This window comes from Rhinolophus sinicus, chromosome 1, assembly GCF_057876585.1.
Source record: "Rhinolophus sinicus isolate RSI-liver-muscle chromosome 1, RSI-T2T, whole genome shotgun sequence".
Classification (NCBI taxonomy): Eukaryota; Metazoa; Chordata; class Mammalia; order Chiroptera; family Rhinolophidae; genus Rhinolophus; species Rhinolophus sinicus.
The window spans coordinates 152,971,346-153,259,703 of NC_142501.1; the positions used below are offsets into that span (position 1 = coordinate 152,971,346).

Genomic DNA, 288,358 nt, shown 5'->3' on the forward strand with positions numbered 1-288,358 from the left:
GTCACCGATCACCTCTGTCTGAAATGGTTACACAGGAGAAACCACTGCATATTTAAAGATATAAAACATAGTTAATTTCCATTTCATTGGCATTCTCAATGATCCCCTGAGATCTGATTAAGCAATCATATAGACCTTAATACTGCCTGTAAGTATTCAACAGCGTTTGAGATTTTTTATCATCTAGAAGTTAATAATTTATTATTAGTATTCAATCTTCATTTATCAAATAGTCAGTGTAGAAGGAATAACACATTATAAAATACATTTTCCATGAACCATTCATAGAATAAGTAAATTGGAGTGAAATACCTGTTGAGTGATAGTGGGTATAGATACACTTGGGAAAGGACCAATAGATTATTTTAGTGGTCTATTACATTCAAGTCAGAAAGCTTGGATATCTGCTTCTTGATGTTTTCTGTTGTTCTCATCATATGTATGTGTGTATCTGTTTGTGTGTATAAGATATACAAGTTTTATATTAAATGTGTCTTTATGTTACACATAAAACTGCTAAATATTGCCCTCATGTTTCCAAGTGATTTTAGATACCACATTTATCACTTCTGCAGATCATTTCTCCTGCATAAATTGTTTATATTGCAATCAAAAATAAAATGTCAATTTGTGCAATGGATAAATTATTTGAATACATTTAGACTTAAAAATCTCCAGAATGTGTCTTGCTCTTTGTGGCATATATGATAATAATAATAGGTAACGCTCATATAAGGGTTTCCTATATGTCATACACTATTTTATGTGCATTACATGTGTTAACTTATGTAATACTCTCAGTGACTTTACAAGAGTTTGAACACTTTACAAAGGAGGATACTGGATTTCAGAGAGGTTAAGTATCTTGCCTAAGGTTACACAGAAGTGACAGAAAAATGATTTGAGTCCAGTTGATCTGTATCCAGAATCCAGTATACACACAACTTGACTATCTTAAAGTTCTGTAAATCAGCATCCAACAATGTCTCAGTGGGTTAGAATCAAAGTGCCCACAGAGCTGTGTTTCCTTTTGGAAGCTCTAGGGAAGACTGTTTTTTTCTTGCTTTTTCCATCTTCAGAGGATGCCACCATTCTTTGCCTTGTGTCACCCCCTTCTACCTACAAAGTCAGTAATGGTGGCTCAAGTCGTTCTTACATTGCCGCATCCTGACTCCCTCTTTAGCTCTCTCTTAACTTTTATAGACCCTTGTGATTACACTGGACTCCCAGATAATTCAGGATAATCTTTCCATCTCACAACCATTAATTCAGTTACATCTGCAAATTCTGTTTTGACATGTAAGTTGAAATATTTACAGGTTCCAGTTTAGGGTTCTAGGTGGATTCATTTTAAACATCTTTGCCACAGCAATAATGCTTGCAACAAACATGACTTTGGCAAAGATGTTTACAGCAAAACTACCAGGCATGGCTGCCCATACCCAGAGCCCACTCAAGTACCACTTTTTTATAATGGTTTTTTGAGAAATTATATACTTCTTTTCATCCTGGAGGTTGATTCAAACTGTTAAAACGTATGTTCTATTGGCTGTAACCAAATCACACTAAGTCAATTCCATACTTTAATCAAGAAAAAAAAAAGCACAACACATTATTACTTAAAGCTGTCTTTTCATGAAATCACAGTTTTCATAGTTGAAAGCTTTCTCTGCCATCTTCAACCACCTATTTGAATCTATGCCAGATGATGTCCATTACACTCTCACAAATTTGGAAATTTATATCTTAGAGCTCTAACCATAGTGGTACAGATAAGACAAGAATGAGAAACTTCAGAATATAGGTCAAATGATGGAGCAAATGTCAGAAAACGTTCAGCAGTAGTCATTGTAAGGGATTCTTCAAGTGCTGATCATAGAGTCTGATACATAGGTTACCAATCAATATTTATTAAGTGAATGAAATAGATAAATGAATAACTGAACTGATCCCTGAATAAATACTTAGAACAGAAAGAGAATCATGAACAAAGTGATCAGGTGGTAGGTATAACAAGTTAAGGGCAACGCTCAGCACTTAAGGATGCCTCTCAGGATTATTCCAGTACCCTATGTTAATAGAAATTTTAAGACTATAGCAATATTTAACAATAGACTAAAAACCATACAGCAATACATTTTTGTAAAGATTTTTTAAATTTTTTATTAAATTTATTGGGATAACATTGGAAAGTACAATTATATAGGTTTAAAGTATACAATCCTATAATGCATCATCTATATATTGCATTGTGTGTAACCTCCCAAAGTCAGTTCTCCTTCCATCACCGTATATTTGACCCCTTTTACTCTCTTCTACCACCTTCCCTTCTCCCTTTACCCTCTGGTAACCACTAAACTGCTGCCTCTGTCTATGAATTTGTGTTTGTCTCGTATATTTGTTGCTTTCAGTTTTATATCCCATATATGAGTGAAATCATATGGTTCTCTACTTTTTCTGCCTTATTTCACTTACCATGATAATCTCAATATCCATCCAAGTTCTCACAAATGGCAGTATTTCATCTTTTCTTATGGCCAAGTTATATTCCATTGTATGTATGCACTATATATATATATATATATATATATATATATATATATATATATATATATATATATATTTTTTTTTTTTTTTAACCAATCTTCTATTGAAGGACACTTTGGTTGTTTCCATGTCTTGGCCACAGTGAATAATGAATCAATGAACATAGGGGTACATACATCTTTATGGATAAATGTTTTAAGATTTCTTGGGTAGATAGTCAGAAGAGGGATTTCTGGGTTGTATATTAATTCTATTCTTAATTTTCTGAGGAATCTCCATACTCTTTCCCATAGTGGCTATACCAATTTATATTCCTACCAGCAGTGCATCAGGGTTCCTTTTTTCCAACAGCCTTTCCAACACTTGTTATTAATTGTCTTGCTGACAATAGCCATTCCAATGAGATACCACTGGTGTGCGGTGGTATCTCATTGTAGTTTTGATTTCTATTTCCCTAATAGCTACCCTGTTTCCCAGAAAACAAAACCTAGCCAGACAATCATCTCTAATACATCTTTTGGAGCAAAACTTAATATAAGACTTGTTATTTTACTATAAGACCGGGTCTTATATAATGTAAGACCCAGTCTTTTATTAAGTTTTGCTCCAAAAGATGCATTAGAACTGATCGTCTGGCTAGGTTTTATTTTCGGAGAACCATGGTAGTAAAGTTGAGCAATTTTTCATATTTCAGGTGGCCACTTGTGTTTGTTTAGGTTCCCTGCTCATTGTTTAATTAGACTGTTGAGTTTTTTGTTGTTATTAAGTTGTATGATTTCTTTATATATTTTGGATATTAATCCCTTATTGGAGGAGTTGTTGGCAAATATCTTCTGCCAAATATCTGCCTCTTTGTTTTCTTGATGGTTTCTTTTGCTGTTCAGAAGCTTTTTAGTTTGATATAGTCCTATTCATTTATTTTTTGCTTTTGCTTCCCTGCCTCTGCAGTCAAATTCATAAAATTCTCTCTAAACCCAATGTCCATGAGTTTAGTATGTATGTTTTTTATTTTCTGTGCAATTTATTGTTTCAGGTTTTATGCTTAGGTCTTTAATTTGTTTTGAGTTAATTTTGGTATGTGGTGACAGGTAGCAGTCTAGTTTCATTCTTTTGCATGTGGCTTTCTAATTTCCCCAGTTCCATATATTGAAGAGGCTTTCTTTTCTCCATTGTATACTTTTGGTTCTTTGTCAAAAATTATGTGCCCATAATATGTGGTTTTATTTCTGGATTCTCAGTTCTACCCCATTGTTCTGTGTTTCTGTTTTTCTGCTAATACTATGCAGTTTTGGTTATTTTCTTTTTATAGTATAAATTGATGCCAGGGAAAGTGATACCTCCAGTCTCACTCTTTTTCTTCAGGATTGCTTTGGCTATTCAGCATCTTTTATGATTCCATACAAATCTGATGAGTTTTTGTTCTATTTCTTAAAACAAAAATGCCACTGGGATTTCGATAGTACTGCATTAAATCTGTATATTGCTTTGGGTAATACAGCCATTTTAACTATGTTGATTCTTCCAATCCATGTACACAGAATAACTTTCCATTTCTGTGTGTTTTTTTCAGTTTCATTTATTAATGTCTTATATTTTTCAGTGTATAGTCCTCCATAGCCTTTGTTAAATCTGTTCCTAGGTGTTTTATTATTTTTCCTGTAAATGCAAGGGAAATTTCTTTTTTCATTTCTTTTTCTGCAATTTCATTGTTGGTTTATAGGAATGCAATGGGTTTTTGTACATTGATTTTGTATCCAGCAATTTTACTGTATATATATATATATATATATATATATATATATATATATACATATATATATATATATATATATATATATATATATATATATTTTCTAATACTTGTGTGTGTGTATGTAGTCTTTAGGGTTTTCTGTATAAAGTATCATGTCGTCTGCAAAAACTGACAATTTTACTTTTTCGTTTCCAATTTGGGTATCTTTTGGTTCTTTCTCTTGTGTGATCGCTCTGGCTAGGACTTCCAATACTATATTGAATAACAGTGATGAGAGGGGGCATCTTTGTCTTGTTCCTGATCTTAGAGGAAAAGCTTTCAGTTTTTCACCGTTAAGATGTCAGCTGAGGATTTGCCATATATGTCCTTCATTATTAGGTTGGTGCAAAAGTAACTGTAGTTTAAAAGGTTAAAAGTAATTGCAAAAACCACCATTACTTTCGCACCAATCTAATATGTTGAGGTACTTCCCTTCTATCCCCATTTTAGTAAGTGTTTTAATCATCTATGAATATTATAACGTGTCAAATGTATTTGTGCATCTATTAATATGATCAAATGATTTTGTGTTTTATTTTGTTTATATGCTATATCACATTGATCGATTTGCATATGTTGAACAACATGCTACTAAAGAATTACGGGGTCAAAGAAAAAATAAAAGAAGGGATCAAAAGATACATAGGAACAATTCAGAATGAAAATACAACATATCATAATTGTTGGAATATTGCAAAAGCAGTAATAAGGAGGAAATGTATGTCATTACAGGCCTATCTCAACAAACAAGAAAACTCCCAAATAAACAATCTAGCATTACATTTTAAAGAACTAGAAAAAGAAGAACATATGAAAACCAAAGTCAGTAGGAAGAAAATAATAAAAATGAGAGCAGAACTAAACGAAATAGAGAACAAAAAGACAATAGAAAAAAATAATGCAACAAAGCGATATTTCTTTGAGAAAATTAATAGAATTGACAAATCCCCCTACCCCTGGCTAGACTCACTAAGGATAAAATAGAAAATACATAAACAAAATCAGAAATGAAAGAGGAGAAGTTACGACAATTACCACAGAAATACAAAGGATCATACAAAAATACTATGAAAGGATATATGCCACCAAATTCAATAACCTAGAAGAAATGAACAAGTTCTTAGAAATGCATAATCTTCCTAGACTGAATCAGAAAGAACTGCAAAATCTAAGTAAACCGATCAACAGAAAAAATAAGTAACATGTCTCCAAAGATGATGAAACTACACTGAAAATGAGGAGTGGTGTGTGAATACATATGCAGAGCTCCTGGAACCGAACCTGCTTAACTGAGAGAGGACCAGTCCTCAAGCCTAGATGCTAGCTACATATGGAATCAAAGAACTTAATAATAATGGATTTCCCAGCCCCTCCTCCCCGGAGGAAGGCGTCTTTGATTTGTTGACTCAGTGTTGAAAACAGTAGAATTATATTAAAATATGAATTAAGTGCTGTATTTTGGAGAGCAAACACAACTGGAACAAAAGGTACTATCCTGAGTTTATTATTACCTGACAAATGGAGATTCATTTGACAGATTCTAATCAGGACAGCCATCTCCTCCTGGCACTACTGCTGAGGCTGGAGAATGACATTTTATTAAATTCAGATGCTGGTGAATTGTCAGCATTTATTTTGCTTGTATGTTCTGCGGCTTTCAGCATTATTGATCATGAAATTTTAATATAATGTTTGGAAACGCATGCTGCATTTCAAGAGCAGCTTCAGATTGATTTAGGTCTTAGCTTCCCGCAAGAGAGTGGTCTACATTGTTCTGGATATAATTCTTCTTACCTATTCTCCCTCCTTTTTCTTCTGATCTTCCTTCACCTAACTTATTTCTCCTCCTTGTCTGCTTCCCAAAAGCAAAGTATGCCAGTGAATGAAAGAAAGATTCAAATGTGGTTTGGTTTCATTTAGAGTAACCAAGCTACTCTGGATACTCATACTTGAAAAGGTTTATATAAAGGAACCATTTACTACAACTCAGTAGCATTTACCTATGAGTATATTTAAACATTATTACATTATGTTTTTTCCTGAGTTTTGTGGAACTCTGTAATACCAGTTATGTTTGTATAATATCGTATAATAAATTTCATATAATTCAACTCACACAAATAATAAATAAAATTATATCATCTCATTTAAGTGACTTCATAATTAAGTCATTTCATTTTACATTTGATATACATAGTTTTTGATCAAATTTCAATTTCATTATTTTAGGATTTATATATATATATATATATGATTTATTCCTTTCTGTTCTTTTCTAAGAATAAATATAGTTTAGTCTTAGCTCTGAAGTCATTTTTCTTCTTTTCTCCCTATCCATATCCCTCCTGGCACAGGAGGACCATTGCCTATCTTTATTTGTGTTGGTCTTACAACAAGATTGAAAGTCTGTTCAGTACCTTGATCCCACCGCCCCTTCCAGGAACTTGATTACTGTAATTCCCTGTTATCTGGCTGCTTTTCAACTACTATATCAAACTGCAATATGTACAAAGCCGAACTAATAGACTTGTGGTCTACAACGCCATATTGGGGGAGAGCAGAATTAGTTCCTTTATTTCAGTCTCTTGTTGAAGGGGTTTAACGTGGACTGCAATCTTTATTTTAATGAAGATTTTCATATCTTTACCTATAGTAAAAAGTTTTAAAGAGTATGTCATAGTAGCAGTGACCTTCAAAATTTAAGAAACACAAATTCTGTCCAATCTAGAAATTAACTATAAGGATTCTAGTGACTAAATTCAACTTGAATAAGTATGAAGATGGAAATCTAATTAACAGTTACACTGTGAATATACCACAGAAGAGAAACTGCTGCAAGTGAGTGGCATGTGCGTCAGGAGCATTGGTATGTCTGAAAACATATTTTTAATTTTATACAATGAGTGAATGAACAAAAGGGAAAAAAAAGAGTTAAATGTTTTAGAGAAAATTGGGTCTATTCAACAGAAATTCAGAGTCTGGTTTTGAAATAGTGACATTAAAAAAAGAAATATAATCTATTACATATATCTCAAAAACATAATTTTAAAAGAACGATATTTTGAGATAAATAAGTATTAAAGGTATATGTAATAAAATAACAATAAACGAAAGAAGAAAATATTTTAAACTATTTTTTTTGTCTAAATGCCAAGTGGTTAATACTTCTACCATATACAGAAAACTTAGTTTAATTTTGAAGGAAAACACAATTTCACTATTGGATAACTAGGAAAAGAATAAATTGGTGTAGTGCTATAATTTACAAGGAAAATTTACTTAGCAAAATATACAAAGTTTGAAGCTTTGTGATACATTTTTTCAAACTTTAAAAAAATTATTTTTAATTTAAAAAATTGACATATAAGTGACTTACAACCTGTATATTAGTTTCAGTTGTACAACATAATGATTTGAAATTTATATATATTGTAAAATGATCGCCATAATAAGTCCAGTTAACATTAAGATTTAGTCTTAGCAATTTTCAAATATACAATATATTATTATGAACTATAGTCATGATGATGTACATTACATGCCCAGGACTTATTTATTTTATTACTGTAAGTTGGTACCTTTTAACCCCTTTTACTCACTTTACCTACCACCTAAACCTTGCCTCTGGCAACCTCCAGTCTGTTCTTTGTATCTATGACCTTGGTTTTTTTCTTTCTTTTTTTTCTTAAAGAATCCATATATAGAAGTGATATCATACAGTATTTGTCTTTCTCTGACTTATTTCATTTGACATAATGCCCTGCAGGTCTATCCATGTTTTGCAAATGGCAAGATTTCAGTCTTTTTAATAGCACAATAATATTCAATTGTGCATATATACCACATCTTTAGCCATTCATCTATCGTTGGACACTTAGGTTGTTTCTATATCTTGGCTACCGTAAGTAATGCTGCAATAAACATGTGGGTACATAAATCTTTTTGAGTTAGTGTTTTTGTTTTGTTCAGATAAACATCCAGAAGTGGAATTGCTGGATCATGTGGTGGTTCTAGTTTCAATTTTTTTATTATTAGTTTCAGGTGTGCAAAACCCATTATGATTAGACATTTACACACGTCATGAAGTGATAAACCCAATAAGTCTACCTACCCTTCTGACACCACACATAGCAATTGCAATACCATTGACAATATTCCCTGTGCTATACTTTACATCCCATGACTATATTTTGTATAGTTGACATTCAATACTATTTTATATTAGTTTCAGGCATATAGCATAGTAGTTAGGCATTTATATAATTTATAAAGTGATTCCTTTGATAAATCTAGTACCCATCTGCACTATACACAGTTTTTACAATATTATAGACTATACTCCCCAAACTGTACTTCACATCCCCATGACTATTTTGTAACTACCAATTTAATTTCCGAATCCCTTCACATTTTCTATCCAGCATCCAAACTATCCTCCCATCTAATAACCATCAGTTTGTTCTCTTTATCTATGAGTCTGTTTCTGCTTTGTTTGTTCATTTATTCTCTTCTTTAGATTCCACATATAAGTGAGATCGTATAGTATTTTTATTTCTCAGTCTGACTTACGTCACTTGGCATAAAACCCTCTAGGTCTATCCATGTTGTTGCAAATGGTAAGATTTCATTCTTTTTCTTGTCAGAGTAATACTCTGTCGTATATTTGTACCATCATTTGTTTATCTAGTTGTGTATTAATGGGTATTTTGGTTGTTTTAATAACTTGGCTATTGTGAATAGCACTGCAGTAAACAGTGGTATGTATATCTTTTCGAATAAGTGTTTTAAATTTCTTGGGATAGACACCCAGGAGTGGAATTGCTGGGTCATAAGGTAGTTCTATTTTGAATTTTTTGAGTAGCCTCCATATTATTTTCTGCAGTGACTGCACCAATTTGCAATCCCACCAACAACGCACAAAGGTTCTCTTTTCTCCACATCCTCACAGACACTTATTGTTTGTTGGTTTATTGATAATAGCCATCCTGACAGGTGTGAAGTGATATCTCATTGTAGTTTTGATTTACATTTCTCTAATGATTAGTGACACTGAGTCTCTCTTCACATGTCTATTGGCCATCTGTCTGCCCTGTTTGGAGAAATGTCTATTTAGGTCCTCTGCCCATTTTTCAATTGGATTGTTTGTTTATTTCATTTTGAGTTGTATGAATTTGTTTTTTAAATACATTTTGGATATTAACCTCTTATCAGATGTATCATTGGCAAATATCTTTTCCCATTCAGTATGCTGTCTTTTTGTTCTGTTGATGGTTTCCTTTGCTGTGCAAAAAAATTTAGTTGGATGTAATCCCACTTATGTTTTTTCTTTTGTTTCCCTTGCCCAAGAAGATATATCATAGAAAATATTACTAAGAGCGTTGTTAGAAAGTTTACTTCCTGTATTTTCTGCTAGGAGTTTTATGGTTTTGGGTCTAACATTTAAGTCTTTAATCCATTTTGAGTTTATTCTTGTATATGGAATAAGAAGGTGGTTCAGTTTCATTATTTTGCATGTATCTATCCAGTTTTCCCAGCACCATTTATTGAATAGACTGTTTTTACCCCAATGTATATCCTTGCTTCCTTTGTCATAGATTAAAGGGCTATATGGGCATGGCTTTATTTCTGGAATCTCTATTTTGTTCCATTGATCTATGTGTCTGTTTTAATGCCAATACCATGCTGCTTTGATCACTATGACCTTGTAATATAGTTTGATATCAGGTAGAGTGATACCTCCAGCTTTGCTCTTCTTTCTCAGGATTGCCATGGCTATTTGGGGTCTTTCATTGTTCCATATCATTTTAGGATTATTTGTTCTAGTTGTGTGAAAAATGCCATTGATATTTTGATGGGGATTGCACTGAATCTATAGATTGCTTTGGGTAGTATGGCCATCTTAACTGTATTAATTCTTCCTATCCATGAGCATGGTGTATGTTTTCTATTTATTTGGATCTTCAATAATTTGTCTGTACAATGTCTTATAGTTTTCTGAGTAGAGGTCTTTTACTTCCTCAGTTCCTAAGTATTTTACTTATTTATTCTTTTTTTGTTGTTGCAATTTTAAATGGGGCTATTTTCTTAATTTCTCTTTCTTATAGTTCGTTATTAGTGTAAAAAATGCAACTGATTTCTGAACATTAATTTTGTATCCTGCTACTTTACTAATTTCATTTATTCTAACAGTTTTTTGGTTTTTTTTGGTGGAATGTTTGGGGTTCTCTATATATAGTATCATGTAATCTGCAAATAATGATAATTTTACTTCTTCCTTTCCCATTTGGATGTTTTATTTATTTATTTTTTTATTTGGTTTTCTCTTGTCTGATTGCTGTGGCTAAAACTTCCAGTACTATGTTGAATAAACGTGGTGAAAGTGGACATCCTTGTCTTGTTCCTAATCTTAAGGAGAATGCTTTTAGCTTTTCCCCTTTGGGTATGATGTTAGTTGTGGGTTTGTCATACATGGCCTTTATTGTGTTGATATATGTTCCCTTTATTCCCACTTTGCTGAGAGTTTTCATCATACATGGATGTTGGATTTTGTTAAATTCTTTTTCTGCATCTATTGACACGACCACATGATTTTTATTTTTTCATTTTGTTTATGTGGTGTATCATGTTAATTGATTTGCAAATATTGAACCAACCTTGCATACCAGGAATGAATCTCACTTGATCATGGTGTATGATCTTTCAATGCACTGCTGATTTTGGTTTCCTAATATTATGTTGAGGATTGTTGCATCTATGTTCATTAGAGATATCAGCCTATAGTTTTCTTTTTCTTTTTCTTTTCTGTTTTGTAGTGTAATGTCTATTTTTGGAATTAGGGTAATGGTGGCCTCATAGAATGATCTTGGGAATCTTCCTGCCTTTTGGATTTTTGGATTAGAGGAGAAGAGATGTTAATTATTTCTTGAATGTTTGGTAAAATTCACCTGTGAAACCATCTGGTCTAGGACTTTTGTTTGTTGGCAACTTGTTGATTACTGATTCAATTTTGTTGGTAGTAATCTGTCTGTTCAGATTTTCTGTTTCTTCTTGATTCAGCCTTGGAAGATTGTATGCTTCTAGGAATTTATCCATTTCTTCTAGATTGTCCAATTTGTTGATGTATAGTTGCTCATAGTATTTTCCTAAAATGTTTTGTATTTCAGTGGTGTCGGCTTTCACTTCTACTTCCATTTTTTAAATTTTATTTATTCATTATTTAGTTGCATGTTATTTAGTCTCCACGTGTTTGCGTGTTTTCCAGGGTTTTTTTTTCTTGTAATTGATTTCTATTTTCATACCACTGTGGTCAGTAAGATGCGATATGATTGCAATCCTTTGAAATTTATTGAGACTTGTTTTGTGGCCTAACATGTGACTTATCTTGGAAAATGTTCCATGTGCATTTGTAAAGAATGTATATTCTGTTTCTTTGAGGTGAAATGCTCTAAAAATATCAATTAAATCTATTTAATCTAGTATGTCATTTAGGGCCACTCTTTCTATGTTGATCTTCTGTCTGGAAGATCTGTCCATTGGCTTCAGTGGACTGTTAAATTCTTCTACCATGATTATGTTACTGACACTCTTTGGTTGCTGCCTGTGCTGGACAGGGAGGCATGTGGGGGTGGCCTGTCTGTGAACCATGGCTGGCTGCCACCAGTACTGGGCCTTGGAGCAGCTTAACAAAAGGCCCAGGGCCCCTTGCCCGTTAGGTCCACCAGTTGAAAGAGCCTCCTAAGGTACATGGGCTGGGATGGTTGACTGGGTGTTGAAATTGTCCCTGGTGACGTGGCTCTAGCTCAGCAGGATAGGTTTCCAGAAAGTCACAGGGTGTGGGCAATAGCTTTTACAAAGTTAAGGCAGATTTGGTTCTTGTACCAGTACCAGCCCCGTGACCGCTTCACAAAACTCCCTGAGGAAACCGTGGCCAGGCACTTGCCTCAGGCCCACAGAACCCTGAGAGCCACCCAAAAGAGGTTGCAGTGAAGTTGTGGCTGACTGTCTGCCATCAAAATTTCTCTAGGCCACTGTGGGCCATCTGCTGCTGTAAAAGGCTTCTGCAGCTGTGGGGCAGGGCCGGCTGCCCAGGAGCTGAGAGTGCCCATGGTGATGCAGCAGTAGCTGTACGGGTGAGAACCCAGGGCCTCACCAAGGTGGTACTCATACATGGATTTTACCAGAACAATGAGGTCTTTGATTCGGCTCTTTGGGGAAGGAACTTAGAGCCCTCTTATAGATTACACGTCACGCAGGCTCTACACAGGGACAATGGCAGCAGTCCCTCTAGCCCTTGCCTTGAGGGCCACACAATTCAGACTGTACCCATATGTCTCTGGCTCCTCTTGAGTTGCCACCCCTCCACCAGATTCCAGATGAGTGTTTGTGATACAGTCATTCTGTGTGCAGGCCCGTCAAGAGGACATCTGTGTTTCCAGCCACCTTCTATCTCACCGGGAGGGCCAGACGGAGTCCTCGCTGATTTTCACTGCCAGATGTTATGTGTACTCTTCCTTCAAGCACATGACCCATGGCTGGAGAACCCAGTTGGGGCTGAGAATACTCCCTCTTCGGGGAGGGGGGGACCTCTTCCACCATGGTGCTCCTCCCCATGTTGAACCACTAGCTATGGGTTTGGGGTCAGCACATTTTGTGTCTTTGCCTCTCCTACCAGTCTCAATGTGACCTCTTCTTTACATCTTTAGTCATAAGGGTTCTATTCAGTTAGATGATTCTCGCGGTTGATTGTTCTATAATTTGTGTGTAATTTTAATGTGACCCTGAGAGGCAACAGGCATAGTGTGTACCTAATCATGCTGGACCTTCTGAGATACATTGTTATACCTAGGGAATGAATGTATGTAGAACCTGTACAACCTAGTAAGGTTTTATTAGGTTGTGGCAAAATCCATACACTGACAAAGACCTACAATTCCTAGTCTGCAATTCTAAAATCCAAAAGGCCTAGAAATTAAAGATTTATTTTCTTTCTTTCTTTATTTTGTTTTATTTATTTATTTATTTGTTTGTTTTTGGTAACTCATCTGACAACAAAATTGATCTAATCTAAACTCTATTTGGGGGGTAGGAGGAGGCACATTTTATCATTTTTAAATTAAATCTATTGCAGTAACATTGGTTAATAACATTATATAAGTTTCAGGTGTACAGTTTTATAATACATCGTCTATATATTGCATTGTATGCTCGCTAAACACTTTGGGCAGTAAAATCTGACTTCAACTGAATGTGGCTAGTTACTAGCATTCATTTATCCCAATTTGACATGTCGCTACTTGTATTTACTTACCCCTGTTTAGTAGAAATACTCATGTTTTGCTAAATAAATATTAACCTATTTTATTACTCACTGTTGTCCCCTAATCCACTGAGTTGTTACATAGTCTGTAGAATTTGCACCATATTACCTTTCAGAACATATTGCCTATCTAAACAGCTTTGAATTCTAAAACTCTTCTGGTTCAATGGGTTTCAGAGAAAGGATTGTGGCTTTGTACAATGGTTTTTGTTTTTGTTATCTTTTCAGTAATTTACTGATTTATTCAACATATATTTATTTTGCATCAAGTGCATTCCAAGGACTGATCTAGATAATGGAAAAACAAATAGCCTTCATACAGCTTATGAGGAAAATATACATAAACAGAAGTACTATATTAAATAGAGGGAAACAATGGGAGGGTTAGGAAATCCTTAAGCTGACCTGTGAGATAGGATGGTGAGGAGGCCCCTTGAAACCTAGCAAATAGGAAAAACATCTTTGGAGAGCTGAAATTTAGCCTGAGTCAGATGCACTAATTGGATTTAGTCAGACCAAATATTAGGTGTAATGGGTCGGATAAGGATAATCCAGCAAACTTGATCTGGAATCTCTCAAGCAGTTGAGTCTGGTTGGGACATAGGGAGTAAGAGAGAAAAATGGCAAGGCATAATCAAAGGGTAGGAATGCTTGATTTATTCAAAAGATTCAAAGAAGATTGTGTAGAATTTCATGGAAGAATTGATATGATCATGCTTACTTGATATTGGATATGATCACCCAATACAGTGATACTGGATTTTTTTCCCCCTAAGTGATTGGAAGTGGATAAACCCAGTGTCAGGGCGACCGATTAGTAGATTGTTGTAGACATACCAACAATAATAGATAAAGGCCTTTTCTAAGACAGTGGTATATGAAACTGTATTCTCTTAAAGAATTTTCAAATACATACAATCCTTGTATGTTTCTAAAATGATGTTAACCTTTGATGATATTTTAAACAGAGGACACTGATGTTGCTGGTCTATTTCTATAAATGTATCATATATATGCATGAGAACAAAGTAAGAGAAAGCTCAAAGAGATTAGGCTGGTCATTAAAATGTATATTGTTTTTAATATATTTTAAGTTTAAAAGGGGCATAATAGAATGAACACATAATCTTTACAAGTTTTTGTTTACATTTATTTATTTATTTTTCTTTTTTGTTAGGTCAGCAGCCACCATGGCATAAAATGTTTTTTTTGTTTTTTTTCATTGTTGCTAAATAAAGTTTGAGGCTAGCAAGTGTGAGCTCCATGAGAGTTTCATCTGTTTTATTCAAATAAAACTCCTAGATTAGTTTATTGTATATAATATATATTCAGATATATTTGTAGAATGCATACAAAATAAATGAAAAAATATTAAAAGTAAAGAATAGAGGAAAGAAGAATTGCTTTGCTTATAAATGTGTTTATAACATTTTATCTCAGATTTTAATCTAAAGTAGAAAAACAAATAACTTTATGAATTCATCTGTTATTTGTTCTTCTCCTATTCTACTACTAGAGTGAAAAACTTATCATTATTATTGCACTTAAAGCTATATTACTGAATTACTTCTTCCAGGGTGCTGTATGTATATAATTTGCTTAGCTTAAAACTCACCATGAGATCTATCAAGTTACTTTTCTGTAATTCTATTTCTAGTTCTGGTGAAACATGAAACAACTTAAATCTAAAATGCTAGACGATCATTTATTTAATGTGGCTTTGAGGGAAATTCTGAGACTATATTCCTCCTCTCAATCAAGACAGGGTTATTGCACACACAAAAGAGTAGTATCTGCACACCAAGAAATAGAAAATTAGAAACCTTATCTCCATCCTTTTCATAAACCTTTATGAAATAGCTGTTTAAAGTACTTATTAATAAGATAATAGCTATCATGAAAAAGGTACTATGTGTCAAGTTCGATACACACATTATTGTATGTATTCCTTAAAATACATCAATAAGGTAAATAATACAGATGCTGTTTTATGGGCCAGGAAATGAAGCTGGTGTGTGGAATAATTTCTTTTAGATTTTCACCTTAGTAAATGGCAGAGATAAAATTTCAGGACAGGTTAACTTAAAAGTCATCCTTTCACCACTAAAGAACAATATGTGCAATTTACACAAACTTTCCCAGAGATATGCTTCAAGGTCTAAATTTATATTTCACATCTAGAATGATATACATGATTTCATATGTTACACACCATACACAATATCTTATGGAGAGAATACAGCGACAATTTAAATCATTTTTGTCAATTTACAGACCATCATTCCTATAAAAACTTGAGAAACATAGCATGAGGAGAATCAAATTTGAGATATTAAATCAGTAAGGATTAATAAATTGTAATAATTTACTGACAGGTTGTAAAAACATTTTAAAAGTACAGGTTATGGAGACATACTTAATGAGCAAGTATTTTTCAATATTATAAGCCTGATAAATGAAGCCCAAAATTGCAATAATCATTATAATAAGTAAATTAAATTGTGCAAGAATTAATCACGTTGCATCCATTACCTCACTGAGTCCTCAAGTATTTTAGTTTGTGCCTAATTTTCCCTCCTTCTTGATATGATTTATTACAATACTACCCCCCTGGCAATATCCAATACAAAGCAAAGCTTTGCTTCCTTAAAATCTCTCTAAAATCTCAGTAACACCAGCCCACATCCTATAGGAAGTTATTTTGAATGCCCTCTTACTGAGATGCCTCATGATTCCCTGCCGTGAGCCTTCTCTCTCACTGCAATGAGTAATAAGCCCAACTTGTTCAACTAGAGCTGTTTTTGATGGTTTTTAGCCACTGACATAAGAGTATGTAGAAATACAGTCAAATGCATTTTTAACGAACCTGATGTTAAATAACTATTTTGACAGCTACAGTTAATTTGGTTTTGACTAACAGTAATTTGGACCTACGAATATTCAGTTTCTTTGTTATAATGACCCTAACAGAAAATATTTCCTCTCCCTCTTCCTGCAGTTCTTTTTCCTCCTATTTTCTATTTTTTTCTGAAAAGGCAAAAAAGCTTGCATTTGACCTACAAGCATTGTTTCTTTTTCTCTCTAGCTTTATTGAAGTATAATTAGTATACAAAAAATTGCACATAATTAACATATGAGGTTTGGTTGATTTGGACGTAGGCATATATACCATCACCACAATCCGGATAATAAACATATTTATCACCTCCAAAAGTTTACTTGTGTTTGGTGTTATTTTGAGGGGGAGGAGGATAAGAAGACTTAACCTGAGATCAACCTTCTTAACAAGTTTTAAATACACAATATTTTTTATTGTTAACTATAGGCACTATGTTGTTGGGTGGATCTCTGGAACTCACTCACGGTGTATAATTGTAACTTTATACCCATCAAACAACAATTAAAAGCTAATATATTCTGTACAAAACATTCTATTTTACTAAAGCTCAGAGAACCTGTTTGTTCATCAGCTACTTTCATTAGATATCGTAAATCGTGTGGATATTTTGGAATATGGCAGCTGAAGATAAAAGCCAAAGGCAAAGAACTGCAGTACTAGTTGGAGTTAATGGTGTCCTTAAGAGTTCCACAACATGATTTTAAAACCCCAAGGGTGAAATGTCAGTGAGTCAAGTAGTGGCACATAAAACATTATGGCCATGCTCTCAACCCTTGTGTGATTAAGGGTCATCCTCAGATTTGTGATAAGCCACACAGATTAATTTGACACTGCACTCACTACTTTCAGACTATGAACATTCTTATGTGCAGGGCTCCATTAATTTAAACAAAAATGATCAGGAAAAGCTTATAAAACAAGATAAAAGTACTTTTCCCCCCAATAAACGACCACTATTTTATGATTTTTCCAAATTTTGGAATACTAATGGAAAACCTATATCTAAAATGCAGTTTATAGGGAATTGTACTTGTCTAAAAGTTGTATCTAAGAAAGGGAATGAGCTAAACAAACATCAAGGTTAAACTGTTACATTATTAATATAAAAAACTGTAGGCATATAAGGATATTACAGCTAAATTTTTCTTAGATCTAACATTGATTCCTCTTGTAACTCCTTCTTTGCCTACTTATCTGACCAAGATTCAGTTATATTTTCATCAACATTAGTAAGAAAGCGAGAGAGAGAGAGAGAGAGAGAGAGAGAGAGAGAGAGAGAGAGAGAGAGAGAGAACCCTAAAATGTACAAAATGTGGCAATGGGATGAGATGACACTGGGATGACACCTGGTTATTTTTGAAATTCTGATCACTGGTGGCATTAACGTTACCCCTTAACTGTATCTTTACCCCTTATGCTCTGTTAATATGCTGTCAGGTCTCTGCTAATTTCCAGACATTTACCTATAATTGCCGAAATCCCTTTAATTATTTCCAGACTAACACTTCCAGACTAATACACAGTTGGCTATTTATATTTGATAATGTAAGTGACCATACAGATAATTCAATTGTTATAAGAAAAAACAAATAACTCCAAGCCAACATATAAATATTCTCTATAATTAACGTTATTCCTGATTTGCTTAATTACTAAAATAATAAAGAATGCATAAAATCTAGAATTATGTGTTATTCTTATTTACCCAGTACTCTGATTTCCCAAATGAGCCTACTATGGCTTAATTGCTAGTGAAATTTTGGAAAATAGAGGTATTAGTCAGCATTTGCTAGAGAAACAGAATCAAAATAAAAACATAGACACAGGCTCATATAAGCTAGAGAACCAGGAAAGCCAGTGGTGTAATTCAGTACAACTCCAAATGCCTAAGAACCATGAGTGCTGATGTACAACGAAAGGAAAAATGGATGTTACAGCTCAGGAAGAAAGAAAGGTAATTCACCCTTCCTTCATCTTTTTGTTTTATTCGGACTCTTTATGGACTGAATGATACCAGTTTACACCGGTGAGGGTGAATCTCTTTACTCACTTTGCTAAAGCTAATACTAATCTCTTTCAGAAAACCGCTCACAAACACACCAAGCAATAATGTTTCACCAGCTATCTAGGCCTCCCTTAGCTCAATCAGGTTGACACAAAATTAATCATCTCAGAGATACTGTGTAATAATGTCAGAGAACTGTGTACTCTCCATAGGAAAAAATTACTTCTTACATAAAAACATAAACCATGGTAGAGATGACTTCAGAGACATTTCCATGAGTGTGCCACTAAAGGTAGAATAGATGGAGCCACTTCCTTCAGGACTCTGAAGAAATAGTTTAAAAGGGCTCTTCTTTTTCTCTTAAAAATAGGGAAAAATTTTCATTGTATTAACTCTGGGGTGATATAATAAACAACATAACCTAAGTGATTTACTCAGTCTCCTGAAAAAATAATTCCTTTTCTGTTTTTATGTTTAGGTGAAATGCTATTGTGTCATGTTTACAAATATTAGATGTTTGGTTAAATTAAAAAAATTGATACTTGGTCATGTTCAACAATTGGGAAATTTTGTAACACTGGCATGATATTTTAGAAATATTGCAGAATTTCCATATAAGTGGACACAAATGAAAATATTTTTCTCACCCCTTTTTTATCTATATCAAGATAATTTTTAAGAACAGATGCACAGAATGATGCTGAAGAGTTAGTATGGGGAACACTTTCAGTTACTCTTGATGGTAATCTCAAAAAAGTATATTTTCTTACTGTGAGGTCAAAGGATCCCTCATGCATAGCTCGGTCTCTCAAGAAAATAGTTCCTTAAAATACGTTTTCGAAGAAGAAACTTAATTTCTTCTTTTGTTAATTAAAGTTTATTGGGGTGACAATTGTTAGTAAAGTTACATAGATTTCAGGTGTGCAATTCTATATTACATCATCTATAAATCCCATTGTGTGTTCACCACCCAGAGTCAGTTCTTCCATCACCATATATTGGATCCCCTTTACCCTCATCTACCACCCCTCTCCCCCCTTACCCTCTGGTAACCACCAAACTATTTTCTGTGTCTATGAGTCTTTGTTTCTCATTTGTTTGTCCTGTTCTTTTGTTGTTTTTGGTTCACATACCACATATCAATGAAATCATATGGTTCTCTGCTTTTTCTGTCTGAATTATTTCGCTTAGCATTATATACTCAAGATCCATCCATGTTGTCACAAATGATCCTATTTCATCTTTTCTTACTGCCAAATAGTATCCCATTGTGTATATATACCACAACTTCTTTATCCATTCACTTATCAAAGGACATTTTGGTTGTTTCCATGTCTTGGCCACCATAAATAAAGCTGCAATGAACATTGGAGCACACGTGTCTTTATTGATAAATGTTTTCAGATTTTTTGGGTACATACCTAGGAGTGGGATTGCTGGGTTATACGGTAATTCTATTTTTAATTTTTTGAGGAACCTCCACACTGCCTTCCATAGTGGCTGCACCAGTCTGCATTCCCACCAACAGTGTATGAGGGTTCCTTTTTCTCCACAGCCTCTCCAACACTTGTTACTATTTGTCTTGTTGATGATAGCCATTCTAACAGGGGTGAGGTGATATCTCATTGTGGTTTTTAATGTGCCTTTCTCTGATGATTAGTGATGTTGAGCATTTTTTCATGTCTATTTGCCATTTGTATGTCCTCTTTGGAGAAATGTCTCTTCAGGTCCTCTGCCCATTTTTCAGTTGGGTTGTTTGTTTTTTTGTTGTTGAGTTGCATGAGTTTCTTGTATATTTTGGATATTAACCCCTAATCGGAGACACTGTTTGCAAAAATCTTCTCCCATTCAGTTGGTTGCCTCCTTATTTTGTCGATGGTTTCTTTTGCTGTGCGGAATCTTTTAAGTTTGATATAGTCCCATTCATTTATTTTAGCTTTTACTTCCCTTACCTTTGGGGTCAAATACATAAAATGTTCTTTGAACCTAAGATCCATAAGTTTAGTACCTATGTTTTCTTCTATGCAGTTTATTGTTTCAGGTCATATGCTTAAGTCTTTGATCCACTTCAAATTAATTTTGGTACATGTTGACAAATAGGAGTCCAGTTTCATTCTTTTGCGTGTGGCTTTCCAATTCTCCCAGCACCATTTATTGAAGAGGCTGTCTTTTCACCATTCTATGTTTTTAGCTTCTTTGTCAAAAATTATCTGTCCATATTTATGGGGGTTTATTTCTATGTTCTCAATTCTATTCCATTGGTCTATGTGTCTATTTTTCTGCCAATACCATGCTGTTTTGATTATTGTGGCCCTGTAGTACAAGCTAAAGTCAGGGAGTGTGATACCTCCAGCATTGTTCTTTTTCTTAAGATTGCTTGGCTATTTGGGATCTTTTGTGATTCCAAACAAATCTGATGATATTTCTTCTATTTCTTTAAAAAATGCCATTGGGATTTTGATGGGGATTCCACTAAATCTGTATATTACTTTGGGTAATATGGCCATTTTAACTATGTTGATTCTTCCAATCCATAAGCACGGAATGTTTTTCCATTTCATTGTGTCTTTTTCAATTTCTTTTAAAAATGTCTTGTAGTTTTCAGCATATATGTCTTTCACATCCTTGCTTTAGTTTATTCCTAGGTATTTTATTATTTTTGCTGTAATTGGAAAATGAACTTTTTTTTAAATTTCTTTTTCTGAGATTTTATTGTTAGTATATAGGAATGCAAATGACTTTTTTTGTATGCTGATTTTGTAGCTGGCCACATTACTGTATTCATTGATTGTTTCTAATAGCTTTTTGGTGGAGTCTTTAGGGTTTTCTACGTACAGCATCATGTCATCTGCAAAGAGTGACAATTTAACTTCTTCATTCCCAGTTTGGATGCCTTTTGTTTGTTTCTTTCTCTTGCCTGATTGCTCTGGCAAGGACTTCCAACACTATGTTGAAATACAGAGGTGATAGGGGACAGCCCTGTTGTGTTCTGAATGTAGAACAAAGGGCTTCTGTTGTTCACAGTTAATTATGAGATTAGCTGAGGGTTTGTCATACATGGCCTTTATTATGTTAAGGTATTTTCCATCTATACCTATTTTATTAAGTGTTTTAATCATAGGTGGATGTTGTATCTTGTCAAATGCTTTTTCTGCCTCAATTGATATAATCATATGATTTTTGTCCTTTATTTTGCTTATGTGATGTATCACATTGATGGATTTGCATATGTTGAACCATCCTTGTGCCCCTGGGATGAACCCCACTTGGTCGTGATGAATAGTCTTTCTAATGCATTGTTGCATTCGATTTGCTAGAATTTTGTTTAGGATTTTTGCATCTGTATTCATCAGAGATACTGGCCTGTAGTTCTCTTTTGTTGTGTTGTACCTTCCAGGTTTTGGTATCAGGGTAATGTTGGCCTCATAAAATTAGTTAGGGCGTACTGTCTAGAAGAAACTTAACTTCTAATGGAATGGATTTAACTACAGATGTTATCATTTCCCATGCAAAACAAACTAAGAACCGTTCTTCCATTCTTACAATCTAGTTATACAAGACATACTACCCAGAATATACTTTGCATTCAGAAAACCAAACCAAATTGTAACACGTGGATGAGTATTAGTTTAATATTAAATATTGTGGTGTTTATCTTTCTTCACAGATATCTAAACATAGCCAAGTGATCATGTTTACTTGCTCTCATCCAAGAATATGGTTCAGAAACAGCTTAAACATAGCTTATGCAATTGGTTCCTTAAACCTGATATTTGAAATATTACAGTGCGCAGTTTGACGCTATGATTGTTTTGACAAAGAATGAGCAGTAAGGACACTGGTGAAAACAGAATAACTTTTCTTTGTAATTTGCCAATGTATTCCTTCTCACTTCAAATATATTTCTGTACTAACATTGCCTAATTTTCAATTTTCAAACAGCGACAACAACATACACACACACACACATACACACACATTTGCAATCACTTGCATCATGTGTATGCATGTAGATGAATCAGTTTATTCTTTGGCTTTGGACACTCCTTGACAAATCATTGCATTCCCCAGTTTAAGAAGCACAACCTGAGGTTTATATTGAACTTTCTAGATTTTTGTAAAGGACAAAGATTTTGCATGGCAGAGTGTCAGTATTACACATTAACAAATATCTAGGGATTATAAACCTTTTAGTAACTATGAATGACATTAATGCAAGATTTGTAAGAAGGAAATATGCACTTATGAAAGAGAATAGAAATTTCCGAAATTATGTTTTGGTCAATAACTGCAGTGGAACAGAATACTGCTGTGGTATGTGTAGTTATTGAGTTACATTAGGAGGAGTGCCAACAGTGTCACAATTGTTCTAAACATAATCCAGAATTGCTGGTAAATCAATGAGAGCTATTTCCTGATTGAGCTGCCTCTTAATCAGGGAGTGAATTATATTTTGGAATATATACATATATATATATATATATATATATATATATATATATATATATATATATACACACACACATACACATATTTCATTGTATACATACAGAGTCTCCAATAGACAGGAAATATTTTGTCATAGAATTCAGTACAGTATTTCAGTCCAACTAAAGGTTATAAAGCCACATTACTCAAAATTTCTTAACCTATGACTTTTTTTAAGAAAAAAATAACAGTCTTACAGGTTGTTTGATTCTGGAAATTGTATGAAATATTGTGAACAAAAATTAAAATACTTCACTTAGACATAGTTTTAGATTGTAAATTATGATTTATAATTAGTTTATTAACTTAGTTATTTAGATATACTCTTAAAATCTAAGATAATGCATGTCTCCTCATGCTTTCATCTCAGTCTGCTTTCTTTCCACAGCTCTTAGATTTATTATGGTTTGTAGGTTTTCATAAAGAATTGCAGGAGTAGAAAGGATAAATAAAGAACTGTAAAAACAGCTTCTGGAGGGAAGCCAGTTTGCAACTATTATTAATTTTTGCCATGTATTTAGAAATCATTTTTTTAATTTGGACATCACAAGACAAAAAAACTGGGTAAATTTCCTAACAAAATTGTTTGAGAGCTAATGGTACATATTTTACCTTCATAATGAAGAAGACTTTAGTTCATATATCTTAAACTTCATCTCATAACTAACTAAATAAATGCATACTCAAATAAAGTAAAACTAGGCCTAATGCATATACCAGTGAAAATACACAATGAATCTTATAAAATAAACTTTCCACAAAATTGAACTCATATCTGATTGAATACCTAGATCTAACTACCAATTTATAGAATCAGAGAAGACCAGGAAAATATTAAACAGCAAAGCCAAAGGGATGAAATCAGTGAATTTAGGTTTGAGGAAATCCCCCAGGACAATCAACTAAACAGATAGTTAGAAAACAATAATTTGGGGGACATAGAGGGTCAGGGGGTAAGAGGTGGAAAGAAAAAACTATAGATTAAAAAAATGTGAATAAATTGTAATGCATGGGCCTTAATTTGTCCCTGATTTGTATAAACAAATTGCTAAAAAAATTAAAAGACAATTTCAGTAATTTGAAAACTAACTGGACATTTTATTAATTAAAATTGTTGTTATTAATGTGTGGTAATATTTTAAAATAGTCATTTTTAGAGATATGTATACCTAAATATTTATGGATGAAATAATGTGCTATCTGAAATTTACCTATACAAATCTGTTAATGTTGGTGATATAGGGGAATACACAAAATTAAAATGAACCCATCAGGATTCATTATTATAGTGTCTCTATTTTGTTACATTGTGTGAAATTTTCCATAATGAAAGTTAGGAACAATAAGAAAAGTAAGATTTGGAGACATAGACTGAACTCAGACAATTTGCAAGAAATGAATTTTTTTGTGGATAACACATAAATTTATTGGTGATAAAAATATGTGAGTCCAGACATGACTAAAATTTTGACATATACTATAAAAAAAATAAATCTAGTAAGATAAGTCTTTTTCAATATGTATTTAAATGTAATCTTAAAGTAAAATATATTTTTGCTTTCTCTGACAAAAGCATAAAATCTCTTGGAAAAAGTATCAGTTAAGGCTGGTGGGAAGCTTCTGGAAGTTTCCTTAAATAATCTTGCCTTTTTGTTTGTTTCACTCCCAGCTAGCACATTGCTTCCCAGTAGGTTGTATATTGCACTTTGTCTGATCCCCCATACATACTTTCCTCAGTGAGCAAACCTGCTTTGCCAGAGCATTTACTTTACATATATATATAATTTATTGGAGTGATATTGCTTAGTAAAATTGCATAGGTTTCAAGTGCACAGTTTTATAATACATCATCTATATATTGCATTGTATGTTCACCACCCAAAGACAATTCCCTTCTATCACCATATATTTGACCCCCCCCCCTTTTCCCTCTTCTTCTACCACCCTCCTTCCCTTTACCCTCTGGTAACCACTAAACTGTTGTTTGTATCCATGAGTTTGTTTGTCTTTTCATTTGTTGCTTTCAGTTTTATATCCCATCCATGTTGTTGTAAATGGCAGTATTTCATCTTTTCTTATGGCTAATATTCCACTGCATATATGTGTCACATCTTCTTTATCCAATCCTATCGAAGAACACTTCAGCTGTTTTCATGTCTTGGCCACTGTGACTAATGCAGCAATGAACAAAGGGGTACATATATCTTTATGGATAAATGTTATCAGAATTTTTGGTAGATACCCAGAAGAGGGATTGCTGGGTCATATGGTAAGTCTTATAGAAGCCGGATGCCTTGTTTCCAGGCATGGATCTTGTGGACAATTTTTCTTTGAATAAATTCCTATGTTCAGTATTGAAAAGCAGTCATTTCAGACTTTTTTATTAAAAGCCTATTTTAAATATATTGTGGGCCAACAAAAGTTGTTACAACTATTACCTTGAAGTTTTAGGGTTATAAGTCAATTAGCAATTCCCTTCTGACTCTAGTTGTAATATATGGAGCATTAGAATAGCAGGAACTTGGTCTTCTTTGATTTAGTCTAAAACCTTTGGAATGCCAGATTTTACTCCTTAAGAAGTAATCAAAGCTCCAGAATCTGGCTTATTTTATTACTCAATAAATCACTAATGATGAGGCTAATTAAAAAGAGATTGCTGCTATTTGTGACCAAATATATTTATAATCTCAACGGACTGTAAAGAAAGAATTTTTAATGAGGAAATACTGACAAATATAGAAGCATTTTTTAAATATATTTTCTCCTGGTGTTTCCTCTGAATGTTGTTAAAGTTGTTCAAGAGAAAAGTCATAAATTTCCTGGGGACTACAATTCCAAAATTTAGCACTAATCTTATTATTAGTAATGTGATCATTGCATTTTAAATTAAGATGGGTTTAAGTCATTTTTCTTTAAAGTCAGGCTATCAATTTTTTAGCACCATATGAGCATTATGTAATTACAGTGAATTATACAATTATGTGACATGGGATGCCTTGGTAGGTTTTACATCTAAAATTGGAATGATTTAATTTGAATTGATTGTTGTTTATATATGATTTGACTCCATGCATGAACTGATCACATCATAAAGAAAAAAATTGCTTGTCTCAGTAGCAATATACAGTATTTAGATTGATATCCAAGGAAAAGTATGCCATATTTAAAATTCTGGCCTTTAATCCAGCATTTGTAAAACATGTCTCCTGACTCTCTGCCTCAGTTTCTCTATTAATCAAGTGAGGATAAAAGATTAATAACACTTATATGTCATATCAAAATAGTAAAATTTACCATAGATAAGAGAAGTTTTGGGAGCTACAGATGTAAATTCCAGGAATACGATTTTAATATTTTGCTTCATTTGAACATGTTTACTCTGATCTCAGAAGTAATTAATGATATAATAGTAGCCATATTCAATATTTTCTCTGTTAATTTTCTTAGCTTCCTCCCTGCCAGAGTTTCAATGTAGGCTACCAGTCCAGAAATTGTCTTCCCCTAATTCACTTGTTTTGTTTCTATTTCTAACTCTCTTTGAAACCTTCATTTTATTTCAACCAAAGTGTCTTAAATGTCTATGACAATGTGCAAGCCATATATATATATAATATAGTCATATATATACATATATAATTATTAAATATATATTTAAGAATTTAACTTATGTGCTCAAAGTCTCCACAATGAAATAAAAGACAGCTCAAAATAGCTCATTGTGGTAGGCATTTCCTTCACTCTGTCCTTTCTTGCCTCTAACTCTCTGGATTGTATGAGCGTTTCCCAGGTTTGTATATCTGACCATCTCTTTTCTCTACAAGAGATCTACTCAGTCTTACAATATTTACTATTATGCCCATGGGGATGAATTTTAAAACTTACATCTTTAAATTTGACTTCTCACCTAAACTTCTACTTCATTTTCAACTGGCTGAAAGACATTTTCATGTAAACATTTTTCCAGTACCTTTAAGTATAATAGATCTAATATGGAACTTACCATCTACTCCCCAACTATGCCTATCCTTCTGCTATTCCAAATGCAACAAATTTTGGTCAGTTACTCAAAGAAAATTTAAATAGTCCTCAATCATTACCTCTTCTTTATCTCACAAAGCAAATGAAATATTATGAACCAGATTATTCTCTTTTTATTATCAACCACAATTATTTCTGCCTCTTAATACCTACTGCTACAAATTTAGCTCAGAACTCTGCCACTTCATATATTAAGTTTATTAAAGTAGATTCCAACTTTATTCCTCTGTCCTGTTCTTTCTTCTTGATCAATATTGTCAGTATAATTTTCAGAATATTTCTCACAAAATCATTTTGTATCACTTTCATTAATTAAAAAGCTACAGGAACCGTTCCATTGCCTTAGGAATAAACTTTGTCTTCTGCACACTTGAATTTCTACCCTTGCTTATAGGAAACCTCCAAATCTTTTACAAATGCCGTAACCATCCCTCAGTATGAATCCTATAATTGTAATTTAATAAAATAAAAAGCTTAAGCAAAAAAGAGCAAAGGCCTAGATGTTGTATTTACCATGGATCAAAATGGTGGTATGGAAAGCTAGATGATAAATCAGAAAATGTAAATTAGGAACAATTTATATAGGGTCTTCAATATAACTGCAAGATTGATATATTTTAGGCCCAACATTTGAACATTGAAAGCAGAGAAAGGGAAACCCAATCTTTACAAGGTAATCATCTTGAACCACAACTAGAAATTCCAATTGTGGTAAACTAGGATAAAACAACACATGTACAAAGTGAATTTAAAGTTTTAATCAAGAATCCAAAGGGAAATAAGGTAGCATGAAATAAGATTGTGAGCAGGGTGAGTTTAAGAATAATACAGCAGGAGTAAGTCAAGTTGGTATAGATGAACATAGACATGGGGGTCTGTCTGACAATTAGAACCAGGGAATCAATGACTTGAAAGTAAACAAAAAGGCAAATAAAAACAATAATGGAAACTTACACATATTCAGTAAAAGAGTGTTTAAGTAGAAACGAATATGATTTAAGTTTGCTTGTACTACTACCTTTTTTTTTTTTTTAATGGAACAAATGTATTTTGATTTTTCTGCAAAAGTCAGGAACTATGAAAAAGAAGCTCAATATTTGACCATACCAGAAGCAAAATACAAGTAAAAATAACATTTAGAAATCATGTTTAACCTTAGAGAAACATGTTTTAAGATACCAAGTTTAACACTCTTTCCTCTGTAAAGCAAAATAAGCTTACTGAACCAGAACACGGAGGTGGACTTTTCTAAACTGACATAATTTTTTTAAAAATAAAAGTTAAAAAGAAAAAAAAACAAAAAAAACATTCAATTCTAACCCTGGAATCTCTTCATTTATAAAATAACATGCTCAAATGTCAGTGATATAAACATTTGGTAAACCTGAAAACAAATCCTTCAATGAATTAATTCAGACTCCAACAGAATACAGTACTTTATAGCAAGGGAAAAATAGCTCTTGCCACACTCAGGTCCTACCAAAGTCAAATAAACACAAAAAAAGGATTAAAACAAACTACAAAACTCCAACTTTCTATACAGTAACAGCCTTCACTAAGTAAATGGAACCCCATTCCACAGTTATATGTATGTTCTGTAAGCATGTGGGGAATTTTATTCCCAGAGTCCCAGAGTCTTGAACTATAGAAATAAAAGTATTGTCTTGGAGTAAATCTGAAGGCACCAAATCCTATCCTGTGTTCCCCCAAAATGATACTTACAATGCTCCTACCATTGTTTCAAGATGACTTCAGTCTATTGAGAGTAACATTCTAAACATGTAAAGATACCTAAGGAAGCTCCAACCTCATCTGCATTAGCAAGGCCCTATTCTTTGTCCCACAATCCTTCCTTTGTCCTTGGCAATCCTTCCTGACTGGTTTGCCAAGTGGTACCGCTAGCTAGGATGATAAATATATATCCCCATGTTTCCTAGCCATTAAACAGACAGAGCCATTTGTGAGGGAAGATTTCACATTTATATTACTTTCAAAATTTTCAAAATTTAAGAATAAACCCATCTCCAAAAGCTAATTTCACAGCCCCTTAATATTTTCAATCTGGACATTTTATTTTGTAATCTTCTTTGCTCTTCCAGCTTTTTTCAGTAGTTTTGCCCTGGAGGAACCCTTGAAAACACTTTCAAATTAAGGAATCCCTCATGGTATGTGAGTGTGAGCACTAAATTGAAGGATACCTTTATTTCACAGAAATCCAGAACTGTCAGTCTAGGGCTAAGAGTTTGTTCTTTTCTCTCAGACAGATTCTCAGGCTGAGAGGATTTAGAGAAGGGGTTCCTCTCCCAGTCATACACACGTGTTAGGAAAAGGAGGGGAAATGTTATTTAATTTGGTTTTGCAGTTCTTCAAGCAGTTTTAGTGGCTTGAGACTTGTTATCTTTCTTCATTCTGAAGCAGAAGTCGCTGTAGAAACATTTCAAGAGTTCCTTGGGCAATGTGATTGTTCCAGAGTCCATTACTTTTTAATCTAAGAATCTTGTCACTTTTGAGAAACAACATTTTCCCCAGGACCTTGCAAACTCATTCATTTGTTCACCCAATGAAAAATGTGTACTAGACTAGTTTCTGAGCCATTCTTCATCTTCAGAGCATTCAGCAAAATCTGGCATAGCATTTTCTTGTAAGTACCCTGCAAATTCCCCATCAACTCAGATATCCTCTTGAGAACTCTGCCTTTGATAAGCCAATGGGTTTCTGTATGTAGAAGAGTTTTGTGCTTTTTGTTTAGGTTTTAGTTTTGTGGTTTTTAAAAATATTCTTGCATAAATGGGTCTTTAATAAAGTTAACCATTTTTGTAGCATTACCCAGAACTTTCTTCGTTTCATCCAGAAGGAGATATATACATATATATATACATATATGTATATATCTATATCTATCTATCTATCTAGCTAGCTAGCTAGTTATCTATCTATATATACATATACATATATGTATGTATATATATATATATATATATATATATATATATATATATATATATATATATACATATATACATACATATTGAGTGGTACCTTGGTTTTCAAAAGTCTCCTTTGAGGAACATTTCAGTTTACAAACGCCATAAATTTTATGGATCTATAGTATCATTAGATAGTAAAATTCACGCTAAATTTGCAGTTTTAGGGGTTGATTTTAAAGGTCTGGAACGGATTAATCCATTTCGCATAGAAAGGATTATGTTCTAAAACCGAGGTACCACTGTGCACATATGAGAGGTGCTGGACCCCAAAATTTGTTTGTATCAGCATTATATATATATTATATATATATATAATATATAATGTATATATTATATATATATTATATATATATAGCATTATATGTACTACATATATACATGTATATATACATATATATAGCATTACATGTAATACATATATACATATACATATACATATACATATATATATATATATACATATATATATATATATATATATATATATATATATCAGCACCTCTCTGTAAAGACAGCAGTGTGCTACAACACATCAGGATTTTCTTTTTTCAAAATGAAGCAAGACTTGTCTCATGAAGCCAACCACTGATGAGGCACCAGGAGTACAGACAGACCTTTGTTTTCCAGATATGACAACCCATTAAATTTCTATTGGCGTTTGTTTTGGGAGGCTGCTAGCAGCAGAAAAATTTTCTTGAAGTCCATCATCATGTACAAATCTTACAATTGCTACTGTATGTCAAACATTCTTGAAATCTGTCAACTTGTCAACCCCAGATAGAAAAACTGCTGTTTTTCAGTTAATTACACAAAACCTCTTTAGCGTCATGTAACATAAGGCAATTTATTAAATTGGAGTAAAGTGTTTTCAATTTCTTGTTCTTCTTGTACTAGCATTTTAATGTGGGTATTATTAGATTCTTACCGACTACGTGAAATTTTCTTTTCTGGAGTAAATTCTGCTACTAGATTATTTGCTTCCTAAACCTTTTCACTGAATGTGATATTTTTAATGAAAGACTTTATTGTTTTGATATTCGAAAAGCTATTTAAAACAATCAACATTTTTACTGATAAATGGCTATGATTTATAGTTACAAGTGCTGGAACAAATGCTATTTGTAAATTGCATCCCACAGACAATATACAATGGAATGGGACAGCCTGGATTATGAGTCCCTATAAAACCATTGAAAAATAGTTTTCATATACAGAAAGAATTTCTTTGCATTCCTTGTTTCACTAATATACTGAGTAACTTGAAGACTAATTCTTTATCTCTACCTTATCAGAAATATCTGTAGTTCTACGTATGCCTAGCATGGTCCTCTTCTATCTCACACCTCGCCATAAAAAATCACAGCACTGGACCATAAAATGTATTTGTAACAAACAAATGTTAATAAAATACAAAAATGGGCATAATAGCTAAACAAGAAATCACAAAAAGTACCAAAACTTCAGAAAACAATTTATTAATATGTCTAACCTATGTACCCCATGTTTATGTAATGTTTACAACAAAGTGGCAGGGGACAACTGAGTTGCAACACAAAAAAAACCCATTCCTTAGAATGAGAATTTCCCCCTAAGTTTATATTTCACAGCTTGTTGGCTCCCGTAAGTCAGTTGGCAATGCAGAAGGAGAGGCTGTGGAAGGTAATCATGAGGGAGAGGCCAACATCATACCCCACACTCCCCTCTGTGGGTGTTCACCAATTAGCCACTGCCTCTCCTAGCTCAACCAGGTGCAATATGGGCCTCCTGCACACTGCGAGACAGGGCTGGAAAGATCTCTAACAAAACTGTTAAACAGGGCTCCCCAGTCACTGTTTTGCCCTGTGAGTACAATATTATGCAGCACAAAGAGTTCAAAGACTGTCTTTTTAGTCACAATTTTATATGGAATCCCAGCAAGAACTCACAGAATGCCAGTTGAGAAACTCACGTCCAATTGGAAATTATAATTATTATTATTTTTTTCCTATGAGAGGTCATTTTCATTGGACTCAGATCCTTCTATGACTTAACCTGCAAGTTCAGGTTTAGATCCTCCCTCATTCACCTCCGGTGTCTCAGATGCTGGTTTTGTCTGCCCTAGCTCCTCACTAATCTCTGGTACTACCTGCTGGTTACTTTTTTTCTTCTGTGGGGTCATCTTGATGCGACCTGTCACCAGATTCCAATTTAGCTTCTTTCCTATGTCCTGCCGTCGCTGCCCACTCTGGATGAAGCTGTGGTGGCTCCTTAGCACCTCCCGGAGATTGTATTTTCTGAACAACATGTAATCTTTCACAACATTCGGGCAGCAGACAGCTTTAATGATTTCTACTACCACTGTGTACTGTAGCTTGGTAAGGTCCACTTTTTTTCTAAATTGAGGCTTCCTACTATCCCTGCCAATTCTTTGATAACTTGTTCTCTATTCATGTGACTGTTATTTCCAGATTTGTATACAATCTGAAATGTCCCTTTATTTGGAGCTTTAAACGAGGGTTCCAGAAAAGGTTTTGCATATTTTTTCGTATCTTCTAAGAAAGCTTTGCATGTGCCTGACATGGGTACAATTGGTAGAATAACCCAAGTCTTCTTCTTCTTGGTTTTGTACATATCCTGGGAGAATATGATATACCGATTTCTCAGATTCGATGGCAAGTGTCCTGATGAAGACTCCATCATTTACTCCAATCTTCACTTACTGGAATCTTCTTAGGCTCATCTCCGTGGATGCCTTAATGTCACCAACTTCATTCTTCAGGGCAGCCTCTGCATCATCGTCTTCCTCACTTTCAGGGGGCTGCTCATCCTTGTCTGTAAACTTTTTGGGGTCAAACAAGTGATGGTCCCATTCATTGAGCAGGATGCAGGCTTCTTCTGTGTCTTTGGTGCTCGTTAAGGCTCAGGTGATGAGAATGCCCTGCAGCCTGGCTCCCGGCTTGTAAGAAGGAGCCCATGTGGCCTCCACATATTGAGCCTTCTTTGCGTTTCCAGACACCTGACTGAAGAGACTGCTGGATAGGGCTTGCAATGGTATGTGGCAGCTGCAGCTACCAAGAAATGTGTTTCTCCTGTACTATTAATTTTATATTGTGGCATGCACTACCTTTAGCATCAAGAGAAATTGAGTTTGGAATCCAATTTCTTCTATGTCCCATTTATATTAGTTTTGTGTTCTGAATATAAAGTGGTTAGCACAGTACTGGGCACACATGAAATAATAAACGGAAGTAATATTATTATTGTAATAATATTATAAATATCATTTTCCCCTATATGTTTTAATGGGAAGCCTTTCAATCTTTAGGTATACTTCCGTCTTCTAGATGCGGCAATTTTGTCCCACAGAAGTAATCACAAGAGTATTTATGTCAAAACTTTAAATTAATTACCTGAAAGTAAAGTTATCTGTTATATTCTTCCTACTTGGAATAAATAACTATGTAATAAGGTAATCAGGACAACTTGTTACATTATGGAAGTCATACTCCTTCAGTCTGAAAGAGCATGACCTGAATTGATGGGTCCCTCGATGTCTGCAAATTTGTGTCAACTGAGTGATTACATGAGAAAACAAGATAGCACTGTCCTCTTGGACCTTATACAAAAATTAGCTGTAGTGACTGCCACGTACATGACATATTTGTACATGTGAAAAATTGGAAATAACAAAAATAAACCGTTTACAATGACACAATTAAAATATAAGTTCTCAGAAACTTTAAAAGTGAAAACTGAAAAGTTATTCCAGTAAAATAATGAAATCTAACAGTACAATGTTTGATTGCTGATTTATAGTAATATTAGTATCTTTATCTATATTTGTATCTATCCAGAATATATTTGCATTATTTGTGATTAAAAAGAAAAATGTCTTTACACAATAACAGAAGATCTCTCACCAGAGAGATAAGGCAATTCTAAACTCATCTGCTATGCATAAAGTAGCCCACAATATGTACAGCTAAACTTGGCAGAATTAGAATATCTGTACAGTTTCATGAAATATTTTAACACACATTGTGTAGTAATGAATGGCATAAAAAATGAATATGTAATGATTTAAATCCACAGTTAATTGGATAAATCGGAGAAAATTGGCAAAAAATGAATTATTATTAAAGTTCATTATAATAAACTTGTAATATGTAAAACTTTTAAATTACATATTGGAAATATATTGTAAAATAATTCAATAATTTTACATAAAGCTTCTAACAATTAAATAATATATTATATAAACACAATCAGATGAATTTGCACATGCCTGTTTATATTGGGAGCTACATTCATTTCAATACTCTTTACATTTCTTATGTTTTAGCACATACAATTTGGTTTTAGACTGACATATTGATGGCTTTTCAGACATTTGTAAAAATCCATGTTGCGGATCACAAGTGGATATGGAAATATGCCTAATAAAGACAATTAACCCTGAAATGTTTCAAGTGGCAATAAAAGCATATCAAAAGGGCGTGAAATACACCCATGATATCCTGGTGATTAAGCTTCTGCTACATTGTTATTGAACACTATGATAATGACAGCAGGAGAAATGCTTTTAAAGAGTTGGATAAAAATACAGATGGCTTCTCACCAGGTCATTCTGTATTCCTCCCTAGTCTATCTAGTCAACCAGTGTTTCATATAGCGCTAACACAAGTAATTCATCTTTTTGTTTTTTAATATTTGAATTTATTACCATTTTGATATAATGGAGTTAATGATGCAATAATACCAAAAAGAGACTAAAATTATTTGTATTTATATGATTTTTTGAGCAATAAATTTAAAGCCACTCACTACTATCATTGCTTCAAAACTATGTTATGAATTTGTAAAATCCCTGTATTATGCCGAAAAGAAGAATATTCTTCCAATGATAGCTGCCTAGAATCCTTTCATCCACATTTGAATCATGCAGATGAACATTAGGTTTTTAAATGATTTACTTTGATTATATAAACTTCTTAGATAAACTTACATTATATATTAGATTATATAATTAGGCTATGTGAGTTTAAATTATACAACAGACACACAATTTTTAACTGATACGTAACCAGTGCAATATTTTAGGACAAATGAGAAAAAACACACACAAATAAACAAAGGAGACATTGATATAGTTCATTCTAAAAGTCATATATATATATATATATATATATATATATATATATATATATATATGTTTTATTTATATTAATACATATGAGTATATATACAACATACATGTAATTAAAAAAAATAGTGTTTTGCTGATTATTTTGTTTTATACAGCTTTTACTCTAGTAAGCTATGTATTACTAGTGCTATTCTGTCATTATATAGCCGTATTGTACATAATAGCTATTGAATATTTTTGCACAGTATTTTCTGTAAGTTGTAATTAAAAGTAAATATTTCACTACTTCCAAACCATATACTATCTAACCCAGAGGTAATCCTTTTTAACTATTTTCCTTATTGTTCTTCTAATGTCTGGTGGAGATTACTTTCTGATTACTCCAATATATGTCCCTACCATCTTTTCATTTATCCTTATTTGGACTTACTGCCAAAAGATAAAACCACAAACCAACTATATTTAATTTTATGTGTCTAGATATGTGAAAAGAGAGAAGCCACACTTACATCTTCTGCCCACATTGATCCTGTCATAGCTTTTCACAGACCATATATTTTTCCTTCTTTCTGGCCCAGATCAGGTGCCATGTCCTATATCATGTCTGCTCTTACTCCGCAAAAGAAAACAATGACTTGCCTACCTGAATACTCACAGTAATTTTTTTCCTAAATGTTTAATGAACATAACTACCACATTTTTATTTATGAATCTGTCTTATCAATCGTATTATTGTCAATTTCTTAAAGGCAGTATTCTTATGAGAATAACCAGTGTATCCAACATACTGCCATGGACAGAATCTAGCTCCATGCTTTGGACTGTGACAAACTATATTTAAAGAAGGTGAGGGGATTAAAAAGCACAAATTGGTAACAACAAAATCACCACAGGGATACGAGAAACAGTTTGGGGAATATAATCAATAATGTAGTAAAGATTTTGTAGGGTATCCGATGGACACTTGTCTTATTAGGGAGACCACGTCATGGATAGTGTAGATGCCTGATCACTGTTGTATATACCTGAAGCTAAAGCTGAATAATGCTGAATGTCAACTATAATTTTATATATATATATATATATATATATGTATATATATATATATATATATATACACATATATATATATATATATACATATATATATATATATATATATATATATATATATACACATATACATAGTCACAGGATGTGTAGTACAGCATAGAGAATAGAGTCAGTGGAATTGTAACAGCTATATATAATGTCAGAATGGCAGTAGTCTGGGGGAAAGGGGTTATCACTTTGTGAGGGGTGTAAATGTCTAACTATTACATTGTTTTGTACACCTGAAACTAATTAAACAAAATATGTTTAAAATTTGTAGGAAAACAATGAATGAATAAATACCATCAACACTCTCTGCAGGAAATATTGAAAATTGATATCAACTGATTACAGTGGAACAGTGAGGTTAGGGTTATGAGAAGCCAATGTTGAGACAAAGTTAGTAAGGCAAAAGGTGTATTGAGGAGTAACTTGTTCAAAGAGAAAGAGGAGGTATCATGACTAAATAGAGGGACTGCCAGACCAAGATATAGACCTACCAGGGTCTCTACCAACCCAACTGTGAGCTATAAAGAAAAGAGCCTGTTAGAGAAATTCTGTGGTGGGTGGAATGGCTATGTAGTTACACCACCTCCTTGCTCAGCCATTGCACGGTTGCCACCCTAAGAAGAGCTTGGCTTTGACTGACAATGACTAGATCGATTGGCCATTGGCCAGAGGTTGCCCCTGAAAGATCCTGACCTCAGATTGAATGTTGAAGTAGACGCTGATAGAACTAAGGGCCAAAGACTGTCAGCTAAGCATATTCCTTGTAGCTGAGCAGCAAGTCCTTAATTATACAACACAGATCCACGTTTCTATGAACATTTAAAAGGCAGGCCCTCCAGAGTGAGCAACTCTTCATGAGTGAAGATTTAGAAAGGGGATGCTAGTAGGATAAACTTCAGTGCTCATCACTGGAGTTGGTGTCAGTGTCTTAAATGCGACTTATCATCTACCTGTTCTATTTATTCTTTCCAAATTTTGTTCACCTTCAGCTATCATTTTTGTTGGTTTGTTTGAAATGAGTTTCTTGTAAGCCACTAAAGAGGCCCTCTGACTCTCACATGTCATTTGATTTGCCTGTTAATTTCCCTCAGTTGTTTTTTTTTTTTTTTTCTCTCTCTTTTGTTTCTTTTATCCACCTCTAAGGAATCAATGTAGACATGCCAGCATAAAGGGGAGCCCTGAAGCAAAAATCATTCATTAGAGGAACACCATGTCAGGTAAAGAGCTAGGCGTTGGTTGGGGGCCCCTAGAAAAGAAGCCCATATACTGGGAAACTGAGGCAGACCCTGAGGGTGCAGACTGTTGGAATCTCCCTGATAACCACTCTCCTGCAGTTGGGCAGTGAGTGCTTTCTGGAAGGGATCCTTGGAAGCCCCAAATAAATATCTGCCACATAAGTATTCACAATTATTTCTAAGTCAATTTAAAAAAAAAAATTGCCTTCTTTAAACTTGATTTGAAATAAGGCTAAAAACATATTATCAATGATATCAATATAGTGTGAGTTTGGAGAAATGCAAATATTACACAACAATAAAATAAGGCTTTCAAAATATTAAAAATAGTGTTATATTTTTCCTTTTGCTAAAATTACTAGCAGTCAAAGAATGCTGCATTTCTGTCAAATATATTTATTTAGCACCATTTTTTTACTTACCATATTCATAAAAAATATATTAAATTATTTTGTTAGGTGGCATTATATAAATATATTATGTGTCACATTCTAAATATGTGAATTTAAGGATTTAACATAAATGGGAAAATACACTCTGATAAGCATTAAATTCTTTGCATAAAGTATTGGTGAAAATTCAGGACAAGTTTATAAGTACTTCCTGGCTTTACCCTTATTCTCCAATGAAATGTTCTCATCGCTGGTTCCTAATTACTGCAAAGTTTTTTTAGGGGTGGTTATTTCTGGAAAATTTTCATTTCTATTTCTCTGGCCTTTGACAAAGAGGCTCTAAGTGGATTTTTAAATCTCATGGTGGGCATTTATTATTCTAGTGCATTCAGTAAAATATAGCAGGAAATTAGCCCCATCTCCTCGTTGGCCTACAAGTACATCATAAACGCATTCTAATATAAACCTCACATTGACTTTACTTATAACTTTTTATATTTAAGGAAATTAGAACCTAACATTGAATTCAAAGCTCATTATAGCTCCAGGGAAGTTGAATATAAGCTAAATCCCCCTTTGAAATGTATTGTTCTTATGACCTATTCCAATATTTAGGTTAATATGTTACATGAACAATTGCATTTGCTATATAGTAACTTTTATTCTGAATTTATACGATTAGTCTGCTGAGATTGTAGTAGAAACATTATCCTGATTTTCAGTTCAGAAATTGAAGTCGCACAGAAGCTGTGGTTTATAATACTCATGTATCCCATTAGTGGAAGGTCTAAAGAGAGGATGTAAAAGATGCAAATAAGAGTTTTTCTTCTGAATCTGTTCCCTCACCTTTTATATAACTATATGATTCAGGGGACATTAGGATTAATGTTGGTTGCTCATATTTGAATTTTATCGCTTTTGTTACTCTAGAAACCTGTTGAAATCATCTCAGTAGTTGTAGGTTTTATGAAGACAACAAAACTGTTTCATAAATAGACTTAGCTTTACTGTCCATAGTTAGTTAGTGATTACTTCAGTATTGTTGGTACCAAATATCTACAGACCTATAATGGAAACGATGGATCACTAATTTTTTAAATAATTGTTTTAAATGTTGGCTGTTTAGACCATGATTGACAATGAATTATCTACCTTAACTGGAAATTTACCATATTTAAAATTTTATTTTATCATCAAATAGCTTCTCAGAATAACATCTTCTCATTTTAGTTTGATTTACTTTTGTGTAAACATGAATTTATCCTAATAAAAAATGTCATAGTGTTTCCTAAGACATCTTTGTTTAGGTTGTCCTTTGAGACATTAATTTTGGAAGGAAGAGAGAGTTTTTCAAATTCACATATAAAAGTATTGCTTTAGTATTGAATAAATCTTTTTTGACAAGGTGTCTATGACATAATAGAAAGCAATTTCACCATGAGTTCAACTTAAATGGTTTGCAATAATACTGTATTTTCTCGGTTCTCACTTACATATCACATTCTGCATATACAAATTTTGCTTAAAAACAGTATATTTTAGGTGGAATTATTATCTTAAGAAGACCTTTAACTCCCTTGCATAAAAGAGAAAGTGAGGTGTAACACACCATAAGAATAATAGATAAAAAGTAGAAAAACTGGGTAGTTGAAACACAGAATGAAGAATGTACAAATTTATGAACTAAAATTGATATCAGAAAAAGGTAAATGAGTCACTCTAAATTCCCTATCTATCATCTATGTCTCTATTATCTGTCAATCATGTATCTATCTATCTACGTATCTCTCTATCTCTTTCTATCTCTCTCTCCTGTTTTCCAAGATTCAAAGATCCCAGAATCCTATATTGATTGGTTAAGAGAAAAACCTCTCACATTTTTAAAAAGTTTTCAGCTACCTGATGAAATTATTTTTCCTTCATTTTGAGGGGTGAAGGTAAGACAGATGTGCACTAGTTTTATTTATTTTTAACACATTTGAAAACAAATTTATTGAGGTATAATGTCCATATGACAAAATTTACTAAATTGAGCATTTAACTCACTGAACCCCACATACTGCTGAATACCCTCTCCATTTCATGTAGAGACTATACTTATTGTAAAGCTTTGTCTTCGACTTCATTGCAAAAGTGATAATTTTCATATAGCTATGTATTTGTCACTTAACTATAAATGGAATTCTCTCTTTTCCAATTCATATTAGGTTATCATTCATTGCTAAGGCTATAGTTCGGATTTTCTTTCATTCATTTATTTCTTTAGGGTGCTAATAAAGCTATAAAATACTTGAAATAAATTTAAAATATGAAATTTGTCTTTAAAGCTCTTTTTATCACTCTTCATTTTTCCATAGACTGAATATTAACTGAACATATATTCAAAAATTATATAAGGTTGCAAGTACCTCATATCAATCATTTCATATATCCAGTCCTATAAACTGATCTCTTATTTTAGCTAAAACATCTACTTGAGATATACAGAGGTCAGGCTAACTACAGCTGAGTCCAGTTCAGAGTAGTTTAATATTTTTTTTCCATTGGAAAATATTCTCTTAGACACAATGCATAATATTTCAGGTATTATTTTGAATTAATCAAACATAGTAATGTAATTCCCTTGCTTCTGAAAGAAAACTCATACTTTTCCCCTATATTTGTCTTTTTTTTTTAATTTTTATAAAATATGCAACCCCCTGCTAAGGACATAAAGCCTTTCATGAGTTCCATTCCTCCTATCCTTCTAAACTCACCTGCAATGGGGTCTCCACAAGTACTTATTCATCAGCTATAAGAAGCAATTTACTTTTCCTAAATGAATCGTACATCTCTGAAGGATCCCATATATTGATATCTTCATGTGCCATTTTATCTACCAGAAATACCATTTTCCCCTCATTCAGTGGACTCCTCACCATCTTAGATATGATTCAGGAGTTTTGTACACCTTTGCTAAGCCGCTAGGGTAAGTCAGTTGCCCCTTTTTGTGCTCCTATAGCATCTTGTTTCTGCCTCTAGAATGGCAATCGCCATAACATTAAAAATGTTAATGTCAAGTTATCTTCAGTGTCCACAGCACATAATAGCATATAAACAACTAATGTACTATGGCAGCATTTAATAAATCTTTGCTATTAATTGGATGAGTATATAAATGAGTCAATTCATCATCTATGAGAATTACCTGAAGTATGGGAAAAAGGTATTATCATAATTATCATTTACTGAATATATATTTTGTGCATTAATTTTTAAACATCTTTCTAACTTAAGAATGAGGAAACTGAGGTAAAGAAAATTAAGTGACTTGTCTAAGACATGTAACTAGTGGAAAAAGGAGCCAAAATAGGAACCAAAAAAAAAAGTATCAGAGCATGTACACTCAGATATAGATAAATGCAAAGATTTACAGCAATCAGAACAAATTAAAACCAAAATCAATTTTAAAAAACCTCTCAATTTTATATCCTATGCACAAGTGAAAGCAACAGTGAACAAGACAAACAAACAAGCAAAAATTGATAGACACAGACAACAGTTTATTGGTTACCAGACGGTAAGTGGGGAGGGAGATAGAAGAGGGTAAAGGGCGTCAAATACGTGGTGATGGAAGAAGAACTGACTCTGAGTGGTGAATACACAATATAATATACAGATGATGTATAATAGAACTGTATACTTGAAACCTATATAATTTTATTAACCAATGTCACCCCAATACATTTTTAGAAACCTATATACTTCCTTAAAAAAAGTTCCTTATTGTATAAACTCCAACAGATCCTCAAGCATCACAATTAAATCTTATACTATTTATTAGATTTATAAAGTTTTTACTTCATATGAGTCTGAATTAAGTCATAAATGTCTTAGCTGCTCATTTACCTCAGTGACATATACTTTGTAGATTATGCTTCCATTTTGTACATCATATCTTAGACCTAACACACATTCCTCAGCCTTCAGTTAACTTTTTGGACACCAAGTAAATGTTTAAAGTATCACTTTGAAGAAGTATCTTAGGCAGTTTTTGAATATATTTCTCAAGGATCCCCACCTCCTAGTATCCATGCCATTGTGAAATTCCCTCTCTTTTTGTGTGGACCAGACCTAATGAAATCTAACCAATAGAATAAATGTAACTAAATGCCTGTTCTGTGATTAGGTTACAAGAGATTATGACTTCTGTTTTGCTGGAAGACTCTCTCTTTCTTACTGGCTTTTGACTGCCACTTTGGAGAAGTCCCTGTGGCAAAGACCTCTGAGGAGCTGAATGCTGCCAACAACTACCGAGAAAGCTGGAAGCACTTCTCCTCCAGTTAACGCTTCAGATGAGTGCACAGACTAAGCCCACACTTTTACTGCAGCCTTGTGAGTGACTGTAAAGCAAAGGACCCAGCGAAGCACTGTCCAGATTTCTAACCAACAGAAGGAAAATATTAGACATTTTGTGCGTGTGTGTTGCTTTAAGTCATTAGGTTTTGTGGCAATTTGTTACACAGCCATGATAACCAATGCAAGAAGTGCTCACACACACACACACACACACACACACACACACTCAATTTGGTCCAACATATAATCATTTGGGGTAGCACAGCATTCAAAGTACATTTCACTTGCAATCACAGGATATAAATATCAATTTTTATTTTACATGAAATCATAGCTCATATCCTCAGTCTTATTTTTTTAAATGTGAATAATTAACTTGGATTTCAGTAGAAGTCATGTATGCAAATAAATTTAATATTAACACTTTTTATTTTATGGCAATTGTCGCTTCAAATAAACTACCAATAGTCTATTTGACTTTATATTCAAGATTAACGTATTTGGGATAATATTTACTGTACCAGATTTTTCTACAAATAAGAAAAGAAAGAAGGGAACTTAACTTTTTTCAGCATCTGATTATATATAACTTTATTTAATATTAACAATATCCTTTGAGAAAATATAAGTTTGAATTTAGAGGATACATTATATCAAACAGTTTTAAAATTTTATTTTCCTTTTAACTGCATTGTTTGGCTTAATAGAATAAGGACAATCAGGGCTGCCATACATACTGGGGTAACCTGTAGGGTCTCAATAAAAATTTTAATTAATATCTGTAAAAAAAAATATTCTGGACAGTAGTCTGTAAACAGATTATGTAACGAAAAGACATACCTTAGATTATTTTCACTGTTTTGTGAAAAACAAAGGAAAGGACAATTCTGACACTTCTCAAAGGGAACAAAGAAAATTCCAGAAAGTAGTGGTTGAGATTCTATTTGCAATAAGATTTAAATGACTTTAAGAACCTGTAAATGGCATGCTAAGTATAAAGTTCTGGGTGGATATTTTAGAGGATGGAATCAGATTCCTCATTCTCATGTATGGTAGCATATGACCATTAACAAGTCATTTAACCTCTGCAGTGGTGTCTATTCAATGGCTTTCTTTTTCTTTTCTTTAAATTAAAGTTTATTAGGGCAACAATTGTTAGTAAAGTTACATAGATTTCAGGTGTACAATTCTGTAATACATTATCTATATCTCACATTGTGTGTTCACCACCCAAGGTCAGTTCTCTTTCCATTACCATATATTAGAACTCGTTTACCCTCTTCAATGGCTTTCAAGTAAAAGAGAAAGGACTTAGACAAGTTTATCACCTAGGCCATTTTTTAGCTGAACGTCATTTAAATGATGAACTAAATTTTCTTCACATCACTAAGGAAAGTTGCTTAAACATTTTGCTTTCTCCAAGAAAATTAGAAATGGTTGAAGCATAGAATGCTAGTATTTAATAACCACTCTTAAAATCATGTTGACTTATTGATCAAGCAATATTATTATTAAATATTTCCATTTATGACTTAAGAAAATGAGGGAAATACTGGAATTTTTCTAGTGATGAAGAATGCTAAAACTGCTGTTCAAACTCAGCCATAGCATCTAAGTATCATGGTTGATGACATGCACTTACTGTGAGTTCAAGTACATTTATCTTAGCAAAACATTTTTGAATCATAAATTTTAAATACTGACTATTGAAACATAAATATGAGAATTATTCTTAATTCCTCTAAGTGAAGAAAAACAATTGTCATTAGAAGTGAGATGCATCTACAATTCTATGCATTTATCTTTTATATATAAGAACTAGCCATTTGAAATGCTTCAATACTTATGGATTTCACTATTCTCCAGGAAGCATAGCAATAGATGTTAAAAGAACAGTACTCAATCATTTTTACTTTGTGAAAATTGGTTCAGGAGAATGTTCATGAAAAAACATTAAACTTTAGCATGGGCTAATCTACTCTGAAGGCAGTTTTTGATAATTCTCTAAATCTAGTGGCATGTAAATGCCTATCAATGCTCTTCATCTTTGATCTTTATCTTTAGGACTTCATGGATACCACTGACGTGGAATTTCAAAATTATTTTCCTAAATACACACAAAGTGAATGAACTTGGACTTCCTCAATAAACCAAATGCCACAACCTTTTCCAAATGCCTCTCTAATTCATTCTCTCAGAATTTTGATTTTATCCTAATATGAGATTTATCATAACCATAGCAAAATACTATTATACTACCATTTGTTGACTGAATCAAAATCATGGCATCAACTCATATCAGGCACCATATATAAAACTAAAACATCACCTTGATGGAAAGATCATATTTAAGCCTTTATGGAAAACCTCCCTTAGCAAATATATTATGATTATGATTTTGTTTTATATAAAGGAACTTCCATGACTTTGTGGGAATTAGGAACTGAGCTAGGAAGGAAACTAAGGCAAAATACAACCACCTTATGTAATCAAGCAATCTGCTTGGGAGGTGTTGAGTGTATTACTTTGTGCAGTGGAGGTCTCACAGTGTCACATTCCCATTACTATTCCCATCACATACAGACATAAAAATAATTGGGTCTCACACACAACTTTATAAGCCCAAGTCTCCCTATATGTAGAATATGGTTATTGGTTGTATGTTTTCTCACAGAGTTGCTTTACTCATTAATGAGATCATGACTATCGCTTCCTTTGAGATCTTTGAACTAAAGAACTCTAGAAATAAAAGGCCCTATTATTTCACCACTCTTGTTACTAACTAAAGAAATGGTCCCTGAAAATACAGCCTTTCAGTTGCTATGTGTATAAAATCTCTGTAGCCAGCAATGGCAGGGTTTTGTGGCATAATTACAGGAATTTGCCTGTTCTGCAGGGTATTGTACAGTACCGTTCCAAAACATTTCTAAAGAAGAGAGATGCTAACATCCACCCACACTTCACCTAACACTGTTAACGTAAAACAATCACTCCAGATGTCCACAGCTTGGTTCCAAAAAGGGCGCCTTTCAGGATACTCTGAAGTTTAAATGTTTCAAAATTATCATTGAAGAATGGATATTAGGGCTTTATCAATAATTGTATCAATAAGAGTACTTTTGGGAATCTTGACTATGTTTTCATCTAATTTTGTTTTAGGGGCTTTCTTTTAGCACTCTTTCCAATAGAGGGAAATTAACAACACTGGCAGTGCAATTAATCCTGACAGGCATAGGAGTTTTCTCCCCGTTTCCCCATTTTTCTTCAGTTTATAAAAGACTAAACTGGCAATGAATAGAGACAAAACAATGATGCTAATTCATGTAGTTTTCTGCATTTCCAATACTATTAAACTGCATCATGAGTACACTTTATTACAGTGATTTAAATAAAATACCATTGTATAATTTACCAATGGGCAAATGATGTATGTACAGATATTTTTTTTTAATCATGTAACACTAAGTATAGGAGCATGTCACAAGAGACTAGAGAGTTTTAAATTATTTTAGGCTAACATTTATATATGTAATTAATAATATGTCATAGCTTTGTGCTAATTCTTTCTTTAAATTTAGTTAAAATAGTAAATAACATTATTGATATCCATGTATTTGCATTATTATAATTCCTGGAAATTTGTGACCAGGAGGCATTTGTGTATTCTCCCTATACCACTTACTGGTTTAACTTAAAGAAAGGTTTCCTTTATCTCCATAATTTCAATATTCATTGAATAGTAATCCTTACTATTTAAAATGTATTTATCTCCTAATGTTAAATATATATATCTCCATGTAAACTAGTCACAAATCCCCCAGGACAGAATTACTAAAGCTGCTAGGAAGCAGAAGAGGGAGAGCTATAGTTTTCTCATGGAAGTTGTTCAGTGCAAATTGATAATTTTAAAAATCCACGGGAGTGGGGCTGGGGGTGGGGGAGGGGTGAGATCTAGTATGAAGACATTGCCTTTTATCCATGGTCTCTCCTGGACAACCTTTCTCTGTTTCTACTGTCCTTCCTGGGATAAAGGCACTTTGATCTGTATAGTACAAATCTTGCAACTTCCAGGATCACTTAGGGTTAGGTCAATACCTAAGGGGTCAATTTAATGTTACAGCTAACAGATGAATCACCGAATCACATAGAATGAATAGTTTAAATAAGCAGACTCCTTTAAAAAGACAATCACTGAAGATTAGCTTGTTGACAGTTTTAAATTACAGCTCCGTGCAATGGCCTGCAGTTTTAAGACCATATCTTTTCAGGTTCATTTTCTCAAAAAATACAAAACTAAATTAAAAAAAAAAAAAAAAAAAAAAAAAATATATATATATATATATATATATATATATATATATATATATATTTAAAAAATGAATATATATATATATGTACATATATATATACATATATATACTTATTAACCCCTCCCTCCATAACAAAGTACTTTTCAGTATTTCTGTTTGTTACCCATGGGAGTGTATAATGAACAAGTCTCATGAAAACTGTTACTGCAGTTCCCAGCTGATGCTCAGCTGCATGGAAAACATGTTTGTTTTATGGAAAACTTTACCTTTACTGTAAATATGAATTTTCTTGATATCTCACTAAATTCCTCCATAATAGAAATTAGATTTTTGTTCTAGCATTTTGAATTATGTAGAGAAAGGGCACAGAATATTTCCACACTATATAAATGATAAAAATATATATACAGTTTTAGCATATATCAGAAGCTTTTATTATACATATTATTTTTATACTTAGATTTTTCTTATATATTCATGTTGCTTCCTACGTATTATTCAATTATAAAAATTATTGATTTAGATTTGATAAATGATCACAAATTTCTGAAGAGACTAGTTTTGTTGGAAAGCTGAGTGCTGAGTTAAGATAATTCATTTCATATACAAAAAATAGAGAATTTCAGAAAGTGTAATTATGTATTTAATTCAATAAGAAAAAATAAATGTCACAAAATAATTTTTCACAGTGCAAGCTAACAAGTTTTCCTACTTTCTATATTAAAATTTATAGTACAGGAAACTCAAAACAAAATAACAATGATTATATTATTGCTTTGTGAATAGCTACATGAATGCAATAGTGAATGCACATTTAACTTAAAAAAAAAGTATTCCATTACACAGCACTTCAATAAAAATTGTCAGTTAATGGCACATAGTACACTAACCTTCAAAATTCCTATAATGAGTCAACGATTTTGCAAGAATGTTTTTAAAAAACACATACTTTAAAATACATATTAACTCAAACTAAAATATTCAGTTAAAAACATTGATTTGAGTGGATTAAAATCATTTTATATATCACTTTTGATTCTGGAAAGTTGTAACTGTAATATTAAAACATACTTGTCAGCTACTGGAATTCATAAAAAATGAGATTAATATTCAGGGAGAGTAAAAACTATTTCAAACGAACGTGAGCCATCATAAGTCTCTTTCAACTCAGCCTATATGCTGTTTAACTAATCTCCTCCAAAATTATATAACTTTCTTGTTCCATAATTTTTGCTATATGATTCTGAAATAATTTACTACTTGGATAGGATTAATCTTTCTGAAGATCATTGTCAATATGATAATCGTTGGTCATCATAGTTGACCAGTGCATAACATCAATGAGGTGTAAAACAAACTAAACGCGTTCTTTCTTTTTCTTTCTCTTTCTTTTTCTTTCTTTCTTTCTTTCTTTCTTTCTTTCTTTCTTTCTTTCTTTCTTTCTTTCTTTCTTTCTTTCTTTCTTTCTCTTTCTTTCTTCCTCCCTCCCTCCCTCCCTCCCTCCCTCTCTCCCTCCCTCCCTCCCTCCCTCCCTCCCTTCCTTCCATCCTTCCTCAATTTCAACACAAATCTTAACAAGTTTGATATCAAGAAGTCACTTTTTCTATGGCATACAGTCATGTACCTACCGCATAAGTTTGTGGTCCGTAACGACCCCATGTATGATGGTAGTTCCATAAGATCATAATGAACTGAAAAATTCCTACCTAATGCCATCATACCCATCATAAAGTCATCGCACAAGGCGTTATTCACATTTTATGGTGATGCTGGTGTAAACAACCCTACTGCACTGCCAGTCCTAAAGAGTATAACACATACAATCAAGTATAGTACATAATACTTGATAATGATAATAAGCAACTATGATAGTGGTTTCTGTATTTATATACTATAATTTTATCATTATTTTAGAGTGTACACTTTCTACTTATTAAAAAAAGTTTGATGTAAAACAGTATGTGGGTTACAGCATCACACATCTCATGTTTACAAAGTCTCTTGATTGCACATTGCTTCTGTGTTTGATTTAATCTTATATTGTTTCGTACAGGCTTGTAGCCTAGGAGCAATAGGCTATACCATTTAGCCTAGGAGTGTAGTAGGGTATACCATCTAGGTTTGTATAAGTGCAGTCTATGTCATTTGCACAACAAGGAAATTATCTAATGACATATATTTCAGAATATATTCCTGTTAATAGGCACATGACTGTATGTGAAATTAGAGTTTGAATTGCAGTGAAAGTGTTTATGATCCTTTTCTCCTAAGAGTTTGTTTATAATCTGAAAACAGAAATTCTAAATCTCATTTAATAAAATAATTCATTCAATATTTTCTAAAACTTTAATTTGCAGTATCCTGGCAATTAGAGCTATTTATTTTGCATTTGGTTGTCTTTTTTTATTATACATACATGCATGCATGCACACACACATACCAACATGCTGATAGAAAACATAACCCATTATCATGAGTGACTTCTACTTCTAGATAGAAAACAAATGAAATTTAGTCCCAAAATTCCTTGAAATTTTACCCAGAATTAACTTCAAATCATTCCAATGGCCATACTCTGAACTATATTACACCCATAAAACTTCAACTTCCGAAATTTTGTATGATGAGTCTTCAAACACCTTCTAGGATCCTCTTAGTACCCAATCCTTCTCAATTCAGTGATGCAAGACACCACGACCAGTACTTCAGTGTTGGTTGATAAGAAGAAAATTGTTTGCCAAAAATCTGGGTATTCTTTTAATGAGTGCCCACTATGCGTGAGATCCATTTGTAAGTGCTTATAGTGAATTAAGAAATTTAGTAGTAATAAAAGCACTATGGGGTAAGAAATATCATGACCTCCATTTTACACATGAAGAAATTGAGATAGATGGGTTCAATGATTTTCCAGACATCATTGTCCTAATAAGGAACAGACATAGGCATCTAGATAAGTCATCTGGATACAGATTCCATACTCTTAATCCCCTCACTGGATGACTTGTCCATGACAACAATAGGCTGGAGTTAAGTAATTGTTGCTTCCTTTATATATGTCATACCCTGTGTAGCTCACCACAGTCCCCACTACTCCTAATTGTTACCCTCTGGCATGTAAAAAAAAAAAAAAAAAGTGGCCATCACTATGCTTGCATTTCTAATACATAGTATATATACATGAATGTAAAGCACATTATTACTACTAAAATAAGCAAAGGCCTGTTTTGTTATTGGGATGGCCACCACTAACACTAGAGGTTGTAACCTTTTTTTCCATCTTTTTAAATATTTTATTTTCTTATTTAGTCAGTATCCCTTTCTTCAAAGTCTTAGAGAATTCCACCTATAGGAGTTTTTCTTCAGCTATAATCTCGTGCCACATTTGGGTTTTCTTTTCTTCTTTAACACATTTTAGGTCTAATATCACAACACTTCAAATTTTTCACTTCAGTTACTTCATCATTCTAGCCTATTGTACTAGTACTTATTTTGCACCTACACTCCCAAGTCGAAGACATCCAGAAAAATCCTTTTTTTCTTCACCATTGGTTGCCAAACATGTCCCCCTGCAAATGCAAATGATGGCCAAGTCTTGCATTTGAAATTCTCATTGATTTTAGCTTTTTAAATACTTTCTTATTATCTCTCTAACCAATCTATCCTGACAATTTGCATTTTAGCCCAAGACCCCATTTGACATCTCTCAGTGGATTGCTCCATAGACTGAATTATGTCCTAGTCTGTAGTCTTGTCACCTCCTATTCTCCTTTCACACTGCAGACATAGTGATCTTTCAAAAATGTAAATCTGAGTATGTTGTCCACCTGCTTGCAACATTCTGTGGCTGTCTATGGCTTATAGAATAAAGGTCAGGTCCTTTAGTACCAATTTCATGTACCAAATTCTGTCACTCAAGTTGTGACTTGAACTCAGTCTCTGTGTATAATATTGAATAACACTGAATCTTCAGAATATAGAGACTTTCTGTCTGAATTTTACAGACCTCCTTGACATTCTAACAGCTAGCAGTGACTATTCCTTTCATAGAAATCTGTGAACATTCTACAAATTTAGAATATGGAGTCTTAAAGCTATGTAAGCCTTTTCTTTGCTGAATTTTTACGACTGCCTTAGAAAGAATTCAAATACCTATGAATTATTTCTATATATATTAATGATGGTGGCTTTTACAGCAAAATGATAATATATTTAACCTTAATTTTTCTATGAAAGATTCCCCTATTGCTCAGAAGCTGTCTCAAAAAAACCATATATATTTATTATTTTCCTTAATTGAATATTTTGTGTTGTTACAAGCTGGAATTAAAAGGTACATTTTGAAGTAAAAAAATGCTTCTTTACCTCGTATGTGATGCGTTTATTATTTCAAACCCACACATACATATGTGGGTATCTGAGGTAGCATGCTTGCATCTAGGTATTTGCATGTTTGTCATCCCATTTGTGATCCTTTAGTCAGAATTGATCTACCATAATTCTCACAGAAGGAATCAATCTCCCATTTGCCCACAGGATCTTCTGTACCTTCTTTTACCTTTCAGTTTCTGTAAGCTCCTGGTTTCACATCCCTTTATGTAATAATCTATGCAAAACTTATCTCAATGTGTAATCAGCAGGTATACATAATCTATTACAGACATCCACATCATTTTTCTCTCAACACTCATATTCTGTGACCCTACAAGAATACAATATTTTGTTCCTATCTCTCTAGTCTAAAAAAGGCTTTAGCAAACAGCAAGCACTCAGTCTTGCTATCTTTTTGAATGAATGAGTGAATGGAATTCCCAAAGCTCTGGATAAGATATTCTTCCTTTACTACATGTGGACCTATGAGACCCAAACAACAGGAGCCAGTAGTCCTACATGAGGCAGCAGTTCCCCACACGTAGATGAGGATTAACAAACCCTTGCCACTGCTATAAGAGGTTTTCACATTTGGTTAACTCTCTTGCATTGTTCCTGGGACACACGGGAAAAATAAAATGCCAGTTATAGTACTAAGCAATAGTTTTCATGTGAAAAATGTACACTGATTTATGAATTTCTTCTAGTATGTGAGTTCTGTGATGGCAGCAAAATTGTATTTTTTGTTTGTTTGTTTGTTTGTTTTTAACTCATGACTATATTGCAGGTTTCAGTACTTGACAGATGATAGAATCCAATATATATTCTTTGGCTTTTAGTTCTGAACAATCATGTCTAATAAAGATTGGAGAAAGATTCCTCAATTATTTTCAGGTAATTCCCTATCTCACATGATCTCTACTCTCGGTTGGAAGTTCTAATAGAGAGATGTTTTTTAGACCTGACCTAGCTCACTATTAATTTGTTCTTATACCTTTTCTATTTTGCTGCTCATCCTGCTTAATGACTTTTTTTTTTTTAATTCAGTGATCAAAATTTTAACATCCACAATTTTTAAGTAATCCTTCCTGTGATTTAACTTTAGTTGAAAAAAAAACAACACTTATAAATAGCAAATCTTGCGTTGGAAATCAAGATTTTCCAATACAAGCTTGGCTGTCTTTCAATATTTCCACAAGTTGTTTATATTTACTATAATAAATAAGTCACAGGAATAATTTTTCCTTTCCTTGTTGCATTTCCCTTTCCCTCAAATATTGGAAACCCAGTAGTCATAAATAGGTTGGTCTAAGTGTAGAAATGTAGATCAGAGGGGTGGAAACTATAATTTCTCCAAAATGAGTTAACTAGTTGATTCTAGGTAAGTACCTCGTGAAAGTCTTCCATAACTAACTGCCTAGAAAAGCCCTAAAAGTATATGTGACAAGTTCCCTAGTATTTCCCAAATTCATAGTTTATGGTAATTCTCAGTTTCTAGGGCTGGAAGTAAGGAAGCCTTCCTTTGTCATTCAAACACATGACTGTTAATATGCCTCACAAAATACTTCTGTGAATTGACTCCTACACTCACAGAAAGTTGCATTATGAAATTGTCAATAAGTACTTTGAATTATTATTGCAGAAATAAACCAAATAGATCAGGTAGGACATTTACTGTCACCTATTTTTGCTTGCCTCTTTTGTGTGTAAGAAACTTTTTCTATAGTTTAATATAGTTTCCACATTGCATTACCTTTTTACAGAAATGCAAAAACTTATTCTGAGTACTTCAGCTAATTGCAGGTCTCACTACCCCCCTGCCTATCTTCTCAAGGTTGCATCTAAGTTCATGTAGGCTTATAAGTCTCAATACATATAAATAAAACCATGTTAATTTTATTAATTGATGCATCTAATAAATATTTATTATGCATCTACTAACTGTTCAATGAGTTAGGTGTGAAACAGCTAACAATACTAGGTTCTGTTCTGAAGGAATTTATCGGCTAGGAGATGAGACAACAAGGAAGCAAATAATTGCAGTGTAACTTGGTAAGTGCTACTATGGGCTAAACACAGAACACAGTCTTGGGTAGCCATAGGAGAGCCACCCCATCTAGTCTTGGAGAAATAAGCAAAACTACCCCTAAGGAAATAATATGTAAAGAGAAATCTGAAGTAGACAGAGGAGTTGCCCAAGCAGAAAGGAATTTCAAGTAGAGGGACTAGAATATGTAAATGGAGTGGTGAGAGAGACTGTGTGGCATTTGTCGAATTGCAACGCATTAAGTAGGGCAAGAGGTAGGAAAAGGAGATGAATGAGAGCTAAAGCTGAAGGTGCAAGCCTGGGCCAAAAAAATAAGTAATTTCACATCATTTTAATGAGTCAGGTCTAAAATTAAAACTAATGCAAAAGTTGTTGAAGTCTTTCAAGCATTGGGATCACACACCAAAGCTGAAATTTTGAGTGATCACTCTTGACTACAGTGTGGAAACATCTTGAAAGGGAGGCAGCCTGAGGCAGAGACCAGATAGGAGGCTCTTGACAGAAATTCAGGTCACATGTAATTATGGACTAAAATAATTCAATAGGAGGGAGAGAGAGAGAGAGAGAGAGAGAGAGAGAGATGGAGAGACAGAAAACAGGAGAGAAAGACTTAGAAAGAAACTTGAGAAGTTTTCAGAAGTAGTGGTGGTTAAGCCTTGGCAATTGATCAGCACTAAAAGACAGAATTTGGATAAAATTTCTAGTATGCTGGGCCGCATAAAGACAGGTCTAATCAAGAAGAAAGTCCTGAGCAGATGTTTAAATGTTGCACAACTACATCAAAGAGGCAAGGTGTTACTTCTCTTGACTAAAAATGGGAACATGACACAAAAGAAGAAGTACAAAAGTTCAAAATGTACTTAATTGCCCAGATGTCAGTCTTTAATAAAGGCCATCATTCAGACGTCTGACATGACAGAAAGAATCCTGTTTTGTCAATCTCATAGTCCCATGAGATACTCTCAGGAAGTTACCAAAAGCTACTGCTGTGGTTGGCCTTGAATTTTCACTAATGGCTGTCATTCAGTTACTGTTCTCTGATCATTCTGACAGAAAATTGAAGTCTGAAGAAACCTTGTTTGTTTGTTCTTTAATATCCAGGGGGAACAGTGTGCTTCATGTTCCATCTGTGAATCATCCTTATTTTACTTTTAATCAGTTTCTCTTACATAAGCTAAGAGAGAAATTGATTGAAACATTACTTTGCTGGCAAAGAGATTTTTTTTTTTTTTTTTGTAAAAAAAGTCAGGAGAAAACTATGCTTTCTGCACAGACACAGGGATATCAGTTATCTTTGGAGTACCGACACATTGCATTATTTCTTTAAAACGCATACCTCCAAAAGTGACACAATGCAGACATTATTGGGGGAAACCTGGAGTTCTCCCTACTTTGATTATAACATAGCATAAATATTTCTTTAATATAAATTATCTTTCTCTCTGGATGATATATAATGACAACTTTGTTAGTTGATAAACAATCAGGCACAGCATCTCTGTTTGTCCCTTTATAGTCTCTTGAACAGCAGGGAATTCAGTGATTCAAGATTTAGGACCTTCTTCTTGGACAATGAAACTACGTGGATTTTCTTAACAAGCTGAGCAAACAATCAACCAAGTTACATTTTGTAACAAGTGTTTTGTAATAAATAATAATAATACAAGATATTCTAGTCTTGAATTCTAAATCACAGCATTGATCCATTACTTGACAAATCACTGGCCAGCTTTGTATTATTAAAAATCCAGGAAGCAAAGCACAACCCTAAAATAATGCAATAGTAGAGTAGATGATTTGGTAAACCTTGTAGCTTATAAGACAGCCTGCTATACAGAGATTTGGATCCAGAGAGAAAACAAGGGCGGATGTGTCCTCTGTTACTGGCAGCAAATAAAATTTTCAAGGACCACAACAAATTTTCAGAAATTACAAAATGTGCAACTAAGAGAGCAAAGGAAGAAAAATACCACTGTGCATGTCTGATTTGTGACTTAATATTGGGGACGGGGAGTTGAGAAAATATTGAAAGTGTTTGGTTTTCACGTGGTATCTTACAATTTAACATACGTAAAACCCAACCTTTTATTTTCTTTGCATTTTGACATTCATTTAACTTGCTCAGGTTTCTAGAAGAATAGTCATTAAATGTTAAACTCCAAATAAGAACCATAGCTTATCACTGTAACTATAAAGTTTAATAGTTATTTTTAAGAAATTAAAAATTATTATTACTTCTAATACTATCCAACATAAAGCCATCAAAAATAGTATAAAAAGAATGAGTTCTGCATGTCAATTTCCTATTATAAAAATGCACTAGCTGCTGTCATAACTACACTCCAAAGAAAATAAACAATAAAATGAAAAAAAAAGTTCATTGAAATTGTAATACATATATGAGAAAAGCATAAATAAGATGACACAATTTAGTGCGTTTCTAACTTGATTTGTTTCCTTTAAAATGTACTATTACAGTAGTTTCCATCATTTTGGGCAATCTGGGATAAGAAACAACTGACTCTTTGGGGAAATCTGGGATAAGAAACCCAGATTGAGAATCAAAGAACCTAGACTCTTGTCTAAGTTCTGCTATTAATATAAGATCTACCTTTGTCACTTAGCTTCTTCTGGGTCTAATTTCCTTACATTTCAAAGGAGAGGGTTGAATCAAATAAACACACAAATCCCTTTCAGCTCCTCTACTTACCAGCGTATTTGATATCATAATTCTCTTACACTAAAAATGTTTCATTTCCTTAATTGAGAGTATTTCTTTCTATTTCCCCATAAAATAACATTTTAATAGGCTAAACTATTTTAGTAGAAAAATACTAAATATTTAAATGCAATGACAGATAAAAAATGAAAACATGAATCACGATAGAAAGTATGGGGGACTGGTATCAGAGATACCGATTCTAAAACAGTCTCTGCAACAATTATTTGCAAGACTTCTATCCTATTCAGTATTTTAAAAGACACAAATTTCCATGTCTCCTTCATCAACATGCTATGAGACCAATTCAATCTAACATACTTGCAATGCAAGTATAGAAATGGCCATATAGCAAATAGTGAGAGTTTGTATCTATTCAAAGTACCTGTAGGGATGGAATTCAAACTTTGTCTCATCTGATACATCTGTAAGAAATTTTGTATTGGCACATTTACCTCCTTGCAGAAGAACATGCATAGCCCCTTTCATTTTTATCAGATGTGAAAAAGTAAACAATCTTGGTCTCTTATCACATCATGAAAAGAAATTCATTATTTATTCAATAAAAAAAAAAAAAGAGAGAACTAGAACTTTACAAACCAGAACAAGTTATGACAAGATTCCAGCTTGTCAATAGACAAGCATGATCTTTCTATTGCTACAGCAAACTCTTCCTTGTTATAGGCTCCAAACAGTGGATATCATACAAGAAGAGCTCAGAGGTGATTCTGAACTGGAGATAGACATATGCGTTGTAGGTCTTGGTTGAATGCCAGAAAATCCACTAAAGTCTAATGGTATCCTCTCTGCATTGCCCAGATTCACTTGCTTGCTATAACAGAATTACAGCTTCTCCAGGACTTTGACTATTCTTGTTTTTTGGGTAAATGTACAAGTGAAAGGCTAATGGAATGAATTAAAGACTTCTGTGCTGCAACTGACCAAAAGGCTGAAACAGATTCTCTTCATTCTCATTGTCCACCATCAATTCCAGAATTCCTTCAGGCTTAGCTAGCAACCAATGGAATGAACAAGACCAAGGAGCCACTTGTTACCCTGTCCTTCTCAGACAATGGTTGCTGCATATCCCCATTTACTGTTTAAATGGGAAGCCCCAACAGACACCTGGTGACTTTCCTTCCCACTAAACGTATCCCTCTTTCTCATTCTTCAGGGTGGGTACCAGCTTCTGGCAACAGGATCCAATTGATGCTAGTATTGCATGAAAGGCTCAGTTTCCGTTACGTTATGCCTCAGCTTCTCCCTCTTCCAACCTGCTTCCACATCTCCACAAGTGTATCTCCTGAGAGAACTCCCCAATAAGTTTAAATGCAACTTGTCCTATCACCCACTGATAGTCTGTTTCCAGAGAACACACTCTAGGACAATATCAGATTAAAATACTAAATAGAACAAAAGTTATTCTTATCATTTTATAATTTTTACATTATACAATTTCATTTATTTGGTTTGTTTATATTAGCAAATCACAGACAAGATGCATAATGATAATCTTCCAAATTTTAAATGGGGCTATGAAAACATTCAAAGTTTTCAAATAAAATGTCATCTATAAAATTGATATTTGAGAATTGTCCCTCAATTTCATAGGGTAAAATCCTGGCTTATCTTTTAATGTAATGAAACATTGAATGTATACTGTGTATGCAAACTAAATATCTCAACCACATGCCTGCTGTTAGCAACAGATTTAGTTTGATCTCCAAATCAGGAATGAATATGTGTTGTGACTTTTAATTGACATTTAGAATATAAATGATCGTGCAAATAATTAAAAGTACTGTATTTGGGATAAATTTTTATTTGAAGTCTTTTGAGCCTTATAAAAGATAGCATGTGATATTTGAAGCATTTTTCTCCCATCAAGAAGTGGAGATTTCCCTAATGATTGAGGATCCTATTTGTAATTAGCAACCTGCCATATTTTTCAGTAAAAATAATTTCAGAATATGTTTCATGACATCCTCTTAAAGACACATCATATCTTCAACACTTCTGTTTTTTCAGTTTTCTCCTACCCAACCCACTTCTAAATCTAAACACAGGTATCTGTACTTCTCAATTGTGTCTGATTACAGATTCCAACCTACATCAAATTATAATGTAGGGCAATGGAGGGGAAAATTTTGGTGCATACTCTGAGACATCACTACAGTATTCTCTTCTGTGCCCTCCCATCAGCACATATTCTATTCAGATGTCTAGTCTCATTTTATTCTAGAGTTCTTACCCAAAGTAAAATTAATATGATGAGTGCAAGACACATAGTTTAGATAGTGAGAGCTGTATAATGTTCTACATCATTCCAGTTGATTTTGATTCAATTTAACTTGTTTCACCTCTCTTAAAAGTCACTGTATACAAAAGTGTAAGCAATGTATGGCACGTACTATCTAAAAGTATCTGCTTTTAAAGAAAAAACCATAAGAAAAAAACAACATTTAGGATTCAGAAATAATTATTCGCTTACTGAGTTTTAGGCATAAGTGAAAGAGATATATTTCAGGTGGGTCTATCTCAGAGCCCATCAGACTATACTACCAACCTTAAAGCACCATAAAAAGGAAAGTCTTCTCCTTTATTTGAATAATGGTTAAACAATGGCCAACTGACTAATTCTTTTTCTACAATATGGCCAATATGCCTTGATAAGTTCTTGATTATCTCAGTTTTAGAAATAATTTTGATTACACATTAACATGTCCTTACCAATTGTGATACTTTGTATAATGTGTGGCTCTAAGATTCTAGGGTATATAACATATTAATCTCCTAAATGATCTATGCGTAACTAATTTTAACATTCATATTCTTGTCATAAACTAGGAAATGAAGGGATTTTTAGTTAGTTTGTTTACCTGTTTTATCTAAATACATTACTGAAATGTAAAGCAAGTTAGTATCAATTGTGTAGAGTATTATTTGTTAGGACCCTGAATCCTTAACCGGCTGCTAATTGTGCTGGACCACCCTTGACCTCTCCTCTACTTTGAGGGTCTTTATATCTTTTGGGAAAGTGCAGGATGGCCACTTTAGCGTATGGTATGTATGGACTTCCTAATCAATAGTCACTAAACAAAGCAGTATGTTTTTAGTACTGACAGGAATATTGTCAGAGATAAAATATGGACATACACAAAAGATCTTTACTAATTCTTTTTAAACAATCTTTGATTACATTTCTATATATTCTATAATATTAACTTGAATGGGTGAATCCTGGATTCAAGTTTGCCTTAGCCTACTCAGTTAACTACTAGATCCAGAGTCCTCTACCTCCATATTTTCTTTAAATATATTGTTATAGTGTGTAAATAGCAACCAATATGGCAAGCATTAAAATTATAGTTTTGCCCTCCGGCAGCCATCTATAAATTCACATTGATATAATACCTACAGAAATGTGTTTATGTTGCCTACAAAATTCTTGGAATTTTGAATGTAAATTGATGACTTAGCTCCTCCCTCCCTCCCTCCTTCCTTCCTTTATGTCTTTCTTTTTCATGCTAAGTAAAATAAATCAGACTGAGAAATACAAATATTGTATGATTTCAGTTATACATGGTTCCAATTTTTGTAATAAGCGCTCCAATGTTAGCTATGGAAATCAACACGGCTGAAAATATGTGATGTTGAATTTTGACATCGTGGGCAATGTGTTTTGGGATGTGATTTTCATCTGTCTGAGGATACCGAAAACCTTTCTGTAGGGTCGTCATAGTTCACAGCTTATATGTCTAAAACTAGAAAACACGGTATCAAATTGTTACTTTTCTGCTTTATTTAAGAATAAGTAAGCAATCATCTAGTCCATTGTCCTCATTTCACATATCTCTTTGTATTCAAATATCCTCACCCATGCACACATGATTTCTAACCCTAATGTACCACAGAAAGTAGATTACTTAATTCTCCACTAAACTGAAATGATCATGGCCCTCACTCTTTTACTGTGTCATAACCAGGTTGAAACGTTCTATGTTCCAACTAAAGGTCTATACCTTGTTGAGTCATTATTGGTATCAATTGCTTTATGTTCTAGGCTTATATTTTTAGGGAGGAAACAAGGACTAATGTGCCTCAACATTGTGATGAGTTCTAAAAATGAAACCAGCAAATTCTAAAAATTCAGAACTCATGGAAGGAAAAGATAAAAATTATAGCCATACCTAATTTAATGGGATCTAAAACTTTCTTCCATTTTCTCAACTGATGTATCCCCTACTATTCAGTCTAAATTTCTGAGTGACAGAAATTAGACTGGAGCAGTTGAAATTCATCACTAATAAATAATCCCAATAAATATTAATCCTAATAAATCACTTAACCATCTGTTATACTAATTTGAAGTTTTGAACAGAATTGTAATTCGTTATTCCCTTCTCTAAGGTCAAATCTGTTTAATACACATTTTTAATTCCAGCACAGTAACTAGTTGAATGAAAAAAATTATCAATTTTTAAAATAAAAGTAGCTTGGAAAACCTATTATATAATTATATAATTCAGAGGACATGTGGTTTTTCTGAATTTGAATTTCTGAATCATACACTGTTATTATCATCTCTTATGTAATAGCAAAACATGTAAGGCTTAACCAAATATATAATTACACTGAAAGTAAATAGGATGATAGGGACTACATCATCCAAAAATGTCAAATCTCTAACATGCACAAGAAAAAACATTTTATATTTCAGTCATGCCCTAAACTTTTAACAATACAATTTTCCTTGGGACTGTATTCACTTCAGTTATTATCTTTGTTTAATTTTAAATTTTATGATTTTCTCTTTAGTTTTGGCTTGTTTGTCCATACATTTCTCCTGTAAAAAAACAATATATATATACACACATATATATGTACACATATATATGTGTATATATATACTATTTTACTATATATAGTGTGTGTGTGTATATATATATATATATATATATATATATATATATATATATATACTATTTTTACTTAAAATTTCAAAATGCTATATATCTCTGCAAAGATCATTTTCATTTGAGTCCCTTTGTGGTTCTGTGTATCCCAGGCATCCCTATGACATAGGGTATTCCTATGACAATCCTAAAGCTTTGTCATAACTTCCTAAATTATTTATGAACTTATAAAAGTTTAGAGCACTATTTTCAAAACCCAAATGTTTGAAAAGAGAATAAGCACAGAATTCAGTGTTCCATGCAAAAGTTTAAAAATACTTGTTGCTATGTCTTCCTAGTAGTGTTTGTGTGTTAGTTCTAGTGATGTTAGTGTGTTGGACAAGGTAAAGGGCTGCATACTCTCCCAAAATGGCCTCGTTACTTAGGTGAGTGTATCATGGTTTGTGGTCTTGATCTCTACTTTATTGGCTGGTAAACTCCTATCTCTCTTTTACTTTTTCTTTTATGTGTCACTATGTCTCAGGCCATTATAGACCTGTGTAAAAAAAAAAAAAAAAAGTTTTTTATTTCAGTGAATATTCAGGTATTCAACCAGCTATGTGTATTTCAGGAATAGTGCATGGCACACCAGGGAAGAAATGATGATTAAGTCAGACAAGGTTATTGATTTTATGAACTGTCTATTATAGGGGGAAAAAAGACAAATATGCGACAACTTTAACATCTTTTAATAAATTTGTTGATTGGAGAGGTAGAGGCATTATGGGACAACATAAGAAGAGAATCTAACCTAGAAAAGGGAAATCAGGAAAAGTGTTTCATAGAAATGTGTTCAAAGATAGATACAAATAGGAAAAATATGGAAGAGAGAAGGAGCATTTTCCAAACTACTCATGCAAAAATCGAGAGGTTTAAAGTCATACCACTTCTCAATTGTCATGGCCTTGCCAATGGGGTAAAAGAGTTAAATTCACTTTGAAAAAGAGCCACTACTTTTTGGGACAATGGTTGTGTAAAAATTATTAGCACCTTACGGGGTAACTGGACTTTCTTTTTAAATCTTCAATTTAAAGAACCCTTGTAGCTGTGTTAATGCATTAAACAAAATTATAGTTGAGCTTTAATAGGTGTAATACATATGTTTTTGTGATGAGAATGCAATTTATGAATCTAATCTCTGATTCTTTATATTGTAAACTTCCAGTTTAAAACTCAGTATGTAGTTTTATTTCTAATAGTATTGTATTATTTATCAGATTTTCACCTTAACCCCCTAGTAATTTTAGCATTCAGGAAAAAAAAAATATCAAAGTAATTGGACACAATGAAAAAGGAATGTTTACTTCATGCAATCATCTAGATTGCAAAGCCTTTCTGAAAAGTCTATTGAAGATGTAAGGCAACCATCTCATCATCTTTATAGAATTTAAAGTTTTCTAAATGTTTTGACCTCTATTTTTACTAGTAAAGACTTAAAAGAGGAAGAGAAGAATATTAAACTAAGATACAAAACAGATCCAACAGAACATACCTGACATAATTTCAGACTGATTGAAGAGAAGAAAAAGAATCAGATTAGAAAGAGTTGTCATATATACGCGGAGGATCATTTTATGGCAGATTATAATAAATGATTTTTCAATTCCAGTAAAGAGAGAATGCAATTGAAATGCTATAAAAGATTAGATAGGAGAGAAAGCAGTTTCTATAAGTAAAAGTAAGGGTCACAGCAACTTTGACTTGTTTACCAAGGGGCTGTATCCATTGGTAAAGCTTTCATGTTTAACTTCTTGACTTTTAATAGCTTTTGTTTGGCATTACATGAAGACAAAAAGGATGATAAAATCTGAATCCCTCCCAGTCATGCTTTTTCATATTTTTACAGTGACTTTTCCAGCCCAATGACGAGCAAAATAATTGTGTGTGCACTTATCCACCCAGTTTTTCTCTTACGTAACTTTTGTAATATTTTAGAATGTGATGTAATCAGTAATGTGATTAATTTCCTAGAGTCCATAAAATAATACAAAAGCATAACTAAACACCCCTTCCTAGTAAAGGTCAGTTAAATGACCTTGGATTAAGGACACGAAATGCATGAAGCTACAAACATATGTGAAGAATATACATGAAGCCATCAATAATTTAGTGCCAAATATTAATCAGGGGCAAGAATATACATGAAACCATCAATAATGTAGTGCCAAATATTAATAAGGGGCATTGTAACAAAGGAACATGTAACCAGAAACACTTTATTTGGAATCCTAAGGCTAGTCCTTTCTAAATGAAGATGAGATATTGATCTGTTTTCCTATGGGGACTTTAATATTGCTTAAATATCATATATGTACAGCTGAAAACGTATGTATAGAGAAAAACAAACCTTATCACAAATTTTCCTGGTTTAATAGCTTCTTTCAAACTGTATTATCTGTAAAGTGTATGCATGTTTTATTCTGCTTCTTGTGTAAATAAAGATACTCTATAATAGGATTTTTAGCAATAAAATTATTAGTTGATACATGTGTTTTGAGTATTATGTAGCTATATTAAGATGTCAGCTGATGTTATGATGAATTAATTTGTAACAACCAAATAAGGCAAATGCTTCTTCTTCTAAAGCAATTGACATTTCAGCATTTCATGAAGTAGTAAGAAGGTTAAGAAATGTGAATCAGACTAATCTAATAAAAGACAGAAAATACAAATATATAATAAGTATGTTGTAAAGAGTTAAGTAAAATCCTTTAAAGATTAGCTGAACTCTAGTAAGATAGAGTCTGAATTCAAATTTCTTAATCCAAATTTAATCTCAAATTTATTGTGCAATCTCTTATCATTCAAATATATTTTATTGTTGTATTTCATTTGTTTATCTTTACTTTTTAATACATTTCTTTTATAATTACATGGACATTTATTTTTACCATATGACTTACCATTATTTTTCTTTCATTTTGCAAACAGAATACACCTTGCTTTTAATATAAAAACAAGCTTCTAAATTTTGAAGCCTTTAATTTTTTTCCATTTAGTTTTTTCCATTATGGAAATTTTGAATATATACAAAAGTAGAAAAATATGTATAATGAATTTCAATGTATCTTCCACTCAGCTTTAAAAATTATGAAGTAATTTATACCCTCATTCATTTCCCTCCTCTTACTAGAATATTTAAAGTAAATCATGTAATTTATTAATAGTTCAATACATATGTATACTTTATCGTTCAACATGTATATATATTGTTCAACGTGTATCTCTAAAATATATATTTAAGAGATTTAATTCATAATAATACCATTATTACAACTATAATGTGAGTACTTCTCCAGTGTTGTCAAATTTATAGATTGTGAAAAGACCTTTTAATGCCAATTAAATTAAAATTAAAAAATTCAAATAGTATAGTAATACAGAAAACGCAAATATGGTGAACATAGTAGTTTAAGTACATATCTTTAAGTCCATGCACATGAAGACAAAGACCTCTGTATCATAAATGTTGTTTGCATGAAATGTACTTAAGTTGCATACCAATTGCAGAAATGTTAATATTAAATAATGGGTTTCTTCAAATGTGAAACAGGATTTGAATACTATAATTCTCTGTCTCTTATAATTTATGACATTCTGAAATTATTTGGGTAATGTTTTTATTATTAATTAATAAACTATGGGCCCTTCAAGGATACATCCACTGGTTTAGCATCATTTAAATAGCATAGCTCCCAATATTTGATATTCATTTAGTATATTCCAGTCAAGGTGTCATACAAAAACTAATTACTAATATTTTTTTCATCTCTAACCATTGATCATAGTTCACTGGGACACTAATATAGTGATGAATAATTCTTAGGTGATGAAACCAGTCAGGTGTTGTCTATGCTTGGTACAAATATAAAATCTTCAACTATGTTTCAACATATTCTCAGAGCATGCAAAGTTTTTTCGCAATGTTGTTTTAGCAGATACTGTCAATCTGCTGACAGAGCATTCATTCCAACCTCTTCCTAGTATGCATTTCTACCACAGAAACCAGATGCTAGAAAGCATAGAACTCAATTTACAGATAGGTTTGAAGTTTCACCTATCAAATTCATCTCCAGAATGTTCGGAAAGCAGCAGAAATAGAACACTGCGAGGTAGAAGCCTGACCAAAATCTGCTACTTTTGCTATTTCCTCTGGCAATTGCATCAATGGCCACATTTGCCTCCTTTCCCTTCTCCCTTGTTCTGTCCAGCAGCTATTTCAGAAGTTTCAGTGCCCGTTTCCTGGCTTGAAGGGCATCAGGAGGCAGTGTGTGAGTATTTTGCTGCTGCATATCACAACAGAAGAAGCATAGCTCTGGAGCTCTCAATTGCACCATCAGTTTTCCATTTTAGCACAAGACTTCCTGGTAGTGGCAGGAGTAGCATGTTACTATGGTGGCAACTTACTGATCTATCACTTCCCAAAGTTCTAGAGGCAGTCAAAATCTTGGCAGCACAGAACTACACTGCGACTGTGGACATTTGTCTTAGAAGAGCAGCTTCAAGTGTATTTCTTGAGACCACCAATGAATTTGAGTATTCTACCCTGGTTATAGATCTGCTGGATGTTTGTGGTGGTTTATTTGTATCTAAAGATTAGCCACATTTGTTGAATGTGAGATGAGCTGATAAGCATTCTAAATAGGTAGACTTTCTGCGTTATTCTTTGTGGCCTCCTGAATTTAATATAGCATGAATTAAGGGTTAAGGAATGTCTGAATATTATAAGGCACAAGAATAGTAGACATTTAGTTGTTTCCATCTTGGTTGTTGTGAATAATGCTACAAACATCATAATCCTTTTTAAATAGAAAGTTTTTAGGAAAAACAGAGTCCTTGAGTTAGCTAGAATAACTTTAATTGTTGAATATCCACATGGAAAACAAATTGGAACTATGTATATTAAAACATGATAGTGTTATATTTCGATTTATGAAATAATTCATTGTTTTAAATGAATTTTATAATTTGAATTACTTTAATTTTACTCAAAACCTTTTCTGAATTGTGAAAGTATAAAATGGAACATATTTTGTATTAATTTGATCTAAATAATTTGTAATGTTTTGTATTGTGATGACAATAATTTAATTTGCCTTGTCAAAATTATGAGTTTTAATTCTCTTGTTAAAATATACAGCACATGTATTATTAACAGTATAAACTATTGTTAGCATTTCCATGGAAACCCTATATAGCCACTTAAAACTGATACTGTATCAAAATATTAATACTCTTTAAATAATTTAAAATATATTTAATCTTTTTAACTTAAAACATCTACTTCTAGTTTTCTATGTTGCCATCTAATCTGAATCTATATACATGCTCGAAGTTACTTGAACGCATTATTACGTATGTCTTTTTTTCACTACTTTTCCTTCAATCCATATTATTAAAGAATTATTGTTACAATATAGTCTAATTAATCATAAACTTTAATGGCTGATCGGTGGCATATCACATTTATCTCAGTTTAATAAACTATTCCTTTTTTCTATGTTTTTAATCAATAGAAAAAAATCACGTGTCTTTTTATGAGTATAAGTTTTTGTTTCTGTTTTCTTTTTGTTTTGACTTTTGTTCAATTATTCTTTTAACTTACATATATGAGAGTGGGATTCCTAAGTCAAAAGATAAGGCCATCTATGTGGTTATATCTATGAGTTTCATATTTCATATTGCCTTTCCATTTTGTAGTATTTTTTAGAATCAGCAACAGTATAAGAATGTACTAATTTAACCACTACATGCCACAAATTTGGAGTTATCACTTTCTCTGCCGTAATTTAGTGGACAAAGAAATAGACATAATTATTTGTTTATTTCTTAAAGTATACCTACTTTAGCAAAATACTCTATTCTAATATCTACCAATTTCTTTGCAAAAAAAAAATACTGTATTATGACTATACCAATTGCATTTAAATAACATGATAGCATAGAATAAATTTAATAGAGCATTATTTTCATTACATGACTGAAAATGCTTGTTCTGTAAATGTAAATGTTTTGTACAGAAAAAAAAAACAAAAAGTCAGTACAATGAAAAACTAATGAAGTCTGCCCAAATTAAACATTGATCAGACATGCCTGTGAACAAAAACCTGGGAAATTTGAACATATGCCGAATAGGTCAGCATATTGAGAAGAAAGGTACACCTTGAAATTGTTCCATGATTGCTGGACAATATTTCACTTCTAAGAAAATATGCAGAGAAATCAGAAAGTTAAATAGTTATAGTGTGCAAGAAGAAGAGGAAAATGTTGAAATAATTCTTTATAAATGTTTATAAAAATAATTATCCCTCAGACATACTATTATATTGGTCCTATAAAAATCTATAAAGATATTAAGAGGACAATAGAATTTTGAGCATTAAGCAGCATGAGGTTTATTAAGAATAGATATGCCACAGAAGCTTAATAGCTTCTTTTGATTCATTGTTAATTAGAAACTTAGGACATGCTGTGAATAGGCTCTATGTTCAATATTTGGACTCTAATAAAGTATTTTAGATTGTTTTTAAAGTACACTTTTCCATTGTAACTTCTAATACATTATCGGTATGGAGCATGTTTGAGGCTAGATATTGTCATTAACCTATTCTCCTGAGTAAAGACTGAGATACAGGTTAAGTAACATTTGGGGAGACTGGTCAGAATTTAGTTAAGATGGAAACTAACAATGTCCCAAGTCCATTATAAGATTTTTATCACTTTGATTACTGCACATCACCAATGTAAATTCATTAAAATAATTTGTTTAAATTTAAATACTAGTTTTGAAGCAAAAATGAATTAAAATTTATAAATAGAAAGTACTAATATCTGAATAGGAATTATTTGTACAGGAAAAGCTATATATATCATAAAATATTAATTAAGGGAGAAATAAAACATAATGAAAGTATTTTAAACTCACCTTTTCAGATAAATTATAAGAAATTAGATCATTTTAACTATGACACCAGCCGGAAAGAATATACTGATCTTACAAGCAAGTTAAATCATTTTGTATTTTGTCAATAAAGGTGATTTTAGAGGGTCTTAGTGTCATTGCAAAGTATTGAACATCAGCATATTCAAGTCTGTTCTTGAAGAAATAAGATTGTCAGTATTACAATCTATGTTATTGAGGCTTGAGAAATTTTATACATTACATTTAAACAAAGAGGAAGAAACATAGATTTGTTTGACTAAACGCAAAACAACTTCTACATCAAACTATTTCACTTCCTTGCCCAAAATTCTCCAGTGGTTTCCCCCAATATAACCTACACCATTTTCAGTATATGGTCTTAGCTTATGTCTCAAAATTAATTTTGTACCACTATCCACATAGCATAGCATACTCCACTATTGCTGTTTCTTGAACCTACAAGCTCATTGCTTCCCCAGGGTATTTTACACATGATTGCTTCTTTTCCAAACTCTCTTCAGACATTTGCATGAGTCACTGTATCATTTCAACTGAAGTCGCTGCTAATATATTTCTTCATTCTAAAGTTCTTCCCTGAGCACCACTTCTATAATAGCACCTTCACTGCCTGACACTCTTTACCCCCGTTAGCATTTAGTAAGGAACCCATAAATACTTGTCGGATGAGTGTATGAATGAGTTTCAGTTTTTCAGCTACAGAATGAATGTCACAATAAGTGATTTCTAGAGTTCCTGCTATTCATACTGCATCATAAAAATAAAGAAGCTACCATTCTTACTGAATGTCAACCGCATGCTATACCATTTCATATTTAAGACTTATAATAAACTTGCATGTAATTTTTATTGTCTCCATTTTATACATGAGCAAACTAAAATTTGAAAGGGTGAAGTACATGGCTCAGCCACACAATACTAGTAAATAAGAAAATCGGAATTCAAATTCAGGCTTACTAGAGTGAAAAGCTAATAAACTTCATGGTACTGAGGCTTTTAAAAACTAGTCTTGTGTCAAAAGATTCTTATGTGGAAGTTGATGTGTGAGACTACTCTCGTAAAATCAGGATGGCTCTGAACGCAGTAATGAAAGGAGACTAACAATGACATCTCCACAAATTTTTTCTCTCCCTGGGCGGAAGCACCTAGGAACAGTTTGAAGACCAATGAGCTGCTTAACACTGCCTCTCAAACACTAACTATGAAATATTGGTGACAACTATTTCCTGCGTGCTTTATACAGATCATCTCATGTTTTTCCAAGAATAATTCCAAAATGTAATTTTTCTGGAAACATATCTACAAAATAAGTATTGGGAACATTTGAAGAGTCCCCAAATAACTAGAACAGTGCAATGCATACATAGATTGGAAAACTCAAAAAATTTTAAAACTGTTGTCCTAAAATAACTTATCACTATATATATTCAATACTATCTCATTCAAAATAGTATATCTATATACATCTATATCTATATCTATATCTATATCTATATCTATATCTATATCTATATATATATATATATATATATATATATAATTTAACTAAAAACTATACATATGAAAAGATTTACATAAGACTTGGTAAAATGATTTTGAAAAATAGGGCATGGTAGGATGTCTTACATTACCAGTTACTAAAATATAGTAATGAGAGTGTATTGTTTTGATAGAAGAATAGACAAATGAATCCGTGGAACAAAATAGAAAGCTCAGAAACAGGAGGGAAGATTTATGGTTCAGAGCAGTGGTCTTTTTAATTACTGGTGCCAGGTGGAAAGATATAGAAATAGTTATGACCCTACTTCATCACAATATTCACAAAAATGAGTTCCAGGAGGACTGCTGATCTGAATGTAAATAACAAAAATAGTAATATTTCAAGATGATTACATAGGATGATACCATGATTATCTGTTGAAACCAATTTCTTAAAACAGGAGCAAAGGGTCAAAACATAAATAAAGTTCTTGATAAATTATACTACATTAAAACTAAGACTATCCTTCCATCAGACAACATGATATGAAAGTAAACAAAAAAAATGTGATAACACAAATAGCAAAGAGCACTTATAAAAGAATACACACACACACACACACACACACACACACACACACGGCAAACAACCACTAACGACATATAGGAATAGGAACTTCCAAATAAAGTATATCCAAGTAACCAACAAATACAATAAAAAAGCTTTAATTGCATATCTAATTTAGGGAAATGTAAATAAAAACAAAATAAGATAAACTGCTTCCAGCCACAATGCATTAAATGAGAAGTTAACATTCAATTGGGAAAAGGTAGAAAACTATATAAAATATGTATATTAGTGGTATTCAGATGGCAGATAACTGAGGGGGAAAAAAACATTATACAAAATCTTCAATTTTCTAGTTTTCTGAACTATATTAATTTTTGACTTATATTCCCAATTCTGGTATAAGAAATGATATCTCAAGCAGAACAGATTGGATTTGCTGACTTCAGGAGATAGAGAGATTGAGAAATAGAGATAAGGATTTGGTAAGGAAGAGGTAAGGAAGAATTCGGTAAGGAAAAACTTAATTTGTGGACCAGAATACTAAATTTGCATGTGGAGAGGAATGCAAGAAGTCCCATTAATTCACATGCATAGGGTGAAACTTCATGAGGCCAGACAAAGAAAACAAAAAAACCGTAAGCTGGACAAATCTCAGTGCTCACTCAGGAGTAGGAGATGCTTGGCTAATAATAAGCTAGAGTGAAAAGAACTTGTGGAATACTCAGGCTTTTAGTGCAGACCCATAAGATTCCAAACCTTAGGAATGGGGTTAACAAGAACTATAGAACAAGATATTCTAAACCTCTCCTTTAAAAATGTCTCAAAATAATATACCTGAACAACATGTAATTTAGCTAATAGGCAAAAGAAAAATCCAATGCCCCTTATAGGAATATAATATGCATCACTCAAGACTATAAATTTACAATGTCTAGTATCGAATCACATATAACTACTTTGGAAAACAGTTTGGTGGTTCCTTACAAAACTAAAGATATTCTTAGGATATGATGAAACAATTGCCCTGCTTATTTACCCAAGGAGTTGAAAATGTATGTCCATACACAACCTGCACAGAAATATTTACAGCAAAGTTATTCATAATTGCTAAAATTTGGAAGCAATCAAGATGTCATTCAGTAGGTGAATGCATAAATAAACTGTGGTACACTTAGACAAGGAATGTTATTCAGTGTTAAAAAAAACAATGAGTTATCAAGCTATTAATTCATATTACTAAGTGAAAGAAGCCAATCTTAAAAAGCTACATACTGAACGATTTCCCCTACATGACACTCTGGAAAAAATATGGTAAAAGTGAAAAGATCAGTTGTTGGTAAGGGAAGAGAGAAATGGACAGAGATGAATAGGTGAAGCATAGAGAATTTTAGGGCAGTGGAAATACTCTGTATAATACCATAATGATAGATACATGTTACACACTTATCCAAACACATAGAATGTACATCAAGAATGAACATTAATGTAAACTACTGACTTTGAGTGATTATGATGTGTTAATGTAGGTTCGTCACTTGTAATAAATTTACCAATCTGGTGGGGGATATTGATAATGGGAGAGGATATGTATGTGTGGGAGCAGGGAGTATATGGAAAACTACCTTCCCATCAATTTTGCTGTGAATCAAACACTGTCCTTAAAAAAGTCTTAATTTGAAAAATACAATATATAGTTTGAATTTTTATTAAATTTATTGGCATAACATTGGCTAATAGTTATCTAGGTTTCCAGTGTACAGTTTCATAATAGATTATCTGTATATTGCATTGTGTGTTCACCACTCAAAGTAAAGTCTTCTTTTGTCACCATACATTTGACCCCCTTTATCCTTTTCTGCCTCCACATCACTCCCCTTTTCCTCAGGTAACTACCATATTGTTGTCTGTGTTTATGAGTTTTTCTTTCTTTGTCTTGTTTGTTCGTTTGTTGCTTTCAGTTTTATATCCCATATATGAGTGAAATCATATGGTTCTTGACTTTTTCTGTCTGACTTTATTTCGCTTAGCATGATGTTCTCATGGCAGTATTTCATCTTTTCTTAGGGATGAATAGTATTCTATTGTGTGTGTGTGTGTGTGTGTGTGTGTGTGTGTGTGTGTGTGTGTGTTTTGTGTGTGTGTGTGTGTGTGTGTATCACATCTATATCCAGTCACCTATTGAAGGACACTTCGGTTGTTTCCATGTCTCGACCACGGTGAATAGTGCTGCAATTAACATAGGGTACACATATCTGTTCTTTTAAAGTTTACTGGGGTGACAGTTGTTAATAACGTTACATAGGTTTCAGGTGTAAAATTCTGTAATACATCATCTATATATCACATTGTGTGTTCACCACCCAGAGTCAGTTATCCTCCCATCACCATATATTTGATCCCTTTTACCCTCATCTACCGCCCTGCTGGCCCCTTAGGGGGATATACATATCTTTACGAATAAATGTTTTCAAATTCCTTGGGTAGATACCCAGAAGAGGGATTAGTGGGACCATAGAATTTGAAATCGTCTCTTGATGCGATTAACAGTTGACTAGATACTAGAAGAGAAAGAATCACCAATGTTGAAAAACAGCAATAAAAACTACTGAAAATGAAAGATACAGATAAAACAAAAATAAAACCAATGAAAAGGGCTTCAATAGCCTTGAGATATAAATTCTAGCATATATGTTATTATAGTCAAAGAGCAGAGAACAGATAATTTTAATTGAATACATAATGTTTAAAATGTATTAAATTTAAAGTTTCATAGGCTTTAGGAGTATAATTCTGTAATACATCATTTATATGTCACATTGTGTGTTCACCACCCAGAGTCCGTTCTCCTCACCCCAATAAACTTTTATTTAAAAAACTGTGTTAAGTTTAATGAATAGTATACAGTCACTGATCTAAGCATCTCAATCATTCTCAAGCAGATAATCACAAAAAAAGCCGCATCAAGATAAGTCCAGAAAATATTGCTGAAACCAGTAATAAAGAGAAAGTCTTCAAAGTTTCCAAGTAGGAGGTGGGCCAGGGACATATGTACAGAGAAACAAATAGACAAAAATCAACAACTTTGTACTTGTTACACACAGTGCAAGAAAGAAGGCAACATTAAAATGTTAAATTAGATGAAAACTATCAAACTGAAATCTAAACTCAGCAAAAATATACTTTCAAGTATTTCTAAGAAAGTGAAAAATGAGATAACTTACTGCAAGCAAACCTTCAGTACAAATAATATTAAAGGCAATTTCTCATGCAGGAAGAAATTACCAAGTGGAAACTTGGATCTATACAGAAAATTAAAAAGCAATGGAATGGAAAATATGTGAGTAAATAAAAGACACTTTTACTTTGAAAATAATTTCTTAATTGTATTATAATGTTTATAATATGTATAGAAGAAAAGGTATAGCAACAATAGGATGGGAAAGAATAATAGACTGTAGTTTACTGCGCATACTGTGATAAATTGGTTAAATTACATTGAAGTTGTTTACAATCATTTTAAGGTACACAGTGATAACAGATGGTTTTTTTAACCATAGAACATCCATTATTTTTAACATATCCAAAAAAGCATAGCTAAATAAGCTAATAATGGAAAAATTGGTATGCTAAAAGAACTCAACTCAAAAGAACACAGGAAAAGAGGAAAATAAGAACAAAAAACAGATGTCACATAATAGTGATGTGAAGATTTAAACCTAATCAAATAATTACATTAATTGGAAATCATCTTAACACACCAATTAAAAGAGAAACCTTAACAAAGTGAAATAATAGCAAGACACAGCTGAATGTTGTCTATAGAAAAGCTACTTTATATGAAAAGGGAGGTTATAAAAATGGAGAAAGATATACTATGCAAACACTAACAAAAAATGACTGGAATGATTATATCGGTATCAAAATATCTAGATTTCAAAGTAAGAAATATTTCTGAGACAATGAAAATATATTTGATATTGATAAAGGGGACAGTTAATTGAAAAGAAATACCAATCCTCATCATAAGTACCTAATAACAAAGCAACAAGTAATATACTTGAAAAGAGTAATAGACAAAACTACAAGTATTGTGGCAATTTCAATGTTTCTCTTTGTTAACCATAGAATATTAATGAGATATAGAAGATGTAAATTGGATACAAATAACAATTATAGAACAGAACACCCAAACATTTTTTTCCCCAGGTTCAAATGGTACATTCAACAAAACATGATTTGTTGCACAAAGTAATTGTCTCAGCATATTTAAAATAACTGAAATAGTGCACAATATCTTCTCTTAGTAAATGGAATTAAATTATAAAACCCATAAATCCTTGGAAATAAAAAAAAACACATTTTGAATAATACATGGTTTAAAAATTCAGAAGAGATTTTAGAAAATATTTTGTGCTAAATGAAAATTAAAATGACATATCAAAATTTTTACTTGCTGCTAAAGCGGTCCTTACAGGGACCATTATTGCTTAAAATATTTATTTTAGAAAAAAAGTGAGCTACCAACCATCACTACACACCAGCTAGGAAGATTAAAATTAAAACTAAAAAAATATTGAAAATACTATTTTAGGGAGATTTTGGAGTTATGGGACATCTAATGCATTGCTTATGTGTAAGGGAAATTGTATAACAATTTTTGAAAATAGTTTGATGGTTTTTAATTATATATATATATATAATTACCATGAACCAATAATTCTAATTCTATGCCTTCATCATCCATCATCCGAAGTAAAGATATGCTCTCCTAAAACTGTGTACAGAAATGTTTACGGCAGCTTTATTCATAATAGAAAAGATGATTGATGAAAGTACTTGGAATACCATATTTAAGGATAAGTCAGAGATGGAGGATGATACAGAGCAAACCAAGACGAAATGCCAAGAAAATTTGAAAGAAAATGGGGCATGCATAGATCACAAGAAAAAAAAAAATGAACAAAGTTTCAACAATGGAATAAGTAGCATTGCTTTGTTAAATAATACAGTGAGATCAAGTAAAATAAGGCCTAGAGACTGATCATTTGGGTTTGTAACTAGATGTTATCAATCACCTTGGCAAGGATAGTTTCATTAGTATCATAATACTAATTATATTCGGTTCAAAGCAGATTGCAGGTTTTGAGGAGTGAATGTTAATAAAAACATATAGAAAGAAAAAATCATATAGAAAGGATATGTGACTTGGTTGTTGATAAGATGCTGGAGATCAGAGTAAGAAAGATTAAGGACACATTTTTATGGTAAAGTTTCTGTTGGGATTAAGCTGCAAAAGGCTAGTGTTGCAATGGTTTCTTGTATAACAGGAATATTTTCCAACTACATATTGGAAATGAATAAATACTGAGAAGAAAATAAGGCTTAATTCTAAATCTTGCTTTTGCAATTTTGAATACATTTCTTTTTTTCACATTTTATATAACACGAAATACTATTTTGAAATTATAAGCAAGTAGTCCCAACTTTAGGATGGCATCAAACCATTCTGCATCTCTTAAGAGTGTAATGAATGATCATATATACCGGGGGTGTCAAAAAATGTATACAAGTGCACACTTGGTCAACGTTGCTCAAGCAGTAGTTCAATATAATCAGAAGTATCTGGATGCTGATGGTAACCACTTTGAGCACCTCTTGTAATTGCAGAAGTCAAATGTGATTTGTATTCATCTTTTGTTATCAGTATATATTGAGTATTACAATTTAACGCAGTTTTCCTTTCTTAAAACATGTATACATTTTTTGGGCAATCTCAGTATTTATTTCCTTCCTTGTTAATGAACATTAACTTAAACACAGATAAATTTCTAGGAAATTTTGAAAAAAAAAAAGTTAAATGAATCAAGAGAACGTCATGATTCATACATCCCTGGCCTGCAGTTTTAACTTGTCAACAGTAAGACTGACATAGGAGTTTCACGCTTCTGCTATAGCACTGATCTGAATACTGATTGTGGACTCGAATTGCAGATGTTAGAAGCAAACCATCTCTAACAGATGTATAATCTGATTAAATATGCAATGCAGTGATATTGTCAAAACCCATTAATCACTCTTTCAGGACACATTAGTGTCGGCTTTACTGACAGCTGTGAGGATTGGAACGTCTTGCAGTTGCAAGTACTATTGCTCATCCACACCACCCAATGGCTCTTAAAGGTACAATTCACTACAATAGACAAGAGCACAGTGTAGTTAAAATGTCAGGTATTGTTTTCTCTCATCATTAGAGAGAAGGAAAACGTAGGTATTCTTCTCCAGTAATGTTTATGCTACCTACATGTATTTGCTTTTTACATCCAAATTGCAGGATTGCTTTCATACTGGGACTAATTAAAAAATGCAGATACAGGGCCGAACCTCCAGCGCGCATATATTAGGATACAGTTCCATGACTGATGATTATACAATATGTGTTACAGATAAATAGTTGCAAAGCCTTTTTCCCCACTGAGAATGCTAACAAGTATTGATTTCTTGGCCACTGACACGCACGGTTGCTGCAATTTATTTTGGAAGAGCTACCAACTTAATTTTATGATCACCAGCTCCCAGATCATATTTTTGTCCTTGGTTCACCCACATTTCACCCAGCTTGAAATTCCTGGCAGTATTAATGATTTTTAGTAAAACTAAGTAACTGTGTGCCAATATGTAACCCAAATGTTCTCGCCCTGAATGATTCTGAGTTCCAGAACTTCTACACCATAGTCTGTTACAAATGGATAAATCAATTCTAATCAGTTTACTTTTTTATTCCAATCCTCTCATAACTCACTAAAGAAATACAATGCAATAGAAATGACCAAAATTTTCCAAGATTGGGCTGTTCAAGTATTACGAGACAAAGAAATGTGGCAGTGTGTGTCTGATCTAGCTAGAAAAACTAAGGGAAAAAGGACAAAAATGCACTTCAGTTCTCAAAACACCCATTAAAGTTTGAATTGGACAGCTGTTATTCTAAAAGGATAGGGAGTAGAAGTGGTGGTAATAATAGCGTCCAACACTTGCAGGTCTCTCACGGGAAGGAAATTCTTACTTTCCACTTTTCTCCCTTAAGATATATGTTGCGGGTCATAGGAGCTATTTTGCAAAGCTTCCTGTACCAAAACTTGGTTATGTTCAATCCCTACCAAAGTGTTTTTCTTATTGGGAAAACTATAGACTTAAATTAGACACAAAACAACTCCCTTATTCATATAATATGAATCATAGCTACTGTACCCTTCTGACCAATAATCATTACCTTCATTTTGTTCCTCTCCAGCGGCTGATAAGAGCAGAGGAATCTTAACTTCACAGTTTAATGTCCTTTGAAGTTTGATATAGCATAAATAGGGATTATGTTTCTTTCACTGATGAATTAACTCTTAGAAATGAGGCTTTCATCATGACTAGCAATGATTTAGTTCCTTTAGGAGAAGTTTTGGTAAAATATAAACCAAATTTTTTGTGGTCAATTCAGCAAGACTATAGAAAGAGTTATTTTGAAGATTTCGAGATTGAGAACAAAGTGATTAATTATGTTCTTTTCCTTAATTCCTGAGTCAGAGTACTCAAAATGAGAAATCACTATCACTAAATAGAAAGGTCAAGACTAGCTATATTTCCAACTGTTCCACAATAATTTCTTGCTTTTTGTAAAACACAACCAATAGTAATGTTTAAGACTACAATTGCATGAATTAATCCAGGCATCCTAACAAATCCTTGGATCATTAAATCATTATTTTAATGACACAAATATCACAAATAACTCCAGAGTAATTAGGTACCAAAAATTTTAGAAATTGAAAGGAATACACCTGATTATCCTTTACTATTTACTTTCTTTCAAATCCTATTATTAGGAAAAAAAGAGTACCATAGAATCTGCTTTGAACAAAAGAGAATTTGTTTGAAAAATAATTAGTACTTTACAAATATGGGGGACTCAAAATTAAATATAGCACTTATTATAAAACAAGCAGTAACCCCATTAAGTAATTTCTCTCTGGAAAATACAGTACCTTTCTTCTAAGGTACGTCAACCTTTGCTATTTCAGGATTTTCTTTTCTTCTAAAAATAGAACAAAGAATGACCTAGTTATAAATATTAAAATAATACTAAGTGTAGCAAAATAATCTACATTATGTTGAAAACTGTAACATTCTTTATAGTATTTGGATAAAGCTCATGTGGAATTTTTTTAAAAAGCTGCTATACACAGGAAAGTGTATAATTAACCTAAATCCAATTGTTATACATGTAGGTGCATATGCTTAAATAATAATACATTATTTTATTTAACTGGAACTCAGGCCTAACACCATTACTAATTTTAATTTAGTGCTAAAAGGAATATTTAAATCGTTAAGTGGCAAAACTTACTTTCATGGGCAAGCTCACTATAGCAAAATAAGAAACCTCTTTTTAAGATTTCATAAATCAGAAAACTAGAATGAAATATCAATGGCAAATTAAATTATATTGTTACTTTTATCAAAGCAATGCATGCACATGTTTTAAAATGTCAAATGATTCTACAAGGCTTAATTAAAAGCAACATTTTCTGTTCCCAAATTCTCCACTATTAACTCCTGTTCTCAAAAGCTTTTACCTTTAGCTATATTTGTGTTCCTTCTGGTTCATAATTTCTTATTCTCAGTATTAATTACAACTATTTTTTCCTTTAGTGTTAGATATTGTTAATTTCGTATAATAGAAACTTGAGGATTTAATTTGTTATAATTTTCCACAATTAAAGGCATATAACCATCCTCACCACAACACAGATTGAAACCTCCAGGCCCCCATCCTCTCAATGTCACAATTTTTGGTTATATAAATAGAGGGTGTTTATTATCAAAAAATTTTGTGATATCTACCATGTAGTATACTGTTCTCTAATTTTGTTTCTTTTGAGTTATTAATTGCTTTTATATTAATTGCTACCATAGTCATATTAATTTCTCCCAAATTTTTGCAGAATATATATTACTAATCAGCAATTATTTGATCAGTTCCTTTTATATGCTTGTAGATAACCCTCTAAAAGCACTAACTTGCCCCTCTAAATTTAGAGGACTGGCTTTCATTCTGGAAGTTCCTCTACAATAAACCTAGAGATTCCGTTTATATTTGCCGTATTGAATCTTGTTTCTTGGATAGCAAGACTTCCTCCACTTTCTTGCTTTCCTTCCTCAGTTAGTGGATCACATCTTCTAGTAGTTCTAAAGAGTGGGTGTATATTCGGACATGGTATGATATGCTACGTGTGTATGTGTGTATCTGTAATAAATCTGTGTGTGTGTGTATGCTATACTTTCTCATCATTAAAATATAGCTGCATATATATACATATATACATATATATATACATACATATATACATATATATATGTATGTAGAGGTTGCTAATCATTTATTATTAAAATTTGGAATTATTTTTGTTTTCATATTACCTTTCTACAAGTCCGAAACTATTCAGATACTTATTGCTTTTTCTGGAAGCTTTCATAATATTTTCATTATCAATATTTTTCCAAAACTTCATTATGTTATTCTTTGTTTATTTCATTCATTGTTCTGGATAGCTTTATTTTTTTAAACATTTATCCTTGAGTTGAGACTTTTTTTTTTTTTTTTAGTTTTTTGATAGCTTTTCTCCTCTCCTTTTTTAAAATGCCTATTAATATACTGGACTTTCTGTACTGACCTCTTAACATTTTTATAACTTTCTACTCTTTTCCATTTTTATTTGTCTTTTGTTCAGGTTTCTGAGGATATGACTTCATTTTATCACATAACTCTTCTATTTAGTTACTTTATTTAATTTGTGCTATGGTATTTTTAATTTATAAAAGCAGTTTTTTATTATTTTCTGAATTTTCTCTCTTCATAGCATTCCATTTTTTGGTTTGTTTGTTTTTTATTTTTGTTTTTAAATCATTTAAATATTTTCTTCTACTTCTTGTGTTATCTTTATTTGCTCGTAGGTACATTTTTATGTTTTTTATTGGTCTTCCTGTATAATAAAATATATTTGTTATACAAATATGTTTTTTTCTTGGCTATTCATTAGCTGATAAGTCACTGTAGGCATGTATTTTGGAGGGAACAGAGGAGGGTGGGTGGATATGTTGGACTTTTATGGCACCATTAGTTCTCATTATTTCACTACGCATGCCAAGTATATCTAGGTCCTTTTGTCTTTGTTTTGTCAGTTAGCACTAAGAACAATTTCAAATTGCACTGCAAGTGTCATTGGAAATAAACCCAAGTCTCAACATTTTCTGTTTCCAGAGGGGGAGGGTAGTGGTGCTCTCACTTTTTTGTTTGAAGAAATAAATGATGCTGGGAAAAATGGATATCCACATGCAAAAGAATGAAGCTAGATCTTTACATTATACTGTATACAAAAATTAACTACAAATGAATCAGACATAAACATAAGAGCCAAAAGTATAAAACTCTTAGAAGAAAACATAGGGAAAGCTTTATGACATTAGATTGGCCATGATTTCTTGGATATAACACCAAAAACACAGAAGAAAAATAGATGAATTGGATTTTATCAGAATAAAAATAATAAGAGCATCAAAGAATACTATCCATAAAGTGAAAAGGCAGCCCACAGGAGAAAATATTTGCAAACCATATGTATCTGGTAAGGATTTACACCCAGAATATGTAAAGAACTACCAATCCCAATTTAAAACAAACAACGCAATTTAAAAATGGACAAAGGATGTAAATAGACATTTAGCCAAGAAAGATATGCTAATGGCCAATATGCACATACGAAGATACTCAATATCACTAATCTTTGAAAAATGCAAATCAAAACCAAAATGACTTACCACTTCATATTCACTTGAATGACTGTTATAAAGAAAACAAAATAACTGTTGGTGAAAATGTGGGGAAATTGGAACATTTGTGAATTGCTGGGGAATGTAAAATGGTTCAGTCACTGTAGAAAATGGCATGGTAGTTTCTCAAAAAGTTAAACATAGCATTACCATATGACCTAGCAATTTCACTTATAGTTATATATAGCTTAACAAACTGAAAAGAGGGACTTGAGCAGATATTTACACACCAATATTTATAGCAGCTTTATTCACACCAGCCAAAACATGAACACAATTCAAGTGCCCATTCAGAGATGACTGAATAAAAAATAAAAATGTGGTATAAGCATACAATAAAATAATATTCCACCTTTAAAAAGAATGAAATTCTGATACAAGTTCAACATGAATGAACCTTGAAAACATCACACTAAGTGAAATAAGGCAGATGCAACAGAAAAATATTGTTTTATTCTACTTATATGTGGTACTAGAGTAGTAAAATTCAGAAACAGAAAACAGAATAATGGTTACTATGAGGAATGGGGAGTTATTATTTAATGGGTACAGAATTTAAGTTTGAGAAGATTAAAAAGTTCTGAAAATGGATAGTGGTGATATCTGCACAATAATGGTAATGTATTTAATGCCACTGAATTGTACACTTAAAAATAGTTAAAACTGTAAATTTTGTTAGTCATATTTTACCACAATAAAAATGCAAACTCTATCACTATAAATATTTCAACTTTTTAAAAAATAGGGAAGAATATTCCAAATAGATCAATCTTGATAAGTACAAGGCAAATTAAGGGCAGTTAGTCATTTAAAAAATAATTATGTTTTTTTCTTTTTTACAGGAAGATATGGTGGAGTGACGTGCACATAAATATCCAGAAGTTTTACAAATGTGATTCAGTTTATAGTTTGTCAACATTTTTGCAAAGTGGCGTATTCTGATTTTTAATGATTTCACAGCCATAAAAAATAAAAAGTAATAATTACACCAGTATAATTCTCCTTTTATACAACTGAGGGTTATTTGAGCATGGACTGTAAAAGACTGAGGGTGAGGCCATCTGGTGAATATTCCATAATATAGAATCAGAATAGATATGAAATGCTGTGGGTATTCAGTGATAAAGCTTATAGACAAAGAATGAAGCTGACATTCTGTGCACTAAAAGGATACAACATGTTTTGAGTGTCCAAACACTGTACACTCTAAAAAAAACTATCATGTTTTCCCCCAAAATAAGACCAGGTCTTACATTAATTTTTGCTCCAAAAATTAGGGCTTATGTTCAGGGGAAGTCATCCTGAAAAATCATGCTAGGGCTTATTTTCCGGTTAGGTCTTATTTTCCAGGAAAGATGGTAAGCTTCACTGGCTTTCAGGATATAACCCCTAAACACTTTTAATATCTTACCTGATAATGGCGTTTTGTAAACCTGGGGCCTTTGACTACACCAGATAGTTTAAGATAAATATGTGATTTATGGTGGGAGATGAGTCATGAAGTATCAACTTGATCAACTTGGAGGGGCTGGATACTCAGAAGCTAAATGCAACCATATGAGTACTTCATGCCTTTGTGACCAATCACCAATAAAACTCCTTGACACCAAGCCTCAGGTGAGCTTCTCTGGTTGGCAATACTCCATTCGTATTGTTACACATCACTGCTGGGAGAATTAAGTGCTATCAATGCAATTCTACTGAGAGAGGAAAATTGTAAGCTTGTGTCTGGTCTCTGGTAGTCATCTCTCTTCATCTTTTTTCCTTTGCTGACTTGAATCTATATTCTTTTGCTATAAGCCATAACCATAAGTATAACAGCTTTTCTGAATTCTATGAGTTCTCTTGAATCACTGAAACTGAGAGTGGTATCAGGACCAGCAACACATAGTCTAAGAAAAGCATCATTCAAAGGGGTGATACAAAAGGACAAAAAAAGAAACAGCTCAAAACAATGGGAAAGACTAGAGAGAAGGCAATGCAAGTTCACAAAACCAGTACATTAGAATACTCATCCTGGAGCAATTCTAGAGATAATATTTATAGTATGCCTAAGTTTACCCCAAAATAATAGTAGAGGGGACCTGATGCAATTAAAGATTTAAAAATAAAATAAAATCTACTCTGATCCTGAATATGAGACCTGAGTTCCCTATTGTGTGTATCCTAATGGATAAGTGGGGATCTTTACTCGGATAGCCTGGGTTCTGATTCAAGGTTCTCCAATGACTATTGTCTGGGTACCCTTTGGCAAATTAGACTCTCTGTCTCAATGTTTCAGCTTCCCACATGTACAATAGTGATACCGATCATGCCAACTTCATAATTGATGGACATTCTGTATGCTAATACATGTAAAATGCTTAACCAGGGCCTAGTAAGGATTTAATAAATGATTTTTTATAATCATCCCGGAAAGCATTGCAAAGAAATACATTATTATTTCAGTCCCCGTAAATCTCATAAATAATGTTTGCTCTTAAGTTATTCAAACATATAAAATAAACCTTTTTCTTTTTAAATATAACATATTGCCATTTTATTTTGCATTTGTGAAGAATTATTGTTAATGATTTTAAGAGCACTACTTAAGAATTCATGGTAAACACTAACACAGGGCTTTTTTAGCCCTTTACTCACCAATATGAAAACTTATTATTGCATACTTATTTATAAAATACTTTCTTTAAAAGTCAATTTACACTATGTAAAGATAAATCTGTTTTTGGAAAACACTGAATGACTTTCTTCCTCCTGTTTCATACATATATAGTGCCCTATAGCACTGTCATCCTTGGTCTCCACAGTGTGGTTTAGGAAAGAAAAACAAATTACACCACTGTTGAGATTGTGCTATTAAAAATGACTGAAGAGGGGAGGATACAGAGGAATGTCTCCATTACCATCTGACCCTGCCATGGCTCAGAGGATCCAATCCCAACTGGGGATGCCATTCTTTGTGAAGATAATGTGGTTGGTGACGTAGGGATGAGCCCCCATGCTACAGGGACACTCTGCTACAGACACAGAAAAACAGGGCCAGGTTCTCTGGTAAATGAAAGTTCATCATGTGTACGTGAAAGGAAATATCCAGATAGTGAAAATATTTTGTTTTATACCTAAGAGAAAGGAAGTATCTCTGGCTTTACTGTTAAGATTTAAATGTTGCTTTTTCAGTAAATAGCATTAGGCTGTGGCTATCAGCAATCTTCTGTTTCTCACCATCCACTGTTTCACTTGAACTCCAAATTCTGGTCAATGGCATCACGCATATCTCAAAAACATAGAATTGTCTCACCTTTATTAGCAATAAAAGTGACATCACTTCCTTTTCCCTTGGAAATGATCTCTTAATATTTAGTTTGGGCACATTTTTACGAAAAAAAAAAAAAAATTAAACAAATAAAAAAAGAACCGCAGAAATTTTTTAAATAGGAAACTGTATACAAAATACTTTTATAACTCAATAAGAAAACAAACTCAATTAAAAAGGTGCCAAAGACTTTTAACAAATGTCTCACCAGAGAAGATGTACAAATGGAAAATAAGCATATGAAAACATGCTCCACATTATATGTCATCACGTAAATGCAAACAATAAAATGCCACTACATACCAATTACAATGGACAAAATATGGAACACTGACAATGCAAAAATTTGGATAGAATGAGGAACAACATTCTGTCATTCATTGCTGGTGGGAACGCAAAATGATATAGTTACTTTGAAAGACAGTCTGGTGGTTTCTTATCAGAAACTGAATGTAAGCTTACGGCACCAGCTAGCAATCATGTTTGTTGGTATTTACCCAAAGGAACTGAAAATGTATATCCACACAAAAACCTTTATATGGATGTTTATAGCACCTTTATTCATAATTGCTGAAACTTGGAAGCAACCAAGATGTCCTTTAGTAGGTTAATAGATAAATAAACTGTGGTACATTCAGACAATAGATTATTATTCATCTTTAAAAAGAAACTAATTATAACTCTTGACTGATTATAATCCTTTAATGGATATCTATGCTCACTGGTTGAAAAACTAAAGTTCTTAAAACATGACAAGACGCACACTAATTAGCTACAATTTAACTTTCTGGCCTTTTTTTCTCATATTCTTGCTCTGTATTATCATGCTTTGACCACACTGACCCTCTTTCAGTACCTGAAGTGTAACACATTTTATTTCTCATAGGTCCTTTGCATTATGTTCATTCCTCTGCTTAAAATGCTGTTCACACACTTTCAACTGCCTAATTCCTGCTGGTTCTTCAGATCTAAGGAGAAAACCAATGTACTTAGAAGAGCTTTTCTTTGCTGGCCTTAAAAAAATCTGTTCCCCATTCTTAAATTGTTATTACACATGGTATTTTCTATCACACCATGTACATTTAAATTTATTTGTTTAAAATTTCTCTCACCTGGTACATTGTAATCTGTGAGTTCAAGGAATCTATCTATCTTGTCAATAGCATGATATCTAGCACAAGGTAGATTCTCAGGTAACATTAATTTAAATGATTGAATAACAAAATTAATCAATTGGGCTAGAAGAAAACTAAATAAGGGGGAAATTGTCAGCCAGTCATAGTATATTTGTGTCTCTGAATATCCTACTCTCTTCTTCTATTCCAAACTGGGATCAAATTAATTGATTGATTTTTTTGTGTGTGAGAGAAATTTTTGATTATTAGAATTTTTGCCCAAGTGAAGTGTAGAAGGACTATAAATAGCTCTTTAAAAATATATGGATAAAAATTATAAAACAAATTTTCCATAAAATAAATATTCTTATCACCAAAATAGAAAGCAAAATTTTAGTCTAAAATAGCAATGTACTCATAATCCATTGTCATTGTTTTTCTGACTTTTCCTAAAATGAAATTCATATTTCTACCAAATATAATTCAGTCATCAATATACATGTAGTATCTACATTAAATTTCTTCTAATTATAATACTAATGATATTAGAAGGACAAACACATTTGACAGATGGCTTGTTTTCCTACTTAAAACAGAATAAATTATGCTTGCAAAAATTGAAATTAGTACCAACTTGAAAACTTGTTAGCTTTCTCTATCTAATACACACACATTATTTCTTAAGATGAGAAAGGATTTTCTGTCTTTGTATGTTCAGTAACATACATCTCGGATTTCAAATCCCATAATTTAGCTTTGTGGTATATAGATACACACTTAGGAACACATTCCATTTAGGCATACAGAAATTCCTAAAGTAAAATATTGCAGAAAAAAATATTGGCAAGAGTGCATTTATGTGCGCTGTAATTTTCTCAGTATTCAATAGCCACACTAAATGAAATCCTCATAGTTCTTATAACATGAGTTGTAAATATCAATCTACATCAACTTAAGAATTTACAGAGCAATTTTACAAATACTTAAATGTAAGATTGCTTAGAATGCCATGTTTACCTTGATTCAAGTTATATGAACACTTCAGCACAAAAGCAATAGAATGCTTTTATGTGACAACTGTGCTTTTATCCTGGATTTCTATATTTGGGAATAAATCAGAATGCAGCCAACTATAGTTCCTAAGCCATTAAAGTTATGCGGAACACAACCATGCTCATTCATATATGTATTGTCTATGACAAATTCAGCTATAGTGTCAGAGTGGAGTAGTGGTAACAGAGACCTTATGGCCAACAAACCCTAAAATACCTCCTATCTGACTCTTAGCAGATAAATTTTCTGATCCTGGTATAAGCGATTGAATTTACCTGATACTTGAATATGAGAATGTTGGCCTGAACTGTTTTAGCCTTTCTTGAAATTACTGACAACCCCTACACAAATAGATAGTCACTGAGTCCAAGGTACAAACTTGACACAAATAATCACCAAGTCCAAGGAGAAGCTACATATTGAGATTTTGAAGAAACAAAACTATGTATGTTTCTCCTTTTTCCAGTATATGTAAGCGGAACAACAAATCAGTACGTAAAATATCAATCTAAGCAACTTTCTTATTCTACTTTCCCATAGATGGTTAAAGGCTCACGGGGTAATTTTACAATTTCAACAGGATCAGTTGCATGCTGGCTGCAATTTTATAAACACAACTCCCCTAAAATATTTGTGGACTTTCTGTGTACCTGATTATATTTTACATTGCTCCAAAAGTCATACAAATAGTCGTTTTTTATAAATGCCTCTCACTAGCAGGCTAGCCCATAGCTTTTTAAGTCTCATGACTTTGAGTTTTCCAAAAACACTTTTGTCCAGCAAAGACTATCTGCTAGATACCACCTTCATTCTTTGAGAGGTCTTAACAAAAGATTTCATAACCACACTATCGATTTGATCTTTATCCTGACACTAAGTCTCACTTTTAGAATCTTTGGCTCAGTAGATATAAAAAATAGCTGTATTTTGCAACCTAGCAAGTCCTGATTCCTGTGTATTCTCTTATAATTTTAATTCCAATGTGTTCAGTTATTTTTTATTTCATACATTTCTTCATAAATAGCTAAAATAAGTAAATATAGTCTTTCAATATTTTGCTTAGACAACTCTTCCCAAATCCAAAGCTCTTTAGGAATATTTAAAAAACAAAAACAAAAACAAAAAAACAAAATAAAAAAAAGCCAACCTGAGGCAACCTTTTTACTTGATGATTACAAAGACAACACAGGTGGCCATTTTTCAGACCCCTTTAGAAGTTTCCTTGTCATTTTTTCCCAGGCTTCTCTAACACTGTTCTCACTATTTTCCAGTCTCTACTAACACCTCCTTTCTGCTGTCATCCAGCCTCCAAACGAATGTCACATAGTTTAGGTTCCTGTTATAGCAAGCAGCACTCCACTACAGGAGCCAATTTCTGCATCAATTATCTACTGCTACAATAATTCCCCACAACAAATCACTCCCCAAAGTAATGACATAAACCAACGGGCACTGATTTAACATGCAAATATGGGTCAGCATCCAGGCTGGGTGGCTCTTCTGGCTTTAATTGGACTCACTCACATTTCTGGATTTTAGTTGACTGTCAAACGGGATAACAGGGGCTACTGTGTCTTACCTATAGTACACTAATTCATTCTTGAAATCATAGTGGTAACAGAGGACAAGAGTTAAGAGTGGAATCACATGCTTTTTCAAGCTTATACATAGATCACATCTGTTAACATCCCTTTGGTCAAAGCATATCACGTGGCTAAGCTCAGAAACAAAGGTCTAGGAAATACATTTTGCCTCATTGGTGAAAGGAACTATGAAGGCATATTGCAGAGGGTGTGGTTATAGAGAGAAATTAAGGATTGGCCCATTAATGTACTCCCCACAACAGTCAGAGGCCTCAGGGGAAACCATGGCCTCTCCTACCCAGAAAATCACATAAATACAGTGTCTGACAGCAGTTACTGCAAGGACAGAATGAGCCACAAATGCCCAGTTTCTTCCTCCACTATCCCATGGGTAGAATCCCTTACACAAGTAGTCATGGATTTCAAGAACAGAGAGACCAGGAACATTAATCTGATAAGTAAAAATTAAAATACATGTTCTTCTATTTGAAATTAATCTTGCCTCTTATTTTAGATAATTGTAGGACTTTGGATATCTCAGTCACTTTGTTTTCCTCTGTAAGGCATTGTATTTGTTTTATCTATGTATTTTTTCATTGGTCCTAATCTGTAAACTTTAAAACTAAGACATGTCTTTCATCTTAGACTTTCTATGACTTAGTAAAGTCGAGGGCATATAAAAATTGTACTTAATAAATGAATTAACTACCATTTTGGTATAATGAAGGGTATATTTGAAACATTGAAAGTCTGTACATTAAAAGTGAAGACCTAAAAAGAGAAGAGGTACAAAGAAATTGTTGCCTGGTTTGACATGGGCTCATTTGCCTGGGTTCCCCAGAAAACAGAACCATTGACATGGAGTTTATGTGCATTGTTTTATTAGATAATGAAGTCCCGTGATTGAAGTATAAGAAAAATTAAGCAAGAAATGAAAAACAGTTCATGACAAGATATAATAGCAAGTTGCCCTACGACACTATGGTGACTGATCATCTGATCTGTGGGATTATGCGCCTGAGGAATCATATAAATTCTATGTTAACAACTATTTAGAAGGGCTTGTAAAGGGGAAGATTTTATCCACTTGCTCCTATATCACAATGGGCAAAGGTCAGCTCCGGGGGTTTTAACTTCCTTGTCTTTTCAGGGCTGTGCATGTTTGGGCTACACATGCGTGGGCCACCCTTCTGTGGTTAAGAACACAGAGCTTCTTGGACTATATCACAGGTGCAGCAACCCTCCCCCACCCCACCTGCAGGTGAGAGTTGTGTGAGGGAGCCAGGAGTACAGGTGAAATCAGAGAGCATTCCCTCCCAGCTGGGGCAAGAGACCGGTGGTGCTGAAATGATCAGCAGTAGTCTTAAAGAGACATTTTTGCATCATTATTAAAAGAGAAGTAAAAGGTAAAAGTCACCTAATGAGCTAACATTTGTTTATTTGTGACTTTATTAATTCAACAAACATCCATTAACCATCCACACTGTGCCTGGCATGATATTGGACACCAGGTTGATGTGTGAGTAAGAGATGTATCAAGGACATACATTTTACCTGAGGAAGGAACTATGTTTTGGAGAGTGGTAACAAGTTGCTCATAACCAGTGTTGAACTGGAGGGAAATAAAAACCAACACATTTCCTTATGGAAAGTAAATGAGTATATTTTTTTAGGATGACTATCAAAAATGGCAGTGAAATTAATATTCTGAATAAACGAGACCCTACAAAAGACTCAGAGAGATGGAATTGAAGGAAATGTCAGTGATCCAACCAGGAACGTCAAAGAATGTGTGGGCTCTGTATGTGCTGTGGTCAAAATATAACGTCGAAAGAAGGAAATCAAATAATATTTCATCCTTCTGCATTAAAACCTCTGGCAATAAAGCAACAGTTATGAATTCTAAATAAGAACCAACACTTAAGGCAAAACATTGGGGTTATTACATTAAATAGATCCAGCATGCATTGATTGAAAACTATTGTATAAAATAGTTGCTAGCAAATAATCTGTGTTTAATTTACTTCTGGTTGGCCTGCCAATTTTGATAACTGAATTTATGTAACATTAATTTATGAAGAAGAAAATGATTTAATCATCTCTACATTTGGATAAAGAAGAAACCAAAAACGTTCTGTTTTATGCATACAAATGGAAAAAGCATTGAGTCTTCTAATACTTTCTCTGCAGGATGCTAATGCTAAATAGAAGAGTGACCAAAAAGGATTTGGCATATAGAGAATTCATCTCAATCATTTAGCTATAGAGTTTGAAAATGAAACTAAAGTGGTGAAAATCAGCCTATACTGCATTGTACCATTGAAATGGGAGGAAACTGGGTGTGGTCTTATCGGTTCCAAAGAATTTCCCACAGTCCTGAATTTACTGTGCATGCTATAATAAATCTATTAGGTGTTTCTTCCAGCTTATCACATATACAATATCTTTCAGTAGGACCTACATATAATTAAACTACATATATATATGTATGTATGTATATGGATATATGGATATTTATAGATATAGATATAGCTATATAGATATATAGCAATATCTATCTATATATATACATATATAGATAGATACATATATATAGTTAGACAAATATGTTCATATGCATGAAAACTTGTTTGTGTGGTTGCCTGCATCCCTCTACTTATTTTTCTTCATTAAACATCTTGGTAGGATAATGAGGAAAATACAAGCAATGCTTCTGCAAGAAGAGTGAATTTTTCCTTTTATATCTCTCTCCATGGGCAAATTGAAACCCTTTCTTATGTGAAATGCATGCAGCGTTCCCAGTTCAATTTCAGTAAATCAGATTCTACCATGTGGGTACCACACTCTACTTCAGTACAGTTTTGTTTGACAGATGGTCACTGTTTAGGAACACATTTTTTTCTAGTTCTGACAGTAACTAGGAGTTGAATTTCCTCTTAGATGTTAGATTTAGCATCAGTAAGATTTTAAATATATACGGCAACATATGCAGCAAAGTGATGCTCCATCTTTTTGAGAGTCAAGAGCACAGTATGACAACAATGATTAAGCATACATTGGCACTGTGTGAATGTAAATATATTTTTTATTTCTATCGTGTGAAAGTATAAGTTGCAGTATATAAGATCTATATGTTACCCAAAAATTGCTGCTCATGACCATTTAAATTATAAAGCAACATGCAGCAATAACATAATTTGGAAATATAAATGTGACATTATCCTTCACAAAATAAAATTTATATGCTGTTTATAAACACAAACTCACCTAGAAATTCAAAGTTTGTAAATAAATTCCACTTTTTACTCTTTGTACTTACTTGAGATACTTAATTAATCAGCACCTCTTCTACTATAAAAAAGAGTGTATTTCGCATTCTTAATTTATTGTTATCATTAAATAAAACACCCGGGTATAATTATAAAATCATTTAGTTTGCACAAATATATCATAACACTTCTTAATAGATTTGCTTTACAATACATGAAAGTATAAAACATGCCCGAAATCTCTTGTCAATACAGTATTTTTTACCTCTACTTTTCAATTATTATACAAAGTAAATCTTGTCATAATCTTCTCTTTGTTCTCCATGTAGTTAAGCATGGGTATTACCACTGGTTTCAGTACTGAGAATTTGAGTGCACAAAGGATTGTCAGTTCAAAGGGCTTTCAAATAGTACCCAGAGCAATTCTACTGCTTAGACACTAAAATGTTATATCATTAAAAAGTCCTTCACTATAAACAGTATTTGATTTATTTAAAAAAAATGGGAGCAGGCTTCTTTAACTTGTGTAATATTTAAAAGTTTGAAAATGTAGAATGATGATATGTTATTATTAAAAATTAGCAGGGATATCTCTTGTCACTCTAGAGATACTTGGTAAAAAATATATTTAATGTGTGCATATCTTTTAAGTTATGTATTTGTGCATCTTTATTTTTTTGTAACTATTTCTGGGAAAATTAAAAAAGAAATGAGTAGAACGGCTTAAAATGACTCTCTATAATCCTTGAAGTATCTTAATTGTTGCATATATGAGCCAAAATCCAGTGTGTGAAAACAAAACAAAACAAACAAAAAACAAGACACTTCTCCATGTGGCGTTAACACCAATAGCATTCTCTCTTGACCCTCAAAAGTCAACTTTCATGAATTTCTGAAGTAGACTAAGCATCGGAAAATTGTCCTACAGGAATATTTTCAGGAATTGGAGTGGCATAATGTTAAACAATATACAAAGTACATATTATACAGTCTTAGAAAATTGTTTTTTTCTGAGTAACTCATGTAACTTTTTTCATGAAATTAAATTAATTTAAAAATTTTAATGTATATTGGATCATGCATTGTTTTATACCTTTTTCCACATTCATTAAAATAAATTTTGAATTCCTTATTTTTGAATTCCAAATACATTTATTTCATTTTTAAAAAGAAACATTTTACTTCCTTTATTGGTCTATATATAGTCTCCAAATTATTGCTGTGAGTTCTTATTGCTTCCTATTTAATCAAATTAACTCAGCACACTGCACACAAATGTTATGAAAATACAGTATTTACCTACTCTTAATATGGTCCTCAAACCTTTTAAATAGTTGTTTTTAAAAAAGGCAATAAAAATGAAATAAATTAAATATAGATAATAGAAACTAAACAAGTGTAAAATGCAAAGGAACTAGGCAAGATAATATAAGATGGATTTACCCTTCTATCTGGAACAACTAAAACTACAGACAAATTAACTGAGTAAATTAACTGAGCTTAGTGAAAGAATCACCCAAAAGAATTAGAGGGTGGAATACTCCAAATTCTCACAAGTCTGGGAATATTTGCTGATCTCACTTGTGATAGGAAAATACTCATAATCCATGGGATATTGGGCAGAGTTTCCAGGAGGATTATTCTTTAGTAGTGGTGAAAATTAGTCTGAGACTAAGTGCTATTAGTGCTTCACTAATCAAATTTACCAAGCATGCATATGAGCAATAAAATAACCCTCAAATTAAAATAATCAATTAATTGTAACCAGCATAGAAACATCAAAAGACTGAATTAGTAGACAGGAAGTTTGAGCAGTTATTACAATTCTATTCCATATGTCCAAGAAGCTTAGATGACACATTGACGGTGTTAAGCAAAGACATGCCAGATATTGCAAGTATCAGGTTCCTATAGATAAAAATGTTGTCTGTGATGAAAAACACACTGCATAGGATTAAATACATTATAGAAATTTCAGGGGGAAAATAGTGCTTGAAGACATTAAAAAAAAAAAAAAATCCAAAGAAAAAAGTCTGAAGAATAAATGAAAACAAAACACAACATCAGTGTGCTGTGAAACACTTTAAGCATTTCCAAAAGAGAGAAGGTATGGTGGACAGAAAATAAAATACATTTGAAGAAACTAAGGATGATAGAAATTTTTCAAAATTTATTGAAAAAGGTAAACCTACAATTTTATGGAGTTTTAACAATATCTAGGAAACATTATATAAAGAAAGCTACACAAAGGCAAATAATATTAAATTACTTACAACAAATGATAAAGGGAAGATTTTGAAAGGAGCCAAGGAGAATATACACTGTGTATTCAGGAATGAAATAAGTATGACAATAGACTTCTCCTCACGAACAACCAAGTCAAAAGATAGTATTGATATGGGGGGGGGGGGGGTAAGGGAACAGACTATTTAGAATTCTATGTCCAGCAAAAAAATCTCTCTCAAATACTAAATTAAATGAGATGTATTCAGATATACAAGAGCTTACAAAATTAATCACTAGCAGAGCTGTATTTCAAGAAATATTAAAGGAATACTCTCAAGCAGAAGAAAATTTTATCAGCTGGAAATGAGAATCTATGCACAGCAGCAACTGAAAAATTTTAGGGATGGTGGATATGTTAATTTTCTTGATCATTATGATTTTACAGTGATATACATATGACAAAACTTATAAAATTATATACTTAAACAAGTGCAGTTATTATATGTCATTAACGCTGTTAAAATGCAAAGCAACAAAGAGATGTCAATTGCCTTGGAAATGTTCAATATTTTCAGAATAGCACGTACTTCAAGATATTTAAGTAGGAAAAAAAGTTTTACTTCTTAAATTATTTGCTTCCATTTCAGAAATTTCCAAGAAAAGGCAAAATTATTTATTAAATAATGTAAGTAAATGGCAAAGTCCATTTAAAAGCTTTATAAATTTTGATTCTAAGTTCTATACCAGGATATTCTTTTATAATAAAATTGAAATACTTAGTTTTCTCTCATATCATTTTTTAATCATTATTTACTCTAACTTAAGAAAAGGAATATAACAAAGGGACACAAAATATTGTAAAATGTGTAAAAATAGTTGCATGCACATTTTTGAATGTGCTATTGGTGCTCAACACCAAGGTTAATTTATCAGAATAAATTCTGATCAGTGTTTTAGACACCAAATTACTGTCAAAAATGTATTTGTATTTAATATTCAACTATAGTAGTTTTATTAAAATTTAAATGAATAATAATAATAAACTCAACTATACAACCTCAAAAAGAGAATGGATTTATATATGAAGACATATTTACTCCAAAAAGTGGTTGTGTGAGAGATTCATTTGATATCTCTTTGGTTTAGGTAAAAAAAAAAAAAAAAAAAAAAAAAAAAAAGCAAATAATTACTTTAGAGAATGGCTCTTTAGCTAGTGCCGCTACAACAACAGAAAGTGAGAAATGAGGGTAGAAGAAGAACTATAAGGCAGTCTGGAAATTTGCTCTCTGCTGATCAGGACTGAACCAAGAAAATACATGAGAATATAGAGGACATTGGATTAATGAAACATTCTTTGAGCAATCCTTGCTGAATATTTGCATTTTATTTCTCTCAGGAGAGCTTTTAGAGACAATGGAGGGACAGTGAGTTCAAGAATTACTCCCTCACAATGAGCTACAGATTCAATGCAATCCTTTCAAAATCCAAATAGCTTTTTTTGCAAAAAAGAAAAATCTGTCCTAAAATTATTATGGAATCTCAAAAGACCACCCAATAGCCAAAATAATCTTGAAAAAAGAACAAAGTGAAAGTGTCATGTTTTCTGATTTCAAACATCTGACAAAACTACAGTAATCAAAGCAGTGTATATTGGTATAAAGACAGATATGCAGACCAAATAGTGCAGCTGCTATGGAAAACAGTATGGAAGTTCCTTGAAAAATTAAAAATAAAAGCACCATATTATCCAGCAATTCTACTTCTCAGTATATATCCTCTCAAAGATGAAAGTGGTGTCCCAAAGGTATATTTGTTCACCAATGTTTGTAATAGAATTATTCACATAGTCCCAAAGTAGAAGCAACCCAAGGGTTCACTGACAGTTGAATAGATAAACAAAATATGGTATAAGCATAGGGTGGAATATTATTCAGCCTTAAAAAGGAAGAAAACTCTGACACACGGTTTAACATGGATGAACACTGAGGTCATTATGCTGAGTTAAAAAAGCCAGTAACAAAAAAAGACAAACACTGTATGAATCCATTATATGAGGTACTTAGTATAGTCAAATTTATAAAGGTGAAAAGTAGAATGGCTGTTATATGGGACCGGGAAAGGGGGAAATGGGGGAATCATATATTGCGCCAAGATTTTCAATGTTATGAGAAGAGCTCTGGAGTCAAATGGTGGTAATGGTTGCATAACAATGTGAATGTACGTAATACTATTGAAATGTATACTTTAAAATGCCTAAAATGGTTAATTTTATGTTTGGGCATGTACCACAATTAAATTTAAAAAAAACTGAGAATAAATCATTCCTGGGCAAATGCCTTAATTTGAAGTAGTCTATTAGCAGGTGAATACAGATTCAGATTATAAGAAACAGGGGTGGGGTGCTAGAAGAAACTAAGAGATTATCAGAAACAAGATCAAGATTCATCTCAGAAATGACTGTAATATATTAAATCACCAAATGAATGAGCATTGAAGGCTCTGAATTTGTATTTCATGGAAAATGAAACTATGAGTAAGATATCTATGTTCACTTAGGCCAAGAACTTTTAATGGAATTTATCATTTAGAGCTATGGTCAGTTTTGATATACACTATAATATAAATATATAAATACACACACATAAACACTATATATATATAAAATGAAATGCATACACACACTTATATATGTTGCACAAAATATACATGAAAATAAATTAACAGGGTGGCTTGCTGTATCATTATTTATAAAAGAGTTAAGTGTTAGTAATCTTTTAGCAATAGCAAATTGTGAGTATAGTTTGGGAATAGGTTATATGTCATACACTCTTTAGTTACTTAATATTGCTTGAATAGCTGTTACAAACCAGGCATTATACCAAAAGAAATACATGCATCATTTTGTCTAATTATCAGTAACTCTTATTCTCACTTTTATAGTTCTAGGGATGGAAGGTTGGGGTTTAATTCTCCTGTGTACTATATGTGCAGAATAGTACATAGGAGAATTAAATTAATTGACAGGAGGACCTTGGTTGTAGGCGAAAGGCACATGTAGAGAGTACACTCAAAAGGATTTCAGAGTAACAAACATAAACTGGGCGAAAGAAACTTGAAAATTCAACAACTCTCCTAAATAATCTATATTAGAAATATATGTGCTTTACCTGAAATGCTGTTGGTTAAAATCTCAAACTGTTATGTCCTTGTCAGGAAGTATACATTTAAAATCCATCATCCTTAAAATATAAAACTTCATTACCTTTAACAAACTATGACTTTGCTAGACACAAGTGAGAAGGAAATGTGATATGGAGTTCCTATTCAGGAAGGAATGTGCAAGTAATGGCCAGAGTTTGCTAGGGATCCATATGATAACAAAGGTAAGTGCTTTTCTCCCTTCCTTTCTTCCTTCCTTTCTTCCTTCCTTCCTTCCTTCCTTCCTTCCTTCCTTCCTTCCTTCCTTCCTTCCTCCCTCCCTCCCTCCCTCCTTTCTTTCCTTCCCTTATTCTTTTCAATTTTGTATTTCTCTTGTATTTACATTTTACTATGAAAATTTCAAACATAGACAGTTGAAAGTAGAGTAAAATGAAATCCCGTATCTCGTGTCCCATTATCAGTGGATGCTCACCGTGCACTTTCCCTTCTCCAGACCTAAAACCAGCCCGAGTTATTTTCAGTACCTAAGAAAATGTAATGAATAATAATATTTTAGAAGCCAAAATCTGGGGACTAGGAGTACTCATTGCTGCTGTGGTGTCTTTTTCTTTATGTCCTCACATACATATTAATGATGAGTTTAAATTGACATTTCTAATTTATCTTTAATATTGCAATATTAAAAGTTAAGCTTTATTCAACTTCTTTGATTTTATATTGTAACTTTTTTGCTAAATATTTTGTTTTCTAACAACATTCACATAATTAATTATATGCTTTTCCTACAATATTGCTTATATAGTTTCAAAATGACCACAGTCTTACTAATACAGGCACTGAGTGAAGTTTAAAATTGTTTTATAGAAAATACATTACATAATCCACACCTTTTGTTATGTGACTTTAAAAAAATCTACATTTGAATATCTTGGCATTTGTTCTATCTTGAACAAAAGGGTATGAAGGGCTTAAACATGAAAGAGGGTTGTTTACTCTATAATAAACAATTAAGAATGAATCTAGAATACTTTTGGCACATCCAATATACACATGAGAAGGCTTTAGTGTTATGCAGCTCCAATAGGCCACATGTATTCTATAATACACGAGGAAGAGACTGTCTTCCCAAAGCACTGTCATGGCCATGATAACATACTTGTTAGCCTAGTTGTAACTTGATTATTATATTATACTAAGAGTTACATTCTAAATCACTCTTAATTCTTTAGAAAGACTGCATAATCTATGTCTCAAATTCTTTACATCTAAAATTAAGATGATTTCTTCTTAAAGTCTTGAGTGGTACATTTAAATAGCAGTTAAAACATTAATAGAATGATTAGTAGAGAGTTAATACTCAAAATTTCTTTCTAAGGTGAGTAATTAAAAAAACAACAACAACAAGGGTAAAAACTAATAAAAGGAAACCTTAATCTAATAAGGAGGTCTATGGATGAAATGTATTATAGTATGTCTTTGAGTTTATTGAATTCTGTGTAATATTTGTGATATGAATGTGTCTTCTGTATTTTTCCGGGGAATTACCATAACCGTTATTACATTTTCAAAAGCATTTAAGAAAAAACAATCAGACTTATGCTTCCAGGAAAATGGAGTAAGTGTACTTACTTGTCCTTGTTCTTCAACTACATGCCACTAAAAACCTTACACACCATAAAAGACATATAAAAAGACTTTGAAAGGTGGAAAGAAGAGAGCAAGCAGGGTAGCGACTTCGGGAAGCAAGGAATAGTAGGGTTAGTGAGTTTCTTGTTTTTTTTCTTTTTACTTCATATATAGCTAAAGAAGACAACACACTTGAAATGTTAACAAGCATAGACATAAAAAGCCTAGAAAGACCAGGGATGGGCAGCCTAGCAAGAGAGAGAATATTTAGACTACAGCTGGTCTGTTTAAGCCAAACACCACAGAAAAAAATGGCGGTCCCATTCCCATTCGCGTCAGAAAAGGCGAAGTGGGGAAGAAAAACTTTCACACTCACCAAATCGAAAGGTGCACCTTGCCAACTTGTCAGACCAGTAAAAACCATATAGGGAACCTAAACTTTCAGGCATACCTGGAAGTAACAAAGCAACTGTCCCATTCCTCACTGGAGTATTGTCAGTGGAAGCCTGTAGAGAGTAGGGACTTTCACCTCCACCAGACTTAGTGAAGTTACCCTCTACCCCATGGTGTCAGTGGAGGTCTTGAGAGCAGTGACTGGCATGCCTACTATCCACAGCCAGAGGGCTATCATTAGACACCTAGGAGATATTCAGAAATCCCATCCCCACCCAGAAGTAATGAAAAGCTCTTCCTCCCCTCAAGTGACAGCAAAAATTATAAAAATGACTGATGTGATTCTAAATACATGTGGGGGAAATGTTTAAGATACTTATATTACAAACGAGAGGGTAAGGAGGCATTAAAATTGGTGAGGTTTTGACACTTTATTTGAATGGTAAAATACCCACGCTAGTAGGCTGTAATAGGTTTTGTATCTATAATATAATATCTAGAGTAATCACTACAAAACCTATATAAGGCGATATGGTTCAAAACACTATAAATAAACGTAAATGGAATACTAAAACATATTCAAACAACATGAAGGAAGGCTAGAAAAAGAAAAGAGAAAAACAATAAACGTAAGATAAACAGAAAGAAAAAACAGACGTAGGTCCTAACTTACCAATAATTACATTAAATGTATATGGTCTAAATAAACTAACGAGAAGTAAGGTGTTGTCAGAATTAATTTAAATAACATGAATCAACTATTTGCTATTTACCAGAAACTCACTTCAAATATAACGACACAGTTACACTAAGTATAAAAGGATGGAAAAACTTGTATCGTGCAAATATTAATCAAAAGAAAGCAAGAATGACCATATTAGTGTCAGATGAAGTATACTTCAGAGCAGAGAAAATTACTAGCGACAGAGAGGGACATAATAATAAATAAATACATAATAATAAAATGTTAATCCTCTTAGTAGTCACAGCAATCCTAAATATGTACGTAGCAAGCAACAGAGATACATAGTACGTGAAGCCTAAACTAGAATTGAAAGAAACACACATATCCACAACTATAGTTGGAGAATTCAACATCCCAATCTGAACAACTGATTAAACAACTAGACAGAAAATCATTAAAGATATAGACCTGAACAACACCATCAACCCACAGGTTATAACTGACATTTATATAACACCTTCATCCAACAACAGCAGAATATGCATTCTTTCCAAGCACCCATGGGATACATATATGTTACATTTATGAAATATGAAATCGTAAAAATGAAGTACAGTTTAGTGGTTGTTCACGATATGGGAGTGTGACAGTAGGTGTGGCTATAAAGAGGCAACATGAGGGATTTTATGGTAATGGAATCGTGTATCTTGACTGAATTACAGTTAATAACCTGGTTATGATGTTATGCTATAGTTTTATAAGATGTTACCACCAGTGGAACTGTATAGAGAGTAGATGAGATCTCGCTGTATTATTTCTTACGCTGCATGTGAATCAAAAATTGATTTAAAAATTGCATCAGTTCAATGATTTTTTACATTTCCTTTTATTTTTTATATTTTTGTTGTGATAATAATAATCTCTCTCACTTATTTGATTTAATTGGAATGATCAAAAGCATTAATAAACTCCAAATGCAGATAATGAAAAAAATTTAAAGTGTGTTTGATTCTAGAATAGTTTATTAAAATACAGGTAGAAATTTGAAAGAACCGACATATTCACTTTATCTTCCTTAGTGCGTTGGATGGTAAAGAGCATCTAACTTTGAATTAAATTTCACTTTGGATCTTTTCTAATGAATTGTTCTTAGGTAAAAAACTTGAGAATTTACCATTATGTTTTTATTCTTACTTTTGAAATGACCATCAAGTTAGGAGCTTTGCTAAAATCAATACCCAGGATGAGTCATCAAAAGTTTAGCAACTTAAATACTTGGATAAATCAGGGAAGAAGTTGGCAGAAAAATGTCTTAAATTTCAGCTTTAGGAACACACTCTCCCAAGTGTAATACTGAATATTTTGCTAGCTTGCATTTTAAGGTTTGATTTATATCTAAAAGTTTTGAAAAGCCTACCCTGATCATCACATACTAACTCTATTTACAATAATTGTTTGAGAAACATTTTTTTTTTTTTCTCTTCATTTGAACATCCTGGGCTGCCTACATCTTTCAATATTCTCAGAAGCTATATTTTCATAAAAGTAGTGAGCTCTGAATTTGGAATGCAGGTATATAACTGGGCTCCAAGACAATTAACCAGAATGCTCTGTAGCAATCAAGTGTTAGGGTTTTCCACAGTGTGGCTACTTGCTACGGTCAGATTAAGAGCCTCAAGCATGTGACTAAATCAGGATGTGATCACCTTCCATTTATTTACAAATGATGTCAATAATAGCACCCCTGGCCACTATTTTACATACTGTAACTTATCTGCTCTGATTTTCTCTGCTCCAGCCTCCCCACCTTCCTTACCCATCCTCCACCTACATATCCATTCCCTATTTAAATTAGCAAAAATCATCCCTACACCAATTCAAAAATGACAATTCACGCCAAACAAGAAAATACCTACTAAGATTGCTCAAAAGAGTGGTGGCCCAATTCACCACAGTTTGCTTTCTTCTACTATCAAAATTCATAGATAATAGTCATATTTCAGAAATTAAACTTTTCTATTATTCACACGTTCAAGAGATAAAAATCGGTTCCTAAAAGTCTTTCTTTAGCATTAATATTCTGTGAATGCTTTTCATGCTTGCATATCTGTATTCTCCCCCCCCCCCACAGTTGAAGGGATCAATTGTAAACTTTATACATGCAAAACAAAACAAACCCCCCAAAAAATAAATAAATAAAAAGAAACCAAATAACAATTTCTGTGCTGGAACTGCAATCTCTCAGCATATTTTTTCCCTTTAGTGACATGAACTTAGTGCCAGATACTAGATAATTGACAGATTTATGCATGTGCACAGTGGCTTGGTGCCTTTTCTCTCATGTGAGGAAGAGCTTCTAAAATGTCTTAAGGCTCAGGCAGAAGTTACAGCACATTTTCTGAGCAGGCAGTTGGACTCATTGTAGTCTTAAAACAAGTCTGCTGGTGAAAAAACTTATAATACTGTAGAAATAAGGCCACTGCAGGTTTAAAAAGCCTAAAAGTGCTGTTACTTTGAGGCTGAAAAGCCATGGGTCATAAATGCATTGCTTAAAAACAAAGCAATCAACAGCTCAACACACAGCAAGAAAAAATGTAAACCTGATCCTTCCTGAAACTATTCAGATACATAGATTGCTTGTTTTCTGGATCTCACAGGAAAATTAAATTGTCATTCTCTTGTTCACTCTCTTACCAAAGTGGGGAAAAGTGGTCAATGGTCAAATGAGTTATACAGGGGATGCCAAAAAAATGTAAATACATGACTTGTATTCATCTTTTGTTATTGGTATATATTGAGTATTACAATTTTAATACAGTTTTTTCCTTTCTTGAAATGCGTATATATTTTTCTGGCACCCTCAGTATTTTGCCACCCTGAGCTCAAAATCCATCAGAGGAATGATAGTAATTTAGCATTTTGCATAGGCTGTTTGGATGATGCAGCCTTACTTTGATTCTTTCCTACACAACATTGCACTATACATACCTTGAATAAACATATCATAGGGATTAGCATTCAATCCCTAGTAAAATAAATTCATTGGATTAATAATAAGTTGGTTATAGTATTTGCATAATTCATATTCATTATTTTGTTTTACCTTTAAACATTCTACTCTAAATTCTTCGATGTTCTATAATCTGAATAATGTTGCATTCTCTTAAAAATACCAAGGGGAACTGTGATTCTGCATCAAATAAGTTTTCTTATATTCTAAATAAAATCATAATTATCAAAGGAATTAAATATAGCAAGCTACAGTATTTTATTGAGCATCTATTATAGGTTTAATGTGCTGTACAGCTGAGAGAATACAAAATATATATGATGTTATCAGATTTCATGAATAACAATATACAAAAATAGTTAAATAAATGGTAAATAATACAGTCAAGGAAATTATAAGAGACTCAGAACAAAAATCACAAATTAGGAACAAAAATTAATATTATCAGGGAAGAATATTTCAATTCCAAAATTGATTTATAGAGTATTTTTACCCACTGTTCTAATTGCTAAAACAGGTTAAGAGTAACACATTATCGTTGTCATTGCATAGCTTACAGTCTGCTAGAAAAAAAACTGACAATAAGACAACTCCAAAATAGGTATGCATATACATAACTCTGCCATTGTAATACTACATAATTTAAATGTATATGATATGGTGGTTCAAAAGAGAGAGGACAATTTTTGTTAAGGGAATGATTAGTGATTTTAAAACCTGGGTCAGCTGCTGAAACATAATGGAAAGAAGAAATCGAAGTGGAGGAAGACATGGCAGCCAGTAAAATAGTATAAATGAAGACATGGAGGCAAGTTCCAGGCACACACAGGAAAGAATAATGAGTAAAATTCAGCTAGAGTATAAGCTATATAATATGAAATAGAGAAAAAAAAAAAAAAAAGCCTCAGGCATTTATTAGGAGTTTCACAAAGAATACTTAAGTAGGTAAATGCTATTCTTTCACCTCTCACAAACACATCCAAATTACAACTAAACTACAGACAACCATCACTGAGATTCACCTGAAGCCTAGCTAAACATAAATCCTACAACTAAGCTCACACAGAAGAAATCATGTGGAGACTGGTAGGAGGGGCAGAGACTTGGAATGGGCTGGTCCCACACCTACATGTGGCAGTTAAAAATCATGACAAATATCTCAGCTGTGGAGTTACCCCTGGAGGAGTGAGGAGTCCCAGCCCCACACCAGATTCTCCAGCCCAGGATTCCACTGCCCGGAAGAGAAGTCCCCATAACTTCTGGCTGTGGAAACCAGCAGAGATTGTGGCTGAGTGAGACAGAGGGCAGTTGGAGTCCCAGATATTTCTCTTAAAGGGCCCACACATGGACAGCAGCTTGAAATGTGCCAGGCACATAAAGGGAGGATCTAAATTGTCTGGTGTCAGGGCAAGGGCTAGAGAGGCAGCTTTCTCCCAGAGAGAAATGCTGGCAGAATACATTATTTCTTTATTGAGCCCTCCCCACTCCCAGCCTGAAGACATAAGCTGCCACCATATCTGAATCTCCATCAACCTGGCTAAGACTGTTCACCCCACTATGATGATTCCCTAAGACTCCACCCCACTCAACTTGCAGACCCACTGTAGCTGCTCCAGTAGCTTTTCCATACAAATGGCCTGTCTTGGCTCACACTTTGGACTTTTCTAAAATCTCTCAAAGGTTTACAAAACCAAACAAGTAGAATACGGTTTTGACATATCCCAAATCTCTGGCTGAGCAACCCAGGCCCAGAACTAGCAGCAGCCATTCTCAGTTTATTACTTGGTCTCTCAAGCACCTCTAAGCCCAGTGGGGGTGGTGGTCATCTATGGATTGCTTTATGGCACATGGCAGGTAGCTCTGGGCAGAGCACAGGCTGCAGCTGAACTCGGACTGCAGCAGGGCCCCTCCCAGGAGTCCCTGGGGTAGGTACACCCTGTGGCTAGCTTCTGACCAAACTGGAGCACCACTCTAGCAGACTTTGTGGGCAACACATCCAAAGGGCAGACTGGACAGGCACCAGAGACCTGCTAAAGTGGATCCTGCTCTGTAGGGTCAGCCGCTGCACAACAGCTCCTTCACTGTTGTCATGGTCAGTTATCACAACCAATCAGTCCAACGGTCAGTTTCTATCACTGATGGGCAAACAGTAACCAAGGTTCAACTACAACAGGAGGGTACACACACCTCACATAAGTGACACACATGGAACATCTGAGTCAGGTGACCAGGGAGACTATACCACTGGGCCCCACGGGACACCTACTGCCTAAGGACACTCTACTAAGACTGGGAGACATAGCAGCCCTACCTAATCCAGTAGAAAACAAACACAGGGAGGCAGCCAAAATTGAGAGACAAAGAAACATATCCTAAATGAAAGAACAGAACAAATCTGCAGAAAAAAACACTACACAAAATGGAGACAAGCAGTCTACCAGATGCAGGGTTCAAAATACTGGTTATAAGGATGCTCAGTGATCTCAGTGAGAACTTCGACAAAGAGACAGAAAACATAAAAATAAGATAGAAAACATAAAAATGAGCCAGTCATAAATTAAGAATATAATAACTGAAGTGATGAATGCATTAGAAGATATCAACAGATTAGATTGAATCAGAGGATTTAAACAGAGATTTGGAAGACAAGGTAGTAGAAAATACCCAATCAAAACAGCAAAAAGAATCCAAAAAAACAAGGATAGTTTAAGGGCCTATGGGACAACATAAAGCGTACCAACATTTGCATCACTGTGGTGCTAGGAGGAGAAGAGAGAGAGCAAGGAATTGAAAACCTATTTGAATAATGACAGAAAATTTCCCTAACCTGGGGGGGAAAAAAAAAAAGACATACAATCCCAGGAAGTAAAAAGAGTCCAAAAACAAGATGAACCTAAAGAGGCCTACACAAAGACATATCATAATTAAAATGTCAAAAGTTAAAGACAAAGAGAGAATCTCAAAAGCAACAAGAGAAAAGCAGCTAGTTACCTACAAGGGAGCTCCCATAAGACTAACAGCTGATTTCTCAACAGAAACTTTGCAGGCCAGAAAGGATTGACATGAAATATTTAAAGTGATGAAAAGCAAAAATAAACAAACAAAACAGAAACAAACTCATAGATACAAAGAACATTTGATGGCTGCCAGTTGGGATGGGGGTTGGAGATGGCTGAAGTAGGGGAAGGGATTTAGAAGTACAAATGGGTAGTTATAGAATAGTCATGGGGATGTAAATTATAGCATAAGGAATATAGTCAATAATATTGTAATAACTATGTATGGTATCTGATGGGTACTAGATTTTTTGGGGTGATTACTTCGCAACTTATATAAATGTCTAATCACTATGTTGTACACCTGAAACTTATATAATATTGTATACAAACTGTAATTTAAAAAAAAAAGAAAAAAGATGGGAAAAATTAAAAGGAATGCTTAAATTCCTAGCTGAGGAGATCACATGTTCATTGACGGAAATTTTTTGTGTGCTATTCAGCTCTGGTAATATAATAAGTAATATTATTTTACAAGTAGAATGTACTGATTTTTTTTAATTAAATAAGAAAACAAAGAGTATATGTTTAAAAATCATATCACACGTAAGTGCTGAAATCATTTTAAATTATACATGATTCCAATTTAGGGCTTTCAGGAAGTAGTACCTAATGAATTTTTGAAATTTGAGAAGAAAAAATGTGACATTTTTCACATCCTTTATCACTTAAGTATATGGGGTAGAGATTTCATTTGACATTCATCCACAGCTTGATTAAAATGTCAAATTTTATTGTAAATCAAACAAATGGAAGTAAAGAAAGAAAACAGGAGCCAATTTAATTGAACACTTTAGTCCTAGACCACCAGTTCAAACTTTTTCCCAAGGCAAAAGTTTAACTTTTTTTAGAACCATGAAGTGCTGGGCTTTTTTGTCTTTGTTCAATCTATGGATGACTGTAATATGCTCTGAGCAAAGCAACAACAATAAAAAAAAAAATATGAACTATGTAAATCACATCCAATTACCAGAACTAGAATCACCCAATTGGAGCACATTTAAACTCTTAATTTTTTTAAATAGTAAGCAACTGGACACATACATTATATGAATTGAGTGAAGCCATTAATGTAGTTTTCAGTTCTCATTCACATCAACCCCTATACTCTTGATCCTGCACATCTTTGACCAGTGGATGACTTTTCCAATTTATTTAAATATAAGTGGGAGGGAGGGAATTTAAAATTACACAAGAAGGGATAGAAGGAGAGCAGAATATCAGGATATTCTTAATGAAAACTGTAAATTCAGCTATATGTCTAAGCCACATTAATGGCATTGCTAATAACATTATTCACTTTGATCCTTACCTAGTGTGCCATGATGACATTTGGAGATACAGTCCAAATCCATCAATCAGCTTTAGACTTATGTTATTGTTAATACCTGGCAAAAACATTACAATTGTATTTCAAATCTTTTTATCCAATCTCAAAGCCAAGAATATGGGTAAAAATCTAATTTTTGCTTCTGCTATACAAGACAGAATTTAATAAAATTTATCAGATGCCACAAAGCACATCTTTTCACATAAAAAGTCTCTAACATGGCTCATACATTAAGTAAGAAAGTGTGATTTACCCTGAAGCTATTTATCTGTTCTCACAAAGCATTTTTTTTCACATAAAATATTCTCTAACTTGGGTCACACAGTAGGTCAGGAAGTGTTATTTACCCCTAGGCTATATATGCATACAAACTGGTAGGGAAATTAATGCAACCATATGTAGCACACAGGACAAATTTTTATTCCCTCTATCCTTCACTAGTTTATCCAACATTTACTAAATTTTTGTAATATTATTTCAAATTATTCCATGTATTTGATCCTCCTGCCTATCGTAGTTCAGGTTTCTATCACTTGTTGTCTTGGCTTCCATAATAATCTAATTTCAGTTCTTCCCATCATTTAAAGAAAAAAAAATCTCAAAGGTATAACTTAAGCCAAAGAACAGAATGTTTGTTTTTTTATGCAAATGAAAGTTCCAAAACCAATTAAAAAAAAAAATCAGGGACCTAAGGGAAAGATCCAAATTTCCTTCTAATTGTTTTACTAGACCTTTCTTATTTGGCTTTGCTATATCTTGAGTTTTATTTTTCTCAGTCCATACAGATATGCTCTATTGGAACCAATTCTTGTGTATAACATTCTCTCATACTTTTCTTTTTCACGTGTGTCCCCTATCTATTACCTCACAAATCATTTTAAACATCTACTTTAATACTCATGTTTGTCCCCAAAAGTTCATATGAGAACTTGTATCATAGCACACACTTATTTTTCTACATATGTGTTCCCTTTGACTTTTAGACTATGAACTACTAAAGAAAACCTGCATTGTTTATCTTTGTACTCCAACAGCTAAGGACAGTACATGACATGTAAGTAGATATTCAGTAGTATTTGTGGAAGGAGAGAATAAAATTTTCCAAAGTCACCCAGCCAGAACCTATAGATGGTATGTGTTTTCATAGTACTAGTGCCTTCTCCTATTGCAAAATTGCTTATAAGTTGACATATTTTTATCATTTAACTGTGTGTGTCCACCACTAGAGAGTAAGATTATTTTGTGAATAACTATTTTATTTATCTGTTTTACACATTAACTGAAACAGTGCTTAGTCAGAAATAGTGATAGTCATTGAATATTGATTAATTTCTCAAATTCTCTGATTACTAGAGCAAAGCCAATTATATTCTCACATCTGCTTAACTGAGAATCATGAATTATACAAGGCTTTCTTCTTTTTTGTTTGTGTAAATAGGGTTCTGAGTTGGACATCTATTTGCACAGTCTCCATTACACTACCTTAAGTTGATTAATTTGCACGCATGGCCTGCATATATGTCAGGCTCTCCATCCTCAATAGTATGTAGTAAAATATTTATAATTATGAAGCATCATAATAGCCAAGTTTCTTTTAAAATGAAAAGTCTAAATTCCATCCAAATACAATATAATCACATGCAGGAAACAGCCCACTAAAATGTAAAAAGGGCAAATCCAGAATAAAAAAAATAATATCAAGGAATATTCAAATTCTTGTTCTCTCACTTTCTATATATCTCTAAATTTCAGTACATTACCTTTCTATATCTCAGTTTCCTCAACTATAAAATGGAGATAAATTATAGCTACTAACTCATTTAGTTATTATATAGATGGAACAGATTAATTGACATAAAAGGACCTCATAAAACTTCTTCAAAGATAGAAAATATTAATAAATATAAACCACCATTAATTAACTGGTTCAAATCAATATATCATGGGCTCTGTTTCTTTGAATAATCCTGTTTGGGAAGATGTTTAGTTTTAAATGCATATGTTAATATCTTCAAAGAAGCACATTTCAAGTTCCTAAATATCTTTAACTTTGTCAAAAACCTAAATAAATGCAATAATTAAACATGTAAATATACATAGTAGTTATAAACTAGTTAGATACACTACAGTGAAAATAGTAAAAACATGGATATTGTTACATACAAAAAAAATGTTTGAATTTTCATATTGGAAAATCTTTAATTGCTTGGATTTTGTTGTTCTATAACTGAAATTTCCTAAGCTTGACAAAATGATGGTCTTAGTATGAAATTTCCAATAAACTACATAATTTTAAGTTTTTAATTTAAGAAAAAATAAAAATAAAAATATTGTTTTCATTTGATCAGATTGTGTCAAATAACATCTGATCTTTAGAGAGTCATAGCATTTTAAATGGACAAGAAATATCCATGAGTAAATGGTGAGGCTAATGCTATCTGAATATATTATTAACATTATCTTACATATAAAAACATCCTTATTGGGTAAAATTAGTATATATATATATATATATATATATATATATATATATATATATATATCCATATCTATATCTATATCATCTATGTCTATATATATACACACATATATAATGTGCTTTAAAATATTTCAAATCAACCTGAAATTATTAAATAGTGTGTTATTATTCAAGTTTTAATAACACTGAGTACCTGTGCCAATGAGACCGGTTTCCCCTAGACTGTTAACTTTTACATAGGAAAAAAGAGATTTACTCCATAGATGACAGCGATATCTCCAGTTAAATCTCTGCCAAATACATGCTTTTGGCATGTGATTATGCAGGCCTAAATAAGAACATAAATAAATAAAAATAAAAGGAAACAAAGAACTCAAAATGTAAGACAGCTTACTGACAATCACTCTGTTTTAACATTTTCAAAATAAAATACACTTGAACTAAATCTAAGTATTCTGCTTTCAAATTGAACTTAGAAAAGATACTAAACAATTCCCAATTTTTGACAGGATTTACTTTGATCATATACTCTGGTTCTCATATAATAGGTGTTTAGTAAATGCTGAATTTAATGATGTGATGTAACCAACTAAAATGTCTTCCTAAATTGTAGAGAATTTTCCATTATTATTGCCATTTTCCATTATTTTTCTCTCTAGGAGTGTATAAATGAGTCTTGATGAGCAAATTCAATCAGGAGGTTGGTTTAGAACACTATGGAAAAATCTGTTGTTGGAGAATTGGAAAAGGGAACAAATGAGAATTAGAAGCAATATATTTAAATGAGTTTGAAGAGCAAATAGAAAAAAAACACAGGAAACAATTCTATAGTAGAAAGAAGTTAAGAAGAGTATTTTAATATACAATCAATAAAAAGACATGGAGAGTAACATAAAAAAAAGATGTAAAATTTTTAATGAATATGTTTTAAACTGATATAAAAAAATGGATGTGAGGACATTGCAGTGATTGAACTGATAAATGATTAAAACATCGTGAGGGATAAAACAAAGTTAGAAGGGTAGGAAGAAATGGATAGAGTCAGTCATTTTCATATGTCAAAAATACTTGGCTCTTATTCTACAGCATATTAAAAGACTATTATCATAATTAACAGAAAGTGATGTCACATTTATTAGTGAGAAGTCACAGAATTTGGTATAAATCCAAATATCCAGCTGCAGCATTTAAGTTAATATTTATGATTTATTTTAAAATCCTTTGTATGTTTATATTTATAGCAAAAAAAGTATTGCACCTTTGCACAATACTCCATAATTAAATGGAGTAAGTGAGTTTAAGGATATTACTTATCAGTTTTTATTGATTTTTTACCACAAATGTGGTTTGTTACGATTTTATTATTATTTTATTTGTGTGTTTATTTTAATTTTTGGAATCAATCACTTTGAGGCATTGAATTGTCATTTTCAGATGAAAAGAAAAACTCAGTGAAATGATTAAAGTACGAAAGTAGAAGAAATGACAACAGATTCTATTTGAATAAAAAGTATTTATGCTTCATTTTAACTTATACTTTACAAGGTACTCATGTGTTTTCCTTAAACTTGACCAATCATACAGTCAGATTTTCATGGCAAAAGTAAATTTATTAGTGCCATTTATAGGAAATTTCTGTCATGGCAAGTTGAGGGACCAAATTCAGTTATAATCTGTGGAATTTTTTATTGAAGATATTTCTTTGTTAAATGTTTTCTTTAATATCAGTTTCCTGGTACTTGATTCTTTTCAGGAAAGCATTCATTCTTAGATTATCCTTAGTTCAGGGGAACTGCCATCCTCTGCTATCTTTCATCAAAAGAATATCCAATCTAATGCTTATATTAAAACAAATCTCCAAATGAGCTATTTAACACAGAATAGCCTTGATTTTTCCAACTTGAAAATTTACATTTGCCTCTGTAAAAAAAATAATTCATAAGTATATTTATATAATATATATTATATATGTGTATATATATATTAATCTTCTTTTAAAGAAGGTTATATATATATATATATATATATATATATATATATATATATATATATATATTTTAAAAGGCTCAAATGGGTCACCTTTGTCTTATTGGAAGAAGAGCTCTCATTAACCCCAAAACTAAAGACAGATGAAAGAGAGAGTTAAAGCATGCTACAACAAAACTTAGATGTCAATAGATTTCAAGGTAGATATAATTTCTGAAATAAATACTATGAAACTATATTAAATCTTTTTTCCTTACATACCCGTGGTGTCCTCTTGGTTTCCTTCTCAAAACAATTCAGCCATTCACTGCACTTACACAAAGTAAAAAACAGATACCTTGGCCTGCTGGTTTACCACCAACATACTTTTCTACACATACACATATACTCTAGGGAACTGCTGACTATGTTGCTGCTTAAATATACTTTACATGATTCAAAATCTTCAGTTTCTCTTTTAGTGATCCTGAAAACTCTCTTTTTACCTTTTCCCTGCCTGAATCTTGCATGGTAAAATATTTAGGATTTAAATCTCTTCTACTTTTTACTTCTGCGATCTTAGGTAAATTAAAGTAGTCTGTGCTTCGGTTTCCTCATCTGTTAAACAGGGATACAAAGAGATATAAATAAATGAGTGAATTGACATGAATATTTAGAATAATGCCTAGACTAATTGTTCACTTTTGTCTACCAAACACAGACTACTTTACTATTCAGAGCTTTTAAAGAAGATGAATATTTCCAGACCATGAATAGTAAGGAGTAGGCTACACTAGAAAGACCTATCTTGGGTTTGATGACTAGAGTGAATAATATTTGGACCTAATTTAATTCTGTTTCCGTAGGTTTGCTACCAAATCAGCCATTAATCAGTTTGGTTTGAAGTATATATTCCAGATAATGCCACAGTGAAAAGGCTGATGCAGGTCACTGGTGTCTCCCAGTTCTTCAGGAAATACTCCCTAAGGATCCTACAGACTAAGAGCCAGGAAGTTGATTGAGTTGCATTCAGGAAGATTGTTTAAGAAAGTACACAGGATGTACACCTAAAATAAAGAAGGGGGAGCAAGATGAAGCAGAAGGAGAAGATGAAATGTGATGTGTTTCAATGGAAAGATCAGATGGTGCCATGATGAGCTCTGAAACTATAATGGCCAACAGAGTTGCTTCAAATTGTGGTAAGGGGATCAGGCTTTGTCCCTCCTTAATCAAACAGTCATTGGATATGAGTTGCCCTGGGAAGGAGTCATAACCTTCATGGAGGTAGCTTCTTTCTTCTGAGAGAAACCCAGAGAGAGATGTGATAGTTATGTAGCCAACACTCTCAACAGCTGGGGAATGTATGTTTCAGTCCTGTAGGAGAGATCTGGGGAAGCATTTTTGCCTCCATGAATCCCTGAAGTTTGAAATCTATGGTGATTGTAAGGAAATTGCCAAGTTAGAGGAGACAGATACATTAGTTTAGTAACTTCAATACCATGTGAGAAGGGTCCCACCCAGAGTTACATACTTCCCATTTTTTACTGTATCATCTGGTTTACAGATGTTCTGTATTTGGCCTACAGCAGATTGTGTTTCATTTAGAGGAGTTCAAAACCTGAATTAGAAATTTATAATTAAGATACTTGCCACTAATTTAAGTTAGTGCAGGAAAAGTCATTTATATGTTCAACAAGAAGGTGGAAGAGAGTAAAAAGATGGGAAGATTATCCATTTTTTTAGTATTTTTCCATTTCATATTCCCCTGTAAAGGTACACATTTTTCTGTCACATTCCATGCTAATGTTGGAGTGATTTAGACATGGTTAAACCAATTTCGACTCTCAAAAAAAATCCCACAAAACTCTAATAAAACTGTAATTGTTTTCTATCGGATTTTTGTATGAATATCGGTGGGCAGAATTCAGCCCCTATTCTCATCTCTGTATGGTTGAGTTTGAGGTTTACCAACAACTTAAGTGATGGGTGTGATTACAAACATCTTGTATATATTTAGATTGCTCCAAGGAGGTTGGGGTGTTTAGAAATGACTGGTAGAAAATGTAAAGGAGGAAACTGCCACAGACTATGGAAATCTATTAATTTTGATTTAAAGATTCACTTTATATATGGTATGTCATTTTAAAAGACAAAAAATAACTAAAATGGCAAGTCTAAGTTGACAGGCCAAAATGAAAGTGGTATCCATTGGTTTTATATGAAATATGCAGAAATATGAAACATTTAGAGTACTCTAAATATTGTAATGAACACTAACACAAGTGGGAGAAATAATATATGAAAGATGACCCCTGCAGTCAGCACAAGGAACTAACATTATTGAACTAGTACTTAGCACCAGGTATAATTTGTTAGGTGATCACACAGGTTTGTTTCCAAATGACCAAACAGACTGAAGAAACTTTGACAAAAGCGTGAACAAATTTCATTTGAACTCTTCTTTATGTGAGAATTAGGACATACCTTTTCAAGAGCCAAAGATTTCCCCAAGAACTGAATTTTGTGTAATAAATGATCATCATTTTAAAAATACATAAATTATATAATTAAGAAGTCTTAATATCAAAAATTATTATTAGTGTTTACTGATAAGTGCCCTCAAGAATATTTACAAGGAGGCATGCAGATCAGTAAGCGCTTCTAAGAGCCTGCCACTTAAATTTCCTAAAGATATTCTCCCCCTTAATATTTTCACTAATGATTTACTGCCTCTTATATACCAATGACAATTCCTTTCATCTAATTCTTACAAGTGCAGAGTATGGATTATCATTTCAGTTATTTTAAAGGAGGTAACTCCTTTAAAATACTTTAAAGGAGGTAACTGTGGAAAGTCCAATATTGAATTTCTATAAAAAATTCCGTAAGGCCCTCGTATACAGCAACTGTTTACCTAGCCTCAAATCTATTTATTCTAACAATAACAATAAAGGCTAGCTAATGTCTGCTGAATGCTGGGCAATGTAGCAGATAACAGATGTTTTCACATTCACTACTCTAATTTTTTTTTTTTTTTTTTTTTTTTTTTTTTTTTTTTATGGAAAGGCCAATGTCACCTTTATTCCTGAGTTGGCGAGTACTGGAGCGAGTGCTCAGGTGTCCGGTACAGTGGGCTCCCTCTCCGCAGCAGAGTGGGGATCCGCGGGGGTACCGCGACCAAGCGCAGCCTGCCCGCCACTACTCTAAATTTTTATAATAACTCTGAATGAATGTATTTTTCATGTTTGAAAAAGGCTCAAAAAGTTTGAATAAGTTGCCCATAGTAGTACAATTAACTGATGAGCTGGCATTTAAATCTATAAATTATGCACAGTCCTTAACATCATAGAGATGTATATTTCAAAGAGAAATAATGGGATGGCATTAACTAGAACAACGAAAGGAGGATACTTGAGGGGGAGGAGCTGGAGAAGAGGCATGTCTGAATTTAAAGTTAAAGGAATGATGGAATGTTTTATGATCTCCTTTAAACAATTTGAGAAGTTTTCTAACTTTGCTGCGTGACCTTGTGGCCATGTCATCATTTGGAAGCTACAAGAGCAGGAAATCAAAGCCTCACACAGGTGCTGTGTGATCTAATTATATAATGTTAGTAATGTACACTGAGCTCCTTAGAGAAAGGTCTCAGAATGCAACATATTAAAAACAAGTGCACTGAGGCTCTTTTGGTCCCTAACAGGATTGATGGGAATGTATAATCTCTCACATATGCAAAGCAAAGAGAGTAGAGAAACACTAGAAAATGGAGTCTAATACACAGAATATTTTCCTTTAGGGACAGTCTATATGTGCAGTTAGCCCCGGAAATCTCACCAATAAAACCCAGAAAAGAAAAATGGAAAATCAGTTCTTGGAGACTAATTCAGCGAGGAAGATTAAGAGCAGAGGACCTAAAATACAGTATACAGGAAATGAAGAAATAAATAAATTGAAAGCAGAGACTTGCTAGCTGATTGGAAGTTGAGCCTTCCAAATCAGAGAACTTAGAGTTTGGCTCACAGTTGTGTCCAGGAGAAGGATTTACTTTTGGCTTTATACTGGCTTTTGAATTGAAAAGATTCTTAAACTGAAAGACCCAAGGAAAGTGGGTTGGGTAAGGGGACTGTGCTGCACTTATCTTCAGAATTGGGGCAGTAGTCAACATTTTCAGGAAGGTAAACATGTCCTCAAATTGCGTAGATTGGAAAAGATATAAAAGACACTTGTATCAACATGAATGAGGTTTATTTTATGCCAAAATTGCCTAAAACTGTTATTGCATATGTGTGTACACACACACACACACACACACACACACACACACACACGGTAACTTGCTACTGAAATAAATCAGCTCCATGTTACTATCCTATTCCCCAAATAATTGCTAATAGGTTGTATACAGATTATGGTTGCCAGATTTAACAAATAAGAATATGGAACATCCCCTTAAATGTGAACTTGTGATAAATTCCAATTTGTTTAATATATATATATATATATATATATATACACATACATACATATATATGTGTGTGTGTATGTGTGTGTGTGTCTCAAACGCATAGATTATGCTGATAATAAGACATTATTTGTTCTTTATCTGAAATTCAAATCTAACTGGTAGCCAGTTACCTGACACCCTAAGGGCCTTGGCATAGGTTTTACGGAGAAGCATTTTTTAGTATCCACACACACAAAAATGAAACTTCAGGGGGAAAAAAGATATTTGTTTATATATTGGTAATGAACATAAATGCTCCTTAAGAAACAGATGCCAAAAAGGTCTTATTTTAACTCGGTTGTTAACTAAAATTAGCTCTGATCCTCAGGTATCAAATCTGATAACTAAATACAAATATTTCTCAAGAGTCTGATGGAAACATACGTCCTCTTTAAAAACTAATGCTTCCCCCAAATTATGTGTAGCTCAATCTCATTAGAAAATACTCATCTACAAATCACACATAACTCAGCATATTGCTTATATTTTTTCTTCTATGTTAGAATTATTAATTTATACTTATCCTGGGTCTGCTGTTAGGGATTTGTTCAGGCCTGGGCCTATGTGAAAACTGACAGGAAAGGCCCTTTGAGAAACATTTGAACATGTACAGACAAGCCGGGGAAATGAGATAAAGCTCTGTTCCACTGGAAATGCAGATATACCTGAGTATACGTTGGAGCATGTATTTCTGGATTGGGCCAACTCTGTTTAATGTACAGGAGGACTGTGGAATCTCTTTCAAGATAACTCATCCTGGGAGAATAAGAAAATAGGTGCAAAAAGTGAAATCCAGCATCACAGCTCTCAGGAGATTTTGAATGATGCTTGCTGTGCAAACTGACAAGAGCCATTTTGAATAGTAAGGATTATTAGAATTCTTGTTGTAAAATATTGTTAACCTTGAAGAGTAAGAGGTACATAGGGACCATACACGCATTCTCCCTATTTCCCCATTCCCTCCCTCTTTTCCAGCTAGGTGGAGTAGAGTAAAGTCACGGTCTGAATTCTGCAATAAATATCTGCTATAAATACAAGTCTATTAGTAAGCAGGCACACAAACAGCCAAACAATCTGTTTGGTAACTTCAACTCTCTGTCCTTTTAGATATTCTGAGAGTACCTACAATGGAAGCTTCACTAGAGGCAGGCACATTAATATTCTATAGGAATGATACACCTAAACGTATAGCCCGAGTCGGGCAGCAGAATTCTCTGATAAGCATCTGTACACAGAATTGGACTGAATCCTGATTTAAGGGACACATTCCAAACAACATCAGCCATCTACTTTCCATGCAAAGCAAAACAGTTATAATTTTTACATTTTGAATATCAATCTTTCAACCTGTAAAATAATCTGTAACATCATTATGCTAATTATTAAAACCTCTGCTTGGTAAAAGATAAAGATTGCTTAAGCCCTTTTGCAGTTCTTCCTGGAATGTGAATTCCTAGTTAATTTAATTGTTAACCCACTACTGAAATGATAGAGATGAGCAATATGTGAAACATCTATGTGTACCGAAGTATTTTAAAGTACATTTCAGTCACTATAACACATCTGAACATGCTATGGGCTAAATCAAAGAGCTATGTCACTGACATGTACAAAACCACATGTCTCGAAAAGCAAGTTATTAACATAACACCAGGAGGACCATTTTCTGGCTTTTTCAGACCACTGCTCAGATTTCCCATTTTATGGATCTTTGTGGTCACTAGCAGAGAACTATTCCACACAGAGGAGCAGAATAATGTTACTTAATATCATAATGGCAGGACACACCAGTGGAGCGTACCTGGTAGAGCAGCGCTGCACAGAGCAGAGGTAGCATGTGAGGGGGATGTGTAGGACAGCAGGACATTGTTCTCGCTGGAATCCTCAGCACAGGCATTGTGGGATTGCTGCAGATGTAAGATTCATTCAGATACTCCTTCAGATATAGAGGGAGCCCTTCGAATTGACAAACAGAAGCAAAAAGCCAAAGTTAGTTTCTGTTGCTGATCTGACTTCTTTTGTATCCATAAGCAGATGATACTTTGAAAATTCTAATCACATTTACAAACAACTTTTGACCTGACAGTAATTTACTGAATATTGGCAGAATCACAACAGAAATAAGAAACTTTAAATTATTATAATGCTTTCTACATGAGATGTAGCATTTATTTTTGAATACCATTTGCTCATAAGGCTTGTCCAAATGTTATAAATAAGATAAAAATTTTGATTATTAACATTACAATCTTTCTAATCATGAAGATATCGTATGAGGCCCATTCATATATATATATATATATATATATATGTATATATATATATATACATATATATATACATATATATATATATATATACATATATATATATATATATTCATATATATATATTTATAACAAAGTCAACAAGGAAAAATTTACAAATAAATATAATTATCTTAGATAACTACTTTTAGATTTGATTTATGTCCCTAGCAGGAACATATCATTAAATGATTCTTTGATTTGAAAACATGCAGCATAGTTACTTTTTAAACAAAATTTTTGAGGAATTATTCCTAATAAGGTCATTTGTGTGTGTTTGTGTGTGTGTGTGTGTATGTGTAAGACTGATTATAATTCTATAACATATAGAATATCATTTGACCATAAACAGGTTGGATATGATATCTAATCAAAGAAGACTGGGTGTTAAAGCTCCAAAATCATTTCATTTTGAGATGGCCTAAACTTAAATTGTCCTACATCCTATTCACGGAGTAGTGTCCCAATGAATCATTATCTCTATAATACCATGTAGTTAAAAACAAAACAAAACACACACAAACACACACACACAAAAGTATTGCATTAAAACAAAATACTGTCCCATGTTGCTTTTAATTATATAATTTAGATTAAACAGAAGCAAGACTTCTTAGCAAATTTAGGCTTTACTATGTAGCAAGTCAACTTGACAAACAGTATTACAAAATGCTAAAGAACTAGCTATAATCAGGGTTTCCATCCTTCTCACCTAGGAAGAACTGAAGTTATAAAGACCAGTAGTTTATGTAGGAGACACACGCACATACACACACACACACACACACACACACACACACACACACCCCTATGGTTAGTATCTGTACAGAAAATATTAATACCTGGGACTAGTAGGAAGTTGTTCAATTTGAACCTAACTTGACTTGTTATAAAAGTCTTACTAACGAGATCATAAATACATAGACTGAAAGAAAAGGAAACCGGCAAAATACCTTAGATCAATAAGACACACTTCATATATAAAACATTTCTAATCAATATAACATCTTTCAGGAAAAAAAAAAAAGGCATTTTACTTCCCATCTTGTTAAAGAAATGAGATGCTGCATAAATAATCCTTTATTTATCTGTAACTATGATTCTTCATGATCTGTCCTGAGATTTATTCCACAGTTTGCAATATTGAAGGCAGCCAAAATGTGTATAGACATTGCTGAGGGTTTTTCTTTCTTTCTTTTTTTTTTTTTTTTTAAGAAAAATAAGGATTTATTCCAATAGAAACCCACTTTTGGAGAGAATGTGCCAAGTAATCAAAAATATTTTTAGATCTCACTTTCATAGTACACAAAGATATGGCTTCAGGAAATCATTCTGAAAAATAATTTTTAAGCTTGTCAAACAGCATTCACTATTTGTTTACTACTCTTGGCTAAAAATGGTTAGAATGGAAACACCTGCACTGCAGACAGTGTTAACCAAGTATTGTGGAGGCAGATGATAAAAGGCTCTCTTAATAGAGCACTTTACTTTGCGGACAAGAGAAAGCAAAGAAACATTCAAGAGTAAGTGGTATTTAGTGGTGCAATACCTGTAGTACAAGACCATCAAATTGTAGTCTTACTAGCAAAGTTGGAAGACATTCAGGTGCCTTATCCTACAGACCTGCATATCACCTTGAGTAAAGTTTGGGGGACTGAGTATTCCATGCATACATTTTCTGAATATATCACTAAATACATCAAAATGTATCTCTGTGCACCGAGAAAATTTACTCTGATAGAGGCGTGATATTTTCACGTAGAAAGAGAAAGGTATTTAACCCCAAATTTGTCACTTATTTTGTCCATTTATGGGATGGAAGTTCTTAGTCTCCATTTTTCTTTTTTTAACAAGAGATTACCTTTCTTAACATTTTCACCTACAATGCTAATCATAGATTTATATTCTTTAAAAAATAGTAAACATGTCACATGCAATGTGGAGTATATATCGAAGTAAGGTAAAGATAGTCTGAATATTTTTTAAGCACAGTGATAATCTGATTTTTAAAATAGTAGACTACTTTTTTTTTTTTTTTCCTTTTCTTTTTATGTTCGGTTGTAATCCTGTGTGAATGTCATGTAAAGACAGATCCCAGGAAGCCAATGAGATAGTAATTTCTATATTGTATTTTGTTTTGTTGCTCTTTCAAATTTCCAGTATTTGGTCATTTATTAGCATACTCAAGAATTAGAATATGGAATCGTTTTGTGAATTGTTATGCCTGTGTGTGTGTGTGTGTGTGTGTGTGTGTGTGTGTGTGTGTGTGTGTGTTTCTTGTTACTGCAACTGACATGAATTCAATTCACAGGTGTATTGAGCCAGAGTCAGACTGAGGTCTACCTTTGGGAGGTCACAAAAATGAAGGAACCAAACTTGGCATGAAGGACCTCAAAGTTAAGCAGGAAGGACAGATTCATAATGTGTCCAAAATACAAGAATCATGAGAAAAATTCCTTCTGGTAACACTTGGTTGGGGAGGAAGAATTTCCTTTTATATTTCTTTGTTATTTTTTGACTGTATATTACTTATGTAATCAACTTGCCTCTAAACACTGAAACCCATTTACTGCAATCTAAAAACTTTTACAATGAGATATCAATTGCTTATTGGTTTATAATGCCTGTTTTCTAGTATAAGACTAACAATTATTTTATAGACTAACCATGAATAATTAGCTATGTATTTAATTGTGGTTATATTAGTGCAACAAAGTGTTAAAGTGATATAGAAAATAAAGTGTTCCTGGTAACAAAAGATAAAAATCATCAGTATCACAAAGTATAGGCTTTATTTGTGGCTGTTGTTCATGCAAGGAATTATAAGTTATTTTATTAAATAAATTTACAAAGTTAATAAAATAGGCCAAATATAAATATGTAGGTATAAATTTCTAGTTTTATACAAAAAACATAAATTTGAAACTATAAAACTATTGTATATCTTCATAAAACACTAATGATTTACCATAGTAAATCATTACCATAGTATCAGATACATTTTTAAAATAAAATATTATTGATAAATTTGAACTCTATGTATTCTATTCATCTCATTCATTTTTGTTAATGCCTCTAGAGGTGATGCCACTGTCTGACATATGGTATTCATCATTTACATTGTCTCAATTTTTATCTATATATGTGTATATAGAGAAGTATAATATTGTTTGGCATGTTTCCTGTTACCATGTTTTGTGAAAATATAGTGTCTGTTATTTTGCCTCTATGCTTTTTATTTACTCCTTTAAGTAATATAGGCCTATTCATTCATTTTAAAAACTTTGAATAATTCATTATATGAGTGTATCACTATTTGTTCATTTCCTTATTGATGAATATTTCAGTTGAATTTTTCTGTTTGTGATAAACTAAGTTGAAATAAATGCTCTCTGCATACCCATTGTTCCTATGTGCTAGTGTTCATCTAGGGCAGTGGATCCCAACTGGTAAAAATCATTTTATCGTTACTTAATTTAGGATAACTCTTAACAAAATTTTTCCAGGATACTCTCCAGAGGAGTCTGGGGCCATTTTTGAAAAACAGCCACCCTTGTGACTTTTAAGTTCAAGGAAGTATAGGAAATGTAGCTTACGAAATTACCCTTAGAAGTTGAATTATAGGGTGTTGATTTGCAACGTGGCCCCACTACATAGAGGACAAGGGAGACTGTTGAAGCAGACCGCTCCTGGTCAGTAAATGGCAGATTTAATAAACATGGGAGCTTATACATAAGGCTTGTCTTGGGTGGCCAAAAGATGAATAGATCTCTGCACCCAGCCACCAGAATCTTAAAAGTTAATATGGAGGTCTTAACTGGGTTAAGTCACATGTACCATCTAGATGGTCTCAATAACACATTGCTCTCTCAAACCTGCATCCTTGAAAATGGCTTCCACTATGTGAAAAGTAGCTAGAATATATATTAGAAAGACGGTGAGGAGCTTCTGATTGATGACCTCTTTCAACACAGAGACTGACTGTATGTTTATCTTCACATTTATTAAGTAAAATCTAATTTGCTTCCAAAGTAGTTGTGCAATTATTGGTCCACAAGCAGTGTATGTAAGTTCATATTTCTCTAAATCTTGGCAACCTTATTGTGTGTGTGTGTGTGTGTGTGTGTGTGTGTGTGTGTGTGTTAGATGATTATGAAAAGGTATGGATTTGTGTTAGCAGTATTTCTTTAGAGATTGGCTATCTTATCACACACTTCTGAAGTTGAATACTTACCTTATTTACTTTGTTTCTTTTATTTCTAAGACATGCAGTTATCTATAGAATCTCAAATGCAGTCCATTATTCCATGAAGATTTAGATTCTAAAACAGTGTTCCACTCTTCAATACTAATTTTGCCATAAATTTTGGTAATTTTAATATCACATAAATGATCCTTTATATTGCCTGCTTTTTAAAACTCTCTCTCTCTCTCTCTCTCTCTCTCTCTCTCTCTCTCTCTCTCTCTCTCTCGATTAATATACCAAGTAAACCATCCCAACTACCTTATTATTATATATTATACTTTGGACCTTTATATTGCCAATAAGTGCACTATTTCCATTACAATGTCAAATGTTCCATTCCAAAAACTCTCATTTTCAGCGTTTCTAATATATTCCTTGCAACAATTCTTCAATGGAACAGGACTTATCACTCCTTTATCCTTCCACACTTCTTTCTGTTCCTTACTACTATTTCACTTTTTACCCATTGTTGATGCCATGGCCAATGAACATAATCACTTTCTGCAGACAGCCTTAATTTCCCTTGATTCTTTCTTCTCCCACCTTATGCCCAAAATACTACCCAAATGTAATTCAGTGTAATTTTCCATTGTCAAATGTAATTCTCCACCAACTCAAGTCTGCACCCACAGAGCTGGCAATGCTTCTGTTAAACCTACAAGCATGTTTATGCTGCCCTCCCTTAAATAAATCACCATTAAAATTAGAGAGTTCTGAGTACTCTAACCTTACTTCATTTACTCTTCCACTCTCCTGGATAATTATTGTAAACACTTTTTCCCTCTTCAAGCCTCCATCACATATGCACCTGTCTTTGTCACATGGCTACCTACTGATAGTAAAGCAATAACGAAAGAATTTCCCCATGCTGCAATCACACCTTCATCCACATACCTGTTTCTGTGTCTATCTACTTTGTTTATCCTCCTGTTAGTTTGAATAATAATATTTGTTCTTATTTAAAATCAATTATCCTACTTATAAACTGGGTCCTAAGACCTACTCAAGGAAATAACTCTAGCAATTATTTCAAAATTTTATGGAATCATTATTCTTTTTAAAATTTGTGTGCTCAATTCTGGATCATCCCCACCAGTATTCATCCCACTATGAAATACCTCTTCTTCAAAATAAACTGTAAGTATCTCAAACTTAAAATTTCTAAAACCAAATTCTTGACTTTTCCCAAAAAACCTGCTCTTTTACAGTCTCTCCTTTCTTTGAATGCTAAGTCCTTTCTTTCGGTTGTTTTTTGGAAAGAAATCCTTGGAGTAATACTTGACTTATTCTTTCTCACATCCCACATCCAATCCATCAGAAAATCTTTAGAAATCAATCTTCAAAGCAGATCCAAAGAATAACCACTTCTCAGTATCTTCACTTTCATTATCCTGTACCTAACTGCCACCATTTTCTGCCTGGAGTTCACTAATATATCCTAACTGAATGCTACTTACATTCCTACTGCTCCCCATTTACAGTCTATTTTCAACTAAGCAATTGGAGTGGTCTCTTTACAACACAGATCAGAATATGCATTGCCCTTGATATATTCCACTAAGCGAACAATATTTATTCATTCTATTAACATGTGCATTTAGAATAATTCCACTTTTAAAAAAAAACATCATGACAAAATCATTATCATGCATATGATTTTTATTCGCCTCTGATTCATTTTGTTAGGGAATATTTCTAGAATTAGTATTAATGGGGTCGATCACAATAATGTTTTATTACTCTGCAAATAATTTGAATCTCTTTAAAACAAACCTTTATTCCCTCAAGTACCAGTTTTAATACACTCTTGCCAAATTGGAGCCTTGTAATTTCTATATTTTGCCTCAATTAATAGGTCAAAAATATATTTTAAATCTTTATTTGATTTTTCAATATTTATGAGTGAGATTTAGTGTCTTATGTTTGCATACTAATGTAACTTCTCTTTGTTGAATACTATATTTTGAATTTAATTTATGACATTGATTCTGCTACTGCTGAGTGATGATGATAACAACTATCTTAAACATTTTGAAGTGACTATAATTCTACCAAATCTAATTCTCCTACTTTTTTTTAAACAAAGGTTTTATTTTAAAACAGTTGTAGAGTTACAAAAAATTGTTAAGACAGTATTCCACTGAGTGAACAATATTTATTGAGTTTCATATGCCACACACACAGTCTCCCCAGTTATTGTCATCGTGCATTACTATGGTGCAGTCATCAGAATTGATGAACAAATATCGATGCATTATTATTAACTAAAGTCCACAGTTTATTTAGGCTTTCTTAGTTTTCACCTAATGTCCTTTTTCTCTTCTGGGATCCTGTCCAGAATATCACATTTAATCATCCTGTCCCCTTAGGCTCCTGTTGACTGTGACATTTTCTAAGACTTTCCTTGCTTAGGTGAACTTGAAAGTTTTGAAGAGTACTATTCAGATATTTTTGTTGAGTGTCCCACATTTGGGATTAGCCTGATGTTTTTCTAATGATTAGACCAAGGATATGTGTTTTGGGAGGATGTTCAAAGAGGTGCAGTGCCATTTTCATATCATCATATCAAGGGTACATTGTAGCAACATGACATATGTTGATGTTAACCTTGATCATCTGGTTGAGATAGTGTTTATCAAGTTTCTCCACTATAAAATTACTTTAACTGCCATCCCTCCCCCTTTTATACTGTACATTTTAGAAGGAAGTCACTTTTCATAGCCCACATTTAAAGAATAAGGATCTATGTTCCACTTAGTTATCTACATAAATTATTTGGAATTCTTCTGCAGAGTTTTTTTCTATTATCCCACATATTGAGTCATTCAATCACATATTTATTTAGTATAGACTCCTACTATTTGTTTTAAACTTTGCATTATAATTCAAGACTACTTCATTTCTTTTGTTGCTAAATTGCTACAGTTTTGGCTATTTACTTTGTGTCTCTTTGATATATCCCCATAATTGCAGTGATTTTTGTGTTTGTTTCAGCACTTCTTTAATTTCTGTCACTATAAGGTGCTGCAGGTTCATCTTGTATATTTCCTACCATAGTCATCGAACCAGCCATTTCTCCATGGAGCATTCCTTTTATTGGAGAGTGGTATCAGAAACCAAGATGTAGGTGGTTAGTGTACATATTGCCACTGGGATTTCATTGCTTCTGGGCTCTCTCAGCTGACAGAACAAGAAATTATATGCAAGCATACTAACCTGTGCATATAAGCATATCTTCAAATATTTCTATATATAACTATCTACATCTATATTGAGTAAAAATGAGTTCACACTGATATCCCCACTTCTGATTGCTAGATCATATGGTAAACTATGTTTAGCTTTGAGAGAAACTGTCAAACTCTTCCCAAGTGACTCGACCATTTTTCATTCATTCTAGCAATGAAGGAGACTTCCTGTTGCTCTGCATTCTCACCAGCAATTGGCATCGTCAATTATTGGATTTTAGACATTCCAATGGGTGCATAGTGGTGTCCCTGTTGTTTAAATTTGCAATTCATGATGTAGCACATCTTTTCTTATGCTTATTTACCATTTTTATATCTTCTTTGGTGAGGAGTCTGTTAAGGTAATTGGCCCATTTTTATAGTGGATTAATTATTTTCTTGTTGTTGAATTTTAAGAAATGTTTTTCTATTTCGGATAATGGTCCTTTATCAGGTATATGGTTTGCAAAAATTTTCTCTCAGCCTATGGATTATATTTTTATTTTCTTGAAAGGTTTTTACACAGGAGAAGATTTTAATATTTATCTTTTTTTTCTTTTATGTTTTGTGCTTTTGGTGTTGTATCTAAAAACACACAAATAAACACAACATTATATGAGTTTTCTGCAAAGCATTTTTCCAAAAGTTTTATAATTCTTATTTTATATTTAGGTCTATGACTTATTTTTAGTTTATTTCTATAAAAGGTATAATTTCTCTGTCTAGGATTTCTGTTTTTTGTTTGTTTTCATTTGAATTTCCAACTGTCCTGTCACCATTTGTGGAAAAGGCTATCATTTCTCCATGAACTTGTCTTTGCTGCTGTGTCAAAGATTGGCTGACTATATTTGAATAGTTCTGTTGTTGGAGTCTCTCATCCTTTTCCATAATTTGTCTATTTTTTTCACAAATACTATGCTGTCTTGATTATTGAAGATTAATAGTAAGTCTTTTTTTTTTTTTTTTTTTTTTTTTTAGTTTCAGGTATACAAAGCAACACAATAGACATTTACACCCCTCACAAAGTGATAACCCCCTGCCCCCAAGCTACCACCTCTCTGACATATAACTGTTACAATACCATTGACTACCTTCCTTATGCTATACCACCTCCCGTGACTATATATATATATATATATATATATATATATATGATTTTTTCTTATACTTGACATACAATATTATTCTACTTCAGCTTCAGTTGTACCGTTCATTGGTCATGCATCTACACAGTCTATGAAGTAATCCTCTTGGTAAGTCCGGGGACAATTGGGAACCTTACATAATCTTTACAACATTGATTATATTCCCCATACTGTATTTCATATCCTTATGACTATATTGTGTCTACTAATTTGCTCTTTCTAATCCCTTCACTTTATCCCCATCTCCTCCCTCCTCCCATCTAACAACCAAGTTTTTTTTTTTTTTTTTTTTGTATATCTCTGAGTCCATTTCTGTTTTGTTTGCTCTTTTATTCTGTTATTTAGATTCCACATGTGAGATCATATGGTATTTGTTTTTCTCAGGCTTACTTGTTTCACTTAGCATAATGTTCTCAAGGTCCATTCATGTTGTTGCAAATGGTAAGACTTCATTATTTTCTATAGCCAAGTAATACTCCATTGTATAAATGTACCACAGTTTCTTTATCCAGTTGTCTATCGATGGGTATTTTGATTGTTTCCATGTCTTGGCTATTATGACTACTAGCATGGCAATAAACATAGGGCTGTATATATTTTTTTGAATTAGTGTTTTGGATTTCTTTGGATAAATACCCAGGAGTAGAAATCCTGGGTCATGAGGTAGTTCCATTTTCCATTTTTTAAGGTACTTCCATACTGTTTTCCATAGTGGCTACACCAATCTGCAATCCCACCAACAGTGCACAAGAGTCCCCTATTCTCCATATCCTCACCAACATTTGTTATTTGTTGATTCGTTGATGATTGCCATTCTGACAGGAGTGAAGTTTTATCTCATTGTCATATTTAATTATCAATGACATTTTTCACAGAACTAGAATAAATAACCTTAAAATGTATATGGAATTATGAAGGACCCTGAATAGCCACAACAATCTTGAGATATAAAAACAAGAGCAATCTTGAGAAATAAAAACAAAATTATTAACTTTGGTAGTTATTAATTATAGCATTTTACAAAATGACTACTATAAAATGTTATATAGCTTCTATTTATTAAACATTGCCTAAAGTCGGACAACGTAATGACTAAATCACAAGCATTATCTTATTTAATTATCACAAAATCCTTGTACTTGTTCTCAAGTTGTATTACAAAGGTTCATATGCCACATACATATCCAAATACTGAAACTACACACACTATTTGTACTGTCCTACATTACACAAATACACTGATTCTTTCTTTTTTTCCCCCAAAGAGTTTTAATTCTATTTCAGATTCATTAGACTTTTTTGTTGTTGTTTGTTTAATATTTCTTCAGCCCCACACATTTTTTCCTCTCCTGGGACACTGATGATATTAATGTTTATATTGTTATAGTCCTATATGTCCCTGAACTGCTATTCACTTTTTATTTTTTAATTAAAGTTTATTGGGGTGACAATTGTTAGTAAAGTTACATAGATTTCAGGTGTACGATTCTGCAATACATTATCTGTATCTCACATTGTGTGTTCACCACACAGAGTCAGTTCACTTTCCATCACCATATATGAGATCCCATTTACCCAATTTTAGTTCTCCCCTTCCCCCTTCCCCTCTTGTAACCCCTAAACTATTATGTATGTTTATGAGTTTTCTGATAAATGTCTATAGTTAGTTATCCAAATAAATATTTAGAAAACATCTTTAGGCAGGTCATATTCACTCCAGTTCACCATAGTCCTTACCGTCTCCTAAATTAACATTAAAACTTGCCTCTATATATTGGTTTACTCTCCATGCCAGGAAAATAAGGGAGTTTTTGTCCTAACATTCAGACTTTTAAATTGAAGTTTTAATCTAAACACCCATGACTATTTGAGTTGTCATTCAATATAGCGATGGAAACCATACACTGATTCCTGAAATAGAGCCAATAGCTGACCTTTTGGCCTGTTCCTTGCTTACTAACAATCAGAGCATCAATCATGTAACATATTTAACCTGACAAATGAACAACTGGTCATTGTGACTGGCCACTTTCCAATTCTTCAGGAACTTGTAGAAACAAACAAAAACTCAAGAAGTCCCTCAGATTAGTGACTGTGTATCCACTATCACCTCATCTCAGAGCACTTGCCCCTGTTCTAGAACTCTAGATGCAGAAAGTCAAATCATCAAGAACTGCGCAAAATGATTGGAGAAGGTATGAAAGGTGAAAGCCTTGTGGTCTGCTGAGACCACTTAAAGTGGTGTTCTGAGCTAATGTATATTTCATTCTTTTAATTTGTGAGAATCCTCTTAATTAAATGTGACAATTATCTTACCAAGTGATAAGTATTGGGATTGCTACATTTTTATGTCCCCAAACACATGAAAAAGAAAAGACAACAGGACCTACATAAAATTAGGACGTAAACTCTATGAGGCTGTCAGGAGCTAAGGAAAGAAGCCCAGGCTGGACAAGGTCTTCCAATACCCCAACCTTCTACAGGAATGGATATGAATGGTGTAAATACTGTGTTTCATAGGTGTGTAACTCAGGGATCCGAGAGGCTAAATGATTTTTCCAAGATTACACAGTGGTATAGTGAGTAGCCTCTAAATTTTAGGCCAGTCCTGAGTTAATAGCCTGGCTCTATCACTTTTCAGCTGTGTGCTCTGGCAAAATTATTTTAATTCTCTCAGATTCACTCACCTCATCTATAAAATAAGGACAACCAAATCCACTGCATAGGGTTGTTCTCATGATTAGATTAAATAAGACCTGTAAACACTTAAGGAAGAGTTCCTAGCATATTAACAAAAGAAAAGAGAAAGCAAATGGTCATGTAGTTGAATTATTTTATTTATTTATTTATCTAAATTAAATGTTTGTTAATTAATTTACTGATGTTTTATAATTTTACTATTCAGATTTATATTTCTTAAGTAAATAATTAGACATAAGAAGCTATTACTTTGTATATAGGATAGAGAGTGACATTTTGCATGTGTGTATAAAATTAAAATAAAACTAAAAATAAAACCAAATAAACAAGTAGTAAACCACCAAGTTCAACTGTATTTCTACCGGGCTCATAAAACTGCCATGAGCGCATTTGGAGACATATTATCCAGATGTCAACACTGAGGCTCCTATGTTAAGTGAAAATGAGAGAAATCCTTCAATGGCCTGGTGGATTGCTGTTCCTTTGGTCCACTAACTTAACACAACACAACAGATGGAATCATTAGGAAATGCTAGAATGTAAGTGTGTGCCTATATGCCTATGTTAGTAGGAGAAGCTTACATGTATCATCACATTTCACTGTACTGCAGGAAAAAGTGATCAATGGGAAACATACTCGTAGAATGATTCCAAACTGACCACATAAATATTTAAAAAAAACTTTAAGAAAAAGGTAATTGTCAAACTGTCCTGATAACAGATCAGATGACAAATGTAGCTTTGTATTTTGCTAATTTAATTAAAGCCTGAATAATCACCAATTTTAGAGTGATTTATTATGGATATTAAAATGAGATGCAACTCTATAAATTAAATGCAAAAAGAAAAAAAATGAAAATGAAATAAAATATAGGGAAAAGAGGACAGCTAGGTAGTTTTTATATCATATACCATTTATTCATCCAAGTACTCATAGATCTTCATCAAATATATACTGGGAACCTAATATTTGCCTGTCTTAGTCTCAGGATATATTACTGAAAAGAGAACCTCTGACCAAATGGAACTTACATGCTGGTAGAATCATTCAGACAATTAGCAATTAAATATTTAAATATATAAAAGAGTTTCAGAGTAAAGAGATAAGATTGATAGGCAGGACTATTTTGATAGGTTATGAAAGAGAGAGTATCTAAGTGGAGATAAATAATGTAAGAAGAACAATGCCAAAAGCTAAATAAAAAAATATTCTAGTAAGTGAAAAAAGGAAAAGCATGGAGAAAGAGACTGGTGTATTTGAAGTATACTAAGCTGACTTGAGCTGTGGGAACAACAGAGAGAATCTGTGATGGGGTTCGGGAGTCAGGCAGGGGCTGATTGTATCGGGTCATCTAGATCATGGTGGAGTTTATATTTCATTCTAATGTGATAGGAAGCAATTGGAGGTATATTAGCAAAAAGTAATATGAAGTAATCCATTTTTTAAATATCACTAAATCCTTGAATGGAGAATGGACCGTGGGAGGTGGTAGCACTGGAGTCAGAGACCCCAGTCAGGGGGCTGTTGGCACGTCCATCCACATGACAACTGGAGATAGTCTCCTTCCAGTGCTGCTCTTCTGATGAAATCTGGTTCACATTGTTAATCTCTGTGCCCTTGTACAGTATTGTATACATTTTTCAATATGTCATCTCAATGAAGTTAGTTGGACTGGCATCATTATTTTATTTAGAAATTTGGAAAGCGAGATAGAAATATAAGTACCCTATCCAATTCTAATTATAATGTGAAGACTGTGACACAGATATCTTCTTATTTGCTAATCCTAAATATGTATCTAACTATTCTAAGTCCTACAGTGTCTATAATAATTAATTTAAGATGCCCTACATCTAAACCTTATTATTTTGGACTACTTAATTTAATACATTCATCAACTTATGTTTAAAATGGTATCTTGTTAGCCTTATCTAATACTGTGCATATACTAAGACATATTTACTAAGACACCTATGAAAGCAAAAAATATAAATAAAATGTCAAAAACTTATAAAGCAAACTGGATTCAAGAGTCAATTGATTATAAAACTCTGAGCATTATATCCCCTATTTACAATGGAATTAAAAATTACAACTGATGACTAACACTCTTCTATCAGCTTAATACCCTTTGGCTTCTCCCCAGGTCCCCCAACCTCTACCCACTGTCCCTCAGACTTAGAGGATCCAAAGCAAACACACCAAAAAGAGAAACCGAGCACCTGCCTCTTCAGCATAAGCACTCCCATTTCCATTTTCTTTCTTTTGTTTTCTTCTACATATTTTAGTATGTTCAGTTTTCATTCTATCAGTGCTAAAAGTTTATGGTCACAAACACACACACACACACACACACACACACACACACACACATTTTAATAATACTGAAATGTAGAAAGTGAAAATTATAGCCCTTTCAGTCTGCCAAATCATACTGTCCAGAGATATCCATTTAATATTTTCTTATGTATTTTTATAGACAGTGTTCAATTTCTGTTGTATAGGAATTTTGATCTTTCTCAATGATACAACATGCATCATTGTATATATGTATTTGTATTTTATGGAATGTTCTTGAAGGAAAAACTTTTTATAAGATAATAGTGGGTCAGAATGTTTTTGCATTTTATATTTTATTAGATACTGGAAATTTGTTATCCCTTTCCAAAACACTTCCCAAAAGAGAATATAATAGTTCCTTTACATGAGATTAGTAGATTGGGTGGCCATCTGTATGTCCTCTTTGGAGAAACGTCCATTTAGTTCCTCTGCCCGTTTTGTAATTGTATTTTTGGGGGAGGTTGGGGTTAAGTTGTATGAGTTCCTTACATATTTTGGATATTAACCAGTTATCAGATGTATGAATGGTGAATATCTTCTTTGATTAAGTAGACTGTATTTTGTTTTGTTGATGGTTTCCTTTGTTGTGCAAAACCTTTTTGGTTTGATGTAGTCCCAAGACAAGTGAAAAGATGCTCAGCATCACTAATCATCAGAGAAATGCAAATAAAAACCACAGTGAGATACCACCTAACACCTATCAGAATGGTTACCATCAATAAATCAACAAACAGGAGTTGGTGAGGATGTGGAGAAAAAGGAACTCTCATGCACTGTAGGTGTGATTGTATATTGGTGTAGCCATATGGAAAACAGTGTGGAGGTTCCTCAAAAGATTAAAATTAGAACTACTATATGACCCAGCTAGTCCACTTCTGGGTATTTATCCAAAGAAATCCAAAACACTAATTCAAAATGATATATGGACCCCTATATTTACTGCAGCATTATTTATAATAGCCAAGATATGGAAGCAACCGAAGTGTCCAGACAAATGGAAAAACATGTGGCACATATATACAATGGAATATTACTCAGCCATACAAAAGTTTAAAATCTTGCCATTTGCTATAACATGGATAGAACTAAAGGGTTTTATGCTAAGATATATGTCGGAGAAAGATAAATACCGTATATTTTCACTTATATAAAAAAATCAAATATAAAATATAAAAAACAAAATAAATGAAAAACAAAATATAAACAAACTTATAGATACAGAGAACAAATTGATGGTCGCCAGATAGGAAGGATGGTGGGGGAATGGGTGAAAAAGGTGAAAGGGATTACAATGTACATTTGCCAGCTCTGAAAATAGTCATGTGGATGTAAGTATATCATAGGGAATATAGTCAATAACATTGTATAATAACTATGTATGGTGTCAGATGGGTGCTAGACTTGCGTTGTAAATATTGTATGCCAACTGTAATTGAAAAATAGTTTTTTAAATGTTAACAGATTTGGTAGATCAAACATAATAAAGAGGAATGGATATCAAAGCCAAGGGAAAGAAGATGAAACCCTGTATGGTTAAAAGTTTAAATTGTAACTAGTGTGAGAAGTTTAAATGGTACCACATATATTATTTTCAGTTGTATCTCTTTAACTGACTTTCTATATGTTTAGCAATGAGTTTAATTGGTTTCTTGTGAGATCATTCTTAAGACAGTTTATTTCCCTTTTACTCCTTGATTTTTACATTAATAAAATAAAGATTTGCTTTATGGTACATATTGCTTTACACTACATTGTAAAGAAACAAACAAAAAACAAAATAAAACAAAAACTGTCTCCTTCCTCCATTTCTTCTATTGAGCCATTCAGAGATTGAAATGTCCAATAATATTAGGAAGGAAACTTGAAGTGACAGTTTATTTCAGACTAAGATATTTGCATAAGTAAAATCCTCTTGGAAGGAGTAACATCAGAAAAATCCTTTATATCATTCTGAGCAATAAACAAATTTCTATTTGAACAAATCCTGAGGGAAAACCAGAGATGTGATAAAGCTTTGTCTATCAGGACTGTACTTGATGAATATCATCTGGACCTGGAAATTAGTCTAAGAGTTGTGCGCCTCTGCCTCTTTCCAGGCGATGGAACAGAATGCAGACTTTCAAAATAACCAAGAAGATTAATCTAGTACATACACATGAAATACAGATAAATATTATATTTGCTAAAATCTTTATTCATTTGAGAAAGAGGCAAGAGAAAACCCTCAAACTTTAGGTCTATTGGAAAAATAAACAAAACCCTTAGACAAAGGGAAAAGGAATACTTTCTACTGGTCTTTCAGAAATTCATTCATTGAAATCATGTTGAAAAAATAGCTCGGCATCCTCAACAGCATAAAAGAAATATTGCCTCTATGAAACAAGAGGTAAAGTTATCTGTTTTTTCACAAAATTATTTTCAGTGCCTACAGCATATATAAGACTTTACTTGGAGTGGTGAACATCTGACAACAAATGTTAATAAAAGCAGACAGGGGACTCCTGCTTTCATGAACTTTACCTAAAATGAATCAAACTGACCAAATTTTCATAAAAATGAATACTAAATTAAATCTCTAATCAGCACATGATATTATGGATGTATGAGTGTGATAGAAGAATGCTTCCCTGACAAAGCAACAATTGGGTTACAAAAGCATCTAAAGTAAGAGAGGGAAATAACTAGGTAAAGTTTAAGACAAATGACCTGTGTAAAGACTATCACAAGATTTGCATAAAGAGTCTAAGGAAATAAAAGAAGGCCAGTAAGATGAGTCCAGAGAATTGGGCACAGTGTAGAGGAGGCATTGTGTCAGATGACTGTGAAGAAGTAGTTAAGGCTAGGTCATGTCAGATGTTAAAAAAAAAAAAAAAAGAAAACAAAAGAGTGATAACTTTAATTATTATTCTAAGGATAGTTTTGCTCATGAAATAATAATTAAAATCATAACTGTGCTATTTAAGTACAGGAAATACATTTGAGATTTTAAGAACAAAAAAGATATGCTGAAATTATTTTTGCAAATTATAATTCCACAATAAGAACATGTAGGAGAAAGGTGTATGGATGATGGACTCCAGGGAAAACAAGGAGACCAGTCAGGAAGTCATTTCAAGAGCTTGCATGAGGATGTTAGCAGTGAAGCTTGAGGAAAAATAGAAAGAGTAAGACATATGTAGGATGCAAAATCAATGAGAATTTATGTTGTTTTAGATTTGGGTTAAAAGAAGGTTAAGTATCTGGTATGAATCTGAGATCACTGGCTTGCAAATGGATAAATGTTGTTACCATTTATTGATAGAAGGGACAGTAGAAGAAAACACTGGAGTAAATTTTATTTTAATACAGAAAAACCTTTAGTCTGTGATACGGCATAATGATTCTGAACTTTCTGTAAGACATTCAAGTGCAAATGTCAGGTGGACTTTTAGATGTACTCTGTTAAAGCTCAGAAGAAATATATAGTTATAGGCTAGAAGTATAAATTTACATATCATCAGCATATAGGAGGTGATTAAAACTCTCAAATAGATGAGATAATCTAGGGAAAGAAATTGAAGGAGAAGGTAAGAGAATCTGAGAATAGGTATTGAGAATACCCAAAATTAAATGGCTGAGTAAAGGAAGACAGTGAAAGAAAGTAGACAGTGTTTGTGGAAAGGCAAGAAAAAGCCTATGAGTGTATGTGGTCATGAAACCAAAAGGAAGAGTTTACAAAAGTGGGATTTTGTTAACAAAGTTGTTTGCTGTCAAAAGAACATGCAATTTGTGGACTGAAAAATGTCCTTTGAATTGAACAACATAGATGTCATTGAATACTTTTGCAAGAGTACTTGAGATGAGTGATGAGGATATAAACCCAATTAGAGTGAATTGGGTAGTAAGTGGGGACTATGAGAGTTACAGAAAAGAAAGAATGAGCTTAGAAATAAAACTTTTAAAGAGATTAATAGGAGAGAAAATTAGGGAAAGCCTAATTAAGGGGTTAGAGAGGAGGGGTGTGTGTGTGTGTGTGTGTGTGTGTGTGAGAGAGAGAGATCTGTGTGGTGTGTATGTGTGTAAATGTGTGTGTATTTACTTTTCTTTTGTTTTTAATAATATTTACATTTTGTAAAAGCAGTGAAAGGATCCAATTGACAAAGGACATATATGAAAGAGGAAAGGGGGTGGAGGAAAGGAGAGAGGTAGTGAGGGAGGGAAGGAGAGAGGGAAGAAGACAGAGAGAGAGAGAGAGAGAGAGAGAGAGAGAGAGAGAGAGAGAGAGAGAGAGAGAGAGAGAGAGAGAGACACTTAGAAAAGAAAGAGACGATAGCGTAAGCTTTCCAAAAAAAAAACGAGAATAGAATAAAATCCAAAAGCACATATGGCTGGGTTGGAGGGGTCATGAGTGACCCTGTTCCAACAGAAGGAATGTGGGATAGAATGTGTTCAGATATAGACAGATGGAGTAAAATGGAGGCTTTAATCCATCTTTAATTTATAGAGGACAATGGGTTAAAAACTTCTTTGATGAGTAGTTGAAGCAAGCTATAGGAATAGGATTTTGTAATTATAGGGTAAAATACTTCATTTAGTGATTTTTAGTGCTCAAATTACAACAAACTCCAGTGTGTGATTCTGGGAGCAACTGAAGTGAAGATTAGTTTGGTGCAGGAGAGTCAGTGAATAAAGAAGCTCTTGTATTGAATGAGTGGTCCACGCAGATGATGAAGCTGCCCCCTGTGGTGGAGAGAATGACAGGGAGCCGGGATAAGAACTATATGTAACAGAAAAATGGAGTGGATAGCAGAGCCAGAAAATGAGGACATAAATGAACATAATTTACGAATAAGAAGATAAATAATAGACTGTAAGCAACAATGGGAGATGCAAAGAGACACCACTCCTAATTCCTATACCTAGAAACTAATATGTGAGGGAGTAAATACTAACCTCGAGAGTAGATTCTACATTAATGTAAGCTAAGGAAATGAACAATTGTTCATAGTAGAAGATGAAAATAAAGTTGATTTTGCTGCTTATTGACTACCAGTAGCAGGAATGTCTGGGAGTTTCGGAGAAGAAAAGTTACCTATGTTAGCAGTGATGGGACACAGAACATCGTGTGGAAAGCTGGAGAGGAATAGGCTAGTTGGCTGGATGTGGAGAACGGCTCATAATATGTGTGTGTGTGTGTGTGTGTGTGTGTGTGTGTGCGCGCGCATGGTGTGGAGAGAGAGAGACAGAGACAGAGAAATTGATTTATATAATTTTATCTAACAGATAAATTCCACAAAGCTTCATTTTAGCAAAATGATATATCCATGTAATGCCAAAATAAACAATTTAAAGAGATATATAACATGGTAAATATAGTTGCCAGCACGTTCTTTGACCAGTGGAGCCCACTGAACAGATGTAACACTAGACATTGTATTATTTTTTGTCTTTTCAATGCAGAAGACAGTTACAGCCAAAGTTATTCATTAATGCTTGTTAATACAACTGCCACTCTCTGTCCACCTGGACTCTGCTACTTCCTAGTTAAGTAGGTCTCTCATGGCTCACCCAAGAAACAGATGGTGTCTTTCAAATATTTGCCCTTTTTAGCTATTGAAAAAAATAATAAAAGAAAAGGATATAACAGACATTGCACCACTCCAAGGAAATTAATATGTAGACTAGGAAAGACATCCACAAAAGCTAAGTTATCAGGCAAGTTGCTGAAGTCTATATACTTGTGTGTGTGTGCGTGTGTGTATGCAGTGCACATATACATGTACAGTATATGTGCATTTACAGTATACATATGTATAGGTATATATATATATCTCTATAAAAATAGCTACAAATTCACATACACACAGATATACTAATATATGTGTATACTGATATAGTCTATATAGCTAAAAATGTTTGGAAAATATCCACAGATCTATTCACAGTCATCTCTGTGTAGGACATTTGGCACTAGGAATTGACTTTTATTTTCTTGATTATATAAAATTTAATGTTTAATTGAAATTTTCCACTGTGGTACTATGACAGAGTTGATATGATATTTCTAAAGCAATGTGTCCAAATGCAAGTATTCAAATCAATTATCAGGCTGGGGGTCATTTTTTTTTTTTTAAACTTCAATGGAGAGTTTCTGAGTGAAGTGATCTGCTAAAACCAGCAGCAGCCTCTGGAGAATTACAATTGGATGATTCCAGTCAAGGGGCCTGTAGAGAACCCAGCAAAGTACATATGAGAACATTCTGCTTCAAGCACAGCCAGGTCCAGAGTGGAATAAGAACTTGGGAATAAGAACCATATCCCTGAACTTTTCTCTCTAGTGGTTTTGGAACGCTAAGTCAAAAATATAAGGAAGTGATTAAAAGGAGAGAAATAAACACAAGCTTTTCACCCAATGTAAAGATGAAGCCCGGAATGAGCTGGCTCTACATGCAAGAAAAGAGGAGACAGGTTACCCTGGAATGCAAAAGGAAGTGCACGTTAGTATATTGAGATGGATGCTCTAAGGTCTGAATTGAAACCATTTTGTTCCACTTCAAGTAATTGCTTGAATTTCATAACCTAAGAATAACCAAAGAAGGTACATGTTCTCCCAGAGTTTTTATCCAGAGGAAGTGGGAAAATATACCCCACTAAGGAGATTGAAAAGGCAAGTGGGAAGCAAAAAATAAGTTGTGTTTTGATGATACTTAAATTAAAAAACAACAACACTTGTTTAATGAAGCTGTTACAATCCGTTCTATGTTTTTCAAAAAATATTTTACCAGAAGGAAGCATTACTTGTGACATAAAAGATACATAAAACTGGTGAAATATTACCAAAGCATGTATTCTACACTAAGCTATATAGTAGGTAAATGACAAAGTTTGGAGCTCAGTGAAACTGTGTCTAATACTAAAATAATCATTGTAAAATATGGTAAGATTAAAATATACATATGAATAGATAATGTGCATATATATAACAAATGATATATCACATATATATCTTATGATATAAAACATAAGAAAAATTGAATAATGGGATTGTTGCATCAAAGTCTTGCCTTGGAAGGTAGAAAGCATCATAAAAGTATTATTTGAACTGAGTATTACCAAATGATCCACTCGCTCCAATTGGTAGATGAAAGCATTTTAGGTTAAGTCATGATAGCACAAAGATACAAAAGACATATTCTGAAAAACATATCTATATGATTGTAATTGGCATATAAAGAGGGGGCAGGCAAGGGAACTGATGGGATATGAGATTGGCCATTTGGTTGAGGAAAGAGTGTGGAACCGTTGATGTCATGCTGAAGAATGTAGATATAATTATATGACTAATATGGAAATCATAATTGCATGATTAACCTAAATTTAATTTGGAATCACAAGACGGTATTAATATCAGTTAAAAATTCCTCCTCAGTATATTTCTTGTATTTTTTTCCTTTACCTTAATTTCTTATAGCATATATAAAATTATATACTAATTATCAGTACTCTTTCTCTCCCTGTAGACTGTTGGATTCCTGGCACCAGAGGCCATCTGCCCTGCAAAAAGAAGAGCAGGCTTTAGAGGATGGCAGAAAACAGTAAACTAGAGTTTGGAAATAATTTGGAAATAGAAGTGGGCCTATGTGGGAAACATATTGGACATCAGAGATTTTAGGGGGCAGTAGTCACCATAAAATTGACCTTGATGCTACAAAATGAAACATTGTTTCTCAGAAAGAATATTGAAAGCAAATAAATGTATCAAGAATGGAACTCTGGACTCTACAAAAATTTTAAAGAAGTCATAATTTAAAAAAAAATTCATTGTTTTTTAAGAGCCTATACATCTATCTAAGTTATTTGTTATATTTTATAGAACGGTTTCTTATATTTTGCAGATGATTCTATTATTTAATAATTGTCAGTGTGGGAAAGTTTGGAATACTAGGAATATTATAAAAGTTAAATTTTGCCAATTTGATAGATATGCCTGTATCACTTCACATTGGGCCAGAAGTAATAGGCACAGCCCCTATTTCTGCCTAGCTGAAGCATTTGAGAATAAAGATAAGCACACTTATATAGGGTGTTTTTATCTCCTGGTTCAATGTAGGCACCATGTACTTATAAGCCATAAGCTTCATCTATCATAGAGTTGGAACAACTAGCATACTAAATGTGCCTCAGTAGGTACAGAGTGACTTACTGAGGGATTCGTGACATTTTTCCAGTTTGACATTTACTTCCTGCCTCTGTAGCTGAAGTTAGGAAACACCAGACTATGTGAGTATAACAAAGATAATAAAGTGAAGAACAAACTCTTTCTGGATGGATTGATTTTATATATATATATATATATATATATATATATATATATATATATATATATATATATATATTTATCTTCTTCAAAGACAAGGGATGAATTTCAGTGAACTGAAAGAAGATTCTTTGCAGCCATCTACAGTGTTTGCTAGGTGGTGAGGAGGATTCAACACAAGGGAGTACTGGCTGCCTGAGGTGGATGCTGATAGGTCAAATTCAGCATGCACAAAAGTAGTTGTTTTTTTTTGTTTGTTTGTGTTTTTTTGTGTGTGTGTGTGTGTGTGATGTGTAGTTATCCAGTTTTAAAAATGTTAAACATCACTGCTATTCACTGCCATTTTTAGGCATTACTCTCCCTTCCTTATTTCGTATTTCCATCTCTTGTTTGTCACCCTGGTTTTTGCATGTAGTATTTCCACATATGATTCATAGAAGATGTCTATTTTTCAACTAATGTACTTTTTAAATGGGCTTGTTAATAAAACCTTATGACTATGCACAGTAAAAAGAGGCTATGATATTTCTCCACTTCCAAATAAAATTCGTATTAATATCTGGGGAAACTCAATCCTATTTCTTTGCTATAAATGCTTTAACCAATTCCAAAAATTAACTTATTCTACCTTTACCCACAACATAAAGAAGATTGACTATTGCATCCTACAGCGTAAAGATGCTATTAAAAATAAAATAGATGAAATAAACAGCATTTTTACTTTTATCATCAAGCATTAGGATAAAAAAATTTTAAAAAGTTACTCACTGTTCCACAGAAACTCCATTTTATATCCTAATCAGAAAATGAGTGTTTTCTTGAATAGCTGTAGAATTTCTCTCACATTAAAATTAAAGTCTTAGATTTACAGTTGGGGGTGAAATTTCATATCAGTGGCTGGAGCAGATCCTATGTTATATTCAAGGTTTTACTTCCAGAGGTGAAAAAAACAAACAAGCCTTTGAATAGGATGAAAAAAAAAAAGAAAAGGAAAAACACTGTAAAATATAGTGGTTTTGTGTTTGTTTGTTTTTGTTTTTTTTTGGTCTCTGAATTAAAACAAAACAAAACAAAAATATTAAGAAAGTAACATGAATGTAAAAAAAACATATGTCTTGATTTTTCTGGTTTTCAGCAGTGCTTAGTCAACAATAATTTAGAAATTATGATTTAGTTCTCGTTCTAATTATATTCAGAAGCAGTAATGGATTATTTAAATAAATATGTTAGTAACTATTAGTTTATATGCCCCTACATTTTCCACTTGTTCATCCACTTTTCTTAGTGGAGGAAAGATAAATATTAAGGGCAAATTGTGATAGATCTTTTGACATATTAACACTTTTACACATGTTCAGTGAAGCTGAGGCAGTAGCAGACCTATGTTAGAGCAAAGAATGGACATCACTCTAAGCCATCTCTTTCTTTTATCTCTTGCCTGCTTTTGTGGGTCTTTTCTAGATGTCAGAAATGAAACGGGGCGGGGGGAGATTAAAAACAGATGTGACATTCTCTCTTGTACTGTTGACATTTAAAAAAAAACATAACCAAATGTCTCCTTAGTCAGAAACATCTCTTCTAAAATTAAAGCACAAAATGCCACTTTCTAAGTGACTATACAAGGAATATAGGGTCTTGTTTTCTTCACGTGTAAAATATCATTGTGGTACATAAATTACTGCATTCTTAACTTTTACATTTTCCATAACACCATCTCCTCGGATATGATTGTCCACAGTGAGATGCACGGATAAGCGTTGCAATAATTTTGAAATTATTAGTGTTAAGAATGATTTCCACTAATTCATGTTGAGTACCTTTTATCTGCCAGGCATTGTGCTACTTGGGGATACTTAATATTTAACACAAAATTGCTCCCCTCAAAAAGCTTATTATTATCGTTGGAGAGAGACAAGAATGAAAAAATAGTTTTATTAAAATGACAAGCATTAATAGATAAGTTGATTACTTCTTAGAGAAAGATGAAAACTGGAAAGATTACTGCATTTCTGTATTTACTTTACTGAGCTGTTATTATTTTAGTGCGTGTAGGAGACAGCATTCTAAGATGAACCCCTCCCCCAAGATTCCCAGTCCCAGGTAGGCTCATCCTTTCTCCCAGTTATTCAATTGAGTGTTAATCTAGGCACTGCTTGAAGGAATTTTGTAGACATAATTTATGTTCCTAAACAGTTGACCTTAAGATAGAGAAATTATCTGAATGGACCTGAATTAATTACTTGAGCTCTTTAAAGACAGAGAGTTTTCTACAGATGGCCATAGAAGAGGCCATCAAAGAAAGGTACGCTGGTAAGCATGAGAGAAAACAAAACTTCATGTTGTCAACTACCTGTGGAATCACATGACAAGGAATTGAAGGTGATTTCTAGATACTGAGAGTGATCCCTGGCTTACAGTTAGCAGGAAAATTAAAAAAAAAAAAAATGCAGTCCTAAAACCACAAGGATATTAATTCTGCCAATAACCAATAAAGTTGGAAAAGGACCACAAGCCCCAGACAATAACTACAGCCTCAGCCTTGATTTCAGCCTAATGACACTGTTGGAGGAGGTAATCAAGAGGTAATGAAGAGGACATGACTGCAGGCTGGTTGACCTGGCTCCTAGCTAAACCTGGCTCCTCACCCCCTCCCATGTCCTTGGAATGTATGATTCATCCCACAGTGGGATGAATTTTCATTCCCACAGTGGGAGCCATTTTCAAGGATGCAGCCTTAAAAGAACAATGTGTTGTTGAAACCACCTAGACTGATATGTGACTGAACCCAGTTAAGGTCTCTATATGAACTTTTAGGAATCTAGCATACAAGGGTGTAGATCTACTTATCTTTTGACTGCCCAAGACAAACCTCATATGTAAGTTGCCTTGCTTATTAAACCTGCCACCTAAGAATCTGGAGTGATTTGCCTCCTACTTTGGTCTCTCCTTGCCCTCCATGTACAGGGTCAGTTTTAGATTTTACCCCCAAAACTCCTTTCAAAAACCAACAGATACTTGAACAGAAAATCCAGCCACATTGTGCCTAGATTGGTGACTTATAGAAATTGTGAGGTAAATTTACACTGCTTTACGATCATGACATAGACTCAATTTCTTGTCTTACTACTTCATATTTCTATCATTAATTTTCTAATTCTTTTAGAATAGAAAAATTATATGACCAAAATGATCAAGAAATAGATGAGTCAGCAATTTAGGCAGTGGAGTTTAAGTGGTAAAGTTATGAGCTTTGGTGTTCAGAAGATTAAAATTGTAAAACTTAAACTTATATGAACTGAGATCTTATGTTAAAAAAACAACAACTGCTAAAACTATTTCTCAGCATTTTTGTTTTGATATGTTAAACAACACGTAAAACTCTACCCGTTAATGAACATGAGATTCCTCAATAGATGAAATGGAAAGACATTGGCTAAACCATGATATGAATTACCTTAAAATGTAAGTTTAATATAAAAATATTGAAAAAAAACAATCCTGTGGATTCTTCCTTCTTGAATCTGACATCCATTCAATCCTTTCTATTCTTACTTTCACCATCCTAATAGATAACTTATCGATTCATACCTGGACTGCTACAGCCTCATATCTCGTCTCTACTTCAGTCCATATCAAATATACTTTACCATGGAGAAAGCTGTTATTAATTTGGATTCTATGTGTCCATGAACTCCTGTAATATACCGGGAAACTTGTTGTATAAATGCACATAGTTATTTTGAGGAGAAATGTTCCTTAGCTTTCAATAAAATCTCAAAATTTCAAATGATTTCTTGACCTAAAAATTAATCACAAGTTCTGCCTTTGTAAAATACTATTCACCATGCCATTTTTCTGACCTGAGAAATGGGCAGTTCCTTATTGCCAAGAGGTTAAAAATTGGGATCTGGCCTTCTTTTTAGCTTTTTTGGAACTTATCATCTCTTGTATGATCTCAGGTCTCCTTTCCCTTCAGCTGGAACCATGCATGGGTTCAGACTTAGTGCCTGTCACAGTGTTCTGTGGGTACTGTAATCTGGTTAACTTGTGGAACTTGCTTTTAAGTCCTTCATGTACAATGGTTTGACTGAGTTGAGTTTGTTTTTTTGTTTGTTTTTGTGAAGATCTTCTCTGAGCCAACACTTATATAAAAGAATATTTTATCCAACAGGAATAGCTACTCTGATTGCTTTGCAAATCCAAGAGGCTGAGAATTCTAAAAGATAACTTTCAGTATTACTACATGGGGTGTTCTCATTTTAGTTATTACCACATTTGAAAGATATTGTTTGATTCCCCGTGATCCCTCTACATTTTCCATTTCTGTTTATCAGGTTTGGAATATATTCAAGATTGCAGCCAACTTGGTTTAAGTTTGGAGGAGGTCATTCAAACAAAATAGAGCATAGCTATTTTATTTTAATAAAATCTCTCTGACAGATTACACTTCCACTATTCCTACCACCACTTTTTCCAGTCTCTATTTTCACACAAATGTATAAATTATATATACCTCTAAAGAAGTATAAGAACCATCAGAAATGACTCTGCAATTGATTTTGTAAAATAAAAACTCACATCCATATCAACATCAAGAACATATTTATTATTAATTATTTATTTGATAAACTATAAGGAGAAAATGAACACTACTTTGAAAAGTTAAGTTCTAGGAATTGCCATGTAATTATAGCTTTTAGATTAAATATATCTTGGAAATAAATATCAATATATTTTATTTGTTGTGATTCAGCAATATGTAAAAATTTGAACTGTTAAAATTCCAAAACCTTTTGTGTCAGTATATTAAAGAACATCTTTCATTGACTGATTAGGCAAAATTTGAATTAAAAAGGATTAAAAATTAACTATCACTTTTTATGTTCTTTTGAGCCCTGTAACTCATATTACCTTCTTTAATGTTCTAATGGCATTATGAGGCAGTCATTTTAAATGATCTCCAAAGTAGAAACATATTCAAGGAGTATAAATCACATACTCAAGTAATAAAACATATAGTTGGTCATTAGACATATGAAAAGATGCTCAACATGACTAATTATCAGGGAAATGCAAATCAAAACCACTCCTCACTCCTGTCAGAATGGCTATCATTAAAAAGTCAACAAATAACAAGTGCTGGTGAGGATGTGGAGAAAAGGGATTGGTATACCACTATGGAAAATATTATAGAAATTCCTCAATAAACCAAAAGTAGATCTACCATATGACCCAGCAATCCCACTTCTGGTATTTATCCAAACAAAATAAAAACAGTAATTTGAAAAGATATGTACACTTCTGACCTCATTGCAGCGTTGTTTACAACAACCAAGTTATGGAAGCAAACAAAATGTCCATCAATAGATGAATAGAGGATGAAGATGTGGTATATATGAGTATACATAATAGAATATTACTCAGCAATTACAAAAAATGGAATCTTGGCATTTGAAACAGCATGGATGAATCTAGAGGGTATAATGTTAAGTGAAATAAGTCAGATGGAGAAAGACAAATACTCTACGGTTTCACTTGTATGTGGAATCTAAATAAACAAACAAGCAAACAAAACAAAACAAAGTAAAAAATAGACTCATAGAAACAGAGATCAAAGTGATGATTGCCAGAGACGAGGGTTTGGACAATGGGTGAAAAAAGGTGAAGGGGAATATAGTCAGTAATATTGTGATAAGTTTGCAAGGTGACAGATGATGAGTAGACTTAGTGAGATCATCACATTGAAAGATATTTAGATGTTGAGTCAATATATTGTACACCTAAAACCAATATAATATTGTATACCAACTATACTTAAATTAAAAAGAAAAAAAGAAAACAAAGCAACATGTTCTAGAGTTCAGACATAAACTTAGCATATGTCACTTGAGATCTTTTTATTAATGTGTACTGAACATTAGATGGTTAGATCCCTCTCCAGTTGGAGAATCACTTTCACTTTCACTTTTATTTCATTACATTGAATAAATGATTATTTAAAATGTACTGTGTAGGCACAACCTTAAAGAACATGTATATACAAACTACAGGCATAAAAATATATGTAGTTAGTTAATTAGCTTCACTAAATAAGAACATTTTTCTAATACCTCCCTAAGACCAAAGTAGTCTACAGAATTTCAATTCATGCCTATCACCTTGTAAAACATGTGTATGCATATACACTTTTTAAAAATAATTTTAAAGGGCTTAAAATGAGACTTTCTTGATATTAGGATACAAGTTATTAGAACCCCAAGATTAATATTGTTCGATTGATTCTGTATAACCATGTGGCTTGCTTGCTTATCGTTGTGTTTTTTCATTTGCATATGACCTTCTATTTACATGAGTATTTGAAGGGTAGTTCAATGAAAGTGTTGAAATTATATAAAATTTAGACATATTTTCCTTTTTCAAATTTCAAGTGGGTGCTCTTTTTCTGGCCTCCATTTCTGGTGACAGTGCATCCTTACCAATGTTTGCAGTTGCCTTAAACAAAACCTGAATGATACTTGTGCATGCTTACCAACTTTTGCTTTGTAGTTGATTAATCTCATATGTGCATTTTCTGCTTGTCACCAGAGAGTTTGGAGTATAGTAAGTATTGAGAAATCTAATTGCTACTTGATATGGCTTTCATCTTATTAAATACCACTTTGCCCAATGCCTAAAAAACTTACAAATAAAAAAAGGCGGCTTCTGATATGATTTTCAAAGTTTACTGTTCCCCAAAAAGAATGTTGAAAATAAAAATCTATCAAAGCTTGCAAAAAAGTCAGCTATCTAAAACACAGCTTTATTTCCAGTGAATGTCTCCTGTTCAAAACATATCCTTAAAGTCACTGTTTTGAGAATTTATGTCAATGAAAAGGAAAAGCATTTTGTTTGCTGATTCACCAAAAGAAATAAAATATATACCACTATTGTTATTAAATTGTTAAAGTAAAAGAGAAAAGGAAAAGAGAAAATATAGGATCTCTATTATTAGACATGAAGTAAGAGAGAAAAGAATTAGAGACTTGGCATTAAATACTGATGATAATATTCCTATTAAGTTCAACTGACTAGGAATATTGTCTATTATAAAAGAAGTGATTTTGATGTTTTAATGATGTCATTGAACAGCAGGTTGGAAAATGCAACGAAAAAGAACACTGTATAAAATATCTAGATAGAAACAAATTATAGTAGTCCTCCCTTAGTATTACCTAATGTCTTGAAATTTGTATCTATAATAAAAGAGGGAAAAAATGTGTTTCGTTTTCAAAAGGAGGCAGGGACCATTTACGATTGCCTCAATATATTTAGTACTAAATGACGAGTACTCTGTTACCAGACTAGAAGACATATATACAACCCTAAAGTTAGCTTTGTTCTTATCATAGATTTAGATACATAAAGATAAAGCTCAGGCTATGTCTGTCAGATCTATCAGTATTAAAATATGATTGCATATAGCTTCAAGCAGCTTTCAACCAAAGTATAGGTAGGATTGCATCTTAAAAACCTGGACTTAGGAAAAAATGTCCTGCCATTCTGACTTTTAGGATGGAGGCAGGATGTTATAAATGCTTTGAAGAAGATATGAGGGCAAGATTCTCAAACATGAGTTGAAATGAGATTTACTATGCATCCTGCTAATGAGGGAGATGACTGGAGTCAGCTGGGAGTTCAAGCACTCCTTTTTATTCATATTGTTATTCTCTGCTTTGTAGAGAGGGCTTTTGTGAATAGCATTTTTTATATGATGGAGTAGCTTTGGTTTTAGATTCAGTAAAATTTAGTAGAATTACAGACTCTGTATTATGATTTAAAAAAAAAATTCTAAGAAAAGGAACGTAATAGTGACCTCTTAAAGTAATTGTACAAATCTAATGTCTGTGAAGAATGTTTTACAGTATTGTACCAGTCAGGGTCCACCTACCAGGGAAACAGAAAGTTCTCTCAGAATGTTTCAAATGACTTGCCACACTGCTAATGAAAGAGCTATGAAGTCAAGCTGGAAATGGTAAAGTATTAGCAACAGCAGGAGAAACTACAAATTCTAAGTGTATTATAAAGTAAAGAAGTGGGGACATTGACACCTAGGGGATGGCTGAGCCAAAAGCTGCTAGATCCACTTATACCCTATTTAGATACAGCTGGAGCCAAGGGGGGATAAAGAAACTTCCAGAAAAAGGATACATATCTTTGCTTTTTCCTTAGTTTCAACCTCTAATTTTTCACCACTCTTTCTGATCGGTTTAACTGAGCTGCACATCTGCTGCCACAGCCTGTAGAGTCAGAGAGTCAGCCCCCCATAATATATGGCCCAGCACCAGGCAGGAAAGGGTTGGATTTAAGGAAAACACACACACACACACACACACACACACAGGACTGGTTCATGGTTCATATATGTGCTTGGTAAATTGTGCATCTCATATATCTGCCATTACTTAATAATCTAATGACACTCACTTTTGAAGTATTTATAGTCTTGTATGCGCCAAGAAGTATGTTTTTTGGTAAATTAGTTCTATAGAATGTGTCATGCGGGAGACCCTGCTCGCTGCGCCATCTTTCAGGTGGGGCGGCCTGCGGGGTCTCTGTTCCCGCTCCCCACACAAGAATGCAGGATACGGTGAGGCCGAAAAGGAACACCCACGGAGCCATAGGTAGGGGAGCCATACCACCACAGTCTCATTGGAGGCTGGGCCCACCGGACGCGTGACCTGCCATCCCCTTTCCGCCAACCGACCGATCGACGACTCTCCTCCTCTCTCTCGACTCTGTTCCTCTCTCTCGGCTCTCCTCTTCCACTCTCCTTGGCTCTGCTCGGCTCTTCGGCAATCCTCGTAGCCGCAGCAGTTATACCAGCGGCCAATCGGCTAACCGGCCACAGCCGTCGGCCAATCACCACCCGAGCCAGCACCCATCACGTGAGGCCGAGAGCCTGTAAACTACTCTCTGTGGCTCTGTCCCCACAGAATGTTAACAGATTTTTATGTTAAGAAAAAATACATACTTTTGCTCAAACAAGTGAGTTTAACAAAGTTAAATAAGATTGTCTATTTCATGATTTTCAGAACCCCATTCTGAATGTGACCCTTATAAAAGGTAATTTATTAGTCTCCCAAACTTAATTGACTATGGAATCCTTTGTTCTTCATTGAACATTTTAATAGGACTAGAATCTTTACCTGTACCTCTACAAACCTTATTAAATTTACATAATTTTTATCTTATTTGCTTATATTGATGTTACGCGTGGGATATACCACTGCTAATGCAGAAAGGAAAGTCCAGTATCAAGACTTAATTTAAAACATGTACTCATTCCAAATTCTCAAAATGTTCACTGGTATTCAATGGCAGCTGTTTCAAAACAATGAACACACATAAATTGTTCTGGAATCATTATGGGCCCCAGACTGTCAGATCCCGGTGTTAGCTATTTCTACAAAGGCAAATTTACGTAGAAACTGATCCTGACATCTTATTTTCCAAGCCTCATCTCTTCCCGTGTCCCAGGAGCACATCTTCGTCCTCACCATTACCCAACGATTTCCCTTGACGTAGTAATTTTGCCTGCAGTGCTCCCCCTGTTGAAATACTCGAGCATCCTTTGTACCTGCCACAAATCAACCAGTGCTTCAGTTCTCAGTTCAAATGTCTAATATTTTGTACAATTTGTCCAGATGTCCCTCCTTACAAAATGAATTGCTCTTTCCATTTAGCTACAATTATACTTTTTATGTCTCTACTATGCCACCTATAACATTGCATCGTAGTTAGCTAGACATTTGTCTGTTTCCTCTGATATGATATAAATTCTAAAGTTAGAGATTACATTTAATACTTGTCTATATCCTCAGTTCTTTGCATAGTAATTGGACCTTTGTAGCCTCTCAATGAATGCTAAAATTACTTAAATTCTAGTCCATAAAAGTATATAAATAACAGAGAAAAACATAGTTTGGAAATTACTATTTGCTACATTTTCTGGGAAACCACCTAGATTATGTAATTCACATTGTATGTGAGGGCATAACCTTGCATATGTCCCATTAAAATATTAGTCCATGGGCAAACTCATTTCACCCTCATCGTCCACTGAGCAAATTTGTTATGCACCCAAATACTATTTTGGTATTCATCTAAGTACTTTCTCTCCTGTGTACAAATGGATAACCCTCTATTTTACCCCCAAGGCATATTCAAGCTTGAAAAGGGCTGTAGTAATCCAAAAATAGAAGTGTATGCTATTCATTCCAGCAAACCATGACTATCAAAGAGAATGCCAAAGGGCATTATTCATTAAAAAAATGAATTAACAAGGCTTTCTGCAATTTTGCAGCAGATTTTTCTTTTACAAAAGGCTAAAAGAATGCATGATGCAGTGGATCCAAAAGCAAGAAACACATTCTGGCACCTATTCAAATGCAAATTCATCTATGCTGAATGTTCAGGTGACAGTCCGGTGTTTGTATATTGTTTATCATTGTAACAGTGAAGCACTCAGACAATCTAATTAGGTTATAAAAATTTCCTGTTTGAGAGACTAGATTTCCCTGAAAAGCTTCTACATAAAGCTACTTATGAATGGCAGAGAAAGGTGTACCAGGATCTTTTATATAAAGGGAAAACTTATGAAAAAAATCAAAATATACAAAACAAACACACAAAATACAAAACAAAACACACAAAAACACCGGGAATTTATTAGGTCAAAATTATTTATAATTTCTGTTTAATTATTAAATTATGAGTTGAAATTGTTTCACTTTACCCCATGTATTATATTTCAAATTTGTGACTCTCCCTTACCATTGCATTAATAGTTTGAACTATTCCTACATTACCAATTCACCTTGTTTATCATGTATATCTTTCCTATGTAGACATCATTGTCTTTCAGTGACTCCAGCTTTTGCTGCTGCCTGTAATACTCTCTACTACAAACATCTCTAGACAATTTAATGGTGTCAACAGAAAGTGGAAACACAATCGTAAGAGTGATGGGCCCTACCCGCTCTCTGAATGCCAGAGAATATGAGTTATGATGGATCCTTAGCAAACCCTTTATATGTTTTGTCCAGAGATGTTTTTAATTAAATTTTCTTAAAATGCTCAGTTAAATGAACTTCAAATACAATTTTATTTCTAGTGAAATGGACTTCTATTTCAACTACTCCTAAAAAATGTCTTCTCTTTCCATCTGCTAATACTGCACAAACCATATAAATGACAAAAATTAGCCACTAATACTTTCTAGCTAATTATTAGAGCTGAGATTATTTCTTTTTTGTCCAGCCTAGGCAACATGAAAATAAGCACCAGTCCACCAAACCTAATTTAAAGAGTCAGCAAGGACTTGGGAGAAAAAAGTATATATTGAGTCTAATATAATGTGGACAAGAAAAACAAAATGACAATCAGTATTTTTTTTTTATTTTCTATTCTTAGTGGAAAGAGAAGTGTTATAAGAATATTTGGGTGATAAAATTCTAACATTAAGGTTTTATTTTCTTATATGAAGTTGGTGGTATTATCTTCATCCAGTTACATATAGAATGATAGGAAACCTTGGAATTTATTGGTCTGAAAATAAATGAAACATATCTTTGTGAGTTTAATGCACACTTTAGAGTAAATTAAATTTGGGGATCATTTTTTAATAAAAATCTTATTCATAATTTCAGCAATTCCCAGAGTGTAAAGTGGACATTTACCCTTGCAGAGTTTTCACAAAAAAGATTGTTAAGTAAATGAAGTTTAAGCAACAGTAATTAATAGAAATAGTTAACCCACTTAAAAGAAGAAATGTTCTTAACTGGAGGCTGCTCATCAAAGCAAAAGTGTACAATATGGCCCAATCTGTTTTTACAGACTTAATTCTATTACAGACATATTCCCTGAAACATATTTCCTGTGCTTCATCCAACCTGGAGTACTTGGGATTTTCAGGACACAACATGCATTTAATCACATTTGCCATTCTGACCTTGCCATTTTCTCTACCCACGGTGTCTTCTTTGCTGGGTACTAGATATGATGGGATAGTTTTGTGTTTAAAGGCATTTCAAAATTTTACACTTTCATTATTAAAAAAATAGATAAAGCTTCTATATCTCTTAAAAGTGCAAAAATGTTGTATATTTATAGACCAGTAAGGAAGAGGGGAAAAAACACACATAAGGATGTGCATATCTCAGAAGCCCCAAGAAAAGACAAAACTCCTAGATTAATGTTAGGTTTTCGCCCAGGTTTTCAGGGATCTTTGAATTGTTGACTAATATACCCCAAGTGCCTAGAATAGTGGCTGACACATAATAGGTTTTCAAATATTTATGGAGGGAAGGAAGGAAGGAAGGGAAAAAGGAAGGAAAGAAGAAAAGAAAGAAGAAAGAAGGAGGGAAGGAAAGAAGGAAGAAGGAAGGAAGGAATAAAGAAAGAAAGGGAGAGAGGGAAGGAGGATAATTTTATATCTACGTATACAAAGGGTGCCAAAAAAAAGGACACAGATTTTAATAAAAGAAAAAACACTTAAAATTGTAATACTCAATATATACTGATAACAAAAGATGAATACAAATCACATTTGACTTCTACAGTTGCAAGAGGTGCTCAAAGTCATTATAATCAGCATCCAGACACTTGTGATCATGTTTCCCCGAAAATAAGACGTAGTCGGACAATTAGCTCTAATGCATCTTTTGGAGCAAAAATTAATATAAGACTTGACTTGGTTTTATTTCACTGTAATATAAGACTGGGTCTTTATAATATAATATAATAATATAATGTAATGTAATGTAATATAATATAATATAATATAATATAATATAATATAATATAATACATAATACATGATACTGGGTCTTATATTAATTTTTGCTCCAAAAGATGCATTAGAGCTCATTGTCCGGCTAGGTCTTACTTGCAGGGAAACACGGGATTATGGCAAACTACTTCTTGAGCAACATTGGCCAAAGTGTCTAATTGTATACATTTGTTTGGCACTCCCAGTATATAATTTTATTTTATATCCTAAGAGGATTTGTTACTCTATTCTTAATGGCATTTTATCAAAAACCTATTCCTTTCCCTCCAATATTATGACCTACCTATGCTACCTATAATATATCCCTGCCAAGGAGACAAGTAAAGATTAATGAGGTTAAGTGCAGTAAATTTGTCATTTTAAAACAAACAAACAAACAAATGTATATATTCTTCAGAAGAGGAAATGATAAAATATAATTTAATAATAAAAGTGGAATTTTGTGTAAACAGAATTACAATGAATAAATAAGACTACAGAAAGCAATAAAGATAAATCTCAAAAACAAATATTAAATAAATATAGGAATGTTGTAGGCATCCAAGACAGTGGAGTAAATAAACACTGTGCCTCCTTTGTTCTGTGAACAAATTAAAATTACAACTAAATTATAGGACAATCAATCTGGAGAACCATTTGGAGTCGCACTGAACAGAAGTTTTATAACTAAGGATATAAAGAAGAAGCTACGTCTAGACTACCAGGAGGGGCAGAGATGAAGAACTGGCTAACCCCAAACGTCCATGAGATGATTGAGAACTGGGAGTGATATCTTGGCTGTGGAGGTTCCCCCCAGATGTGCAAGGGACCCCAGACCCACACCTGCCTCCCAAGCCCAGAGTAAGGGTGCCTGGAAAAACAGTCCCCACAACATCTGGCTGTGGAAAACAGTGGGGATTCTGACCATCTGGGTAGAATAGTAGGTGGCTGGAAAACCAGGTAACCTCTTAAAGGGCCTGTGCACAAACTCTCTCTCACTCCCAGGTGCTCACCTTGGGCTCCAGCTCAGGGACAGTAACTCGGGGGATGTTGGAGACATATGGGGGACAGACTGAGTTGTGTGGCTACACTAGGAGGGCCGCAGTATAGTCTGAATTCTCCCTGTGAGAGGTCCTCCTCTCATTCAGACCTCCCCCTACACTCACAGTCAAATATGAATCTGATTGAACTGGTGAGCTCTGCAGCTTTATCCTTCAGACTCACTGGGACCCCACCTCACTCAACTCCCCCAATGCCGGAGGCACTTTCTCAAGAGCTGCCAGTCCCACCCACATTGTACATAGTTTCTTGGGGAACTAACAGAGTCCAACAGACCCCAGGTGGGCTGTGACTGGCTTTGGTGTGCTCTGAGACTTTTGCTGAATAGTTTTAGGCTTAGCATTGGCACATACCCAGAATTTACATTAAGCTGATGACCACAACTCTTCCCACTCTAGTGACTACTTGAGACCAACCTTACCTCACCCAAATTACATACCACATGAGGTTTTATCTTTAAACCTTAAGAAAGCTGACATGTGGCAGGAGGCCTCAGGGTGCCCTGGCTTTTTCTGGAGCTTCCCCAGGCCCAGTACTGGTGGAAGGCATACTTGGTTCGCAGTGTGATTTCTCCCATGTACCTCCACTGTTAGCACAGGCAGCAAACAACTGTGGATCACTTTATAGCTCTTACCAGGTAGTAATTGGCAAGTCACAGACAGTGGCTGACACAGGCCTACACCAGAACCCCTCTCAAAATGCCCCAGAACCAACACACTTGGAGGTTGGCTTCAGACCAAAGCAGAGTACTGCCCAATTAGCCCCAGAAATGGCACCCACAGAGGGAGGTCCCAACAGGTACCAGAGCCCACTAGGGAAAATCCCACTCAGTTGGGTAAGAACCACACACAGCAGTCTGTAAGCTGTGGATGTGGCCAAATCCCACAACCAATCAGACTGAGGGTCAGTCTATTAATTGATATGACAAGAGCAACCAAGTCTCAGCTATGACAGGAGGGCACACACAACCCACACAAGGGACATTCCTGGAGGGCCTGGTGCAGATAACCAGGAAGAATGTGTCACTAGGCCCCACAGGTCACCTACTACATAAACCACCTGGACAAGACTGGGGGACCTAATACATAGAAACAAACAGAGAGGCTGCCAAAATGAGGAAAGAAAGAAATATATCCCAAATGAAAGAACAGGAGAAAACTGCAGAAAAAGAACTAAACAAAATGGAAGCAATGAACCTACTAGATAAAGAGTTCAAAACAATAGTTATAAGAATGCTTAAAAAACTTAGTGAGAACTGACAAAGAGATAGCAAGCATGAAAAAGGACACAGAAACCATCAATAAGAACCAGTCATAAGTGAAAAGTACAATAACTGAAATGAAGAAAGCACTAAGAGGAATCACCAGCAGATAAGTTGAAGCAGAGGATCAAATCAGCGATTCGGAAGACAAGGCAGCAGAAAACACCCAATGAGAACAGTAAAAAGAAAAAAGAATCCAACCAAATGAGGAGAGTTTGAAAGACCTCTGGTACAACATCAAGAATAACAACATTCACATGATAGGGGTACGAGAAGCAGAAGAGACAAATCAAGAGAATGAGAACTTATCTGAACAAATAATGACTGAATAGGTTCCTAACCTGTCAAAGGAAACAGACATACAAGTCCAGGAAGTACAGAGGGTCCCAAACAAGATGAAGCCCAATAAGCCACCCCAAGACACATTATAATTAAAAATGGCAAAAGTTAAAGACAAAGAGAGAATTCTAAAAGCAGTAAGATAAAGACAACTAGTAACTTATTAGGGAGCTCCCATAAAATTGTCAGCTGTTTTCTCAGCAAGAACTTTGCAGGCCAGAAGGGATTAGTGCAAAATATTCAACATAATAAAAAGCAAGGACCTACAACCAAGATTACTCTACCCAGAAAAGCTAATATTTAGAATCAAAGGACAATAAAGAGCTTCCCAGACAAGAAAAAGCCAAAGGAGTTCATCATAACCAAACCAGTACTACAAGGAATGTTAGAGGGACTTCTTTAAGACAAAATAAATAAACAAATAAATAAAAAATTAAAAAATAAAAATTATTAATAATAAAATGGCCACAGCTACATGTCTGTCAACAATTATTTTCAAAGTAAATGGATTAAATGTTCCAATCAAAATACATAGGATGGCTGAATGGATAAGAAAACAAAACCCTTACATATGCTGTCTACAAAAGACTCCAGAATGAAAGACACACAGATGGAAAGTAAAGGGATGGAAAAAGATATTTCACAAAAATCAGAATGAAGAAAAAAAGAAAGAAAAAAACAAAAAATCTGGGGTAGCAATACTCATACCAGACAAAATAGACTTTAAATGAAAGCCTATAGCAAGAGACATAAAAGGACCCAGTAATCCCACTTCAGAGTCTTTATCTGAAGAAACCCAAACACTACTTTGAGGGGATGTGTGCGTCCATGTGTCCATTGCAGCATTGTTTACAATGGCCAAAATATGGAGGCACCATAGGTGTCTGTCAATGGATGAATGGATAAAGAGTAGGTGATATATATATAGCAGTACTCCATTATATATATAGGGGATATATATATAATGGAATACTGCTTGGCCAGGCAAGTGGATAGCTTCTTTCCATCTGTGGTGGAATTTATGGACTTTGAGGAAATTGTGTTGAGTAGAGTGTCAGACAGAAAGACAGATGCAATGAGAGTTTGCTTATATGTGGAATCTGAAGAAAAAAAAACAAACAAAAAAAAACTCGTAGATACAGAAAACATTTTGATGGTCACCAGATGGAGAGGTGTTGGTGTGAGTGAAAAAATGGGAAGAAATTAGGAAGTACAAATTGGTTGTAGCACAGTAATCATGGGATATATGGTATAGCATAAGGAATATAATGAATGATATTGTGATCACTGTATATGGTGTCAGACGGGTACTAGATTTATAGGGGTGATAGATGGGAGGGGTTGGGGGCAGAAAATGTGAAGGGAGTAAGAAGCACAAACTGATAGTTACAAAATAATCATAGGGATGTAAAGCACAGGGAATATAGGCAGTAATATGGTAACAACTATTTATAGTGCCAGGTGGGTACTAGAATAGTCAGGGGACTCCTTTCTTAAATTGTACAAATATATATATATATATATATATATATATATATATATATATATATATATATATATATATATATATAAAACCACTATGCTATACACCTGAAATTAATACAAATTAATATTGAATGTCAACTGTAATTGAAAAATTAAAAAGGGGGAGGAAAGGTGAAGGGTAATAAGATCTTCAGGTAAGATAATCAAATCTTCAGGTATAAAACCAGTAAGTTATGGGGATGTAATGTACAGCACAGGGAATATAGTCAATATTGTGATAGCATGGTACAGTGCCAATGGTTGTTGGATTTATCATGATGATCACTTCTTTAGGTGTATAAATGATGAATAACTATGGTGTACCGCTGAAAGTAATATAATGTTGTATGTTAGCTATATTTTAATAAAAATCTTTAAAAAATGAATTATGCTACTCTTTATAACAGGAAGTAAACCTCAAAGAATGTGATCTCAGTATAGCTAATTTATTTTTCAAGCTTAAAACCTTGAAATATTTTAAAGACAGCTAACTCTTTTTTATCATATTTCACCTGGAACCACTTTTTAAAAGTATCAACATTTATCTTTTATTCACAACTCCAAAAAAAGAAAATGTGTGTCTGTTTCCAGGTAATGTAATTACTAGGTTCTTTATGAAACATATTTTTAAAATGGTGGAGTACTCAAATTGACAAAGAATACCTGTTACTCTAAAAGGTAGATATTAATCTTTCTGTTCATAAGAAAGTGATATTGATAACTGAATTGTCTAGATTCTTATTATTTCAGGTGGAAAGAGAAATATAGAAAACCCAATAATATTGCAATAAAAGTGTATCTTAATGCTTAAAAAAATATTGGAAAGTTGTAAATCAATATATATGCTATACAATGCCATATATTTAAAAAAAATACATAAAACAACAGAACATAAAATTTTTAGATATAGAAAGACACAACTGACGGATACATGCTAATTCAGGAGAGTGGTTACTGTGGGTACAGAGGGTCGTGGAAGGGGTAGAAACTCAAGCTTTAGTGTTATGTGTTTCATTTTACATTAAGAGAGAAATACACACATAGAGAAAAAAATATCCTTAATCAATTATGAAAATTGTTAGTATCTATTAAATCTTTTAATGGGCTCATAGATATATCTATTTTATTATTTTCTACTACGTTTTTGTAATTCAACCTTAATGACCATGGTGAACAAGTTTTATAATATATAGCAAAGAAGCCCATTTATCTTTCTCATCTACTTTTTAAGAGAAACGTTTAACTATTGATGAGGTACAGTTATAGTATCTTCAATAAAAATTTAATAACCTCTATTAGGTAAAATCAAATTATTGTATTGTTTATCCATACTATAAAGGTAAACACCAAGTGATTCAGTTAAAAAGCACAAAAGAATTTTCTTACTGGAATCAGAAACCTGTTTTATAGATCATTAACTATTTTCAACAGTTTTAAGTGGAAAGAATCTTAAGAAAAATCATCCTAAAATGTGAGCAAAGGATGTATACGTTGATGATGAAATAAAATATTTTAATAGTTTTATTTAAAATTAACTTTATGTCAAGAATGAAACCACTTCCAAAAGTCAATGTCATCTTTTTTCCAACTGATTACGTTGGAAACATTGCTTATGTGCTATAATTAACCTATTAAATAATTACTTAAAATATATGACAACAGCTATATAAACATATTTTACATTTAAAAACTTTTGATGAGATAATTTTTTTTATTTTTATTTTATTTTATTTATTTTTTGATGAGATAAATTAATATATTTAACACATTTTTTTATTAAATTTATTGGGGTGACAATTGTTAGTAAAATTACATAGATTTCAGGTGTACAATTCTGTATTACATCATCTATAAATCCCATTGTGTGTTCATCACCCAGAGTCAGTTCTCCTTCCATCACCATATATTCGATCTCCCTTACCCTCATCTCCCACCCCCCACCCCCCACCCCCTTACCCTCTGGCAACCACCAAACCATTGTCTGTGTCTATGAGTTTCTGTTTCTCATTTGTTTGTCTTGTTCTTTTGTTGTTTTTGGTTTATATACCACATATCAGTGAAATTACATGGTTCTCTGCTTTTTCTGTCTGACTTATTTCGCTCAGCATTGCACTCTCAAGATCCATCCATGTTGTCACAAATGTTCCTATATCATCTTTTCTTACCACCGAATAGTATTCCATATGACCCAGCAATCCCTCTCCTGGGTATCTACCCAAAAAATCTGAAAACATATAGAGATAAAGACACGTGTGCTCCAATGTTCATTGCAACTTTGTTTATGGTGGCCAAGACATGGAAATAACCAAAATGTCCTTCGATAGATGAATGGATAACATATTTTTAAAAGGCAAAGTAACTAGAAAAATAACTTGTCTATAACTAGAAGACATGTGTGGACTATTTCAATTGTAGAATTCTGATCAATAGTCTGTTTTAGTTTATTTATTTTATTTTGTTACTTTCAAATTTTAAACTGTAGATAATTTGATATAGCAGAGTTTTATTCTTAAAAAATAGATTGCATGGCACAAGCTAGTCAGTGTGACTATGAAAAAATAAGGTGCTTTGGGTTCACAGAATGAGTGATCTCATTCCTCAAAAAAGGTCATTAGATACTGAACTTTATGTACTTTTGTATGATGAGAGAATAATAGCTATGTAAATCATTTAGGTGATGGAAACTTCATATATTGAAGAATTGTGTAACAGGATGCTAGTAAAACTCTAGTCTCAGGTTAAGTCCATTTCTGTGCTCCTGAAATATCCAGGGAAAGAGAATATCCCACCAAATCTGATACTCCAATCATTCTACTTTTCAGTCCAAGTTTTCTGATATAATTAATAACAAAACCATCATGGATTAAGTATTGAAAAGTGTTTATCTCCTTTACAAATTATGATGAGTAAGTTTTTCTTTCTTTGTAAAGTTTTTTTAATATTTAAATTCTGAACTCCTTTGCCTTCGGAATACATTAACAGATGATCCTCGTCAACTATGCGTTTGACCCAGACACATTATATAATGTCAATTTCTTCATTTTTGTGATGGGGTTAATAATAGGACCTACCTCCAAAGATTCATTTTTTTAAGTGAGGAGTACATAGTTAATATTTGTAAAGTACTTGGGAAAAGGTCTGGCTGTTAGTCAAGTCTAAATTAGAGTCTGCTAAATTTAAAAAGTGAGAGGCAGCAATGGTTATGTTAATAACTGCTCCAGCAAAAGATGTTAACTTTTTAAGTAATATATCAGAAAGCTGAAACACAGCAACATTTTCAAGGCTGCAATCAATGAGGACTTTTGAAGGTTGATCATTATTCAGTAGTGATAAGTGGCAAAAAATTATAACCTTCCACCCCATTTGACTGCATTAAATTGGCAAATTAGCCAGTAGCCTTCTAACACTAACATTTGTAGTTTCACCATTTGAATAAAAAGTTTCTTCATCTAGTCTTCCTTTTAAAGTCAAACATACCTAAGATTAGTACTGTGAACTATTCACTCTTAATGTTAAGTTTTTCTGATTGGTGTTTTGTCCCCCATAAACTATAAAAACCCACCATCTACAAGACACAAGTTACAGAGAAATTGGTGCTAAGTGAAAAGTTTGACGTTGCAAAAGAAAAAAGGAAAAGAAAATCATTGTTTTAGCAAGGATTTTTTTTTTTTAATCTTTCAAAAACCAATGCAGGTCAACTGACAAGAGTGAGAAACAATTTTCTAAGGCCTGTGATCTATTTTTCCATTTCCCTGGGAAAGAAAGAGAAATGCTTGAGTAGGAGTTAACTTGTGAAAAAAAAGTGCCAGACTGCTCCATATCCATCATTGGACATATTAATCTGTTGGCAACAATAAGCTGCATAACATATATCTATATCTATATCTATAGATATATCTATCTCTATCTATCTATGATCTATGTATGTATGTATGTATGTATGTATGTATGTATGTATGTATCTATGTATCTATCTATCTATCTATCTATCTATCTATCTATCTATCTATCTATCTATATATATATATCTTTTGAAAATCAACCTCTATAATATTTTCTGTATTGAACAACTTCACACAAAATTGATTTGTGCTAAAAAAAGGAATGTTAATAAAATGATGTATTAATTAATTGATTCATTATGATCCAGGAAATAAGAATTCTAGAATCTAAATAAATGTGTGCCTTTGAGCAAATTAGAATTTCTTGCAGACTTAGTTTCTTAATACATAAAATGACAGGATTGGAATAAAATCTCAGGGTCCCTGTAAGTTTTGAAATTCCTCCATTCTGAGTCATTTCCTTGTCATTTGCCTTTAAAGCAGTATCTATATTGGCCGTAAAGGTGGTCTAAAAGGTCAGGCCTTTCTTTCAAAAACAAGAGGTCGCTATCATTGACATCAATAGAAATTGCCTATGTTCTTTAAGACTGCATATCAAATATCATGTCTTCTGAATTATTCCAAGAACAGAAGGAGCAGTTTGATGTGAACAAGAGGGTAAATGCTAGTGCCATAATTCTCAGATGTGTGTCACAAAAATCGGAGACAGAGTTCATTGCAATCAGGGATGATTTTTGCAAAGGCATAATAAGGAGAAAAACTGTCACTGCAAGTGGTTTTGAATAAAGAAGGAATCCAGAAGAAAGAATTATTATTTTGAAATCTGACATCTTTTTACCTCCCAAAACTCTAGTTTATATTGACTGACTTTGTAGTTTACTTTGTTACATGTAGACAGAATAATGAAAGCTATAATGTCAAGGACTAAAGAGAAGTACACATAGGCTGTCACATCATCATCATCATCAATTATATTGTTGAAAGCCTCCAGGGTGAATGACACTACGCTATGAATAATGAGTTTTCTTCTCCTCAGTTTAGCCTGGGATGTATTTCTCTGTCTCAGATGGAAGAAAATTCTCAATTTTTCTTCACTCCTGAGACTCTATGCTCTTTAATATGGGAAAAATAATTTGAAAGTGACCTACCATTTTTAGAAATGTAAGTACTGAAGTACATTTTTTTTTTCTTTCACCTGGGTGTTTCTTTATTTTGTGATGCATGATTTTTCTTCCTCCCTGTCTATTGTGAATACACATCTGTGACAAAACTAAGAATTATACAAAGAGGTTCCTTTCTCTCGTGTTCGTGTAGTCATAAAACTAATTGACAAATTAAAAATTACAGTTATTAAAACACAATCAAAGCAATAGTCAGCAAGATAACAGACCAATTGTAGAATTGGTGAAAGGCATGATTTTTCATATACAGGATTTTATATCAAGCAGGATAAATACAAATAAATTCATACCTAGATATATAGTAGTAAAACTGAAGGGGGAAAAAGTAAAGAAACACATAAGAAGAGTAAGAAGCAAACGGTAGATTGCCTACAGATAAAAATATTTAGATTGACATCCATCCAACTTCTTGATGCCACAAAGGAAGCCAGAAATCAGTGAAATATCTTTAAAGTGCTTTGGAGAAAAATAACTGAAAACCTTGAATTTTGTGCTAATGAAGCTGTATTTCAAAAAGTATGAATAAATAAAAAAACATTTCAAACAAATATAGTGTGTATTTACTATCAAAAAATTCATGGAAAGAAGGAATACATTCCCTACAGTACTTTCATGAAACCAAATAGATGGTCTGGTATGCAAGAAAAAAGTAGTAAGCAAACAAAATGATAAACTTTCTTTTCAAAGAATCTATTTTTTTTTTTTTTTTTTAGAAATCACATGTGGAAATAATAAAAATCTCTCACTTGTAAACTCAGGAAAAGATAGATACAACAAACTAGAAAATAGTACCAATAAACTAGAAAGAGATAAAACATTCTGAAATATTTGTATTGTTCACAAGAAACAAGATATTGATTGAGAGAGACCCTTTTTGCCTACGTAGTATGTAGATTGCTGGAAATAGCATCACTCCAAACCGAACAAGGACAAAGATCTCTGAAGCGATCAGAAAGGTCTGAGATCACATGGCAACCGAGTACCCTGAGATCTAAAATCCTCCAATGAGAGATGACAGGGCCTGAGCCCTGGCTGACCTGTGGCAGGGCACAGGAGAAACACAAGCCAGAAATTTTATAAGAGGGTGAAAAGAATCCAGCTATTTGTTTCCCTTTCTTTTATAAATTGCTAGAGGTTAAGTGTGGTCTAGCATGAGAATATAGAATTTATGGGAACCACAGACATATAGGAGTTTATGCCCACTTGTAAAACCTTCTCCACAAACCTCAACTAAAGTCATAGAAGTGTTTGGGTATAGGCAGGAGACTGAGAAGACTTCCCTCTGTGATGCCATACTGGAGGATGGATGGAGCCACTGATTCAAGAAAGGGATGAGCTCCTGCCCACAGCCATCACTCCTAGGGAAGAAAAGTCTGGTGCTGTGGATGGGCGACAAAACTTATTGTCCCTAAGGCAGAGATGAAAACAGAAGACAACAGAGTGACATCTTTCAAGTACCAGAAAAAATGAGAAACAATCAGCAAAAATATCTTTCAAAAATTAAGGTGATGAAATAAACATTTTTGAGACAAAATATAACTGAGGGAATCCATTTCTCATAGACATGCCCTACCCTACAATAAATCTTAAAGAAATGTCTTCAGACAGAGGGAACATATGCCAGACAGAAGCTTGGATCTTCAGAAAGAAATAAAAATCTCCAGTAATGGTGAATATGAAGAAAAATATTTTAAAAACTTAGTTCTTATTTTAATTACTTTAAAATTTAGTGTAGAAAGCAAAAATATTCACGATATATTGTGGTGTTTATAGCATATAATTGTAAAATGTATGACAACAATAGAATAAAATATGAGAGGGAGGAACTAAGGGTACAAGGTTGTAAGGTTCCTATAATTGGCATAAAGAAGCATACTGCAGTATTATTAGATGGTAGGATGTGATTAATTAAAGATTTATAGTTTAAACCTTCGAGAAGACAGTTACGAATAATAATCCAAAGATGGAAATAAAATGAAATAACAAACTTTTAAAAATTCATGTAGCTAATTCTAAATCTTGATAATTGGTAATGTAAGTTCTCCAAATAATGTTCTCCAAGATTGCCTTGGCTAGTCTTTACTTTGCCTCTGCATTGCCATATAACTTTAACAAGAACCTGATCAGTTTTCACCAAAAAAAATCTGTTAGGGTAGTTGTTGGAGTTGTAGCACATATTCAGAAAATTTGAACAGAACTGACAAAATTACAATATTTAGTCTTTCAATCCAAAAACATGACATAGTCCTCCATTTATTTGGGTTCACCTTGAAATTGTCTACACATTGATTTGTATATGTGTATATTAATATACAGAACTTTGTTAGTTTTGCTCTGTTATTTAAATTTTGTGATATTTTAAGTTGTATATTTTTTATGAATTTCAAAGTCTACTTAATATAAAAATACAATTGATTTATTTCTAGGAAACTTACTAATTCACTTATTAATTACAGTTGTTAATCTGTATTCTCTTACAGATTTTCTGCATACAAAAAACATGTCAATTGTGAACAATGACACATTTATTCCTTCCATTCTAATATGTATACAATTTATTTATTTATGTTACCTTATTATACTTTCTGGAAATGATGATCAGATTTTGAATATATATGATGATAGTAGAAATCCACATTCAAAAGAAAAGCCTGATTTCAGAGGAAAATCCTTCAACTCCTGATGTTTGTTACGGTATTTGGTTTGCTCTTGTCCTTGTTAGTTATCTTTTACTAGGTTAAGTTCTCTCCTATTCCTTCTACTTTGCTAATATTTTTTTTATTATAAAACTGTTAACTTCTATTAATTTATTTTTCTGCATCTATTAAGATAATCATATGAATTTTCTGTATTTTGCTAATGTAGTAAATTATTTTGATTCATTGTCTAATGTGATTACAATTTATTGTCTTGGAGTGGCGATATTTGTTTATGAGTTTAGCACCAATGTGTATGCAGGCTAATGGCTTGTATTTTCCCTTCTTGTAATGTCTTTGACAGTTTAGGGGATCAAAAATATTTGTATCTCAAAAAGTGAGTCCAGAATTATTCATCTAATAAGGAATCTGGCAAGGACAAGCAGACAAATGAAGAAATAAAAAAAAGGGAATACACATTTTTTTTTTTTTAACTCAGGGACTTCACTTTCTTTAAAAGACTAAGTCATCTTCCTATTGTTAAAATTTAAGATGAGGAGGTAAATTTTTGCATATTTATATTACTGAAACTGCATGTTATAGACCAATTTATTTTAGGATGCACATGGCAACATCTGGCAAATCTAGCTATAACTATGCATAATTTGAGAAGACAATTGGACCACAGTGTACATTCTTGGCCAAATATTTAATGTGTCCTTGGGGCATACTTAATTTTAGTAATGTCCTGATAAATTTCAGATGTTTTTAGGGCAACATCTGAAAGAATATCTTATACATTTGTGAGGTGCTAAGCTACCCATTCTATTGATCCCATGTCTAAACATAGAAACAGTGCCAAGGATTATAAATGTGGTATTATGAAGGTGTGGGCATAAGGTTTCTGAGGATGTGATCTCCTCTTCCGTGGGAAAGCGATGCTTTTGACCTAAGTGCAGATTTTGAAGGGCAGCAGCAGATATTCCATGTAGAAGAGTTTAAGTATCCTAACCTGAAGGAAGAATGTAAGTTCCTCTCTTTTTACTCCACTCACAAAGAAAGAATTCTCACTTAGATGAGGCCTGAGGATTGTTCTCTAACTCTAGGCCTGGGGCCCTCAATGACAGGAATATATGTCTGGTTTGGCTTAGGCGGTGTTTTGCAATGGGATAGTACTTTGGAATATTTTGTGAGTTCTAGAGAGAATAAGTCAAGAAAAATATTATTTCAGTTTAGTTTTACATCAGTCTTATTCTACGGGTCAAGGATATTCTTGATGGTTTAATCACACCTCAACCAAATTCATCAAGAATGGGACTACATAGAGATTTGGGGCCAACACCCCAGGAAATAATAATCAGAAAGTTTAACTCAGGGCTAGAAATATAACTCTAGTGTCTAGAGGCTGGTTGGCATTATCTTAAGTACCTAATACCTAGGGATATCACTCAAATATGTTTTTATCAAACACACAGCTAATAACTTTTATTTATTTAATTATAAAGTACTATATGGTGTATGCATATTGAGTGCCACAAAATCTTAGAAGTAAAATGATCTTTGAAATTCAAGGAAGAAGAGAGCACAATAATTAACACACAAGGTGATATACAGATGATGTATTACAGAATTGTACACCTGAAGCCTATGTAACTTTGCTAACAGTCATCACCCTAATAAACTTTAATTAAAAAAAGAAAAAGAAAGTCTACTTAAGAATAAATCTGTTTATCAATACTGTGTTAACTGTATTATGAATCCGCTCAAAGTCTTTGCATGAGAGAGCATGTTCACACAAAGAATAACTGTTTTAATAGTTTCTACGCACGCATGCGCGTGCGCGTGCGCGCACACACACACACACACACACACACACACACATTTTCTCTTACATTCATGTGCCCATTTGGATTGTGCCAATTCTACATGGGAAGGAGAAAATATGAGGAATAAGAGAGATAGATATAAAGTCATTGTCTGTGCATATGTTAAAATTTATGTCAAGTGTTCTTAGATCTTGATACATATTAAGACTGGACTTTTATACTGAGAACATATGTTTATGATTCCCAGAAATAATTAACACATTTTTATCCTCATGTCTATGAAGATTGGAAAAAGAAGGATCTAAAATAATGGTAGAGAAGGGTCATCTCCTAATTCCCAATACAAAGTTATTTTATTTGCTTATAGGTTATAACCATATCACCACTTATATATCATCCAAAATGGAGCTTCCTCCAAGTAGCTTTGTATTTTTTATTATTAATTGTATATCCTATAATACACAACAGAGTACTTGCAAGCACTGAGCACTTATGAAATATTTTTGAATTAGACATTGGCTAAAAGAAGTAGAATAAATCAATGACAAGAAATAATACATTATCTGTAGAAGTTAATCTAATTATTGTCTGTTTTCAAATAATCAGGATTGCTTTGCTATTCTTTTTATTCCTTTGCAGCCTTTCTCTACTCTTTAATTGACTAATTCAATATTCTCTTCACAGTCTGATTAAGAATGTTTATTGCTAGTAAAAATGGGTAAAATAATATATTGAAATGTATTAATGCTCATAGAAGTAAATGTATTACTTTATCTTACTGTTTGAATTATTTCTTATAATTTACATTCATAGAATATGGTCATAGAATTTTTATTGATTTAATCAGTTCACCAAAAAGTAAATGGTCACTGAAAGTATCAGTCAATTTAGTTGCCTGTTTAAACTGATAAGAGTCAATCCTGCAGAATATTCTACTGTACAACTATTCACGGAGGTACCTTTGTAGCTTTAAATGAACAAACTTAAGGCCAAAAAAGTTTACTAAATTTAATAAGGAACAACTCTTCCTATATGAATGTAATGTTCCATTTACAATCAAATCTGATAAGATATTAATTAGTTCCTTGATTTATTTCTGAGCTGGTTGATGCATAATAGAGTACAACTTAATTCAGTACTCCTGTTTCTTGCAAGATAACTGTTAAAGAATATTATTCTAAGAAATTTGATTGAAGTAATAAGTAAAATATAGAATTTTACATTAAGATAAAAAAAAAATCAATCTAACATAGGCATTTACTCTGTCCTGGTAAAATCAGTATTGCAGGCATGGAAACCTGCCATCGTTCTTCAGAGCAACGACTTAAGATGTTAAGAGAAACATTAGAGAATGAAAGTCTTCAAGAAAAATGTCCCTGTGATTGCTCTCACACTGAGGTCCTTGCTCAGTTGAAGCAGCCTGTGAAGACTGCTGATAAGAAATAATTATAGATAAGAATTCAAATCATCTAAAGAATTTGTCCTTGATACAACCATGTGGAAGGAAAAGTCCATGGTATGAGTGGGTGAGTAGATAGTAGAAATGAGTATGTAATGTACCAGAACATTCATACCATGTTTCCCCAAAAATAAGACCTACCCCAAAAATAAGCCCCGGTAAAGATCGTCAGCCAGATGATGCATTTAGTATGTTATGATGATGTTTCAGAAGAAGATGACATGACTGTGTTTGAATAAATGTAGATTGCTTTACATGAGAAAAATAAGACATCCCCTGAAAATAAGCCCTAATGCATCTTTTGAAACAAAAATTAATATAAGACCCGATCTTATTTTCAGGGAAACATGGTAGTACTTCTCCAAGTGTTCTTACAAAATAAATAATGATGGCTTTACCCCTAGGAAGAAGAGACAATTATGGAATAAGAACTTGCTCTATCTATAAACAGACATCCACTTTTCACCTACAATTCAAAGTGACAGGATAGAATTTATGGACTCTCCTGACCATGATAGCTCCTGTGAGAATGAGGAAAGAATCACTCCTCCTTCCAAACTACTATATCCCACAGAAAATAATAACCCAAGGAACATTTGAAAACTCTTAGCTCTAGAGCTTCATTTCACTTTTGTTTTGTTTTGTTTCAATGTATATCACTCCCCATCATGCCAATTAGAAATGTAGAAAATAATGTATATCAGAAGTGGTCAAATATTTTAGATAGTACTCCCTAGTTTGGTTATTAGCCCATCTTCTTAAGGCATATTCTTTCTTGGCATAGGTTGTAAAGTTTAGCATTTAGCAAGTCAGATGCTCTATATTTTAAAAACCTGAGTTTTTTATGGAAAAATGTATTAATTCCTAAAAGCAGTTTAGATCGAAGCTTTATTTGCTTAGTCTACAAATATTTATTGAACATAAATAATGAGCCAGGCATTACTCTAAGTTAGAGAAGTAAGTGTTCTGCCCCAAAGAGCTAAATTAATGTTCAAAAACTGATAAGCAAAACATAGTTATAATACAATGTGATAACAGTCATTATCCTTATAATAAATATTATGCAGAGGAAAATATGGTTAACTGAATCAAGAAAATAAGAAAACTGTTATGGTTTGTTGAATGAATGTACTTACAAGCTTATAAGAATTCAATTAAATCTTAAAGGATAAATGAAAATTCCCATTAAGAAGGCTATAAACATCCCAGAGGAAAACAATTATATAGGGATAGAATGAATGGATTAGATACATTGTTAGATAGTAGAAAGATAATTGATAGATAGATAAGAGAGACGTTAATGAGTTTTAACAAACACATAGCTAATAACTTTTATTTATTTAATTATAAAGCACTGTATAGTATACTGAGTACCACAAAAATATTATAAATAACATGATCTATGAAATTCAAGGAAGAAGAGAGCTCAATAAGGAATACAATTTAAAAAGGAAAGTCTACTGAAGAAAAAATCTGTTGAGAGAGAGAGACTGCACAGAGCTAGCTGTACAGCTCCAAGGTCATATAGTGAACAGCTCACTGTTACTCATTAAGTGATTTTGGTAAGTGGTTACTCATTAAGTCCACTAACTTTTCACCGAGACCTTGGATTTTTGCTTTTGAATGTGTTTTGGTGGGGATATAAGAGACGAAAAATTATGATGCTGGATATAAAGGTTCATATATGGTAAATGATTTGCATTTATCTTGTAGAAAATAGGAGCTAATGGTTATTTTTATGCAATAAAGTGCCATAATCTGTTTTCTTCTTAAGTTGATGCTATACATATTTAGGATAGAGGAGAAGGGAGAAAAAACAAAGTTTGGAGAAAAGATGATGTAGCTGGTACAGAGGCCTGTGGTCCTTATAGAATGCAAATAATGCATTTTACTGAGGTTTCAGAGGAGCAATTTGAAAGGATTTAAACATTTTGAGATTTAGGGAGATCAGGCAACATAAAATATTTCTTACACAGCTCCCTGTTTTTGCATATATTCTTTCATCACTTGGGAAACTCAACATTTAAGTTATATCTATTTTTTTAAAGATGCTTATGACAACTTGGCCCCAAATAACAAAGAATTGTTTTCATAGAGAAACATTTCACAATTACAGTGCTTTTGCCACTCTTTTGACTCTTTAAATGCAAGTATTTTTATGTTTTTCAACTCTTTATTCCTATAATTTAGCATGCTGCATAGGAAATAGAATATACTCAATTTTTTTGTCGTGAATTAAATATATTTAATAAATGATAAAAGGAATGAATGGTTCTAAAAATTGAATAGGCAATGATTCAATTACTTAAAAGATTAAGAGGAGAAATATGTTGTTGGGGACAGAGGTATTATTTTTCTGTGTCATGAATATTTTGGAGCATTAAAATAAAGATTTCAAATAAACAGTAGTGAAGCCACCTAGGATATTTGAAAGTGTTTAGAATGAAGATATGGGTATATATATATCACAAATTCAAAGATAATATTTAAAGCCATGTGGATTAAATGGGATCATTAAGGAAGTACATATACATCAATAAAAATAGGAGCACTTTGGTTAGAACTTGAAAAAAAACAATGCAATGAGATGAACACAAGTGAAGATCCAGAGATTTAGAATGATGAATAGCAGCAACTAAAGACAAAAGAGGAGACTAAGAAAATATTGTCACAGAATACAGGGGGAAAGAGATTCAAAAAGAACGTACACTTTGTTGTACTAAGCTTTAGGTACAAAAAATCAATACATTTTCTGTTATCAAAGAGCAGTGAAAGACACTAAAAAATAGGGATAAAGCACAATGTAATGTCATAAATTTTTAAATAGTGACAGCCCCAAAATTAGAAGATAAAAATTATTCCAATAAAATGCGTGATGGAAATCATGCCCAAAGATTTATTATTTGGATTATTTTGTTAGATAAACAATAGTTATCCAGGTAAAGTTGAAGTTTTAAGCAGTGAGAGCACCGTGTGGAAAGAACAGAAGTAAGAAAGCCAGAGTTTGTTTAGGAACCCACATGGACCATGGAATCTAAGAAAAAGAGCTGAAAATTAAATGGATGCCATATCATGAACAACCCTCTGTTGTATGCTAAGGAGTTTTTTATTTGTCCTAAAAGATTTAAGCAAATGGTCCCAGATCTTAAGCAGAGTATTTACATGGTAAGATTTCCATCTTGTAAATATCACTACGTCATAATTATGACAGCTGAAAAACTAGGATTCAGGGAGCATCTTTAGGAATCTGACTCTTCTCTCAAGTAATGAAATCATGATATTCAGAATTAAGATTGTCAGCATATGGAAATAACGCCAGCCAGAGGAGTTACAGAAGAAAAAGCAAATTGAAAGATTTTAGGAATTTAGAGCCTCTGGTAAGTCTCAGTATTTCAGAATTCTAGGGTTTTGAACAAAACGGAATCTTCTGCAAATAACTTCTACTTTTAGAAACAGATTTTGGCTTGCCATTTGGTCCTGGCTGGGACCTAAAATTCTGCAAACTGGACTGTTATTTATGAACTGGGTATTATCTGATCCAGAAAGCCATAAACATGGGATGTGCAACAGCATTTCATCATCAAGAAGAAGCAATATGTATAAACAATCCTCATTATGCACAGATTTTAGTTACTATAGTTAAGTACTCGTCTCCCAGGAATACAGGAGTTCAGATTCTAAATACCATGGTGTATTAACTTTGAGTAATTTTATGAAACACAATCTTCACTGCCAGCTCTGCAATCCATAAATCACTATGTAAATAATATGCACATCATGGTCAATAACCAATCATGTCACTCTTTTCAAAGTCTGTTGATGATTGGTCACTGTGCATCTGTTATTTCCTTCATGCTCAGACAGGAAAGTAGTTATGTCCTGTACGTGTGTCCCAGTGACAAACCTATGTGACCATTGACAAAAAAAAGGGAATTTTCCCACCAAAAAAAAAAAAAAAAAAAGAAAGTACAACAAAAATGAAAACTGCACTACTAGAAGTAACATTTGAGTGGAACATAAATGGAGTTATAGAAAAAATAGCTAATGTTGACACTACTGCCATTTGGAAAAACGAAGGTAGAGTCTAACAAAGGTGAAGTCATTGATATAAATGATGAAAGCGATAAAAAGGATGATAATGGTCCTGGGCAAATATCACATTAAAGGGACTGTCCCAAACACATCACGACATAAAAGCACAAAGGATAACATTTTGGAAGGATAACATTTCCAAAGCATACTCAAAATGAAGTATGACAATTCACCAAGGGGTGGAAAACATGCTCACTCCATATTGTAAGACATACGACATGAAAACAAAGACAAGCACTGTTCAAACAATTCTTGGTGAAGTTTTACAAAGAAACAAAACACTTCAATTTTTAATGATTCTACTGTTTTAAATTACAGTATACTAATTACATTTACTCTTCTTCAGTGGCCTGTACCTTATAACCAGCAGTAAGAGTTTTCAATGTTCCAACAAAAACCCAAAGGTCACAGAATGATAACTTTTTGAACTGACGCGTCTACTAGAAAAGTTAGTTGTTCTGTCACCTTAACATTTTTTCATTCAAATTTTAAAAATATTTTTAATTAAAAAAATTTAATCTTTAAAAATTTCTCAGCTTGTAGTCATTTTTACAGTCCTGTACTGCCATGCAAAGATTGCTAACAACTAACAGCCTTCAGGAGTGAAGGTTTTGTCACTTCAGCAGGTAAATAACCCCAACCAGCCGAAGTTCTGGCTGAGGGCAGAAACAACATGAATACAAATGAAAGAATGAAGCAACAAATAGTAACCATGTCTTTGTGCTGAGTTCAGAAATGGGAACTGTAGTAATATACGCATATATTAACCAATTATTTCCATTCTCTTCCCCTATTTTTTGTTTATTTTCATAGTTAACCTGGTGTTGGTGATCTTTACAAATTTAGATATCACCAAATTTGAGTAACAAAATATTCAGACAGTATTATAATTGAATGCAAAGAGGAATTAACATTAATCAGAGATGAATATGGAAGCAGATGGACTTTGTGACTATCCTCTTTGGAAGAGGGAGACAGTGTATAAGTGAGGCTTGTATTGTTTTAAGTGGAAACATGATGTCTTATTGTTATTGCATGCAATCTTAAATATAAGAAAAAAAACTGACATGATTGAAAAAAGTAAGATGAATAAATGCTGAGTAACTGTGGGTAATTTGCCTCTCTGCTCTCCACTCTCTGATCCTAGTCATTCTATAAAACTATTTGCCTAGGATGGGGATGCAGGGTAGTATTTTTCTCCATAACCGTCTGACTATACCTGCCTTTATTTCACTCCTCTAACTTTTCCAAGCAGTCTAGACTCTGCTTCTCCAACTTCTCCCATCCACTTGACCTCTTTCTGTAACTGGAAGGGGCTGAGATCCCACAAACTGCATTTTTCAAGTTTTTTGCCAACTGGTTCCTGGTTCTGTTCTGCCAAGGAGAGGCATTGGAGGAAGTCAGGAGATATAAAAAGTAGAGGAGAAGGGACTCTCTTTTTTTTTCTTCTGGGTTCTGGAACAGAGTGTGACATCTGTGGTGTCGACTTCCAAGTTTCCCTCCAGAGTTCTCAGCTCCTAGGGTCGAATCAGAACTAACTTGGAGATGATGCTGCAGCACTAAGATCTGGACTCTGCAAATCTGTTTTCCTGTGCGTGCCTGCATTATTGATCCCAGTGATTTGCCTGCCTTTCTTTTCTCCCCCAACCTTTTTGACCAATTTATATTTAAATTTTTCTCTACTAACGAGTTACAGTGTCTTCTATTTTTCTGATAAAATAGGACTAGTGATTGCTTGAATATCAGGCTTTGGGAATAGGAAGGAATGAATGCTCACAATAATCTTCTAGCTTAACAATGGTCTAGAGATGAAGAATAGGTTCATAAGTGCTAATGATGTGTAATCAATATAGTCACGCCTTGCTTCATGATGGGGACATGTTCTGAGAAATGCATCGTTAGGCAATTTCATCATGGTGTGAATATGAGAATTCACTTACACAAATCTAAATGGTGTAGTCCACTACACACCAAGGCTATATGGTTTAGCTTATTGCTCCTAGGCTAAAAACCTGTACAGCATGTTACTGGACTGAATACTGTAGGCAACTGTTGACATATTTGTATATCTAAGTATAACTGAACATAGAAAAAGGTACAGTAAAAATATGATAGGAGACATGCAAAATGGTATACTTGCATAGGGCACATAAATGGAGCTTGTAGGACTGGAAATTGCTCTGGGTGAATCAATGAGTGAGTGGTTAGTGACTGTGAAGGCCTAGGTCATTACAGTACACTCCTGGAGACTCTATACACACTGTACACTTAGGTTACCCTAAGCTTGTTTAAAAATATTTTTCTTCAATAATAAATTAACCTTAGCTTATTGTAACTTTCTTACTTTAAAAAATTTTTAAACTTTTTGGCCCTAAATAGCATTTCGCTTAAAACACAAACATATTGTACAGCTATACAAAACTATTTTCTTTCTTTATATCCTCATTCTATAAGAATATTTCTACTTTTTAAATTGTTTTAAATCTTTAAACTTTTTGGTTAAAAACTAAGACAAAAACACACACATTAGCTTAGGCCTATACAGGGCCATCCACCTCAACATCTTGTCTCATTGCAAGGTCTTCAGTGGCAGTAACACTAATAAATACGTAATTTCCCATATTAAACTTCTTATTAGAAGAAGGAATATAAGGTATGCCTTAATCTGGAATACCTCCTAAAGGACCTGCCAGAGGCCCTTACTGAGGAGGTTTTACCCTTTTTAGAAATATGTCCAAGATGGTTTTCTTGGTCATTCATTCATTCATTCATTCATTCGTCATAGATTATTTTGTAAGTAGATAATGCACTATGTACATTTCTCTCTACTGATGAAAACATTTTGGTGTTGGGATCTATGTTTTGAAACTTTTTAAGGACCTCATTAAGTTCCACAAAAGTTTCTGCTAAACCCTTCACTAAATTATCTTGGGGTGTTCTTTTTCTTCTCTTGAAGTTTCCTTTTCTTTCCTTCTTATCTAGCTATGCATTCCTGTTCCAGCTCAAACAACTCCTCATTAGTCAGTTCCTCAGAAACCACATCTAAGAGCTCCTCAAGGTCACCTTCATCCACACTCAGGATAAAATTGTTGTCATCTCAACCACAACCTCGTTGATTTTTGCAATCTCTTCATTCTTGACAAATCCTTTGAAGTCTTGGATGAATCTCTTGAGTGTTTTCTTCCAGATTCCATTCATACACTGTTTGGTGACATCACCCCAAGTCCAAGCAAGGTTCTGGATGCAGTCATAGATAGTATTATTTTCCAGAATTGCATCAGTGTCTTCTTGGTGTCTTCTTTAGTTGAAGCAATAGCCTGGGCAAAGGTCCTCCTCCAGGAGTAGGCCTTATAAACCGCAAGAACACCTTGATCCATTGGTTGGATCAAAGAGGAGATGTTTGGAGGGAGAAACACCACTCTGATATTTGGACGAAGATCACCAATAAAAGGAAGATATCTGGGGGCACTGTCACCAATAAGCAAAATCTTGAAAGACATGCTATTCTCCCAACGGTACTTCTCCATTTTTCTGGCATAGCAATTCAGGAGGGCATCTTAGAAGACATCTATGCCTTCTTATTGCTCCTGCAGTACCCTGGCAGTTTGTGCTCATTGAGATGCTTGAAGGTTCTGCATTCTCATAGTGCCAGATCACAAAAGGTTTTGATTTGCAGCCTACAATATTGCCCCCAAGCAAGACTGTTACCCTGTCCCTAACAGCCTTGAAACCTGGAATTGACTTAGCTTCCTTTTGGATGAAAGTCCTTTCAGGTATCCATTTTCAGAATAGGGATTTTCGTTCACAATAATTATTTGCTCTGGTAAGTACTTTTTCTCTATAACCGGCTTAACTAGAGTTTCCAAAAATTCTTCAGCTGCCTTCACATGAGCACTCACAGACTTACCACTCATTTTCAAATTAGGTAATGAGTAACATTTAACCCACACAGAGCTAGCAGGAAATTCAACATTGTAGTTATATCCAGCCTTTTCTTTCAAAACTGAAAGCAAACTTTGTGGCCATAATTATCATGGTGTTGAGTGGAATACACTTCTATGACTGGTCTTTAATCCAGGGCAAAATAATTTTTCTATGTCTGATGTAGACCCCTCTGGAATTTTTGTCTCATTGCCTTCAATGAAGCAGATGCTTTAACAGTTTCTGTCACTTTGTTCTTGTTCTTCAAGATTGTAGCTATCATAGGATGGGACATGTTTGACTGGCGAGTAATAACCCTCACTGATGTTTCCACCTTTGTAGTCCTTAATCACTTTTAATTTATTTTCCAGGTCAATCACTCAACATAGCTTTTTAGTGACAACATTAGCAGTAGATTTTGTATGCTCAGGGGCCATGATGAACAAAACAACATGAGATTAAATCAAGCACAAGAGAAAATGATGCAGAGATGTGGTAAACAAGGTGAATATGATATATTCTTTGGCAGTAAATATTTTTTAACAAGTAGAAAGAACACAATCTAAATAATAATAATAATAAAGTATAGTGTAGTAAATACAGAAACCAGTAACAGTTGATTTTTATCCTTATCATGTACTATGTACTATTCATAAGTGTACATGCTACATTTTTATTACTGGCAGCACTGTAGGTTTGTTTACACCGGCATCACTACAAACACATGAGTACTGCACTGTACTATGACATTATGATGGGTACCTTGTCACTAGACGACAGCAATTTTTCAGCTGCCTTATAATCTTATGGTACCACTGCCATATATGTAGTCCATGGTTGACTGAAACATAGTTATGTGCCTCATGACTGTAATGTCAAATGCTGCCAATATTTCGAGAGTGAAGACTGCAACGGAACCATTGAAATACACTTTTAGTATATTTTACCTAACCCACCCAATAGTTAGTTTAGGTTCTCCTTATCTTAAGAGAATGTAGGCATTGCATCAGGGTCCCCTTTATTTCTAAAACAAATCTGGGTAATATCCATGGGAAACATAAAAATACATTAGTAGAAAAAGTGGTTGTAGATTACTCTTTCAAAATTATATGAAAAGGAAAGAGATTTATAGGGTGGTATCATAAAATGTGGCACAATTATTTTTTGATGGTGGAAGATGTGGGGTACATGTCATGTTTGAAAGCAGAAGAGAGAGTGTAAACAAGAAGGAGAAAATTAAGATGCCATCAGAAGAAGCAGGGAGATTAATGGGCAGTTCTGAAGGAGGATTGAATCAAGTGAAAATATTGACTTACTTATCTTGGCAAAGGAGAGTCACTCATTTCTAGGAGACTTCATGAAAGAAAGGCGGCAGAGGTAGGATGCGAAAACACCTCAACCCAATCCTAATTAAAAAGCTAGAAGTGAGTAAAGACAGGTTGGCAAAGCAAATAAAAAAAATGGGAAGAAAATCAAAGGCAGTAACTATGAGGAAATAGCAATTTCTAGTACCAATGAATCAATCAACTTCTCCAACAGGTCATATGCAAATCATAAACATGGCTCACATAAATCTGGGCCTGTGTTCCCATATGTTTCTATGTGTTATGTGTAATCTATGACATCATTTAACTATTCTAGCCTAGATGAGTAGTGTTTCCAAATAGGATAAAACCAGTTAAGTGTACATTGCAGTGTAAAAGTATTTTAGAACATGTTTTTATCTTAATCTGTATTTTCATATGTAAATATATAAGATATATAATTCAAACCACATTTAGACACATTGTATTATCGTATGGTAAGTCATAGATCTGAAGTGTTGTTTCTACCTGTCTTTGTAAAGTTATAAACTGATAATTTACTACATTCATTTGCTATTATTTTTCTAACAAATTATTACACACTAGATGCCTTAAAATAATACAGATTTATAATCTGAGATTTCTGGAGATCAGAAGTCTAAAATTGATTTTACTGGGCTAAAATCAAGATATTGGCAGTATTATATTCCTTCTGGAGGCTCTAGAGAAAAATTTCTTCCCTTGCATTTCTCAGGCTGCCTGAATTTCTTGGCTCACAGCAACTTCCTACATCTTCAAAGCTGGCAACACCAGTCAAACCTTTCTCAGATTTTATAACTTTAACAATGACTCTTCCTTCTTTTTCTTTCATTTACAAGGACCCTTCTGTTTATACTGGGTCCACCAGGATAATCCAAGATAGTATCCCCATCTCAAGATCCTAATTTAATCACATCTGTAAAGTCTATTTTGCCTTGCAACATAATGTTTTCACAAGTTCCACAAATTAAACTGTGGATATCTTTTAGGGGTGGGGGAGAGTATTACTGTATACGCCTCCTCTGGATATCTTTTAGGGGTGGGGGAGAGTATACGCCTCCTCTGAATCATTTCCCTCATCTGTACTATGGTATAGGCACATGAGACGACACTGAGATTAAAATGTCACCTCCCCCCAAAAAAAGAAGTATATTGAGGATAAACAGATCAGATATGAGAACATTTACTTCACCCTAAAGCATTTTAAAACACTAAGCTCTTTTTAAATTTTCTTGGCCTTAGGTTCTTCTGCATCAAATCAGTACTTCCATTAATCTTGGCTATAGCTTTTAAGAACATAAACAAAAGAGAATATGGGCAACATAAAAGGTACGATGATCTCTAGACCATAAGCAATAGTCTGCATGCTCTATGAGGTGCAAACTGGCTGAAAATGTTTCAGTCTGTGTGTCATATGGTTCAATTTTGCATCTGCAATTAAAGGGACTATGATATAACAAGGAATGGAGTCACTATTAAAATTCACAGATGATGCTACTGTTCTTTCTTTATCCTCCTTTCTGTACTGCTCCCAAACAGAAAACATTTACTGCCTTTCAAGAACCCATCATGCTAAGTGAAATAAGTCAGACAGAAAAGTCAGGAATCACATGATTTCACTCATAAGTGGGATATAAAACTCAAAGCAACAAATGAATAAGACAAACAAACAAAACCTCACAGACACAGAAACAGTTCAGTGGTTACCAGAGGGTAAAGAGGGCTGGGGGATGGTAGAAGAGGGTAAAGAGTGTCAAATATATGGCGATGGAAGAAGATCTGACTCTGGATGGTAAACACACAATGTAATATATAAATGACATATTATAGAAATATACATTTGAAACCTATATAATTTTACTAACCAAAGTCATCCCAATATATTTGATTAAAAAAAAATCCATCTAAAAACAATCCTCAACATATAATATGAAAAATTTTCAATATTACTGAAGTAAATGTTTAGAAATTTGAAAGACTTGACAATACCACAGCAAAGGAGAAAAATATATAACTGTCCTTCCAGACAAATTATTGCTCTAGTTGATAGCCAATCTTGAAATTTTCTACAGCTGCATATCTATCAGCTTTTGAACTTATTCAATTTAATGATATAATAATATAATAGAGATTTACCATGTTCCAAGCACATAGTTTAATCAAACATTTAATCATTTATTATAACAAGTAGAAGTTATTATTATTATTATTACTATTTGCATTGGATGATGAAGAAATTGCAGCAGACTTCCCCACTACTGCATGCTGTAGGTGACAATCAGAACTGTAACACTACAGACTTGCTTCAAAGCCTCATTCCTAACAGCCTCTCTGCGGTAGCAGCATCAGGGAAGACTACACGACATTCAATCTTAATTTTGATTCATGACTCTTATCACAGAACTCTAGTCTTGACAGTTAATTAAAGAGAGTATAGAATATTAAGTATTCCTCATCTGTACATTAATAAACCAAAGAATAGAATTTGACTGAAATCTCTGGTCATCCTACAATTGTCTAAATGACTTCAGAATAAACCAGGCACATATTGACTCACTGGAAGAGATCAATAGCAACTGTACAGTGGAAATTACACCATTCGATGATCCATGTACATCAATATCTGCAAAAGAGTTAGACAATGCTGAACACTATCTCAGAATTGTTCTGCTACAGCCCTAGAACTGCTCTTTAACCAAATCAGCTGGGAACACAGACTCAGCAGAGATGGTAAACAGCTCACACAGTCTCTACGAGCAGGTGACTTCACGTCATGTGCTAATGACACACACAGCGCAATTAGAAAAATAAACATAGCGCTAAAATACTAATCTCATGAGATTGGATTAGTAAATACAACCCAAGTAAATGCCTTGTCTGGGTAAATTTGGAGAATTGAACACAAATGTCCATTTCTAAAAGCTCTTAAAAGTCCATTAAAGTATAAGTAAGAAAAAAATATTGGAGGAGAATACAAGAAGAGATAAAGAAAATGAATAATACTGATAACATTTTTTAAAGGAAGGAAAGCAACAGATTATCAGTACTTATCAAAGCAAAGAAGCTGAAATCTAAGTGTGTGGAGATGGGCGATGTGGGAATCATAAGAATTTAAGTCACAGAGTCTCAGAAAGACTGAGCAATCACAGTCACAAAGTTCTTCTTTAACAGGGACTGAAAGGGGTGAACCTGAAGAAAGTGAACGGGTTTACTATCTTCACCATAAGAAGTGAGACACTACTGTCCTCCTTCACCATGCTCAAGAGTTAATTGTTCCATCTCCACTATGGTAGAATGTAGGAGGTGTATTTCTAGAAAGGTTGAGGCAGAGAGATTAGGAACTTTATCAGGTATACTGAAGGTCAGGAGTAAAGCACTATAATGAAAACAGGTAAAATGGAAGCCTGCACAGTGAACAGCGACAGCTCCAGTTTTAGGCTTCTAGCATATAGATAGCCAGGCTAATATTCCTCCAGAAAGAAGACCGAAGAATTATTTTCCTGGAAAAATTGATTAGCTTAGGGGAAATATTCTAGAAATAAAGGCACAGTGGGAGGAGTGGGGTGCCAATGAAATGGTAAGATCCCTAGCTAGAGATTCAACCTTAGACACTTTTTGTGTCTACAAAAATAAGCTCTTTACTTATTTTATATGCCATCTCAAATATAAGCAAAAATCCAAGCATCCTGAGATTATTCAGAAAATCCTCCAATATGGAAATTCAAGAACCAAAGCTTATATTAAGAAAAATAAAATCAATGGTTAAAGAAATGACACAGGTCGCAGAAGTGTAGACTTTTATGTGTGTATATATATACACACACATATACCCCTAAATATACCATAAATGTATTTATTTACATTAATATTGAAGAAAATAACCTTAGAGCAATTAAACAAACTATTGCACCTGAGGAACTACAAAAGGAAAATTTATAGAAAAAGTAATTAAAATATTGCGAATTAAAAACAAGAAAAACTGTTTTTGTAAATTACTAAGGCAGTAAAATATAAAATTAAGAGACTAGCTTACAACATATAAAAAATGTCAAAAGGTGGAAAATAGAATTTATAAAAAGCATAGATTAAATCAAGTGTTTCCAACAGCTTTCACACAGTAGTTTCAAAAGAGAAAAAAATAAAAGAAATATTGAGGAGAGCATTATACAATAAATATTTCTACAAAATTTCTCAAAGCCAAGAGAGTTTTGTTTACACATTGCAATAGCTTCATTCATAGATATAGATATGTAAGGATAGAGATATCCATTTAGCTTTTCTAGGCTACGGTCAGTTCCAGTTATTTAAGCACTAATCTAGCTGTTACTGTGAAGGTAGCTTGAAAAGGTAAGCCCCTAATTAGTTTACTTTAACTAAAAGAGAGTATATTGGATTATCTGGGTGGGACTGACCTAATCAGCAAAAAAAGGAAGACATTCCTCCTGTGGCTGACAGCTTATGATTTTCATTTCCTGAGTATCTTCCTTGTGGAGTTTGGACTTATCCAGACCCCCCAGTAGAATAAATTTACATATATATGTGTGTGTGTGTGTGTGTATATATATATATATATATATATATATATATATATATATGTATATGTATATGTATATGTATATGTATATGTATATGTATATGTATATACACATACATACATATATACACATACATACATATAAATATGTATATATATACACATATACATATATATAAATATATACACATATACATATGTATATACACATACATACACACACACACACACACACACACACAAATCTCTCTCGTACTGGTTCTGTTTTTATGTTTGAACTTCGATGCACAAATTGATTGGGCTGATTTACAGATTTCATTAATAGAATAATGAACACCCGCATCAACAAATTTGAAAATTTCAGAACAGCAGGGAAAAAAAAGAAAAATCAGAAAAGGAAAAGGGAAAAACCTTATACATACACAATTTCACAGGAAACATAATTATTAAATTTTTCAACAATACTAAAATATAGGATATAATAAAAAGACGCCTTCAATTATCTGAGATAAAATTACTTACAAACAAAAATCACATGGTCTGTGTTATGGGATGAGTTGGGTCACCCAAAAGTCAGATGTTGAAATCCTAACCCCCAATACGTAAGACTGTGACCTTGTTTGTAGTAAGTGTTGTTTAAGATCTAGTTAGTTAAATAGTGATGAGGTCATAACTGGAGTAGGGTGAGCCTCTAATCTAATATGGTTGATATCCTTATAAAATAGGGAATCTGTACACAGACACACACACAAGGAGAACAGTACATGAAGATAAAAGTGGAGATCAGGATGATGCTTCTACAAGCAAAGGCCCACAAAAGGTTGCCAATAAACCACCAGAAGCTATGGGAGAAACACAGGAATCATTCTCCTTCACAGGGTTCAGAGGGAACCAACCCAGCCAACAACTTGTTCTTTTGGGCCTTCAGACCTGAGACAATAAATTTCTCTTGTTTAACACACTGAGTTTCTGGTACTTAATTAAGCCAGCCCTAAAAAACTAATAATGTCTGATAAATTAAGAAATAAGAGTAACATAGAATATAAATACTTTCAGAAGTGCAAGATCTCAAGATATTTTTCTCATGCACTCTTTCTTAGACACAAAGCTATAAGTTACTAAAACAGAAAGAGGGATCAAATATATGAGACAAGTTATTAAAGAATTTTCCAAAATGATGCTGAAAGAATGTCTGAGGATGTCAGTTGTATAGCTGGCAGGTTTGTAGCAGGCCTACAAAACAACCAGTATACATAAGAACTGAAAAACAAAGAACCCTGGAGAGATATCACCAAGATAAAAAATGGATTCTCTGATATGGTTAACCATATTAGAAGATATTTACAATTCTGTTTGTGGAAATTTGGGTGCTAAGAAACCCAGGCAAATGAAAGCAAGGTAATTATTAGCTTCAAAAACAATTGTGCAAGAATGGAAAGGTATTCATTGTACAGTACATAGTTTGTTTATGAAAAATACTAACACATAATGATGTCAACAAATACTAATTTAAACAAAAATGTGAGTTATAATCATTTTGAGGATGTGGGGAGAGAAAATATGTATGAGTATGGGAGTGAGGAAACGAAGCCTCAACCTTTATTGTTCATAGTTGAAAGTCATTCAATAATGCTAACTTTAGGAATCAAGAAATAGTAAAAAATTAAAAATTTGATGGCATATACCTAAGAAAGTAATTTAAAAGTGTTTGAATCTGGGAAACAAGGTTCACATGGAGGATATTTTAATTAAAACTTTGGATAGCATTTATTTTTAAAACTCTATACATTTACTAAATGAACACCAAATCGTTCCATAATGATCTTTGTCAGACTATTCAAACCAATCAAAAATGGAAAACACATGTGTTCATATATTGTTCGATAGACTAACTTAAAAGCATAGTCACTGATAAGTAAAGCAGAAGTATACGTATGGATATAAGTACATTTTTAATATATTCTACCTCTTTATGATGACTTCTGTAATTCTAGTAAGAAAACATGATATTGAATTATTGTGTACAATCATTAACACAAGAGAAATTGTTAGCTGTTATACAAAAATGTGGTGATTTGTATATAAATTTGACTTCAGGGTTATATACAAAATATTTGTACTGTATGAATATCATATTCTGCTTATTCATTTAATAGTTAATGGGACATTTGAGTTGTTTTTACTTTGTAGCTATTAGATTCATAATACTGTCATGAATAGTTATGTACAAGTTTGTATGTGAACACACATTTCTTTTTTTTCAGTCCTCTGAAACAGAATTGCTGGGTCAATGTGATAATTCTGATTAACTTTTTGAGGAACTGACAAATGTTTTCTAAATAGCTACACAGTTTTACAACCCCAACAGCAATCTATGAGTATTCTAATCTCTCATATCCTTGCCAATACTTGTTCTTTTCAGCATTTTTATTATATCCAATATAATGTAACTCAAGGTTTTGATTTGCATTTCCTTAATGACTAATGATGTTGAATCTTTCCAAGGGCTTAATGACCATCTGCATATTTTCTTTGGAGAAATGTCTGTTTATTCCTTTAAACTTTTTTTTTTTTTAAATTGGGTTCTTTGTCTTTTCACTTTTGAGTGTTTGTTTATTCTTTATTCTTGTCCATGTGATGATTACAATCCTCCTCTGTAAAGGCTGCTAATTGGGGAGCATCAAACAGGATAAACATGTCTCTATAGTCTATGGCTACTTGAAGAGGTCTATCCACGTATCTCTTCTCCAGACCTCCTTGTTCCCAGCTATATTTCTTCTAACTGCCCTGATCTTTCAAAAAATTCATTAACCAGTGCACATTAATCAGTATAAATTTGCACCTCTGGCCGCGTTGCCATTTTGCCATTTGTTTTCTATATGTCTTGTCTTATTTTCCTCTATTCCCCCATTATTGACTATGTTTGTGTTAAATATATATTCTCTAGAGTATTACTTTAATTTCTTTGTTATACACACACACACACACACACACACACAGAAGATGCCAAGAAAATGTATACACATTTTAAGAAAGGAAAAAACTGTATGAATTGTAATGCTCAATACATACCAATAACAAAAGATGAATATAAGTCATGTTTGACTTCTGCAATTACAAGAGGTGCTCAAAGTGGTTACCATCAGTGCCCAGACACTTCTGATTACAACAAACTACTGCTTGAGCATAGACAACATCTCTTAAAATGTGTATACATTTTTGGGGTACTCCTGGTATGTAGTATACATATGTGTGTGTGTGTGTGTGTGTGTTTAGTTATTTTCTTAGTGATTGTACTAAAGATTACCATTAATAATCTAGAGGTTGGATTAATAATAAATTAATTTCAAGAATATACAAAGAAAATGCCCTTATATAGCATCATTCCATTCTCTCCTTTGTGCTATTATAGCCATATATGTTATATCCTTACACATTGTATGCCCCAAACCAGAGCTTACTGTTTGCTGCTTTATACAGAGGTCTTTTTAAATCAGGTGAGAGAAAAAAATCCACATTCAAAAATTATGTTTAAATGGTCTCTTATTTTTACCTAAGTAGTTATCATTATCAGTGCTCTTTTTTTTTCATACATATTTATATCAATTTACTATTGGGTGTCCTTTTATTTTATTTCATCCTGAGGGATTCTCTTTAGTATTTCTTGTATGGCAGATTGCCTAGTGACATATTCCCTCGGTTTTTTGGTTTGTTTTTGTTTTTGATTTTATCTTAGAATGTCATGATTTCTCCTTTATTTTTGAAGGTTAGTTTTGATGGATTTTAAATTCTATTTTGTCAGTCTTTTCCTTTTAGCACATTGACTATATCAACTCATTGCCTTCTGGTCTCCATGTTTTTGCTTGAGAAATCAGCTATTAACCTTATAGAGTAAGACTCCCCTGTACATGAAGCATTACTTCTTTCTTGTTGCTTTCAAGATCCTCTCTTTGGCATTAGTTTTCAATGCCAAAGAATATGGTGTGAGTAAGTATGAATCTTTTCAAGTGTATCTCATTTGGACTTTGTTGAGCTTCTTGAAAGTGCATATTAATCTATTTCATCAAATTTGTCGATTTTATGGCCATTATTTTCTCAAATACTTTTTCTACTCTCTCTCTCTATCCTTTCCTTCTGGGATATCATGCAGATGTTGGTACAAATAATTGTTTCCCACATTTCTCTGAGATTGTTCTTTTATCTTCATTTTCTGTTCCTCAGATTGGATAATCTCAACTGACCTATTTTTAAGTTCGTACATTCTTAATTCTACTTGCTCAAATCAGCTGGTAAGCTCCATAGGGAATTTTTTATCTCATGTGTTTTATTTTTCAACTCCACAATTTATATTTGGTTCTTTTTTATAATTTATATATCTTTATTAATATTCTGTTTTTCATAAAACAGCATTCTCATATATTTCATACCATCCATTATTTCTTCATGTACTGTTTCTTTTCATACTTTCAACATATTTCAAATAACTGATTGAAAGCCTTCGTCTAATAAGTCAAAATGTTGGCTTTCTCAGGACAGTTTTTATTTACTAATTTTCATTTTTACTTTCCGATATTTTCTTCTTTATTTGCATGTCTTATTTTAAAATGGACAAATTGAATAATATAATGTATCAACTTTGAAAATAAGATTATCCCCCCTCTGCAGGGTTTTTATTGTTTTGGTTTTGCCCCAAGTACTTTTTTTCCCAACTATTATCTACTGCCCCACATAGCTGTAAAGTTAAACAACTGCCTCTATTGTTTTTGACAAAAATCCTGGGGCTGAAGGTTGTTCCTACAGGATGAGCTCCAAGTCAGATGAATAAAGACACCACTGAAACTGGGATCTTTAAAAAACAAAACAACATAGGTCAAATAATGATTCTCTAGGAGACTGTTAAGTAGCTCTTACTTCAGTCTGGTTTCTCCAGTGACTGCCAGGCTGCTGATTTTTACCCTCAGTGTGGAATGTTGGTTTTCAAGGCTATAGAAGAGCTGACAGGCGATGGCAACAGAGCAAGTTATAATACTATAAAATTCACTGTTTTTGCCAAGATTCACCTGTTTTTGTTGCATTAATGCTTTTGAGATCACAGCAAGAATTATAATAATTTTCAGAGTTCTGAACATGTTGTTTCTGATGTTTTTTCAAGCTTCCCATTTCTTTTATGGAGAATTAAATTTTTGGAGGCTTTCACTATACCATTTTCACTGATATTCTCTATGTACAGAAATGTATAGTTTTATTTTTAATGTTAATTATATTAAGGCATATATGATATCAAGTTCAGCAAGATGGAATTGATATATATTCTACCATCTCAACCTAGAAACCATATGCTTTCAAATCTAAAACATTCCATGTAAGAGAACAAAGAGTTAGGATTTATAGTTGCTAGAGCCCAATGGCAATACTGGTTTTTAATAAAAAGAATTGGTGAAATATTAACTTATTTATACAGTGAAACTCTTGAGGAATTGAAAACATATGAGTAGCTGAAATAATGAAATGTACTTTGGAGTTTTATAGAAGCAAATATATTTATTTGTTTTTATGTTAAGAGTATGAAGAGTTTGTGAGATGTGGGTAGTTAAGGAATGAATTGATATATATCTACTGACTTGGTAAGTAAGTTATTTTGTAGGCTGCAATTCATTATAAAATAAATCCACAAGATAAGCCAAAGGGCAACAAGTTTATGTATATCAGCTATTAATGAGGAGAAGAGCTTCTTGATTAGACTGGAATAATTTCTAGGGGGAAGATAGATTGTATAAATAGCTTGCATAGATTTTTTTCATATGCTTCAGTTTGAATAAATAATACACAATAAAACTTATTTCTTGAGAACAACAGTATGCATTAACACAATGGTGGGGTTGTAAAAATATGGTCCATGCGCTCCAGAAAAGAAGAATACAAATATATATATATATATATATATATATATATATATATATATATACACACACACACATATATATATATACACACACATATATGTATATATACACACACACACATATATATGTATGTATATATATATGTTTGTATGTATATTAACAATTTCTTTTTATCACTTTTTTTTTTTTTTTAATGCTTAAACATCATGAGGCTTTGCTGACTCTGGAGGGATTGTCTCTCGTAGGGATAGTAGTAAACAACTCACCTGGGAGGATGCATATATGTAAACCAACCGACCCAGAACTTAACCACCTCATTTATTAGGTTCCTTCACTATAGATCATTACTCCCCTGCCCGAATCACCCTGAGGTCAAGTAGGGACAGTATGCCACAGATCCTACAACAAATTATTCATAGTAGGCAACTTTTTAGCGTGCTTTGCCTGCCTCACTCACAGAAATCATAATAAAGGCTTTTACTCACATTTTCCCCTCACTCACTCTGACACCTGCCCCATCCTGCTTCTTCTCTATGTGGCCTTGAATGGTGGGAAGTGCCTCTTCCTACGGAACTGCCAGTAAAAACTTTTTAGTTCATGATAGTTATTTTTATATGTGTATGTCTTGCTATATCTGATTAAAACAAATCCTAGATACCCTAAGAACTATATATTCTATAAATGGTTTGTATATAATTCTACAGCTCAAAAAATAAGAGCTCAATATTGAGATATTTAGCTTGGAGTACATCGTCTGTTAACTTTGCATTTCCTGACTGCTGCTGAAGCTTTCTTTATTGTTTGTATTTGATATATGTTTGTACTGTGAAAAGTCATGCATATTCTTTGTAGAAAAGAGTTGTTAAATTTGATGTTTGTTGACACATATTTCCATACTGAGAGAGCTTATTGGAAGACAATGGGTAACAGATGACTTGAATTATTCAGATTTTTACATTAAAAAAAAAGAACTATGTTAAATCACCTTACTAGATGATCTAAGAAATGAAAAAAACTGTGTCTATGACAGAATCTTACCCTTGGGGATCTTATTAGGAGGTAAGGCAAGGATACAAATTATGAAGATGACATGGTAAGTCTAAAAAATGAGATATAATATGCTAGGAGTGATCAGTTCAGTTCTAATGGGGAGGAATCAGGATAGTTATAGGTAGAAAGTAAGATTTGAACTCAAATTTGAATAAAAGTTAAACTTTAAAAGAAAAACCAATATAAACAAGACATTGTAATGCATGCAGTAACATAACCAGAAGATAAAGCAAGAAAATGTGAACACAGATTAGTTATGATACTGGGTGACTAGAACATGAGTCAATAGTCAATACTAAAAGAAAATTGACAAAATGAAAGAGGAGAAAACTATCTTCTCTGTGATATTTTAAGGGTGATCAACCCTCATACTACTAGATTCTTATACTAGAAAACTACTAAATTGATAGCATTTGTGACTTCAGTTCAACTTTCCCAGGAGCCATGTCCTTTCTTGTGTCATTTGCATGGTGTTGTTTTTTTGGATTCCCTAGTATGTAGATTCTGAGGTGGAGATTACTGACAGGAAGTGAATTAGGGAATGATCTTGGCTTCAATAAATGTGGAATGGAATGAGAGGAAGCAGGATTGGAGAGAAGAAGTTGAACTGCAATGCAGTCTCTATGTAAGACTCAGATGATCCAACAGGGAGATTTGAAAATGGAATTACTATTCAGAATTGTTTACAGGGGGTAAAAGGGTCAGGTCTTGACTCTCCTTTGTCAACCAGCCACTGAATACCAGCTGTTCCAGGAAGGAGCAAGATTTTTGGTGAGCTGAGTTTCTTTCGCTAGGACAATTCCTAAACTGAGCTGATACTTGAGTAATGCCTTCCCATAACACTCAACACAAGTTGAAGTAGCTTGGCCTTCATTCCTAAGGAGAATCTGAGTAGCATTTAATAGAGTTCACCACACAGTGCCCTCCCACTGAGGTAGATTTTCATATCATATGATTTGGTTCAACCATGTGATATGGTTTGCCTAAAGAATGTAAGTAAATCTGACAAAAGCAGAGGTTTGAAACAAATGCCTGAGCTTTTTCTTTTGTTTCTCCTACTCTGTGATTAATATGAGAACATGCCTGGGCTTGCATTCTGAAGCGAGACATAAAGGTATGGTTGATCCAAGGGCCCCAAACCATCCCACCTGAGACTACCTTACTTCATCAGTCCATCAGCTGAACACCCAGGCCTATGTTTAATCCAAGATCTACAGAGCCACCTACAAGACCCTCAGCAAATGACTACAGATTCACGAGTGAGCATAGCCCAATCAGAAGCACCATGCAAATGTGTAAGCTAAATCAATGTTTATCATTGTGTGGCATTGAGACTCTGTGGTTATTTACTGTTCAGCATTATCATTGTGTTAAATAACTAAAATATTAGCTAGTACAAATTAGTATTAAAATAATACAATTTATGTTTCATAATTCATTTTGATATTAAGATTTCTATATGGGATAAGTTTATGACATGTACACCATTTCAGAGGGAGTTTCCTTAAAAAGGACTATAATTCAATAATGGATCTCTGGATATTCAACAGTGGTACATGAGGACAGAAAGTACTATACTTGTTCAACCAGGAGGTCTGCACTGCAGCATCATACATGCTCTATTACTTTTTGATAAAATTCCAAGAAAATGTAACTCAGAGGCAGTTAAATGTAAAGGATGGCATATAGGTCAAAACAAAGAAAAACAAAACAAAACAAAAAAGCAAAACAAAAAAGTAGTTCTTAAGAGTCCTACATTTTGGCTTAATAAAGAAATAAGATGTTCAGTCAATTAATTCTCAGGACAACACTCTATATTTTACATTATATACCCTTGAATATTCTGAGGTAATTAGACTTTACAGTTCTAGATATTTAATTAACAGTTATTAAGTAGAAAAAATATATTATTCCAGTTTTTCTTTTAAATAAAATGTCAGATTTGTTTTTTTCTAGATTGGATAAAACATGACAGAATGTTGAAAATAGTTATAATTTGAAAGGAAAATAGTTTGTTTCAAGAACCCTGTTTCATAATTCAATATGGATCATTAATTAAAAAAAATATTAGTCAATGCTTAAGTGTCTATCATCTTTTTATATTTGTATAGTAAATTACCATTGGTTATGTCTATAATTATATTATCTTTTTCTTACTAAATTTTAGTAGAAGAAAAAAATCTGTAATTCTCTTGTCAGTTTCAGTGGGGTGGTAATCAAATGAACTGTTCAATCATGAGTCCTTTTCCAGAAACCAAAATTATGAAACAACATTCTGGTTAATTCTTCAGGTTTAACAATTTTGACTATTTACAACTAAATTAGCCAATAGACTTTCATTTATGTACATAAATAAAATATTACTTAACATTTCAAAGTACTATTTTTATCATGAAAAGAAGAAGTTTATTTATTCAAATGAAATGGTGGGGATTCGCTTCTAGTGTCTCTCCTAGAACTTATTTTGTTCCACCTACCCACATTAGTAGAAGCAATTTCTTAAAATGGCCATGTTTAGGTAAACCTCAAGAATCAATATTAAGAGATAGAAGAAAACATGTTTCTTTAATATAAAGATTCAATTTAGCCTCCATTCTTTTAAGTTTAATAGAATCTAGTACTTTAAAATATACTTTGGAATATTGTGGTGATAATGATTATCACGATTATGATCTTTTAGCAGACTGCTTAACATAACTGACAGTTATATCAAATGAGAAGCTCTCATTGCCCTATGTAAGAAAAAGTCCTCTGCTATAATTTCTTAAAAAAAAAAAAAAATGAAAGTCAATTGGTTAATCACATAATAGTGTCAAAAGGGCTAGATATTTGTTTTGTTTTGGCATTGCTTTTTAAAAAGCTGAACACTCTACTATTTCCTAAGCAATAATGATTATGATATTGTCTAAAAACAGCTAAAATGTCTGAGTTTGTGCCCCAGCTTTAACATTTACTGGCCCCATTTAAATTTTAGAAGCATTTTTTTTTCCCCTGCAAGGTAAAATATAATACCTACCTCCAATTATTATGGTCATAATTAATAGCTATAAAGTATCATAAACTACAAAATACAATAAACACACATATAAATAGTTACATATATAGTGTATACGTAACTATTGGCTATGTCTAGAATTATATATGTCTATTTTCACTTTGGTTATATAGTACAGAAATATATTATACAGTAATATTATACACACACACATCTTTATTTAAAAGTTTGGATGTTTTTATTGCATATTTCTTGAAGAATTCCCTAAGCACAGTATTGTTTCCCCTCAATAGCCAACCCTAACATAAAGGTTTCCAGATCACACAATAAAGGCAGTTATTTTTTTCAATCGATTATAATATTACCCAAGAAAAAAATATATACATATAATAATTATATAAATATACGATATATTAAATATATTATATGTATATTATTTTAATATATTACCAAAGTATCATATTATATAGGATTTATTATATGCTATATATATGACATATTATATTTATTATGTAGTATTTAATATATAATATATATTTTTCCCTCAACTGGAAAAAGATAGTTTATTCTTTAAATGGTGTTGGAAAAAGATAGTTTATTTTTTCAATAGTATTGGGAAAACTGAATATCTACATGTGAAATGATCAAACTGGACCCCTATTTTATACCACTCACAATAACTCAGAATGGATTAAAGACTTAAATGTAGCACCTGAAACCATAAAACTAACAGAAGGAGACACAGGGGAAAGCTCCTTTACATTGCTCTTGGCAACGATATTTTGGATGTGACACCGAAAGTGCAGGTAACAAAAACAAAAATAACAAATGGGACAACATCAACTAAAAAGCTTCTACACAGCAAAGGAAACCATCAACAAAATGTAAAGGTAACCAACAAAACTGAAGGAATTATTTGCAAATCATATTCTAGTAGGATTAGTGTCTTAAATATAGAGAGCTATATTAGAATTCAATAGCAAAAAAAAAAAAAAAAAGATTAAAAAATGGACAAAGGATTTGAATAGACATTTTTTTCAAAGAATACATACAAATAGCTAATAGGTACATGAAGAGATGCTCAACATCACTCATCATGATGAAAATGTAAATCTAAACTACAATAAGATATCACCTTGCATCTCTTAGGATGGCTATTACCAAAAAGACAAGATAACAAAAGCTACCGAAGATGTGGAGTAATGGGAACAGATATACATCATGAACAGAAATGTAACTTGGTATAGCCACATGAAATATACATGGAGTTTCCTCAAAAAAAAAAAATTAAAATAGAATCACTATATAATCCAGCTATTCCACTTCTGGGTATACATCTGAAACAAGTAAAATCAGTATCTTAAAGAGATATGTGTACTCCAATGTCCCTTGCACCATTATTCACAACAGCCAAGATATGGAAACAACCTAAGTGTCCATCAATGAATGAATAAAGGAATGGGGAGATATTAGTCAAACGGTATAATCTTTCATTAGCAAATGTAAAAGGTCTAGGGAGCTAACATACAATATAGTGACTGTAGTTAAATATACTTTAATGTATACTTGAAATTTACGAAGGGAGTATTTTCACCACAGTTGGGAAAAAAAGGCAACTGTGTGAGGTAATTAATCATTTCACAATGGGTACATATCAAATCATCATATTGCATACTCTTTTTCTCTCTCTCTCTCTCTCTCTCTCTCTCTCTCTCTCTCTATATATATATATATATATATATATATATATATATATATATACACACACACACAGATTGCCAAAAAATGTATACACATATTAAGAAACAAAAACTGTATTAAAATTACACTGATGGCAACCACTTTGAGCACCTCTTGTAATTGCAGAAGTCAAACATGACTTGTATTCATCTTTTATTATCGGTGTATATTGAGTATTACAATTTTAATACAGCTTTTCTTTTGGAACCCTCTGTGTGTGCGTGCGTGTGTGTGTGTGTGTGTGTGTGTGTGTGTGTGTGTATAGATATATAGATATAGATACAGATACAGATATATGATTAGACAATTAAGTTCATGAACTTGTTGCAACCATGTGCCTAAACTTATTTTGATATCAGAGGGATCATTCATCATGAGTTTGTACCAACTGGACAAACAGTTAACAAAGTTTACTACTATTTGAAAGTGCTGAAAATGTTGCATGAAAAAGTTAGACGACCTGAAATGTTTGCCAATAATTCATGGCTCTTGCATCACGACAATGCACCAGCTCACACAGCACTGTCTGTGAGGGAGTTTTTAGCCAGTAAACAAGTAAGTGTATTGAACACCCTCCTACTCACCTGATCTGGCCACCAATGACTTCTTTTACTACCTGAAGATAAAGGAAATATTGAAAGGAAGACAATTTGATGACATTCAGGACATCAAGAATAATAAGATGACAGCTCTAATGGCCATTCCAGAAGAAGAGTTCCAAAATGGCTTTGAAAGGTGGACTAGGCACTGGCATCGGAGCATAGCTTTCCAAGGGGAGTACTTTGAAGGTGACCATAGTGATATTCAGCAATGAGGTATGTAGCACTTTTTCTAGGATGAGTTCGCAAACTTAATTGTCAGATGTCGTGTGTGTGTGTGTGTGTGTGTGTGTGTGTGTTCATATGTATATGTATATTACACACACACACATACACACACATGCAATTTTGTCAATTATACCTCAATAAAGCTGGGGGAAAACAAGAAAACTACTTACCCAAGTGAATCTGTGCCTACACTCTCAGCCTTTCTTCTTTTTCCATGAAGAAGTTAGTACTGAATGTATTCTTTTTCTTCTACCTCATGACTTTCCTCTCTTCTGGAAACAGAAACATAGAAACAGAATCAAGAACTCTATTTGTTAGAATCATCCTCTGGCTTCATATTATCTCCAGATATTATCCTGCCCCCCTTTCATAAGAAAAGTTAAAGTTAATGAAACAGTTGTTTATGGCTGTTATCTTAACTTCATGTATCAGTCAGGATTCAACCAGGGAAGCAGGACAGTAGTGGGTGTGTGTGTGTGTGTGTGTGTGTGTGTGTGTGTGTGTGTGTGTGTGTATTAGTGTCTGTTTTACAGAGAACTCCCTTACTCAATTATATAAGCTGATTAAGCTGTCTCTGGAAGGCTGCTGCTCCTTGTCTGTTCTGGCACTTGAAATCCTTGGGGCAGGCAGGCAGTCAGGAAGGGAAAATCATGAGCAGGTTGGAACCGCAAGCATGAAATAGAACCCCACCAAGACATACTGAATTCCATGTGGTTTCTTGTTGCCTCTGTTCTTGATGATAAGGATAATTTACAGAAACCGCAGCCTTTGTCACAAAGCTAAACAAACACACAAGGTCAGAGATGCTGAAGAAGAATTTCAGAAAAAGTAGAACAATTGTAGACTCAGCTGCTGATTCACAACAATGCCGTGAGTCAGCAGATGCTCAAAAAATGTGTGAGCTGCAAAATGGATGCTACTTCTCTTCTGCCTTTTAAATCTCCCAGGAACCTCTCTTGTTGCTCTTTCTAATTGAAATTCTGGGAATTGCAGTTCAGCCTAGCTAACTAGACACATTGCAAAGCTATCCCATTCCCAATCCACATTCTACACTCAACTACAGTAAACCAATCTGTTTTCTCTATTAACACTATCCTGAAATTAATTTCTGTTCTGATTTTCTAAGACTTAACAGGTTTTCACAAGATTCTTGTTTTAACTAACTGCATACAATTGAATTAGAGAGGGTGCGGAGATTAGTTTTCTTTATGATACTAGTAAATACCTTCTCCATCCACAGAAAGAAAAATGACTGCCTAAGAGAAATTTTGAGCCAGTGCCGCCAGAAGTTATGCTTCTCATCCAAGATGAACTGAGAAGCAACGTGGGCCTTTTACTATCTTCCCAGAAATACACCAGAATGATTCATAAGCATGTTTTAGAAATGCAAGATAATTAATATATCATACTTCCTTGTTGGAATTCACATAGTGGACAATTCTGAGAGCTGTACCTAACGGATGATGGGTTGTGACTGAAGCTACAGTTAACCACCACCCTTAAAGTCAATATATAGACAAGTTATGGCTGAAATGGCTATTCAGATATTATTAGCAGTTGGCATAAGTTATTTACCAAAAGCCTCTTACATAATATTTCAAAAATGAGCTAAGAAAAATAATATACAATGAAAGGAAGGGGGTAAATTGAATTTGTCCAAAGAAGTCTGTACAAAGAAATACTTATTATGCCAAAGCATTATCTTTTTATGAAGAGCTAAGAACTCCTGGACCAAACAATATTTAACTAAGAGTATATAAAATATCTCACTCATTTTATTTCTCATTTAAGGAAGTACCTCTTTATGTCAAATCTTGTATTTTATTTAAATACTGGAAACATGCTTATTTTTTCATTTAAAAATACATAATTAATCCCACTTTTAAAATATATGCAGTTCAGAGGGAAAAAGAAGTAACAGAAAATAAATAAAACTGAATTATATATACATGTATACATATACATATGTATACATGTATATATAATTTACAAATATACACACACGACTGTATGTGTCTATATATGTATGTGTGTGGGAGTACTTGCAATGCGTTACAATGCATTCAAAAATAGAATATCTATTTACTTACACTATCCTGGAAAGATGCTATTTTGTATTTGTAGCTGGCAAAAATGTATAGCATTTCTTTATTTTATATTAGAGATATACACTTGATTATATGTATATGTACAGTTGAAATTTTACTAGAAGTGTTTGGAAATATCAGAAAGAAAAGGTGATGAGAATTTAAATTAAAATGTAAATTATAAGAGGTAGTGACACATTTCACATCTTAATTTATGTAATTCATAATGCAAATGTATTTTATAGTAATACCTAATTACAAATTAAAAGTAAAATTAACTACCCAATATTCTGATTTGTAAAAAAAACGGGAGTTCTTTGAGAAAGAGCTTGATCTGTTTTCCAATGGGGTCAGATTTACACCAATGTACCTATATGATTCACTGGAGAGCTTCAAAAGCAAACCAGGAAGTGCACTCATTTGGGACACATTGAAAATCACCCTCCATACAGAAATTTGGTGGGATTAAACTGCAAGGCTTGATTCTTGAATTGGCGACAGGTGCAGTATGTAGCCAACTTGAACCTTCTCTTAGTTACTCCCGCTACTTCCATCATCACCACACCTGAGCATCTATGTGGAAGAAGAAGAAAAAGTACTAGTATAATGTAGAATTCACTCTGAATGAGCTGGTGATGAAAAATCAGAAGTTGTGTATAGTTATCCAGAGGCTACCATTAGTGAATAGTTTGAGGCCATTAATAGAATTTATAACACAGTAGCTTAATTTATTTATTATCTCACAGCAGAAGACTTCAATCATTCAAGATATTGACCAGGCTCCTTTCCTTTCAGGAGTTCAGGTTCTTCTTTCAAGTTCATGTGGCTGTTGGCAGAATTCTGTGTCTTTCAGCTATAGGGTTGAGATGACTGTTTTCTTCTTGACTGCCAGGTGTGGCCACTGTCAGCTTCTAAAGTCCATTCATAGCTCCTACCACAGAACCCTATAACAGATCTTTTCACATCATGGCAACTGACTGTTTCAAGGCAAGTAGGACAATCTCCTCCTCAAATCTGCTACAATAGAGACTTATAAAAGGTGGCATAACTATGATGGGGTGACTGTCTCATCACTTTTGCCACTTGCTGGTGGCTAGAAGCAAGTCACACGTTCTGTAGCATTCAAGGCATGGGAATTATACAGGATGTGACTCATTGGAGTTCAGTGTGTCCCTTATAATAAATGACATCAACAATGTTCAACAGAGCTTAAGAAGGATAGGTTCTGCAACCAGGTGGTTGAATTATATGCGAGAGACATAAACATATCTATACAACCACCACTGGGACTCAGGAAAATTATCTTTCCCACTATAATATGGAGAGGTCTAACTTATATTCAGATGACACATAAAAATAATCCTGGGATTCCTGGAAATGTTTAGGAGGGAGAATCCAAAGCAAGACTGAACTTTATCATATATATGTGGGGAAAAGGAGATCTGGGAGAATGGGTCCTCATGTTCACCTTTTGCTTTATGTATATAAATATTACTTGAATATTTTCAGTGAGCATATGTTATTTTATAATAAAAATGATCATATTTCATGTTTATGATATATCAATATTTGCTAAATCATTTCTTCCAGTCCTCAGTAGTTCTTTGCACCTAATGCTTTCTCCCCAAGTATAAGCATAGTATATGTATCTTACTACTCTCATTTTTACCTTATTCTCTTTTGAAATACATCTCAAACTTTTTATATTATACAGAGCTGTTAGTATCTAATTTTAGCCTCTAATACTGCATGTCTTGAAAAACGAACTAAAAGAAAGTTACTTAGGGATTTTAAAAACTCTAAAATAACTAAGTTTTGCTTATTTGTTTTAACCCAATGAAAGAGGATTTCCATATAATTGTTATGATATTTTCTATCCTATACTAATAATTGCAGCCACCACTTAATCAATGTTTGCTATAAACCAGGAATAATGCCAAGCATTTTATCTAACCTATATAATATTATTCTCACAAAAACCTAATAAAATATGCTGACAGGGTTAAGTAAAGTATTCAGAATTACTGGGCTGGAAATTGCAGAGTTCACCTCCAAACATTGTCCTTTTTACCTTTCATACAATTCTAAAAAGTTTCCATGACTCACATTAATGTGCAAGAGAAGATATGACAATTCCTATTTTTAGGAACTCTAAAATATTGTTTGGCCCATGAATCTCTTGGAAAGACCCTCTGGAATCACATGACACCAACTTCAGAAAGCCAATATAATTAAAGGACAGGTTTCGATGAAATTCAAACTTGATAATTTCTATTTTATTATTAATTAGGCAGCTTCATTGCATATGTGATAAATCACCCATTATAAAAGCAGTTTCAACTCATAAAAAAACACAATACCCACAATATAATGTAATTGCTTTTAATGTAAAGGTGTTATTGATTTATCCTTTGGCGTTTACTTCCTGAATATTTCTTTAAGAATCCAGGTTACTGAGGAGTAATTATTACTGCTTTCGTGTTCCCTTGGTATTTCGCATATTTTGCTTCCAAACCTTCACTTATTTTTTTATACTATAATATTACATAAATAATTATAACATATCTAGATAAATAGAACCTCAGAATTGGCATGAATCTTAAAAATCATATCATCTAATTATTTCAATTTATAGAAGGGAGAATAAGTATGATAAAATAATTTGGAAAACTAACAACCACAGGGAGAAAGGGATGATTGGTATGCATTGCGAACAGAGAATATCCCTTTTTCAGGTGACTGATTTTGGAATTTGAAAGATGTAAGTTCAAGTCCCATGTTCAACACTTGGAATCTTAGAGGGATTTTTTTAAGACGGAATATATTTTTAAAAAAGAATAATAAATAGCAATAACTACATATCTATCAACTATTGCTTGCAATATACGTGGAATAAATGCTCTAATCAAAAAGACAGGGTGGCTGTAACGCTTGCAATAAGCTGCCTACAAGAGACTCACTTCAGATTGAAAGACACACACAAACTGAAAGTAAAGGGATGGAAAAAGTTATTCCATGAAAATGGAAATGAAAAAGAATAAAAAGCTAGGGAAACAGTATTTAAAGGAGACAAACCAGACTTTAAACAAAGGCTATAACAAGAGACAAAGAAGGACACATTAATTCCACTTCTTGGTATTTATCTGAAGAAACCCAAAACGCTCTTTTGCAGGGATATATGCATCCATATGTTCATTACAGTATTGTTTACAATAGCCAGGATGTAGAGGCTGCCTGGGTGTCCATTGATGGAAGAATAGATAAAGAAGAGGTGGTACATATATATACAATGGAATATTGCTTAGCCATGGAAGGGAATGGGTTCTTGCCATCTACTGAGGCATGGATGGACCTGGAGGGTATTGTACTGAGTGGAGTATGCCAGACAGTGAAAGGCAGATGCAATGTGATTTTGATCATATTGGAATCTAAGGAACAAAATAGAGAAACAAAACAGAAACAGTCTCATAAATACAGTGAACATTTCAATGGTTGCCAGATGGGTAAGGGTTTGGGGTTATGGGTGAAAAAAGGGAAGGAATTAAGAAGTACAAATTGGTTATTACAAAGTAGTCATGAGAATGTAGGGTATAGCATAAGGAATATAGTCAATAATATTGTAATAACTACATATGGTGTCAGATGACTACTGGATTTATCAGGGTAATAAAACGGGGAAGCTGTGGGGCAGGGTGAAAAAGATGAAGGGATTAAGAAATACAAATTAGTAGTTACAAAATTACCATGGCAATATAAACTGAAGTATGGGGAATATAATCAATACCATGATAACAACTATGTATAGTGCCAGGGGATACTAGAAATGTCAGGGGGATCACTTCTTAAATTATATAAATTTCTAGCCATATGCTGTACACCTGACATTAATGTAAAATAATATTGAATGTCAACTGTAACTGAAAAATTTTAAAGGGAAGGAAAGGTGAAGGGCAATAAGTGGTCCAAATTTTCAGATATAAAATAAGTAAGTCATGCGGATGTAATGTACAAAATAGGCAATATAGTCAGTAATATTGCCATAACATGATAAGGTGTCAGATGGTTGCTGGACTTATAGTGATCACTTCTTTAAGTACATAAAGGTTGAGTATTATGTACACCTGAAACTAATATAATATTGTATGCTAACTATATATTTAATAAAAATCTTTAAAAAAAGAAAATGCTTAATGAGGAACTACTATACTCCAGGAACATTATTTCAGGTCCCCACTGTGCTTTATTATCCTTTATTGATTTTTAATAACCATGCCCACAATTTTCTATGGTGCCTTATATAACTTACTTGCATATGTCATCTGCTTTTTTGCTTATACTCTGTGGATACAGATAAGGACAAAACAGTGGAACTCCATGCTACTTAACTCTTCTGTCATTTAGGAGGTAGAATTTTATATAATAAACAACAGGTTCTCTTGCCCTAGGGTTTCTTGTAGGATTGGTCATACAGGGTCCCAGTTCCCGCTCCCCACACAAGAACACGGGATATGGTGAGGCCAAAAAGGAACATCAACAGAGCCATAGATAGGGGAGTCATACCACTATATTCTCCATGGCGTCTGGTGGAGGCACAAAAGCAAACATCCGCCAATACCCAAACAGGGAGTCTTCCTGTACCCCAGTCTTGCTGGTGGCCGAGTGAGACACAGGAAGTAGGATCTACATGATCTGCAATCTGCCATCCACGCTTGCTAACCCCACTTGCTAGCCGCAATCCGCCATCAGCTTCTCTGCCAACTGAACCAACCCACTTGCTAGTGTAGCCACAGCAGTTATATTAGTGGCTAATAGCTAACTGGTTACACCTGATAGCCATCTAGTTACAGCTGACAGCCATCTACTACCCGAGCCAGCACCTTTCCAAGTGAGGTCAAGAGCCTGGAAATTGCTCTCTGGGACTCTGTTCCCACAATTGGCCAATGAGCAGTGTCAGAAGTTTATCATGGAGAACAGAGGAATTAAATGAAGGTTTCTATTCTATTAGCATCCTCCCTAATGAACACCAGGTTGGTTCCATTAGGTGACTGCTCCCCGCTGCTATCCTTATAGGCGTATGCATTAACAGGTCACCACTGTGCTTTATTATCCTTTACTGATTTTTAATAACCATGCCCACAATTTTCTATGGTCCCTTATATAACTTACTTGCATATGTCATCTGCTTTTTTGCTTAGACTCTGATGTGTACAGTTCAAACTTGGAAGATGATTTGTCTTACAGGACCTGAGAATACTCTTGATCAGGGCATTCTTGCAGCGTAGGCTCCAGTGGGTCAGATGAACTAAAACTGTAACTGAAGATATCTACTTCATTGCCTCTCCACAGTTACATATATATATATACTCACACACAGAACTATAAGCTACTAAATGGGAAGTACTAGGAATAGAAACATGCTGTATTTACCTTTATATCCCCACAGGGCTTTGTACTTCTAAAACTTACGTTGTAAAAATCAGTTATCTTAACCTGTGCATCTCCCTTCTTGCTCTCTATCTTGCTCTTTTCCCTTCCTAACACGCTTTTTATCACCAGTTCCTCAGTTCTATTAAATATATCACCATTCTCCTAGCCCCTCAAACATGATGTTATAGTTATTTTTAATAACTTTCTGTTTTATTGCAATCATTTATCCACTAATTTTTAAAATGCATAGTGTTCAGCCCCTAAATGTCAGGCAATTTTCTAGTTCCTTGGATATAGATAAGGACAAAATATGAGCGCTACCTCCCAGAAGAAGAAAAAAAACAAGTAAACAAATACACGAATATGATGTTTTAGATTGCTATGTTACTAAGAAGGAAACAATAGTGATGTGGAAGAGAGGATTGTGTCAATTGCCATAAAGAAATGTTTACGTTGATATGACAGAGAATAAAATATTGGAAGTACTGTGGGTACTTCAGGGAGAATCATTAGGGAAGGCGGCTCTAAAGCAATAACATTTGTACTGACAACTAAAGGATGAGCCAGAGTCTGCCATGCAACAAAGCTAAAAAAAAAAAAAAAAAAAAAAAAAATGGAAAGAAAGAAAGAAAGAAAAAGAAAAAGTTGCATTTCAGCAAGACAGACAAATGCAAAGTCCTAGAAGTGGGAAAAGGGTTGGTATGTTTCAGAACATTAAAAAAGCCAGTACAGATAAAGTATAATGAGTTATAGAACTACATGGAACAGATAATACCAGATTTTACACTCCATAGTGAGGAACTAGAACTTTATTGTTAGTATAACAAGTCCCTGATATATTTACATTGGAAAATTATGAGTTGAATTAAGATTTAAAAAAATACACGTCTTTGGCTGTTTAGCGGAGATGAGCTAGGACAGCAAGCGTGAAATCATAGAAAAACAGCAAGGAGGCCAGGTTGGAGATGGAAAGCAGTGGAGAGATTAAGGATCTATTATGGGATCAATCATGTGGGGTAAAGAAAAGGGGGATATCTGGAATGACTCCTATGATTCACCTTTCAACAATCGTGAGAACGTCAGTGGCATTAACAGATGGGAAAGCCTGGGTATTGCATTGCCTTGTTCTGTACATTCTACTTCTGAAACCTTTCTGACATGTGCCCACAACCATAAGCCATTTCTCAGTAATCCCCCTAATTCAAGTGTGTTCTTTAAGGAATTTAGCAATGATTTCTCAATATTCCTATGCAAAATATTCAACATACAGTTAAAGGATTTATATTTCTGAAGTAGAGTTCCAGAATCTCTTGCTGCTCCCCTCAACCCCCTAAAACTCCTGTAAAGAATCCTTCCTTGCTAAGGACAGGACTCCTAGGACTGACAATCTTGGTTTCTGAAATCCGACTCTATATTCTAGCCTTATAATTTATTCACTTATTTCCCTTCTTCATATGCTACAACACACAAGAATTTGATGTTCTCCATATTCCCCATGCATTTTCCTATATCTATTTTTGGTTTTTTTTGTACCTCATTATGTGATCAAATCCTTTTTAGGCCCAATGCAAACTCTATTTTTTTTTATCAATATCTCTTTTTCTTTACAAATGTGGAAAAATTCCCTCTCCTCTGATGACCCATAAACTTTATCTGTCCATTTTCATGCTGCTTAACTCTTTCTGCTTTGTATATCATTTGATACAGTTATGAAATATTCTCTATAATAATGTATGTTCATTATCAGAAAAAACTCTGTCTGATTAAATTATCCATACCCGACACCATTTAGCCATACGCAGTCTCTCAAAAAAGGTTAAATGCCTAAATGAACAAAAGATTAGAAGACGTTTATTAAATCTAAATGTCTGTCAAATTAAAGTAACAGTGATGGGTCAAATTAACTCATGAGACACATTGAATTAGTCAATGAAATGTGATCCAGATGTTAACCAATATTACTCTGTTCTTGGAAATTTAAACAAAATTTGATATATCCACCTATTTGTTTCCTATGGAAAATACAATGACCTTCTCAACATTTCCATGAATTTATAAAGACCTCTGGTTAATACAGATACAGTACTTTTGATTCTGAGTTCCTGTTCTCTCTGAGGAGCCAATTCCTTCTACCCCTCAGAAACTTCTGGATCTTTCATTTTTTATGGCTATCTTTTCTCTCACATTTCACAGGTTAAGATGCAGAACTCAATTTTATTTCCATAGTTAAAATTAAACACATCAAAAAGCACAAGTACAAAACATTAAAAACAGGGAAATGTATGTGTCTAAAGCATCATTTTGTTAAGGAAACTTTTTTTTTTTATCCAAGTTGTCAGAATCCATATCCACTTCCAACGTCTTCCCAGGCCCTGTCTTCCAGTACCCCTTTGCCCAGGACACAGTACCTCCTTACCCTAGAGTTTCTTGGTTCCTTCATTCCTCACCCACAGTAAAGAAACAAAAGATCCCCTCATTTATTTTGCAGACCAGTTTAGCTCTCCATCCCCAGCTCAGTCCCAGATCTAACTCATGTTTAATGCCTCTGATGAAACACAATTCACACCTTTTACCAACATAGAGAAACAAGCAGAGTTCTAAATCTTTAGACTGTCTTTTCTCTCTCACCAGTTTCTATAAATGGAAAGGAAAAACAAAGAGGTTTATTTGTCCCCTGGTATAAATTATGTAAAATGATTGTCGGATGTTCTCTCTTCTCTCTTTCTCTCTCTCTCTCTCTCTCTCGCTCTCTCTCTCTCTCTCTCTCTCTCTCTCTCTCTCTCTCTCTCTCTCTCTAACACACACACACACACACACACACACACACACACACACACACGAAATGGCTGTTCAGATATTAAATTTAAAAACATCATTTTAAAAATAATGAAGTTAGGGTCTTTCAAAAACATGGGCGTGCATACTACTAACTCATTTATAATAAAACACCTTATAAAGTAATGTAAATAAGCCTACAGTAGAAGCAAAATAAGTTAATTTAGAAAACTTTTTATGCATATACTCATTCTTTGGTCATTTATTCTAACAAATGCCTGTTAAGTGCGTACTGTATAGTTGTCTTTTTGCCAGGCACTAGGAATAGAACAGTGACCGAGGGAGTCATGACACTGTCCTAGAACTTCTAGTCTGTCACAGAGGACAGACATGAACAAATTATTACAAAGCTTCCGGGTGATAAAGTGATAGAATTAACACTGGAGCACAGGACATGCAGAACTAATTTATTGTGGAAGAAGTGATCTATATTTTGAGAGCTACAGAATAATTAAAAGCTAGTGAGGCTATATTAATCCAAACATGTCACACATTGAATGATGGATTTCTAGATAGCTTAAGGAGGTTCTAAATAATTGAATTTTATTTTCTAAACTTCATTTTATTTATTGTTTTAAATTTCATAGTTAAGGTCTTTCAGGGTTGTGTTATTTCAGTTACAAGCAATGCTGACTTTATATTTATTCTATGGATGGAAAATATCCTTTTTAAACATATTCAATTGTGCTCTTTAAATGCAAGTAAAATCAAAGGTAATTATTAATTAAATACTCATATAGGTGGTATATAGCTATCACATAATTACTAATGTCATACATGATTAAATGTTTTAGAAATGCTGATAAGCATTCCAGGAACTATATATTGATAAATATAATTCAGAACTCCAGCTTTCTCAAAAGATGCCAAAATTATTTAAATTTGAATCTCAAAACAACTTAGTATTTTATATGTAAATATCCACATATATAAGTGTATATACACACATATTTATCACTAGAGTATATAAATTAATATTTTTTAAAGATTTTTATTAAAATATAGCTAACAAACAATATTATATTAGTTTCAGGTATACATCATAGTTATTCAACAGTACTCACCTGGCACTATACACAGTTATTACCAAATTATTGATTATATTCCCTATGCTAAAAAAGTGATCACCATGATAAGTCAAGCAATTAGCTGACACCATACCACACTATCACAATATTATTGACTATATGTATATACTCATGCTGTATATTACATCTCCACAACTTATTTGTTTTATACCTGGAAATTTGGACCTCTTATTCATCTTTGTTTTCCTCCCCTTTTAAATTTTTTTAATTAGTGTTGATATTCAATATCACTGTATATTAGTTTCAGGTGTACAGCCTAGTGGTTAGACATTTATGTAATTTAAGAAGTGATCCGCCTGACAAGTTTAGTATGTACCTGGCACTATACCTTGTTATTACCATTTTATTGGTTATATTCCCTATGCTTTCTTTACTTTATACCCCCATGCCTATTTTATAACTACCAATTTGTACTTCTTAATTCCTTCACCTTTCCACCCTTCCCCCAACCATCCTCCCATCTATCACCCTGATAAATCTACTATCCATTTAACACCATACATAGTTATTACAATATTACCGACTATATCCCTTATGCTATACCCCACAAACCCACGACTACTGTATAACAACCAATTTGTACTTCTTAATCCCTTCTCGTTTTCACCCACTCCTGAACCCCCTCACATCTGATAACCAACAAAATGTTTTCTGTATCTGTTTGTTTCTGTTTCATTTGTTTACTTTGTTCTTTAAATTCCATTTATAAGTGAAATCATGTGATATTTGTCTTTATCTGTCTGACTTACTACACTCAGCACAATACCCTCTAGGTCCATCCATGTTGTCACAGATGGCAAGATTTCATTCTTTCTAATTGCTGAGTAATATTCCACTGTATATATGTACCACCTCTTATTTATCCATTCAACCATTCAGAGATACCCAGGTTGCCTTCATATCTCAGCTACTGTAAATAAAGTTACAATTAACATACAAATGAGCACTTCCCCTGGAAATAGCTTTTTGGGTGTCTTCACCACCCAGATTCAATTCTTATACCCCCTTTATGTAGGATACTATAGAATAATGATGCCAATGATTACATTAAATATGTTTTCTTATAAAAACCAGGCACAAGGAACATGCCTACTATGCAAATTATATAAAATAGAAAATTCATTAGCTGTATCTCAACTCTATCATGGTAACATAAAGTTTGATGCTAACCAGCATTCATCCTTTTCTTATTCAGATGTCATTTACACACAGTAAAATTCACTCTTTTAATGTGTACAACTCAGTGGATTTTTGTACACTTACAAAGTTGAACAACCATCACCACTTTGTAGTTACATAACATTTTCATCACCCACAAAACAAACCCGCTACCTGTGAGCCAGTATTCCCCATTCCTCCCTCCCACCAGCCTCAGGTAACTGCTATTTTTCTGCATTTGCCTATTCTGGACATTTTATGTAAATGGAATAATACAATATGTGACCATTGTGTCCAATTTCTTTCACGTAGCATAATTTAAAAATTTTGTGATTTGAAGTTCACAATTCTTGAGTCTAGGAAGTTCAAGATCAAGGCTGATTTGTTCCTGGTGAGAGCCCTCTTCCGGCTTGCAGACCACTACCTTCTCCCTGGAAGGAGGGGTATAAAAGGGGGGGAGGCGTGGCTCTCATCTCTCTTTTTCTTCTAATAAAGGACACTAACCCCATTAGTGGAACTCCACCTTCATGACCTCATCTAACATTATTACTTCCAACTGTCCCACCTCCAAACACCATCACATTGAGGGTTAGAGCTTCACATATGAATTTTGATGGGATGCCTTGAGTCCATGACAATATAATAGCAACTCCATGTAACCATGTTTTCTAATGATACTCTTTTGTTACAGACATTTTGCTTTACTTAAAGATTTTTCAGGACTGTTTCACTATATATATTTCTCTCTGAGTAATCAAAATGGCTCTATGGCTTAACTATTGTGTGGCATTGTCTGTAAATTGCCATTCTTTTTTTAATTTGTTGTGTTTTGTTTTTATTTTACTTTATTTTAATAAGTTACTTAGTTATTGGAAATTGAGTATTTTCTGATGTTTTATAATCACCAGTGAATAGTTCTACTTTAGTCTGTTTGTGGGGGGCTTTATGGTACAATATTAGCATAGACTACATGGCTTATAAACAACACAAATTTATTTTTCATAGCTCTGGAGGTTGGGTGCTAGCAGATTTGGTGTCTGGTGAGAGTCCTCTTCCTGGTTCCTATATGTTCATCTCCTCACTGTGTCTGCACTTGGGAGAAGGGGTAAAGAAGTTCTCTGGGGTTTCTTTTATAAGGGCTCTAATCCCATTCATGAGGGCTTCACCCCCATGACCTAATCACCGCCAAAGGCTCCATCTCCAAACACTATCACATTAGGGATTAAGTTTCAATATGAATTTTGTGGAGACACATACAGTTAGTCTATAGCAATTAGTTAATAGGTAAGGATGATTATTTTTTGTTGTTGTTTACAGCTAACAATTACATTAGTTGTACACATTTTACATGATGCCTGTCTCTAAAGACAATGTAAAGTGTTTTATACTTTTGATTTCTTACTCTGGCAAATTTTAATGTAAACATAACACAGATACCTGTGTAATGTAAACATAACACAGATACCCATCATATCTCTGTTTACATATACTTAATGAATATTTGTTGTATTTTAAATATCAATAATAGTATTAATTCTTGTCATAGATCTATGGAATGTGTTTATACTCAACAAAGAATAAACAATCTTTTGAAATAGTTAAATGATTCTCCAGGTCCTAGATTTGAAGTCAAATATCAGTCGTAATACAGATTTAAAGAAAAATGTCTAAATATTGATATTTATGTGTGCACTGATATATTCCATTTTAATTTTACTTCAGGACTATCTAACTCAGATTTCTCTTTCCTAGGCATATGTGTCTTTTTCTTCCTTCTCTTTCCATTTCATACTCTTCTCTTCTGTGTCTCTTGTTGCTTTATTCATTTTGAGACTCAGTAGTAGAAGCAAACCCATTTAAGACTGTTATAACTTTTTGATGCATTTAACTTTAATCTTTATGAAAGTTTTATGTTTATTTCTGGAACTCCTTGTATTAAAGTGTATTTTAACAGATATTAATAAAGGTACTCCAGCTTTCTGATGACTGTTATTTTCTTGCCATATCTTTTTCATTATCTTAATTGTAACCTATCTGTAACTACAATTTCAGGGAATATCTTATAATAACACACAGTTGAGTCTTACACTTGTATCCATTTGGAAAAATCTCTGTTTTTCAGTTGAAAATTACTGATGTGGTAGGGTTTAACTCAATTATCTTGCTAAAATTGTTCTCTCTTTGTCACTCTTCTTTTTCCTACTTTCTTTTTATCATGATACCTTTCTTTCATATTAATCAAATATTTTAAATATTGAATTATACTTCCTCTATTGGCTTTTTAGCAATACTTTTTTTTTTTTTTGTATTTGAGTTTTCTGTGGTTCTCCAGTGACTACAATGTTCATCCTTTTTATTACCTTGTACCTTGACTTGCCATTATATCTTTATACATATATTGTAAGAACCTCACTACAATATGTTCCATTTACCTTTCTCGGTCCTTTGTATGAGTATACATTTAATATTGCATATGCTATAAACCTCATAATGCAATGTTATTAGTTTTACTCTAAACACGCAATTGTATTTTGAAGATATAAGGGGGGAAATCTCTTATATTTCCCCATATGTTTACCTCATTCAGTACTCACTATTCATGTAGATTCAAGTTTCTATAGATACCATTTTCTATTAGCATGATTAACTTACATGAGCATTTCTTGTAAGATAATTTTATTGGGAACAAATTTTGGAGTTTCTTTTTTTAAAATCTGAAAATATTTTATTTCACTTTCACTTTTGAAAGATTTTTATTGTGGATAGGATTCTAGAAAAAATCTTTGTTGTTATCGTTTTTGCTGTTGTTTTTAGCCTTTTAAATGTCATTCATTGCCGTCTTGCTTACGTTTTTCTGAAAATAGGTCAACAATCTTTCATTTTGTTGCTGTCCTATGTATATTTTTCTTTCTTTTTCCTCTAGTTACTTTCAATCTTTTTATCTTTGTTTTGAAACTGTTATTGTGATATTCTTACTTGTGGTTATGTTTATATATTTGTGGTTTGGCATTTATTGTTCTTCTGAAATTTGTGTGTTGATATTTTCCTCAAATTTTGGGGAAAATAATAATTATTTCTTTAAATATATTTTGTGTTCTCATCTTTCTTCTCTTCTTAGAGCATCAGATTACATTTTGCTACTGTTTAGTGATACCCCTGTCACTTTATCCTGTATTAATTTTGTGCTAATAGGTAATACAATATCAATGTCATATTGGTCCACACTGTCACCAGTCCCAATATACTTATAATTACATTTTCATGTATTCCATGAGCTTCAGATTGTATTTGGTGGACTGTTTGATATTGTCTAACACAATATCAGGTTCTATGTATGTTTTTTTAAGGTAATTTTTAAAAACTCTGTGCTTTAGTTTTCAATTTCTATTGACGTGTCTTCAAGGTTATGGATATTTTCTAGCTTATTCTGTTTCTATTGACCATTCTTTTTATCACCTGGCTATGAGTCACACTTACTTGCTTCCCAATATATACAAATATTTTGTTATTTGCTGGTTATTATAACTGCTGTGGTTTTTAAGACGGTGCCTTTTCTATTAGTAATTATTGGATTTAGTTCTAGAAGGCAGTTAACATATGGTGGCTCATATTGATCCTGAAAAAGTTTGGTTTTCAGCTTTGACCTAGTGGGTCTATAGTAGCCTATACTCTTATTCCTTAGGAGTGGGTTTCCTGAGGTTCCAACTGAAATTTTGGAGATTTCCATCAGTTCTCTCTATTCCAGTAGTAAGCCAGAAACCTAATATCATCCAATAATATGTAACCTCCAGAATTTCCATTCAACTCACATTTCCCAAGTATGTGCTTCTTTCTGCCAGGATTGGCAGAATCTTATGTTGGATATGTGAAGCTTTATATTTAGCCAAAGACCTAAAGGAGTCTCCATAAAAAATGCATGTGGCTCATTTTCTATGCAGGTCTTCCCTCTCCATTAGCCTCTTCTGTAAATGCCATCAGCTTCAGCAGCCACAAACTCCAATTTCTGTTTCTTCCATCCATTAAGAACACTACTCTCTAAGCTCCACTTCTCTGTGCTATGGTTTCATATGTGCCTCCGCGCAAAAATCCTGGATAAATGTAGAGTTCATCTCATATGCATATGTTTCCCTTTTCTCAAGGACCACAGTCCCATGTTATCCAATATTGTCCAATGCCAGAAACTATATTTTGTGCAGTTTTATAGTTGCTTACGGCAGGGATTTAAGTTTAATATCCATCATGACCAGAACTAGAAATATCAAGTTAATGCTTTGGAAATACCTGGGATAAACTTATAAAGTCCTCATTGATATGTACCGTAAAAAGAGAAAAAATTTGGGATGTAAAAAGATTATACTCATTGCAATGAACATTTTCACATTTAAAATTTTGTCTCTTTTTACATAAATAAAGCCTTTACAAGTTGTTAATTTAGTGGAATATGAACAATTTTAGAGAAATTTTCAAGCTGTACCTCTAATGCAAATGCATTTTTGTTACTATTTAGTGATGTCCCTGTTACTTTAACTCATAGTAATTTTATGCTAATAGGTAATAAAAAATAAATGTCATATTGATTAACACTATCATTGGTCTCAATATACTTATAATTATGTTTTTACATATTCTTTTTTATTCTTTGAATGCCAGAGGGGAAATTTAAATCAATTATAACATCTCTTACTATATATTCAGGTAACATCAAGGTATTTTTGGTGTTAAATCATACTGATCTAAATTTTGTAATGTGTATATCCTTGCTTTGATTTCCTCCCCTAATATTTTGTGCAGATTTCACATAAAGATGAAGAACAAAGCAAAGAAAATTAGTGTAGGAAAAGTAAAATAGTCATTTGACAAAAATTACACCAAAAATAAATTATAAGTTTTATTCAAATACAATTAGGCATTTGTATACTAGTGTTTGATTTTAAAGCTGAGCTAAAAATCTGAGCACACACACACACACACACACACACACACACACATATATATACAAAATTGTATATCTACTAAATTATATATCTACTAAATTATATATATAATTTAGTATATATAAAATATATATACTAATTTATATATTTTAAATATATTAAATTACATATATAAATATATATATATATATATATATATATATATATATATATATATATATATATATAAAATTTAAAAATGTAATCCAACATTCACTTTTGTTCCATTTTTCAAATTAGGAAAAAAATGGATTTTTTATTATAAAATTTGGGAAACAAAGCAATAATAGAATTTTAATTGCTAGATTTATTTGGCACATAGCTAGCACAACATAGCCTTCTTTATGAAGTTTAAACCACAAATCTCTATAACAAGCAATGAACAGAGATTTAATTGAGATGGCATATATAAAATGAATACATAAAGCAACAATGGTACAACTCCATTATTTATTAGAATGCAAACACCCATATAGCCTTCCCCTACGTTAGGAAACTCAGAAATTCAGAAACCCCTCTTAACTCCTTATTCCAATGATAACATTGACTCTCTGAAGACAGCCCCTATTCTGAACTTAACATCAATCCCTTCCATGTTTTAAAATGTTTTTACCAACAGCACATACACCCCTAAATACAATTATTTTTGCCTGCTTTTAAATGTTACATAAATAGAATTGCATTACATGTATTCTTTTGTGTCTAGCATAACTCGTTCAAAGATACATTAATGAGATTCATCTATATTATTTCATGTAGCTGCAAAGCAGTTATTTTTATTGCGGTTTAATATTCCATCCTATGAGTATACCATAATTTATTTACTCCTTGAATAGTTGATGGGAAGTTAAGTTCTTTCCAGATTTGACAACCATGAGCTCACTCCAGATGCAGTCCAGTAACACAGGGTTTATTTCAGTTTTTTTTTTTTTCCAAACTATATTTTAACTCCCTTCTGTGACTGTGCAAAATCTTCCTCAAATTATACTTAATAATCTGGTTTTATGATCCAACCTCTTTGTTATAACCAATTGACTACTACCAGTGACACTCTTTACCTTATCCAAATGCCCTCATCACCCCACTCGGGTTCCAAAACTCCACACTAGTACAACACACACACATGGAAACCTTCTTATACTCTTTGGGCTTCAATACTCCATGGCAGAGCACTCGCCATCCTGGGTTCTCCTCCTCCCTGTATGGGTTCTTATACCCCACTTTAGGCCACAGACTCCCCTCAACTTTTGCAAGTTACCTTCCTTGTCCTCACATAAGGGCTTTGGATAGAAACTTTCAAGGAGAAAAGACAGAAAAGAAACATGAAAGCAAGAAAAAGAACAGAAAAGGAAGGATAAGCTATATATAATTTCCAATATAATAGAAAAGACAAAAACTTCGAAAAGTGGTCATACCAATTTCCACTCCAACCAACAGTTCAGATAATTTATCCATATAATGCATTGCCCAAACTACAATACTTTTAAAATGAAGAAAAAAAAAAAAAAAAAAAAAAAAGGCCCTTTTAAAGAGGACACTGGGACAATTAGCTTTACCCAAGATTTTGTGAGGCAAACCAAGATGTTTCTATTGCCTCATGCATGAAAATTTTTATTTCTGTACATCCTCAGCAAGACTTAATATTGTAATTAATTTTAATGTTAACCTTTTAAGGCCGTGCAGTTGTGATACCTTATTATGATTTTAGTTTGCATTTCCTTATATACTAATGCTATATATATTAATTTTTTTGATCATTGAATTATTGTCTTAGAGAAGAGCTATACAAGTCTCATCCATTTTTATAGTGGACTGTCTTTTTATTATTGATTTTTAAGTGTCATTTAACGATTCTGGGTGATGAGTCTTTCATCTTTATTTTTCAACCCAAAATACATTTAGTTCAAGTAAATGCATCTCAGCTAAGTGGGAAATCCATTAACCAGTTTGGGTGCCTCCCTCCTCCAGAATTTTTAAACATTCTGGCACCATGGTGCCAGATATTCATTCAATCATCATAATCAAGTGGAGAGGACACATTTCATAGCACATCAATCCCTTACTGACAAATGATGTTGCTGTTAAAAGCTAGCATTTAGAAGTCACACAAATATGTACATGGAAACATTTCTTTGCCATGCTCTTGATTTCCTTGTTTTGAGCCTTGGTCACTACCCTTGCTAGGTAACAAGATATTTCTCACAGGCAATTTGATTAAAGAAAATTCATTGTCTATCTCTTTCTGAAGAGATGAAACTTGGTTCAGGCTACCCTAGGTCAGCCTAACTAGTAGCCCTAAAGAAACAGAAGCTGGCAGTGGCCACCCATATGCCTCTGACATTTCCAGGTGCTAGTTTCTGCATTTCTGGGTCTGTGGATATTTTTTTTCCCCAGAACACTGGAAGGAGGATCTGCCTGTACTCACAGGACACAAGAAGCACTGAATTAACACCACTCTCTTTCCCTGAGTTAGCTCTCAATCAATGACTGCCCCGCCACCACCAACAAGAAGTTGGCTTATAAATGAATAGCACAGAACCCCAACCCCTTGAGAGAGATAATGCTGAGTAAGGTGTTAAGAGAAATTAAGATGCCATTTCTTATTGTCATGACTGACTTATTAATACATACTTTAACTACCTTCTGTTAACTGTATCACTTCCTCACTCTCCTGTAGGATTCCCTACACCTCCCTGCAAAACTTCTAGTGCCAAAATCTATGCCTCAGCATAAGTTTCTGGAGGATCTCAGATTAAGAATCTGAACTTTGTATCCCAGATAAATGCAACCTGCTTAGTTATCAGTTAGCAACTTTGAAAAGAAAGATTAGGAAGTGACACTTTGACAGAATGAGAAGAGACTTTGTTACACCAGAATTAAAAAACAGTGACTGTCTATGCCCTCCACTTCTGCCTTAAATAAGGGGATTTCTTAGTGCATTTTCACAATACAAAAAAAATTTAGCTCATTTAATTTAATACAAATTTACTGAAAAAGACAACACATCTCCTTTGACCTCTGTTCCTTTTCTCAGACTTGTCCCTTAGGACAGGTTAGTCTTATACAAAGTTGACATTTAGAGATACACTCATTCTTCTGGTAAAATATTCAAATACATCTATGGTGATTGTTAAACATCCAAGAAGAAAGGGGTTAACACCAGGCAAGTGTTCCAGCACCCATCTAAAGGATCCAGGTCCCATTTTCCAGCATGGGTATCCTCTGGCTGGTCAGTGCCAATGCAGCTGGGTAGAATGCTGGTTAAATAAACATTTTGACTGTCAATACAACTCTTACATCAACTTGCATTTGCTTAGATAACTCTACCCTTCATCAGAACCTTAGGTATCCTTAGAGAATCCCAGTTCCTAGCTAGTTCTGCAATATGCAAAATCAGCACGTTCAAAAGTTTGGTAACTACCAGGTTTAATAAAGTTAAACACTTGTTTTTTCTTTAATGCAGGCCTACTCTGGCTTTTTAATCTGCTAATGACAGTTGTATATATTCAAGCATGGGTTTCAGCAGGTGGTGCCTTTCCACCTTATTTAATTAGTGGTAGAACACATATTAATGTTTTACATGCCTAATATTACAGAAACACTAGTATTTTGATACAAAGAGCACACGAGTAGAGAACACAGCATCAGATGCATCAGTCTTTAGACAGAGACTGAAGTATTCGACCATTTTAAATATATATATATATATATATATATATATACACACACACACATATATATATACACGTATATACATATATACACATATGTGTGTATGTATATACTCACATATATACATATATGTGTGTATGTATATGTGTATATATGTGTAGATAGATAGATGATAGATAAAGGGAGACGAAAAATAAAAATCAATTCAATCAAGTGACAGTAACATTTTTATGATAGAGTTTTATAATGCCATGTTTGATATGGATTAATGATATTCATATAAAATAGTTATAGGTATAAGGCATATGTAGCTTTTGCTATGTCACTTGAACATTAAAGCTAAAAAGTAAATTCCTTGACAGCTGCCAGCCTTAATGTAGTATCATTCACTATTAACTTTCAGCTGTCACTCATTATGGAATTTCAATTTAATTTTAATATTTATGTTTTACACACTTATTTTTCAGTGTTTACTTAGTAAGTCCAGCAATTATTTTTAATAATGAAACTGTAGGTTAAAAAAATAGTTCATTGCATAACATTTAGTTAATGAATGCTCAAAAGTTTGCTATGTGTTATTCTTGGAGCTGGGACAGAGGATCTGGATTAGGGAAAGAAGTTACAGTACTTCAGAAATAATGTTAAAATTAGTAAGCATGCTGAGACTGTGATTAACTTGCCAACACCGGATGAAAGGATGTATAACATAAGTTATAAAATGTTGAGGAAGCATAAATTATAATTTGGTGGGCATTTTTCCTTTCGAACAACATAAAATTTTAATCTAATGATTGTCTGAAATAGGATTTAGCAAGTAGTACACTTTATCTCTTTAACCTGCATACATATTCTATTGGCGTGTGCACATACTTGTATGCAAGCAAATGCAATCTGATATTAAAACTTGGACCAGATGTGCATGGGACAGAATAATACAGAATTATAGATGGTCCCTTTCTTAATACACAACGGAAGAAACAAATATAGATATTAAAATAAAAATTATATGTACAAAGCAAGTAAATAAGAGAAAAATGAATGAACTCTCGAAAGGGAAAAAATGTAGCTATCAAAGAAAGAAACGGAAGATTCTGGGTGAAGTTTACAGTGGTCTACCCTCACCCAGAGGGCATTCATTTCAAGACTCCCAGTGGATGTCTGGAACAAAGGATGGTACTGAACCCCATGTGTGCTATGCTTTTCTCCTATGTAGACATATCTATGATAAAGCTTAATTTATAAATAAAGCACAAGAGATTAACTATAGCTAATAATAAAATAGAACAATTATAGCAATATGCTGTAATAAAAATTATGTGAATGTGGTCTCTCTCAAAATATCCTGTTGTACTCATCTTTTCATTTAAGGAAGCACATATAGCTTCTCTTTGGCATATCTGAATTGTAAGAATCACTACTCTTGGCTTTGGGGTCATTATTAAGTAAAATGAGGCTTAATGAACATGAACACTGTAATACTGTGACAGTTGATCAGAAACCCTCCACTAGCAAGTGACTAATGGGCATGGAGCACCCAAAGCAGGCGATGCTGGACAAAGGGCCCTGTGTGTCAGAGCTGACCGTCGGAAGATATCATCACACTACTCAAAGTGGCGCAGCAATTTAAAAGGTATGAATGTTTATTTCTGGAATTCTCCACTCGATATTTTTGGACCTTAGTTAAGTATGGGTAACTGAAATCACAGAAAGCAAAACTGCGAATAAAGCAAACCACTGTACTTGGCCTCCTTTAGACAAATTGCATTGAGTTAAGCAGATGAATGGAATTAATCATCCGAATTCTTACCAATGTCTTCCCATCTTGAAGTTGATTGGGATGGAAGTGGGCGAGTTATGAGTATATCGCTGTGGAAAATGTGGAGCAAAGACATTGAGGATAGACAGTGCTACATATTAATGGTAACAGGAAGGTACTAGAATGAATGGCTCTGATCATGTCACTTTTTAGGCATGTTTAGGAATTGGGATAGTGAGCAGAAACTCATGATACTGAAATAAGTCCTGACTGAATGGAATAAACCCTGATAGATAGATAGATAGATAGATAGATAGATAGATAGATAGATAGATAGATAGATAGATAGATAGAGATAGCCCTGGAAGGGCTACAGCATTGTCTAACCTCAGGAATTAGGCAGCTTTGTAGAATATAAAGTGTATGTCCTTTGAAATTTTTAGAGTACACTCAACCCAAACCAAGCCCACTCTTACAGCGACCTATGTGTTTTTGGGACACATAGCTTAGATGCAAGAAAACTGACTAAAAGACAACACTCTGCCCTAATATTGTCAGGTTAAGATGGATTGTTTCCACTTAATAATTCTTATCTTAAATATCTTTTAAAGTATGATTGCATTTTAAAATATATCTGTCTATTTGTTCTCCATCCATCCATCTATGCATGCATGAATATGTGTATATAGCCATCTTTCTTTATGTATAGATGCATAAAGAAATGTCCATAATGATACTTACCAAAAGGTAACAAAAGACTAACATCAGAGATATATTTATCTACTGCTTTTCAATGTAATGTCTTTATAATTCTGGAATTTGATTATTTCTATAAGAAATTTTTAAAAATACAGAGAGATCGATCTCCTCTCTAAGTGCTACTGAGAAATAAAATTCCTAGAAATAATTTCAAAAGGGTGCATTTCCAACATTTTAAAAGAGAGCAAGGAAATTAGAATCTTTATTTCTCTTTATTCCAGCTTTATAGAGATGTTATTGATATGTAGAATCTTTATTTCTAACAGCAAACACAGTAGCAGCAAAAAAGTAGGAGTTTGTAAATAAGATAAACAGAGAAATATTCTTTGCTAAACTACTTTTAATATTTGTAATCTTTGCATTTACTATTCATTGTTTTCTTTCTCTCTTTTTAAATTGGAATTTTCTTGTTTCTTCTTAGTTAAGCTTCATTATTGATACAAATACAGAAACAAAGGAATTATGTTGAGATGGATATGTTGGTTGCACCCCTGCTGGTTTCTAAGATTCTGTGTATGCCTATGGGTATTTGTGAAGGAGTGTGCGTGCAAGTGTATGTGCATAAAGAGAGGGGAGGGGCAGAGGAGACAAAACAAATCAAGCCATTGTCCCAGGGATTTTGAATACAATGGGAGATTTACATTTATAAATCACTATCTCTCAATAAAATTATAGGTCATAAGAAGGAAGCCACTTAGAACACATGAATTAACACTTGCGGTAACTAGTTGTTTTTTTTGTTTGTTTGTTTCTTTTTGTTTTTAATCTGTCATTCTGCCATCCCATCAATAGACCCTAATAGCTAACAATGATGTTAATGTCTTTAGATTTTATATGATCATATTATTCCTATATTTTGCTATGATGAACTATGTGGAAATTTACTTGTAGCATCATTTCCAAATTTCCTTTTGTTTTTGAATCTAGCCTCTAAATCAAAGGAAAGGTGGGTATCACTAATATTCCTTATCAGCAGATATTTTAGTTGCAATGCATATGGCTCTGCAAAATGCCTACAGTCTCTCCAAAAAACAAATACCAGAATCTTTAGTTCCTCAATAATAACACATAAAGGATACCCATTTTAGCATGCCAGATTAGCTAACATCATCAAAGTAAAATCATTAAATTCTAAACCAAAGTGTACATTTTAATGATATGCCCTCATTATGTACTTGGTGAAATTCTATTTACATTTTAATGTTTGAAAAAGATTTTCTTAAAATTTACAAATTGTCTGTCAATGGACATTAGTAAATGAAATGAACTTGTAATAATACAGAATAGGCTTAACTTTTCTCTTACTATTAAGTTCTATTAATAAGCAATTCAAAGTATTGTTGAAGACTTCAGCTGTGAAACATCTATTTAACTCTTCATTATTGAGTGGGTTGACTTTAGTCCTTCATATATTCCTTTAAGTGTATATATCAAGATATTAACCCATGCTGCTTTTAGTAATTCCAAATTCTATGTTTTCTACAAAACAAAAACAAAAACGAAAAACAAAACACACACACACACAAAAAAAAACAACAAGCAAAATACATGTTTCCTGGGGTCTTAAATGAGGGTTGTAGTCAGTACTTTGAAGATGTAGTGAGGAAAAACACAATTAATTGTTAGTTGTCACTTTTGATGAACTCAGCTGTCAAGAAATTCCCAATAAGCAGTTAAAAGTGCCAAAAAAATGGTTTTGTGAAATTCTTTTGATGATTTACATTCCTTGAAACAATGTACTATAAGTCATCAGGCTGCTGAAAAATTGTCAGTGCCACAATATGTGAGTGCATCAACAAATAGAACTTTAGTTCTAGAAGGGAAACAAAGCTTGAATCATGATATAGGTGTTAGAATGTAGGTCAATTTTTTTGTAAAATTATACAGAGTTAGTGTTGGAGCTTAGGAGAGATCTAGTCCTTTCACATCTTTTTACATAATGCTGTGTCTCAAATTCAATTAAAAAAAAATCTTGAAATTCTAACAATTACATAAATTAAACTTCTAGACACCATTCTTTTTCAAAACTTCAAACTATGTGTGGATCATTGACAAAAATAAGTGGCAGAAACATGCTAAAATTTTGAGCTAATTGCACTGTTTTGTTTTTCAGAATTAATTCTGACTTCAAACCAAAGGAAAGATTGAAGAGTAAAATAACCGGAGCATTTAAAATGTATAATAAATTACTTACAAATTTAAAAAGCACATCATTTAAAGATTTGTCTATATAGCTCATGAAAATAAATCACACATGTTGATGGTATACTTCCTAATCCTGTTACTAAATAAAATTTTAGGATAGAGGGAATATAAAGTGTGTCCTATTAGGAAAAACATTTCCTGTCTACCTTGGAAAATGGCATTAGGCCATCTCATTTGGTTCTGCTTGCCAATTGATTTGTATCATTACTGTACAATTCACACAATTGTAAAGTGTTCTGTGAAGTATTATTTTACATTATGTTTATATATAGTTTGTATATATTTGTGCTATTGTTCATGAATTAAGAAATTCATTTCAAAAACAATAACTGATAGAATTCATTGATTTTGTTGTTGTCATTCTTAGAAAAGCCCACGTGCTTGGACATATTTTGCCATTACATTTTATCCTATGCTATAGGATAAAGACACATAAAGATTGTATTAAATTAATGGGAACTTTATATCAGTAATTGCAATTTCAGGTATTTTTTGAATGGATTGTTATGTCTCTCTATGAAATTGAGATTATTTTTATTGTTCTCATTTCAGAAATAACTATTTGATATTACAGTAAAATATTTTTCATGTTTAATGATTGTCACAGAACCCGGCTTTTCAAACTAATGTACAGTACCTTCTAGAAGAGAATTAACTGGTGGTGTATAAGGGAGAAGTGTATCTACTTTGAGAATAAATACAATGTTCCTTTTTGGAGCATCAAGTTTAGTCACTGGTGAGTTTCAAATATTTTCAAAGCTACTGGTGAGTTTGAAATATTATTAAAGCTACACTGATATAACATTGTTAGGAAATATTTTCACACTTTGTATGAAAAAACTTATAATTTCAAAAAAAGTTTTGTTCACCAAGACTGCTTTGAATATGCCTCCAGATAACTGGAGGTAAGCAGTCCTTTTCACCTGTTATGAGAACTATTTTGACTGAAATATTTGAGAAGCACTGTAGCATAATAATCTCAGAGTCTTAATAGCTTTAGGATATTAGTAAAACTTTCTCCCAACATTGACCATCAGAAAAACCTCTCAGTGTGTAGGAATATTAAAAGTAGACATTGGCAGAACTTCCAAGGAAAATGACAACATTTCTCCTAATTCCAACACTTTCATGAAAATGAACATGGTATAAAATTAGGATAAAACTCATCTGTGGTATAAAATAGGAAAACCTAATAACAACAGTATTGAAATAAATGCAGTGAGACTTTTTACTTCTCATCTTATGAACTAGAATATAAGTAGAAGAGAAGGATGAAAAGTACTTATACCCACTAATTCAGAGAGGAGAAGGAAGTTGAGTAGAAATCACAATTGAGTGAGGTTATGCTGCGACTGGAAAACCCCACCAGGAAGAAGCATAGACATCACTGGGCCATGAAACCGATGTGAATGGCCAAGCCAGACGGAGAGAAGAAATCATTTTGGCACAGAGTGACTTTATTGTGACTGCCTGAAAATCTGCCATCCTTCATATTCTCTTTTAACCATAATCATTAACAGAAATCGTGGTTCATCTCAAATGCCAACCACAATGTTGGAAAAAGAGCCAAGGCCACATTATAGCTCAGAGGAAGCACATTTTGCCTGGTTAGCAATGTTTGCCATTGGAACAATCGTGGTGGAATATGACATCAAGTGATCCATGTATTTTATGATCTTGACATAAATTATTGGATTTCTAAGCTGATATTCATAATTCAAAGTAATTCTTCTCTTTTGTTTTAATCTTTATCTCATTGCCATACTTTGAAGACTACTTTGTTTTATTCTTTGGGGGCCTTTTAAGATTTTGCCCTTCCATGTACTAATTTCGTATGTTCACTAACTTGTAATGAGCTGTGGATTTCTTAATTATTACTATTTTGTTTAACACTTAGTAGGGAGAGATTACTTGAAAATTTAGAGTTTCTATCTTGGAAAAAAATTGTCAGCAATCTTTAATTTAAATGTTTTCTCTATTTCTTCTAGTCTTTCTTTCTGGAAACTATATTCAAGTTTTTTGTTTTTGTTTTTGGTTTTTGAGTTTTCCATTCTATTGTCCATGACTCTAAATCTCTCCTTCACATTCCTTTTAATCTTTCTATGTGAAACGTATTTCAGCATACTGATTTTTTTTTTTACTTGATATCAATTAAGCCTAAATTTCCCAGTTAAATAAATAAGTATATGAATAAAATCCATATTATCTGAAATAGCTTACAAAATGTGAGTTGTTTCAGATTTATAGCAACAATAAAAACATGCTTTTGAACAAGGGAACAATAAGTGAAGATGAATATTAGTGCCATTTCTTCCCATATCACAAATAATGCATTTGTCCTTTCATCTTTATTTTTAATACATATTAATGCTCTTTTTAAATGGTGAAACGTTGCTCATTGGTATTAGGTGGTAGAAAAGATTACTAGAATTGGTAAAAAAAAATATTTTAATGAAAAACACGGCTCATTAATTTTAAATACATCAAGTGTTCAAACTTTCTGTAGCTAGGAAAAAAGAGTTGTACCATAAAAAATTAGGAAATTAAGATAATACAAAATTCTATTTCTTATAATACCAAAATTGTTATACATTGAGACACCTGGGAAACACTATCAAATTATAACTGAATAAAGATTTTAGCAAGAAGTCAGCACTTATTACTAGATAAACTCAATGGAATCAAACAAAATATTCCACAACTGAACTGGCTTTTGATGTTTGAAATGAGAGAAGATATGATGAATAATAATTAAAAAAATCTTCAGATTATATAGAAACAAGTATGTTAGTAATAAGAATTTCAAGCAAAATAGTAAAAATTCCAACACATGCATATAACACAGCATTAAGGCATTTTGACAGTGCAATTCAAGTTTCAGAAATCGGACATCCTATTAAAGGATATTAAGTTCCCATTTAACAATATAGATACAGGTGTAGACATCAGTACTTTGGAGAATAACTCATAAAAGGAAAGTGTGGTAGTTCAAGTTGAGGATGGCACTTCACCAGAAAAACGTTTAAATTGGAAAATTGATAAGAATCAGAGTTTATAGGGATATTTCACTCCCCTAGTCTTAATATCCGATGTGATACACAAGATTAGATCAGCAGCAAAACAACTTGTGGTGCTGCAGTTTGTGTGTTATGTGACAGGAGCTAGAAGTCTTGAGTCTATAGAAGATGAAATGGTCCCAACTATAGTGAAAGTAATAAAAGTTCGGTGTAGATAAAGCTTAGTCTAATACATCTTATAGAGAAAGTTGGTAAAAGTATTTAAATTGATGAGAAAAGATTGCAACTTCAATTATATGGCTCATGATTCATTATTCAAATTGTTAAGATCCATTGATCTTTGAGATGCCATCTGAAAAGAGAAAATAGACATAAAACTTCTAAAATAATTTTCAATGAAATAGAGATTTCCATCTAGGTCATTATACATCTATGTCATATCACCTAGATGATATAAGTTTCTTTATGATAAGGTCCTTACCCTCAAGGAATTCATACTCTAGTGGAGAAAGTCTAACAGACAATAATTCTAAGGCTCAGATAAATATTTTATAAATTTAAAATTTACAGATAGAAATACAGCTATCTTTCATATTATAATTTAAAATACATACATATATATATATATATATATATATATATATATATCAGTACCAATAAACTACAGCTCACAAGCCAAATCCAGCCCTCAATCTATTTTTAGGAATAAAATTTTATTGGAACAGAGCCATGCTCAATCATTTACATTTTGTAAATGACTACTCTTATGCTACAGTGACAGTTTAATAGTTAACAGAGACCAAATGGTCTGCGACCCCTAAAATATTTACTATTTTGCCCTTTACAGAAAACATTTGCCAACCTATGCTGTAGATTATAACTATAAATAATAATTAAAATGTAAAACATGAATATTTAACACTCTTCTCATTGTTTTCAATAAACACCCTTACTTCCTTTGGGAAATAGCTGACTGGTCTTAGGAAATTTTAGAAGGAATCATGATGATTAAATTATATTTAGCTTTGATTTTAAATAAACAATAGCCCTCAGAAGGTATTTGGGATATAATACAGAAAACTGAGTTTTCTACAAATAGAGTAAAATAAAAAAAAAGTAGTTTCACGTATTGTTCCTCTGTTTAAAGTAGTTCTCATTAAATAACAATTTTATGAGAATGTTGTTAGTTAATGTTGAGTGTGCCTCTACAAAAGTTGTCTTTATATCTCAAAGTTAAGTACAAAAATTAGGAGCAAAGTGAACAGGAAGTAATTACTAATTGTCTGAATTCACCATTTTCAACAAGGTGATTATCTTTCAGAGAACACATTTCCTTTATATGTATGTATATTTACATATGTATATATATATATATATTTATTTATGAGAGTTTTCTATAATTAAGTGATTTTTCAAACTGGAAAAGAAAATAAGTAAAAGGTTTTTAGATTGTCATTTTCTAATATCATCTCTAAAGAGTTCAAGCGGTATCAGAGTGGTTCATTCTACAATGAATAATTAAATGAATAAGTCTCTACAGTCAGTGGCATAGCAGGGTAGCCATCCCCAATGAGAAAGCGAATGTTTGGTGGGAAGTCATTATGGACAAGTACTGGGAAGTGTTGAGTTTGTGCTCATAGCAGCAACTATTCATAATTATCACATTGGAAATGATATTTTCTCCAGGTGTTCTGTCTTTTACCTGTTATATTTATAGATTCACCCATATAGAAAATACTTATTAAGTATTGTGGATACAAGATATGTAGTGCAAAATCAAGAACACAAAAGAGAGAATTTGATTTTTTAAAACCTATATCTCTTCATCTGACATTCTTTGCATTTAGTTATACTTCTGTTGGAGGAGGTCGTTGAGAGGACTACTTGTTGCCCACAAGGTGGATCCAGGCAATTAAAGACTCCTTATACCTTCTCTGTCCTTGTATGTTCTGCCAATCATTCCCATAGTGCCAGCCACTTTAAGAATGCAGCCTTGAGAGGGTAATGTGTTGTTGAGGTTATCTGGACGGTATAGGTGACTGAACCCTGTTAAAGACTTATTGTATATAATCTCAAGATTCCGGTGGGCTCATGCAGATACCAACCTGTTCTACAGCTGCCTAAGACAAGCCTCCTGTGTAAATCCCTTGCTTATTAAACTCACCTCCTTCCAAACTGGAGTGGCCTGCCTCCTTTTTCAGTCTCTCCCTGCTGTCTGTGTGTGGGAGCCAGTTTTGAATTCACCTGGGGAACTCCCAAGGTTGCGAACCAACAACTTCCTAGTCTTATTATAATATTTAAAATTTGTCTTTACTTTGATGCACAGAGGTATTTATTTTATGCATAACAGAAATGTTTTTGAGAGATAATCCTGAATTCTTGCTGCTTGTCTGAACAAGATTTCATTTGTCAAGGATTTCATTTAAATGTCAAGGATTTTATTTTCCTAGGACATAGTTTTGACCTTTTTGTTTTTCGTTTAGAGTGAACTGGCTGTCCTGAGTCAATTACAATAGATTTCCTGGAAAAGACAAGAGAAAAGTGTCTAAGAAAAGGTACGTGAGAGCTTCTATCTGGAACCACGTTTCACATGATGAGGTTTTTCCAACTCACCCTCCCTATTCTGAGCAGAAATATATCAATTCCTTTCTAATTATCTTGTTTTACATTCTCCAAGGCTCTCTCTATCTGTTTTTGCTTATGTCAACACCAAACTTCTTAACTGTAATATACTATGTATTAAAATTTTTTTTGTCTTCAAATTTCAAAATCACAGTTGTGAAGTAGCCATATTATTCCATGTACCACAATAGACAACAAGCCACAGAAAGTATTTTTTCGTATAATTTCAAATGTGATTACAATTAGCATAGAAAATGTTGCTTGTATGTCATAGCTTGAAAACTGATTTTTAAATAGATATAATAAGTAAAATCAATACCCTTGATTTTACTATGATGTGGAAGTATCTGTTTATTTTTTATTTATTTTTTCTTTGTGGGATGATTTGCATAAGGGAGACAGGAAGTTTATCTCAGAGATGGTTCTTTATGGACTACATTTTATTCGTGTGAGTTAGTGCTGTTAAATTGTGTGTCTTACTCAAGGGTCAGTATGAAATGCTTTACATAAAACTACAAAAGCACTTTTAGGATCCTTGAGATTGACTGAATCATAAATACATGAGGAAACTCAGTTCAGAAAACACTACTGCATTGTTAAATCTATAAGGATTCAAACTAACCGTATCTGTGCTAACTTGGTCTGTGCATGATAACTGAATGCAATTATAACAAGTTTTCAAGAGAATTCAAGATGTTTAAACACTACAGAAGAAATAAAACATACAATACAAATGTTTAATTAGTAAAATTTAGCATAATGTTATTTTATAAACTATCAAATTTTAAAAATTTTTCTATAGTTCTATAGAATACATACTCTATTTTGAAACCAAAATCTTGAAGCAAATATTACTAAAATATTTCCCAAAAAATAGAATTAACTTCAGAACCTGTTGACTTTTAACATAGGACTATCTTTCATATAACAAACTTCTCTTAGAAGCTGGTATAATAAAATCGTAATTTATAATTATTATTTAGCAAATATATAATGAAGCATTATAATGCAATTTAACTATAGTATGTGGTAATTCAAAATATTTGAAGAAGAGTAAAGCTGCATCTGGGAAGGAAAGGCTTTCTACCACTCAGAAAGTAGGAATGCTGGGGATGTAACAGAGAACGTGAAGCCCTTAAATTTCTCCCTGAGAGCCTCAGGAGCTGATGAATCTCTCTCTGCCTCTATGAAAGGAAGGGAGAATAATAGCTGGGTAGTTCGGGGCACTTGTGGTCAATTTTTATAACTCCTAAGAGAAAAAGGAAGAATTGCTTGCTTTTTAGGTGGAAAAACTAGTTTGTATTACAGTTCTCAGACAGTTAAAAAATATTTCTACAGTTTTTATCTGCCATTCCCAGGCCGTCATATACACAAGACTTTTTCAAGTAACTGAGTCCAAAAAACACTACATTAGTTCTAAATGAATTGGATTGGCAAGTCACAAGTTGTCTGAAGCCATATAAATGAGCATATTCTTAATATGTCTCGTAAACATAACCCAATGACCACACATATTATTAAAAATGCTAGATGTGTTTGTATCAGCAATACAATCTCAGATAGTGACATTGCTGTTATAATTTTATGTCCATCATTTGTTAATTTTAATATTAATATCAGTGAATGTTAAAAAGAGTGAGTGATCCAGCAATGCTAGCTTCCTATTAAAAAAGGGTGAATGAAATTCATTCAATCGAACAATCAAATGTATTTACAGAAATTCCCTAAGCCATCGGATTATGAGTTAAAAACGAAGGTAATAGTTCAACATATCAAAACAAGGGACATATATAGACATCCAAATAAAGTGAAGAGATATTTTACATGCTTCTACATATTGTAGGTGGGATGAGAGATATGGGTTTTCAGTATTTTTCTCAAAATGACGATAAATGAGGGAAGACTATTCTTGGAATTGGTCTATACCATCCAAACATTTTTTTTTTTTAATTGAAACACTGAATTTTCTGCAATTAATAATGATTGATGCCTACCAACTTATAGTTCTACAGGAAGTATGTTTGGTAGCCTAAAACAATATAACACAGTGCCATAAATGTATTCCATACTTCCATATAGGAAGATGAAAATAGTAAGTTTTATGAGAAATGTTAAATATTATGGAATCAATGTAACTACATTCCAATATACCAACTAAAATAGAGCATTTTGAATTCAAAACTAAAAAACGTACAAATATTTTTTTAAACTTGTGTTTTGGTATGTAGATTTCTTCAAATACCAATGAAATACACATTTTAAATAATTTCAAGTGGAAGTAATTGAGTGAAAATAAACCATTTTGTAAATTTGTAAGACACCAGAGAACAATATGTTTAAAGTCTTGTCATAGTAACATGTCCATAGATCAATACTTTGTAAGTTTTGTGTGATAAAGAAATACCTAGGAAGTGTGTTAAATTTCTGCATTTATTATCTAGATTTAATGATTCACTAAGCCTATAATGGAGTTCAGCAACAAGAACCTCTAGTTATTCTGGTGCAATGTATATACAGATCAAACTCTGAAAGAAAAACAAAAACCTACAACTGCTAATATATCTTCATGGAAAATATTTATTTGAGAAAGTAAAAATAAAATTAGATACTAATATTAACCTGGATTTTTCATCTATTGTTTGAAGAGAAGAATAAAAGGTCATCTTTAGGTCCCTTCAAGAAAGATATATTAAACTCAGTAGTATCCTCATCATACACTAGGAACCAAATTGCTATGATCTCCTTAAAGGATAGCAAGAAAAGTTACATAGAAAAATAACACAGAGAAAAATGGCTATCTGTGCCTCCTTCCCACAAAGAAATAAATCAGAATATATATGAATAGAGAGATGGAAAAAAACGAGCAAAATAAAACATCAAAAACAAATTAAAGGAAGATTCATATAACTAAAACCAGAAGTCAATCAGTGGCAAGGATGAAAAATTGTATGTACCTGAGCAATGCACCACTGGACTGGATTCAAAGCCAGGAAGCAAGTAAAGCCCTTCCCTTGAAGCCAGTTCTAAGTGAACCATACTAGCAAGTTACAAGTCCTCTGAAGCAATTTCAAGGGACAATTTTCAAAAGGTATAAAAAAATTAGAATTAACTTTTCTGCGTCTACCTAAGCTTGATAATGCAAAATGTTATCTTGAGCTTAAGCTCTACTGGTTCTATAATCAGACATGTCTAGGTATAGTGGAGAGTTTGTGAGTCAGGTCTCCAGCTTCATTATGTGATGTCTTCTATGGAAAACAACAACAACAACAAAAAACAAAAAAACTCATCCAAAGTAAAGGCTTAGAAGATTGAACTAAGACACTAGTTTAACGCTGGAGGAGATACATTGATGATCTAAGTATATTAAGTATACTATGAAGTCGGATAATATCCAAGGAAGCTCAAATGGAATACATTCAGTGAAGCTCTTTATTCATCAAATAATTACTGTATATACAACATGTGCCACGTGCGATGGTAGACACTAGTAACCCATCAGCAAATAAAGGGAAGTCCCTAACACTTGAAGATTACATGGGTGGGTGGCATGGGGGCACATAAAATTACAAATCTGTGTGTGTGTCTGTGTGTGTAAATTAAGTAGTGATAATTGCTATAAATATAAAACAGAGTGAGAGGATAGATTAGTGCTTAGTGTTTAGATTATTGACCTGGGATTACTTTGTGAGGAAGTGACAGTTAAAAGGGCTTAAATTAAGCAAATTTCCTTTAGGTGAACAGAACAGACAATGCAAGAAGTAGAATGTGTGAAGAGAAGAGTGAGTGATGCAGCCAAGGGCCAGCTTATAAAAGAGCTCTTAGGCCACTGCAGAGAATTTGCAGTTTGACATTAATGAGATAAGGAGATAAAAACCTTTGGAAGAAGTCAAGAGCTAATGACAAAATGGGATCAAATCAGCACTGCTTTATAACATATGATTAAATAAGGGGAGAAAGACTGAGATGTTTAGTGGGGATAAAAAGTGCAATGTTTAAGAAATTGGTGTCTGAGACCATCTTCCCTGGATTTATATTCTGTATTCACCACTCATAGTAGCTGTGACATTCGGGTAGGTTATTTAAATTTTATTTAAAGTTTCTCTATAACTCAGTGACCTCATCTATAAAGTTAGAGTAATAATAGTTTGTTGTGAAGAATAAACGACTCAAAGTATTTAGTGTTGTCCCAGGTATATATTAAGCATTCAATTAATGTTATATTTATTATTGTTATTATTACTTATCTACTCACTAATCAGAGTTTGGTACAAAATGCTATTCTTAAGACAATTTATTCACAATTTCAAGGTTATCAGATACAATGCGATAGCTAATGCTGTCAGGTTCAACACTTGATTTTAGCTTTGTTCACATCTATAATTTTTTTCAATTTATGAAACAGGGCTGTCTTAGCAGCTTCTGCATCCAAGGTAGAATTACAAGGAGTTCAGACATGTCAGACAGTTCTTTCAATATGAAATCATATCAGATACACACATGTGCATAGCAGCACTATTCCTGTAGCCAAAGGTTGAAATATCCTAAATGTTAATCAACAGAATGAATTAACAACCTGTGGTATAGCCATAGAATGCAATTTCAGCCTTAAAAGGAATTAACTTTTAATACATGCTACAATGTAGATAAAACTTGAAAAAAAAATGCTAAATGAAAGATGCGAGACGTGAAATATCACATATTATATAATTCCGTTTATATGACATATTCAGATTAGGTAAATCTCCAGAGACAGAAAGCAGATTAGTGGTTGCTGAGGAATGAGGGAGGGGGGAATGGGGAGTGAGTAATTAATGGGTATGGGGTTTCCTTTCGGCGTAATGAAATGACTTGCAAGGGGGGATGGCTGCACCACATTTTCAATGTACTAAATGCCACTGAATTGTACACTAAATGGTTAATCTTATGTTACGTGAATTTCATCTCAATAAAACATCTTAGACTATACACCACAAAGGTTCTTTCTAACTTATCATTTAAAAATAACATTTCAAAAAAAATAAACACATCAGAAAGCATAATATTGGTAACTTTGGGCAGAAATCACTGGACATGTAAAGCAAGAAACTGCACCTTGACTAGCAGTAGCAAGTCAATGACCTCAGGGTCAAGGACATAACTTTGAGAGATGTGAATTTTGAGACAACTTTTCAGATAGTAAAGCATTTAGCAGGAAGTCATAGTAGGGAGCCAGGAATAAGAATATAGGGGAAATAGCCAACTTGAAATAGTGGCTGAGAGGACATAGCAGAAGGCAGAAGTTTGGTAGAAGATAAAAATAGAGAATATTATTATGTTATGGAACTGAATGTTTGTGTCCTTCCAAAATTCACATGTGGAAGCAGTAACTCCCAAAGTGATAATATTTGAAGGCGGGCTTTGGGGAGATAATTAGGTTTAGATGAGGTCTAAATCTAATTAGAGAGTTGTGCCCCCATGATGGGGTTAGTGTCCTTATAAGAAGAGGAAGAAAAACCAGAGCATTCCCTCCCTCCCTCCCTCCCTCCCTCCCTCCCTCCCTCCCTCCCTCCCTCCCTCCCTCCCTCCCTCCCTCTCTCTCTCTCTCTCTGATAGGAAGAGAGTTTCACCGAATAACAAATCTGCCTGCACCCTGACCATGGACTCCCCAGCTTCCAGAGCTGAAAGAAATAGATGTCTGCTGTTTAAGTCACCCAGTGTATGGAATTTAGTTAGAACAGCCTCACTGACTCAGACACTAGCATTCAAAGTTCTTGTTTGCTTAATGATCTTTAAAGGGCTTTTGGAAAATAAATACATGACTCATTTTTTTAATTTAACATTTGTGCCAGATTGCCTATTGGTGATTAATCACCTTCTTGCCCCTTCTTTTTCTCTGTGTTCCATCACAGAGGCTGGAAGCTTCAGAACTACGTGTTTTTTTTTTGTTGTTTTTTTTTTTAAGTACTTGGCAGCAGACTCCTGAAGTACATTCTGCCAGTGAGCTCTATTTGCATGAGGTTTAGAAAGCATAAAAGGGGCACAAGCCATGTTACTGCTTCTTTAGCAAAGGTGGAGGTTGCTGTTGTCACAGGTTTTGAAGTGAGATCAAGACATTTCCCTGAAAATCAGCTTCCTTAATACTCTAGGCAACTATTATCATTGGTATGTTCCCCTGTGATTCTTACAATTTCTTATTTCTCTAAAACAGGGGTGTCCAAACTGCAGCCCGCAATCCATTTTTAATTGGCCCACAGCAAATTCCAAAAATATATTTAGTTTACTTAAATAAACCCTGTGAAGCAATATGTACTTCACCTCGAGAGAGTGGCCCGGCTGTTTGTGTATTTTACCGCATATGGCCCTTGGTGAAAACCGTTGAAAAAAGTTTGGACACCCCTGCTCTAAAAGCTACGAGTAAATCTGAAAGCTGGTGGAAGTTTTTGCTGCCCTTTCACTATCCATCCATTTAATGTTTTTGTAAGCACCTGCTTTGCTATTTAATGTCACTCCTACTTAATATGTATGGAGTGGTTTCTGTTTTCAAACTCTGAATGCTACATTTACGTGTAACTTTAATATTTGCAAAGTATGTATTTCTGGTCATTGGATATTGTTATTGAAAAAAATAATTTATAGTATTTTTATTAAAGAATTTTGAGCTACAAGTTTAGGTCATTCAGTATGTTAAAACATGCACAATTTCATTTAATGATAAAGCAAGTTTTCATTATTAAAACAGTCGGCCAAGTCAGACTTAAATTGACATTTTTTCTGTTACAAAAAACTCTCATCTCTAAATAATTTAATATGTTAATATACTTATTTGCTATACTCTCATTTCTGAATTTCAAGATAGGTGATAGATGATATAGCTAGATAGGTGATAGAATATAAATACATACATACTAGCACAGGTTTATAATCATGCCAATACTTGACCACAGATTGTCATGGTGACTCATTTTAATATGTCTTACAGGTACTTTACGATCACAGGGCTCTCCTCAATTGCTCAGTATTTTACAATTATCCCTGTTTGGTTCTTTAGAGATTTTTGTGTTTATTTTTTTTTCCCCTCTTAAGGGCAATGCCTCATTGATGTGTGAAAGTTATTCTTTTTATTCTATGGGGAATGGATTATTGTGAGAGTTTGGAAAGGAAAGTGAGGACCAAAGGTAGGTTTATTTTAGAAAAGAGTACATATAAGAATTGAGTATCTGGAAAATTATTCTCTTTAAATTATTCATTCCTATGTACTTCCTGGAAAATCAGAGGTCTGTGTCAGTTTGAAGAGCACTGCGACACCTTGTATGTCTTTATCTTCTCTGCCTCCAAAATAAGAGGTTCTGGGAGATATTAACAATTTTAGAACGAATTTGTGGTGTCCCAATATGTGAATAAATATACTTACGTGCTTACCACACGTGAATGCTTTGGAGTAACATTTTTATTTACTTTTATTTATTAACTATTATAATGCTGCAGTTTAATATTAAAAGTATTTTGAGGGCAGCTATTGCATCTTAGAGGCTATCCTGGCTTTCAATTTCTATATGCTTCTTCATAATTAAAAAAACAGTCATTAATCACTTACTGTATGATGGCACTATACTGAATTGAGAACACAGAAGTGAACTAGGTTCTCTCACAGCTCTGTCAGCCACTCAGTCTCATGGTTCAATTTATTGCAAAGTGTCTAGAGTTTACTCCTAACACACAGATCTATTGATTTCATTTCGTTGTCAACCGGCTTTTCTATCTACCATCAGAAACACCATGCCACTCTCCTTCAAAGGAAAAAAAAAAAAAAAAAAAGTGTGGAGTTTCAACTACTACAGTACAGAAGAAAGTACATTATAAAAATGTGTTAACTTTTATTAGGTTGGTGCAAAAGTAATTGAGCTTTTTGCAATTATTTTTAAACTTTTAAAACGCAATTACTTTTGCACCAACCAATACTGTGAACCTAATATTTGCCAGATACTAAACGAAGCTCTTAACAAAAATGATTTGACTGAATACTCAAAATATATTTATAAAATATACATCATATTTTTCATTTTCCAAATAGACTGTAGGTTAGAGCATTTCAGTCACTTATTCAAGGTTCCACATTCTTTCAATACACAAACTTAGGTCAGCTTTACTACAGGATCCAGCTTGTTGCATCATTCTAGACTTGTAATGCAAATTCTTCCAGAAAGGTACTCCTGTTTATCTCTCCATCACACACAGTTTTGCTTCCCACTCCCACAGTACAACAAATGTTTTGCACTTATCCCCTATAGGATGTGATTTCATTATTATACACTAGCTCAAATATCCATTTCACATATGCTTCCCAAATATGGCCCAGATAAATTCTGCCCTTTCTTTCAAAGCTAAGACAAAATCCCATCTCCTAGAGGAAAGCATTACATATTTGCCTCCCTTCCTTAGGCCTTGTTATGTTGCATATAAATCAGATGTACCATAGCTCACCCTCTTTTATTAATATAGATGCTGTTATAAGGAAGTATATTAATCCATTTATATAACTTGCTATTAAGAACACACTTTTGTTTCATTTTATCACTTTACTTTGTAGCTTCTATTTACCAAAATTTTCCTTTGCATTAATTTTTCAGAATTCTTATGTTCTATTTGATTATTTCTATTTTCTTTTCTGTGTGTGTGTCCTTTATAGGTTTAAAAGTTACGTATATTTTATTCTACTTAAATCGATTAAATGTAAACTTTTTAACATACATACTCATACATAACTGAATGCTATTCAAAATTAGCTAATATTTCTAATCTCCTGAACAATAAAATTATTACAGAACCCTTCTATACTCTCAAACACATTGTTATTAATTTAGATCCACTTACTTTTATTCTAAAATTATTTGTAGTAAAAATACTATTACTAAAAAAACACAGTCAAATTAGATTTGCCAAATATTTTACTTATTTGTCTATCCTTGATTTTTGTGCACTAATATTTATTTTCGTGTTTAATTTTCTTCTTGCTGACAAACATCCTTTAGTGGTTTATTCAGAGGGGATCTGAGAGAGTAATAGATTCTATTAATCTTTGTAAATCTGAAAATTCACCTTTCCTTTCACTTCAAGCTTAGCTTATTTTTTTTAAGAGTTTCAGATTGACTCATTATACTTTCAGACATCTCTGGCTCTGCTGCTTGTGATAAGCCTGCTGCCAATCAGAGACTTTTTTAAATTTTAGGAATTCTGTGTTTCTTCATTATAATTGAAAATGATTATATTCAGCTTTTATATTCTGAAAATGTTCAATGATGTGTTTGGGTGCCATTTCCCCTGATTAGGATTAGAGGTGATTTTTTCAATCTGAGACTTTGTTTTCTCTCTATTATAAAATGATTACAGCCATTCTATCAATTGAACCTCTTCCCCATTCTTTCTCTCTTTCAGGAACCCCCATTCTTTCTCTCTTTCAGGAACCCCTATAAATTGGAAGTTGGAGCTTCCCTTAATAGGCCCCCTATCTTCCTGTTATGTTCTGGTAATCTTCCTGATGAAAGATTTATGATTACTAATTATTTTTTCTGTAAAGGCGGTTTACTCTTTTACCTGCCTAATTCTTTCAGTGACAATGATTTTTTTTTAAATTCAATTTAATCTTTTTAAAGTTACTTTTTTTTTAAATTGTTGTTCCCCATCCCGACCATTTTATTTTTGTTTAATTGATTCTTTTTTTTATTTCAAAGGACTTTTTCAAGGGAATATTCTCTGTTTTGTTGTATCTATAATTTTTTTCTATTGTTTTGTAATTTTTAATCATGAATTCATCCTCAGCAGTTATTAATTTAATGGAAATACCACAGACCCTGGGTTGTACAGCCATTTTGTGGGGGCAGCTTTAGGTTTGATTCTGCTGGAGTCACATAAATGCTAGACATTATTTTTATTATTAATATTTTATTTTTTAATAGGGTGTCAATCCTATCAGGGTAGTATCAGTTAGACTAGCACTTATTCCAGCTGAGGCTTAAGATTCTAAGTGTTTATAGGTGAACCTATCTTATCTTAGTTTACCATATTGACTGAGGTCTCTTATTTGTATGTGTTTATTTCCTTCATTCTAACGTGAACTTCTCTTATAGAAATAATTATTTTTGCCAATTTTCTTTTTCTGTCTGTGTCTTATAGGGACTAAAAATGTATATTTTTTTTCAACTAAATCAATCAGTTATCAACTAAACATCATTCAACCTGAATATAAACGAAATCAGTAACATGAAACTAAAGAAGTCATAAGGACCCATGACTTACGCTATAAACTTTACCAACTAAATAATGTTAAAATAAATAAATTTAAAATAGAAGTCCAATTTTTAAAATATTTTTAGTCTGTGTTTTTCTTTCATACAAGCAGAGAAAACATACTTTCATAAAGCCTCAAAGTAATTTTTCAGGTATAAAGTTTTATTCTCCCAAGCTCTCATGCAAATATTAGTTTCCCAAGAAAGCCATTATCTACTTCATTCTGATAACAAAATAATAAGCTCATATGGAGGGAAAAATAAATTTCCTAAAGGATCAGGTGCATTGTAAGTATATTCATTATTAAAAGTTTTAAATGTTAATCTGTGTGTAAAACAATATCCAAAAATAAACCTTCTGTTATGTTAGCCTAATAGTAGAATACAGGATGTTAGGAAGAAATCATGCTGTTGGTAATACGGCCCTGAATAAAGAATGATATTTCTATACTTGGGGTCATCATATACAACATCTTTAATAAATTAAAAGAGAAAGATATATCATTAAAATATATCATGCTTGCCTATAGAAAATGCATCAATATATAGTCAGGTTTGTAACAGGGTAATAAGATCTTCACTATAATTCTTTACAATTTATCCCTCAAGAGGAGAACTTCATACTCTGTCATAAAGATGGACAATTAAAATCGAAGCCAATTCTTTCCATCAGAAACACTTCAGAGAAACTGGAAAATAAAATTGTATCATATTGGAAATCGGGTATTTTGAAATAATTGGGGTTCATTTTAAACCTAATCCAAGGGAGTTTAATTATGAAATTACTAGACTTGATTTTAATATAGAGTAGCTATTATTTGGGCTCCACAGGTAATTCAATCTAAAACACTAATATATCTGCTTTAAAGAAAATTATTAAACATTATACTCCTTGGACTGTGATGAGCAATAAATTTTTAATTCTATTTTTTATCTTCATTAAATGTATTGGGATGACACTGGTTAGTAAAATTATATAGGTTTCAAGTGCACATTTCTATAATACATCATATATATATATATATATATACATATATATATATATATATATATATATATGTATATATATATATATATATATATATATATATATATGTATATATATATATATATATATATCATTGTGTGACCAACCAGAGTCAGTTCTCCTTCCATCACCATATATTTGACTCCTTTTTCCCTCTTCAACCACACCCCCTTTACCCTCTGGTTACCACTAAACTGTTCTCTGTGTCTATCAGTTTTTGTTTGTTTGTTTGTCTTGTCTGTTTGTTGTTTTATAGGCTACATATGAATGAAGTTATATGGTTCTCAACTTTTTCTGTCTTCCTTACTTAATTTAGTGTGCTAATCTCAAAATCCAACCTTTTTGTCTCAAATGGCAGTATTTCATCTTTTCTTATGGATGAGTAATATTCCATTATATATATCACATCACATCTTCTGTATCCAATCATCTATGGAAGGACACTTTGGTTGTTTCTAAGTCTTGGCCACCATGAATAAAGCTGCAATGAACATAAGGGTACGTATATCTTTATGGATAATCTTTTCAGATTTTGGGGGTAGATACCCAGAAGAGGGATTGCTGGGACATATAGTAATTCTATTCTTAATTTTTTGAGGAACTTCCATACTGTTTTCCACAGAGGCTGTACCAATTTACATTTTCACCAACAGTGTATGAGTGTTCCTTTTTCTCCACAACCTCTCCAACACTTGTTATTACTTGTCTTGTTGATAATAGCCATTCTCACAGGTGTGAGGTAATAGCTCACTGTCGTTTTGATTTGCATTTCCCTAAAAGCTAGTGAAGTTGATCATTTTTTCATATATCCGTTGGCCATTTGTACCTTTCCTTGGGAGAAGTATTCAAGTCCTCCACAAATTTTTTAATTGGGTTGATTGTTTTTTTGTTGTTGAGTTGTATGAGTTCTTTATAAATTTTGGATATTAGCCTCTTATTGGAGATGTTTGTAAATATTTTCTTCTTTTTTTAACTTAGAGATAAATTCTGTCAAATTCTCTCTCCACCTCTCACTCATTGCCTCATGTAACTGGAAAATTAAAGAGTTCCTCCTCTCAGATATAAACAGAATGGATTTGCATTAAACTGGGAACTACTTCACATCTAGACAAAATGAATAACTGCCTTGGTTTAGTGTCATAGCTCAGATTCTTGGGTCAGGTTGTCATTATTCTGTCACTGCCTACCACTCAATATCCACAGATTTTATGAAATTTCACTTTTGCCCTCAGCTTTCTCATTATATAATGGTATCAATTGGAAAGTTGGTTGGGTATATTCAATGGCAAGAAAGATTGAGAAAAAAAGAGGAAGAGTAGAGACAGAGACAGTGATAGAGACAATGATAGAGAGTCTTTACAGCCTGGTCCAGAGAATTCACTCAAATATCTTTATTATGTTTTATAAATTACTATTATTATTATTTATATTATTATTATTATTACTATTATTTTGATAATTGATAGATTTTCAGATCCAGCATTGTAAAGTAACAAATTATTATATACAGAAGGCCTAATTTGAATTCATTTATTTTTCATGGGGAAATAACCCCCTAATAAAAAACAGTAGTTGTTCTATAATTTATACTAACTAGTCCCCTTGAATTACAGTTAGGGGATTATTCATTCGTTTGGTCATTCAACAAATACTTATTGAAATTTATATGTGTTAGTCCCTGATCTGATGCTGTAAATACAGTAGAAATTAAAACAGACTAAACACTTGTCTCCGTAAAGCTTATATTATTGGAGGGACAGAGTGGATTCACTATATATATATATGTATATATATATATATATATATATATATATATATATATATATATACATATATATACACACACACACACACACACACACATACACACACAAACACATATATATATACTTTTATATATACATATATATGTGTATATATGTATATATATATATATATAAATATACATGTTATGTAGTATGTACATATATAATGTCAAACAGTGTTAAGTGTTATGCAGAAAATATAACTGGGCAAGGATATAGACAGTGTTGGGGAGTGACGAGAGGAATTAATTTATATAGTGTTGTCGGAAGGTTTCTGACTCAAATGAAATGGGAGAGAAATCCATGAGAATATAATAAGGAAGAACGGGCAGTGTGATAACAGAGGTAAAATACCTGAGCATAGATCATTTTTGTCATTTTGTTCATAATACTAACCTAGAAACTTGGCTGAAATTGTTAAATACTCTTTCATAAAGCTGTTATGTAACTTCTGGCACACAGCATACACAGCAGGTCTTTAGTACGTGATAGCTACTATTATGAAATGAGAATAAGGGCTGCATGACTGTTGATTTGAGAGGACTAGAAATATCTGGAGAGAGAAATTCTCTGGAAAGAAGCCATTGAGGGCCTTTGAAATAAAAGAAAGTACAAAGAAGAAAGAATAATTACTATAAAACAGACAAGGAAATTAAAAAAAATAATCAGTTTATTATCTCACCAAATGAAAGGAGTAGAAATGTCCAGTTTCTTTGAGTTTTTTTAGGATTAAGCATACCATGTCTTCCCTAAATCAATTTCCACCACTCAGTTAGACCAGCCTCCCAATGTAATCCTATATGTGCAACATGTAAAAATTGCAAGTAGAGTTAGGCATTTTACCTATACTTTAGTGGTTCTCTTTTGTCATATTTTAAAGCATTTAGAAATTATTCTAGAGCAAAAAATCTCAGCAATTCGTTATTCGTTAGAAAGTAAGAGTGAAACAAATCAGAAAATACGAAGTTGAATTGATTGAAGGAGTCTAGTAGTATCTGCAAAATGGAGCATCAATAAGTTCACCTGCATTCAAAAGACATGTGTTAAACACTTAAATGTAGAAAGTACTCCCTGACACCTGGAAGAGGCAGGGGATGAAAAGGAAATAATTTTGTCCCAAAAGACAAACTATAAAAGCAGAAATAAAATGAATGATAGCAGAGTCAACAAAAAGGAGGAGTGTTCCAAAGGTTATATTCATTTTGACAGAATTAAATAAATAATAAATAAAAAAGAATAAAAAGAGTAATAAAAAGTAAAAATAAAACAAGAAAGTCTTTCAGAAAAAAAAAAAAAAAAAAAGAGGGGGGGATACAGTCATTCCAGTACCTCCTCTAATGAAGGGGAAATTATCAAAGGTGGAAATGCCATAAGCTGATACTCTCTGTCATGCACTGGCCAAGGGACTGAAAGTCTTGGCCAAGGACATCCGTACTATAGCCCACTGGTAAGTCCATCACACCCTTAGGTTGATGCTATTGCTCTTAATTCTGAAAGTGCTTCTAATGCCTATGGCCCCATGTTAATTAAGCCATTTTATGACCATAATTTCCTTTATGGCATAACTATACTGGTTAGAGACTGTACTGGTCATCTTAGTGTGACTTTATCATTCATGGATTTATATATTTCTCATTTATATTTCTAACTGATAAGTTGTCATTCTGTTTTTTTATCAGTCTCTGAGCTGGGATTGTATGAATCTATCCTGAAAGACATCTTTATTTTCATATGCATCAGAATATCAGAATCTGCAATATTGAAATCCATAACAGAAATTTAAGTCAATTCCCCAAGGAAACAGACCTCTGCAAGACTTTGAGACAGCCAGCAAGTCTTTCCCGGAGACCCTCCTCTTCATTGGAATTATTTATTTCTCCTCTTCTCCGGACATATTTTTCTCCTTTTGCCTGTGTTTTCCAAAACAACTTTAGATATGTGGAAGGTGCTTCTCCCATATCTTAAAATCTTATCAGTCATTCCAGGCCTTTGAAATCATTTTAAAACTGTCCCCTCCACTGAAACCTCTGGCAAAAATAAGGTTTTATTGTTTTTAGCTCCCATAATCCTTAACACTTTATTTGTATATGTTTATACACACACACACATATATATGCATAACTATATTTCATATTATTTTATACTATTTTCTACTTGTACATTTATTCTCTTCCCTAAATGATTACAAGCTACTTGAAAAGAAAGGTGAGATACTACAATTTATTATATGCATTTCAAAAACTTTTGGAGATCTGTTTTAAAATCTGGAATTTTTTTTTTTTTTTTTTTTTTACTCTGTAGAAAACTTTATTTTTTGGAACAATTTTAGGTTCAAAGCAAAATTGAGAGAAAGGTCCAGAGATTTCCCCATAATAGTCCCACCTCCACATACGTAGCATCTCTGTTTTATCAGCATTCCCTTACCAGAGTGGTACATTAGAATTGATGAACCTACATTGACACATAATAATCATCTAACATCTGTGGTTTACATTAACATTCACTCTTGTACATTCTATGGGTTTGGACAAATGTGGAATGACATATTTCCACAATTATAACATCATAGAGAATAGTTTTACTGTCCTAAAATTCCTCTGTGCTCCGCCTATTCATCCCTTCCCCATTTTCCCAACCTTTGGCAACCACTGATCTTTATATTGTCTCCATAATTTTTCTTTTTCCAGAATTTCATACATGTAGTGGGAATAATACAGCATGTAGACTTTTCTGATCAGCTTCTTTCACTTAGTAACATGCATTCACTATTCCTCCTTGTCTCTTTCAAGGATTAATAGTTCATTTCTTTGTAGCACTGAAAAATATTCAATTACTGGATGGATGTACCATAGTTTATTTATCCATTTACTTACTGAAGGACATCTTGGTTGCTTCCAAGTTTTGGTCATTATGAGTAAAGCTGCTCAAACATTCATATTCACACTTTGTGGACATAACATTTCAACTCCTTTGAGTAAATGCAAAGCAATGTGATTGCTGGATCATATGGTGAGAGTATGTTTACTTTTGTAAGAAAATACAGTATTCCAAAGTGGCTGTACCATTTTCCATTCCCACCAGCAATAAATAAGAGTTCTTGTTGCTCTACATCCTCACCAACATTTCATGTTGTCAGTGTTCTAGATTTTGGTCATTCTATTACATGTGTAGTGGTATCTCACTGCTGTTTCAATTTTCATTTTCCTGATGTCATACGATGCATCTTTTCATATTCTTATTTGCGATCTATATACATCGGACAATAAAGTTTGTGAACTTGTTGCAATGATGTTGCTAACCTTTTTTGATATCACAGGGATTATTCATTATGAATTTGTACCAACTAAACAAACAGTTAACCAAATTTACTATTTATTTAGAAGTGCTGAAAATGCTGCATGAAAAAGTTAGACGACCTGAACTTTTCGCCAACAATTTGTGGCTCTTGCTTTACTACAATGCACCAGCTCACAGGGCATTGTCTGTGAGGGAGTTTTTAACCAGTGAACAAATACCTGTATTGGAACACCCTCACTATTCACCTGATCTGGCCCCCGATGACTTCTTTCTTTACCTGAAGATAAAGGAAATATTGAAAGGAAGACATTTTGATGACATTCAGGACATCAAGGGTAATACGACGACAGCTCTGATGGCCATCCCAGAAAAAGAGTTCCAAAATTGCTCTGAAGGGTGGACTAGGTGCTGACGTTAGTGCACAGCTTCCCAAGGACTGTACTTCGAAGGTGATTGAAGTAATATTCAGCAATGAAATATGTAGCACTTTTTCCTAGAACGAGTTCGTGGACTTAATTGTCAGACCTCTGTATCGTCTTTGGTGAAGTATCTGTTATCTTTAGCCCATTTTTAGTCAGGTTTTTTATTTTCTTATTGTTAAGTTAAAAGTTCTTTGTATACTTTGGATAACAGTCCTTTATCAGATGCGTCATTTGTAAATATTTATTTCAAGTCTGTAGCTTTTCTTCTAATTATCTTAACATTGTCTTTTGCAGGGTAGAATTTTTTAATTTTTATGAAATTGAACATATCCATTTTTTAATGAATTGTGCCTTTGGTGTTATATCTAATAAATAATCATCCAAATTCATCTATGGGTTCTCCTATGTAATCTTCTCGGAATTTTATAGTTTTGTATTTTGCATTTAGGTCTATGATCCATTTTGAGTAATTTTGGTGAGGGGTTCAAATTCTGTTTGTATAATTACTTTCTTGGATGCCAAGTTGTTCCAGTACCATTTGATGAAAAGAGTATCTTTACTCCACTGTATTGCTGTTGCTCCTTTGTCAAAGATCATTTAAGTATATTTATGTGGGTCTATTTCTGAGCTCTCTATTCTGTTCCATTGATTTGTTTGTCTATTGTTCCACCGATACCATAGTCTTGATTACTATAACTTTATAGTAAGTCTTAAAGTCAGATAGCATCAGCTCTCTAAGTTTGTTCGTCTCCTTTAATATTGATTTCTCTGGATCAAACTTGGATTATTATGAATTCAGTTTGTTTAATGTATCAAAGTCTCTCTAAACATTGTATAGAAGCACATAGAGTAAATCGGCAATAGCTGTATAACTTTGTTCTGGTACTATTTCTCAGGAGACAAAATCACCCTTCAATTTCTTTCATGTCAAATAATAGTAGAAAATAATATTACGTTGCTCTGAAGAGACTCAATAGGAATGATTTATCTGGAAAGGATGATAAAGATGCTCGTCCATATAGAAGGCAGCGATCACTTCCCTTCAGGCTGCTGGCTGTCAGACTGTGCCTATCTGACTCTGCTTAGCACAGAAGTGCAAAAGATACTGTAGGCAAAACAGCTAAGGGAGGTTTCCTCTGGTCAAGCTTGACCTTCTATGTTTTAATTCCAGAAAGCTACTATTTCACAGAACAAGGAAATGATATTGTTGAGCACCTTCATTCTGTATGGCTTTTAAACCCTGTATGAAAAGTAAATAATTGATCCTCAGGAATCCCTTTAGAGTTTTATTCACACAGTGTTATAAGGAGAGGGATGGAGTGATCTAAGGCCACTCTGAGAATCTGCATTAGAACTGTCAGCACTTGGGAGCATCTGCAGACAAACCTATGCTCACATAGGAGCCTGTGCCAATCTTATGCTCTGTGAAGTGACACTATTAACTATAAAGTAAACTTTTAACTAAAGGAATTTTCAGGTTAATACTAACATCCATTTCCTGGCATAAAGGAGAGCATAAATGAGGTATAAAGTTACCATTTTAGAATTCCTTCAGAACCGCTTTTAAGAGAATTTAGTCTATTTAGAATTTAAGCCAGAAAAGAGATAAACATAGTTTTTGTAACACACAGTTGGCTAGAATTGTGCATTCTCCATGTTATAAGTTATAGCCAGAGGCACGCTTGAGTCTAAGCACTAAAGGTACTCTAGGAGCGCTTGGGGCAGTTCTAAGAAAAGTGGCTGAGGCGTCTCCTGGGACACCTTATCCTATGAAAAAAAGGAGTGGGCCACAGAGAGTTAGACCCACTTACATAGAGCCAGCTTTCTTATTAAGAAGCTGGCAACTCTGAAATATTAACCCTTCCAATGTCTCCTCTATCCCAGTGCCTATGAGTTTTATTAAAACACAGAAAATAAATAAAAAGGCAACAGCTGTTTGACTAAAAGATGTATAGCATGGCTTCCTGTCCACTCTGACACAGTGTAACTCAGAGGGTTGCACAGTGATCTCTCCCAGTTCCCTCCAAAATACCTTGTTCATATGGCACTAAGACTTTCATACGTAAGCAGAGGTATTTGTCAGAGTGACAGTAGCTCATAGCAAGAAACGGTGGTACCAAGTACAGCAGCAACACATTCATAGAGGCCCAAATGGAGACCACCACCACGAGGAGGGGAAATGCCAGTACCCAGAAGAAGACAGCAATAGCAATGGTTGCAGTTTGCAAGAAAATGTGACACTCTAAAATACCAGGCAGGGGCCCTTGTTTGAGAACCAATGTTCTCCCATTTGCTCTAGAGGTAAGTTGCCAGTGTGATTCCTACCTGCTTACAGGCTGGTGAAACTTAGGGAGACACAGCAAAGTAGATTTGGTGTAACATTGATGGTTTCTATATAACTATCCAATAATATTTGGAAGTCAATTGATATTTATGCATGTTATGGTTACAATTTCTGATCTTAACAAGTTTGCTGTGTGATATCTCATTAGCATGATTTCAAGATTATAATAGATCCAGACAAACCACCTTAGGAAAGCTATCCAAAATCCATTCAGATGTAATATTAATATCTATAACAGGTGTGGTCCTGACATACAGAGAAAAATAATATATGAATAGAGGACAGAATTCTGTCAAAAAGATCAGCGGTAGAACAAAATTACATAGAGATAGAAGGATTCCAATAAAATAGAATTAATGGTCCTCTAGAAGCAGGTGGGAAAACATTTTAAATATCATAAATAATTCTAAACAATAACAACAACAAAAAAGCAAGCCCCAACTAAAGAGTGAAAAGAGTTATATGAAATTTGAGAAGTGTTTGAAGGATTGTGAGAGAAAATAATGTTAAAAGAATTGACTGATATGAAATTTAAACCCAAGAATGTGGGCTGTGCAACTCTCACTTCTTAAATTTAGGAAGTCCCTTTTGATGTCACTATACATAGAACCTAAAATGTTCATAGATAAGAAGAGCAAAAGCACTATAACTGTGCCCAAATCAAGGGACTCTGGTCAATAGGAACTTCAGGACACCGACTGGCTCCAGAAGACTGAAACCTATACAGATGTGTCTTTTAACCCTGAGGAGATTTAGAGTTAATTGTTAAGATGATGAAATAAATGAAACCCATCTTTATTTCTATTTTTGCACGATAAGAAGTTCGCCTGTTTTACGTCTCAAGGATTGTTACAGACTCAGAGATAGAATGAAAAACAACAGAGTTTATACCCTCATGGAGTGTATAATCCAAAGAAGATGGAGAGCAATAAATAAAAAACACATAATAATATATAGTATGTTACTGTTATTTCATCAAGTCTTAAATGCCATCCGTTGTAAGTTATTTGTATTACTAAAAATGTAAAAAACAAACAAACAAAAAACCTGAAAATTAATCTATGGTGCTATGCTTTTTTATCACTTAAATTTAGACAGATTTCATCACATATCAATCACTCTTGATCATATATAGAAAAGTACATGTAAGTGAAATCAACTGGATAATGTTTTCTTAAAAATGTGTCGTATTCACAATCAAACTCCCCTTGGTGGTATTGATGTCATATTACACACACACAAAAACAGACACACACACACAGACAGACAGACACACACACACACACACACACACACACACACATCATACTTTATGTTATCAGGAATGTTAATGTCATAGAATTTCTTAAAAATTACTCTATTTTTGTTTCCACAATTTTCTTCCTAGTCATTGAACTGCATTCTGCAATTTTGGTTTCAGTCATTTCCAGCTTAGCACGTGAAAGGCAATCTTTGTGCACAGAATTCAGTAACAAGATGTAACCCATCTAATCTATTATTGCTATCTTTATTTTTCATGTACCATAAAGAAATTCATTGTTGCTTTGTGAGTAAATGTGGAGATGCAGTCATTCCTCCAACGACTTATACTAGCTGCACTGTCAAATTCATGCCACGCTGCTGTTCCTATACATTTCTGCATTGAAAATGTTTAACGTTTTTTTTTTCACTGCCAAGCCAGTGTCATTTAAAATATATTTTTAAATGGCAATTAAATTTAACATATGTAGTGCCAAAAATACATATAACTCTACAATTTACAAGCTCATTTTAGAGTGATAAGTCTGTAAAAGTGACAGAAAGGTAATTTTAAAGAAGTAGCCAAGGAAACCAGTTTAGACAAGAGAATAAAATACTTTACTTTGGTAAAAACTACTGGCATGTCAAGATAGAATATATTTTTTGAAATCTTAACATGTTCAGTGACTTAAGTACAATACTGAAATGAGAAGTAAAATCTTTTGAAATAATTGTAGCTACATTTCAAATTGGAATGTGTTTTGGGTATAAGTAACTCTAAGACAATGGACATGACAAACAACATTTACATATTAAGGTTCTATATTTTTCTATTATTAACAATGTGATGCTATTTGAAATTGTGACCATATTGATTTTTTTTAATTCTCAAAGAAAACTCGATCATAGAACTGTATATTAAGATGTAAAAACATATACATTAACCTTAATTCTTCATAATTAAGGTTAACACTTTAAAATACATGGTCTCAAAGTTCCTTCTCAAATTTAAAGCACTATAATTTTATAATAATATATACAACAAATACAATAATAAAATGATCTTATTTAAAACAACATAGTTTTCTTCAGTTTTTAATTTATTCATTAAATCTGTTTTTTAAATTTTTAGAACTGGATGGTATCAAAACTCAGGTTAATATATACATATATTATATATATATATATATATATATATATATATATATATATACACACACACACACACACATATATATGTATGTATAACAAATATGTATATATATATTAGCTTTGTCGTATTATAGCACTAGCCTGAGAGATAAACTACATACCTCTTTTGTAGTCTCTTCCTGCTCAAAGATTTAGGTATACATTTACATAGTCCCAGTAGGTTCAATTTTGTCAATTTTACCTTAAAATATTTCTCAAATTAATCTCCTTATTAGTCATAGTGTCACTGTCATTGCCCACTTTCCTTCCTTATATTTTCTCAAAAGAATGACAATAACATCAACATTAAACAAACCTAAAACCAAAAAGCCCAGTGAAATTATTATAAGGACATAAGACATAACATTGAATTCAAAGAAAATAATGCAGCCAGTCCTTGGAAACAATGGGAACTAAAAATGAAAAGGTAAGAGAACCCAGGCAGTACCTTTTCTCTTGCCTCTTTGTTGCCGATTTCTTTACCACATTCTTCTCTTCTCTCTCCCTCTCCCTCTCTCTCAATCTCTCTCTCTCTCTCTCTCTCTCTCTCTCTCTCTCTCGCTCTCGCTCTCGCTCTCGCTCTCGCTCTCGCTCTCGCTCTCGCTCTCGCTCTCGCTCTCCCCCCCCCCCCAACCTCCACCCTGCTCAACTGCTCTTCAGCCTACATAGTGGTACTATATGATGGTCCAGGATTTCAGGTTTACATGTTACAGCTCCATCAGCACCAAGAAGGATTTCACACCTAATACATTCACAAGAAGAAAATCTGATTGCTCTGATTTCATCCAGGTGGATATGCTGGGTCTGCTTGTTTTTGTATCATTTACAAATGCAGTTGCTAGAGCCTGTGCGTGTACCACCATGGGCGGGGAGACAAGTTTCCAGAATGGGCAGTCTCATTATGAATGGTACAAAAAAAAATGAGAAATGTCTATCACAGCGTGGTATCTGCATCCAAAACATTCCCATTCTAGTGGAAACCCAATTTTCTAGCCTGATTTTTTAATGGTTTAAAATGTCAGGAATCCTTTTTTAAATGATTTTAGCACTCAGTTTTGAAGTCATGAGTTGTATGGCTACAGAAAGCACTGTTGAAGAAACTGAGAACAAAAGCGGTGGAAATGTTTTTCTCCGAGTTAGACTAACTCTACAGAATGTAGCATTTAAATTAGTTCTACCAACTCAATGCAATTCTTCTAAAAAATTCCAGCTTCTTTTTTTTTAACAGAAATTGAGAGGCTGATGAAAAGTTCATATGGAAATACAAATAAACTGAATATCCAAACCAATGGTGAAAAAAAAAATGCTGGAGACTAATACTTCCTGATATTGTATCTTACTCCAAAGGTACAGTACTCAACAGAAGATGACTTATGATAGATTCATACATATACACCTATAGATACAGTGCAATATTATTCAGCTGTTTATATAAAAAAATCTTGCCATTTGTGAAAAAATTGATGGATTTTTTTAGTGTGTTTTGTTAAACGAAATAAGTCAGACAGAGAAAGACATGTACCCTATGATCTAACTTATATGTGAAATCTAAAAAACAATACAAAAACAAGAAACCAAGTTCATAGGTATAGAGAAGAGATTGGTGGTTGCCAGAAGCAGGGGATAGAAGGCAAGTGAAATGGGTGAAAAGGGTGAAAAAGTACAAATTTCAAGTTATAAAATAAATAAGTCATGGGGATAATGCACAGCTTGGTGACTATAGTTAATAATACTATACTGTATACTCGAAAGTTGCTAAGGTAACAGATTTTAAAAAAATTATCATCACAAGAAAAAAAAAAAAAAAGTAACTAAAATACCAGAGTATTTCTACATTACATCTGTTGCCCAGGTTTGAAACACACCAAAAAGAAAAAAAAGTTTCCAAATTATTGTTGCTCTCAAACATGTAGCCAACGACTACAAAATATAGCCAGCTAATAGGTTTTGTTTTCACTTGTATCCTCTATGAGATTAGTTTCTACACAGTATTTCTGACATCAGAAGAGGAAGTACTGAAATGTGGACATCATACATTTCTATTGGGCTGAGACATAGTCTTCAGGGCAGATCTCTGTGATCAGTGCAAGAAACTAAAGCCTTAATAAAAAGAAAAACCTAAGTATTTTTACTGTCACAATTCTGATGAAAGGTTTTATTATAATACAGAGGTAATTAATATTAAAGTAAGCACAATACAATATAAAGGGTTTATGTCTGAAATTACATCAAGTTGATTAGTCAAAAAACTTTTATTAGATTTCTACCTTGTGCAATTTGTTGCCTTAGGCAGATAGATTCAAATTTTAATGAATGTAAAATAATTTCCATTATTAAGAAAATGTCCTGTGGGACAGAGACATTAAAATTATTACTAAATTTTAAACATGAATCATACACACACACACACACACACACACACACACACACACAGGATCTGACAATTAAGTTCGCAACTTGTTGCACTGATGTTCCTAATCTTTTTTGCTATCACAGGGATTATTTATTACGCATTTGTACCAACTGGACAAACAGTTAACCAAGATTGCTATTTGGAAGTGCTGAAAAGGCTGCATGAAAAAGTTAGATGAAAATGACCTGAACTTTTCGCCAGTTCATGTCTCTTGCTTCACGAGAACACACTAGCTCACATGACACTGTCTGTGAGGGAGTTTTTAGCCAGTAAACAAATAACTGTATTTGAACATCCTCCCTTCTCACCTGATCTGGCCTCCAATGATTTCTTTCTTTACCCGAAGATACAGGAAATATTGAAAGGAAGTCATTTTGATGACATGCAGGACATCAAGGGTAATACGACGACAGCTCTGATGGCCATTTTACAAAAAGAGTTCCAAAATTGCTTTGAAGGGTGAACTAGGCACTGGTGTTGGTGCATAGCTTCCCAAGGGGAGTACTTCGAAGGTGACCGTAGTGATATTCAGCAATGAGGTATGTAGCACTTTTTCTAGAATGAGTTCACCAACTTGATTTTTCAACCTCGTGTGTGTGTGTGTGTGTGTGTGTGTGTGTGTGTGCGCGCGCGTGCATGTGTACAGTATATCATAGTATACCGTGAAAATATAAAAAGACCTAATCTGGTCTGATAGTTATTGAATAATTTTCTGAGGATATAGCTTAATACCTGTGAAATTATTTTGTTGTAATTAAATCATTTCCCTAGCTTAACAAAATAAAGATGAATTATAGCTTCTTTATTCAATGAATTATCTACCAGCTCTGGGTGAGCCAATAATTCATTAAGTATTTCTTCATTAATATAATTGGTGCTATGTTTGTTATTATCAATTGAAAGCATGACTGAAATTTCCCTCAGATTGATACTGATCTGTAAATGAACATTCTATAAGCATATTCATGAAGCTAAAAATTTACTTAATTGTAAGTATACATAGCCCATTTTCGTATTCTTTGTCTAAAAGACTGGATGAAAGAATCATAAACACTCATGCGGAAATCTTCATGGTAATTATGTAGCATTTCTATGATCTCTCAGTCTGGAAACTGTTTATGGGGAAAGGATAAAATTTGCTTGGGATGCATTAGTCTTACTGAACTTGAAATGGCTTTTAGTGATGGTATCTAATTCCACTTGCAATTTACAAATCATTTGTACAGTAATCTGTCCAAAACGTGTACTCAGCAGTCATGATATTCATTGGTAGATAGCTTTTAAATAAAATGGCATTAGTTGATCTTTAGTTTTAGTTTTTGTTTTTTGTTTTTCCCCCCAAACAAATATTGTACTTTAGGCACTCTTATAAGTACCAGAGAATATTAAACTAAATAAGCCCGACTGCCCTGAAGGGGCTGAAATTTATTGGTTTCTGATCTTTATGGTAAAACTCAATTTTTCCTTTTGATTTGGCAGTGAATCATTAGATTTCAGAATTGCCATTTCCATCATGTTTTATTTACATAAGTGCAAATTTCTATATTTTAGTTCAGTCTCTAGTGGAGTTCATCAGTAAGCAATACCTAATCAAGTTGGCTCTGCATTTCAGTATATTTCTGCACTGCTAAGCAATCAATGATTCATTAGCAAATTTTTAGAAAGATGAATTCTAAAACTTGTGCAAAAATGTCCTCTCATAGTTACCATTTATTAAGAGACTACTATGCCTTAGGCTCTGTATATGGGTATTATATAATCACAATAACTCTTCAAGGAAAATACTGTTGTCCAAGTTTAAAAAGAGTGAAGTTCAGAAATGTTAAGTAACTGGCAGAACTTCATACAGCTTGTAAACAGTACCATCATGATGTGTTTTTGACTCTATGGTCTATTGTTTCAATATCTCTAACAAGGTTTTTCCTGCCTCTTTCAGAAAACAGTCTGTGTTGTCTTTAGATAATGCTTTTTAGAAACAACAGGATATCTTAGAGCAAGTAATATAATGTTTTTGGAAATGTTTGCTTGCATCAAAGAATTCCTGGCAAGAAGCTCTATTTTATGAAACAGGTACCATTACTATATTACTTAACTCACTGAAGTTGAAAACCTTAAATTATATCCTAGTAGCTAATATAGTTTCAAAATGTTCTACATGATCTCCTCTGAATCATTTATCTATTGCAGAAATATGATGATGTCCAAATTGGTTTATTGGAACTGCTGGTGACTCCCAGATTTCATCTTTCCAATCACTACAATTGACAGTCTTGTTTGGTCCTATTACTAGAACCTATGTTAACAAGAAGCAGAAAATGGAAACAAATAATTATTGATTGTTTGACTCAGCTCTCTGAGTATTTAATAGTGATGATCTATCAGCATTTTAAAATTATCAAATTGAACGTGTACTCTCAACAGTAATTCACTAAATTTTAATCTTATCTGGAATGCTTACTTGGAAATCTTAATTTTACCTGGAAATCCAGAATACTAATGGGGTTTTGCAACCTGTGATTTAGAAATAGTGATTTTTGAACCAGTCACTGCAACTCTTCAGCTCAATCCAAGTTTCTCCTTGATATTTCTAAAGGATTCAATAGTTTATTTCTTTTTTGTATTTAATAGGAAGAAATGCACAATGGTATCCATTAGATTTTAACTGTGAAACATGCCAATATCAATGCTAGAAATTGGACTTTGAGAGTTAAAGATACCTTTTAAAAATTGATAATATGACTTGTGAGGCTTATTTCTCGCAAATTATTCTAGCCTTACCTGTACATAATAACATTCAACTTACACTGCTTCTTGACTGAGTAAGCAGTTCCTAAGAAATCTTAAATAGGATTTTAATTGCGAATAAAATAAGGAAACTGGTATGAAGGGCAGTGCCTTGTGAGGGCTTCACTGGACGGACTTCCATTGGGGTTGAGGATCATTACTTCCAAATTTTCCTTTTTCCTTTCACTGACATGAATTCATTGCTCATCATTTGACTTTAGCTCCGAATCTACTCTTAAACTTTATATAGCATTGCTGGGTCTAGAATGATATAAACTGTATATCTTAGACATCTTTGTCAGCTAGTTGGCTGGTAATTTCTGCCAATGGAAGCCAGAGAGGGAGATTGAATAAAAGGAAAATTAGTGACTCCCTTCCTGCATTTAATTTCTGAAACTGTCCTCATCAAAAGAGAGCAGACAGCTTCAGCTCTAGCCTCTGGATTCTTTTGTGTCTCCTGCCACCAGTCATAAGAGGGCCCTCAGAGATACCAATAACATCTTATACTTGGAGTTACAGCTCCCAGGTCTGAATGTCAAACAGATGCCTTCACAGAACCTCTCTCCATAGGTCCAAGCGCTGGCCCTAAAGGATCCATTCTCTAAGTTCCCAGGTGCTGTCAAGCCCATTCATCCCTTTGGTTTCCCAGTTTTAGTGGTGATGGCCTCCTCCTGCAGTTATTAAACTCTGAGTAACTTCAGCATTTCAGCATAGCTTTTATACTCTTTGGGCTTTCCACTACCTGTGTAAATAACTTCCTGTATTAAATCATTTTTCATTATAAAACACTTAACTTTCTTTTCCTCATTAAACTTAGTTTCATCAGTACATGTTACCCTTATACAAGTATCATATTTTACCCAGCATGGGATTTTTGGTAGCACTTTCTGGCTCAAGGCACACAGAAACAAAAGTTATCTAATTTTTAACTGAAACTCTTCGTTTCACTTTGAGTCATATAAGAAAGAGGGTACACATGGTACCTGAAGTAAGGCATACACGAAGGAGAGATACTTTGTAAGATCATCTGTTTTCACATTAGAAACAGAATTATATTATTGGAAATCAGAAAAGGGACCTCCCTGCAGGCCATAAATCAGGTTCTAATAGGAACAGGTAAGACACTGAAGGATGCAACCCTGATAGGATGACTGCACGCTTGCTCAAGTGCTCTAAGGGAATTATTAATCATTGTTTAGTAATCTAGCTTCCTGAGCCAAGTCCTTCCTGATATGCTGGAAGAAGTTTACAGAAACCACTGGCAACCAGAGAAGCTCACTCAGGCCAAGTGGAACTTTTTTTGAAAGAACCACATCTAAATAATGTTTGCTATTATTTCTGAAACTTCTGCATTTGAGAACGAAGTGAACATTTTATAAGTTTGTGACCAGAAAAATTTGCCAGAAGAAATAAAATCTGACATCTATCTCTGTTCTACAATATTAACTTCTTAAAGATACGTATTCTTGGGTAGAGGAACAAAACTAAATGTTACAAACACTACCAATGTATGTTTCATGTGTAAAGATGAAATAAAGACTTTTACAAAGTTTCAAAGTCTCAGGACTATGCCACTCACACAACTTCTCTACATCAGATTACTTGAGGAAGTACTCAGCCTAATGAAAACAGAAACAGAATAAAGGTAAGATGGGCAGTCAACAAAGAAGGGGTTCCGTTTGAAGATTACTGATATAAACTTATGTTTGGTAACATTGGTTTACTTCCAAAGTAGCTAATAGTCAGTAGAAAGTATGTAACTATATAAGGAGACAAGTGGGTAAACCTAGCTCTGCTCTGTACTACCTCATTTATTTCTAATTGAGGCATACCCACGTTCAAGGGTATTTTAGCCATGTTTTAAAGGGAAGCATCTACCGGGTCAGAGGTAGACCACTAAAATGAAACTTGCTACTTTTTTCTCTCAATTGCCATACAAAGATAACTTATACTGGAACTAAAGCAGTAAGATTTTGGACCTGAATCTGTCAGCAATTAGGAGTCCCCCCTTGTCTGCGTTCTTGTCTCAATATAAAAGTTTTAGTTTACACCTTTTTAGGAGCCATGGCCAACCACATTTTCTTGATACAGAGATTGAATATATGGGAGAAATCAGTGACTAATAAGGCCTTTAGAACCCATACTAAAATATTATACTATGATACGTTGTAGCAAGATGGTTAACAGCACAGAGGGTAAAAGAGTACCTGTCTATTCAAATTCCAGTTATGCTTCATACAAACTGAGTTGCCTTGGCAATATACTATACTTCTCTTTTCTTTATGTTTTTATATTGAAAAAAAGAAGTTAATAGTATTTAGTTTATAGGGCTATTATGACTGTTAAATAAGTTGTATTCTTAGCATACAAGGCTTAAGCAGTATTATTAATTATACTATAGCATCTGACATTTTTTATACTTCTATAATGTTTGATAATGTGATTCTTAATATACAATGTAATTATCTAAGAAATCAAAACAGAAGTGGCATAGTATTAACAACAATACACAACATAACTTAGTATGGTGGTAGAGAAGTTAAAATATGCTAAAGATTTTTTTTTGGTATAGGAGTAGATGTAAACACATTTATAGTTGAATCTTTATATTTTGGTAATGAAGTTAAAAAGTTAATTGTTATAACCACTAGTGGAATAAAAATAATAAAATGAAACTTCCAATTCTCTAGACAAAAAAGAAGTGAAAAACACATGAATGCAAACACATATATTCACCCTATAAAGATGACTACTTCTCTCAAATACGTATATTATCAAAATTGATAATATAATTGTCCCTCACCACATAAACATGCGTGCGTGCACACACACATATTTACTTTCTAAGTACGAATGTAATTGAGTTTATCTAACATCAATGTTATAAAACTTGATATTATAAAAACAATATTAAATTAGCAGATTCTTCTAGAGAACAAAATAGTCTTTACATCATAGAAGAAATGAAAGCACAAATTACTGGTTATTTACAGACTGAAAAAAAATATCTAAGGAATGAAGACTAAGATGTCTTCTGAGAAGATTTCATAGCTTTAAATTTTGCTGAATACAAATAATTAAACCTTTAACTCAAGAATTTTGAAAAGAAACAAACTAAAAGAAATAAAGAATTTATTATTTTAACCAGAAAAACAAAAAACTAGCTTAGAAAAATATGAAAGTTATCAGATACTAGATTCATATATCTTTTTGGAAATGTAGGGAAGAACCGCCAGAACTCTGTTTTGACAGATGAAGAACATAAAGAGAAAACACACATATGTAACATTGTAAATAATAAAGGCAATAAGTTACAAATTCAAAGAGAATACATCATATAAATTAAATTATTATAATTTGGATAAGTGTTTTTTACAACAGTTATAAAATGGTCATTTCTTTTTTTCTTCTGGAAACAACTAAAACTTGCTATTTTCTCTCAGCAAGAGGTAGAAATACAGACTAATTGCCCTGAATAAACTGAAAGCTTTATCAATGATATACATCACAAATAGCCTAGTGACTTTATAGATAAATTCTAGCAAAGTATAAGAAGATGTTGAAGTATTTTATGAGATATAAAAACACAGTTATTATAAATTCAATTCATGAGGTGAACATACAATTCATTGGGTTAGAGATAGACTTAAAACTAGGCTTAAATGAACCAAAATGACAAATGAACCCAAGTTAAAGAAAAAAAGAGTAATTTAATTACATATATATATATATATATATATATATATATATATATATATATATAACAAATATAAATGGAGAAGTCCCACAAAAGTTCATTCTTAATCAAATTAAAAAAAAAGTGATGAAAATAGACCATGGCCAATTAGGTTTCAAGCTAGGAAGAAAGGAATGATTCAACATTAAGAGTTTTATTTACAGAGCTCATTCCATTCATGCATTATGCTAAAAAATATAATGATATAAGTAGATATTATAATAGATTAAATAATGTGTAATTAATTATTATACTCCTTTCTGCTTTGAGAAAAAGACAAACTTCTTAAATAATACCTAGAATGGGTTAATTATAGCAAAATCAAAAATATAGTTTATATATAAACTGTGAATACCATATTAAATAACACCACAAAATTCTTAGTGAAGTTAACAATAAAACAAATGTTTCCAACTATTAAAGTCTTTTAAATATTGTATCCACTGCAAGACAAGGGAAAAGTTGAATAGCACTTCTGGAGAAAATTACATAGGCATATGGCTCAGTGCTAGTAAAAAAGCACATTATACTCACATCTAGCTTGGTTTTCAATTCATCTTAAAAATCTTTCCATACAAAATCAGTAATCTTTTCTCATATTAGCTCTAAAGATACTATAGTTCCTTAGTATTGTCTTGAACCTCCCTCTCATCACCTTCAAGGATAAATGTCACTACCTTCTGTCGGAGAAGTAAAGATAATGATGTAGAAACTGCCTCAACTCACTTCCCTTCCACACAGTTTACATTTTATCCAAGATCGTTCCTTTCATTTTCCCTCCCATCGCAGTGGAAGAGATCTCATTTTTATATCCAAAGTTAATATTTTTCTCGAGTGGCACTTAGAATTGTTGTTTTAATATTTAAAAAAAAAGTTGAATATGTTTATGCACAAGAGAGAATCTGATAGAACAAGGACGTTCAAGGTAGCTGAAGAAGATGGAATATAGTCAAGAAACAGATCACCTATTCAAAGCTTTTCCTCGAAGCCACCAAACTAGAGTTCTAAACTTTACCACTGTTCTCATATAACATCCTGTGCTTACTTTTTTTATCAGATATCTGGTAATATTTATAGCAGTTATATCTATATTACTGTTTTACCTTTTTCTCCACTGTTATAATCTCCCTCAAAATCAATAACGTTAATTAATAAATTCATTTGCTACCTTATTGAGTAAATTCATATATTTATTGAACCCTTATCAAATGCTATGCATTCTAACTAAAAGGTGGGGGAAAACATAAGAAATGAACTCTTTATTAAATAGGACAAAGGTGTAGACAGTTAGTCAATTCCTTACATGACTAAACATAAAATTACCAAAGTTCTAGGCAATGTAAAGGAAATTACCAAAGATGTATAATGTTTTGAAATTATAATTGAATAATTTGATTTAGTGTTGATAAGTAGAAAATATTTCACTAGTGATATTTGAACTGCAATCTTAAGTATGAATAGGATTTAATTGGACATACTGAATAAGTAATCATAAGAGGTACTCATGGCTGATAATTTAATATTTGTTAAACTTTCCACTGCAATTGGAAAATCATGTAGAAGTCTGTGGGTCTTTGTGCTTAGTTGCAACACTCAAGATATGATATAAATCATGTCATTAGATGATGCAAAATAAATTATTAAGCACTTACTTCTCAGTCAGTGTACCACGTAAATTAATAAATACTACCTTTTCATTGAGCACCCATGTTGTGGGATTTAAATAGTTACAAAAATCACAGTCCTTGGGTGGCCCAATGGCTCAGTTGGTTAGAGCGGGAGCTCTGAACAACAGGGTTGCCAGTTCGATTCCAACATGGGCCAGTGAGCTGTGCCCTCCACAACTAGATTAAAGACAACGAGCTGCTGCTGAGCTGCTGGAGGGGCAGCTGGATGGCTCAGTTAGTTAAAGCATGAGCTCTCAACAACAAGGTTGCCAATTCAATTTCCATATGGGATGGTGGGCTGTGCCTGCTGCAACGAAAGATTGAAAATGTTGACTGGACTTGGAGCTGAGCTGCGCCCTCCAGAACTAGATTGAAGGACAACAACTTGGAGCTGATGGGTCTTGGAGAAACACACTGTTCCCCAATATTCCCCAGTAACATTAAAAAAAAGAAAGAAAAATTACAGCCCCAAACATTAATTTAATAAACACTAAATGAATGTATGCATTTAACAAAAATAATTATATAGTGTATTTTTGAAGAAATACAATTTCTTTAACTGAAATAAAGGGATAAAATAAAAGGAGCTAAGAAAAACTGAAACCTTGAGCACCCTTCCGATTCTGATGCATGCTTGCTTTTTCCCAGCTCATCTCCAAGCTGCAGGCAAGGGCCAGAATGGACCATTCCTCATACTGACAGAGCATGTTTTCTCTCCCTGGTCTTCTTGGCTTACACTGTTCCTGGAGTGAGGAGACCAATGCAGCCTATGGAAGCAGAAGCTTCTCTTCTTGGAATAGAGGCTACATAGAGGAATCAAATTAAATCTCAACTCCCCACTCCCCCCCCCAAAAAAAAATGATTTGTTAAGAATATGTATATATTCAATTTCATCAAAAACTTAAAGAAACAGCATGTTCTGCCAGATGTAAATGATGAGAGACGGGGCTTGCTGATTACAATTATGCATTCACTTTATGCTGAAACTCAGCATATATACTGTGGTATGGTGAGTAATGGGTTGTCACAGCAGATCCAATTTAGATGATATAAAGCCGCTCTATTAATTAGTCATAGCAAGAGTCCTTCCAACTTCCCCATCCACCACCACCAACAATTATTCAGTTATTCTTCATAGTGGAATCAAGCTCTGAAAAGGTGGAAGCCAATCCAGTATAGAGGGCACAAACTCATTCACACCTCACTATTGCATTAGGCCTTTAAACCCAGCTGATGAGGTACTTGGTGATTTCCACTTATAGTGGCAAATAAAAGAAGCAGCTGCACCTCTAATCTTGCCAGCAACAGTATTCTCAGAACATAGTCACCGAAAAAGCATCATGTTAACTTCAAATTCATATTTTGTCAGTTGAAATTCATGCCTCTAATCCCTTCACTGGATCACTGCTTTGTTGAAAAGTAGCATCATTTACAATCCTGACAGCAGGGATCGGGGTGCCAGGAACTGCAAGCATGTTATCATCTGACCTTGGCAATGGTTTAGGAATCCAAACAATAGTGCAACATATTTTCAACAAGAACAATTCCTTTTAAAAGATGAAACCAAACATATAAATGGTATAGAAGTAAAACATATTTTAAGGCCTCTGCCAAATTCCTTTTCATCTATGCTTTCATATTCTTTTCTTTCAGATTACTTCACCAAATAAGATTTAAACTGCTTCCCCCCCATTCCAATAACTATTTTTGCCAAATCTATAATCTCAATAGAAGCCTTCAAATAAAAATATATTATGCATTTTTGCTAGAATTTAGTATTTTCATGTGTTTGTTACTTTAAAGATTTTTTAAAACAAAGGGAGATAATCTGACTTTAAAAAAATATTGTAGGAGAATCAGAAATCTAAACCTACTCTGTTCTGCAAAGCAACACACAGATAAAGTCAATTAGTAATTCTTTGATCCTTAAAAAGTAGAGATGGAAATATGAATTCTAGGCCCTTATTCCTTAAGTGCAGAAGGATGAGAAAGGACATTCAAGTTTTCTCCCTTAACTCTCTTCTGGGACCTTACTATCTGTCCAGGAGTCAACAGGGAGAGCCCGTCTCAAATTGGCCTTTAACTTATATTTCTCTTTCATCCCACCACCTGTCCCAAAACCATGAGATTATTTTTTAATCCAAAATAGGATGTTCTCTCATTCTTAAAATACCATTTCAGCCATACATCTTTGTTATATCCTGAATTGCCTTTGATTCATTTGTAAATCTGACATTCTTTCTCTGAAGACAACCCATACACAAATTCTAAATACTTGACTTAAAGGTAAGATGCTATGGGAGAGAAAAAGAGAAAAAAAAAAAAAAAAAAACAGAAAGAGAAAATAGTTGATATTTAAAAAAATTTTTCCATATGGCAACCTATGATTCAAGTAAAAATTACTCAAAATTGAGGAAGGGGAAATCAGTACAATGTCTACTTATTTGGTAAAAACGAAACACTTTGCCTATTTATGCTCCTTAGTCTCTTCTACCTAATTTTTGTGACATGGCTAGTTGTCCCTAAACCCAGAATATTATTTATTTGATATTCTCACCTGACCAACTTAATGTTAGAGAGGTTTAATCTGAACTTCATAGACAGAAGTGAGGAAGTCCATTAATTAGGATGGGGAAATATTAGCTACACCTATATTTTCGCTCACCATTAACTGAAAATTAATATTCTCCTGCATTATGAATATAGATAACAGAATATAATAGTATTACTATCTGTGGATTTGTAACTAATATAAATTACAGATATAGTCATGTAACATTATAGTTTATGCAAAACTTAAAATGTTTGCATTTATTATAATAAAATTTCATTAGTTATTGAAACCACTACTATAGCTTATTATTTAATACAATAAAGAAACAGATATATTACTGTCACTGATTGCATTTTAAATATTTGGATAACTAAATTTCAGTATAACTGATTTCCTTTATAATGGCATGTAATTTATTGTTTTCATTTAAAAACATTATTTGAAAAAGGAGTACATAATCTTCACCAGATGGCCAAAGGGATACATAGTACACACACTAAAGTTTACAAACCGATGTGGGACTTTTTGTTGGAGCCAGATGTATTTCTATATTAACATATATTAACATCATTAGCAGGGCAGAATTAGCAGGCCTTTTAGTGATTTGATGTTTTCTGATCCTTGATTTAAAATTTCCATATGAGGAAATTTGATTCAAAAAAAAAAAAAAAGCCTGCTTATATTTATTTGACCAAAAACAAAAAAGAAATGATGCTTCACTAATAGTCAATGGGTGGAATGGCACTGGCACCCTCATGAGGTTCATGTATTTGACAGTCACTTGTCACAATAGGGAAGACTTCCCAGAGGAAGCCTGTGTAATTATAAAGGGTTGATAATGACGGACTCATTATTCTTTCACTAGCAGAACACTACAATATGTTAGAGATTTTATGCTATACTACGTCCCTAACATGGTTAAATATTTTTTTGGAAAAAATACCTTAAAGTATTAAATTATATAATAATTTGCAATGTAATGGGATTGAGCTTAAAGAGAAGTCACTTAACTTCCATTTTCCACTCATTTTTCTCGTTTTAAAAAGAAATAAGTGTTTCAAATTTGTGGCCCTTATCTGTAACAAGTCAGCAGTTTGATATCAAACAGATACATTTAAAAAAGAATAAAGACACAATCTGTCACTTCAACTTTATAAAGGTGGCATTTTATTAAGGGAGAAAAGTGACTGCTATTCTAAGGAAAGTTGTCCTATAGAGACAATGGTTTAAAAAGAGATTCTTGGAAACGTTTTATCTTTATATGATTTTTGTTGCTAAAAATGATATGTGCCACCTATATTTGACAGTTTCAAGACTCTGAACTAAGATTTAGAAGATAAAAAACGCTCAAAATTAAAATGTTCAGTGGGTTTTAACTTGTTTAGTAAAAATATAAAATACAACATCATAAGTTGAAGAAACTGTCTAGGATCAGAGAAAATGGAAAATTTCTATCTGTATTTCAATAAAAGTATGTCTATGATTAGAAAATGAGATTGAAAATTATCATAATAGTTTAATAAGTATAGTCAATGATGTATTTTTCCATTTTTATATGTGGATTTTTATAAGGTATTTTTCTTAATCTATGATCATTAAAAATACTATAAATAAAATAAACTGAAAAGGTCTCTAAATTGGTAAACTCCAATTTTAAAAAAATCATGAACACATTATTTGCTTTCAGCAGAAATATTAATTTTAGTGAAAGCAAATGTTTTGTATTAATAAAAACATAGACATTTTATATCATATATCTTACCTCATTAACTTTCTATGTTTAATGTATTCTACAATATAAATATTCTATTAGTTTGGCGGCGTAGGTACAAAATTTATTAGAGTTAATAAACATATATTGGCATACAAATTTTTAATTTTTTTCAATGATAAACTGCATAATATCAAGAGGTGTTACATTACTAGACTAAACATGTAAGAATTTCTATGAATGAATAATGTTGATTTAATTCTGTCAACAGTTTTAAAAAGTCATTTACTCTTATATTGACTGCTTTTAATATCCTAAGTGGTCATTTGAAAACCATTTCCTCCTGAAGGTCACTTGAAATGGCTTTTACTAGTAAGGCTATCTGTTTCATGTTTCAATTAATTTATGAGCTCTTGTAATTGTGCACATATTCTGCACACTCTATATTCTATGACATGGAAGTACGGTCTCCTAAGTAACTATTTCAGCTACATATGAAGGTTTTATTAACTCTTGTCATTCTCCTATTCTCTCTCCACAATCAATGCCTTAAGTTCTGCTTATTCAGATCTTGTGCTCAAAATACTGCAAGAATCTCCTAAAAAGTCTCCCTAACCCTTGTTCCAGCCTTTTCAACATTGTTGCCAGAATATTTCCCAAAAGTAACCCCATGCTTGAAACTCTTCAAGGGCTTGCCTCCAGCTTCACAATAAAATGCCAATTCCTGAGCCTTATGACAAAGTTCTAGCTGGATCGCCTCAGCCTCTTTTTCACTACTTGCACCACTATACGTGTGCCCACTTGTCCCCACACTATTGCACATGCAGTTTCCTTTGCTGACAACCTCATTTTCTCACACCTAACACATTCTTCCTTAATTCTGACATCTCGTCTCATGTATATGACTGATGTTCATCCCCTGTCTATTTCATTTCATTTTTTTAAACATACCTGGTCTGTACTTTCCTTGCTCCCACATCAATGTTTATCAACTCATTTATCATATTTTAAAATAAGTTATGAATTAACAAGAACACCTAAAAAATAGTCTTTAACAAGAAATTCTAAAATGTGACAATTCCCTGAATTTACTCACAGAACTGGAATGTTAAAAGCTCCTGTGAAATGACATCAAATATTTTTTTTTAACACTGTATTATGCTATCCATTAACGTTAGAGGAGAGAAAAAAGGTACCTGAAAACAAGGACTTAGACTAACTGAAGAATGTGCATGTATTTTTCATATTCAAAAAATTTACCTTTTATTATTTTAACAAAGATAATTGACTATCTTGTGTTTACATGAGAGTCAATATTCTCATTTTTAACTATGAGGAGACATATTAATCACACTTATTAAACAGAATAAAAGCTCCACAAATTAGATAAAATTATATCAAATTTAAAATAAAAAGCAACAGAAAAAGAAGAAAATGCCCTCCTTTAAGAAGATAAATTCATACTCTCTATTCAGAGTGATTTAACAAATGTAAAATGTTAGTATATTTTTACAATATGAGTGTACTGAAGGAACAAAATTATTAAATTCATTCAGATGGTAATTGGCAAACTAAAATTATTCTTAAGATTTATTCTCATTTCAGCCCTCAGATTAAAGCTAAAAGTATCTTCAAAAGTTATAGTGATATGTGATCCTGCTAAAGTGGCTCTACTTCTGGCCAATTTCAACTTCTAAGTATTTATTTTCAGAATGGAATACATTCCATTCTAAAATGCAATTTCAGTAGAAACACCAACTTATTTTTTCCACAAATGTTTTCAACTATCATCACATGAAAACTGATTATTCTATAAATAAACATTTCTTGTCAATGGTACTTTTATTATGCATGTGGATAGGTATTTATTTTTTAAATTAATATTTGTTTATTATAATAAAGATTAAATTGTTTAATGGAAATAAAGCACTTTTAATGTATAATTTCTACTTTGCTTTTTATTCTTGGTTTGAGTCAATGGTGTGTCTATGTATTTCTTGTTCAAAACATTTACTACCCCTTCCTTTGTGCCATTATGACTGGCTACTTTCTACTGGCTCCTTTTGTGTAGGAGGATTAGTCTTTCTGATCTATCAAAGTAAGTTAGCTGACTTGCTTTGACCAATGAAACGTGAGTGGAAGTGACGTGTTCTAGCTTTCAGTGGAAGTTTTAAAGCCAATGCATGGTTCTATTATAGCTCTTTTACCCCCGACATGAGGCCAACATGTCAAGATAGGACCTTCAACTTTACATTCATGCTAGAATAAATATCTGTAGCCTACAAAGAATAACACTATGAGAGAAAAATAACCTTTATTACTGAAAGCTATTGAGATATGGGAACTGTTGTTACTGCAACCTAACTTTGTAAACACTGACCAATTCAGGAGGATGCATCAATGGCCTGCTTATGGCAGATGTACCCTAAGAATAATGCTTTCTTAGAATTTTCTTCTCTTCTGCACATGATTTTATCTTATACCTTTGGTATATTATGCAACTAATTTATTCTTATATCTGGCTCCCCTTACTAGTCTATGGAAGTTCCTTAAGAACAAGATCCATGTTTTATTAATCTCTGTTTGCCTTGTGCCTAGCCTGAACCTCTAACAATAATAATGCCTTATAATTTTTAGTACTTTCCTTTCTATGTACCAGATTTGGTACTAAGCACTTAATGAACATTATCTCATACAATTATCACAACAATCATATGAGTTAGGTGCTAAATGAAGGAACAGAGGCACGTAAGTTTTATGCAGCATCCCCAAGTTGATACAGCCAGTCAACGTACAAACAAGATTCATTCAGACTCCGAATTTTGTTTTAAATCACTAAGTCATAGTGTCTCCCCCTTAAGATATTTCTCTTAATGACATTATTTCTATAGAATTTGATGTGTAAAAGTAGTGTTATAGAGACGGAGGTAGAATTTAGTGGCTGAAAGATCTGCACTATGTGAGTTTAAGGAAAAATATGGGAAACAGGTTACATGGAATAAAGAAATGGAGGGAGGAAGAAAAGGGAGGGAGGGAGGCAGGCTAGATTAGTGAGCTCTTTAGTTTTGTTTCTATCTCTGAACTTTTGTTGGTGTCCCACTTCTCTCCTTCTCACTGCTACCTGCTCATACTCCCTACCATGTTATTGTCCGGGCTATCACAATGGGGTTCCCAGAGCAGGAATGAGCCAGCAGAAGCCAGGATCCTCAGTTGAGAACAAGGAGCATTTCTGGATCTCATGGTCCAGGAGGCCCAGGTGGAGGCTGAGGTTCTGTGCAGGGAGCCCAGATCTAATGTTCTGTGATCACAGAAGCAGGGTTTCAAGCTCTGGTTCCAGACCAGCTCCAACTAAGGCCCAGGGCTCAGGCTTCAAGGGACAATATCTCATATCACAAAACCTACTTTTAACTTCAGCTTTTGAACCTCAATTTCCCTAGCTTTAAAGGGGATATTAATTGTAGCAAACTTGTTTGATTTTATACAATTTAAATGTAGAACAAGCAAACTCTCATTAAATGATCAAATGACATTTGGCTAAGTGGTCAAAATATATTTTGGGTTGGGCTAAAATATAACTAGGGTCTATGAGAAACTCATGTATTTACTCTCTAAGCAATAATTAAACATTTCTTGTCTGAAAAACCTATGGATTCCTCTTTAATACTCTTTGAAAGTATTGAAAGCATTTCTGGGAAATGCTTAAAAGTTATTACAAAACATTTTTGTAAATATTCTCACAAACCAGGTAGTGGCAGTTTATAGACAAAACTCCTTTTCCTGTATTTCAGAAAACACTATTCAGGCAAATTACTTCATACATTTAGAAACATAGACATTTGAGAACTTTCTTCACATTGTTTCTAAAATTCTTAAGAAAAATCATAAGACATGGAAACAACCAAAATGTCCTTCGATAGATGAATGGATAAAGAAATTATGGTATATATACATAATGGAATATTACTTGGCAGTAAGAAAAGATGAAATAGGATCCATCCATTTCAACATGGATGGATCTTGAGATTATAATGCTAAGCGAAATAAGTCAGACAGAAAAAGCAGAGAACCATATGATTTCACTGATTTGTAGTATATAAACCAAAAACAACAATATAACAAAACAAACAAATGAAAAACAAAAACTCATAGACATAGACAATAGTTTAATGGTTACCAGAGGGTAAGGGGGGTCGATGAGGGTAAACGGGATCAAATATATGGCGATGGAAGGAGAACTGACTCTGGGTGGTGAACACACAATGTGATTTATAGATGACATAATACAGAATTGTATACCTGAAATCTGTAACTTTACTAATAATTGTCACCCTAATAAACTTTAATTAAAAAAAAAAGAAAAAGCACAAAATTTCCTATAGATTTAAAGATCAGTATCTAAATCTATCAAAGGTAGATTAAAATGTTTTGCACTTTCTAACAACATATATATATGTAAATAGAGATTATTGGTGCTAAAAAAATATGTTATTTGCATTTCATTAATTGTATTATTTTAATTTAACTAATTTATTTTCTTTGAAAGTGACCTATTCATTGCAAGTGTTAAAGTTTTTTCAGTTAGGATGTAATAATTGAAATATATTTAAGTTAGTTGATGAAGATATATCAATAAAATAATGAAGGTAATATCAGGATACACCAAACACATAGGAGGTATTGTATGAATAACTATAAGTTAGAAAACACTATCATATGAAATAGAGGGAATGATTAATATATTATTTTATTTACAAAGTCAATCTTACTAATACCTCTTCTCTAATCCAACTAACCTAATTCACTCTTTTAAAAACACATTTTAGAATCATTTTCCTTACCCTTGATTCTCAAAATGATTCAGATCCCTCTCATCCTTTTTTTTCCACCACAGAAATTAATATAAAATAAGTATGTGCTTTCCTGTCTCTGTTTCTTCTCAAACCACTTCAGCTTGCAGAAACCACTATTTTAAAATACAACAGTGGCTTATAAAAGAACTATGAATATCTTTGAAACAGGCTTGAATTGTTCTTCAATCTTCTCCACTTTTCACATATTTGCCTTATATCCTTAAGTAGCGAATGTAGTTTTTGGTAAATAAAGATTGTATTGCCATAGTCTACAGAACACTGGACTACAGCCTGTGATTTTGAATTTCTACACCCCATTTAGCTATTAACTAATGAATAAGTAAATCACCTACTGTGACTATCAATTTTCCATTCCTCAAAATGAGAAAATGAATTTGTCTAATATTCTTCTCAGATCGCTCCTGAAAGGAAATGTGTCTTTAAATATTGGCATTGCCTGATTTTATACAAATTCATTTTACAGATATAAGCATTTTTAGTTTAGACCTCCTGACTGGTTATCATCAGCCATTTTTGACCAATATTATGTTTATCAGGAATTAGTCATAAAAATCAATAATAATCATACCTCTGAATCATGAGGTCTGTATATTAGAGTTCCAATTTTTAATAAGTTTGATGAACCATTCTGTCTTCCCTACTAAACTGGGAGTACCTTAAAAGCATAATTCTTGAATAATTCATCTTTGTAATGTTATAGCACATAAAACAAACTGCCTTGCATGTTAGGGTCTTAAAAGTGTTTATTGAATATAAAAAATAAAACAATTCATCTAATTGGAATAATGTTTGGGTTTCTGCCTGAATCAGTGCTTTCAGAATGGCTATTCTTTGATCTCAAATAAACGCTTGTTTTGTCTCATTTGCTCTCTTATTTTTATGTTAACGTATACTAAAACGAAAACCAAAGAAATCATTTACATCATCGACTTTTAGGCTTACTTTCATCAGGGAAAGCCAGACTTTACATTTAGAAAAAGAGATGAACTAGAGCACAAAAAGAAAGAAAAAGAAAGAAAAAGAAAAGAACATAAAAGAATGGAGAAACACAGTTATTACAGGTGGAAGGTGATCTAGTTGATATATGAGATAGCCAACATTTCACCCATCCATAAAAAGATGTACATTTTACATTATCTTAACAGTTTATTTTTCCTACTTCTATTGCAAGTTATCGTTCATGTAGATGATGTCCTTGTAAAATCACAATCCAAGCGTTCACTGCATAATTTGGAAACCCCTTTCCCACCACTGCTGATGTTTTGAATGTGACTGATACTGGGAGCCTTCACAGCATCATTGACTCATGTAGCTCGTATGCATGAAGCAGATGTAATCTCAGATGATCAGGTATCTATTATTCCTGTGAGGAAATATCTGCAACAGGCAATTCTTTGTGTTTCAGATCCCAGTTAGTCATTTATAGAAGATTTAACAATACTATTCATGGACATTCTAATGATCTGTGTATGTGGTTAATTTATCTTTCCTTCCTTGCAACTGAATATAAAGTGGAGCAAACTTTCTTTTTTCTTCCAACAAATGACCGTATACTAGATTTTTTTCTCCTTAAAATGTTATTGGATTTATTTATAAAATCCAGGATTTATATGTATGTAAAAGTCTTAATTCTTATCACATAAAAGCATTTATTAAAATACAGAGTTGAGTTTTATTTAATAAGTAAAAGCAAGCCCAAGTGCCTTTGAAGTTCTTTCTTGAAGGGCTCATAGTTGGTCCTCATAAGACAAAGTACAAAGGCTGCAAGGACATGCAGCTTACCTTTCCATTTCTGTGTCCTCAGTACACAAAAACGCGTACACAAAAGTGCTATGGAGGCTTAAGATTATCCAGTGCTGCCTTTCTAGGATTCATTACAGTCGAAGATTAATTTGTGACTAAGAAAAATTGCGCCACCAGTACAGGAATAGAGAAGGGGACTCAAACAATTTATTATCTTTATTTTCAAACATAATCCACCTCAGAAAATGATGGATGACCTAAGGTTGAGGGAGTCAGGAGTTTGCATAAATTCTCTTAAGCTTTTTCCTCCAATGGCAATGGAGAATATTTAGATACAAACAGAAAGACTCAGAAAATAAACATGATCTTCACTATTCAGGAATCAGAGTTTAAACTATAACCAGCTTTTGGAAGCATCCTCCAAAATTCATCTTTCTAGTTTGCATGGGGAATTTTTTTCCCCACTTAATATCCACCATAACGTGTTTTAAAAATAAATACCAATTCATACATATTCATGCTAAAAGCAGAAGGAAAAGCAACAACAACAAAACACAGCTTTACTTCCCAGTTAAATCATAACTTGAGTTTCTGGAGTTTTATTTCTTATTCTTCTCTTTTACCTTATCTCAAAGTGTACTTCTTAGTATTCCAAAGAATCCCCAAGATTTGCATATTAATCTAATTGTGTGTATTCATGCAATACTTTTCAATTCATGACAAATTATCCATAAGTATTAAAATCAATTTGTGAGGGAAGAGACATTGTGTTCAGAGATACAAAGTGCCAAGCTTCCTGCTCATGTACATTTTACTGCCACTTAGCTGTTCACAGCTTGGACTTATGAGAAGTGCTAAATTGTTACCTGAGACCTACAGTTCTGAGACAGGTGTACACAGGAACTTGGTCTTGTAAATCAATGTGCTTTTGGACGTGTACTTTTTCCTTTCATTATTATTGAAGAGAAATGTAAGACTTTACATACTGAGAGGAGATTGATCCAAATAAGATGTCACTAAACCTTGAGACAATTGGACGTTATTTTTATCACTTGCATTATACAACGAGCCACAAAGCTATTTAGAAATAGATAAGCTATTTACGTATTTCCTCGATGTAATCAATTTTACTGGCCAAAATCAAGAATATTGAATTCTCTGATTTTTAAATTAAAAATTTAACTTGGTTGAATTCAATAGATATATTTATATATTCAGTTATGTCTCATGATAGGCATGTTGCTTATTTTCCTGCTGATATAAGTCATAGAGCTCTCTATACTTTATGGAGACAGAATGTGATATTTTCAGTAAACATAATGGAATCTTACTATTTTAACAGCAACTTATCCATTTCCCACTAATTCTCTCTGATTATGAAATCCCAAGGTTCAGTGTACTTCTTGGAAGTCTATCACATTATTTTTATTGTTGAATTTACCAAGGGGGAAAAAAAAAGTTTGAACAAGTATCTACTGATGCATTTGGAGTCATAATATCAAAATTGGAATAGGGAATTTTACAATTAAACATATAAGAGAAAAATATGTCAAGGTCACCAGTTACCATATTTACAGCTTTCTCAAAGCTACTTAGCATGTTTCCCTGAAAATAAGACCAGGTCTTATATTAAGTTTTGCTCCAAAAGATGTGTTAGGACTTATGTTCAGGGGATGTCATCCTGAAAAATCATGCTAGGGCTTATTTTCTCTTTAGGTCTTATTTTCAGGGAAACATAGTATCAGGCACATAACTTTTATCATAGGGGAAGGAGAGAGAAGTTTAAGACAACAATCCTGTCCATCGCTTAATAGTAGAAATGATATCCTGGAAAGCACTTTATCATATTTCCCATCTTCTTGTTAGAAATTTTATAGATTATGGGTTTATGTAATCTACCATATCATGATGGACATACATGATTTTATCCAGTGTAATGTAGTTGACATCATAAAGATAGGAGGTAAAAAGTTGATATGTTTAACCTAAAAGTTCAAGTGAAAAATTTTAAAACACCAGTTGACCTCAAAGGGACTCCAACTCTTTAACTTTGTTGTTAACAACAACAACAACAAAAAAGACATTGAGATATATATATATATAAATTAAGAAAATGTAGAGACAATGTAATAATGGACGGTTATAATACATATATAAGCAATTAAGCTTACTGTGCTTATTTCATTCAAACACCCTATTTTCCAGCTGGTCATGACAAATATCAAATCCTCTTAAAAAATGATCAGTTAATAGCCTACAATTAATATACTTAGCATATGTCCATTCAAGCATGGAATTTAATTTTTGAAATTCAGGAAGATAGCCACCTCTTAAGTGCTACTTTTACATTTAACTTCTTACTGTGACAGTTGCATTACAACTAAATATTCTGCTCTTGAAGTCAATGAGAGTTCTGTTCACAAATGTGACCACAAGGGGACTTACTCTGATACTATAGATCTTATTATTAATATTTAGTTATGCAGCCTCTCTCATGCACATTAGAATATGACTTCAGAGTTTGTGGATGGGAGAATAATTATTTACTAAATGTAATACATTGGTTTCAAAAGGTTTGCTTTCCAATTGATGACTTCATGATGAATATGTCATTAATATAACATGATAATTTATCTTTTTGATGTTTTTAATCTGAAAACCATTAAGGCTATATACAATCTAAATTCAAATTGTTTAACAATGATCCTATGAAGTCTGATGGAAACTTTATGTTTACACTAATGAGATTTATATATTAAATCACTTTTTTCATTTCAAGTGGAGAAGCATGAAATTTTTAATATCTATGTCTGTGAAAGTAAATGAATTTCAATATGTATTGTATCATTTTTTCATAGCTTTTTAAAAATAATCAACTATGAAGTATTAAAGGAGAATTATAACATGACACTCATCCAATAAACAAGCCCTAGTTATTATTAGAATGATAGTCACTAGAATATATTCCCTTGGGAAGGTCATGTGATAACCACAAACATTATTTGACTAATCCAAATTTCAAAAGATATTGAAATTCATGCAAATACAATTAGATTTTTTTCTAAAACTACATTTGTTATTGTTGTTGTTTGGAAAGCAGCCAAATGTACAATAAATCAGAATTTTTATATTTTATTTAAATTTTTCAAAGAGACAAATAAAATACATTATGACATAAGCCACAAAATGTAAAAACTAGTTTGTTTGCTTGATTTTGGACTAAAACATACAGGCAAGATCACATCCAAAGTCACATATTCACAAAGAGGAAATCATAAACATACATTACATAACACTGTCAAAAATTTAACCCTTAAAGTAAAACTACCAGAATAATTCTAAATTACTTCAACTTAATTGGAAATTAACACCAATTTCATACACAATTTCATTAAAGAAAGATATCTAGATGATTGCAACGTATAAAAACAACAACTGAAATAAAGCTTGCTGGGCTAAAGTTAATAGTATTCAAGACTGATATTCAAGTCCTGCCCTTGAGGAATGTACAGTCTAGAAGATAAGAAAGTTATACATATGAAGCAATGGAAGGAATCATCTGGCACTAAGAGAAGGAAGGGGAGATAATTAATGTAGGAAAAAGTTCTGTGAAGCTCAGAGTCTCCCATCTCCAGAAACTGAAGTGGTAATAAAAGCTGACATTACAAATGAATGAACTTTTCCAAGGTAAATCACTTAAAAGCCCTCCTTTAGTGTTATGAGTACCATGTTGCTCTTGACAATAGTCGCTTCCCTGAGAAGGTAAGGAAATATTGTTTTTCTGCCACACTGAAAGCACAGAATGTGATATACACCAGAGTGACTGTCGCACATTGAAAGTAAGTTTCAAGTGTGTTGACAGGTGTTTTGCCTGTAAGTGGGGAAACTGTTAAATTCCTAGACTTTTAATTTGCCTGCTTCTACACCTGTTCAAAAGAAATGAGACTTGATCTAAGGAAACTTATAAATAATATACGTAAAAGAAATAAGAATGATTGTTAAAGGGATAAGAATTGAATCCCGTATTTATTAATACTTGTTTTTGTATAATAAAATATAATGATGCAAACTATCATACTCAAAGGGTCCCTCCCCCAATTACTGTGATAGAAGATAAGACATATTAGAACAGACATTCCTAATGACCTTATATGTTAAACTATGACCTAAACTTAGCAAAAAAACCCCACAGTAATTTGGGTAAAAGATAGGGATAAAATGTTACATTGTCATTTCTAATGGAATTAACTGTTTTGTTGCCCATTTGACATAACCATGGCATAAAAAAATCTGTAGTTTATATTATAAAAAGATTTAAACTTTCAACCTATTACTTTTAATAAAAGTATGTATTCAAGAACCACCCAAGAAGACTTTCTCTTCTAAGGAGCAAATACAAACAAACAAACAAACAAAACCAAGAACAAAACAAAACAAAAAAAGATACCATTACATGAAAAGGACTTTGTAATAAATAAAAATTTACTGTTAACATGATGTTCTTATAATTTTTTAAAACTTTTTGCCGTTTAAAATTAAAAAATGACATTCCCAGTTGGTAAAGTCATCCAAAAATGAATGATTTCAGATTCAGTTTTATTGTTTATTTAGCTTATCTGCTGCCTGAACTGTAAAGACATAGGACACAAAGTAATATATTTTAGGACAAATGTGAACGTCGTGATGTGTACAAATGAAAAAGTGCTTTTGTGAATTAATTAGTGTGCAAACCATTTAAATGTCAGAGTGATCATACAAAACAAAGACTATTGAGATTTGGTTTTGCTTTTTGGTCCCTATGTCCATACACTGTAATCCAAACATAATTTTAAAAAATGCATTCAGAAGACAGTACTCAAAGAAGTAGAAATCAGCACAGTCAAACCTTTTCCTTATCCCTCAATCACCTCACTCAAATAAATCCTGATAAAACAATTCTGTTTGTTAGTTTTTTCATATAATTTCTTGAAGTTCATTAGCTATCAGTAATTTCCTAAAGAGGGGCTTTGTCTGTGGGATTAGAATGTGCATTATTTTGAGTCACTATTATGCCAGTAATCTTCAAACCTTAACTCTGGGGCAATTAGTTTAAATGGACTCTAATTTCCAGGTAATGCTCCCTTCCAGTGCAAAACAGTATTATTTTTCAAAATTACCTAGTTAACAAGTACTTATTGCCCGCATATTTTAGATTGTACAGAAAACTAATATCACACATCTTCTGATATATGAAGTAGCTAGCTTTTTTGTTGCTACCATATAACTCTTATTATTATGTTTTCTTTGGAAGGTTTGGTCATTTTTCAAATATGCCAAGCTTAATTTCTTTTCTTTTAGGCGTGTTATAATGCAATTGGAGAAATTATACTCAAGTGGACACTGTAATATTTTTCTGCATATTTAAAAGACAAAAGTAAAAGAAAACATAAAAACTACAACTTTAGAGTAGTTAAATTCTCTTAAAATGACTTATGTTTAATGAATCCATTTGCACAACTACAACAAAGTTGATAATATAAGGAAATTCAGGGTAGACCATGTTTATATATCCCAAGTTATTTCATTCTGCATCATTGTGCAGTCTATGATATTTAAGAATCCTTCATCATACTGTGTATAATTTAGTATAATAAAGTATTTCAGAGCCTAAACATAATTGCATCTATTTTATTACTATAAATGTATCAGATAATTATTTTTCATTGTTCTCTTTAATTTTAAAGTCTCATTTTAGGACACGTTTACTTTTCAGAATTTATCTTATGTTACACAAATCTTTGAATTTTAAATAAAAGATGCACAGAAAAATCAAGATCTTGCTTCCTTTAACTTTGATTTTAAGTCTCTTTATTATGTACTTAGAAATATTTATTTGCTATATTTTACTTACTAAGAAATATGGGAGATTATCTATTTCCTGTCCATTCTACTGGATAATATCATAAAACTCAGTAGGGATTTCTTAACATTTTATGGCTACTGACCTTAGAATTTCGAAAGCCTCAATTATTTTTCACAGAAAGTTGATACAGATAAATGGCCAAAGAAGGCCATATTTTTATTTGAAGCATGGAAGATATTTGCTTTATGACAAACACCAACTCTTTAATTAGTTACAGCTGAAATATATTTTATAATTTACCTCATATAAGCACTTTTGCTTCCTTGACTAACCGGTAAAAGTCTCTCTCTCCCCCATGCATATATAGGGGAAAAAAATGTACACAAGTGAACACTTTGGTCAACATTGCTCAAACAGTAGTTCACCATAATCAGAACTGTCTGAATGCTGATGGTAACCACTCTAAGCCCCTCTTGCAATTGCAGAAGTTAAATGTGACTTCTATTCATCTTTTGTTGGTGGTATATATTGAGTATTACCATTTTAATACTTTTCCTTTCTTAAAATATGCGTATATTTTTGGCACCCTCTGTGGTTATCTCATATATATATATATATATATATATATATATATATATATATATATATATATATATGATACATATATATATATGATACATATATATATGTAAATATACACATAGGGAGATATAATGTTAAATATACTACATTTTATAAACATGTTTTAATAAACATATATTAATGTTTATTATAACATATTATTTTAATATATTATTAATGTTTAGTTATTATATTATGTATAATGTAATAAATATATAAATATAAACATTTATAAAATATAGTATATTTAACATATGTATTTAAAAATTGTTTCCATAAGAGGGTGAAATGTCACTTTTAACACATGTATTCCTTTTGTGAAACACAAAGTTAAAATAAAAAGCTACCTAGACACATATGAGTTACTATTCTGTATCTTTGTTGTACCTAACACTCACAAAATGTATCAAAATAAATTGTTCTTTTGAAAGCACAAGATACATTTTGTCAAATCAAAATCAAAGTCCATGCAAGTAAACTATTGGAGACTATTTTCATTTCACCCTCCTTCATTCCTCTTCATGTATAATCTGCAACCAAATCATTTTTTAAATCATTATTTTGATTAAAGGGTTTCCTCTCTTCCATAATTATTAATAATTGCAAGGCACTTCTCTGTAAATATTTGATTGAAAGAGCTCAATTTTTCTTGAATATGTTTGAAGTCTCTTAAAATAAATAATGGTACTCTCTTTAATGTGTTTGAGATGAGTGAGTTTTTCCAAATTTAGTAAAGAAAACACTTAGCCATTTTATAAAAATAAATGTTATTAAGAAGGATAGAGGGGAGGATTTAAAATAAAAAAGTACTGAAGTCTCTCTGCCATTTTTTTATTGGTATTCCACTGGTTCTCATATCTACTATTAACAAAGATTTAATAGAATTTTGTTGCTGAATACAATTAAGTGGGAAGTAAAACTTAGAAAGTGAAAGAAAATTTAGGACACAGAGGGGGAAAGGGAACTCTGATTTGAAAGATAAATATCAATCATGGCAGTTTAACATTCTTGGCACTTACTTTGTACTTGGAACTACTCTAAGTATTTACGTGTATTAACTCAAACTTCTCAACAAGTTAATGAGAAGGTGAAATCGTGTGCCTATTATATAGTTAGGTAACTGATGCAAAAAGAGGTTAACTAATTTACTTATGGTAACAAGGTTAGAAGTGGTAGAGCGATGACAGGAATTTAACCAGCTCTACTTAATTGCCCACACTCTTACACTGAACCACACTGACCACAATGAAGAAATATAGTGTTCATAAGATTAGCAAAAATAATATCTCAAGACAGGAAAGCACTAACTGTGGGAAGCCAAGCATTTGCTTACATTGTGCAAAAACTGTAATAAAGAGTAAAAAAGAAAAATAGTTAATAAATGGAACATATATCATTACTGGAACAGTAACAGATCAAGTACACATATTTATCACCCCTGCATTTCCAATACTGCACAATGCAAACAAATATGTATTAAATAGAGTAAAACCATGATAAACCAATGATGTGTACCCATTAGAACCTTTGACAAAATAGTGGAATACAGGGAGCATATGGAGTACAAGTGATTGATGAGCTGCAGTAGGGAACGACAGGCAAAAGAGGTACAAGGCAAGACTATAATTAAATTTGGAGTTTTCTACCAGATGGGACTTGGCAGGGATTTCAAACTCAGAGTCACAATCTACAACAAACAAAAGTGGAATATAAAGAAATGTTTCAGGTTTTTAATTTAATGGTCATCAATCCTTTCTCAATCGTGTCCACACTCCTCATGTAGAGCACACTTGTCAGTGGAGATATTTACCATCATATATAAAACATCAGTGAATCTATCGAATCCGTAAGGAATATGCATGATCTGCCAATGAGTAGTTAAAGCCTGAGTATCAGGTTTGGCACACAGATTAAAACCTTCCATTTTCTGTCATATATGATAACTAGTTCAGTTTGTCAAGATTTTGACCACTACTTCTAAAATGAAAAGTGTAATTAGACATGATAATATACCTAAATCTCGTAATTAGTTCAAAAAAACACATAGGAAAAATAAATCCTTATATTAATCAAGCTAATTATGCAAAAATATGAATAATAAAAAAACCAAAAACTAGTGGTCAACATATGTTTAAGAAAAAAAATGCACAGGAATTAAGCATCGCATTAAAAATAAACAAATTACACCAGAGAAAAGAAATTAAAGAAACAAAAGTGTATTTTAAAATAATCTTTGGCAACTTTGGAAAATGTAAGAAACATTGCTTCAATAAATCAAATAAAGCTGCTACAGAAAAATTGAGAGAACTACAAAGACATTTTAAAATTATGTGTGGAAAATGAAAATTTTAAAATAGGAAATTTGTAGAATGTTGAGCAAAATGTCAAAATAAGAAACAAAATTTAATAAGCATGGATATTCTATTCTAATGATATGTGCAACTGCAGAAAAATACAGAAGAGTAAAGTGGGTAGGAAATGAATAAACAAATGTTAGAGAAAAAGCACAGAGAGGAGAAATAGTCAAATCAAAAAGTTAATAGTAACTGCTAACTTTTAATTTTATCTATATTTGAAATATTGGCCAAAGTTATTAACTTCCTATAATGAAAATTATATTGAAACATCTATGGAAAGTCTTTCAAAAAATATGACAGAAAGATTGACCAAAATATTTTAAATGTTAAGAATTACAAGATGGGGCAGTAGGTAAATACTGTGCCCTCTTCCTTCCATGACCACGTCAAAATTACAACTAAACTACAGAACAACTATCTCTGAGAATTGCCTTTTAAGTGTAGCTGAATAGAAGTCCTGTTAACAAAGGACATACAGAAGAAGTAATATGGAGACAGACAGGAGCGGTGGAGACGCAAACAGTCTGGTTCCACACCCATATATGGTAGTTAAAGATTGGGAGGGATATCAGGAAAGCAAAAATAAAGAAGAATCAAAAACAAAAACAACAACAACAACAACAACAACAACAAAAATAACCCAATAAGGATAGTTTAAGGGGCCTCTGGAATAACATCAAGCATACCAGTATTTGTATCATTGAGGTACTAGAAGGAGAAGAGAGAGAACAAGGAATTGAAAATCTATTTGAAGAAATAATGATGGAAAACTTCCCTAACCTGGCGAAGGAAATAGACATACAACTCCAGGCAACACAGAAAGCCCCAAATAAGATGAAGCTCAAAGAGGCCCACACCAAGACACATCATAATTAAAATGCCAAAGGTTAAAGATAAAGAGAGAATCTTAAAATCAGCAAGAGAAAAACAGTTACCTACAAGGAACCTTCTATATGACAGCCAGCTGATTACTCAACAGAAACTTTGCAAGCCAGAAGGGATTGCCAGGAAATTTTCAAAGTGATGAAAAGCAAGTACCTACCACCAAGATTACTCTAACCAGCAAAGCTACCATTTAGAATCAAAGGACAGATAAAGAGCTTCCCAGACAAGAAAAAGCTAAAGGAGTTCATCACCACCAAACCAGTACTGCAAAAAAAAATATTAAAGGGACTCATTGAAGAAGATGAAGAAGGAGAAGGAAAAGAAGAAAAATATGAATGATAAAATGGAAATAACTATCTATCAACAATTACTTCAAATGTAAATTGATTGAATGTTCTGATTGAAAGACACAGGGTGGCTGAATGGATAAGAAAACAATACCCTTACATATGTCGCCTATAAGAGACTCAGGTCAGATTGAAAGACACACACAGACTGAATGTAAAGGGATGGAAAAAATTATTTCATGAAAATGGAAATGAAAAGAAAAAAAGCTGAGGTAGCAATACTTATCCCAGACAAAATATACTTTAAAACATAGGCTATAACAAGAGACAAAGAAGGACCCAGTAATTCCACTTGCAGATATTTATCTGAAGAAACGCAAAACACTATTTCAAAAAGACATATGCATCCAAATGTCCATTACAGCATTTTATACAATAACTATGATATGGAAACAACTTAAGTGTTCATCAATAGATGAACAGATTAAAAATAAATGGTACAAATATACAATGGAATATTACTCAGCCATAAAAAAGAATGCAATCTTGCCATCTGCAGTAACATGGATCAACATAGGGGTTATTTTGTTAAGTGAAATAAGTAAAAACAAGAACAAGACAAATGAACAAACAAAGCAGAAAAAAGCTCATAGATACAGAAAACATTTTGAGGTTTACTAAATGGAAGGGGGTTGGGTGAATGAGTGAAAAAGGGGAAGGGATTAAGAAGCATAAATTAGTAGCTACAAAATAGTCACAGGGATGTAAACAGAGCATGGGAAAAATAGTCAATAATGTTGTAATAACTACATATGTCAGATGTGTACTAGTATTATCAGGGTGATCACTTCATGAGTTATATAAGTGCCCAATCACTATGCTATATACCTGAAACCGACATGATAGTGTGTGTCAATTGCAATTAAAAATTAAAGAAAAACATGTAAAAAAAGAATTATAACATCCATTGAGGTAGATTTCTCTTTGAACTATAATCATACTAAAAATATGAAGTGCATACAAATAAATGTTAAATTTTATATTTCTGTTATGTTATTTAATACATTTTCTAAATCATACATTTATTATATTGAAGTTTTCAGTATTTAAGGTTGAGGTTAAGTAAAGTATACTTTTTAGAGAAAATGTTATGTTCTGGAATTTTTAAATTTTTAAATTATTTTCCACTGATATTTCTGAGAATTATAAAATAATTGACCTGGTCAGCAAAGTACATGGTAAGTATGAAATGGCAAAACAGGATACAGGATGGTTCCCATGTTGAAGAAAAAATAACTGTCAAGTTTTTGCTCTTAGCAAATGACATCAACACATTTTTATTCCAACATGCAATATATTCCCTGACCTTCTTTAGGTAGCTTGATTTATGATAAATATTCTGTGCCCTCGTGATTCCTGTTAGGTTCGTAGGCCTTCTAAAAGAACCAAAGGTATATATTTTAGTACTAGTTTACATTAATTTCACTCATGATATAGCATCATGTGACAGGTTGGTACACGTCAGTTCTATAATAAAATCAATTTGAGAAAGGGCAACTGTGTACTATCATTACATTATTTTATATAGATATAGATAGATGATATAGATATAGATATAGATGTAGATATTTCATACATGCACCCTACACATATATATTTCATATATATATATATATATATATATATATATATGAATATATATAAAATATATCATACACACACACACACACACACACACACACAAAGTTGGACAAATAAGTTCCCAAACTCATTCTAGAAAAAATGCTACGAACCTCATTGCTGAATATCACTATGGTCACCTTCAAAGTACTCCCTTTGGGAAACTACGTATGCACTGATGCCAGCACCTAGTCCACCCTTCAAAGCAATTTTGGAACTCTTTTTCTAGAATGGCCATCAAAATTGTCGTCGTATTACACTTGATGTCCTGACCTGAATGTCATCAAAATGTCTTCCTTTCAATATTTCCTTTACCTTTGGGTAAAGAAAGAAGTCACTGGGGGCCAGATCATGTGAGGAAGGAGGGTATTCCAATACCCTCCAGTTATTTGTTTCCTGGCTAAAAACTCCCTCACAGACAGTGCCTTGTGAGCTGGTGCATTGTTGTGATGCAAGAGCCATGAATTACTGAAAAGTTCAGGTCGTCTAACTTTTTCACACAGTATTTTCAGCACTTCCAAATAGTAAACTTGGTTAACTGTTTGTTCAGTTGGTACAAATCCATCATGAACAATCCCTCTGATATCAAAAACGGTTAGCAACATTGTTGCAACAGGTCCGCGAACTTAATTGTCAGACCTCGCATATAGGATATATGTGATATATTATATACAATATTTGCAAGCTTATTGCTAGTGTTGGTCCTGTGGTTTTCATGTCTAAACACAAACAGTATACCAAAAGCACATATTTAAACCCAAAAGAGGAACTTTTTATTCTGTAAGAAATATCTCAAAACCACTTGAAGTGTTTTACAAATTAGTTCTTGTAAAATATAAGATTTCATTAGGTAGAAAGAAAAATTGGCAAAATGGTACTACTCTAGTACCATTTTGGCAATAGCAGTATCAGTAATGCATTATTTGTTTTATAGAAAGTGCTATAAAAATATAGAAGCAAAAGTCACAGTCATTTATTATCTTTCCCTTGAGCAAAGTAGACTAAGTATCTTTAAACATATTTCATCTTTTGGCATTTTCAGTTAATTTATTTACCTAGCACACTTCAGCTTAAAAGCAATATCTGCTTTCTTTCTTGCGTTGTTATAATGTTGAGGTGAAGCAAAATAATTATTGTAAGGCAATCTACTCATATTTTCTGTATGGCACATGACATATAAAATTGACCTAAAAGTTGGATTGTATAGATAAAATTTCAAGTAAAAGTTCAAAATTGTGTACATACATAATTGATGTATATATCCGTAAAGTAACAAGATTATTCAGTATCTAATCCAGGACTGAAATGTCTGCAATCTTTAATTGTGTGGAGGAAGAAACAAGGGATAGAAAATTGATTTAACATGCTAAACTCTTTGACACTGAACCATAATAAGAAAACTGAACATATCTAATTTATACATGTATAAAAGATACTTCTGAAATGGACATTTATTAAACAAATATGTATAGACCGTATGCACACTACCAGGCTATGTTGTAGGTAGAACAGACAAAAATCTCTACCATTATGGACCTTATCTTCTAATTGAGGGTAACGGGTTTATATAGTTTATTGGAAGGTAATAAGTGTTTGAGAAGAAAGGAAAACACGCAAGGGGAATAGGAGCACAGGTTGAATCTAAGATGTTGGGGGAAATGGCGATATTTAGATGATATGTGAAAAAGACTTTCAAAAGATTATTAAAAAGTCCATGAAAGGAAGCCAACACGTATCCTCTTGTTCAAAGTGTCTTCAAGTCTGCCTTCTTCATCCTTTTTAGATAAGTCAGTTTTTTGGTATGCTTTCCAGATTTGTCATCCTTCTGACAGTACTCAAGTTTCACCTTCTCAGTGCAGTTTTCCTTGATTCTCTTATTTAAAATTAAAATGCTCCATACATACCTTTAATTCTGTCCTACTCACACCGTTTCCTGAGCGTATTTTTCTCTATCAGAACAAGTATATATTTTAGTTACTAATTAGTTTATTCACTATTAGTTTATTATCTGTTTCCCCCATGTAGAATATAAATCCCTGAAGACATGAATTCTTTTTTGCTTTTGTTTTCCATGCTACAGCTCTAGTCCTCAGTTATTACTCAGATTTAACAGGGACTCAATAAGCATCTATTGACTGTAATTTAATTAATCAAGTGATCATCCTTGAGGCATCCATTCCCGTCACTTTTTATATCTCATCAATTATTATATATTATTGATTTTCCCTCCCAAATATCTCTTTAGTCTGCACAATACATCTGACCATTTCTAATGGCATCAAGGCACCCTCATCTTGACTGCTACGTCTTCTACTCGGCTCAGTTTCTACCTTTGGCTTTTTCAAATCCAATCTCTTCCCTTTAGCTGGACAGAACACGGTAAAATTAATGCCTGATAAAGCCATTTACAATTTAGAAATTCCTTAATACAGCCCTGTGATTCTGTAAAATAAAGTCTCAAATCCAGTATAATGTGGTTGCTCCAACATCTCCAGCCTCATGTTTTATCATTTCCCATTATTTCCTGATATGGAGGTTATACTACTCTTTCCCAGTTGATCAAACTCACAAGGATTTTTTTTTTTCCTTTCCCTAGAGTTAGGCACAAAACAAACCCATCCGTGTAATATATACTCTTGTCTATGCCCTACCCCCATCCATTCATTGCTGTTGGATCAATATCCTCGGCTCAGGGAAGTCAGTTTTCCCAAACCCCTAGAACTTCAGTTTGCAATATTGTACAGATCTCTACACTTCTCTTTCATAGCTCTTATCTCATCCTGTAAATATATATTTGAGAGATTCTTTTATTAATCTCTGCCTCCTCCACTAGGTTGTATTCTCTGTGAGAATGGACATTGTTTCTGGTATGTTTACTATGCCGTCCTTATAACCTTACATACAGTAGATGATAAAAAATAAAACTAGAAAAATAAACAAGCAAAAATGGAAGAATGAAGACACATTATCTTAGAGGCCTCTCAAATACAGTGACATATAATAAAAGGAAAATGTGATCTAATTGAGAGTGGCAAGCTTAGAAATGAATATTCATCTGAGTCAGTACCCTTGGATGTTGGTTCAACGCATTGATTTAGATAGACTAGCTGAACAAAGCTAAGGCTATTTGAGTAAACCAGAAATAAAGTGTGTGAAACTTATGTAGACCTAAACACAAAGAATGTATAAATCCAATTGAGGACCTCTCCGTTTCTGTTATTTTTTTTTCTTTTTTCATTATGTTTGACATTTTTGAAACTGAGTTTTGTTACAGTTCATTAGGTTATTGCTATGTGCTAATATAATGAGATTGCACTGAGATGCATAACATAACATTTTAGCATGAACAATTGAAATTACAAGGTTTTACAGACCTGTGTTGTGGAGATTGTTTCAGTGTGGCCTGCATGCTGAGTTTGTGAACAGGTAGCTTGTTGTGATGGAGTAAGATGAAATTGGTGCCCAATCATTGGAGAAAGTTGTAATGATGTATGGAATGAAAAGTCCCTTCCCGCCCGGTGCAAAGAGAATACAAACCCTCTTTGCAATCATTGCTGTGCTATTTTCTTTAACATATCATTCAGCTCAAGAGAACACAATGTCCATGGCAGAGCCAAACTTGCAGTTTGTCAGAGGAAGTAAGAAATAAGATTCCTTGAGGGATTTGGGAAAATGAAGAATTACAAAGTTTCTGATTATAAGAAAGCCGTTTTCAACCATATATATATGACCCCACTTATACAAATACAGTCAAATGTCCTTAACACAATGTATAGACACACACACACACACACACACACACACACACACACACACATCATAGAAAACAATTTTTTAATCAACTTTTATATTATCCTATTTCTAAGGTTTTAGAAGAAGCTATCATAAGAAGATTCATTCATTCATTTATTCATCAATCATTTAGTGAAAATCGATCATGTGCCATGTACAGCACTCAGCACTGGGGATAAAGAGTGGGCACAACACAAACACTTCTCCTTTACTGAAATTTACATTCAAATTCAGACAATAAGGAGGATAAATAAGGAAAGTAGATAGTGTGTTTGCATTAAGTGCTATGGAGAAGAATGAGGTGTAGCGGGAATCAAAAGAGTAGAATGAATGTTTCTATTATACTAGTAAATACGTTGGTCAAGGAAAATCTCACTGAGAAATCCTTGAGAACAGGCCTGAACACAGCATGAAAGAAAGCCATTTTATGATTTGAGGAACATGCATTTCAAACACAAGAAAAACAACAACAACAAAAAAGCAAAGAAAATAAACATAAGAGTGCATGGAATATTTGAGAAACACCAATAGATCAGTGTGGGTATGTAAAATAGCATTAGAGAGACACTCGAAGATGAGGCAGTACATAGAGACCCATGGACTGTTGTAACTCTGTCTTTATTCTAAGGGAAATGAGAAGTCATTGAGAATTTCATGACAAGAAATGACATAGTCAGGGATATCTGAATAGGATCACTTTTACTACTTTATTGAAAGGACGCGTAATACTCAGGAATTACTGCATTAATCCAGTGCAGATCAAGAGATAGTTTACACTAGGAAGATAACAGAAGTCAAGATATTACAAAACTTAAAATGGAATATAGAGACAAATAAACCTAAAGCTACCTCAAATGCATAACATAACCACACGGAAAGAGGAAGAGGATGAGGAGGAAAAGATGGAAAAAGGACTGATCCTTGTAAGGGGGTGGGGGGTGGGAGATGAGGGTAAGGGGGATCAAATATATGGTGATGGAAGGAGAACTGACTCTGGGTGGTGAACACACAATGGGATTTATAGATAATATAATACAGAAATATAGATAATGTAATTCAGAAAATACCTGAAATCTATGTAATTTTACTAACAATTGTCACCCCAATAAATTAAAAATAAATAAATAAAAACAAGGGATTTTTGTAACATATGAGGTGTGATCAAGAAATACGGTGAACATTGGAATAAAATACACACACACACACACACACACACACACACACACATATTACAGTAAAAGACACATTGTCATTAATCCCTCTCCAAATACTCCTCCTCGCTTGGAACACACTAATCTCACCTATCTTGCCACTTTCTGAAGCAGTTCTGGAAATCCTCTTTCATGAGTGTCTTTAGTTGCACTGCTGTGGCTGCCTCGATGTCCTGAATCGATTCAAAATGTTTACCTTTCATGGTGATTTTGACTTTGGGGAAGAGCCAGAAGTCACACGGTGCCAGATCTGGTGAGTAAGGTGGATAAGGACACACTGTAATGTTTTTATTTGACAGAAATTTATGTACCAGAAATGATGTGTGATCAAAAAATACAGTGAATGCTGCTGCTGAGTGCCATTCAACAGAAAGGCAGGGATCTTCAATATGGGAAGTGGTGAATTGAACCTTATTAACAGTGTGCAACAAGTTTCAACTTGTTTGGTGCAATCCGTAGGGTGTGAGCTATGGTTCAGAGAAAGTGTGTTTGAAAGTGTGCCATAAATCATGGATCTCAAACAACACATTGACATGAATGGGTAAACAGTTTCATCCTCCATCATGACACACTCCCTGTCACACATCTCTTCTGGTATATGGCAATTTCTGTCAAATAAAAACATTATAGTGAGTCGTTATCCACCTTATTCACCAGATCTGGCACCGTGTGACTTCTGGCTCTTCCCTAAAGTCAAAATAACCAAGAAAGGTAAACAGTTTGAATCAATTCAGGACATTGAGACAGCACAACTAAAGACGTTCACGAGAGAGGACTTCCAGAACTGTTTCAGAAAGTATCTAAAACGATGGGATAAATGTGTTTGAAGCAAGGAGGAGTATTTTGAGGGAGATTAATGGCAGTGTGTCTTTTACTGTAACAATTTTTTAAAATTTAAACTTCACTGTATTATTTGATCACACCTCATAATCTCAAACTAATGACAAAAGAACTTAACGTGATTAAATGTTAGTTACTAGGTTTCATAAGTTATTCTCTGCAGTGGTTTTAATTAGGGATTCTGAGTCCACATTCTGTACATTTTAGGAATAATGTGATAAGTAAATATATTGAAGATAACATAACAGGAGCCAGGTCTGTTGTTTTTGCGGAGGGTATTACAATAAAAGGGAGGATTAGTAGAATAAAGCTTACGATATTGGATTAGAATTGGATGTATGAGTATAAATTTAAAAATAGATATAGAAATAGATACATATCAATGTACACACAGATATATCCAAGTTTTGTTTTCTCCCCCCTGTGAGAACATAGAAACAATGATACCTCTTGTAGCAATAAGCACTTCTTGTGCGTAGATGTTGGTATTTAAATATCACTCTCCACTGAAGAGAACCATGGTTTTGTGAGGGAAATGATTCCAAGGCTGAGTAATAAGAAGAAAATGTCAAAAGACTAATGGGAAAAAAATGAATGGCCCTCTGCTGAACAAATGGATTTGAACATCAGAATAAATAATGAAAGTAATGTATTACAACATGTAGAATAAAATACAGTAGGTGCCAAAAATGTATACATATTTTAAGAAAACTATTAAAATTGTAATACTCAATATATACTGATAACAAAAGATGAATACAAGTCATATTTGACTCCTGCAATTACAAGAGGTGCTCAAAGTGGTTACCATCAGTGTCCAGACACTTCTGATTACAACAAAGTCCACTTGTATACATTATTTTTGGCACCATCGGTATTAATCTATTAGCTCACAATAATATAAATTTAAAAAATTCATTAGTGGAGGAAAAGGATAAAGGCATTTCTTTATAATAGACTTCCAATGAATAAAAACAAGCTATAATTAATTAATCACCATGTGGCAACCATCAAAATTTATAACTGATTCACTAAAGAATCATCAATACATACTAAAAATAGCAAATGAAAGTTAAATAAAGAAGGGTGTTTATATAGTCTAAAAATGTGTCCCTACCAATTACTCACTGATAGTAAAGGGAAAAGTCGTAACTTTATAATAGAGAAAACAGAGCATAATCTTAAACCGGTGATCAACAATGTCAGCAATAACAGGATAAACGAACATTATGTATGTCCTTAAATTATGAATTGCTAAGTTCACAACATCACTTGTATAGATTTTGTGACTAAAATGAACAACATGAATCTGAGGAACTATTGAGATAAATTCTACAAAATAACTGCCCTGTTATTTTGTTATTCTACAAAATAACTGTACTGTGAGAATCAAAATCATGAATGAAAAAGAAACAGCAAGTAAGTGTTCCTGATTAAAGGAGACTAAAGTAACCAAGGAAATACAATGCTATATTTCCTGATTTTAAGGTTATACTGTGGTTATGTCAAAGAATGTCACTGTCCTTAGGAAATACACACTGAATTGTTTAGAATTAAAGGCATAATGTCTGCAACTTTCAAATAGATAATGGTTCATTAAGAGAGAGCAAGAGAGAAAATAAATCAAATGGGCCAAATTTTTTAAGTGGTTGCATTTGTAAAAAGGGTTTACAATGGTTCTACTGTGTATTAGTCTTATAACTTTTCTGAAGTTTGAAATTAAATAAAAATAAAAAGTTAGAAAGACTTTATTGGACTTGTTTTCTTTTAGGAAGAAATAATATGTTTGTAGCATTGAATCTTCCAATGTACTCTACTTAACTGCGTTTTTTCCTTTTTTTTTTAATATCTTTGTCATGCAGTAAAGTTCTGTAGTTTTCCAGAAAGAGACCTTGTTCATACCATACAAATTATTTCCTAGCAGTTTTTAGTTGTTAATGCATTTGTAAATGGATTTTTTCATTATCAAAACTTCATTTTCTATTTATTTTCTCCTAAATGTAGCTATTCAACCAAAATATATCTTATTAGTTCTAATAGTTTGTCATTTAGCATTTTTATGAGTATATAATCATATTATCTGAATACGGAAAAATACTGCTCTATTTTTGTTAGCTTCTTTATACATGAGCAAAACAAAACATCTGTAATAATCTATTACAGGGGGACTAAGGAAAATGCATGCAACTGGTTTTCCTAATTGTGGAAAATCAAATACTTATTATGATCACATATGCACACATATCTAGGTTTTTAAGAAATAGGAGATATAGGTGATCATTGG

The 288,358-nt window shown here is 33.1% G+C and overlaps 1 pseudogene; it reads right to left on the bottom strand.

The window, feature by feature from the left end:
* Nucleotides 1-32,056: 32,056 nt before the first annotated feature.
* Nucleotides 32,057-35,721, bottom strand: LOC109456111 (THUMP domain-containing protein 1 pseudogene; annotated as a pseudogene).
* Nucleotides 35,722-288,358: the final 252,637 nt, after the last annotated feature.